A 247,633-nucleotide genomic window follows, 5' to 3' on the forward strand; every position below is an offset into this window, starting at 1 on the left:
CCAATTATGGGTGGGATCTTTTGATTAGGTGTTTCCGTGGAGATGTGTCTCTACCCATTCAAGGTGGGGTCATTTACTGGAGCCCTGTAAGTGGGAACCATTTTGGAAAAAGCTTCAGAGTCCACACAGCCAGAGACCTTTGGAGATGCAGAAAGAAAACACCCCTAGGGCACTCTTATGAAAGGAGAAGCTAGGTAAGAAAGTTAGCTGATGTCATCATGTGCCTTCCCGGCTGGCAGAGGTGTCCAGAAGCCAAAGATCTCAGCAGATGCTAACCATGTACTTTCCCAGCTGACAGAGGTATTCTGGATGGCATCAGCTTTTCTTGAGGGAAGGTAACCTCTTACTGGTGCCTTAATTTGGACATTTTCACAGCCTTAGAAGTATAAACTTGCAATCTGAATAAATTCCTTTTTTAAAAGCCCTTCATGCATTCTGGTATATTGCATTCCAGCAGCTTTAACAAACTAAATCAATAAGCAAAAATGTTAGCCATTACAATAATGATATTATTATGCTATTATTTCTATTATTATTATGACTCTTAACCTCTTAACTAGTCAGTCTCGTTGAGTCTAGCCTCACCCACCCCCATCACACAAATCCTCCCAAAACACCATTTCCATGTTAATATTCTTAGAGTTTTTCTTCAGACTTAGCATTACCCAGTTCTAAAATTTTTAATGAGTCAGATTTATTCATCGAATACACTAAAAAAATCTTCAAAACCAGAATTTTTTCCCATAGTCATATCACTGCATAACCATGAACAATCTTTCCTAAGCTTCCATTTCTTCATCTGAAAAATGAATATAGTTACAGTATTAAAATTTTTAATGAGTCAGATTTATTCATCGAATACACTAAAAAAATCTTCAAAACCAGAATTTTTTCCCATAGTCATATCACCTTCTGACCACAGATGGAAAACGGTCTAGAATTTTAACGTCTGATGTGATTAGATTGGGCCCACCCAGATATTCTCCCTGCCTCAAGGTCCCCAACCTTAATCACACCATCAGAGTCCCTTTTGCTGTGTAAGGTCATATATCCGCAGGTGATTTATAAAGACATGGATATCTTTGGGGGGCCATTTTCTGCCTACCACACTGTCCATTCATGGATAGTCCTGGCAATCTAATATACAATTAGTGAAACTGTAATTGCAAAATAGTTTGAAGGAGTAGTTTTGCAGAACATATCAAAATTATATGTTTATACTTTCTTTGACCAGATAATCCCACGTATATGAAATCTATGCCACAGAAATACACATTTATTCACTCAACAAATACATATTGAAAGCCTATTGCATGCTAGGATTTTTTCAAGGTGCTGGGGGTAAAGAGAAAACTCTTGAACTCAAACCTCAAGTGGAATAAAAAATTTAATATGTCAAATGATGATAGATGCTTTTGTCATTTAATCAGACAAAAATATTCAGTTTTGCTATTCAATCTATCTTCAAAATAAGTCAGAATCCAATTACTCCATGTGCCCAAATATTCAGCTGCCAAGTTTTTTACTATAAATTATTTTGCTTTAATGGCAAGATTGCCAAGTGAATGGATTCCTAAATTGTATTGACTTCCACAGTTTCGGCCTAAGATCCAGTTCAAACACAGATGCACAGAACTAAACTACACAATTTAAATAATTAAAGTAGTTGGATGAAGATCAAAATTCCTGAAGGGATTCCCTATTAATTTCACTTTACTTCAAGCACAAGTCAAGGCAAACAGACATTGAATGTACATATCTACGGGATGGTAAATGCAGTTTTCTGCAACTTTCATTGCTAGACCCTCAGAGTCAATTTGTTTGCCTCTTCCTACTGTGAATAAAGCAGCAGCCAGGGGACCAGGAAGGACCACATTTGAAAGAAGTCCTCTCTTTTTGTCACACACCTTCCAGCATTTTCCATCCACCTAGAAACATTCATGCCCCTTCCTGAGGCTCTTCTTCCTCATGGGTAACTGGGACACTGATGATGGCCAGGACCTTCCCTCCAGCTTTACAGAATGAGGCATCTCAGATGAATTCCATTGAAATGCTTGTAACTTAAATTCATTAGCTTCCTTCTCTGTTTTCGCAGCTCTTATTCCAGCTTTGCCCCACATGTCAACATCCAGGACTTCCACCTAATCCTGGATCCTTCCTTCCAGCACCTGTGTGTGTCCCCAGTATTAACCTTCTCATGTCACTCATGCACCTGAGTTCCGTAGAGGCCTTCAATATCACCTCTCATGAGGTGTTCCATCTTGTGGAAAGCAGGTTTATTTCCTTGTGCTCTATGGAAAGAAAAATAGGAAAAGAAAAAACAGAAAGGCCATTTGTGTGCCAGTCTTGCGAAGGTCTGAGGGCAATGGATGACATTACATACCACCAACATGCAGAGCTCATTATTATCCACCTACTTTGCCTGAAGTATCCTGTAATGTTGCTCAGCTCTCACTGTATACGTCCCTCTTTGCTGACCACCAATACTTCAGAAATATCATCTCTTATCTTCCCTCCATATATCACAAATGCCCTGAAAAACATAGGTCAATAGGTTTGAATCTAATTTTCTCCTCTCTTACCTAGTCTCCAAGGGCAAGGGAGGAGCATAAAGATTTATTTCTCCATTGATATGGATTATGCCACACCTCCTACAAAGCAGAAGCAGCCAGAGTTAACTTTAATTTTAAAGAACTATTATTTTGTCTGAAACATTATTTTTCCTTTAGTACTGAATTCATTTCTCCTCATGATAAGTTAAAACTATTTCTTTAGAGCTCTCTCTTCCCAGAAGAGAATGAGCTCTTCAAAGTCAGAAACAAAGTCTTATTGTTTGGTTTTTACTGTTTACTATGGAGAACAGTTTAATGTGTCCTTGGCACTCATCATTCAGCTTCACGGGTTTTCAACTTAAACAGCAATCTGACCTTCTATAACACTTTTGTGCCCCTCCTCCCCACCAATATACAATTTTCAAGACAATCCCATATGTCATATAATATTATCTGTAACAATTTTAGTATGGATCTCTAAGAGAGAAAGTCTCATTTTTTAAAAACTTAACTATAATAGCATAACTATTATAAACAAAAACTATTAAAAACAATTCCTTCATTTGATCATGGTTTATTTTTATAATCTATTAAAAATAAAACCCAAAATCATTAAAATTTTTGATTTGCCACTCTCTTACACAGCACCTGGGAGATGGGAGTGCCCAGTCACACTTTTTGAAGCCCAGAACTTTTAGGAATTTTCATTTTGAGGGGGAAATATTCAATTTCTCTTTATCCTCTTGACAAATTTCCTGAACTGTTCAAAACTCAGTTCAGTATTTATCTCTGAAGACTTCTTGAACTTCTAGCTTCTCTCAACTGCAGTTAGTTACCACCTCTTGAGGGGTCCCACAGCACATCGTTTGTACTTCTAGATCTAAATATTATGCATTATGATTTTTATTTTAGTTCTTGATATTCCAAATTTAAGCATTCCTTTAAACCTGGCCCTAAGAAAGAGTCTATAAACATATGAGGAAGGGAGGGAGGATCAGTGACAGCTGAGGCACCATTATGTTCCCTGTAGTAGGACGTGTGAAGGGAACACATTGACGCCCAACACACACCCCATTCCACTGGCATGCAAGCTTACATGGACATGGTGTCTGTCTGTTTTACTCATTATTCATCTCTAGCACCTAGGATAATGCCTGGCACATAGGAAGAGTTTAATAAATATTATTTATGAATTAATGAGAAAAGATCTTGGCCACACATAAAAGACTGATGAGTTGAATGTACATTCATTAGTTAACATATTTACTATATTATCATTTTTTCTGATCCCCTGATTTCACAAATTTTTTGATAAACCAAGAGTTGGGGATTGAATCATGTCCCTCACAAGATTCATGTTCAGGTCCCAGGCCCTGGCCCTGGGTGTAGGAACCCAAGTAAAGAGGACCTTTGAAGAATTATTAGTTCAAGTGTGCCGAAACAGAATGAGGATGGGTCTAAAACAATACGGAGTAAGTTCTTGAAATCACAGGGAGAAGCAAGAAGCTAGAGGTTAAAGGAACCCAAAAGATAAAAGAGAAGACACCATCATGTGAATTGCCATGTAATAGAAAAGCCAAGGAACTTAAAGATTGCCATCCAGCCAGAAGATACCAACCCTGGGAAGAAGCAAAGCCTTCTTATTTCTGAAACCAGTAAATCCTGTTAAGCCAACCCATTGTATGCTATTTGCTTTAAGGGCTTGGAAACTAAAACACCAAGCATTTATATAAATGGCTGTCATTTGGGTTCAAACTGAGATTTACTGCGTGCAGAAGTATAAACTGTTTGGCACTCAATAACCAGTAACCTGCTAAGGACCTTATTTCACCGTAAGAGCCAAGGAAGTAATCAACACCCTTAGCTGGCAGATCCAAAGGCACAATGTATTCCTCAGTGTGTTGATCTTTGTGCAGACAGTGACTCAACAAAGAGAATCATTGCTCCTTTCCTCGGGGTAACTATGTCCATTACTTGGCTCTGGTCAGGGAAAGAGGCAGCAAATGGGAGTTGAATAGATCTGTATAATTCAACTTATTGAGATGGAAATTACATTTTCCTTCTCATCCTTGGCTCAGGAGCTCAGTTTGATTTGTTCTGAACTAGCAGTATTATATAGACACTTGTTTGGCTGTAGTAGGTTTTTAGAAATGGAATTAGAAGTCCCTAATGCATTTTGGTATCCCTATCCTGGTTCCCAGATGCAAATCACCTAAGGTGTATTTTACAATGGCTAATATCCATAACAGACAAGATAAAATTGCCAAGTTTCTACCATATCTGGGTATCTAGCCTCCAGCTGTCAATTTCTTGGCACTTACCAGTCTAAAGCAGAGACTAAGTAGTGAGGGAGTAGAACCTAATAATAAAGGATGTGAAGTTTCTGTTAAAACCACCACATCATCCTTACACTCTTCCCATATCTCCCACCTCTCTTAAGTGCTTCAAGTTTTGATGTGGCTTAGATTATTCCCAATAAAACAACCTGATTAATAATTTTATGCCAAGATTTTACTGACAACCTACTTTTATTCTACCCATGCATGCTTTTTGCTTTAACCAAACTACTACCAATTTATCCTCCAAGTCTCAGCTGAGGAATCATTTCTTTGAACCTCCATGACTAAATAAGATGCCTCTTCTCCCTTGAATTAAAATGGTCTCATTAGAGAGACGAAAAGAAAAGCTACAGACTGGGGAAAATATTTTCAAATTACATATCTCATAATGAACTAGTACCCATTATAGTTAGAGAACTCCCAAAATTGAGCAAATAATTCAATTCAAAAATAAGCAAAAGATTTGAGCCAACACTTCACCAATGATGGCAAAAAGCACATTGAAAGATGTTCAATATTATTAGTCTATAATATTTTTATTAGTAAATTAGTCATTAATTTGCATAACACCACGATGTTATACCACCACATATCTATTAGCTTGTCCAAAATTAAAAAGACTGACCATACCAAATATTGGCTAGAATACAGAGTGACTAAAGCTCTCATGCCCTGTTAATGAAAAATTAAAGTTATACAATCACTTTGGAAAGCAGACAGCTTCTTTAAAATTGTCCTCTAAACATACATCTAACATATGACCCAGTCATTCCATACCTAGGCATGTAATCTCAAGATAAATGAAGGTAAATGTCCATACAGAGACATATACATGAATGGATATGGCAGCTTTGCTTGAAATAGCCCCAAACTGGAAACAACTTAAATGTCTATCAACAAATGAATTGACAAATAAGGTGGGGTATATTTATTTAATCAAATACACCTTGGCAATAAAAAGGAATAACATTTGACACACACAATAAGTGAATCTCAAAATAATTATTCTAAGTGAAATAAGCCAGACAAAAAAGAACATATTATTTTATGTCCATTTATAAAAGTGTATAAAAACACAAAGTAAACTCGTGACAGAAAGCAGATCAGTAGTTTTTGGGGGTAAGGGAAGGAAAGAGAGGAAAGAGGGTGACATCATAAAGGGCACACAACTTTTGAGGTTGATTGATATATTCAGTATGTTGATTGTGGTGATGCATGTCAAAACATATCAGATTGTACCCTTTGTATATGTAGCTTAATGTAAATCAATTATACTTCAAACGAGATATTTAAAAATATATATCCCTTTAGAGCTAGGGACCAAGTGTTAATTATCTTCGTATTCCTCAGTGTTAGATGCTGCTTTGGGTACCTAATAAGCAAACAGTATCACAAGTAGTAGCATTTGATAAATAAGATTAAAACAGGATAATGTCTGACTCCTGTGGAGAAAACTCATAGAGTTTTGGTCATGACAAATTGACTTTGAGCAAGTGAATGCATTCTGTCTCAGATTATCTGCTTGTATAAAAATTTAAATTCCCTACTCCACAGGAATGCTTTCAGTTTTTAATACATACTTGTAAAGTAATTGAGATCATAAATGTCACTCTAATTCTTTGAGTGAAATCTCAGGGTGCTGTTATTTTTTACTATTAGTTTGAGGTTTTCATTGTCTCTTGGCCCATTCCTCATTCAGAGTAAATGGGGGAAAAGCAATAGGCGGTTAGTTTTGAAAATAAGAAAGAATAGCAAAAAAAAATGTCTATTTTATGTTCAATTAAAATATAATAACAAGTAAAATCATAAAATATATAAATCCTACTAAAATATTTGGCAATAGGTACAAAACTAATTATGTTCTTTTAATCACAAGAGAAAGTGTCAAATATTACACATCCATTGAACCCGGCCTGAAAAAAATTCATATTAGAAATCCAAATCATCCATATGATGAAATTAATTCTTTGCCACTGCCATCTTAGAAAAATTACCTTATTTATACCTGATCTATAAATCTATCTTTATTGTTATTGTTGGGTCTGAATATAGAATAATATTGATGCCATAAGTCGGATAGAAATCATTGCTTAGATATTTCTTACCTAATAAAAAATGGGCCAGACAGAAAGTTGATAAAGAAGGAAATAGGAATGCCTCTGAAATATATGAAAAGATGTTCACTGAGTGCAAATTAAAACTACAATAAGATACTAGTTTTCATCTCATCAGATTGGCAAAGATCAAAAAATTGATAACTCGCGAGAGGTTATCCTGGAGGTTATTCTTACGCATTAAGTAGATATCACCTTGTTGTTCAAGATGTAGTGGAGAGGCTGGAGGGAATTGCCTGAAAATGTAGCGCTGTGTTCCAGTAGCCATGTTTCTTGACGATGATTGAACAATGATATAGCTTTCACAATGAGACTCTGTGAATGTGAAAACCTTATGTCTGATGCTCCTTTTAGCTACTATATCAACAGAAGAGTAGAACATATGGAATAAAAATAAATAATAGGGGGAACAAATGTTAAAATAAATTCGGTTTGAAATGCTAGTGGTAAATGAAAGCGAGGGGTAAGGTGTATGGTATGTATAGTCTTTTTTTTCTCTATTATCATTTTATTTCTTTTTCTGTTGTCTTTTTATTTCTTTTTCTAAATCGATGCAAATGTACTAAGAAATGATGAATATGCAACTATGTGATGATATTAAGAATTACTGATTGTATATGTAGAATGGAATGCTATCTTAATGTTTTGTCTGTTAATTTTTTTAATTAATAAAAAAAAGTTAAAAAAATTGATAACTCACTGTGTTGACAAAATTGGAGAAAGGGCCACTTTCATTCCTTCCTGGTAGAAGTGCAAATTGACACACAGCATCTATGATGGACAACTGGGCAATATTTTTCAAAATTAAAAAGTACATATCTTACAACCTGGTCATTCTGCTTCTTAAAATTTATGCTTCAGATATTCCCATACTTATACAAAATAGTGTTTCTAGGAAGATGCTAGTTGCAACATTAGATCAGAAACAACTTAAATGTCCTACAGTTGGATACCAGGTAAACAAATTATGGTACACCATAAAAATAAATTCCATGCAGCTGTTGAAAGAATGTAACAGATTTATATGTAACAATAATATGAAACAACCTCAACTCTACATTGAGTGGAAAAAAACAAGGTGTAGAGGAGCATGCTATATTAATAAGTTGGTTTATGGGTTCTGTTGGTATAACATAACCCCCAAATAACAATGTCTTAAATAAGAAACTTATTCGAGAATAAACTTGGAATATGTCATTGGTAACAGAGTCCAGCAGGAGTTAGAAACAGGGTAAGATAATGGGTAATTGGAGCTGAAGGGATACAGACTGTGCAACAGGGCTAGATACAAAAACTCAAAAATGGACAGCACAATAATACCTAACTGTAAAGTAATCATGTTAAAACACTGAATGAAGCTGCATCTGAGCTATAGGTTTTTTTTTTTTTTGGTCTGGCTGTTTGTTTGTTTGTCTTTTTTTTTTTGTACTATTATTATTATTTTTATTTTTTTCTCTATATTAACATTCTATATCTTTTTCTGTTGTTTTGCTAGTTCTTCTTCTAAATCGATGCAAATGTACTAAGAAATGATGATCATGCATCTATGTGATGATGTTAAGAATTACTGATTGCATATGTACAATGGAATGATTTCTAAATGTTGGGTTAATTTCTTTTTTTTTCTTTAATTAATAAAAAAAAAATAATGTTCTAGTTTGTTAGCTGTCAGAATGCAATATACCAGAAATGGAATGGCTTTTCAAATGGGGAATTTAATAAGTTGCTCGTTTACAGTTCTAAGGCTGAGAAAATGTCCCAATTAAAACAAGTCTATAGAAATGTCTAATCAAAGGCATCCAGGGAAAGATACCTTGGTTCAAGAAGGCCGATGAAGTTCAGGGTTTCTCTCTCAAGTGAGAAGGCACATGGCGAACACAGTCAGGGCTTCTCTCTCGGCTGGAAGGGCACATGGCGAATACGGTGTCATCTGCTAGCTTTGTCTCCTGGCTTCCTGTTTCATGAAGCTCCCCGGGAGGCATTTTCCTTCTTCATCTCCAAAGGTCACTGGCTGGTGGACTCTCTGCTTCGTGGTGCTGCAGCATTCTCTGCTCTCTCTGAGTCTCTCTGAATCTCTCATTCTCCTTTTATAGGACTTCAGAAACTAATCAAGACCCACTCAAATGGGTGGAGACATGTCATCCCCTAATCCAGTTTAACAACCATTCTTAACTAAATCACATCAACCAGGGAGATGATCTCATTACAGTTTCAAATATACAGTATTGAATAAGGATTATTCTACCTTTTAGAAATGGGATTTATATTAAAACATGAATTTTCTTAGGGGGCATACTTCCTTTCAAACCAGCACAAATAAGAAACTAATTTTTTTTACATAGCAATCCAAAAATAAGTATCCAGAGAGAGTATGGTAGAGTCATAATGTTGAAGACCTTGGTTCCTTCTCTCTTCTTGCTCTGCCATCTTTGCAGTATAAGCCAAATCAACTCATTCCATTCCAGTCAAAGGGAAGGGGGATATTTACCTAGTAGCGGGATTGCTGGGTCATATGGTGATTCTATTTTTAGCTTCCTGAGGACGTGCCAAACTGTCCACAGTGGCTGTACCATGATACAATCTCACCAGCAATGAATGAGTGTTCCTATTCTTCCACATCTTCTTCAATACTTGTAATTTTTTGTGTCTTTAATCATAGCCATGCCAGTGTGCAGGAAATGATATCTCATTCATTTATTTGCATTACCCTAGTAGCTAATGATGTTGAACATCATTCCATATGTTTTTTAGTCATTTGTATATCCTCTTTGGAGAAATGTTTATTCAAGTTTTTGGCCATCTTTTAATTGGCTTGTTTGTCTTTTTAGTGTTGAGCTGTAGGATTTCTTTATATATTCTTGATAGTAAACCCTTATTAGATATGTGCTTTCTAAAATTTTTCTCCCATTGAGTAGGCTGTCTCTTTTGTGACAAAGTTCTTTGATGCACAAAATGTTTTAATTTTGAAATGGTCCAATTTATCTGTTTTTTCTTTTGCTGCTTGTGCTTTGGATGTGAAGTCTAAGAAATCATTGCCTAACACAAGATCCTGAAGATGCTCCCGTACATTTTTTTTCTAGCAGTGTTATAGTCCTGGTTCTTATATTAAAGTGTTTGATCCATTTTGAGTTAATTTTTGCATATGGTTTTCAGACAGAGGTCCTCTTTCATTCTTTGCATATGGATATCTTAGTCCTCGCCGCAGTATTTGTTATAGAGACTGTTCTTTCTCAATTGAGTGAACTTGGCAGCCTTGTCAAAAATCAATTGCCATAAGTATGAGGGTATATTTCTGAATGCTCTATTCTTTCATTGGTCAATGTATCTATGCTTGTGCCAGTACTACAATGTTTTGAGCACTGTAGCTTTGTACTATACTTTGAAATCAATCAGGAAGTATGAGTCCTTCCACTTCATTATTCTTTTTGAGATGTCTTTAGCTATTCAGGTCCCCTACCCTTCCAAATGTTTGCTAATTGGCTTTTCCATTTCTGCAAAGTTGGCTTTTTGGATTTTGATTGGGATTGCATGGAATCTGTAAATCATTTTGTATAGAATTGACATCTTAACAATATTTAGTCTTCTAAACTATAAATGCGTAACATCCTTCCATTTGTTTAGGCCTTTGATTTCTTTTAGCAATGCTTTATAGTTTTCAGTAAGTCCTTTAAAGCCTTGGTTAAAATTATCCCTAGACATTTGATTCTTTTAATTGCTATTATAAATGGAATTTTTTTTCTTGGTTTCCTCCTCAGAAATGAAAGCAGGAACTCAGATACTTGCACACCAATGTTCATAGCAGCATTACTGTCAATTGCACAATTGCCAAAAGATGGAAGCAACCCAAGTGTCCACCAACCAATGAATAGATAAAATGTGGTGTATATATTAGATGGAATATATTCACCTGTAAAAAGGAATAAAGTTCTGATGCATGCAATGTCATGGATGAACCTGGAGAACATTATCCTGAGTAAAATAAACCAGGCACTAAAGGACAAATATTGTGTGATCTCGTTAACATGAACTAGTTATAATAAGCAAATTCATAGAGGCAGAATCTACAATACAGATTGCCAGGGATATACTGGAGTAGATACTGGGGAGCTGATGCTTAATTTGTCCAGAATTGCTATTGAGGTTGATTGTAAAGGTTTACAAATCGATGGTGTTGATGGTAGCACAGTATTGTGGGTGTTCTTAGCACTGAACTACGTAGGTGAATGTGGTTGAAAGGGGAAGTTTTGGGTCATGTATATAACTATAATGAAAGTTAGAAGATAAAATATAGGACTGTATTGTATGGTTGAACTTTGTTGTGGACTATGGATTGAGGTTCATAGTACAAATATAAGAATGTTCTTTCGGGCGGGCCGCGGTGGCTCAGCGGGCAAGAGTGCTTGCCTGCCGTGCCGGAGGACCCCGGTTCGATTCCCGGCCCCAGCCCATGTAAAAAACAAACAAACAAACAAAATATAATAAAACAAGAAAATGTTTAAAAATGTTTCCCTTTCTTCCTCCCTTCCATCCTTCCTTCCTTCTCTGTCTTTCCTTCCTTTCCTCCCTCTCTCTTTAAAAAAAAAAAAAAAAAAAAAGAATGTTCTTTCATGAATTATACCAAATGTACAACACTAGTAAAGGATGTTAATAATAGGGTGGTATATCAGAAGAGAATACACAAAGTAAACTATAGACTATAGTGAATAGTACTATTTCAATATTCTTTCATCAATTGTAACAAAAGTACCACACTAATGCAATGTGTCAAACAATAATGGTGTATATGGGAACATTTTACTTTTACATGACTTTTCTGTAAACCTATAACTTCTCCAATTAAAAAAAAAACATTAATGAAAGGAACCAGAAACAAAGTATCACATATTATATGAGTCCCTTTGTATGGAATGTAAATAAAAATAAATCTATAGAGACAGAATTTGATTAGTGGTTATAGGGCTGGGGAAGGACAAAGGGATTAGGAGGTACCTGCTAAGTGAAATGGGTTTTTTTCTTTTTGGAGAAATAGAAATGTTCTGAAAATGACTGTGCTTATGAATGCACTCCCCTATAATTATATCAAAAGCCATTGATTGTACACCTGGGATGGATTGTATATATGTGAAAAAACGCTTTTTTAAAAAAAGGAAAGGTAAAGGAAGAGGACAGCATCTGCACACATCACTTTTATTTATAATTATTGACCAGAACTTAGTCCCATGACCACATCAAACTACAATAGACTTTGGAAGTATACTCTGTGTTATAGGCAGATAATAAATATATTATCTTCCCTGCAGACTGCCAAATAGTTTGTAAAATAAGTTTAGGGTTTAAGGGAATCTCTGTCATAAAACTATCTGGATACAAGTCAAGGAACAGATGTTTCAGTGTCTAAAGTTCAAAGATAACATGCTAAAATTTCAAAATGTCCAAGTTGCAACAAAAGTTTACAAAACATAGAAGAATCAGGAAACAATGGCCATGCAATGAGCAGTATAAAACAATAAAACTATCAACAAGGAGGACCAGACCTGGGAAATACAAGACAAAGACTTTTTAAAAATGATTCTAAATATGGTTTCTTTAAAAAAAGATGATTGGATAGATATAATTATTGCAAATCTATAAAAGCATTAAAATCAGTATGCCTGGGTATCTGGGATGGGATGGGGCTAGTATGGTGGAATTCTCTGTACGGGTTTTGTACTATTTTTGCAACTGTTCTGTAATTTTGAAATTGTTTCAAAATTAAAAGTTGGGTTCAAGAATACAGGGTAAAGGATTATACCATCCATATTTTAAAACTTCAACTTTGGTGTGAGACCAAAGGGAGAGATGTTTGCTTGGTGCAAAATTTATGTTTTGGGTAGTACATTTCCTACTATAATTTGTATGTTCAGTTTAGTTGAATATCCTAAGTACATGGTTCTTGAATAGAGTATAAGATTTTATTGGTTTGTCCAGGTTAGTGTGATGCCTTGATATATCCCAAAGTAATTTGGGCAGTGAATAAAGATGTATTTGCAAAGTCCCCTTGTGGGACAGGGGAAAAAGAAGGAAATATTCAACTTCCCCATTTGGATAATTTCTGATATACTTGCAAGCAGTGGGGACAACCAAATCAATGGGCCAAGCCCTAGATCATGGAATTTACCCCTAAGAAACTTATTCTTGCAAGGACAGGCTAAGCCTACTTAAAATTAAGCCTAAGTCACACCTAGAGAACCTCTTTTATTGCTCAGATGTGGTCTCTCTCTGTGAGCCAACTTGGCAGGTGAACTCACTGCCCCTGCTCCCCATGTGGGACTTGAATCCCAGGGGTATAAATCTCACGGCCAACGTAGAACAGAACTCCTGGGATGAGTTGGGACCCAGCATCAAGGGATCAAGAAAGTCTTCTTGACCAAAAGGGGAAAGAGAGAAATGATACAAAATAAAGCGTCAATCGCTGAGAGATTTCACACAGTTAATGGGTTATCCTGGAGGTTATTCTTATGCATTATATAGATGTCCCTTTTTAGTTTATGGTATATTGGAGTGGCTGAGGGGGAAGTACCTGAGACTGTTGAGCTGTGTTCCAGTAGCCTTGATTCTTGAAAATGATTGTATAAAGACATAACTTTTATTGTTAAAACCTTGTGCCTGATGCTCCTTTTATCCAGGGTATGGACAGATGAGTAAAAAAAATATGGATAAAATTAAATAAATAATAGGGGGATGGGGGTAAAATAAATTGAGTAGATGGAAATACTAGTAGTCAATGAAAGAGAGGAATAAGGGGTATAGTATGTATGAGTTTTTTCTTTTTATGTCTTTTTCTGGAGTGATGCAAATATTCTAAAAAATGTTCATGGTGATGAATACACAACTATGTGATGATATGTTGAGCCACTGATTATACACCATGTATGAAATGTATGTGTGTGAAGATTTGTCAATACAAATATTTTTAAGTTGTAGCTCATACAGGAAAAAAACGTATAAGCTTAACAAACATCAATGGATTCTTACCGGTTTCAGAAAAATACCTAATTCTTGCCAAGAATCTGGTGATACCCATTATGTATTGTATAAGATAGCATATCTAAATATAAGCCAATAAAAAATAAAAAATTGAAAGCTCCCTAGAAGGCCTTGCCGGATACTAGTATCTTTCACATTGAGTTCTTAACACATAAATTCCTACTCTGAGGTAATATTTTCCATATTCCGTAGGATGTCAGGATCACCTTCTCAGGATTCAGTCTAAAATTTACATGTCCCTTCTCACCCCACATAGACCCTGGACTCAAGCTATGCCAAGCAAGTTCCAAATCCACCTATATACCACGCTTTTTCTCATCCCCTTCCTTAGCATGTCTCCTCTACCTTGAATTCCCTTCCTCACTTTGTCCACTGAGAAATCTCATCCTTTGAGACTTACCTGCAATGCTCTCTCCCTCGGACATCTTGACTTCCATTTGAAGATACAGTTAAGTCTTTCCTCAACTTTACTTCTGAGTCCCTCAATAAGTACTTCTGCTTGGGCCTTCCTACATCACTTGGTCACTCACACTTTGTGAAACAGTGTATCCACAGGTAATTATAGATGGAGGTGTGGGAGGGAATCAGAACAAGTTTTCCATAGACAGAGTGATAGAGGCCTTTCTACTCATAAGCTACATGACCGTGAGTAAGCTATCCAAGCTCTCAGAGACCAAGTTTCCCTATCAATAGAATTGCCAAGTGTCCAGTTTTGAACTGCTGAGTATAGTACTTCAAATTTATGTCCACAGAGAATAAGTACCAGCTATATGAATGTCCTTTTTTATCAATATATTATGTGATATTAGAGTAATTTTACAAATACAAGAGAGCCCTCTAATATAACACTTGATCTATAATATAGATTGAAATTAAAATTTCCACAGCTTCTTTTTTCCATTTGATTAATACATTTGCACCATGTCCATTATTATTTTTTCCTAAATAATCTAGCAAACTTATCTGAAAAACAAGAGATAATACCTACCCAAAGCTGCACAAAATTGCCGTATTCATCTTTGTGCCTCCTGTGCCTAGCACAGACACAGGATATTACTGGTTTGTTAAATTAATATAGAGAAAAAGCAATTTAGCAATAACACTGATAAGGGATTTTTTTTTGTTTTTTACTTTTTATTGTAGTAAAACATACAACTCAAAATTTCCCATTTTAAGCATTTTCAAGTGTACACCACTGGATATAATCTGTGGCGTTAATTATATTCACAATATTGTGCTACCATCAGTATCCATTACCCCAACTTTTTCATTATATCAAACAGAAACTCTGCACCTGTGTTATACACCTATGGGGTGGGGTGGGGAACCAAACAAAAGGATTATCCTTAATCATTTCCCGTGGGTGTGAACCCATTGTAAATAGGACCTTCTGAAGATGTTATTTTTAATTAAGCTGTGCACAACTGAGTCAGGATGGGTCTTACTCCTATTATTGGAAGCCGTGTGGAGAAGGCCGTGGAGAGAAAGCGATGTGGAAGAGCAAGGAGCTGGAAGTCAGTGGAAGAGAAAGAAGGCGTTGTCACGTGCTTTACCATGTGACAGAAAAGCCCAGTACCAGCCCCATAACACCTCCACCTTCTGAGAGAAAGCATTTACTTGCTGATGCCTCAGTTTTGGAATACTCCTAACCTCAACACCAAGAACCAATAAATTCCTATTGTTAAACCCAACTGTTTGTATGGTATTTGTTCTAGCAGCCAGGAAATTAATATAACATCCATTAAATAATAACTCTCTCTTCAACCCCCACCCCCACCAGAGAGTTGATCATAGATCAGCTATCCATGACTATGGAATTTACCTTTTCTAGTTATTTCATATAGACCAGATCATACAATATTTGTCTTCTTGTGTCCAGCTCATTTCACTCAAGATAACGTCTTCAAGGTACAACCATGTTGCAGCATGCATGAGAACCTCATTCCTTTTTACAGCTGAATAATATTATAATAATAATAATATTGTTATTTGACACATTTTGTGTCTCCATTCATCTATTGATGGATATTTGGGTAACTTGCACCTTTTGGCTATTGTGAATAATTTTGCCATGAACATGGATTCACAAATATGGTATCTGTGATTCTACAGAGGAAGAAAAAAAGGTCTATTCAGACTAGCAGTCAAAGCAGAAAGTATATCTTACCAATTCAAATTTAAAATACTTCCCTCTTCTCAACTAACACAGCATGTGGGACAGAGACCTGCAGCCTCAGGTAGTCATTTTTACATATTAATGCAAATATTAATGTAAATAAAAAAGTAACTAGTGATGCGCCAAACATGTTAGAAGAAAGCACATGCTTCTGTGAAAGACTAGTGATAAGGGCTTGCTAGTTAAAGACTGCACTTTGGATAAGTGCATAGGCAAAAGGCAGCTTTGTACAATGGTATAAGGGAGGAAGCTGACAGATCTCATTTGTGGAGTAAGACACATATGGGACATACAAAATGGAGTAAACATAGGACCAGAATGGAAATGATTCCTTTCACTACAAGACACAGTGGATGCAATCAGATTCTCAGCTAAGGGAATTGGGAATTACTTCTAAAACCACTGTGAATCCTTTAACGTTTGCTATATACATATATATACTACATAACGTAAACACTTCTTGGTACAGAGTCTAGATTTAATTATTCTCAACAAACCTTTTTTAGTACCTTTACTAAGATCCAAGTTAGGGATATCAAAGTAGCAGAAGTCACCTGGCTACAGTGGTTGCAAATCAAGGAAGAGCCTGTCTTGCAGAATTCTCTTGTAAGTTTTGAAGCCTGTTTCAATCTTTATAGGTAACATGTACATTAAATAGGTTTTTTCCAAAATATATTCTTTGGAAAGTTAGACCTGGCAGATGCTTCTTGGTTTGGAGGGGAGGGAAAAAGTTTCAAGGGAGAAGATGAGATGTGAGTTTCTTGGTTCAAAAAAATAGTTACTGTAGATCTCTCTCTTAGAAATTGATAATGGACACCTGCATATTGAAGATGGAGAATTGCTGCAGTAAAGAAACATCTTTAACTTTAAAAGATTTCTCAAACTTACTTGATCAAGAAAAGCTTTTTTACATACTATTAAATAATTCACCCAAAGATCCAATATTTCACAAAACAATCTTTGGAAAAGAGTTTATTACTTTGTGATAATTAGAGATAAGTAAGATGTCTGAAATGTAATCAGCATCTGTTGACATCCAATGTGGCATTAGAAGGTGTGATTTTAAGTCAAAAATTTTTTGAAAAGGGAATGTTGTTCAAGCACCAATTGGAACTTTTTTGAAATAAAGAATAGTGTGAGAGTTAAGAATCATGGGTAGGAAACTGTTGGAGAAATTAATTCTATTTCACAAATATATATTTACAAGTTGACCTTATGTTTTATTTTGCACTTGTTATCTCATCATAAGTGCTAATAGTGTCCTCCTTCAGTCTCAAAAATGTCTTGTTTAGATTATAAATTACATGGAATGCCCTGTTGTTCTAGTTTGCTAGCTGCCGGAATGCAACACACCAGAGGTAGATCGGCTTTTAATAAAAGGGGATTCATTTAGGTAAAAGTATGTAGTTCTTCAGAGGAAAGGCAACTAACTTTCAATTAAGGTTCTTTCTTACACAGGAAGTCACAGGGCGATCTCTGCTGGCCTTCTTTCCAGGCCTCTGGGTTCCAACACTTTCCCCGGGGTGATTCTTTTCTGCATCACCAAAAGTCTGGGCTGAGCTGCGAGTGCTGAGATAAGGTATGCTGAACTTCTTGGGCTGTTCTACATTGAGCTCTCTCATTTAAGCATCCAGCCAATTAAATCAAACATCATTCATCACAGCAGGCAGGCCTGCTGCAGACATAATCAGCAACAGAGGACGTTCACATGCCATTGGCTCAGGGCCACAGCAATAGAACTAGGCACCTTCACCTGGCCAAGTTGATGCCTGAACCTAACCACCACATGTCCACCCCTTGTCAACTATACACATCACCTTAAACAATATTAAAGTGGTAAAAATTCTCATCTGTCTGTGGACCTATGAATATCAAAACAAGTTATCTGGTGCCAATATGCAACAGAGGGACAGTCACAGGACACATATTTTCATTTCCACAGGGAGAAATTGGCAAGAACACAGATGTCACAAGACCTAAACAGTTCTGAAATCCTGCAGGGCAAATGCCATTGGATTTCAAAGTCTGAAAGTCATTTATCCTTCAGCTTTAGAAAGTGGCAGTCCTACCCTTTCCAAGGGCCTATGTAGTGGCCCACCTCTTTCCAAATCAACCTCAAGGAACATTGAGGAGGCCACTTTTTTCTCAGCTCCAACCTCTCCAAACATTGGGGCCACACCTGGGCTCTCTGCCAATTCTGGGGCACATGCTCAACCCTTCCATGTGGTGACAGCCAGGCTCTCCCCAGTCCCCAAGGAGCATGCTATACCTTCTCCAAGGCCTGAGGTGCACAACTCTTCCATTGCAACAAGGTGGGAGACTCATCCTCTGCCCTCAGGGAAAACTCACCCTCTCCATGTATATGGGTGGGTCCACTCTCCTGGTCTGAGGCTTCCTGGCTTCAGACCTGAGCATCCATGGTTCTCACTCTGCAAACTCCAATTTGTCACTTTTGTGTCCCCTTTTGTCCAGATTGGCAGTAGTTCCATATACACCAACAGTCTTTTCAAGCACTCCAGGACTTCTCCATCATTCTTATCTCAGTTCCTCCAAAATCTTCCCCTTATCCATCCAAAAAACAGTTCCAATATATCTGCTATTTGCAAACCACAGCAGCACCCCACTTCTCCAGTACCAAATCTGTTCTAGTTTGCTAGCTGCCAGAAATCACCACACTAGAGATGGATTGGCTTTTAAGAAAAGGGGATTCATTTAGCTAAAAAGGTATAGCTCCTCAGAGGAAAGGCAACTAACTTTTAACTGAGGTTCTTTCTTACACAGGAAGGCACAGGGCGATCTCTGCTGGCCTTCTTTCTAGGCCTCTGGGTTCCAACAACTTTCCCCGGGATGATTCCTTTCTGCATCTCCAAAGGCCTGGGCTGAGCTGTGAGTGCTGAGATGAGGCATGCTGAACTATTTGGGCTGTGCTATGTTGAGCTCTCTCATTTAAGCATCCAGCCAATTAAATCAAACATCATTCATTGCAGCAGGCATGCCTCCTAGCCAATTGCAGATATAATCAGCAACAGATGAGGTTCACATGCCACTGGCTCAGGTCTAGGCACCTTCATCTGGCCAAGTTGACACCTGAACCTAACTACCACACCTGTATTTTGAGTACCTACCATATGTCAGGTGTACTAAGCATTCACAGAAATTTGAAATAGAAATAAGGCAGGTACCTCGCCATCAGAAAGTGGCATTCATGGACAAGAATAACATGTCTGAAACAATCTGAAGTCAACAGAATGTGTTCTCCTTTAAGGTCAATGTCTGGTAAAACAAATAAATTGCAGAAGAAATCAAGACGGAAAGGGGGCAGAATGGACTAGAGGTTTTGGGGAAGGCAGATGAGCTAACTTTCAATCTGGCACCTAAAGCCCAACCTTGAACCACGCTGTGGTCCTCGAATGGAAAAAATGGTGCCTACAGACACGACTGACTCCATGCCTTGTCTGCCTTTCTACAGATTCTCCCTCCTGCAGCAATGGAAACCAAGATTACATCCTTCAAAGGAGTCTTCATTTTTTTTTCTTTTTTTTTTTTTGGGTAGGAAGGAGTTGAGGGGGAAGAGAAAGGAGTCTTCATTTTTTAACCAATATGTTTTTATTAGAAGATCAGATATTCCTTCCACAAAGAAATATACCCCAAATATATATCAGAAGTTTTCTCCAACACTTTAACACAACAAATGTACCAAATTTGGAAATTCATTTATTTTCTCTAACAGCCTTTTAGCTTACTGAGAAGGGCATATTCCCCAGAAGGTTCCAGGTACCCCAAACACCAATCTTCAGGGTTGCTTTTCTTCCAGAACCCTTTGTATTTCTAGGGAGGCTTTGGTTCTTGTTCTCTGCTTCATTTTCCAGCTGTCATCTGCTGAATGTCTGCTTCATAAATTCAATTTGCTCCCAGTACTCACAAGGGATTAAATCATGCTGATATTCTAACAATAGTCATTTTATGGGTCTGACTTCTAAAGCTGCAGAAGAGTAGTTATCTGTTCATAAAAGCAGACTTTATTTAGCTGTGAAATCTGATGACCAGAGAAGGAGACTCATGTTGCACATGACACAGAACTCCACAGTATGTTTCACAGGGAAAGACGAGCTCCAAGACAGCCATCCCCTTGGTCAGCACAGATGTGATGAAGAAAAGCACCTTTCCTGTGGGTTATCATAATCCTCTGCATTGACTTTCCACAACTTCAAAACACTTCTCTGTCAAGAGTAATGATCTATGATTTGAGTAGCACACACAGTCTTTTCACAGATTGCAGGGTGCCCTTCAGACTTCCAGCTGGCTGGACATGGACACAGCAAAACACTTCATTTCTATTATCAATAGCAAGTTCCAGCTTCATCTTCAGAGGGAGGGAGGGAGGGGAACACTTTCAGTTAAAGGCTTTTTTAAGAGCTATGTCCTTGGTGTTGGCATACATTGATCTAAGAACCCAACTAAGCATAACTGAAAATTAAAATACAACAGTATGAGAGGGAGGGGTAAGGAGTATGAGATATATCAGCTCTTTTTTCTTCTTTCTGTTTTTTTCTGGAGTGATACAAATGTTCTAAAAATGATCACGGTGAAGAATACACAACTGTGTGATGATATTGTGAACCACTGATTGTATAATATGGTTGGGCAGTATGTGTGTGGCTATTTCTCAATGAAAAAAATGTTTCAAAATACGACAGCAATTCTCAGTTACTAAAAGAGGACTCTAGTGTATTTGCCAACTCTTACAGGATCAGGTCAATCATAATATTTCATAAGATAGAATAAACTAAACTAATAAAATGGACAAAATGGTGGCTTGTTCAATGTTAACTCAGTCCCACAGCAGGAAGATTGTGTGAAAAATCTCTTGGTTCTTCATATGATCTATTTCTGGCTGTGAAATGATCAAAACAATTCACAAAATTTTATTCAAAGTGATGGGATACTTTTTCAATATTAAATATTTTAAGAGAAAAAGTGATAAAAAAGAAGGAATTTCTAAGATCCCTTTGAGATCTAATGTATCTTTTATATAAGAATTTTGAAATTTAATCATTTTAGTGGGTCCTATTAAAAATATGAAAAGTGAGCAGTGGCTCTTAACCACCATGAATCAACTTTTCTAGGATTTCTAGCTTTTATTTTTTGATTATCAATTGTATTTTTTACTTCTAAATTCTAGGAATAATTGCTAAATTTCTACCACCATCTCTTTTAAGTAGAACTGCTCTGAAGCCAACCAGAATCCTGGTCGTTTCAATAAAAGATTATACACAGAACATTTTTCCAATGGATTGTTTTAATTATTCTAATTTTAAATAAGTATTACCTTTACAAATACTTTTCAGATCTATGCAATGCTAAATGGCTCATAAAAAATAAATCTCAGTTCCAAGTTCTCCTTGCCTACCACCTTTCTTGTTCTATTTATAGTTTTAACCATTTCTTTAATATTTGCTTTCAAATATTTAAATAATATATATCGATTTTTCTCAAGTCATCCATTTTTAAAGTTATTTACTAACTTTCCACTGTGATAACTAATTTAACTCACCCTCATCCACTTTTCCCATTCCTCCTAATATAATTGTAACATCTCTCTAGGTCTCTGTCTTGTTTAAATCTAAATGCAGAATTTTCATTATTTTAGTTATGTAAATGTACATCGCTGCTGAGTATTATAATTGTTTTTACTTGGACAGATTTGTGTTTCCAGGGATTGATGATAGCCTTACTTTCCATTGCTTCATTTCTAACCCATTCCAACAGCTGTACAAAATTCCTTGCCATACACAAGTGAAATTAGAAGGAAAGATAGATAAAGACTGACATGGTATTATCTAGGAATGTCTACAGTATATAATGATAGTGACTAAATGTACAAATTTAAAAGTGTTTTTGCATGAGGAAGAACAAAGGAATATCAATAGTGCAGGGTATTGAAAATAAATGGTAATTCATATTTTAAAACATTAACTTATGTGTGAGACTAGAGCAAAAAATGTTTATTTGGTACAAAATTTATATTTTGACTAGTGCATTTCCTAGTATAACATATATGGACAGTTTAATTGAACACCATAAGTCCATGGAACCTTGAGTAGGGCATGAGATTTTGTAGGTTTGTCCAGAGTGATGCCCTAATAAATCCCAGAGAGATTTGAACGGTGAATAAAAAAGTATTTGCAAAGTCCCCTTGGGGGAGTGGCGAGAAAGGGGGACAATTCAACTTCCCCATGTGGAGAATTCCTGATATTCTCACAAGCAGTGGGGACAACCAAAGCAATAGGCTGAGCCCTCAATCTTGGGGTTTGTTCATATGAAACTTATCCCCACAAAGGATAGGCTAAGCCTACTTAAAATTAGGCCTAAAAGTCACCCCCAGAGAACCTCTTTTGTTGCTTGGATGTGGCCTCCCTCAACCCATATGACAAGCAAACTCACTGCCCTCCCCCTTTCTACATGGAACATGACTCCCAAGGGTGTAAACCTTCCTGGCAATGTGGGACAGAAATCCTAGAATGAGCTGGAACTCAGCATCAAGGGATTAAGAAAACTTCTTGACCAAAAGGGGGAAGAGAAAAACAAGACAAATGAAGTGTCAATGGCTGAGAGAGGTTATCCTGGAGGTTATTCTTATCCATTATACAGATATCACCTTTATTAGTCAAGGTATATTGGAGAGGCTGGAAGGAAGTGCCTGAAAATGTAGAGCTGTGTTCCAGTAGCCATGTGTGTTGGTTTGAAAGGATGTATGTTCCCTAGAAAAGCCATGTTTTAATCTAAATCCCATTATATAAAGGCAGAATAATCCCTATTCAATACTGTATGTTTGAAACTGTAATCAGATCGTCTACCTGGAGATGTGATTTAACCAAGAGTGATTGTTAAGCTGGATTAGGTGATGACATGTCTCCACCCATTTGGGTGGATCTTGATAAATTTCTGGAGTCCTATAAATGAGTAAACATTTTGGAGAATGAAGGAGATTCAGAGAGAGCAGAGAAGAATGACATAGCCAAGAGAAGCAGAGAGTCCACTAGCCAGTGACCTTTGGAGATGAAGGAGGAAAATGCCTCCCAGGGAGCTGGGAAGCCAGGAGAAAAAGCTAGCAGATGACACCTTGCCTGCCATGTGCCTTTCCAGATGAGAGAGAAACCCTGACCCTGTTCACCATGTGCCTTTCTACTTGAGGGAGAAACCCTGAACTTCATCAGCCTTCTTGAATCAAGGTATCTTTCCGTGGATGCCTGTGATTGTACATTTCTATAGACTTATTTAATTGGGATATTTTCTCAGCCTTAGAACTGTACACTAGCAACTTATCAAATTCCCCTTTTTAAAAGCCATTCGTTTCTGGCATATTGCATTCTGGCAGCTAGCAAACTAGAACACCATGTTTCTTGAAGATGATTGTATAATGATACAGCTTTCGCAATGTGACCGTATGATTATGAAAACCTTGTGTCTGATGCTCCTTTTATCAACCTTATGGACAGATGAGTAAAAAATATGGATTAAAATAAATAATAGGGGGAACAACTGTTAAAATAAATTTAGTAGATTGAAATGCTAGTGATCGACAAAAGGAAGGGGTAAGGGGTATAGCATGTATGAATTTTTTTCTTTTTTCTTTTTATTTCTTTTTCTGAATCAATGCAAATGTTCTAAGAAATGATCATGATGATGAATATACAACTATGTGATGATACTGTGAGTTAATTGATTATATACCAAGAACGGAATATTCATATGGTAAGAATGTTCATGTTTGTATTTTGTTATGTTTAAAAAAATTTTAAATAAATAAAAAGAAATACTAGTGATCAATGAAAGGGAGTGGTAAGGGGTATAGGAAAAAAATAGGGGGAATAAAAGTTAAAATATATTGGGTAGATGGAAATACTAGTGGTCAATGAGAGGGAGGGGTAAGGGGTATCGGACGTATGATTTTTTCTTTTTTCTTTTTATTTCTTTTTCTGTAGTGATCCAAATGTTCTAAGAAATGATCATGGTGATGAATATACTATTATGTGATGATATTGTGAGCCAATGATTGTACACCCTGTATGGAATGTTTGTATGTTAACAATGGTCGTGTTTTGTTTGTTGATTAAAAATAATAATAATAAAAAAATTCCTTGCCACACAATTTTCAATGTGATCAAATCTGTCAGAAAACTTCTAAATTCTGTCATAAAAATTTTATGTCCAAAACTTCATAGCCTTTCTGCTTTCCCAACCTTCTGCTCCAATATGAAGATATCATGCTGAAATTCCCTTTGCTGGAATGTTTAGAATTTCTGTTACTTCTCTCATTTTGGATCTTCTGTTTCCTAAATTTAAAACATTTTCTTTTCTGAGTTTACTCCCTTATTTTCTAGCATTCCTCTAGGTATCGTTCCGAGAAAGTGTGTGCAGGAGATAAAGATCTGAGAGCTTACGTGTCTAGCAATGGCTTTCTTCCACTATAATACTGATTAATGATCTGTTATGTAAAAGATTTTGCCTTCTAGCTGCCAAAGTTTCTGTGGAGAAGTCTAATGCTATTCTATTTTCTGATGCTATTCTTTCTAATAACCTTTTTTCCTCTCTGGGAAAGTTTGGTGTGTTTTTCACCCTGGTATTGAGATGTCATGACAATTAGCCTTAGAAAGAAATTGCTGGTATCTTTTTGTGCTGATAATTTAGTGGGATTTTTCAATCTGGAATCATAAGTATTTCAATTCCGGGAAATTTTCTAATATTATTCCATTGACCATTTCTTCCCTTCTGTTTACTCTATCCTCTTTTGCTGGAACTTCTGTTAGTGGAGTGTTGAAGCTCCAGAATTAATTCTCTTATTTTCTTATCTTTTCCCCTCTAGTATATCCATCTCTTTGTCTTTTTATTTTTGTGGGAAATTTCTTAACTTTACCTGCTGATTTTTCTTTTGAATTTGTTTTAATTCAACTATAATGATTTTTATTTCTTAAAATTCTTTCATATTCTAATTGCTCCCTTTTTATAGCATCCTGCTCTTGACTAATGGATGCCATGCTTTTCTTAACTCTTTAAGGATAATAGCTTCAGTTTATTTGAAGTTTTTTTCTGCTCCCCCATCATCTCTGTTTCCTCAAATGACTTCCCTTTTCCTGTTAATTTGTTTTGGTCTCACATACCAAAGGCTTTGCTCGTATATCTTGTGTTCCTTAAGCTGTGGATTCCAGGGGTAGCAACCTTTGGCCCTAAGGTCAAATCCACCATGACTGTTTTTATAAATACCTGGCAGGTTTCCTTTCTCCAGGCTCTGATAGGAAGAGGAATAGTAACCTCACTATCCAGCATGGGGAAGGAGGGCAGGGTAATCTAAGTGTTCCTTTTCCATTTTGTTAAAAAAAACTCCCAATTTTAGGTCCCTTTATATACCATCTTACCTCCACATTTTGGGTTCTTTGATATCTCCAATTCCTGAGACTTTCCAGGACTCTACTGAGCAATCAATTTGCTTGGCCTAAAAGAAATTACTACCCTCTCTGGAGGTGAGAAATTCACCAGGTGCACAAGCACAGCTTCCTGGCCCTTAATCTGAGAAAACGTCATCTAGACATCCAAGAACTCTGTTATATGTTAGAATTACCGTCTTGAGGAACCCAACTCAGGATTATCACATTCTGTTGTAGGGATGCAAAGATTTACTAGGAGCATAATTGCTGTTTACTGCAGACAAAACCCAGTAAAGATGAGTAAAAATAGGGAGATAAATATTGGAAGATGACCAGAATGAAATCATCTGGTAGGAAAGTTGCCAAACATAATCTAGAGAGCAATTACCTAATGAGCTTTGAGAGCTAGGGGGAATGTTTTCTGCCACTGAGGAAAGGCTGTCACTACCAAGGTGCAAGTAGCCCAGAGGAATGCTCAGAGAAATGATTTTTTTAATTAAGCAGAAACCTCTTGAGCTTTCAGACTGAATTAGACTGGTGTTAGAAAGGTGATGCTAATGGAAGTACTTGAAAATAGGGAAAATACTTAATACAGCTCTGCAAAGACTCATTTACACTAAACAAATCCCATGTTCTGCTCTGAAAATGACCCCAAAGCTCAGAAATGTTGGCTTCACAGCATAGAAAGCATTTTATCCAAAAAGAGAGGTAAGGAAGAAAGAGAGAAAGATAACAAAAGATGCCCCTCAGGAAATAAAGCAATTATAGTCAGCATTCATAGACCTTTTTTTTTGGGGGGGGGGGATTGTCTAAGAGATTTCAGGGATGTAATAGAAGAATAAGTCAAGGACCTTTCTCACATAAAGACTACAGCTTAATGTATGTGATAAGACATCAGTAAAACGGGATAAAAGAGGAGAGTATTTATTTCCAATTATAAAAGAACAGAAATGGTTCATGGAAGAGACATTTGAGCTGGCTTGTAAAGGATGAATAAGATTTTGATAGCTAGTAACAGGAGCAAAAGTGAGAAGTTATGATCCAGAGAAGAGCAGTGGTGTTCAGAGATCAAGAGATATATACCCAGGCCACTTTAAATTTCAAGGTTTCCAAAATATTAAAAAGTAAATAAATGTGGCATATTTTAAATATTCCATCCTACGTGCCTCTTTTTTCAGTTGGAAATTATATTAAAAGACTTTTTGAATGAAATTCCCTGGACAGATGGCCTTTTTGACTTTTTATCACCCCCTCACCCAAATAGATCCCAGGATCCAGCAAAAGCACAAAGATGGGAAAATTCATAAGGCATGTTTATAATGAATAAATATGATCTTGATTACAGAAGTAAACAAGAAAGTTTAGGTTGCTTCCTCCTTCTATATCTTTAAGAAATGTTTAAGGAAGTTCTTTTATTAAAAAGAGACAGATATGTGCATGTGTTTCTGGCTTCAAAATGTTTATCTGACTCTCACTGCCAGTTGCAGTAGTAACTTATCGTAGTAAACTGTCTCATTAATTTTATTCCACATTAATTTTGATTTTTCAGCAAAATACAATATTATTGAAGCATAATGTGATTTTCCTTGGCATGACAAGAGACTTTGTCATAAATACAAGACGATCTTGTCACTGAGAAGCTGATAAGCCAGAGAAGAGATTGTGGTCTGAGGGAAAAAGTTCATTTTCAACAACAGAAACATTCTATAACATTCAGCATAAATGCCAAAACTCACTTCCTCCTAAAATCAATATTTTGTGTTTTATAAATCCTTCTTGTTTTATGCACCGCACTTTACACAAAATCCCCCCCCCATTTTTCCCTGTTAATGTGGCCTCAGAATTAATCATCGCGTTTTGCATAATGTTGGTTAACAATTTAGGTAGGTAAATTAGCAAATCTTATTTATTTCTCTAGACCCCAGAAATGAATGAGCTGAAAAACATCAGATAAGATGTTTTTTCACAGATAAGAGCTGTGAAAATATACTGAATGAATTTGAATGAATATTGAAATAATTTGCATAAGAACAAATGAAAAATTGACAGCCATAAAATCTAAAGATAATCAGGACATCATTTGAAAGGAGAGGAGATGACATTATAAACAGTCTATATTTTGAGTTTCCTTAAATATTTATTTAAATAATGAAGAATGGATTTACTATTTTTTAAAGATGTATAGAGGATCTAAACTTAGTGGTCATTTTGTCATATTTAGTTTTCTCTACCAATGAAGTGAATGTAGGAAGAATGGTACTAGAATTGTTTTAGAAGATTCCTAAGACAAACAAGTATTTTTTATTTAAATAAAATTTAAATTACGCATAAAACCATATATTAGCTTCTTTTCAATATATGAAAAGAAGTGCCTACGAATCTGGACACTCTAGGAAAGAAAGATTTATTAATCATCCCTATTCGATGAATCCTAAGCTCTACTATGGTCAGAGACAGCACCTGATAGGTTCAAGTGGAAGATACAAATAGCATAGATGACTATCTGTACACACAACTCCCATCATTATTGTGAGACATTAATTGTAAAGGTGTCCCCCCAATCATTTACCTCTTCCGGTACTCATTTCCCTTTACAATGTGCTTTTGCAACTCCTCCCCTAAAGAGGTGGAGTCCCCAAGCTGGCCTTGTAACTTGTTCTGGCAAATAGAATGCAGTAAATGTGATGTGACAATTCTGGGCATAAGTCCCAAAGGGCACTTAAAACCCAGCCACTGCCATGTAACAAGCCCAGGTGAGCCTGTTGGATAATAAGAGGCACTGGGAAAAGCACAACAAATGCTGGGTTGAGAAAAAACAGAAATATCCACCAGATATTGATAAAATCTGCATTTCCAAGGGATTTTTTTTTAAGCAACAATAATTGTAGTAATGATTGTCACTATTTAGGGTGTGCTTAGTATATATCAGACACTATGCTTTTGTCTGCTAAGCTGCCAAAACGCAATATACCAGAAATGGTTATTTATTCAACATGGGAAATTATTAGTTTACAAGCTTACAGTTCTACGGCCATGAAAATGTCCAAATCAAGGCATCATCAATGCTTTCTTCCCAAAGACCGACTGACAAAGATCTTTGTCGCATGGCAAGGCATGTGGCCACATCTGCTGGTCTTTCCCCTTTCTTCTGAGACTCATAGCTTTCAGCACCTGGCTTCACTGGCTTTCTGTCTGTTTCTATGTCTTTCTCTCTCAGCTTCTGTGTCTTTCCCTCTGTGTCTTTCTCTGAATTTCATACTTTTATAAACAACTCCAGTAAGAGGATTAAGACCCACCCTGAATGAGGTGGGTCACATCTTAAGTCCTACTCACCAAAATATCCTACTTACAATAAGTCCATACCCACAAAACTGGATTAGTCTTAAGAACATACTTTTCTGGGTCTGAAAAGCCTCCAAACCATCTCACTATGTTAAGCACTTTACAAGTATAATTTCAGTTATTGTCCAAAATAATCCAAGGAAGTAAGTGCCTTTATTATCTCAATTGTAGAGCAGTGGAAACAAAGAGGCAATTAAGTAATTTGCCCAAGTCACAGGACAAGTAAAACCAAGATTCGAATTCAGGCAGTATGGCTCCAGATTCCATGCTTGTAGCCCTATTCTGTATTTGTAGCCTCATATAGTATGAGGCATATGTCTCAGTATTAAAAATATGCAGTTTTGCAACTTAAAATAAAGTTCATAATAATTATATTAAAACTGTGTTTAGCTCATTTCTCCCCTTCCATATTTCCCACCACACATTTCCCAGCAGATCAGTGAGTGGGATAATGAAAGGATTTATGGATATAAGGGTTTTAATATTCCCACTCCAGATGTACTTGTTTCCCCCATGAATTTGGGAAACCTGTCCTCTGGTATCCAGGTTAGAGAATCAGTCTGATTATTTGAGACTGGTTAACTCCCACCCAAATTGGGGTGATGATTTAAACATCACTACTCTTTCAGACTAACACATAGATCCAGTTCAATACAGAGAGTGTGTCCTGGTTGTTGCATGTCTGATGGTAAGGAGGAATCTACCAAAGTCAGAATAGATCTTAAGAGTTAGCCAATATTGAATATGACCTGGTGGTAGGAAGGAAGCAGTGTTGCAGAGCATCACTACAACTTTGATAAGAGATAACCAATCTGGTTTTGCAACTTGGAGACCAGAGACCAGACTAAAAGTAAATCTTTCCAGAAGAATGCAAAGACCTAGCATATATCTCTCCCTCATAAGTTAGAACCCCCATCCTGACCCTCTCCCTGCTAACTATGTCTAGACTCCTAGAATACTCCTAGAAAAAGGAGGATGTGTGGGTAGAAGCATCAAGGGCTGTTCCAGATCATAACTACTCCCTCCTGCTCCGGTAGGAACTTTTTACCTATAGGTTGGGCTAATTTAAAAGATGTTCTTAAACATGGGAAAACATGGCGTTGCCTCTCCAAATATCCACTGTTTGTTCAAAATTAATTCCCATAAAATAAGAAAACTTTAAAATGTGAAGGTATGATAGTCAGAATAGTGGTAATGGTCTCACAAAGACATCCACATCCCCAGAACCCATGAATATGTTTCCTTCATGGTAAAAGAGACCTCGCAACTGTGGTTAAGGTCAAGAACCTTGAGAAAGGAGATCATCCTGGATCATCCAAGTGGGCTCAATCTAACCACATGTCCTTAAAAGTGACTGGGTCAGAGAAATGATATGGAAGAAGAAGGAAGAGAGATTCAAAGTGTGAGAAGGACTCTACCCACTGTTTCCACTTTGAGATGAGGAAAAGGAGCCTTGAGCCAAAGAATGTGGTGGCATCTAGAAGCTGGAAACAGCCTGTAGCTGGCAGCCAGCAAGCAAATGGGGATCCCAGTCCCACAACTGCAAGGAGCTAAATTCTCCCACCAACCAGAAGGCGCAAGGAAATGGATTTTCATCCAGAATCCTTCAGAAAGGAACATAGGCATACTGACGTGTTGATTTTAGTCCAGAGAGACCCATATCAGACAGGAAATTCAAGAGCTAGGGTATCAAATATAGTTTCTTTCAGTCCGAAGGAGCAGGGGTGGGGAGAGGGTTTGCCTCCGAGTTGGTCTCCGAAGGTGCTCAGAGTTTCCATGGCCATGATGAGAGGTGCCAGGGGATGGTGACTTCCGGGGTACCCAGGAGACATCTCTGTGGGGAATAAAAGTACCTCCCCAGGTGTAACTCATTTGTAATTCCAGGTTCTGAGGGGACTAACGTGGGGTACGTGGGGAGATGGTACCAGGCGACCTGGCAACCCAACAGCATGGGGTCTTCTGTGCACGTGGAGCATTAGCAGTCTGCAGGCTACACAGAGCAGTTAGGAATGACGGAAACATAGCAAACCCTAACGCAGTTGAAAGGACACCAAAGCCAGCCTGTCATTGCCGTGGGTTAGAGGAGTAAGGTACAAGCACAAACACTAATAGGGGGCAGGTGGGGGTAGGGAGCACTGGATAAAATCCCCCTGTTGACCCTGATACCTTCTACCCTCCCTGAAAGCAGATTTGGTCCCTGAGAATGCCACTGCCACAGCCAATATCTTGTTCTTCAGTCTTTCCTGGAAAGCCTCGATTGCTTTTCCTCAGCTGCTTTCAACAAACGCCAAAAAGTTGCATTTAAAGTGCTGACTGTGAGCATTTTGCTAGACCAGTTTCCCTCTTCTTGTTCTCAATGTGGTGATTTCTGGAAGATTTTTGTGCCCTGATCTGCAGAAGTACCTAATTTCTGGTATCCAAAACCTTGGCCAGATCTTATAGAAGAATGTCTGCCTTTCTTTCACAGAGGAGTGGTTTTCGTCCCTTTCCATGTCGGTTTTGCTTGTGAATTGTTCCTTCTTACTCTCATGAGCCTTAAGTCCAGGCCTTGGCTTTTCTTCAGTGATGCGAGCATTGCCTTCAAGGCTGCAGTTCTTCCTCTGTGGGAGGTCCTCAGAGGTCTGAGGACATTTTTAGTCTATTCAGATATATCCAGGCACTGGGGTTGTTAATGAGTTCATCTTTCTTACTTTGTTCCTGTTGATGGGAAGAAGAGATGCTTGAGAAGCTAGAGTTCTTCAGTTCGAATTCTTTAATAACATCTGAAGAGCTATTTTTAAAGTACCAGCTTCACATGAATGACTATTTCTGACACCTTTCCAGGAAAAAGTCAGTTACTCAAGTACACTAAAAAGGGAAGCAGGAGTTGCTTAGGCCACCCTTTGTAAAGCTTTATAGAACCTCCAGATCATATCTACAAACAACCTCTGCAAGAGACTGGAGAAGTCAAGCCAAGAGATTAAGTAGTTTAGCAGCAAAATCATGACTGGCCAGGTCTGTGATAGCTTCCAGCAAAGATACCTAGCTGGTGAGAATCATGGTCCTTTCTTCTTCAAGCAAGAGTTTCTCCCAGTCAGGCCTCAGGCTGCAATGTTGGTTCCCACACTTGAGTTCCACCACGCCCTCTGTTAACAAGGTGGTAGCTTTTGGGATGGGTCCCCAAGAGGCTCATACCAAGTGCTAGAAGTCTCTTAGTCTTTGGTAAACTTAGTCCCGCAGCAGCTATGTCAGTCGCCTTCCTCTGACCCCGCTGCTTTCATGCCTGTGGGAGACACTTGTCCTGCTGCATTTCTCCCCTGGTGGGTGGAAGGGCTATATGTGGCTCTGCCAGTCAAAGACTGTTCTTCCCCTTTGCAACTGCCCTGCCAACTCTGGAGCCAAGAAACGCTCCTTGCTTCCAGCTTTCAAATCTCTCTCAAAGTTTTCCTCTCAAAGTTGTTTGGAATTCAGAGCAATGTTGTTCTCCATTTACGAACAGTGTCATAAATGGTGGTTAGCTTTTTAAGCTTAAATGCACTAATTTGTGTAACTTATAATGTCAATGTCATATTCTAATGGTGGAAATGAAATACCATTTGCAACCATGCTTCTATGAGGAAATAATTTGTGAATTTCTCATTGGATTGTCAAGAAGAAACTCGGTGTTACAGGATCGCCTTATGTCTTTCCCCTACACAGCTGCTGGCAGCCACTGGGAGGGAAGCTCTCCCTGTTCCTTGCCACTGGCAGGGAGATGGGATAACAGAGGCTGGAGCAGTCTTTGGGGAATGAGGAAAACAGGATCCATAGTGAGAGCCCCTGACACTGCTTGTCAGGATTTTCCACCTCCTCTTTCGTCCCATCTTGTCCCCCTTTTTTCCCTCCATGATAGCGTGGGAGTAGGTTCAGACTACCTGAGTGGGAGAAGCAGAATTACTGCATAAGAGCGCGAGGCTGTGGTCATTTGCATGAGAAAGACATTCCAAACATTGGGGACTGTCTGTGTCTGGAAGATTCAAAACTTAACATTCTGTCCTCAGCCTGCAAGCTGCACTGAGAAATAACTGGCCTATGTATTTTTACAAAGCCTGAAACCTTTTTTAGTGTATTTGGCGCCAACAGTTTTCTTGAGCTGTAACAAAATGAAAAAAACCTGTACTCACATCTCAGTGTAATTTTGGTAGAAACATTTTGTTATTTTCACAAGGTGGAGTTGGGTATAACAGTTGAATTCAGTTTAGCAATCAAGTACTCAAAAAAAAAAAAAAAAGATAGGAGTCTAATCCCAGCTCTGCCCCTTATTTTTTGCAAGTTGTGTAATGTTGAGCAGTTGCATAACCATTCTGAACCTTCCTTTCCTGCTCTGCAGAAGAGGGATTATACTTGTCCCTTCTAATATAATGGATAAGTGTGCGAAAACCTAAGTGAGTCAATGAAAGAAACAAAAACCAGAACATCAAGCCTGCATTTTTTTCTAATCAAAGGGACTGAGATATGAAGTATTATAAAAATAATCATGAAGATTAGTTTAGAAGTCAGCAATCTCTATTGCTCAGTGCTATGCTGTATGTGTTCTGCTAGAGACACACAACTCAAAAGACGAGGAATGTTTATAACACCTGAAATTCCTCCCTGGAACAAATGCAAATGGACTCAAATGTGTTTGTTAGAAAAAAAATAACAATCCTTTCTCCAACTATTCCTCAATTTATCACAAAAGCAATTACATTTTTATAGTACTTTTTTTCTAAGTAAGTTTACAGTTGTATTATTAAGCAAATGGAATTATCATTTCTTTAGTTGTGGAGATGAAAAAATCATTTTCTAATGTCTCTGGATAATTTCTAAGAGACATTTCCTTATATTGAAGAATACCTTCATAACTCCTTGACAGCTTTTGGTTTAATCATGTTTACCATGTTTAGTTTAGTTTTGTTTTCTTTTCTTTTCATATCTGCAACCTAAAGATTTGTTTTTGAAGCATTTCTGTTCCATTTGTGTTTTTCTAAAGTGCATCACAAACTTTATGTCCTTTTTCCCAAAACTTTTCTCAGATCCAGCTGAACAGCTCAGTGATACGATTATTTCAGCTTTCAAAAATACAGAGTATTGAGATTTCCATCTTTGTGTGAAATAAATTTGTAGTTCCACTGTTCCCTGGCTTTTCTGTGGAATTCAGGCCATTTAAGGGTTGTTAAAAAGGCAGTCCTGTGAGTGACACATCAACATGGCAACGTAAGACACCCCCCTAAAAGCCTCCCCAGAGGCAGCAGCAACTATTGCAAGCAGTCTCTGGCACCCACCCACTCCATGGCCTTTCCCTGTCCCAGCATTGCCAGCAGTAATAACATTAATAGCAGTAGCAACTTAAGATGGGATCAACTAAGTAAAACAAACCTCTATATCCGAGGACTGCCTCCCAACACCACAGACCAGCACATGGTGAAGCTGTGTCAGCCATATGGAAAAATAGTCGCCACAAAAGCAGTTTTGGATGAAAGAGCAAATGGAAAGTTTATGGTTTTCTCAGGTTTGATAGTCTTGCAGGCTCTGCAGGCTCCCAAAGCTGTCTGCTAGTGGAATTCAAGTTCAAAAGGCAATATGCTTTTTAAAGCTTGAAATATGCTCAAATCTTTTGGACAAATCATTTCTATAAGGACACTGCATGATTCCAGTGGTACGAGTTGTGGTGTTGGCTTTGCTAGGATGGAAGCAACAGAAAAGTGCTATTGGTCATTTTAACAGGAAATTCATTAAGACACTACCAGAACTCTCTCTATAAGCCAACTTAGCAGGTGAACTCATTGCCTTCCCCTACTCTGTGGGACATGACTCCCAGGGGTATAAATTTCCCTGGAAACATGGGACAGACCTGCTGGAATGACCTGGGACCCAGCATCATGGGATTGAGAGTCTTCTTGCAAAGAAAGGGGAAGAGAGAAATGAGACAAAGTTTCTGTGACAGAGATTTCAGAGCCAAGAGGTTATCTTGGAGGTTATTCTGATGCATTATATAGATAATCCTTTTTTAGTTTATGGGTATTGGAGTGGCTGGAGGGAAGTACCTGAAACTGTTGAGCTGTGTTCCAGTAGCCTTGATTCTTGAAGACAATTGTATAATGATATAGCTTTTACAATGTGACTGTGTGGTTGTGAAAACCTTGTGTCTGATGCTCCTTTTATCCAAGGTATGGACAGATGAATAAAAAAATAAGGATACAAAATAAATGAATAATAAGGAGGATGAAAGGTAAAAATGTGGGTAGATTGAAATACTGGTGGTCAATGAGAGGGAGGGGTAAAAGGTATGGGAGGTATGAGTTTTCTCTTTTTTTTATTTCTTCTTCTGGAGTGATGCAAATGTTCTAAAAATGATCATGGTGAGGAATACACAACTATGTGATAATATCATGAGCCATTGATTGTACACCATGTATGGACTGTATGTATGAAGATTTCTTAATAAAAATATTTAAAAAAAAATTAAAGACACTGCCAAGAGTTTTTGTACCTACAGAGCCTTTATTGTGTAAGTTTGTGAATGGAGGGCAGAAAAAAGAGACAGAATTCAAATGAAAACATCTTTAGTGAAAGGTTATGGCATAGAGAAGGAAAGGCTGCAATGACACTTATGACCCAACTACAGCTGCTATATAGAATGGATTTCATCCTTTACCATATAGCATTGCCACAAACCAAATGATCACTCAGAATTCTATTATATTCTTTTTTGCATCTCCTCTATGTGCTTACCAGGTGCAAAGTTCTTCTTGGATGCAACCTCAATTCATATACCTAACAGCACCTTGATGCTGTGTAAACTCCCTCAAAAGAGCATACCATGTCACTTCAGCCCGCACCTATGATTAGCCCTCTGGCCCCATAGATGATTTCCCTAATGGATCATACGTGCCTGCAGCATCCACTATTCAAGGAGCCCACTTGCCACAATATACACATATGTAGACAACAGCGGTTCCTGTTGAGAAGGCACGTGATCAGCACAGGTGGCTGTAGAGACAGCTAATGATTATTCTACATGTACCTTCAACCCAGTAAGTAACTGTGAAATGTACAGAAGGGTGTTCTTACATGAAGGAGGGTGTGAAGACTGAATAGTCATGGATTTTTTTATGATCAGTTGTGCTGTAGGAAACTATTGAGTTTTGCATAGGTTTTTGAAAACGCTATTTATAATGAAATCAACTAAAACTATTTTTGCTTTAAGTTCTATAAAGCACATAGAATCCTTAAGTTCAACTAGTAGCTGTTCCCGTAAGCAGATTTATTATAATAAAAAATATTAAACAAAAAATTTTATTAAATGTTTTGATGTAAAAAAGAAAGAAAACTTCGATTTTCTGAATGTACACAAAGACCATGAAGACTTATCAAACACATGAGCAGATTTGTGTGATTTTGTTCATTTTGTGTTTTAATTTTGTTTTTATAAGCTATATAAACTGGGCTTACTGAGGTTTAACTAGCCCAGTTTCACCCTATGAGTTTTGGTGTTCCGTGTTTACCATATGAGTTTTGGCTGTCAGGGTCTCTTTTCCTAGTTTCCGTTTTTCTTTCAATGTAGTATAAAGAATCTTATCTTTTTCTATAGATTCCAATTTTCCTTACATTTTCCAGTGTTGTAGCTTTTTCAGTAAAATTTAGTTCAAACTAATGATATAGGACACTTTGATGAAATGAACTGGTCCATGATGCCTTGTAAAACAACAGCATAGGGCTTTTAGAAGGTAATCAATAAAAGTTGCTGAATTTTTGCTTTGTAAAATGAGTAGTAAGTGTTTTTAATGATTTGTCACAGAATGTATAAGGTAGTGAAATGCAAAAAGGGAAAAATGTTGTTTTGTGTAAAACATATGTTATGACTGGCAAACTTTTAATAAATTGTAAGGCTGTATGTCCACAGCTTACATTAGAAATTGGACAAGAGTGGAGAAAGGGAGTCACTGAATATTTTGTCCTTCCTTTACAGTATTGATTGTGCTTTAGAGTGAGAATTATGCCTGCGATCTGGCAAATCAGAAACAACAAAAACAAAAAAAAAACCACGTTGCTATTGCAACTAATTGACCAAAGCTAAAACTAAGGATTTCTCTTCAAACATAAGCTGAGGTGAATAGAAGCAAAATGATTGGCTACTAGCACTTTCTCACTATCTCTCTCTCTATTTCTCTTAGGTAAAGTTGAAAAATAAAAAATGACTCATCACTTTCAAAGTTAACTTCACTGAAGGCCAAAGAGCCAGAAACCAGTAGCTCCAGCTTGTCTTAGCAACACATCTTCTGTGCTCTTTATTTCAGCCGAACCAGTTTGCAATTAGGAATATGTGCCTTTTTTGTACCTTTGCATTTAGGTTTCATAATTTTAATTGATGGATGGGCACATGCAAAAAACAAAAAAGGCATGAAGATATGGATCCAAGTAGTGCCACACTTTACACTAAAGGTGTTAGTGTAAAGAAAAACCAATTTTGAAACTATGCAATTCCTGATTTGTAAATACACAGTTATTTTTATCTTAGTACATATAATATAATCCAATGTTATTAAGGGTTTTATTAAGGCCATTGCATATGTTTTAAAAGCAATGGTAAATTAAATTGTCTTTCAAAACTGTACTTGTCTGGTCAACTGTGTATGGTCAGTTATCCACCTTATGAGTCTACTTTTTTTTGTGCTGGGACAGTTTATTGAACTCCTTGTTTCCAAATCGTCCTAGCTCAGGAGGTACAGCTAAGCAGTGATTTCTCTCAAATATTTTTTAGTTCTTAAATTTTATGTTTGTATTTTATTACAGATATTAGTGATAGTTCATAGTTTCAAAAGTCCTCCCTGTGCTGAGAAGTGTGGATTCTAGTGAAAAACAGTCATAAGAGAAATGTGTTTTTGTTTTTGTTTCCTCTTTTAAAGTTGTAGTGTTATTGGTTCCATGTTTCCCGGAATATCACTGTTTTGTGAAAGTGCAGACTGAACACAGCACCCTCCCTGTATCTACTACATTTATAAACCTGGGCCACTTACTATTTGACATTTTTGCATTAGTTAAGACAGAAATTTGACAGCTCAGTTAGAGAGGAGGGAAAATTTCCTGCTTAGAAATGATTAAACTAAGTTGCATATTTGTCTTGGTAAGCTTTGGGAAATGTAACTTCATGCATCAAAAAAAAAAAAAATTCAGTTAAACATCACATAGTAGAAAGCCATTAAATTATAAAAAATTAATTGGTGAAAAAATCTTTTGTACAGATTGAAAAAAAGATTTTCATGGAGTATCTATATGATCAAGAGAGTTAATTTTTGTTTTTTTTATTTTACTAGTGCCATACTTGCTAATGGTAACTTATTTGTCCAGTTCAAGATAATTCTGTGGTTGTTTCCTAGGACTTATTGTTAAACACCAAAAGACATTTTCCACCTGCACATGGGTTCAGATTATCAGTTTTTTTGTTTTATTTATTTTGAAAACCTTTGAATAAAAAGCATCTGACATTTTCTTTTTTAAGCCTCTGTCATGGTTAGGGACAGGTGTCAACTTGGCCAAGTTGTGGTACCTGTTCATCTGATTGGGCAAGCGCTGGCCTGTCTGTTGCAATGAGGACATTTCATAGGATTAGGTCATGATCACGTCAGCTACATCCACAGCTGATTCCATTTGTAATCAGCCAAAGGGGAGTGTCTTCTGCAATTAGTGATGCTAAATCCAATCATGGGAAGCCTTTTAAGGAGGACTCAGAAGAGACAGGTTGCATTCCTGCTTTGGCTGGTGAGCCTCTCCTGTGGAGTTCATCCAGGCCATCCATTGGAGTCATCAGCTTCGCAGCCTGCCCTGTGGATTTTGGACTCTGCATTCCTACGGTCACGTGAGACACTTTCATAAATTTTGTATTTGCATGTGTTCCCTGTTGATTCTGTTTCTCTAGAGAACCCTAACTAATACATCTTGGTACCGGGAGTGGTTCTTAAGGAACAGAATCTTAAAAATGGGTTTTTATGAATGGTTTTCTACTCTGACTGGGCTCAGAGACACTAAGGACTCTGATTCCCGTAATCAGAATGACACTCCCAATCCATGGACTGAGTTGGCAAAGGAGATAGTCAAAATATCATCATTCGATTCTCCTAATGCTTCGCTTGTACGAAGCCAGACTCTGGGGGATAATGTTTTTGACACCTTTACAGAGTTTTGTAGGAATAAGAGTTATAGAGATGTTGGTTGGTTGTTGTTAGATACACTGTCTACATTAAAGGGTGAAAGGGATGGGCTTAAGGCTTCAAACAAGAAGCTTAAGTGCCGTCTGAAAGATGTAGAGGTTTCTATGAGTATCCTGAAGGAAAATTTTATTTCCTGTAGCCGTAGACTTGAGATCTCTGAAAATCAGACTCAGAATCTTATTGTTAGAGTAGCAACTTTACAACGTAAACTGAAATCTCAGTCTTGCATGGTGTCTGCCGTTAAAGTGAGGGCATTGATTGGAAAGGAGTGGGACCCTGAAAAATGGGATGGTGACATATGGATTGATAATGATGTTGGAGGTGAGGTTGAAACCCTAGACCATGCTGAGCCTTCTTTAGATAACCCTGTAATAGTCTGCCCTGAGGACATAGCCGCCCCACCTCCAGCTTGCCTTGAGGAATTGGCCACCCAACCTCCTCCTGAAGGGATTAGCCCTAGAGTTATTAATCCTGTTTCACCAGATGAAACTGCAAATGAAAGCCCTGAAGCAAATGGCTTGGAAGATATTTCTAATTCTTTTCATGACCCACCCCCACCACCCCTCATTTCTTCTAGACCTATAACTAGACTAAAGTCCCAACAGGCCCCTAAAGGTGAGGTACAAAGTATCACACATGAGGAGGTACGTTATACTCCAAAAGAACTGTGTGAGTTTTCCAATTTATATAGACAGAAATCAGGAGAATGTGTGTGGCAATGGATTTTAAGAGTGTGGGATAATGGTGGGAGGAATATAAGGCTGGATCAGGCTGAATTTATTGATATGGGCCCACTAAGCAGAGATTCTGCATTCAATGTTATAGCTCGAGCAGTTAGAAAAGGTGTTAACAGCTTGTTTGGGTGGTTGGTTGAAACATGGATCAAAAGGTGGCCAACATTACCTGAGGTTGAAATGCCAGAACTGCCCTGGTATAATGTAGATGAGGGGATCCAGAGGCTTAGAGAGATTGGGATGTTAGAGTGGATTTATCATGCAAAGCCTGCCCTTACACCCCAGGAATGTCCAGAGGATGCACCTTTTACCAGAACAGTGAGAAATAAATTTGTGAGACTAGCACCATCATCCCGCAAGAGCTCTGTGGTTGCACTTCTCTGTAGGTCAGATATTACTGTAGGAACTGCTGTCACTGAGCTGGAATCCTTAAACACAATGGGGATGACAGGATCCCAAGTTGGCAGAAGCCAGGTGGCAGCACTTAATCACCAAAGACAGGGTAGACGTGGGTATTATAATAGACAACAAACTCAAAGGAGGCATCAAAATTATATGACACGCAGAGATTTGTGGCATTGGCTAGTAAATCATGGGGTGCCTAGAAATACAATAGAAGGGCAGCCTACTAAATTCTTGTTGGAGCTGTATAAACAAAAGAGTTCTAGGTCAAGGGAACAGAAATCTAACCTGAATTACAAAAACACAGAGTCACGGCCCCTTAACCAATTTCCAGACTTGAAACAGTTTACAGACCCTGAGCCCCTTGAATGAAGGGGAGGCCAGGTCCCTATGGGGAAGAAACCTGTTACACTGCCACAAATTTATACTGTTAACCTTCCTCTAAGTCTTCCCCAAGGAGACCGACGGCCTTTTACCAGGGTAACTGTGCATTGGGGAAAAGGAAATGATCAGATATTTCGGGGATTATTAGACACTGGTTCAGAAGTGACATTAATTCCAGGGGACCCAAAACGTCACTCTGGACCACCAGTCAGAGTGGGGGCTTATGGAGGCCAGGTGATCATTGGTTTTTTTTTTTTTTTTTTTTTTTTTTTTTTTTAGGAAGGAAGGGAAGGAAAGACAGAGAGAAGGAAGGAAGGATGGAAGGAAGGAAGGGAGGAAGAAAGGGAAACATCTTTAAACATTTTCTTGTTTTTTATTGTATTTTGTTTGTTTTGTTTGTTTTTTACATGGGCTGGGGCCGGGAATCGAACCGAGGTCCTCCGGCATGGCAGGCAAGCACTTTGCCCGCTGAGCCACCGCGGCCCGCCCATCAATGGAGTTTTAGCTCAGGTCCGTCTCACAGTGGGTCCAGTGGGCCCCCGGACCCATCCTGTAGTTATTTCCCCAGTTCCGGAATGTATAATTGGCATAGACATACTGAGCAACTGGCAGAATCCCCACGTTCGTTCTCTAACTCGTGCAGTGAGGGCTATTATGGTGGGAAAGGCCAAGTGGAAGCCACTAGAACTGCCCCTACCAAGCAAAATAGTAAATCAAAAGCAATACCGTATTCCTGGAGGGATTGCAGAGATTACGGCCACTCTTAAGGACTTGAAAGATGCAGGGGTGGTGATTCCCACCACATCCCCATTCAACTCTCCTATTTGGCCTGTGCAGAAAACAGATGGGTCTTGGAGAATGACAGTGGATTATCGTAAACTCAACCAGGTGGTAACTCCAATTGCAGCTGCTGTTCCAGATGTAGTATCATTGCTTGAGCAAATCAGTACATCCCCTGGTACCTGGTATGCAGCTATTGATCTGGCAAATGCTTTTTTCTCAATAGCTATTAGTAAGGACCACCAGAAACAGTTTGCTTTCAGCTGGCAAGGTCAGCAATATACTTTCACTGTCCTACCTCAGGGGTATATCAACTCTCCAGCCCTATGTCATAATCTTGTTCGCAGAGACCTTGATCGTTTCTGCCTCCCACAAGACATCACACTGGTCCATTATATTGATGATATCATGTTGATTGGACCTAGTGAGCAAGAAGTAGCAACTACTCTAGATTTACTGGTAAGGCATTTGCGTGTCAGAGGATGGGAGATAAATCCAACAAAAATACAGGGGCCTTCCACCTCAGTAAAATTTCTAGGTGTCCAGTGGTGTGGGGCATGTCGAGATATCCCTTCTAAGGTGAAGGATAAATTGCTGCATCTGGCCCCTCCCATAACCAAAAAAGAGGCACAACGCCTAGTGGGTCTTTTTGGATTTTGGCGACAACATATTCCTCATTTGGGTGTGCTACTCCGGCCCATTTATCGAGTGACCAGAAAAGCTGCTAATTTTGAGTGGGGACCTGAACAAGAGGAGGCTCTGCGACAGGTCCAGGCTGCTGTGCAAGCTGCTCTGCCACTTGGGCCATATGATCCAGCAGATCCAATGGTGCTGGAAGTGTCAGTGGCAAATAGAGATGCTGTCTGGAGCCTTTGGCAGGCCCCTATAGGAGAATCACAACGCAGACCCTTAGGATTTTGGAGCAAAGCCTTACCATCTGCTGCAGATAACTACTCTCCTTTTGAGAAACAGCTTTTGGCCTGCTACTGGGCCTTAGTAGAGACTGAACGCTTAACCATGGGCCACCAAGTTACCATGAGACCTGAGTTGCCTATCATGAGTTGGGTGTTGTCTGACCCACCAAGCCATAAAGTTGGGCATGCACAGCAGCACTCTATTGTAAAGTGGAAATGGTATATACGAGATAGAGCCAGAGCAGGTCCTGAAGGCACAAGTAAGTTACATGAAGAAGTGGCACAAATGCCCATGGTTTCCACTCCTGCTGCCACATTACCTTCTCTTTCCCAGACCAGAGCTATGGCCTCTTGGGGAGTTCCTTACAGTGAATTGACTGAGGAAGAGAAAACTCGGGCCTGGTTTACAGATGGTTCAGTACGATATGCAGGTACCACCCGAAAGTGGACAGCTGCAGCATTACAACCCCTTTCTGGGGTGTCCTTGAAGGACAGTGGTGAGGGGAAATCCTCCCAGTGGGCAGAACTTCGAGCAGTGCACCTGGTTGTTCATTTTGCTTGGAAGGAAAACTGGCCAGAGGTGCGTTTGTATACTGACTCATGGGCTGTTGCTAATGGTTTGGCTGGATGGTCAGGGACTTGGAAAGACCATAATTGGAAAATTGGTGACAAAGAGGTCTGGGGAAGAAGTATGTGGATAGACCTTTCTGAGTGGGCTAAAACCCTGAAGATATTTGTGTCCCATGTGAATGCACACCACAGGGTGACTTCAGCAGAGGAAGATTTTAATAATCAAGTGGCTAAGATGACCCGTTCTATGGATACCAGTCAGCCTCTTTCCCCAGCAACTCCTGTTATTGCCCAATGGGCTCATGAACAAAGTGGTCATGGTGGTAGGGATGGAGGTTATGCATGGGCTCAGCAACATGGACTTCCACTCACCAAGGCTGACCTGGCTACAGCCACTGCTGAGTGCCCAATCTGCCAGCAGCAGAGACCCACACTCAGCCCCCGATATGGCACCATTCCCCGAGGTGACCAGCCAGCTACACGGTGGCAGGTTGATTACATTGGACCACTCCCTTCATGGAAGGGGCAGCGATTTGTTCTAACTGGAATAGACACATACTCTGGATATGGGTTTGCTTTCCCTGCACGCAATGCTTCTGCCAAAACTACTATCCGTGGGCTTACAGAATGCCTTATCCATCGTCATGGTATTCCACATAGCATTGCTTCGGATCAAGGAACACACTTCACAGCAAATGAAGTGCGGGAATGGGCACATGCTCATGGAATTCTCTGGTCTTACCATGTTCCCCATCATCCAGAAGCAGCTGGATTGATAGAACGGTGGAATGGCCTTTTGAAAACTCAATTACAGTGCCAACTAGGTGGCAAAAACTTGAAAGGCTGGGGTAATGTTCTCCAGGAAGCTGTGTATGCTCTGAATCAGCATCCACTGTATGGTGCTGTTTCTCCCATAGCCAGGATCCATGGGTCCAGGAACCAAGGGGTGGAAATGGGTGTGGTGCCACTCACTATTACTCCTAGTGATCCACTAGGAAAATTTTTGCTTCCTGTCCCTGCTACCCTGAGTTCTGCTGGTCTACAGGTTTTAGTTCCAAAACAGGGTGTGCTTTCTCCAGGAGAAACAACAGTGATACCACTGAACTGGAAGTTAAGATTGCCACCTGGCCACTTTGGGCTACTTATGCCTCTGGATCAACACACCAAGAAGGGGATTACATTATTGTCTGGGGTAATTGACACTGACTATCAGAAGGAAGTAGGACTGCAACTACATAATGGAGGTAAAGAAGAGTTTTCTTGGAATATAGGAGATCCCCTGGGGCGTCTATTAGTACTACCATGCCCTGTGATTAAAATCAATGGAAAACTGCAACAACACAATCCAGGCAGGACCATTAATGGCTCTGAGACTTCAGGAATGAAGGTTTGGGTCACCCCACCAGGCAAAGAACCACGGCCAGCTGAAGTGCTTGCTGAGGGGAAAGGGAACATGGAATGGGTAGTGGAAGAAGGTAGTGATAAATATGAACTTCGACCACGTGATCAGTTACAGAAACGAGGACTGTAATGCTGTTTTGTTTGTGTTATACTATTTAAGTTGTAAGATATCAAGTTTAAGAATGAATGTTGCCCAAGGATTTGCACGCTATTCTGGAGAGATTTAATGTGTTTCCAGTTATATGCAGGACAGTTGAGTATTGTCAGGAAAAAAAAAATGTGCGCTTATTTGTTTTCATTTGGAAATTAAGTATGGTCTAAGGTGATATATATATATATATATATATATATATATATATATGTGTGTGTGTGTGTGTGCCAAGTTGACAAGGGGTGGACTGTCATGGTTAGGGACAGGTGTCAACTTGGCCAAGTTGTGGTACCTGTTCATCTGATTGGGCAAGCGCTGGCCTGTCTGTTGCAATGAGGACATTTCATAGGATTAGGTCATGATCACGTCAGCTACATCCACAGCTGATTCCATTTGTAATCAGCCAAAGGGGAGTGTCTTCTGCAATTAGTGATGCTAAATCCAATCATGGGAAGCCTTTTAAGGAGGACTCAGAAGAGACAGGTTGCATTCCTGCTTTGGCTGGTGAGCCTCTCCTGTGGAGTTCATCCAGGCCATCCATTGGAGTCATCAGCTTCGCAGCCTGCCCTGTGGATTTTGGACTCTGCATTCCTACGGTCATGTGAGACACTTTCATAAATTTTGTATTTGCAAGTGTTCCCTGTTGATTCTGTTTCTCTAGAGAACCCTAACTAATACAGCCTCCCCAGAGATTTAGCAAATAAAAAGACAAATCCCACTCGCTTAGGGCTTGGAAAGATAACAGAGACTGGAAAAGGACTCCACAAATGCTGAAACAGAAAAGTATCCGGTAGGAAAATTTTCTCCTGCACCACCAGTCCATTTCCATTCTCCTCCACCTTACTCAGTCCCGCATAGCTTGGGAGTCATACAGAGGCAGCACAGCCCCTGTCCCTCCCACCATAGACAGAGATTGTAGAGCAACTCAGGAGTAAGTTAGAACTCCATGCATATCCAGGCACAGGGACCTAAATTCACAGACACCCAGGGCAGAACACAAGCCACTGAGGAGTGCTACATAGGACCAAGACCCAGGGAGGGGTGGGGGTGGGGCGGGGGAAATGGCAGTAGAAATGCGTGCAGGAACACTTGTGCACTCACTCATCCAGTTTCCATCAGCTGTACCACCTAAAGGAAAATGGACTTTTCTGAAGTGCCCCAACTTTCTGGATTGATCCCATCTGGCTCCCAGGAACGGGATATCCTAACAGGGAAGAAACTGGAGATAAAAAAAGCCGTACAGGAAAAAAAAGGAGGGAGGGGTTAAACTGAACTGCTGTAAGATAGGCTAGGGCCCAAAACTGAAAAGTGTAAGGAAAATGACACACTAAGTGAGGGAGAGAGAATTTAAACAAATCATAGGAGCTGGAAAGAAGTCTGCATGAAAAAAATATATATATATACAACATAACAAGATTCCAGAGAAGGAAGACAGGAAAAGAAGCTTTCTCCTGGAGGTAAAACAACTTCATAAAAAAAAAAAAAATGCAACTTAAAAATTGTACCACATATCCAGGGCAAGAATTAGATGAAAAAGTTTTGAGGAAATCTGAACTGTTAAATATAGGCTACTCTGAAGGTCCAGAATATGTTAGATCAAGCTTCAAAGAGCCTTAACACAAAGCCCATCAACAATAAAACCTCAGACAAGAGGGAGAAATGGACTTTCAGAGTAAACTCATCAAGATAATCAGATGTCTAGACATCAGCAAAAAAAATAAAAGCCATACTAAGAAACAGGAAGATATGGCTCAGTCAAGGAAAAAATTAAAACTTCACAGGAGACTCAGAAGTTGGTACAACAAATCAAAGATGTTCAAACAAATCTCCTAAATCCTAAAATGATCCTAAATCAAAGCATGAAGATATAAAGAACACAATGTAGGAGCATAAAGAATTTGAAAATACAAAGAGAAACATAACGGAAGTTATGGGTATGAAAGTCACAATAATAGAGATTAAAAATACAACTAGAGGCATACAATAGCAGATTTGAACAGGCAGAAGAAAGAAAACGCAAACTAGAAGACAGTACAATCTAAATCATACTGTCAGAAGAACAGAGGAAAGAAGAGAAAAAATATGAGCAATGTCTCAGGAATTCAAGTAACAGCACAAAGCACACAAACATAGACATCATGGGTGTTCCAGAAGAAAAGAAGGGAAAAGGGGTAGAAAAAAATATTTGAGGATATTACGGCCAAAAAATTTCCCAACTCTTATGAAAGACATAAATATACATGTCCAAGAAGTCCAATGTACTCCAAACAAAATAAATCCTAAAAAAAAAATCAGTATGTCAAATGCCAAAGACAGAGGATTCTGAAAGCAGCAAGAAAAAAGTGAGTCATCACATACAATGTATTCTCAATAAGACTAAATGCCAATCTCCCATCAGAAACTAAAGAAGTGAAAAAGCAATGGTATTTTATATTTAAGGTATTGAAAAAGAAAAGCTGCCAACCCCAAATTCTTTATTCAGCAAAACCGTTCTTCAAAAATGACAGACAGTTTAAAATATTCACAGGTAAACAGAAACAGAGAATTCATCAACAAAAGACCTTCCATACAAGAATTACTAAAGGGAGTTCTCTGCAGATTGAAGGGAAAAGACAGGAGAGAGTGACTTGGAGCACTGTGAAGAAATGAAGATCATCAGTAAGGTTAACTAAAAGGGTAAAGGCAAAACCAATAGTACTGTATCCTCAATATACAACTCTACTTTTTAATTCATATAACAATCAGAATACAATTGAACAATAAAAAGACATATTTCCTGATAACAGATGTGCAAAATATAAAGTGGTAAAGTGGGACAAAAATAACATAAAGAGGGGAAATGGAGGGATATGGGAGCAAACAACATGTATGTCATTGAAGCTAAGTTCAAATTACTAGGCAATAGATGTAGGTTGTGTAATATAAACAGCAGGGTAACCACAAAGAAAGTATTTAAAATATATACAGAAACATCAGTCAGATACATCACAAAATATCAACTATATAGAAAAGGAGGTTGCAATAAAAAAAAAAGAGGGACAAAAAAAGATACATAAAAACCAAAGGAAAAAAATGGCTGAAGGAAGTACTGTCTTTACAGTAACAACCTGAATGTTAATGGACTAAACTCCTCAATCAAAAGACACATATTGGTAGAATGGATAAAAAAAGCATGATCCAGCTAAATATTGTTTAAAAGAGACTCACCTTAAACCCAAGACACAAATAGATTGACAGTAAAAGGAGAGAAAAAGATATTCCATGCAAATAGTAAACAAAAAAGAGCTGGGGTAGCTACGCTAATATCATAGAAAATAGACTTTAACCCAAAAGCTGTTATGAGAGACAAAGAAGAGCAATAAAAGGGGCAGTCTGCCAAGAAAAAATAACAATTATAAACATTTATGCACCTAACCACAGTGTCCCAAAATACATGAGGCAAAGCTGGCAAAACTGAGGGGAGAAATAGACACCTCCACAAAAATAGTTTCAGACTTGAATATACCAACCACTCTCATCAATAGATAGAACATCTAGATGGAAGATCAATAAGGTAACAGATAATTTGAATAATGTGATAAATAAACTAGACCTAAAAGACATATATAGAACACTGCACCCCAATATAGCATATACATTATTCTCAAGCACATATTGCTCGTTCTCCAGCATAGACCACATGTTGGGTCACAAAAAAAAATCTCAATAAATTTAGAAAGATTAAAATCATTCAAAATCATCTTCTCCAATCACAGTGGAATGAAGCTGGAAATCAATAACAGATAAAAACTGGAAAATCCACAAATATAAGGAAGTTAAATAACTCTCTTAAACAATCAGTGGGTCAAAGAAGAACTTGAGAGGTAAATCAGTATATACCTCAAGATGAATAAACAAGAGAACAGAACGTATCAAAACTTTGGGATGCAGAGAAGGCAGTGCTGAGAGGGAAATTTATGGCCCTGTATGCTACATTAAAACAGAAAGCTAAAATCAATGATCTAACTATATACCTGGAGGACCTAGAAAAAGAACTCTAAACTAACACCAGTGCTAACAGAAGGAAAGAAATAACAAAGATTAGAACAGAAATAAATGAAATTGAGAATAATAAAATAGAGAGGATTAACAAACCCAAAAGTTGGTTCTTTGAAAAGAGCAATAAAATTAATAAACCCTAACTAGATTGAAAAAGAACAATAAAAGTTACAAATGAGTAAAATCAGAAATGAGAAGAAGTACATTACTACAGACCCCACAGAAATAAGAAAGATCATAAGAAGATACCACGGATTGTATGCCAACAAATTAGACAACATAGATGAAATGACAAATTCCTAGAAACACATAAACAACCTACCCTGCCTCTACAAGAAATAGAAGATTTCAACAGATCAATTACAAGCAAAGGTTTTCAGTCATAAAAAACCTTCCAACAAAGAAAAGCCTAGGACCCAATGGTTTCACGGGTGAATTCTACCAATCATTTCAAGAAGAATTTATACCAATCCTGATCAAACTCTTACAAAAAATTGAAGAGGAGGGAACACTACTTAACTCATCACGTGAGGCCAACCTCACCCTAATACCAAAGCCAGATAAAGATACCACAAGAAAAGAAAATTACAGATCAATTTCTCTTATGAATATAGATGCAAACATCCTCAGCAAAATACTAGCAGACTGAATCCAACAGTATATTAAAATAATTATACACCATGAACATGTGAGATTTATCTCTGGTATGAATAAGAAAATCAATTAATGTAGTACACCTCAATAACAAAACAAACAGGGAAAAAACACATGATCATCTCAATTGACTCAGAAAAGGCATTTGACAAAACACAACATCCTTTCTTGATAAGACACTTAGGAAAATAGGAATAGAAGGAAACTTCCTCAACATGGTGAAGAACACATATGAAAACACACAGCTAACATCATACTCAATGGTGGAAGACTGTAAGCTTTCCCTCAAATATCTGGAACAAGACAGGCTGCCCACTATCACCACTACTATTCAACACTGTACTGTGAGTCCTAGCCAGAGCAGGGAAGCAAGAAAAATAGATAAAAGGCATACAAATTGGAAAGGAAGAAGTAAAACTTTGACTATTTGCAGATGACATGGTCCTATGTTATAAGAATCCTGAAAAATTCACAATAATGCTACTAGAATTAATAAATGCATTCAGAAAAATGGCAGAATACAAGATAAACACTCAAAAACCATTAGTGTTCCAATACACTAGTAATGACCAATTTAAGGAGGAAATAAAGAAATTCCACTTTCAATAGCAACGGAAAGAATCAAATATCTAGGAATAATATTAACCAAGGGTTTAAAGGACTTGTATACATGCAGTTGATTTTTTTTTTTTGGACCACCGTGGCTCCCTGAGGGTCAGCAACCAGCGCCAATGCCCGCCAAGCCACGACAGACCCATGCAGTTGATTTTTGACAAGGTGGCTAAGTCCACTCAATTGGGAAAGAACAGTCTCTTTAACAAATAGTGCTGGGAGGATTAGATATCCACATGCAAAAGAGTGAAAGAGGCTCTCTATCTTACACCATTTACAAAAATTAACTCAAAATGGATCAAACACCCTAATATAAGGACCAGGACTATTACACTCCTAGAAGAAAATACAGGTAAGCATCTTCAGGGTCTTGTGTTAGGTGATGGTTTCTTAGACTTTAAATCCAAAGCACAAGCAACAGAAGAAAAAAATAGATAAATGGGACCACCTCAAAATTAAAAACTTTTGTGCATCAAAGCACTTTGTCACAAAAGTGAAGAGACAACCTACTCAGTGGGAGAAAATATTTGGAAACCACATATCTGATAAGGGTTTAATATCAAGAATATACAAAGAAATCCATGGAACTATTAAACTTTACCACCGGGGAAACCCTTGATACGGTGTCAGGCATTAGGGACATCCAAATCAATAGGCTAAGTCCTTAATCTTGAGGGATGTTCTTGTAAAACTTATGTATGTAGTGGAGAAGCTTAGCCTACCTATAGGTATGCCTAAGAGTTACTTCTGGAGGACCTCTTTTATTGCTCAGCTGTGGCCTCTCTCTCTCTCTAAGCCCAATTCTGCAAGTGAAATCATCGCCCTCCCCCCTATATGGGACATGACATCCAGAGATGAAAGTCTCCCTGGCAGCACGGGAGATTACTCCCAGGGCTGAGTCTGGCCCTGGCACCATGGGATCAACAACGTCACCCTGACTAGAAGGGGGAAAAGAAGTGGAGAAAATAAGGTATCAGTGGCTGAGAGAGTTCAAATAGAGTCAAGACTCTAAAATGCAAGCTTCAATTAGACATTGCTACCTATCATAACCTGCTAAACCCCAACCAAAACCAATCCTGCCAATACTAAAGAATACCTAGGGCATTATATAAGATTCTACAAAGGTTCCATGCAGTAGGGTAACTCTCCAAAACCTAAAATCTCCAGATGGGTCCCTGGACCAGATGTCTTGAAATGCTGAGGGCCAGCCTCTCCAGAACATCAACTAGTTCTATCCCCCATCCCATGTTATTAACAGCCCCTTCCAATATGAAAAAGTTAGAATGTGCATAGCCCAAATACCCCTAAAGAGTGGGAGAAAGATCAAAGGTGATGGTGGAGCTATATAGAGAAGGTAGGGTTTAACAAATGAGTATGATTGCTGAATCTTTATATTGATATTTCTTTTAGTCTCCAATACCTTAGAGTAGCTAGAAGTAAAAATCTAAGATGGTAGAATTGTAGTAACCCTTACAAAACTCTGAAATTCATTCTACAACTTTTGCAATGTGCTTTGAAATTTATTGCTTTTAGTGTATATGTTATTTTTTACAAAAAAAAGGAATATATTTCTTCTAGCCTCCATGTTCTAGAGCAGCTAGAAGGAAAAATCTGAAATGGTGAAAAGGTAACCCATAACAAACTCTGAAATCTGTTCTGTATCTACTTATGGAAGTGTACTTTAAAAATCATTGCTTTTTTCTTTTTTGTGTATATATGTTATATTTAAAAATTTTAAAAATGTTTAAAATAAAATATAAATGGGGCATCAACCCCACCCCAACATAATTTTTTTAATTACCAATAATAAAGTTTTCAACAAAGCTAAAAACAAACCCTCCCAAAATATTATAAATCATATATCCAACGAGGGCTTTGTATCTAGAATATATAGAGAACATTTACAACTCAATAATAAAAAGATCAACAATCCAATTTTAAAATGGGCAGAAGCTCTGAATAGATATTTGTGATGGTTAAGTTCATGTGTCAACTTTTCTAGGTTATGGTGTCCAGTTGTTTGTTCGAGCAACCGCTGGCCTGATTGTTACTGGTAGAATATTTCATGGTTTTAAATCTTCAGCTAATCACATCTACAATCAACAAGAGAGATTGCCTTTGGCAATGAGAGAAATCTCATCCAATCAGCTGATCATTTGAAAGTCTTAAAGAGAACTGATGATTTCAGCAGTCAGAAAGAATTGCTATCTCTACTTCAGCCAGCCAGCTTCTCCTGGGGAAGTCATTGAAACCTTCACTGGAGTTCCCAAATTGCGGCCTGCCCTATAAAATTTGGACCTACCCATTCCCACATCATGTGTGCCAATTCCCATAATAAATCTCATAATATTTACATAAAAAGAATACATAAAGAAATCCTACACCTCAACAATAAAAAGACAAGCAACCTAATTTAAAAATGGGCAAAAAACTTGTATGAACATTTGTCTAAGAGGATATACAAACGGCTAAAAATCACATGAAAAGATGCTCAACATCTAGCTATTAGGGAAATGCAAACAAACAACAATGAGATATCATTTCAGCTTACTAGAATGGCTATGATTTAGGAAAAAAAAAACAGAAAATTACAAATGTTGGAGAGGATGTAGAAAACTAGGAATATTCATTCATTGCTGGTAGGAATGTAAAATGGTGCAGCCACTGTGGAAGACAGTTTGGCAATTCTTAGGGAAGTTAAGTACAGAATTATAATATGACCCAGCAATCCTGCTACTATATACCCAAAAGAATTGAAAGAAGGGACAGATATTTGCACACTGATGTGCATAGTGGCAATATTCACTATTGCCGAAAGATGGAAGCCACCCAAATGTCCATCAACTGATGAACAGATGAACAAAATGTAGTATCTACATATGATGGAATATGATTCAACTGTAAAAAAGGAATGAAGTCCTGATGATGCAACAACATGGATGAATCTTGAACATATCATGTTGAGTGAAGTATGCCAGACACCAAAAGACAAATATTATATGATTTCCCTAATATTAATTAATTGTTATAAGCAAACCCATAGAGTTAGAATCTAGAATATAGGTTGCTAGGAGATAGGCTGAGGGTAGAGAATGGGGAGCTGATGCCCAATTTGCACAGAATTTCTATTTAGGTTGATTGTAAAGGTTTGGAAATGGATGGTGGTGATGGTAGCACACTACTGTGAATGTAATTAACAGTGATTTATTACATATGTGAGTGTGATTGAAAGGGGAAGTTTTGTGTCCTGTCTATTACTAGAAAGAATGTTAGAAGATAAAACATGGGACTGTATTAACCCTGTTGTGGAAGATGGACTAGGGTCAATAGTATAAGAATGTTCTTTCATAAATTATAAGAAATGTATGGCACTAGTACAAGGTGTTAATAATAGGGCAGTATATGGGGAAAATACACCTAATGTAAGCTATGGACTACAGTTAATACCTATTTTAATATTCTTTCATCAATTGTAACAAAGGTATCATTCTAGGGGGGAGGGGGTATATTGGAATGCTATATTTTTTTACATGGCTTTTCTATAAACCTACAACTTTACTAATTAAAAATAATATATTTTTATTAAAAAAAGATGCCAATTTTTTCTAAATATTCAAGCTTTCATTGCTGCTTTATTTACCCCTAACAACTGAGAGCCAATGGTCTTTGGTATACAATTCCAAAATAATTGACCATTTTATCTACCTTACCTATAATAGAATTCACTAAGAAATAATGAAAAGAAAATGTATCACAAGGACATTGAGTAGAAAACTACGTAGGCTGATCCAAGTCTCATGGCTTTTGTCATTATAATTGAGAGAAGCTGGAAGTCAGTTATGAATAAACCCTCAGATACAAATACATGAGCAAAATGAGTCACACGGAAAAGAAGTAAGCTTGCTATATTTTATCATCCTCACAATAAGGTCTTCTCTTAAATGTCATCTATCTGAATAAAATAACAATGCTATATTACTATTTGATAGTATCAAGTGGCTTTGGTGTGCAATATTAATTTCAATATTAAAAATCTAATTATATGACTTATGGCTTATTGATAGCAACTTGCTGACCACACACTTAAATATAAAAAATTCTATTTCTAAACGCATCCTTTTTTTTGCTTGAAACATATTTACTGTTTCAGATAAAAATATTAAAAATAGTATTTCTCTATATGAAATATGGTCTTTAACATGAAATGAATAGAATTTATAGCTAATCCTAAAAAACTAAGTTTTGAGCATTACAGCCATTCAACTGAAGTTATAAAAATTACCATAAGAGGATAAAAGCCCTAGGAGCAGTTACTGGGATTTAAAAGGGCTCAGGAGTAACACATTAATGTCACATAATATAGGAATACCACAATGGGATACATTTGATAATCAATTTATTTTTATTTATTTATTTTTTGATAATCAATTTATTTTTAAAAATATAAGAAGTATAGCTTTAAATCAGTAGAATTTCACAGTAGAGTTTCTTAAGGTATTTGATTTTTGGCTCATGGTAATAACATGTAAATACTGCTTCCAATGCATTTACAGCAATATGCAAAAATTACACTTGACTTAAGAACATTCATTTAATAATTTAAATTCTTCAGGAAATGTAAAAAAATTTATTCGCATCATACTGTAAACATGATCAGAATAAATCTTAAGCTGTGAAAAAGAGAACACAGTCCCAAAAAGCAGCACAGATCTCACGTCCGTCAGAGGCAGATGTGTAGCAAAATCAGAAAAAATAACTGAATTGACCTGTCGATTACAATACGAGAGACAGAAAACTGTTTTTAACAGTAATGATCCCTGGAAGGTTACAGATGTGAAAGGTAATGAAGTGCCTTAAAATTTTCACTTGAAAATTCTGCAAAATTTCATTAATGGTTCATTCAATTATTCGGAAGATTTGACCTTTTCAGGAAGCAAATTCTGATAGCAGTCCTGGGATGCTAGTTGTCACTTGTACTCGGAGGGTGCTGTATCAACCGTGCACAAGAAAATTATGTTATCAAACCTGCAGACAAAAACCTCACCTCCTCCCAGAAGCCCTCTCTCTATATTACCATCCTCATAAATCTCTACCTCAACCACCCGAGTTCTGTGCTCACTGATAAACCCTGTCTATTATGGGAAGGAAAAAACCTTTGGTTTTCATAGTGAGGCCACTCGTTATGACTGCAGTTACCCCCACCTCCAAGACTAAAAAAAAAAAACAAACCAAAATAATAAAAACTTACCGCTGCCTTCAAAGCTTGATCTAGGTCTTCCACGAGGTCTTTTGCATCCTCTAAGCCCACAGAGAGTCGAATCAGTGTGTCACTAATTCCAAGGGCGTCTCTGTCATCCTTAGGCACTGATGCATGCGTCATGATTGCCCTGGAAGAAAGGATAAGCATACGGTTGATTACAATACTGTGTTAGCGGAGGTATACTTATAGTTCATAAACTGTAATTAGCTTCATCTTTTTCTACTCCAGAAAACAAATTCTTTGTTCCCCCATAAGTTTTCATGGGCAGAAAATGAGGAATGATGCAAATTATTCCTTCTAATCATAAGTGAATACCAGGTTCTTTTATCCACAGGTAAATTATATTCAATCCAGACATTGAAGGTGCCAGTCAAGTACCCCCATGCAAGCGAGAAAAGCCCCACCTCCAGGGTGTGGATTATAAGATCTGCCTGAATGAGGCCTTGGCCAGAAGTCATATGCCGCTATGACTAACTAACATGCTACACAGTTACCTGAAATTCTGTCTTACATGAGGCTTCTCAGATCAGGAACCTGCTAGAATCAATTCCCTCTGGATCAACAGATCAATCCAGAACCGAGTCTCCTGAGGCAGATCAGCGAAAGATCACCCAGGATTGTTCGCTGTGGCTACCAAGTATCAGGAATCCCAGTGTATGACCCACGATATAGAGTACACTGAAAGATTTCCCAAACTTTCTAGCAACTCATCATCATCAACATGTGTAGACACCACATGTGTCAGGCACTATGGTAAGAATCTGGGAAAGAATGAGACGCTCTCTTTATCCTAGATGACGAAGCAGGAGCTAAAGACGATGACTCACAAAGACAGCAAATGTCAAACAAGTATGGATGATAAGGGCTGCTAAAGCTTGGAGGAGGGAGAAATCTCTGTAGGCTGAGGTCCCATGGAGGAGAGCCTGGTAGTCTTAGTGAATCCTCATGCAGACACTGTCACCAGCATCATCCTTTCCCTCCACACCACCAACAGAAACTGTGCCTAAAGGGCTTTCTCCCATCTCACTTCGGACCATGGAAAGAAAATCTCCAGTTTTTGGTCAATGTAAACGGATACCTTCTTCTATCACTCTAATGAAGTTTGTTTTTTTTGTATGCTGTATGGTGGGGGTCACATTTCATTCTTTTTCCATGTGTGTATCCCATGATTGCAGCACCAGTTGTTGAATCTAATGGAATTTTTACACAACCTTTTCCTTACAGTGTTCTGCCCTGATCAAACTATAATTCCTTCATAGAAAGAACCAAGGTTTCAGAGTATGAATCCCAACCCCTCCACATACTAGCTATGAGACCTTGTAAATTAGCTGTTCTCGCTGAGTCTACGTCTTTATCTGACATAATTATAGTTGTTATATATGGTATGCTTACCATGAAGCAGAAACTCTACTAGGTGATTTTTGTGCATGAATTCATGTTTTTTAAATGGCTAAAAATTGAGTAACAACACCTATCTCAAAAGTTTGACACAAGCATTATTCAAAGAAATCTATATAAAGCATTTACGAGTACCTGGAATGTAGTAGATGCCTAATAAAAAATAATAATTTCATAATAATGGTTAACATTTATTGGGTACTTATTATGACTTAAGGCATTAGATCATTGATTTTTGTTTTCCTCGTGTTTTCACAACAAGCCTAAGACTTCAGCACAGTATTATCTACATTTTACCAATGAGGAAAGTGAGGTTAAGAAAAGAGAAGCAACTTTTTATAAGGTCCCAGAGTTAATACATGTTGTTTAGCTGGGAAACGAACTCAGTACACAGGCTCCACTTCCTCTCTTCCTTATTGCAATGCTACACTGGTTACAGCAGAGTTGGAAAACATAGACAAAGTCTGACCTAAATCCATTCGTCCACTGGCATTGGGATCATAGTCTTAGCTAGAATGTGTGAGGGCTGAGCAACTTTAAGCCAAATCCCTAATTAAATCGATAGGTGTCTTTTTAAGAAGAGAAGCTTAAAGTAATATGCATTTTATTGCTATGAAAAAGAAACAGTTTCGTATGCTGAGTGTGCCCTCTTGTGCATCCAGATTTCCTAGCAGGCATCTTCTGAAAAGTTGACAAAAGCTGTATGTGTTATTTGAATAACTTTGAATCTTTTTTTTTAATCTTTGTGAAATAGCCTGATTCATCCTGAACTGTAAAATACTGTAAAAGAGCAGAAAATGTGCCTAAATTTTGGTAACCCCTAATATTCCTCAGCACAATGCTTCTAAATTATACTTATTCCATAAACGTTTGGGAAAATTAAACACAAAAATAAACCATGTACATTTAGTACTGCTGAAAATTATTAGGTAATGGTGTTGATTTACTGCTGCAATAATTATAAAGAAGTTCAGGATAATATACAATAAAGGCAAAATATAGCTCAGGAATTCTTGGCAGGTAGTTAACAAATACTAATCATTATTTTTATTATTAATTCCATTTTATGGATGAAAAAACCTTGAGACTCAAATGTTAAACAAGTGGTAGAAGCAGGTCTTAAATCCAGATCTGGGGTTTTTTTATTTTTTTAATTTTTATTTTTAACCTCCTCTCACTGCTTTTGACATAAAGCTTCAAGAATGAAATTGCTAACATATTCCTGTGTGACATTTCAGTAAATTAGCCAAGCTTTCTGGATCTCTGTGTCCTTGTCTATAAAATAATGTATTGGACTGCATGGCATTAGGCCTCTTTCTGTCCTAATATCCTCTGATGCTTTGACAAGATTAGATAAATTGATTAGGTCAGATAGTGAGGGGCCTAGAATGCTAAGTTAGATTTTAGAATTATCTGGTAGAGAGCATGGAGTCATTAAAGATTTATCCCACAGAAAACAGAAAATAAGTGTATCTGAGTGTCTAGTAAGACCCTCCTCTGACACTCAAAGGCATGGAAGTGTTTTATCAGAAACTCATTCTCTATTTCTCAGGGAGCCTTGAAATCAACTTTTTTAGTACAAAGTCTCCAATCTCCCTTCCAGGGTAGAAGTGGAGTAGAACATGTGGCCATGGGACAGAAGTCAGAGATCCTAGAATACGATTACCGCTGGGCTCTCCTTCAGATGGAACAGGAATGGTAGTAAACTTATAAGAACACGGCTCACTGGTCCACCATTAGATTTTGTCAGGGTCTCCATTCTGATTGGGCTAGAGGCCATTCTGGTTAGTTCCATGCTGTTCATATATCTTGAATTAGCCTTGATTTCATCATGTTCCTTCTCTAAACAATCATTAACACTGACATCAAAGTTAAAATACCGAGAAAAACAGAAATATACTTACGGAAGCTCAGCAAGACTTTCATATCCTCCCAAGCTCTCAGCCAGAGTAAATATCTAAGGCAAGAAAAACAATTTAGATCTTCCAGTAAAATAAAAATACTTAAATCTAAAAATAAATGTTTTTAATAAAATTCCTGGAATAGGAAATAGAGAATAGCAGTAATTATGAATAAACTGAAAATTAGGCAATAAACTCAGAGAAACAATGAGATTAACATTCATAACAAAAATTTCACCAATTAGACATATTATGTACAAACTTTTAAAACATTAAAACTTGATCAGTGCAAATTTCCTATACCTTCCTACTTTGGCCCTATTCTTAAGAATACTTAACATGAGCTCTAAAAGTCCAGTATATTAAGTTTGAGATCCAGCTCCAATTTATTTATTCTTTAAATAAAAAATCTGTCTACAAAGCTATAGATATTTTTTTGTTAATATGCATCACTTATAAAAGTAATACATCCATTTAACTCCTTAGGGGAGTAGGAATAGAAAAGTTTTTCTATTTAGTGTTGTAGTGTTACAGTGTTAAAGAATTTTACAAATGTTTAAAAAATTACAAAATTTATATTTCTCACAACTGCTTTAAATTAGATGTATAGTACTATCTTTCTGATTTTAGAAGTGGACAAATTTGAGACATTCAGAAGGCTTCAACTGACCTGGTAGCATTCTATTCACTAGACCTGTAGTATCTAAACTCAGACTATGGCAAGGAGCCCAAACCCATGTATGGAGTCACCCAGACTCCTGAGAGCCTCCTGCCTTTGTGCAAATGAGAAAAAGTCCTCTCTTCCCCCCCACCCCAGGCAAATACAGACTGGGAGGCACAGGGTTTTGAAATCCACTCCTAGGCTACATTTGTACAATACAACTAGCTGCAAAATACTTTGAGGTTGCACAAGCCTCATTTGAAACAAGGATTTACTTCTAAATAAATTTGAAAATTAATGCATTCTATGCTGTCTCTCTCTAACTGACTGCAGCCTGTGGAGAGTCCAGCAAATGAACCTATTCAGATATCTTCTTCTGCGCCATTGATGTGCCTTGTCATTCTCTAACTGAATGCATTTCAGGATAAAGAAAGAAGTTTATAGGTGCAACCTGCATGCACACAAAAATGAATCTGGGTAGCGTTAGAAGTGAGAGATAATGAACGGCTCTTAGAAATCATACCACTATAATTTTAAAACAAATTTTGAAAGTTTACCTTTAGGTTCTTGAGGAAAGTCTCAGCATGCTGAAGAGTGCCCTTAATATAAAAGGTGATCATCCCTGGACAACCTGTGCACTGACGTTTCGCCAACTCATGCTGTGGATGAGAGGGCAGTCCTATAATCAGAAGGTATAATAAAAGTGTTATTTTGGAGTCAAACATAATTTCAGAAAAAAAACCTCACTGTCTGCTTATGAAAACTGCAAACACTGCTATCTCTCTGGCTTTGTTTTGACCAATCTTTTCAATCCCTCTCCATATCTTTCGCCACATAGACTTTCTTTACACTGATGGCACTGTTTCTTCTCAGGACTCTTGCACATGCTGTACCTTTAAGCTAGAACACTCATTTGTATTTTGGCCTTGGTTTATGTACATTCTTTGAGGCCAGGGAATAGTCTAATTCTCCTGTAAAACCAAGTCTAAATGGCTGGATAACTCAAAATTCCGAACAGCTATCTACTTAGATACTCAAATTATCATAGTTTAAAAACTGGCAGAATAAACTCAAAATTTAACATGCAAGCTTGCTAATTCTTTGCACATAAGCATGTCTAGATGCTGGGGAAGGTAAAGGAAATGAGAGATCTTCAGGAGAATTTTAGTGGGTAAGTATTAATTTTCAACTTGGGACAAACCTCTATCAGATAAAAGGTAGAGCTAGTGCAAAAGAGCAGACTGACAAGATTTAAGCAGATCACCTAGAAAGTACATGTTGCAATCTTGGACTAGGTATACAAAAGTCTTCAAGCTAAAGGCCATCATGAGAGGAATACCTACTGCGTAAGAAATTTCCTAATATCTGAGTATCCCACTAGATACTCTGGCAATATAAGGCCAGAGATCATGTCTATCTTGTTATCACCAGACCCACCACAGTACCCAACACACAGCAATGTCCAACCATAAATGAATGACATAAAGTTATATGAAAGCACCCAATCTACAAATAAATGTTCCATAAACAGGATGCTTAGAACAATCCTTAAAATACCGGCGCAAGTGATGAATATACAACTATGTGATGATACTGTGAACCGTTGATTGTATACCATGTATGGACTGTATGTGTGTGAACATTTCTCAATACAAATATTTAAAAAAAAAACAACCTGGTGCAAGGGATATCTATTTACAAATAAGATGAACATACCAGGATAAATAACCTTTGCTACCCAGGGATTAGATTCTAGAAACTTAGCAACTGCCATTCCATTTTCAAAATGCTTATCCATTCGGACCTGTAGAGTTTTCAAACCTCGATTGCAGAGGTAACAGTCAAGAGGAGATGGAACTGCTCCAATAGCTACAAAATGAACATAGCCATGGTTAATTTTGCCAGGGAGAGGGACCCACAAAAATCTCTGATCCCTCTTTTTCATTGCAACTTTAAGATGGTAGCTATAAAGCCCAATGTTTGAATTTTAAGGGGGAAAATTGATCTATCAAATCAGAAGAATGAGAATAAAGAGTAAAACACAATTAGAGAAATGTGATTTAAAATGGGAGGGGGAATGGATATACTGAAAGTTAAATACAAACACAATAATGTGAACTTTTCAAATACAACCATCAATAGTCATTTCAGAGTGACTACTATTATTTTAATGAAATAACAGACTGTGCGTGTTTCCCTGCATTTCTTTGAAAAAGTATTCTATCATAAAGAGAAAACAGCAGCTCAGCTCCTATTATTGCTAAATGTTCTACCCACATTCTATTTAGCCTTTGTCTGAAGTAGCCTATGATTTCTTAGGCCTTGAGGCACACATAACCTCATTCCTACATTTTTTATAAAGGAAAAGACATATATTAAGCAGTAAGGTCTGGTTTCCGTCATCAGAGTTCCTTTTCATTACTTTAAAATCTATTTCCTAGAAGAGCATTCCATTCCTAATTATGTTTGCATCTTATCTGCCAAATTGCAATGGTTAAATCAAATTTCCACCTCAAATAAACCTTATCCATATTTGAGATAAACTAAACAATAAAAACTGGGAATGGTGCTTCGACGTCGATTAAAAAATGTTATGCACTTACTTTAAGTATTATTTAAAATCAGACATAAAAGGTAAAGCATATGAATGCCGTCATTTCAAATGCTTAAAAAAAAACCCTACAAATTCTTTTGGGTTTTATCATATTCTGAATAATATTAACATGGATTTGAAAATAGCAAAATGCTTTGTATCATGTCAAAAGCCCTCTATAAAAATGTGCTGCAACTGTAATATTTTTATAACCCAAATTTTATCTATTTCCTCTAAAAATCTCTAAAAGTCTGAATATTTCTCTCTAGTTTTCATTTCTTCAGAAATATGAGGATAATCTAACTTTACAACATTAAGCAGAAATGAAAAATCAAATGCTAGTTACTCTGTAACTATAAGGGGTAATACAGAGTTTTCAATACTTACAATTTTGTAAAAAGCGAAGCTTGTTATGGAGGTCCTCAGAATTAACAGACACTAAACCCATTACAACATCACTGTGACCTGAAAGAAAACAAAAACCTCTGAGTTAAAAATAATTTTCTTTGTATTTCATTTTATAATTTCAAAAATGTGACTTACATTTGAAAAAAACTCTCAGGGAAAAGGCCCGAAAAAAATACGGTTAAATAAACTTAATTCTGTTTGACACTAGCAAAAGCTATACAGAGAAGAATAAAATAAAAATAAGATAAAAATTTGGGCGGGCCGCGGTGGCTCAGCGGGCAAAGTGCTTGCCTGCTATGCCGGAGGACCTCGGTTCGATTCCCGGCCCCAGCCCATGTAACAAAAACGGAGAAACAGAATACAATAAAACCAGAAAATGTTTAAAGATGTTTCCCTTTCTTCCTTCCTTCCTTCCTTCTATCCTTCCTTCCTTCTCTCTGTCTTTCCTTTAAAAAAAAAAAAAAAAAAAAAAAAAAAAAAAATTAAATGTTTCTGGTGGTGATGGTAGCACATTCTGAACGTAATTAACAGCAGTGAATTATAATATATGAACATAGTTGAGAGGTTGCATATGTATTACTAGAATAAAATTCAAAGAAAAGCAACATAGGACTGTAACTACTGTGAACCCTACTGTAAATGATGGACTACAGTTAATTGCACAATTATAAAAATATTTTTTCATGAATTGTAACAAATGTACCACACTAAGGCATAAAGCATAATATATGGGAACTCTGAATTTTATGTATAATTTTTTTGTGAACTAACAACTTCTCTAAAAAAAAAGGAAATTAAAAACAAGGAAGGAAAGGTTTCTTTTTAAGCTGTCCTCAGGATAAAACATAACCTTTTCTATAAAATTCAATCCTCTTCCAATAAATCATGAGAACAATTCCTCCATTATAAATTAAATCCCCTATTTTGCTTTCCAAAAAGTCACAGAAAAAAATCTGAATAATAGTAAAAGGGATCAAAATGTCAAACCCTATGCTATATTCATCTAGCCATGGAAAAGAGCAAAGTATAGACTGCGCAAATATTACCATTCATATATTTTGTTGCTGAATACATGCAAATATCAGCTCCCAGAGACAAAGGCCGCTGAAAGATATAAAATATTATACTTAAAACAGGAAACCATTTGAAAATATGCTTTGTTGCTCACCTATTTGCTATTGCAAATTCCATCCCCATTGCAATCTATATTAACTTTTCAAAAATACATACACTGTAAAATTTTCCGGGATCCCTGATATTATCTTCTACTAACCTCTCCCCCACCGAATAAAAATATGGAGTATTGGGCCCAGTATTCAGTCAGAAGGCATGAGTTTTATGGCAAGAGCAGGTATATCAGTTCAACAAGTCTGCTGAACCTGTTCTTTAGAGCAGTTGATGACTGATCCCTAAATTTATCACTTATGGCAGAGGTGTTGGCATTTTATGACCTATTAAGCACATAAAATAGTTGACATAAATTTTCGCAGGTCTATGTCAACTAATTATAAAATTGAAGTGCTTGGTAGATTTATTATCATTAAAACCGAGAAATATATGTTGTCATTATTCACTCTCAATTTGCCATGAACTTGACTCTTATTACTTTTATCATATAAATTTTGCCAAGTGGAAAGTCCCTTAAAGAAATTCATTTGGATTGTTCACCCCCCTCAATTTTCCTGCCTATTAACCCTTTGGTTTAGTCTTAAACTTTGCATACACTGATAGTTACGCTTATAATCCAATTATTCACTAAACAACATATCATTGACATCTTTCCATCTATCTTTTGTTAAAATAAAATTGGGTTGTAAGGACCCAAGACCCAGGCCCTGGTCACTCCCCATTTTGAGAGCAAGTCATGCAGCTGCCTTCATAACTGAGACAGACCTTAAACATCAAAGAATGTAAGACTCCCCTTCCCTAATCATTGCTGGTAACCAACTTTCATGGGACCCTGCTGGACCTTGTGAAAATCCATTTTAACCACATCTTGCAAGAGTCTGCTGAACCTTATAAGCATCCCCACTGTCTCTTGGCACAACTTTCTCTCTCCTGGTTTTGGGTAGAGTACAATTGGGAAGAATTCTTCTCCTTTACATAAGTCCTAGTTAAAGCTTATGTCTAATCTTCTGTCTCATGGCCTTGGGGTTGTGCTGGGCTGGAACATTTGGTGAGCCAGCCAGGAGATCAAAGAACCACTAGCTACAGAGAGCATTAGTCTGGGGAAAGGAGACTCCATAGGGGTAATCCTGGGGTGGCCTGCTTCCTCACTGTGGGGAGGGGTCGCCCACTTGCTTCACTGCCCTGCATTCAGTTGGTCATTATTGTGTGTGGTATGGCCAGCTACAGAAGACTGTCTTGAGGAAGACAAAGAAATCTGCAGGTCCGCGGGGGCAATCATGGAGTGGTTTGCTCCCTTGACATGGGGAGGGATCACCCACTTCTTTTACTGTGCTGCAGTCAATTGGCCACTGTTGTATGTCTCAGAAAGACAGAGGAATTAATAGATTTGAAGACTGTATTGAATGAGAGGCTACACCATGTAGATAAGAGTTTAGAAATATTGGCTTGCCAGTATGCTAGAGTAGGAGGGCATAGACTGCCTAAGGGGCACAAGAGGCATATCCTGACTTCCTCTGATTCTTTATCTGATGAGGAAAAGGAATAAAAAGAAATTCAGAATGCAAAGGTGGAATGATGCCACCTTTGTATGCTGTGCTTCCAAAGTTGCCTCTTTACTGCAAGGAATTAGCGTTCAATTTTTCAGCATTCACTAGTCAACCTGTTTTCACCCTCACCTGGGAAGAACAAGGGGTTTTCATCATGCTCCTATGAAACTATTTGCATGGTCTGACCATCTCCTACCAGGCTCACAGCAAGGAATTTGGCTTAGTGGAAAAGTGTAACTCTATTAACTGCTAACTCTTTTCCAGAACTAAAAGAAGCCTTGGGCCCATTGCTATTTCATCTTTAACAGCTAGGATGGGTAACTGCAATGCCTTGGCTGCCCTGTCAAATTCTTGGGCATTGTATAGTTGGGAAAGACAAAACTTATTCCTTTTGTAGTAAATGATAAGGTATGATGTTTTCCTCTATTGCCAAAACTAATGGTGCTGTTGGGATTGTTGGGGTATTAGAAAACTTTCATTCTTCATTCAGCCCAAATGTTAAAACCTGGGTATGTTTGATTAAGGAAAAACTATCCTCAGGAATAGGATATTTCCCAGGAGACCACTTTCTGCTTTTTTGGGGTGGTGGTGGTGGTGGTGGTGGTGAATGGTTTGGCAATTGAACTTAGGTCTCCAGCATGGAACATGCACATTCTACCACTGAACCACCCAGGCACCCAGCAGCTTTGCTTTTGTACCAATATTGGCTTTGGGCGAGGTTTGTGGGAAACAGGCAAAGCAAGTTCCCATCAGCTTTTGGCCTGACCTAAGATATAGCCTTTTAGAAAAACAACTGGGTGCTGACTTACTGCAAGTTGAAAGACTAACTCAGAAATACCCTGTGAAATTAAGAACAGCCATCTGCATATTGGGGTAGACACGTGACAGTGCCATCAAGCTTCACTTTGGCAGTGCGCAAGGAAGCATATTAATGAAGTGGAAAGCTTATCTGCTTCAGTGCAGCAGATACAACAACAACCCCTTAAGTGCTGAAATGCATGATATTCTGAGACCAGTTTGCTACATCACTTGCCCCTCCTTGCTGATCCTCCTGAGGTGGCTGTCTCTGTGCCCACCACTGACAGATGTGGCAGCTAGTTGAGCCAGGATTCAGACCCAGAGTGCCTGCTTCCAGAGGTTTATGCTGGGATGTCCATTTTGCCTTTTGTGAGACTTACAGAAGGTCCAGAAGATAAAAGTCAGGGCAGAAAGAGAACCCATTTAGTTTCCATGAAGTTAAGGCAGTGAGAGGACTTTTTCAAAAGATCTTGTTTTGTGGAACCAATACATGGTAAACAATTGACCACAAAGGGATGGTGTGATTCTCATTAATTCAATTGACTGAATTCCAGTGGAAATGAAATGGATTCCCATTCTCAGCAAAAGGAAATCATTTTCCTTATGGTCTTCAGAAAGGTAGAAAAACTGGACCTATTATCATACCTGTTACAGGAAAAAGAGGGCCAGGCCTGATGAGTAACCTGGGCAGGTCCTGGGTAAAAATTTCATGTATTCTCTTTGGAAATATATGACTTACAGTGATTCAGTGAAAGAGATCCTGTGCTGTAATAGCTGGTAAAGTAGCATATGGGTTAAGGAATTGAGATAAAGAACCCAAGACTAAAAATCACCTGGGACAAATAAATGATAAAGATTTTCAGCTAGAAGCATACTGCTTAATTGATCTAAGAAACAGTCAAAGATATACTGTGAGCCAAAGGTAGATGGCTCAGGAAGCTATGTGATTGCAGTGTAGCCAAGAATTGCGTTTCCAGAAAGGAAAATGAAAAAGCCTTCTGAGTAATACAGAGGAAGATGAAGAACAGGTTTACCCAAACTACCCAGAGAGTCTTCCAGTTTCATGAAGTAGCAGCCTGAGCCAAATTTGAGGACCCAGAACAAAAGGGAGAAAATGCAAACAACTGAGCTTGTAAATAATTGCTAACTGAAAAGCTGAAGAAGATGAACTGGAGTGTCAGAAAGTCTGGACAATAAAGATGAACTACAAGAGTATAATAAGAATGAATTCAAGGGAAAGGTAGAAAGAAAAGAGCAGGGAAAAGGTAACCGAAACCAAGGAAAAGAAAAGTTTGGTCATTAGGATGAGAGAATATGTGGGAAAAGGGCAGATGACAGGTTAATTATATTGGAATCCTAAGACAGCCTACCAAAAGGTGAAAAACAGAAAGGAGGGAGAACCTAGAAAAAAAGTAGGACAGAAAAGGGATGGAATGGAGATTGTAAGAGGAGGGTGTAGTACATGTAGAGGGGTAGTTAGGAAAAGCCATAGTTTAAAGGGAGCACTGTAAATACTTAGAGTTACAATGTAAAACACACAAGTAAAAGTTTCTACTACAAATTACATAAAGATGCAGGGAGCTGGGTATAGACTATGGGGTGCTAAGGGAAGAAAAACCAGAAAAAAGGAAGAGAGATGGAGAAATAACATCTGTGACATATACCGAGATGTCATTGAGTATAACTTTTATTTTCCTTTTACTGGGGAAAGGTTAGTCAAGTAAAAAATACACATAAGCGTAAGTGTGTGTGTATGACTATAAGACATGACTGACTTTTAACCCACACATAAACATTTGAGCCTCTATTACATGTAATGGACTGGCAGATAAAATAGCATGAGGAGGCCATGACTTTTACATCCTAAGAAAAACCCAAAAGCTTTAATTAAGCCACATTTAAAAAACACAAAGTCGTATATACGATCTTAAGATATGGTTGGAAAGATATCAAGCAATGGGGACAGGCAATAGTGGCACAGTGGCAGAGTTCTCGCCTGACATGCCAGAGACCTGGGTTTGATTCCCAGTCCCTGCCCATGCCCCTCCCCCCCCCCAAAAAAGATATCAAGGAATGGTAAAAAAGTTCCAACTTTAACTTTTTGCTCTTTGCCTAATCACAATAATCATGATTAGGTTTCATGAGATATATGATAGTTTTGATGTAAACAAACTCTTCCTTTCCTAATTTCAGGTATCTGTGTGGTCTAGTAAACATGCCAAAAACAAACAAACAAACAAAACCTTTTTTCCCTTACCTGGAAATATGCTGACATAAAAGTGTTATCCACAACCAAAATAATGTCTCCATGTTTACGTACAGTATGTGCACAGGCTTCAATGTCAATCATCTTCAAAACAGGGTTTGTGGGCGTTTCAATCCAAACAAGCTGAAAGAATTCAGCAAATAACAATAGTTTGTAAAAATATGCTTCACAAATATATACTGTAACAATCTAGTAGGCTACATTACAGTATTGGAAGAGCACAGATTACTAAATTCAACTAAGGTTCAAAATTACTAAGGTTCAAACTGAATCCTAGTCTCCCACTCCACACAAATTTCTACGAGACCATATCTAAGCAATTTATTCTTTCTATCCAGAAATCCTTCATTGTAAAATAGGCTGATAATATTGTTGTAAGGATCAAATGAGATAATGTATATGTTAAGTAGAAAAGTGCTAAATTAAAAAGAACTATCCCTACTTTGTCAAAAATATCCTGAATATGAATTTAAATAATGTCAAAGGTACTAGAAACTATAAAATATGTACCTAGGACTCGAGGAAGGGCAGTGGTTTTTGAGTGGCAGAAAGAAGTGACACACAACCGAAAAACTAGGTACTGCTCACTTAAGAAGACAATATCATTTATCTGCATATCCCCAAAATCTAAGACCGATGATGTTTTTTTCTATTATCTAAGTGGACAAGACATGCAGTTTAATATTCTGTTCCTATTCTAGAGTTTTACTGTAGATAGGAAAAGTATTTAAAATAATGTTGATTCTACCGGAATCTTGAATTACTTAGAGATTCTATAAGAGTTATTTTTGGGTGAAAACTTATTATTCCCACAGATTATAAACAAACACATAAAAACAAAGAAGGCTTCATGCAGATTTTCAAAAGTTCTACTTCAAATGACAGGCCAGATATCCTGGGGGACGGGGGAGAATGGGTTAATTCAAGACAGTAAAGAACAACTACATAAAGTTCTATTGACAAGACTTGATGTACTCAAAATTTGCTTTCCTCCCTTGGAAAGACTCAGACCAGCATTCTAATATGTGCCTTTTCTCCCAAGCAAGATAAACAAGTTCCTTGGAAAACAAACCTTAATTACTCAAAGCCTTTGTGCACGAAAACAATTCTCATTCTTAGCACCCACTGCAGCATAATCTTGAGTATAATTCAAAACTTTTAATCATTCGCAAAAAAGTTGGAAAAGGCTGACTAATAAAAGACACTGGCACCTCTTTTACTCATTCAGAATTTAAATGAGGTCCCAAGAAAGAATAGCACATATGCCCTTCACAAAGGCACAAAATACCTTTTGGTGTCATACAGACTTCCCAAGACAGAGGCTAAAGATTGTTTGTGTCCATTCTCTACTTCTGACTCTTATTTTGCTGAAAAATTCCTTAGAAGTTTTTGAAGCCATTATTCTTGGGGTCTGGGAGCTTGGAAGGCTTTCTTTTCTGTAATCTCACCTCTGTAATGCCTTCTGGTTAATAATACCATCTAAGTAAGGCAGTTAAGAGTTACATGTTCTTGCCAACAATTTTTCTTAACAATTGCCAATGTATCAGGTTCTGTACTAAGCATTTTTTTTTACTAAGCATTTTATGTGTATTACCTCATTTAATTCTCACATCCATCCCTCTATAAAGCAGGTACAATTATCTCCCATTTTGTGGATGAAGAAATGAATTTTTGGTTAAATTCTTTACCAAATTATTTACCAGAATTCTATGACAGCAGCAACATTAAGATTTGAATTCCACAAGGACTCAAGTTCTTAACCATCATGCTATAATACGCAGGAGGCGTCATGTTTATTTAAATATTAATGATTTTCAGCAGCTTCTAATAAAACGCACCAGATTTAAATGATATCCTTTCAGTAAACAGGAATGATGAAAACAAAACATCACAGGGAAAATAGACAAACCTAAAAATTAACTAAGTACCTTAGTTTCTGGTGTAATTGCTGCCTCTAGCAATTTGATTTTGGAACAGTCAACAAATGAAACCTTCAATCCAAATTTGCTTGCCACCTGCCTGAAGTACCTATTGGTACCTGAGGCAGAAGAGAATCAAACAAAAGAGAGAAAAATATTCTATTATTAAATGTTTCTTCCTTACAGTTATTGACATTTTAAAAATATAAGGAACTGTCATTCACCAATAAAAATACAAGTAAAGGCAATTCTAGTTTGGTTAAGTAGTTTGGCTATTTTATATAGTAAGGATTACAAAGCTTGAATCTTAAACTAAAAGTTCAAAAGTCACTTGCTATTCATACCAGGTGACATGGAACTGGAAGTGTTTCTCAAAACATGCAATCTCTACTAAAAGATTAAGTGACATATTCCCCAAAACATTAATATATTTGTTAACAATTTCTTCCTAGTACCCAAATCTAAAATAAAGACACCAATATGTATGAAATGTCCGAGATAAATTTTCAATCTGACTATAGTTAGGTAATTTAAAAGAATTGCTTAGTATTTTCTCCGTATTTTTGTTACATGGTTTCTGAAAGTTTTATAGATAAGATTAGATAACATAAATCAAACTACTAGATTTTTATAGTGAAAGAACATAAACCATTCAGCTTAGAATAACTTGTTTTATCAACTGTTGTGGATTTGATTTTTACATAAACATTTTTAAAAGAACACTGCCATCACTGACAGTCAATTTAAAAAAACAAAAGGAAAATATGATAAAAGATATCCTGGAGAGAGAAGGGACAGGAGGGCGACTGAGGCGGCGAATCGGGAGTGCAACTGACCTGGGAGAGCCTTCTGCACCACATGGGGCAGCCCTGATTGCAGAGGCCGAGGAACTGAGAGGCAGAAAGCTGGAGCCTGGCGCAGAGGCACCAAGCTGCGGAGCCCACAGGAGTGCATGGATGGGAGCATGGGACTAGGAAGGAAACCAGGCCGTATTCCTTGAGCACCCTACCCTTAACAACTAATCAAAGATATCCATACAACTCTACTTAATAAAATAAGTGGAATGGCAAATGACATAAAGGAGATCAAGAAGACTGTAGAACAGCATAAAGAGGAATTTGAAAGAATAAATAGAAAAATAGCAGATATCACAGAGATTACAGATTCTGTTGGCAAAATAAAAAACATACTAGAGGCACACCACACCAGATTTGATGGGACAGAAGAAAGATTAAGTGACATAAAGGACAGAATAACTGACTACAAAAGACTCAAAACAACAAATGGCAAAGATAGAAAAAATTGAATTGGAACTCAGGGAAATGGTAGACAAAACAAAGGGCTCAAACATAAGAATCATTGGTGTCCCAGAAGAAGAGAGAAGTAAAGGGCTGGGAAGAGTAGTTGAGGGTATAATGGGGGAAAATTTCCCAACCCTCATAAAGGACATAAATATACAAGTCAAAGCCTAAGGAACTCCAAACAGAATAAACTCAAACAGGCCTTCCCCAAGGCACATACATCTGTCAAATATTGAAGAGAAGCAGAAAATCCTGAAAGCAGCAAGAAGAAAAGCAATCTACTAAACAAGGGAAACTAAATAAGACTGAGTTCAGATTACTCAACTAGCATCCTGGAGGCGAGAAGGTAGTGGTATGATATATTCAAGATCCTGAAAGAGAAAGACTTCCAGCCAAGAATTCTGTGCCCAGCCAAACTGTCCTTCAAAAACTGGGGTAGATTAAAGTTTTCACAGACAAAGAAGTCCTGAAAGAATCTGTCAACAAGAGACCGGCCCTACAAGATATACTAAAAGGAGTTTTGCCAGCTGAAAAAAAAAAAAAGACAGGATAGGGAGGTCTGGAGGAGGGCACAGAATTGAAAAGTACCGCTAAGGGTAATTTAAACAATACAAAGAGAATTAGGAAAAAGAATATATAGATCTGACAAATAAAATAAAAAAAAGATAAGATGATGGAATCAAGAAACACTTTTTCAGTAATAATTTTGAATGTTAACAGACTAAACTTACCAATTAAAAGATACAGATTGGCAGAATGGATTAAGAAACAAAGTCCAGCTATATGCTGCTTACAAGAGACTCATCTTAGACACAAAGATACAAAGAGATGGAAAGTGAAAGGATGGAAAAAGATTTTCCATGCAAGTTGTAACTAAAAGAAAGCAGGAATAGCTATACTAATATGGGACGAAATAGACTTTAAATGTAAAGACATCATAAGAGACAAAGAAGGACATTATATATTAATTAAAGGGCCAATTCACCAAGAAGATATAGCAATCATAAATGTTTATGCTCCCAATCAAGGAACTCCAAAGTACATGAAACAGACATTGGCAAAACTGAAGGGAGCAATAGATATTTCAACAATAATAGTAGGAGACTTCAATACACCACTCTCCTCTATAGATAGAACAACCAGACAAAAGATCCACAAGTAAATAGAGAAGTTAAATAACTTGATAAATGAATTAGACCTAATAGACATATATAGGTCTTTGCATCCCAAAGCACAAGTATATACATTCTTATCTAGTGCTCATGGAACATTCTCCTAGATAGATCATATGCTGGGGCACAAAACAGGCCTTTATAAATTAAAAAACATTCAAATTATTCCAAGTATTTTCTCTGATCACAAGGGGATGAAACTGGATCTCACTAACTACCGAAGAAGGAGAACATTCACAAATATATGGAGATTAAATAACACACTCTTAAACAACCAGTGGGTCAAAGAACGAATTGCTCAAGAAATCAGGCGCTATCTGGAGATGAAGGAAAATGAGAATACAACTTATCAGAACTTATGGGATGTGGCAAAGGCTGTGCTGAGAGGGAAATTTATTGCCCTAAATGCCTATATTAAAAACAAGAAAGAGCAAAAATCGAGGATTTAACAGCATACCTGGAGGAACGTGAAAAAGAACAGCAAACAAACCCCAGGCTAACAGAGAAAGAGAAACAATAACAAAGATTAAAGCAGAGATAAACAAATGGAGAACAAAAGAACAACAGAAAGAATGAATAAAACTAAAAGTTGGTTCTTTGAGAAAATCAATAAAATTGATGCGCCATTAGCAAGACTGACAAAGAAAAAAAGAGAGATGCAAATAAACAAAATCAGAAATGAGAAGGTGTGCATTACCACAGACCCTGAAGAAATGAAATAAATCATGACAGGATACTATGAACAACTATGCACCAACAAACTAGACAACTTAGATGAAATAGACAAATTCCTGGTGACACACAAACAAGCTACACTGACTCAGGAAGAAATAGAAGCTTTCAACAAATCAGTCACAAGTAAAGAGTTTCAATCAGTCATCAAAAACCTTCCTACAAAGAAAAACCCAGGGACAGATGGCTTTGCAAGGGAATTTGTCTAATCAAAGGTAACTACCTCAATACGATAAAGGAAATATATGAAAAACTGATAGCCAGCATTATTTTCCACAAAAAAGAAGGGAAAAAAAGTCGATTGTGATGATAAAAAAATATTTAAGCTCTCTAGCTCCTATTGTATGGAGCAGCTGGAAGGAAAAATGTGAGAGGATCGTATGGTAGTCCATGACAAACTCTAGGATCTGTCCTGTAACTACTTGTTGAAGAGTGCTTTGAAAACCATGGCTTTTTCATTTCTTTGCTTGTACATATGTTATACTATACATTAAAAAAAGGTAAAAAAAAAAAAAAGATATCCTGAAATTTTGATGTCATGTAGACTGACCTTAGGTAATATGAGATTGAAAATAATGCAAAGAACTATTAAAAATCAACAGCAATTTTCAGGATTTTTTTTTATCTATTTTTGTCATGAGGTGGTTTTTGTTTTTGTTTTTGTTTTGTATGCTGTAAGGCAGGGTCACACTTCATTATTTTTCCCTTTATTGCAGCACAATTTGTTGAGTTTTTGTGTTTTTTGGGAAATGCAGGGGCCGGGAATTGAACCCAGTCTCCAGCATGGCAGGTGAGAATTCTACCACTGAACTACCCTTTCACTCCCACCTTCTATCATGGGGTTTTAGAATGCATTATTGTAAGTAACTAAAGGTTAAAAACACCCATAATTTTGATTCAGTCAACTATTATAAAGACCTAAGACAAAATACAAAGCACCAAGCAAATTTCTGAGTGGGATAAAATGGCTCCTTCCTCCAAAGAACATACCGACTTAATCTTTTGTTCAGATAGGAGACAGATAAAATGACAATATTCTAAAAGTGGCATTATAAAATGATAATATTCTACAAGACACATTTACTTATTTGGGAGAAATTGGAATATATATGAACATTTATGAAAATTTTTGTTTTGAATGCAAAAAATCAATCTTGCTTAAGGGCAAGCCTGTCTTCTTTACTTCTTCACTCACCACTTTAGGTAACTGATATTTAAACTCTTTAGAATGGGAGTTCTTAAATTTAGATCCATGGATGGCTTTCAAGGTGTTAAACTGTGAGACCTCTGAAATTAAGTGCTAAATGTCAAGTGTAGAGTCTTAAGTACATTTTGGTTGAGGAAAGGACCCATAACTTTCAACAGATGTTCCCTGAAACCAAAAGAAAAAAAAAATAGAAGAGGGTAGGGTTAAGCTCTGTGAGGAGTGAGCGAGTTATAGTTCATCTTCATTGCAGGTAAAAACACTACCACACTGTCTCCCTAAAACTATCCTCTCTAGAACAGAATGTGTATTAAAGTTTTTATGAAGTCTTACCACCACATTCTAGCAGCTTAAATAAAATTATTAAGGAGTTTTTCTTATAAGTAGTTCTAAAGCATAGTCCCTAACTATTCCTGCATTGCCAAGTTTGAGCCAACAACTTCAAAAGATCATAAGCAATCAATGATACTGGTGACATTGTTAATATAATTCAGGACTCATTTATTATCTTTTAAAATACCAGCTGACACAAAATGAACGAGAGGGGTCACCTACCTCCATATACATCATCCATACAAATAATTTGGTCTCCTGCCTTTAAGAGATGAGTAATAGTCATAGTAGCTGCTAAACCAGAAGAAAAAGCCAAACCTAAAATAGAAAATAAGTTAGAGTAAGCCATCAGGTCAGACCCATTCAGTAAAAAATATCTACAGTACTTACTTGCACTACTTTATCTCCTTGTCTCTGCTGATAAAGACAGTTATCCCTGCTCAGTTACCAGACATGATCTCACTAATATCATTACAAATGCTCCCATTGTATTTCAAAAATGAAATATTATTAAAGTAAAAAATATATAGTGTGGTTAGACACTTTTGTATGACATCAATTCTGCCTTGGTTATAACATTTCTGAAATATTTCATGTTAACATTTATAAAAATCTGAGATAAAAGATATAACATCAATTCAATTACAGTAAAAAAATAAAATTCTAAAGAAATTTTGAACTTAGGGAATGGGCCAAGATATAATTCATTCACTAATTATATGGATATGCAATTCAGCAAATATTTTAACAAAATTCAAAGTCAGACCTGACATATGGCTGATAAATTTATTTACTGTTGATGGATACACAAGACTCTCATTTTCTATTCTTTTCCCTGTCCTTATTCAGCAGTATATATAAAAAAGATGACTTAAAAGCAATCTACTCCCTTCCTTATAAAAAAAAATAATATTCAAGGAGATAATCTCTGATCTTTGAGAATACATTTTCAAGGGCACCTGCCTATTACAAATGTTTCTTGGTACTACTCTCAGGTACAGATTATCAGTACGAATGAACAAGAGTGTAAGAAAGTTGATATTCTCAGAGAGTGTAATTAAACATAGTCATTTTGATCTATTTATACAGACAGCTTCTACTAACTGCTAAATGCTGCCAATTGGCCTCTACTGATATTTAATTTTACCTGATAATTACACATATGCATATTATACCAGCTGTGGAAGCTTGAGCAAATAATTCATCATCTTAGCAAAATAATTTCTTTAATTAACTAGTCTCTATTTCCTCCCAACTCTATAGTCTGTGCCTTTGTGGTTTTCTTTACATATTTAAGAATGGATTCTAGACTTTAAAACTCTGTAATATAAATTACTTACTGTACTTAGCCCCATCTAGTGCTGCCACTGCTTTTTCCAAGCAATTCCTGGTGGGATTTCCAGAACGGCTATATACAAAACCCTAAAGAAAAGAAGTTATAGTTCATCCTAGGAGATGTCATTTTAATATTAGAGTCTTATACTAGGGTTCATATTATCATAATGATTTTCTATTATTTACACATGCTATATCTTGCGACGAGTCAGAGGCATGGCGAAGTGGGAACTGTAGTGGTGTGGAGAGGCTCTGGAATCAGCCAAACGGACTTCCAATTCTGTACCTGCTACTCACCCCAAATAAATGCCAACAGGCAAGTTACTTCATAACCAACGTCCAACATCTGAAAAGTGGGACTAACCACTACTTCACAAAACTGTTGCAAGGATAAAATAACATGTAAGTATTCTGCATTGTGTCAGGCACTTGGTAAACATTAGATAAATGGCAGTTTTTATTATTACTATTCACTATTTGTATTTTTATTACATTAGAATCACCTTTACCCATGAATCTGGGGATTTAAGAAAAAAAGGTATCACAGGAATCAACAGAGTAAACCTAATTACAACCTATTTTTCATTTCTAAGAAATGAATAATGCAAGGTTTTGTTTAGGTTAAAATAGGAAGCTTTGAATTGTGATCCCACAAATGTCAAAGTTCAGAACATAGCTCTATAAAAGTGACTCAAAATATATGGAGCAATTCTTGGCAGGGCAGCTCCATATAAAACATTGATGTGGAGGATTCCAACATTGAGTAAAAGTGCCGTAATTTTCTCGCTCTGCCTCTATAACACATAACAAAAGAGAACAGCTCTCTACACATTTGCTTCTGATTCAGGAGCTCCCAAGGATTAATATTTTTTTTTTTAAAAAAAAGTTTTCCTGCTTGATTTGTTTCCTTGTTTTTGGCAAACTGAGCAGACAGATTATATAGGGTTCCAGGATATCCTCATCACTCCATGCCATCACCTCCTTGCCATGACCTGCAGCTGTACCCACCAGACAGGAAAAAAACTGTTTGGAATCATGTGGCTACTGACACAGAGAGGCACCCCATGTTTCCATAAATATTCACTGCAAATATTTAACTTTGTTTACAGGAGTGGGGGTGGGGGTGGGGGTGAGGATAGGCATATCTGAAGGCCAGGTGGCAAATCTCTGGCTCATTCAATGGCTTTCCAAATGGGATTGGAGAATTAGATGCTTCCTATTCAGTCTTCAAATTCCCTTAACTGATAAAGGATTAAGGACAGTCTTAAAGATTTCATTAACCCTGTGAAACCATTTAATTATTAATGCCATACCTGAATGATTAACTTTTGTACTTACTTTCAAAGTTGGACTACCACCTAGTCCCTCAATCTCACACCAGAAACAAGCTTCATGCTTGGCAGGAGAGGTTGTGTGTCATACTTTGATTCCAAAATATGGTATCTAGGAGTATCCTAAACCACCTTTGAAATACCTTAGAACTGTACTTTACAAAACAAAGGGCTAAGTCAGAATTTTTCAGGATTTATTTAACTAATTAAAGAGGTTTTGAAGTATAACCAAGGTTTGGGACCTACAACGTTTATTTCAGAAATTTCTTTTAAATCTCAGAAACCTTTAAAATCTCCATGATCCACCAAGTCATCAAAGGGAAAAAAAAGCTATGTAATTAACAGAGGGGTTCTCTCATAGGCTTTATACAAGTCATTTGTGTGAATAGGGGCCAGTTTCCTTTTCTATAAAAAGTGTATCATACTGGTATTGCCTGTAGCCAGATTGTAAGGATAAAATGGAAATAGTGTAAATGTGAACACTGTGAAATATTGTACCATCACTGAACACTATGTACCATGCAGCTTTACATACATCTCAATTTATGTGGTACATACTATTATTATCCCCATTTGCACAGGATCAACCTGAACCTTGGATAAGTTAAATAATTTGCTCGAGGTCACCAAGATCTGAAGAGGTGGGATGAGAATTCAAATATACATCCTATGATTACATGACCTGTTCTCTTAATCATTAAACCACAGGGCTTAAATGATGCAATGGCTTAAATTATTGCTGGCATTATTGAAGTATAGCACAGTGTAGATTAGTAGTGAAAAATGGCGATTCCATAGCAGGGTCTGAATTCCATCTCCTCCACTTAAAAGTCATGTGGACTTAGTTACTTAACGTCTCGAAACCTCAGCTTTCTCATCAGAAAAAATGAGAGTTTAGTTCTGACTTGGGTTATTATTAGGATCATATGTGATGATAAATGCAATAAGCATTATATAATATATATCTGGCACATGGCAAGCACACAATCACAATCACCATTACTAACTGAATCCAGCTACTGGGAGTGATCTCGATTCCAACTGTTATCAGACCCCTAAGATTTTTTTTTAATCCCGATCCTTACTATAACTCTATCCTTTCTGCAAAGAAGGTATGACTCGCAGTTTTGAATTCCAAATTTGTCAAAATAACATGAAATTCAGTTCAAATCAATTAGACAAATTGGATAAACTGTTCCTTCCAGTCTGCTTACAGAAAAAAATACGATCCAATGCAACATTTTACTGCAAAGGGGATTTACAGGCGGAGAAAAACGCCCTTTCGGATGCCTTCTTAATTTATAAGCCATTTTATAAATCACTCGCGTGTCTTCCTAATTTATTAAGCCATCACTCTTTCCCTGCCCCGCCCTGCACCGCCCGGACCCAACTTACCGAGTGCTTATCGGGAGCCCCCTGTTTGAACGTGGTAGACAGAGAGATGGGAGGCACCACAGCCTGGGAGGTCCACTGCTCGGGCTCCTGACCCACGTGGATAGCCTGCGTGGCGAAATGTTGGAAGCTAGGCAGGAAACCAGATAAGGACGTGTCTTTTTTCTGCATTGTCGAGCTGAGAAGGAAGGAGAGAGGGAAATAAACGAAGAAGATAAAACTTGGAAAGCGAGGCGTCAGGGATGGAACGACTAAGGGGAGTGAAAGGCACGGCGGCAGCTCGCACACTTTGTGCACAAAGGGGCTCCCAGTGCAAGGCGACAGAGTTTATTAACCAACGTGGAATGCAGCGATCACCGAGGGGCGGAGCCACCGCGGGCCAATGAGCGGAGGCCCCGACGCGGCCCCCGCTCCTCATTGGCTGGCAATGGAGGCGTTGCCCGTAGCGTCGCAGCTACCGCCCTTCCCTGTGCAGATTAAGGAGTAAAACTGGAATCTGTGGATCCACGTGGTGTTGGTTTCTGCGGGTTCAATTCCTGAGTCCCGGGCCCGGGAAGCGGTCATGTTGACTCCTGTGAGCCACTTGGATGTCTGGGTGACGTTTGGCGGACGTTCGCCGTCGACGTGGAGAAGGATGTTGAAATTGAGTAAACTGTAAACAGAAAACACCACCTCCTCCTACTGCAGCCTTGCCCTGACCGCCCCCGACCCTTTATCCCGTAGGCGGTGCTGACCGACACCAAGGACAGTGCCTTAAGATAAAGTGGAGAATCCTCAAGAGAAAGTCGCACCTTTGATACTCATTAACCGCAGGCAATCTGCCTTGTAAGGTGCACTGGACTCTTTTACGACCCAGAGCTTGCGATAATAGTTTTCTTAAGTAATAGTGAAGCTACGGTATGAGGGCTCTTAGGAGAATTTAGCTTCTAAAAGCTGTTGAAATTCAAGCTTTTTTTTTTCAAGCAGCATTATTTTTCTTCCAAGAACCGGTAGACATTCTCCCTGATGAGAAAGAGAGTGTGGCTTTGAAAGACCTGTTGGAGCCTCAATCTTTACACAAAGTAGTATATTGTTGTATAGTTGACGGAAATATCCTTTAGGAAAACCGTAGCAACGCTGTCACAATTTACTTCACCTGCACCTAGAGCCCTACCCTTACTAGGATTACTCCTTAAAAACGAACAACAAAAATCTCCTTGTTCCCTAAACAATGCAGGTTTGACCTACTTACTATTACGGCTGTTTTCTACTTCTATGCCTTTTATTCCTGCAAAGGAAGCTTTTTAAACCAATTAAGAAAGACAAGAATATAGAATAAACAGATGTTAATTTGCAGTTTGAAAGCAAAATGTGAAAAGAAGCCATAAGTCATCCATTAAGCACTAGAGGTGAATAGTGCCTAAGAGGCTGCTAGCTTCTAAAAGGAGCCTATCAAAATTTTTATGCCTGGAAAAAAATTATGGAGTCCAAAACACTAATAGAAATTAATATATACTTAGTATTTTTCTTCAAAAATGTAACATTGTCAACTGCAACTCATCTGAATACTTGCAATTTTTTATGTGATGGAGTACACGGAGGCCAAAAGGGTCTATCTACATCAACCCTAATTAGTTTTCCTCCTAATATTTGCTGACAAACCTGGAGTTACATAAATATGGATATTTTATTTAGTGTTTTAGTAATAAAGGATTGTTGAAAAGGTGACAACAATAAATATGCTTTAAACTAGGTCTTTTTTTACTCTCATAAATTGAGGACGCTTTATTGGATGGCAGCTTAGTAATATCTATCAAGATTTAAAATGCCTATTCTGTGACTCAGCAATTTCACTTGTAGGAATTTATTCTCAGATATATTCCTGTATGTATGCAAAGATGACCAAGGATGTTCTTTTTTAACAGAAGAAGAATGGAAAACCATTTAGTTACCCATCCATAATAGAATGGTCAATCAATTATGGTGTAGGCATATGATGGCTGCGCTGTGGGCAAGAAGCAGAAGGAAATTTGTTTATACTGGTGTACCGTGATTTAAATTTCTAAGACTGCAAAACTAGATGCAAAGCAATGCATACTTGATGCTTCCACATTTTCAAAGAATATATACTATTTTGTGTTAATTTTAGATAGATATTTATGGCTTAATATATCTAAAATCATTCTAGTAGAATCCACAATAAGCTGTTTGCATAATAATCATGGGTCTGCTGCAGAAAGGTGTCTTTCTTTGCATTTTATTCAGTTTTATGTTATTCAAGCTTTTTACCATGGGCATATATTACTTTTTCTCCAATAATAACAATAATAATATCAAAAAATCTAATTTAAAAATTGAGCAAGTTATTCTTTAAAAAGTTTTAAATGGATACATGATGACAATTTTAAAATACAATAAACACTAGTTTGAGTATATAGTAATCTTTCATATTAGTTAGCTTCTGAATATCAAAACAGCATTATTAAAAAACACTGAAGAACTTGGAAAGCGATTGAACATAGGTAGACATTTTAGAGGAAAAGGGAGACTTCTCAGTATGTCTTTACTATGCTATTTAATCCACTTACAAAATGCATAGTACATTTTTACTTTTATAATAAATACATTTTAAGCACTTTATTTCTTATGTATTTGCATAAATATTTCTCAACTATTCTTGCTAAAGTCAGGCTATGGATGGAGATAATGTGACTGACACTGGAGAGAAAATTTCTAGCACAATGGCTTTATTTTACTGATGAGATGCAAAGAAGATATGTGATATGCTCATGCTAACATATCCAGTGAGTTCCTCAGCTGAGAAAAGAACCCTGAGTTGCTGGCATTTGGCATGTAGACACAGCCAGGAAATCCTTAGGATGCATTCCACAATGATTTAAAATAAGCCATCTATAGCAGAAAAACTTTATAAAATACTGGCTCAGGCACAGAGCTTCCAGTTAAGCAGCTGGGTGTTGGAGTCCAAATGTTTGGGCTTGAAACCCAACTCTAGCACCTGAAATCTCTGTGACATTGAGGGTCAACTTACATAACCCCTATAAATCTATAAAATGAGAGAAATAATGCTACTTACTTGGCAATTGTCAGAAATAGGTCCTTAGAAGTTCACAGCAGGTCAGTGAAAAAGTATGGGGTAAGTAGAGTCAATAGGAAACACTTAGCTTCAGTATGTTTGTGGAATTATACCACAAGTAGGCCACATGGTCCAATGAAGAAAGTGGGCAACATTGTTTTGCACAACTCATCAACTGGCCCAGAGATAAGAATGAAAGTGCAATAGGTGGTTTGAATTATCCGGACATTCGGAAGTCTCATTCACCTGGAAGCACAGCAACTAACAAGCTTTTAATTTGTCTTGCTGACAACTATATGTCATAGAGAAAACATTTCAGGGTGAACAGTTCTCTGCTGTCTTACACGACTGTCTGGCTCAACAGGGGGCAATTGACTTCCCTGGCAGCTAGTGGGATACACCCTGACATTTCCAAATGTGGAAAGACCAATCCCAGTTGAGAAATATGACTCGAGGAGCTAAGGAGACTGCTCTCCATTTAATCTTACAAACAAGGAGAGAATGAATTGGTAGCATAACTATATAGAGAACTCTGAGAGTAAAAAATTTTATATATCTTAAACATTATTATCTCATGGTATTTGGAAAGAGGAAAGACAGACATGAAAGTTATTCTTACTAGACTAAACCTTCCCAAACTGTGTCCCAAGGAATGTGTGTACAAAACAAAGGACCCTGTGGATAAAAATGTTGGGGCAATACAACATATTTAATCAGTCATCTTTAGATTTATAATGATATTATCATGATAATATCATGATTATCATGATAAAGACTAAGAGGATTCTTAGATTAAGAAATCAAGTATGAGATGTTTTCAAAAGGCAAGTATTTTTTTTCTATGTACACCTATTAGCATGCTCTCTTCCTGGGTTATGTTGAATTATATACCCAAGAAAAACATGGTTTTTTATTTGAATTCGTTTGTTGTGGATGTGAACTCATTGTATTAGGAACTTTTGAAGATGTTTTTAGTTAAGTTGGGCCCAACTGACTCAGAATAAGTCTTAATACTATTAATGGAGGACCTAGAAAGGAGAAAACTGTGGGGAGGAGCAGGCAGCTGGTTGTCAACAGAACCCAGGAGAGAAACAAGAAGACATTGCCATATGTTGGGAAGGCCAAGTATGATGACTTGAAGGCTTCATGGACCCCAGAAGATCATGTTTTCAAACTAACCCATTCCTGGGTGTAGATCTATTGTGGGTGGGACATCTTGATTGTGTTATTTCAGTCGAGACCTACCTCACATGGGTCTTAATCTTCTTACTGAAGTCCTTTATAAGAATCTGAGAGAGAATGACTTACACAGATACTCAGAGACACAGAAGCAAAGAGAAACACAGAAAAGCTCAGAAAGAAAAGCCAGAGAAGCTGAGAGATAAGCCAGAGAATTTGACAGAGAAAAAGATACAGAACCTAACAGAGATAGAAGACAGAGAAAGGACACAGAAACTGAAAGAGAAAACCAGGGAAGCAAGAAGCTAAAAATTACAGAGCCCAAAAGAGAAGGGAGAGACCAGCAGACTCCACCATGTGCATCACCATGTGACAGAGGAGTCCAAGTATCGCCTGTTTAATGCCTTGATTTGGACATTTTCCTGGACTCAGAACATTAAGCTCATATATTAATAAATTCCCATTGCAAAAGCCAATCCATTTCTGGTATATTGATTTTGGCAATTTTAGCAAACTAAAGCACTAAGGAACCCAAGGATTGCCAGCAAGGTAGAACACTACTGACCCATGGTGGAAGCACACCTTCTAGCCTCTGAAACTGTGAGCCAATAAATTCTTGATGTTAAGCAACCCATTGTATGGTATTTGCCGTAGCAACTAGGAAAACTAAGATTCTTCCTATGGTCCATCTTCGATTTCTTCTGTAACAATTTTCTTTTAACAGCAATTTAAGAAGAACTTCTCTGGACAGATTTTTAAACATTTAAGAGAAAATATAAAATAATTCTAGTGTAAGAGAAAATAGGTCAAGAAATTTGAAAAGAGTAATTCTAATTCTTCCACTATTATTTTTCTAATGGAAATGAAATGAGCAAGGCTTTAAGATTCTCTCTTCTGATCCCTTAACACTAATCAGAAATTCCTTTTGACATCCACAGTTGGTCAGTTTCTCCTCTGAATCACAACTATAGCTATTCAAAGCTTTCAACGCTCCTCCGAATCCCTGTCCCAGGACCCACTTCCTCAATCTCTTCTTGGCATCTTCGTAGAAAAATGAGCGTGAACTCAATTTTCCCTTCTGCTCTTTCTTCCCCACAAATTTCTCTACCCCATTATTGCCTTTTCTCTCATCAAAAGTCACACAGTTTAATAACAACAACAATAACAACTATCATTTATTGAGTGCCCACTTTTTCTAAACGTTTTGAATAATCTCTAATCCTTACAATAACTGTGGAGTTTAGAAATTATCTAAATTTTAGAAATAAGTAAACTGAAGTTCAAAGAGTTTATGTAATTTGCCCCAGTCACCCAACTAGTGAATGGAGAATTTAAATTCAGGATCTCAGCTTTTCCCTTTCCCTTCCCCTACTTTTTTTTTCCCCTGGCTCTCTTTTCCAGCTCCTTCCCCTCAGGATACATCCATGCTCATGCTTCCCCTTAAAACAAAAAAAGCAACAAATGAAAAAAAATCCTCTCAAGATTTCATCCCTCTCCAGCAAATGTCCTCATATTTTCATCTCTTCATAATCAATGCACTTTTTAATCTATCCCCTCCTTTTCATCCCAGTGGTATCATCCTCAATCAGGTGCTCTTGTCTGTTGCATTTTTCGGGTCTGTTTCCTTTCCAGCTCATCTTGTACATTGCAGCTAGAATAACTTCTTTGAAGTACAGTTTTGATCATATCAGCGACCTCCAGCCCCTCATCTCAAAAAAGTACTTCTCTTTGTATTTTGTTCCTACAGCTGTAGATATGTGTGGCATAGCAAGAACACCAACATTTGGCTGTATTCATTCTTCATTCAACAATTAGTGTCAATTATGCACAAGCCTAATATTTTTGGCTTGGCTCAAGCCCTTTATTATTTGTCACCTGGACTATCCATACTCTCTCCATGGTGCTCCCAGGAAGAACTTCAAAAACCGAAAAGCAAAACTGATCTATCTTAAAACCCTCCAACGATTTCCCTAAAACACAGTTTAAATTCCTTCACCTGGCATCTAAAATCTTTTGTGATCCTGCCGTTCCCTAACCCCCTCCAGCAAACTAAGCTACATTCAGCTCCTTGAGTCAATTTCAGTTTCATGATTGTGGATGTTTACATACAGAATTTCCTTAGAATTCCCTTCCTCCTTTCACACCAGATGAGCTAATCCTACTGGTTCTCTACATTTTGTATCATTGAAAGTTTTACCCCTTCTGGCTAAATTTCTCTGATGCTTCTATCGCCAATGTTAGTTTCCATTTCCACAGATGTGGGTTCCGTTATGTGATTGTTTATTTCAGGTGTCAACTTGACTAGGCTATGGTGTCCAGTTGTCTGGTTAAGCAAATACTGGCCTGATACTGTAATCAATTGATTGTATCTATGGTTGGCTGTATCTACAATCAACAAAGGAGATTGCCCTCAGCAATGTAGGAAGTCTTAAAAGTCAGATTTAAGGATTTCGGAATCAGAAAGAAGAATCTTCTAACTCAATTTCAGTCAGCCATTTTCCCCCGGGGAATTTGGATTCAACTTCAGCATCACCTTTATCAGATTCTGTAACTTGCAGCCTGCCCTATGGGGTTTTGGACATGCCAGACTTCAGAATCTCCTTTATAGGAGTTTCCAGCTTGCGGCCTGCCCTATAGAATTCAATCTTGCCAGCCACTGTGATTGCATGAGCCAATTCCTTATAATAAATCTCATTTATATGCTGTCAAATCTGTTTCTTTGGAGGACCCTGACTAATACCATTACAATCTGTATCGTGTTTAATTGTAGTTGTTTGTTAAATGTTTTTCACTAAGTTAGGTGTTTCTGGAAAGAAGAAAATAACATCTTAGTGCCACCAGCACTTACCTCTGTATCTGGGACATAACAAATGCTCAATACATATTTATTAAATGATTGAAGAAATGAATAATTGCTAGGCACCCTAGTCTAAAAAGCAGCCTAAAAAATAAACAGCAGAAGCACATCAGTATCACCATGTAATTTACTGTGTTATGTCTTAAATGAAGCTACCTCTTTTATTAAGGAACTTTTTTCCTAAATATTTAATGAACCAGGGTAATATAAGAAATCTGTATATATATAGATAGATAGATAGATTATATATGGAAAACTCTTGATGCTCATTGCAATGATTTTCTGAAATGTGAGTCTGACCACAGAAAGAAATGAATATGAAAATGTTGACATATTTTTAAGAAGCATGGAAAAATGGAAGAGGACAAAAAAGGAGCTAGAATATTAAACTCTTCTTACAACTGCAATTCATAAGAAGAGAAAAAACTTTGAGCACAATATCTGCTGCTGCTTCTAAGTCTTACATTTTGAGGTATCACAGGTCATTGGATAATTTACCCAATTGTACTTGAGCACTGTTGAGTTTCTAGTAAAATAGTTTTTATCACAAGCAGACTTGAAGTCATGTGCCCCATTTAAAACTGTATACTTATTTATTAAAAATTCCATTAGTGTTTACACAAATTCGTTATGTTTAAATACAACCTATGAGATATATCTTTCATAAGCAGAAATTCCAAGCTCATTCCCATGACCCTTGATAAATGTTCGCTTATTAATAGAACCTTAAGCAAAAGTTTTATGAGTCACAACCATTAGGCTGTCTAATATCACCATCAGTGATTTATTCAACAATATTTATTGGATGCAGACTATGTGTTAAGCTCTATGCTAAGCACTGGAATTACTACGATAAACAAGACAAACATAGCCCTTGACCTGGAGGAGCTGCCAAAGAGTTGGAGAGTTAGAACAAACAAACAACTATAACACATGGTAAAAAAGAAAGAGGTGTATTCTTATTCATTATTTTATTATTCTACTGATACTATATTTGACTCCTTCATTTAAATTCTCCATTGCACCTGCACAAGCACCTCCACTGCCTTCCACTAGCTGAAAATCCACTGAATTTTCTCTTCCTCCCTTATAGTCTATTCTCAACACAGCCTGACTGATGATTTTAATATGTAATTCAGATCATGTTACTCCTCCTTAAAACCTTTGATGGTTTCAAATCTTATCCAGAGTAAGAGCCAAAGTTCTGAAATTATCCTATAAGATCCTCCCTGATATCATCGCCTACTATTCTGCTGTCCATTCATAGTGGCATCCTTGCTGTTTCTTGAAGAAACCAGGCATGCTTCTGTATTTGGGCCTTTACGACAGCAGGTCTATTCTCCCTCCACTTGGAATATTCTTTCCCAAAATACCCGGCTGCTTGCCCCTTACCTCCTTCAGGGCTTCCTCAAATGTCGCCACCTCTTCAATAAAATTATCTTAACACACTATCTAAAATCTCAACCCATTTTTTCCTGAAACCTTGATCTTCCTTATTGTACCTTAGTTGTTCCATGGTACTTGTTGCTTTCTTATTTCTTAGACTTAGTAGATATTATCTGTCTCTTCAGTAGAATTCAGTCCATGGCGACAATACTTTTTCTTTTTTGTTTACTCAAAATATTAAGCACTACTGTCTAATACATAGTATATGTGCAATAAATAGTTGTTGACTAAGTAAATAAAGAAGAATCTTTGGCTACAGTTTGAACTAAAGGTAGGGTATTGTTTTTCTATTTATTGACTCAGCCAAATTTATTGAGAACAAGCTATAATTTAGACACTCTAACTGGAAGATGAATAAAACTAGGTCTTTGTCCTGGAAAAAATTCAAAAATAAGTGGCATAGACACAAAAACACATAATTTCTTTTTGTTAGGTTAAGTTTAATAGTAAAGGAAGGAATGCACAAAATATCATAAGAGTACAGATGTCACAGTAGCTGTTTGGGAGAAATGTTTATAGATGGAGAGAGTTTTCTAGCTTGTAATAATTTTGCTTATTATGTGCCTAGTTATAGAGGGTGTTTTAGTTTGCTAATGCTGCCAGAATGCAGTATACCAGAAACAGGCTGGTTTTTATAAAGGGAGTTTATTAAGTTGTAAGTTTACAGTTCTAAGGCCATAAAAATGTCCAAACTAAAGCATCCAGAAAGAGATACTGTTTTGGTTTGCTAAAGCTGTGAGAATGCAACACATCAGAGATAGATTGGCTTTTAATAAGGGGATTTATTTAGTTAAAAAATTATAGTTCTTCAGAGGAAAGGCAGCTAGCTTTCATCTGAGGCTCTCTGTTACATGGAAGGCACATAGAGATGGCTGCTGGCCTTCTCTCCTGGCTTCTGGGTTCCAATAGCCTTCCGTAGTAATGGTGTGATTACTTTCCACATCTCAAAACCTCTGGGCTGAGCTGTGAGTGCTGAGGTATGCTGTGCTGCTGACCTCTCTTCTGACCTTTCTCTTTTAAGTCTCCAGCTAATTAAATTAAACCTCACTCATTGTGAAAGACACTCCCCTTAGATTAATTTCACATACTGATGATTTAAATCTACAGCAAGAGAACAATGGGGCATCATCACCTGGCCAAGTTGACACCTGAATTGAACTACCACAGACATCTTGACTCAAGAAAGGCCAATCTTATCTGGAATACCTCTGTTAGCTGGGAAGGCTGACAACTGCTAGTCCTTGGGCTTCTGGTTTCAAACAGTTTTTCTGGGGGTGTTTTCCTTCTGCATCTCCAAATGTCTGTCTGTGTCAGCTCTGAGCATTTTCCAAACTGGTTCCCTCTTAAAGGACTCCATTAAGTTGATTAAGACCCACCTTGAATGGGTGGAGACACGTCTCCAAGGAAACCACCTAATCAAAAGGTCTCACCCACGATTGGGTGAATCACATTTCCATGGAAAAAACTTAATTTAAAAGATCCCTCCCAAATAATGTCTACTCGTACAAGATTGAACTAGGAAAAAGGACATGGCTTTTCTGTAGTACATAATGGTTTCAAGCCATCAAATTCCACTTCTGGACTCCAAAAAAGTCATGTTTTTTCCAAATACAAAATACATTCATTCCAGCACAATATCAAAAAAGCCTTAAATCATTTCAGTAATAATACAATGCAAAGTCTAATCCAGTACAAAATCTTATCAAGTCAGTTACAAATAGTCTATCCCAAGACAAAAATTCTCCTCTGGCTGTTGACCTGTGAAACTCAGAACAAGCTATCTGCTGCAAATATATAAAGGATGGACAGTTATAGATAAAGATTCCCATTGCAGTAGAAAAAAATTAGAAAGAAAATGAGAGTCACCAGACCCAAACAATCCCAAACATCTTCCAGGCAAACTCCATTAGATTTCAAAGTCATTTTTTCTTGAGGCTTTAGAAAGCTGGAGTCTCACCCTCTCTAAGGGCTTATGATAGCATCCCTGTTCTCTTGAAACACTAGGATGAGGATTGCAACATTGGGGGCATTGGGTAGACCACCTTTTTCTTGGCTCCACCCTCTCCAGGCATCAGGGAAGCACCAGCTCCAGGGCACATGCTCAACCCTCTCAGGAAAATGAGGTGTAGCAAGGCTCTCCTCAATCCCCAAGGAATGTGGTCCACCCTTTCCCAGATCTGAGGTGGCAACACTTTCCCACCTGCCCTCCACCTCCAAGGCAAACTCACACTTTTCACATGGAGGGTGAGTCTACTCTCTTGGCCCGAGAATTCTTGACTTCAGATCTTAGCTTCCATGGTTCTGCCTCTGAAGTCATTTTTCCTCCAATTTTCTGTCCTCTTTAGTGCAGCTGGCTGTGGTTCTGTTTTCTGTGCAGTATACATGGATCACACTGATCAGACAGTAGGACCTTCCATAAATCATTTCTGGATAACTCCATTTCCAATTGTGGGTTTTTCTGAAACAGCTGCCTGGATCCACGTTTGGTTAAATTTTCATGTAGGGCCCTATTCTCTGGGGTCTTACCTTCTGGAAGCCCGGGATTTTCTAGCTCATCAATTTCTGGTTTCTTTGTACCCAAGAGTTCAGTTTTCACCTCATCTCTCTCCTGTCACATTCCACTGTAAGCTGCAAAGAGAAGCCAGGCCACATGTTCCACATTTAATTTGGAAATATCTTCAGTTAAGTATCCCAGCTTGTGGCTTTTAAATTCTGCTTTCTATCCATCACCAGTAGTTAATTTGCCAAATTTTCTGCCACCTTAAAACAAGGATCACCTTCCTTCCAGTTTGCATTATACATGCACCATTTCTGTCTAAGGTATTATAAAAAGTGTCTTTAGAGCCCATATCTCTGCCAAAAGTCTCTTCAGATAAATCTAGGCTTTCTGTATGAAATGCCTCACAATTCTTCCAGGATGCTCCCCTTATCCATTTTAAAAAACATTCCAACATGTTTGGCATTTGCAAACTAAAGCAGCACCCCACTTCCCTGGTACCAAAATCCATTTTAGTTTGCTAATGCTGCCAGAATGCAATATACCAGAAATGGGTTGGCTTTTATAAAGGGAATTTATTAAACAAATTTATAATCCTAAGACCATAAAAACGTCCAAACTAAGAAATCCAGAGAAAGATATCTTGACTCAAGAAAGCTAATGGCATCTATTCCCACAAGATAAGACTAGGAAAAGGAACATGGCTTTTCTGGGGCACCTAACAGTTTCAAACCAGCACAGAGGGTAATAGGAGTCTCCTTCTAGGCAGGTTGGATAGAATGGTTGTTGAGCTACTGAGTTCTGACAGCAACATACCTGGATTCAATTCTAACTCTACCCCCTTACTAGTTCTTTGATGTTGGGAAAATTACTGAGCATCTTCAATTATAAAATGGAATGCTAACACTAGCCATCTTTACATTATAGGCATTCTGTGCAAAAACTCTTATACATCAATTTGACATAAGGGATCTATTGAAGTCATAGATTTGCTTTACCTTTATGCCCAAAAGAAAAAGATAAATTCCAGAGCTTTTTTGTCAAAAAAAGAAAACACCCAGGATTTATTCCTTTATTAATCAGAGGTGCTTTTTTGAATATTATTACAAAAGACAACCAATTCACAAGTGAAACAATTCATTCAACAAGCAAAATGCTTTAGAGAATAAATGATATTTTACATTATAAATAATAATCTTTGAAAGAACTTATTTTTCTGTTAATACCAGAAGGAAATTTTTAAAGTAACAGAAAAGTGAATAGGATGGCTATAGGTATTAAAATTTCAATCATGTCCCTATATCACACAGGTGAGGAAGACTGATTTTCTTTAGAATATTCTCAACTTGATACCTTATTGGAACAGGAAACTTAAACTAGTGTCACTTCTGAGAATTCTGTCTTCCCTTTGCAGCATCAAAAAGAACAGCTCTCTCTTCTTTATCCCTATAGATTCCTTCACTTATGCTTGTTAATAAGGATATTGTCTTAGTTTGCCAGATATCACACAATTGGTTGACTTACACAACAATAATTTTTGGATCACAGTTGCAGAGAGTAGAAGAAGTCCAAAATCAAGATATTAGCAAGGCTTGCTTTCTCCCAGAGTCCGTAGCACTACCATACTTGGGGCTCCTTGGCTTGTATCTCTGTCTGCTGTCACATGGCAATATCCTCTGCTTTCTGGATTTGGTGACTTCCTGGTTCTCTTTATAAGGCAGGTAGTAATATGGATTAAAACACTCACCTCCCACTCCACCACACTATTCTGTTGGCCACACCTTAACTAAAAAGAAGATTTTTCAAAAGGTCCTAGTTACAATAAGTTTACATCCTCAGGGGCAAGGATTAAGGTTAAGAACATGTGCTTGTTGGAGTGCATAATTCAATCTACCACAGATATCTTGTAATCTTAAAGGCCAAGTACAGGTATTTCCTTTGTTAACACTGAGTAGAAAGTGTAGACTCAGGGAAAACAAACCTTTTGAAAATATTAAAATGTATAAATTTTTTACACTTGGAATATACAGCATGTGATACTTGGCTTCTACATCTGTTCGTAGTATTAATGAATTTATACAAGTAAAGTTTGTAGAACAGCTGCATTTTCAATAAATGGTACATATTAGAACCACGCATCATTTGTTTGCCCCAAAATGCATTCTTAAGGAAGTAGAATGATGCTAACAAGCCCATTCAAAGTGCTGCCAAAAAGTCTCATTTTGGGGTTACCCTGATTTTAATAAACAGGTCAACTCAAAAATGTTTATTGAGCACTTATTGTGATAGTTATTCCTAAAAACACACAATATTGGTTAAGAACAAAAACAAACTTGTAGAGTTAATAAGATAATTTAACAAAGTGTCTGAATTGAAGAAATGATATAAAAATCAGTACTTTTTCACTTAAATAAGCATCTACAAAGGAAAGGGAGAAGTGTTCCATTCACAATATGAACAAAGACTGTAAGATATAAAATGTGTAAGACTACATATAATGAGAAAAGCACAGGAAGAACAAATAAATATTACTTTAAAAATGCCATGTTCTTGGATGTGATATCACATAACATTCCAATCTCTCTGAGCCTTTGAGTCCCCTCATTGACAGGATACCCAGGCAGTTTGGCACTTCAGCTTCAGGTTATAGGGCACCTTTTTGACCTTGCTTTAGCTAACTCCCCAACAAGCTATTAGAGCCCTTTCTAACCTCTCAAACTACAACGTTGAAGGCAGAATCTCTGCTTAGTGGGCCTGTATTAGTAAGGGTTCTCTAGAGAAACAGAACACACAGGAGAGACTTGTAAATATGAGATTTATAAAGGTGTCTCAGGCAACCATGGGAATGGAGAATTCCCAAATCCGTAAGGCAGGCTGAGAAGCTGGTGGCTCTGATGAAGGGTTTGGACGAACTTCACAGGAGAGGTTCACTGGCTGAAGAAGCAATAAAAGAGTTTCTCTTTTTCCTTAAAAGCCTTCAACTGATTGAATTATCTTGTGGGAGACACAACTTAGTTGATCTTAGATGTGATTAGCCCCAGATGCAATGAACTGACATGATTTAATACACCTGCCTTCTGGTTTATTAACCAGCTGTGCAATATCCTTGCAGCAAGGGTCAGACCAGTGCTTGCCTGACCAGACAACTGGGCATAATCACTTGGCCAAGTCGACATGAGAACCTAACCATCACAGGGCCCGTATGATAAATTCAGCCTGATCCAACTTTACCTTCTTCACATCGCTATCCCACATCCTTAATATCCATTCCCACACATATTCCCCTGATTTCTATCTACATAAATTGAAAAAATCATGCACTTCTTTGGGAGTGTGCTAGGTATTACTCTGTGTGGTTTTCATGAATTTTTCATTTAGTCCTTAGGACAAACCTTTGAAGGGAGTATTAGTAATAACATTCTCTTTTTGTGAATAAGAAATCTAGGCACAGAGAGTTGGGAGAAATTGAGAGTGCTTACCAAGTTAGTAAGGGGCAAAGCAAGGATTCACACTCCATCAGCTAACTTCAGTGTGACCATTATTATCCATGACACTCTTCAGTCTCTCAAGAGTGTGAAAAAGGGCACTCCACATATCACTGATGGAAATATGATGACAGCCTTTTGGGAAAACCCAAATCTGGATTCAATTAAAACTAAAAGTATGCAGTGCCTTTGAACTTATAATCTCCTACCTGGTATTCTAGCCCATATAAATATAGCAACCACTGCATAAAGAAATATGTATAAGAATATCTATAAAGCATTGCCAGTAGTAGCAAAACAACAACAATAATAATTGAATGCTCATCAAATGTGAAATAGTCAATTAGATATAGTATATCGGGATAATGGAATGCTATGTTTACAATAAAAAGAATGAATCAGAACTGTAACAATTGACATAAAATTTCTTTGATATATTGTTGGATGAGAAGAACAAGATGGATATGTCTATGTATAATATAATCCCCATACCTATAAATATTAACAAATGGAACCTTTATATATGCGCGTGTAGATGGTAGATAGAATTTTAACACCCTAGAGAAAAATAAAGAACCAAAGAAAATGACATAAAGTCATTTAGAAATAATTGTTAGGAGCTTAAATTTAGAGTCAAACTTTATGTGTTTGAACACCAGATGTAATATTTACTGGCTATCTTACCTTACTTTAAGCAAGTTACATAACCTCATTTTACCTCAGTTCCTTTATCTGTAAAATGAAGGTGGTACTAGTATAGACTTCATTGGGTAAAAAGTCAATAGTTCCCAACACATAGTGAATCCTTGTTTTGGTTTGCTAAAGCTGCCAGAATGCAATATACCAGAACTTGGTTGGCTTTTACACTGGAATTTATTGGTTTACAAATTTATAGTTGTAAGGCCATGAAAATGTACCAATTAAGGCATCAACAGGATAACACCTTCTCTGAAGAAAGACCAATGGCATCTGGGGTTCCTCCATCGCAAGAGAAGGCATGTGGTTGACATCTGCTGATCCTTCCCTCCCAGATTTCGCTGCTTTCAGGTTCTGGCTCTTTCCATATCTGTGGTTCCTTGCTTGCTTCTCTGGGCCTTTCACTCTTTCAGCATCTTATATTCTTATGAAAGACTCCAGTAAAGGATTAAGACCCACCTTGAATTGGGTGGGTCACATCTCAATTGATACAACTTAATCAAAAGGTCCCACCCACAATAGATCTGCATTCACAGGAATGGATTAAAAGGACGTAGCCTTTTCTGGAGTACCTAACAGCTTCAAGTCAGCACAGTTTTCAATGGAGGGTAGCAATTTATTATCATTATTGTTATTTTTCAAGATTGTGGATGTGGGCAGCAGGAGACAGCTGATATATTTTAAGAAAGGAAACTTTTGAAAGAGCTGACATCTAAAAGTATGATACAATCACATTTATATAAGATTGTATGCATATCCATATTTTAAAATATTTTGATGCTTTTTTTAAAAAAACCTTATCATTCTAAAATCTGTAGGTTGAGAATTTTCTCTTTCAAATTAAAAAAAACTAAAGTTACCTAAACTTTAAATTTTATATAAAATTCCAGATGTTCATCAATATCTAATCTAAAGAAAAAGTCACAGTAGAGATGGGCTGCAGTTAGATGGTGTGGGTGGCTTGGAGCCACATATGCCAGTAAATCACACTTTTAATTGGCAAATTTTATGGCATGTGTATTATATCTTAATAAAGTTATTACTCAAAAAAAGAAAAATGGAGCAATGCCAAGAGGATACAATTCTGATTTCCCAGTGGTCAATAATCTGACTTGACCATACAATGATTTCATTGTTGATCTAAGGCAGCACTGTTTTTGAAAATATTCTCTTGATTACTATGAGATAATGACCAAGCTAAATTTATCTATTGCCCTAAGAAACAAATGCATATACACCTGAATAATATTTAGGTACTGTTTGAGGGAAAGAAATAATTTACCATTATTCAGTGTCCATCACATGCCAGGCATTTTACATATGTTTTTCATTCAATTTTTCTATAATATTATAAGTTAGGTATCCCCTTTTTAAGGCTAAGAAAGGAAGGAAGAGCTCACAAAGTTCAGGTTTTTACCTAGGGTCACAAGGCAAATAGTAGAGTCTCGAATCAAATCCAACTTGTCTCAGGGTTTGGTGTTCCCCCTAGGATATCATTAAGGAAGCATGCAGTTTGCTTAGCTGTCAAGTCTGGTTCTCTTTAGCACTGCTATTGGTCTTTTTAATGAATATTTTCTCTCTCTTACTGTATTTTAAGCATATTATTGGTAGAAACCATTTTTCTTGGTAACTTTTGTATCTCTTTTTCTCTCAATTAGCCTTGACCACATAAATTTTCACCACCTATGATGATGAAAATGCTAAGCTTGAGATGATATTGATAGGTTTGGATGATGATTAATTAGGAATGTTTTGATTGATACTATAACCTTATTTATGATATAAATTGATATAGATAGGTCCATAGATATGTAGATATATCACTGAGAATCCTCACAATCTGCAAAATTGTGCAATAAAAACAACAAAATGTGATTGGGGCAGACCACTCAAAGGTATACAAGTATATGGTTAAAAAACTGTGGAAAACAATAATTGGCACCTCAGGAGAAACTTTGTAGAGCTCAGGCAGGCAGCTAGTATTTCTAGAGGCTTCTTCAAGGAATATTGAAAATGCAAAAAGCAATTAAGTAAAATTGAAGGTATTCAGATGTGAAGGCAAAGCAGATGGAAGAAAAGCTTTGAGCAAGAGGGACTGCTGTTAAGTTAGCATAGGAGAAAAATGAAACCTGCCATGAACTGAGAGCTGAACAAGGCTGGGGGTGCGCCTGTCTGGGAAGGAGCTGTGGAACCAGGTGTTCTTTTTCACATTTCTTAAAATAGAGATGAAAGGAGTCCTGCCTGTGCAGCAGCAAAGCTGAGGGTGTGTCTTGTTGTAGATTATAATTCTACTATGGCTATCCAGCTCCCCTCACCTAAGAAAAATTGTTCTGAACTAATCTAATTTTCAAATTATTCCGAAATCATTCCCTATATACAAATTGCTAGTTGGGATTAGCCAATTGGTGTAATGTAAACGCATACGTAGTAGAACAGACTATATCTTGCTGGCATGGGGACCTCAATACATGTTAATGGAGGTTTGGAATAACTTAAGGCTGACCAAAGATAGAGAGCTTAGAGTAAAGAAGCACTTAGCTTCTGGTTTCTGTATGAGGGCAGGCTCCAAAAACAAGAGGAGAGCACAGATTTGACCTAAAGTGAAAGTCCATCACAGAGAACAAGTAGGTGGAGCAAGTGGTTCAAGGAGACAAATTCTGGAGACATTCCCAGAGGCCATAGTAGGCTGGCCGATAGAGTTCATTGGCAGGCAGTGAGTAATTAAAAGGAATTTTATTCTCTATTAAACCTTTCAGGGGCATTTAGCACAACATTCACAATCCAACTCCAGTAAGCAAATTTGGTCAATAATCAAATGGGAGTAATACTTTTATTTCTACAAATAACAGAAAATATTCCCAAGTTAAGAATAGGTTGCATAACTGTTTTTTAGAGTCCTTGGGGTGTGTGCTAGGGATTGCAATGGTCCAATCTGTTTGCCTCTGTTTGTTTGAGTGTCCATTATTTTTATTTTCTTTAAATCCCTGTATCCTGTATCCTTATTTAGGATAAGGATCAAGCCAGCAGTTTTTGCCCAGATGGAAAATTGCTGTCAAAGTTCAGCTCAAGTCACTATCTAAAGTTCTGGAATGCATTTCCTTTTGTAAACAGAGATTGGGGGTTGCTGATTCCCAAGAAAGTTATCCAAGATTGGAAAAGACCCTCTGATGAGACAACCTTTGAAGCATATGCCAGCAGCTTTAAAAATCATATCTACCCTCTCATTTGGCCACTAATACTGGAATTGGGATGGCGGTTTGATATCCACTGAGTCAATTCTGGACGCAGTTAAATAAGTTATTACATTAGCTTACCAAATACTATTTTCAGACTCTGTAGGGTTGCAATAATCTTATCTTATTCCTGCTCCCTTCCCTCATTGCCTCAAGAAACTTCCTATCAGCTGAAGTAACAGGATTTGGGTTGTTGACAGCTTGATTCTTGGCCAGGATATGGAATCTGGTTGTATACTGTAATTGTCTAAAGGAACTCATACCCAAGCCATAGTTATGAAGCTGGAGCCTTTTTTTTTATAATGAAGCTTCATGGGTAACCTTAATGAAACTTGCAAATTCACATCTTTCACATAGATTTTAGCTTTATGCAAAGTGAGGTATTTCCCAGAAAGTAGAGCCGTTAACACTTACTGAGTGCTTATTATGTGCCAGACACTAAGTACTTCACATGGATTTTATTCATTTAATTCTCAAAGTAATTGCATGAGATGAAAACTTCCAAAACTTCTGTTTTATAAATAGGGAAACTGAGAAATAGAAAGGTCAAATACTTGAGCAAGTAGTAGGGCTCCAAAGCTCCTGTTCATAAGCAGTAACCATCCTGCTCTTTCAGATGATGCTATCATGATATTCTGGATCTGGTCTGATGCTAACATTGGAAACTTTATAAAGCATATCAGAATCTTATTTATAATTCATTGAGTAGGTCATCTAATGGTCATCCAAAGGTGTTTATGCATCAGAAAACAAAGAATCAGCTTTGTTCATTTAACTCTTTTATTTATGATAATTGGTTATTTTTCTCATTTTGGAACACATAAGTGAGTCCCCTTTCAATTTTTAATTTGTTATTGAATATAGGACCCCCTGTGCTAATCAGTTATTGGATCCACTTTCTGTTTTGTTACAAAAGTAACCAATGGGACTGCTCAGTCTTTCAATTCTAACATGGTATCTACTTTTCCTGGAAACATTACAGTTCCCTATGTATAATTATATCCTGCTTATAAAGAGAAAAATTACATCTATTTTTATAAATTGTCACATACTTAATAGAATGAACAAAATCACCTCTATTTCAATGTCTTCTATTTATACTGAAATCAATAAAAATTGAACATGTATTATATTCACTCTTTAATATTAAAATGACCTTTCTGTTTTCAATTTATAAATGAATTCATGGACTTCATATACTCAACTTATTCCAATTAACAACAGTAATAATAAAATGATAATGATATATTTTTGATGCTCAAATTGTTACAACTTGTTCAGTGGGAACGCCTTTAAAATGGTTTCTTTGTCTTTTAAACTCTAACATTCTTGAAATTAACCTTTCTAATAATAACAGATAACAATTTTAACTTTTTTTAACCTGAGATTTAGAATCAAGAAATCATTACAGATTTTATTTTTCCTTCCCTAGAATACCATTAGAATAAAAAAAAATCTCTGTGCACTTGCTGCTAGGAGTGTACATGAATTTTGGTTGTGGGCAGAAGTGCTGCTGGACCTCTTTTGGTATAGAAATAGAAAACAATATTTCTTTGTAATATTTGCACTCACATTGATTTTTACAATTCAACATTTTATGGTGTTGTATATTGCTCTTATAATGTGAAGTTTCAGCAGCCACTAAGACTGTCTACTATGCCCTAACACTCTGAGGTCTCAGATGCTTCAATTCCCTCATTTGTAGAATTGGTGTAAACGATTGTTTGGATGATTGGATAACACATGTAAAGTGATTAACCAAAGGTTTGGTATGTAGTAAACACATACCAGCCATTGGCTATAGCTATAGATACACACTTCCCTGGTAACTGCCCTTCCCCCAATGGGCAGATTGTGCTTAAGCAGCCCTGTTAGTGCAGTACAGGCTAACCCTTTGACTAAAGTTGTTTGATCTGCGGTACGTAGGAGAAATATCTAACCTAAATATAAGGTGCAAGAGAAATTTTCCTGAAGGGATTAATTATTAAATTGAGACTTAATACTGAGAGCAAGGTGGGAGTCTGTGTGTATGTGGGTGCAGGGCCCGGGTAGGAGGGTGAGGTGTTAGAGTGGGAATAGTATAGGCAAAGGGTTGTAGGTGTCTGTGGAAAATTGGTCAGCATGGTTAGACTTCTGTGTGCAAATGGGAAGTGATGAAGTTAGAGAGATAAGCAGGGTCAGGGAAACCATGCTGGTGTTTGTAATACTATTAGGTCCTTTGTACTTTATTGAGAGGGCTATTAAATATTTAAAAAATATAAAATATTTCAGACGTACAAAAAGCATAGCAATGTAACAAACATCCATTTACACACCACCCGCATAAGAAATAAAATATAAATAAATGTACTTTAAAACAAGAAAGGAGAATCCAAAAAAGCAAAAATTTAAAATGCATACATAATACAAACACACATACTATTGAATTTTGTTTATAACCCATTTTTCTCCTTCTTGTTCCTTAGTAACCATCATCCTGAATTTCATATGATTATTCCTATGCATTTGGCTTTATACCTTACATCTGTAACTCTGAATAATATAAATAAATGGTTGAGGGTTGAGGGCTGCCAGGTAAAATGCAAGATACCACTTAAACTTGAATTTCAGATAAACAAGCAATTTTTTAGCATATGTATATCCTGAATATTACATGGATAGTTGCAATATTTGTACTGTTGTCCCGTGCAGTATTTGAGGCATACTTATACTAAGGAATTATTTGTTTATCAGAAATTCAAATTTAGCTGGCTGTCCTGTAAATGGCAACTCAACAGATGACTGGATGTGAGATTTTGAGTATGCAACCATGGATGGGAAATGGGAGCCAGAGACAGGAACATTTTGGAGGCAATTTCAATAAACTAGAGAATAAGGATCTAGGAGATCCTAGGGATGAAGATAACAACCTGATAGAATGACCTGCGGAAAATCTAGAGAAATAATTCAGATTGAGAGCTCTGAGTTTGGTGACTGATGGAATGTTGTGTTATATCTTAACCTTTTCTGTCGTTGAAGAACTCTTTCTTACCCCTCTTCTAATTCGTTTGTTCCAAATCTTTGCTGGAGATACGAAAATAATTTCATTTACAAATGTTGCACTTTATCTTTTCCTTTTCATCTCATGTTAACTTGTCATCTCTTAATGCTCCTGACATCTTTTCTTCCTCTCCCCACAAATCAATCTATGTGTTTTATCTGTCTCAGAGGAATTGCTTCCTTTCTGCAACTTTCACAGCTATTGGCTCTGGTTTCCTTGGCAACATCTGCTTCTCAGATTTTCCCTGATTACTTAAGAGAAGGTTTACTAAATAGCTGATAAGAAATAGTGGAGGGAAAAGAAAGTGTCCAGGATTGCCTTTCAGAAAGGAAGTGGGCAGATTTAGAGGGAACAGAATAATACTAGGACATAGGGATAGGAATATAAAATGTGTGAAGATATTGATCTACATAGTTTCTTTTCATTTGTCAGTGGGCTGTTGTGAATGTTGTCAGAGGATGTTGAAGAGAAAATGGCCCTCACCTAGGCAGCTGTATTATTTACTCAACCAAATGTCCCTAGGCAGGGCCTTATCAATATGGTGTATAGGAAATCATATTCTGGATTATTATGAACACATGAAATACAAACCCTCAGGGAAGAGAAATATATATAGGCTGCAATTAAAATATCTATAAAATATAACCAGTGAGATTTTGGTATTTTGCATAGTATTTCTGTTCTATATTTCATGCTGTGATGCTATTGCATTTATTAAATGAAGAAACAAAGGTCTGTAAGTCAATTACAGATATGTAACTTTCTGCTAAAATTCAGAAATACTCATTCTTAGAACCAGTTTAATCTACTAGTGAAAGTTAGGTGCTAGTAAACAAGTAACTCAACAAAAGCTTCCTTAAAATTGGAAAGACCATCCACTTATTTCTTTCTACTATTCAAGGCATACTGATCATTATGTGGATTCTTAACGACACCAGGAGGAAAGTTAAGAAGTGCTGTTCTGTAGTTTTATAGTGGAATTGTTGTTGGATTAAATTCAGTCAGTAACATTTAAATAAAAAAGAAATTATTTGCCTATGAGGTTATTTATTCTGCACATATTGATATAACCGATGATCACTAAATATTTCATCACATTTAATGCAGGGACCTTGGATAATAGCTAAATTTTCTTTCAACTAAAATCCCTCTTAATCTCTGGGCATAGTATTTTTGCTGACCCAACTTGTATTTGTCTCCTCAGGCATCTTGCTGGCCTCATTCCTTTATGAAATGGCATTGCAGTTTGGAGGGATTTGCCCCATCCACGGCTCAAAGAAGAGTCTTGATTGGACAAAATTGATGAGGGTAATTCCCTCTCCACAGGGATTTGTTCAGATAACCTAGGCCTGAGCCTTCTTTAAGGTGATTGGACTGAGCTGATTTTTCCAGGAGGAACTTGGACTTGTGTGGACTCGGGGCCTCCTCCAGGCATAAGCGCAGCACGTGGGGCTTTCCCTGCTGGTGACCACCTTTGTCCTTGAGGGAGACCCACCCAGTGAGAAAGACAGCACCGGAAGCTCAGGTAGACCCATGGAGGAACTGAGATGGGGGCCACCGGTCCATTCGCCACGGATATCTGCACCTTTCTGTTGTGTAAGTCAATACATTCACTTAAGCCAATTTCAGTTGAATTTACTGTTACTCGTAAATTAAAAAAATTCCAAAATCATATAAGCACTCTTGGGCCTCACATAGGAAACCAAGAGCACAGTGGTCAGCTTCAGTCTGAGATTGAATTATTTAGGAAGTTTATTTAGCCTCTCACCCTGGACCTTTACGGTTGTCTTAAATTTGAAGTTGTAAAGGTACTTTGGGGCTTTATGTTTTAATTGATTGATCAATTGAACAACTGTTTATTATTAATATGACTATAAGACACTATGCCTGGTACTGGGGAATATAGCAGTGATAAATATAGGTCCTGTCTTAGGAAAGTTCAAGGGACTATTTGAGAAGTCAGAAAAGAATACCAAGGATATAATCAAAAATTATAATGGGAAATCAGAAAGAGGGCCAAGGAGGGACACACCTTATTCAGCTTGGTTGAGTCTTGGCTTGGAGAGATGAGGAGGGATAGAAGGCATCATTAAAGACTCTTAAGAAGGCCTTGCTGACATTTGTGTGTGTGTGCCATGAACGTCTTTGGCAGTGGGGTGAGCTAGAGACCCCTTTTCAGATGCTTCAGTGTTTTTAAGAGGCTAAAATAAAATATTTTGGGTTCAAAGGAAACTTAGTACATTGAAATATTTATCAAATATTTTAAGTAAAAAAATTGCGACTAGTAATATGTGTGATTTTTTATGAAATAAAAAACAAAAATCTATTGGTGGGCATAATTATTAACATATTTTTGAGGTAGTGATGATTTGGGAGGTGTCTGCAGCAACTATAATGTGATATGAAAAGATATATGGTTTCTTTTAGTTGCCAAGGCACATATATTGTTAATACTATTGTCATTTGCAACCTACATTCAGAATAGAAGAAAATGCTAAATTCCATTTAGAGGTTTAGTTCAGTGTAATTTCCTGAACCGTGAATTCTCTGTTAAATGAAGTCCCTTTGTGCTAAAAACAGATAAAATTTGAACTTGTCCTTGACAAAAGGAGTTATCTAGATGGATGAAATGAAGTGAATGCTGGACATACGGGACAGTATGTTCAAAGACATGGAAACAGGAGGATAAGGAACTGTGAACAGATTGTTTTGGTTAGAATGAAGAATAAATTTGGCAGTGCGGTAGGAGGTGAAGCTGAAAAGATCGGCTAAATTTCCTATCTTTGGACTATGGCTCAATTGCACCTTATGGGGGATTAAATGTGATTCTGTCTGTCTGAAATCCTTTGTAAACCTACCATTGCCTAGCATATATAGTCCAGATTTCCTATAGTTGCTCTCTGTGAGTTAGCCCCTGCCTTCCTTTCTACTCTCACTTGTCACTGTTTTTCCTGTCACATGTTGTACTCCAATGATTCCCAAATATTATGCTATATTTATACATACCATTCTTTATACCTCTCCTTATTAATTGAGTGATCTTCTCCTGTGTCTCAGTTTCATCATCTGTAAAATAGGGACAGTAAGTACCTCACAGAATTGTTGTCAGGATTCAGTCAAATAGTTCCTGAAGACTACTTGGAATCTAACACATAGTAAGCTTTCAATAAATGATAGGTATTATTATTATTATTTTATTATTATGTCTTTTCCCCTTGCCCAACTGGCCAACTCCTATACATTCTTTAAAGCCCAGTTCACATGTCACTTCCTCCAGAAGGATTTCCTGGTCACCTGACTTCCATTTCCTCAGGATAGAATAACTTCTTCTACACTATATCCAGAAATAATTTAATTTCAACTGTTATTTTTTCAAAATACATTGTGATCTTATGTTTTTATCTCATTTTTCCCTAATACACTGTGAGGCCTTAAAAGTAAGGGCTAGGTAATTATTCTTGATGTCTATAGTTTTTAATTATACTGGGGAGCCATTGAGGAATTTCTATTCTGTTCACAGGTGGCAGCCACTAATAAGGTACTTTTAATTTCTGGGCCTAGTGATAAAATACTTTGCAGATAAAATGGTAAACTATTTGGCGTTATAGTAATAGGTTGATGGCCACTGTTCCCATCCATTTCCTTTAAATATAGATGTTTTCAAGGTTTTAGTCTTTTTTATTTTTTCATTTCTTGGAACATTTGCATCTATTCAGAAAAAGAAAACAGAAAAAAATTCACACATACCATACCCCTTACCCCTCCCTTTCATTGATCACTAGCATTTCAATCTAAATTTATTTTAACATTTATTCCCACTATTATTTATTTTTATTCCATATGTTTTACCCGTTTGTTGATAAGGTACATAAAGGGAGCATCAGACACAAGGTTTTCACAATCACATAGTCATATTGTAAAAGCTCTATCATTATACAATCATCTTCAAGAAACATGGCTACTGGAACACAGCTCTACTTTCAGGCAGTTCCCTCCCAAGGTTTTATTCTTGACTAGATCTTTTAACTTTTTCACTCCCCAGACTTTTCCTTGGGGTGTTCATCTCCTTTGGGGGCATCAATCATATATCATATAATAATTACTCTCAAATCTAGCTTCAGTCCAGCTCTCAGTCTCCTAAGTTTCCTTCCCAAATATCCAAAATCTGCACTATCAATCTGTGTATAAGCAACAGGAATCACAAACCCAATATGGTAAAATTGAGGTCATTTTTATTTATTGTGATAACATATACATATTTTGTTATATATTATGCATATATATAGACACACAAAATTTCCTATCTTAACCATTTTTAAGGGTACACTTAAGTGGTATTAATTACATTCACAATGTTATGTTACCATTGCCACCAACCATTTCCAAGACTTTTTTCATCACTCCAAATAAAAACTTTGTATCTCTCGGGCAATACCTCCTCATCCTGTTCTTCCTGGGTCCCTGGCAGCCTCTAAGAATCTTTCCATCTCTATGGATTTTCTTATTCTAGATATTTCATAGAAATATAAATATTTGTCCCTTTGCATCTGACTTATTTCAATCAACATGCTTTCAAGTTTCATCCATGTTGTAGCATGTATCACAACATCATCCCTTTTCATGGCTGAATAATTTTCCATTGCAAGGCTGGACCACGTCATTCATTTATCATTGGGCATTTGGGTTGTTTCCACCGTTAAAATATTGTGAATGATGCTGCTTTGAACATTGGAGTACAGGTATCTGAGTTTCTGTTTTCAGTTCTTTTAGTTATGTACCTAGAAATTGAATTGCCAGGTCATGCAGTAATGCTATGCTTAACTTTTTGAGGAATTGCCAAACTGTTTTCCACAGCAGCTGTACCATTTTACAACCCCACCAATGTATGAGAGTTCTAATTTCCCCACTCCTTTGCCAAAACTTGTTTCCTTTTTTTTCAAAAAAAATAATAGCCCACTTAGTATATTTGCAGTGGTATCTCATGGTTTTAATTTGCATTTCTCTGATGATTAATGATGTTTGGTATATTTTCATATGCTCATTGGCTGTAATGGTTAAGTTCATGTGTCAGCTTGACTAAGTTATGATGACCAGTTGTTTGGTCAAACAAGCACTGATCTGATTGTTACTGTGAGGGTATTTTGTAAACAGATTAGCAGCCGTAGTCAGTTGGTTGCACATATGACTGGTTTCATCTATAATCAACAAGGGGCTGCTGAAGGCAGTCTCCTTATCCCACCTATCTTGGAGGTCTTCAAGCAGAATTGAGGTTCCAGCAGTCAGAAGGAATTTTTATCTCTACTGCAGCCAGCCAGCTTCTCTTGCAAAAGTCAACATTATCTTCATGGAGTTTCCAGCGTGCAGCCTGTGGAATTTGAACTTGCCAATCCTCACAGTGGTGTGAGCCATTTCCTATAAGTCTCTTACTGTTTACATATATTTGGTGTGTATTTGTGTGTGTATATACATATATATCCTGTCAATTCTGTTTCTCTGGAGAACCCCAACCAATATTTTAGGCATTCGTATTCTTTCTTTGAGGAATGTCTTAGTTCTTTGGTCATTTAAAAAAAAATTTTTTTTTTTTTTGCCTTTTTGTTGTTGAGTTTTAGGAGTCCTTTGGATTTTCTGGATATTAAACCCTTATTGGATAAAGAATTTGCAAATAATTTTCTCCTGTTCTGTAGATTGCCTTTTCACTTTCTTGAAAATGCCCTTTGATATACAAAACTTTGAATGTTGACAAAGTCAAATTTAACTGTTTTTTCTTTTCTTGCTCATGCTTTTAGTATCATATCTAAAAACTCATTAATTCTAAAACTAATTCTGTTTGACTTATAGAGGTTCCACCAAACTGTTTTCCACAGCAGCTGTACCATTTTACAATCCCACCGACAATGTAAATCCAAGGTCGTGAAGGTTTTCTCCTGTGTTTTCTTCTCAGAGTTTTATGGTTTTAGCTGTTATATTTAGGTTCTTGATGCATTTTGGGTTAGGTTTTTTTGCATGTGAGGTAGGGGTCCAGTTTCATTCTTTTGCATGTGGACATCCAATTTTCCCAGGACCATTTTCTGAAGAGATGGACATTGCTTTTACCTCCTAAACTTTTTGTAGCCCCATTCCTATTCACTTGATTCATGCTCTTGTGTCATCATAACTAGCGCACACTTCTTTAAAAATTTAAATTATGATTTTTTTGATTAGTGTGTTAGTTAGATTCAGTTGTCAACTTGGCCAGGTGAGCATACCTAGTCTTGTTGTTGCTGCGGACATAAGCCAAAGGTACGTGAACCTCATCTGTTGCCAATTACATCTGCAGTCCTCTAGGAGGCGTGTCTGCTGCAATGAGTGACGTTTGACTTAACTGGCTGGTGCTTAAATGAGAGAGCACAATGTAGCACTGCTAAGCAGCTCGGCATTCCTCATCTCAGCACTTGCAGCTCAGCCCAGACCTTTGGAGATGCAGAAAGAAGTCACCCCGGGGAAAGTTGTTGGAACCCAGGGGCCTGGAGAGAAGACCAGCAGAGACCATCCTGTGCCTTCCATGTAAGAAAGAACCTCAGTGGAAAGTTAGCTGCCTTTCCTCTGAAGAACTAACAAAATAAATCCCCTTTTATTAAAAGCCAATCGTCTCTGGTGTGTTGCATTCCGGCAGCTAGCAAACTAGAACAATTAGTAAAAAGGAATACTTTGTTTTTAGTAAATATGAATTCAAGCAATACAGAGAATGTGTGATTTAGCAACCCCACCTCCAAATCTTTGTGAAAAATAGTCTACCAGACTTGAATGCATATATTAACAAATTATTATTATTATTTGGATTATGCAGTAATCTTTCAGTTTCCCTGCCTCCAGTGTAACTTTGTAACCAATTCTTGATATAGATCCACAGTGTCTTTTCTAAAAGGCAAGTCTCATCTTGTTATTCCTCTGCTTAAAATCCCTAGAAGACTATTCATTTCTTATTGGATAACATTTAAACTTTTAAGATGACATGCAAAGTTCTGCATGGTCTGGCCCCTTCTTATCTTTCCAGTCTGTGGTTAGACAGACCTGACCATGCCATATCCTAGCTTAGAGACGTTGAACCATCAAGTGAATATAAAAAGAATATCCTTCACAAGGAGATAGCAGCATATTAAGTGTCAAGCCTTCTGCCTGGTTTAGAATTAACAAAAATATTAACTATTGTGAAAGAACAAATGATATTGCATGTGTGTTTAGTCTCTCCTGCTTTCTGAGGAAGATTGAGGAGAACCCTTGAAGTGCTGATTGGGAGATGTTTGGACACAAATGGAAGGAAAATATAGAACAAATATAGATTGATTTGAATAGATTAAGAAGGGAGCATGAAGAGAGGCCAGTTTCCACAGAGGAATTGTTTTTCCGGCTGCTGGTGGTGGTGGTGGTATAAAGTTTGTTGAAGAGAGAAGATACTTGAGATAAGCAGCTGTCAGAGTAAATGAGACTTTGGCAAGATGAACGACTGAAGATATTTACGACCTTTTGCTGAACACCTCTTTCCCTTCTCAATTTTTAATTACTTCGTTCAGGTTTTATGGATGTCAGATATATATTTCTTTAGAATTTGACACAGAACTGAAGTTGACCATGAAGTGGTCCAGTGATATGTTCCAGTCACATTATTATTATTTACTATTCCTTAGCATCCGTCCTTATCCAGACCTTAACTCTGACTTCTGTGCGAAATTCAGTCACTCAACAAAAGTTTGAGTATCCTCCAGTCCTTCTCATCCCCAGGCTGTTCAGTTCATCATTTTTCCAAGTCAGTCCCTAAACTCTTTTAAGACTTTTTTTTTGTGTGTGTGTGCTGTAGGGTGGGGGTCACATTTAATTCTTTTCCCATGTAAGTATCTCTTTATTACAGCACCATTTGTTGAATTTTTGTTTATTTGGTTTTCCTTTTGTTTGTTTGGGAAGTGCATGGGCCGGGAATCGAACCGAGTCTCTCGCATGGCAGGCGAAAATTTCTACCAGTGAACTACCCTCGCGCTCCCTTCTTTTATGATTTTTTTCTGACACTCTAACCTTAAAATGTACTCCTCCTTTGTGTGTGTGTGTGTGTGTGTGTGTGTGTGTGTGTGCAAACCAGTTCCTATATTCCCTTCATTCTCGCACAGATACTGTACCTAATTGTTTGACTGTTTTTCCTTCTCTACTGCTCTCTTTGGAGTCGGGGGTGGCATTTTGTGAATTTACTGGCACGAGGTGGATGCTTAGTAAATGCTTCCTGAATGAGTCTCCTGTGCATCTCAGTGACATCACATCCCGCGTACAGTGGCGTCATTCTGCACTGGCAGGAGGCCTAGAGGTCGGAGGGTTTAAGTCATTGTTTATACCGAGCACGGAACACAGAATTAAGTTTCAGGCAGCCGGGAGCGTTCAGTCTCCTCCCTCACACGGTTTTCTGGGTCAGAGACTCCGGCTGGGGGCGGAAACTCGCGGTCTGGGAGGAGCCAGAACTCGGTTTCTATCTGGGAATAGATGGGGCGAGGGAGAGGGCGAGCGCCAGCGCACTTATCGCGGTGTTTCCTCCCTCTTCACTTCGGCGGTGGGGGCGGGGAGGAGGGTGAAGCTCTCGCGAGAGCAGCCAGTAGAAGATGGCCGTGGCCTGTTTTCCTGTGTGAGGTAGTGGTCGCCGCGCGTGTCGTGGACACTTGAAGCTCTAGCACCCTCCAGCGAGCGTGCGTCCCTTCCTGCCTGGGCCGAGAGCCTGTTCTTCTTTCTCCGGGAGATGCGTTTGTCCCGGGCTTGGGGACGCTCTGGGAGTTCATGCTGCGCTGGAGGCTCCTGGCCGCCGCTCTAATCGCCCTGTGCCGCCGCAGCGCCAGCTCCGTCGCCGGCGGTGAGCCTCCCGGGTTCCCCCCTTCCCCCTGGTGGCGGCGATGACCGGGGAGAAGATCCGCTCATTGCGGAGGGACCACAAGCCCAGCAAGGAAGAGGGGGACCTGCTGGAGCCCGGGGATGAAGAAGCGGCGGCTGCCCTCGGTGGCACCTTTACTGGAGGCAGGACTGGCATAGGCGGCAGCGGCAAGGGAGGCAAAGCCTGTCATAAGATCTTCAGTAACCATCACCACCGGCTGCAGCTGAAGGCAGCTCCGGCCTCCTCCAATGCTCCCGGCGCCCCGGCCCTGCCGCTGCACAATTCCTCGGTGAATACCACCTCCCAGACCCCTGCGGCTCCGGCGGGTACCAACCCCATTGCTGTCGTCGCCGACGGAGGCAGTTGCCCCGCGTACTACCCGGTGCACGAGTGCGTCTTCAAGGGGGATGTGAGAAGACTGTCCTCTCTCATCCGCACGCACAATATCGGACAGAAAGATAATCACGGTGAGGAGTGCTCGCCCCTCTCTACCTCTTCTTTCTCGAGCCTCAGGCCTCTGGAGTCGTAGGCTCCCCTCCAACACACCCTTCTTTCCTCCCTCTTTGGCCATAATCCGGACCACATGCCCGTAAATCGTGACAGATTCAGTAGTAGCATGCCAGTGGTCAGGGCTTGGCTCCTGTGGGTGCAGAGGAATGTTTTCCTCTTGTCCACTTCAAAGTTTCCTGGGAGAAGCTGTTTTGTTTATCTTTGAGACAGGCCTTCACAGTGTGCTGATTCTGGACTTAAGAAATTTTAGGTTGCCTCTCATCCAACCTGGTCTTACTTTGTTGATGGGGCTCTTTTTCTTTCTTTTCTTCTCCCCCCTTCCCACTCTGGGATCTTTAGTTCTGAACTTTTAATGTGCTGTCCCCTTTCAGCTCTTAGGCCCAGATTCCAGCTTGATAGCACGCTGCTGATTGTCATTTCTACCTGCCGTCAGGTTGTCTGTTCCTTTTTGTGCGTTTGCAGGAAACTTAGTTTGATACAAAGTGCCTATACTTTGCTTTTAAGATGGACTATACAATGCTTTGACTTCTGAAAGCCACGGAATAGAAGCTTGTTGGCATGTGATATCTAGGACAACTATAGTGGCTTCTGAGTTGCTCTGTTTTTGTTGAAGTCGAGTTTTGAGTTTTTTGCTTGTTTTATTTGAATAATTGCCAGAAGTAATGTCTCATTTTGATAACTGATAAAAGATAGTACTATGAAAAAAAATAAAAAAAGATAGTGCTATTACTTTTCATAGTAGCTTCATCATAGCATATATTACAAAGTAGAGTATCATTTGTTACTTAAGGACTTTGTTTTTACTTTTTGCCTTATCTTAACTCATCAGCTGGGTTTTTTTTTCTCAGTTTGAGTGATAGAGTTGACGTTTAAGCAACAGTAAACTTATTAATTAAAAACTAATTTAAGCATTGAATTCATTTTCAACTGAGTAATTGGCATATATTTTCAATAGCCCTGCTATTTAACTCAACGTTACAGTTACTGTATACTTGCAGTTAGAGCACGCTGAATTTCTGCTTAAAATGTTATAGGACGTTAATGGAATACTTGCCTGTGGAATAATCTCCCTTAATTCCCGTGGTGTCTATGGTTTTTGTTATCTACAATTAGAACAAAATTGAGATTTAAGAAATGAAAACAGTTTCTGTTGGTTCTTTAATTCTCTAACAACTGCCTTTGTTTTCTGAATTTACAATGTTATGTAATTTCAACACCTTTCATTTATGATAAATCCTGGCAAAAGTTCCTCAGAGCATCACCCGCTTTTTCATTCCTATATATCATTTGTTTTTTAATTTTACTATTTTCATAATAAGCATATTATTTCCTGATGGTATTTATATTCTCTTTGGAAAACGGTTGGTAGAGGGAGATGGGCTATAGCCTTAAGTTTATTAAATAGTCAGTTATTAGGAAACATTTTAGATTCTGTATGCTTGGTAATTATATGCTTTTTATCATTTATGGCCATTGCCTTTAAAAAAGGTTTACATTATCTCAAACTATCCCTAAAATATTGCTTTTGAGAGTAAACTCCCTTGAAAAGAAGTGATGGGTGACTGTGACTGACAAAGTACTATAATAAAGTATGTTAGAATTGATTTTCTTGGTTGATCACAGAAGATAATTGAATTGCAGAGTTTATAGGGCTTTCCATTTAGGAGTACATTTGTTAAAGTAGAAATTGTTCAGTGTAATTAAAATCCTAAATACCCTTAAACTCTTGTCCTTTGCCCACTGAAATTCACTTTTTAAATTACCTTGATGTGTCAAATGTTTACATTGTATTTAGCTGTCCTTGTATTGTTGACATTTTTAATGAATGTAACCAGTGGTTCTGGTACCTGTGGAAAATGTAATCAGATTTTTTTCTCAGTATACATTTTGCTGCAGTGAAGTCTCCTGTGATGAGTACTTTTCATTTATTATGCTACTTTGTTAGTCCCTTTTTTCTCCACAGTGTCATAATTTCTCTGTTACATTATTTTTACTCTTGATACTTTACTTGCTACATTTTTTATGATTATTATATTTTAACTTCCAAATTAAAAAGATAAGTGGTTTTTAAGTCATCCAAACAAAAAAGGCTATTATATTTGGATTGTTATGGCATGATAGGTGCATAGCAGAATCATGCACTCATTCAGGTGCATAGCCAAACTATGCTATCATGCCACATTATATCACATAGTTTTATATTTACTGTAGAGATTCCTTCCACAGCATGATTATGATGATGGTCATCATCAACATTACGCATAGCATTTGAGTGTGACAGTTAAGTGTTTATATATGTTATTACATTTAATTCTCACAATAACCCCACAAAGCAGATCATTTATCATTCTCATTTTAAAGGTGAGAAAAGTGAAGCCCCAAGACACAAGAAAACTTTGCTAAAGCTACATACCTAATTTAGTTGGTATAAGTGGTAAAGCTTGGAATCTATCTACTCTAATGACTAGGATTCCAAAACCTATGATAATCCTTTTGTAAATATTTCTATTGATAGGGACCTACTGTATTGCAAGGGTATCAATTCTAATAATGTATATGTGATGGTTTATAGCAAAGTTCTTTTATATATATTCTTTCATTTAGTCCTTACTGAGGGACTTGTGGAGAGATTCTATCACAAGTTCTCAAGATTTTTGGAGAGGCCAAATCTCTCACTCTTGTTCTGTTTCTTTTTTATGTTACGGCATGCATAAATGGGCTCCCTTGTCTAGATGGTAGCCCTTTAGATAGTTGACAAGTGCTGTCGTGTTCCTGTGTCTTCAGGTAAAACATTCCTAACTTCTGAATACATTTCTCCATGACATGATTTATAAAATGCTTAGAATGGTCCTTGAAGCATAGTAAATATTATATGTGTGTTAAATAAGGAAATAAAATTTTTGTTCATCTTCTTTCAGTAAATCTCTAGTTTTTCAACTCTCACCTTTGAGATGGTGCCCAGAACTAATTAGTTCTGGAGCTGTAGTAGCCTTATAAGCAGACTCAAAGGAGTCTATCTTCATTGCTCTCAAATAGCACACGTTTAGTAATGCAGTTTTAGTGTTGATTTTTCAATGTTCTTTTCTCATGTGACTGACTCTCTTCTGTTCCATCCCTTTTTGTGTTAATTTTTTTAACCTCAAAATAGGACTTTACGTCTATTAAATTTTATTTTGTTGGTTTTTGATTCTTTATTCATTCTACCTAGCTTGAGAGTTTATTGAATCCTAATCTAGTTAGTTCACTGTCTACTAGCTCATTATTTTCAGTGATCTCTGATTTTAAAAGCTTTTTTTTTCTGAGTTGTGTTTTTACATATTATTGACTTAAATTGAATAGGAGCAAGGCAAGAGCTTATTCTTTTGTGATAGATTAGGAATTTTTTCTCAGCCATCAGTTATTTTGAGAAATGTGGTATCCTGGATCCAAATATGTCTCTTGAAATGTAATTTAATTATGGTAGAAGCCTGATATAATTTCATGTATTATGTATTTAATGTATTCAAATATGTCAGATGATTGTGATTTATTATTTAGTAATAGCTTTTTTGGGATGGGGAAAAGAAACAAATGTATGTAATTTTATTATTAAACTTTATATCTTTAATTCATCTTTAATTATATAGGTCTTTTGTATTCAGTATAACAAAGTTTAATCCCTTTTTCATAATCAGAGTATAAAGATTTTTCTGAATCACTTTTGCCATTGGTAGTTATGCAAAGCATTACAGTGACATGCTATTTTTAATAATTGATATAATAATTTTTATTTTTTTAAAACTTTTAGGATTAAGTATGATTAGGAGCCTATAGAAGACTTTCTTGTTTTTTAATACACTTCCTATTTGTTAAAATTGTAATTTTGTTTTTTTCCCCCATTAATTAATTAAATATCCTTAGAAGTTAAACGGCTTCTCTTGGATGTTAGTCAGAAGCTTTTAGGTGCCAAAATGATGATAGTCCATTTTGATATATGAAGTGCTCAAACCATCCTTTCCTACATGTAAACAGTTGCAGACTCTGAGGGATTTGGCAGTTTCTGTTGCCTTTAATTACATTACCTGGCAGGTAACAAGCCATCTTCTGCATATACAGTTTTGATTCCCCCAAAATCAGGGTGCCTATGTTCTGCGGCAAATACCAAGGTTAGAGCAGCCCAGTCAGGATTACTCCGCAGTGTCACGGGACTATCTCCAGCAACATCTGGCAGTGGGGCTGTAGATTTGCCTGTTGTCTGTTGTTGAGTGAAACTCCTGTCATTAGTACAGGGATTAAAGGCCCACTTCCACCTCAAACTGTAGGTCTCCTCCTCGGGAGAAGTAGTTTAACCGCAAAAACAGTTCGAGCACTTGGAGATAATAGATAATGACTGTCGGGGTAATCAAGGTAATGATGTCAACTACAGCCCCATGGAAAGCTAATAAAGGTGAAAGAGTAGCCCAACTTTTAATCATTCCCTATGTTAATATGGGCGGCTGTGACAGCGTCCCGGGCCAAGGAGGGTTCAGTAGCATTGGCATGGCTGGAGTTTTTCTCACTGAACGAATATTGCATGAAAGACCTACTCGTAAGGTAAACTATTAACAGCGAAGAATTTAATGGTCTTATAGATACAGAGATGGATGTTACAGTAAGTTCCACCCATTGGCCCAAAGGATGGCCGTTACAACAGCCTGGAAATTCATACCTGGATTAGGCAGTCCTCAAAATTTGTTACAAAGTTTGCAGATATTTCAGTGCTCAGGTCCAAATGGGCAAAAGGCGTCTTTACAGCCATATGTTTCTGACTTACCTAATAATTTGTGGGGAAGAGATTTGTTAGAGCAATGGGAAGCTGAGATTCATATCCCTGATTCCTCTTATAGTAGACAAAGTCAGCACCTGATCAGGCTACAAGGCCATGTACTTGGGATTAGGAAAATATAGTCAAGGCGACCCTCATCTGGTTGTGATAAATATGAAAAAAAGAAGCAGATTAGGGAATACACCTTTTCTGTAGAGGCTACTCGTTGTAGCCTCCTTTAGCCTATACCTTTGACATGGCTTACGAACAAACCATTCTGGGTAGATCAGTGGCCTATCCTAAAAAAAAAATTGGAGGCTTTAAATGAGTTAGTTCAGGAACAGTTGAACAAAGGGCATATTGAAGAATCCTTTAGACCTTGGAACGCTCCTGTTTTTGTTATTAAAAAGAAATCAGGAAACTGGAGACTATTAATTGATTTAAGGGCCATTAATGCAGTCTTACAAACCATAGGGTTGCTGTTACCAGGCTTACCGTCACCTACTATGATTCCTGAAAACTCATCTTTATTAGTTATAGATTTGAAAGATTTTTTCACTATTCCCCTAGCCATGCAAGATTATGAGAATTTGCTTTTTCTATTCCTAGTTTTAACAACTGATCCCCTATGAAAAGATATCAATGGAAACTTTTGCCACAGGGCTTGTTGAACAGCCCCACTATATGTGAGTATTTTGTGGCAAGAGCATTACACCCCTAAGAAAACAGTAACCTGAATTATATATTATTCATTACATGGATGACATTCTCTTTGCCACCTCAAATTCTGAAATGTTATTTTCTATTTTTGAAAGTGTTCAAAATACCTTGATATAAGCAGGCTTAAAAATAGCTCCTGAGAAAATTCGATCTGCAATGCCTATAAAATATCTAGGAATGGTTGTTGATAGACTCACTATAAAACCTCAAAAGGTTCAGTTGAGTGAGATTCTCTTAAAACTTTGAAAGACTTTCAGGAATTATTGGGTGATATTAACTGGCTTCATCCCAGTCTAGTAATTGCTACATATGAATTGTCAAATTTGTTTCCACTTCTGAGGGGATCCAAATTTAAATAGCCCTAGAGAATTAACCCCAGAGGCTGCTGCAGTAGCTATAATAGAAAAGAAAATCCATGAAGCTCAACTGCATCAAGTTAATCTTTTGCTTCCTCTACAGTTATTAGTGTTTCATTCTGTTCATTCACTGATAGGCTTGTTAGTACAAGATACTAAATTAGTAGAATGGTTATTTCTCCCTAATCCTGATGTTAAATCTCTCTCTGCTTATTCAGAAATGATAGCGCTTATCATTCAAAAAGGCTGGACTAGGCCCTTAATGGTCTAGACCTTTCACAGATTACTATTCCATTAACAAAAAAGGAGGCAGATTTTTGTTTTCCCAATTGTTTTAGCTGGCATATTGCATTTGCTAATTTCATTGGACAATTGGATAATCATTATCCTCAAAATTCCTTATTCCAGTTTTTTAAGAATAAACTTGGATATGTCCCTCCATGACTATGTTGACTCCTATACTTGAGGCATCCACCATTTTTACTGACGGATCCAGTAATGGCTGGGCGGCCTATGCTGGTGTCAAACAAAGAGTAATCCAAACCTCCTTTCATTCTTCCCAAAAGGCAGAGTTGAAGGCTTTGATTGCAGCCCTTCTTGATATTCCTGAACCATTAATATTCTTTCTGATTCAGCCTGTGTGGTCCAGGTGGTACAGGATATAGAAAAGCTACTATTAAACCACAGCCACATGCTCCAAAATGTACGACAGCATGCTGCCCCTTTTTTCATTACTCACATTTGAGCACGTACCTCCTTGCCTGGACCTCTGATTGAAGGAAACAAAAAGGCTGATCTGTTAACTAAGATTATTGCTCCTGTATTTCAGGATGCTTCATGTTTTCATGCTTTAACACATGTTAATTCTAAGGGACTAAAGGCTCGCTGTTCTCTTTCTTGGAGCCAGGCTAAATAAATAGTCCGGTTATGCCCTTTATTTCTACAGAGTAACGCTACTTTTGGTCCCCCTATGGGTATGCAGTCTGATGACATATGGCAAATGGACGTCACTCATATTCCTTCTTTCGGGAAATTAGCTTATGCTCATGTTTGCATAGGTACATGGTCAGGATTTATGTTTGCCTCTGCACAACCCGGACAAACAGTGCAGCATGTTATTCGGCACCTATATGGAGTCTTTGCTGCTATGGGATTGCCCAAACAAATTAAGACAGATAATGAACCAGCTTCTAGCAGCAGGAAGTTGGCATCTTTCTATACAGACTGGAATATACAACATGTAACTGATACTCCATATAATCTGCAGGGCCAGGCGATAGTTGAACGGGCAAATCATACTTTAAAAACAATGTTATTAAAACAGAAAGGGGGCATACATCTTACTCCTCAAACACGCCTAGCCCTATTTACTTTAATTTTTTGTAATATTTCAGAAGACTCCAGTACTACAGCAGCAAATAAACATTTTGCATATTCTAAAGATCAGTTGAATGCTAGTCAAAAGCCACCAGTATGGTGGTTTGATGTCTCTACCCATTCTTAGAATCTGGGTAAGTTAATTACATGGGGACGTGGTTATGCTTGTCTCTCTCCTAATGACAATGAGCAGCCCATTTGGATTACCAACTGAAGAATTAAACCCTTTCATGATCAAAAGGAAGGTGAAAGATGAGCTGTCTCCCTAGCCCAAGAAGTTCTTTAATGATCCAGAGCCTCCAGTAATAGGAATAGAGGGGCTGACTTTGAAGACCACGAAGGTTGGCGTAACCCCTCACACTAAGACAGCTTCATTGTCCACATGGGGTCAGATGAAAAAGCTCACTCATGAGGCTGAGAAAAATTTAAGATATAAACAGATTACTTTCACCGGACCTAACCTTTTTCTCTCAATTGCGGCGGTTTTCTTACAGTTGCGATGAGTACGCCAGTAATGAATGCTTTGAGTTATGCATATTGGGCATACATTCCTAATCCACCTTTATTACAACCTGTGATTTAGAATAATCCTTCTGTACTTGTATATATTAGCGATTCTGCTTATCTACCAGGCCCTACAGATTCTCGCTTGCCTGAATTTTTACATGAAAAGGTAAATCTTATACTTTTACTGTTGTGGCTTTTCAGGGTTTCCCTTTATGCTTTTCTTTGTAAGTGAATCACTCTCATCCTTGTCTCCAACTGCGACATCAGGCGTGGCATTCTTATGTTCCAAAACGTGGAAATAGATCTAGGTAGGGCACAATTACATCTCCTGTCTGTAATGAACTTTAATTATATTGAATATTTCCATCAGATTATATTCTCTTAACATTTGCCACCCTATCAGTATTCTAATACCTGGTCCCCTGAAGCAGAACATATTCATTGGACTAATTGTCATGCAATGAGAAGTTCAGTACTACATAATGGTTCCTATGGAGTTGTAATGGATTGGTCCCCTAAGTGGTATGCAGTCCAAAATTGTAAGGCTAATCATCGTTGTGATAGGAATCAAAAGTTGAAATGGCACATAAAGACTCATAATTTCACCTCGGTACTCAACACTAGTGTTACTCATTGCATTCTGTGATGTGGGATGGGTATGGTTGCCCCTGCTGCTTTTGCTAATGCAGGACTATGGCAAACTTCTCTATGGAAGCTCGCTATGAGTTTAGCTCCAATCTTTATTTGGAATGGAAATATACCATGATGTAAATTATTCTTTCAGCATTTCTTCTAATTAGCCTATATATATTCAAGCCTGTGTCGTAAATCCATATGTTGTTATGGTTGGAACCATCAGTTTTAATTATCCCACTTGTGAACTGATGTGTGAGGATTGTAAACTATATATTTGCCTTAGCTCCTCTAAAACAACTAACCAAACTTTTCTTCTTTCAAGAAGATGCCTAGGAATCTGGCTACAGTAAATCAAATCAGACCTTGGGAATCACCTCCTGACAGTGCATGCCCTTCTTGACGCCATACAGTCCTTACTTAAACGTACCAAAAGATTCATAGCCACACTTATTATGGTGATTTTAGGAACTATTGCCTTGACTACCACTGCAGCATTAGCAGGAGTAGTGTTAGCACAGGAAATTCAAACCACTGACTGTACAGAAGTGTAATGAAAATGCAGGTAAGATTTGGGGGTGACAGGTAAAAATTGATAAAGAAATTAACACTCGTATAGCTGATTTAGAGCAAACTTTAATACTGTTAGGGGATGAAGTTCAATCTATAAAATTACAGTACATCTGCTTTGTGAGTGGAATGTTACCTCTTTCTGTGTTTCCCCTTATCCTTATAATCTAACTGAAACAAATTGGGAAAAGGTAAAGCGGCATATCCAAGGGCATAAAGATAATTTAACTTTAGATATTGAGGAACTTGGTGCCAAGGTGCTTAACATTAAAAAGAATTCTTTACACTTATTGGGTGGAACTGAAGTAATGAGTAATATAGCTGATAGTTTAAAATCTCTTAACCCTGTTCAGTGGATCAAAACTTAGGCGGCTCTGTTACTGGATTATGTTTATTAATCATTATATGCTTTTTCTGTTTATATGTAGTCTTCTGATGTGAACAACAAGTCTTGCAACAAATCCTTCAGTGCAAAGTAGCCCGGGCAATGTTTGCTGTTCTACAAAAGAAAAAAGAGGGAAATGAAAAGAAACACATTTAGCTCAACAGAATATTTCCATGATGTACATAGGATGTATGGGTCTCTGGACCCCGAGCCTAGCCAGGCTGGAAAGCCAATTGGGCAAGCACATTCTTTGTTCTAAGGACATATTTGTGGTTGTCTGTTTGGTTTCAGAAGTAATGTTCCCTTGTCAGACCAGTAGACTTTTGCTTAACTGATTAGCAAACTCCTCTAATATATAATTAAGCCATCTCTAAAAGTAGTATCCTTGAGAATCTTAATAAAAGCTTTGAGGAACTTTGGCCCAGGGTTCAGACTTCCACCCCGCATGGTGGCAGCTAAATGCCATGTTGAGTCCCCAGTTCCCTAAGTCTCTCTTAACTTTGTGACTGTGTCTTTCTTTAAGCTTTTGTTCACGGCCTGTATCAGGACTTTCTTTTCCCAGCTGCCTTTCGGCAGCACTAAAGCTGCATACTTAATTTAGTTAGTATAAGTGGTAAAGCTTGGAATCTAACTACTCTAATGGCTAGGATTCCAAAGTCCATGATAATCCTTTTGTAAATACTTTCATTGATAGGGACCTACTATATTGCGGTGGTATCAGTTCTAATAATGTGTATGTGGTGGTTTATAGCAAAGTTCTTTTATGTATACTTTCTCATTTAGTGTTTACTAAAGGACTTGTGGAGAGATTCTGCCACAAGCTCTCAAGATTTTTGGAGAGCACAAATCTCACATTCTTGTTCATTCTGTTTCTTTTTTATGTTACAGCACGACTAAATGGGCTCCCTTGTCTAGATGGTAGCCCTTTAAATAGTTCACAAGTGCTGTCGTGTTCCTGTATCTTCAGGTAAAACATTCCTAACTTCTGAATACATTTCTCCCATGACATGATTTATAAAGTGCTTAGAATCGTCCTTGAAACATAGTAAATATTATATGTGTGTTAAATAAGGAAATAAAATTTTTGTTCATCTTCTTTCAGTAAATCTCTAGTTTTTCAACTCTCACCTTTGAGATGGTGCCCAGAACTAATTAGTTCTGGAGCTGTAGTAGCCTTATAAGCAAAGCTCAGGAGTCTATCTTCATTGCTCTCAAATAGCACACGTTTAGTAATGCAGTTTTAGTGTTGATTTTTCAATGTTCTTTTCTCATGTGACTGACTCTCTTCTGTTCCATCCCTTTTTGTGTTAATTTTTTTAACCTCAAAATAGGACTTTACGTCTATTAAATTTTATTTTGTTGGCTTTTGATTCTTCATTCATTCTACCTAGCTTGAGAGCTTATTGAATCCTAATCTAGTTAGTTCACTGTCTACTAGCTCTTTATTTTCAGTGATCTCTGATTTTAAAAGCTTTTTTTTTCTGAGTTGTGTTTTTGCATATTATTGACTTAAATTGAATAGGAGCAAGGCAAGAGCTTTTTCTTTTGTGGTAGATTAGGAATTTTTTCTCAGCCATCAATTATTTTGAGAAATGTGGTATCCTGGATCCAAACATGTCTCTTGAAATGTAATTTAATTATGGTAGAAGCCTGATATAATTTCATATATTATGTATTTAATATATTCAAATATGTCAGATGATTGTGATTTATTATTTAGTAATAGCTTTTTTGGGATGGGGAAAAGAAACATGTATACAATTTTATTATTAAACTTTTTATATCTTTAATTATATAGATCGTTTTTATTCAGTATAGCAAAGTATGAATCTAATCCCTTTTTCATAATCAGAGTATAAAAATTTTTCTGAATCACTTTTACCATTGGTAGTTATGCAAAGCATTACAGTGACATGCCATTTTTAATAATTGATATAATAATTTTTATTTCTTTAGTACCTTTAGGATTAAGTATGATTAGAAGCCTATAGAAGACTTTCTTGGTTTTTAATGCGCATCCTATTTGTTAAAATTGTAATTTTGTTTTTTTTCCCATTAATTAATAGATATTCTTAGAAGTTGAACGGTTTCTCTTGGATGTTAGTCAGAAGCTTTTAGGTGCCAAAATGATGATAGTCCATTTTGATATATGAAGTGCTCAAACCATCCTTTCCTTCACGTAAACAATTTTGGACTCTGAGAGATTTGGCAGTTTCTGTTGCCTTTAATTACATTACTTGGCAGGTAACAAGCCATCTTTTGCATGTACGGTTTTGATTTTTAGTGAATTGTAGTATAATCTTGAAGCTAAATCACACAATGGTTAGATAATTCAAATTAAAGTTAAACTTCAATTGAGAGTATTTCTGCTAATGTAGATAATGTAGTGAAATTACAGTGAAGTGGTTAACACTGCAGAACAATGCCTAGTAGTTGAAAGATTTCGGTCAGTGATTTTAAGATCTAATTTCAGAAAGATCAAAAATGTGTGTCTGATAACTGAGGAAATAGTGTAATCTGCTTAATGACTATGTGGTATGTTTTATTTTGGCTTGTTCAGTATGTGTCTTTTAACTTCCTTTTTGCATTTTCTCTGCTTAATAACTATTTTGTCATTAACATCTTCCTAATGGTTCATGCAAGAGAGTAATGTATAATAGGTCCATTTGAAAAGAGGCCACTGGAAAGCTAAACTTTGCATGGCAAAGCAAATCTTGAGTTAAGCCTCCAGTGAAAAATTTCCACCAGGAGAGGGCTAAAATGATAGCAAGTCTTTGAAAAAACATTAGCAGTTTTATATCTGTTCTCCTCTTTTTATAGTCTTTAGAACTTTGGTTTTCAAAGGCAGACCTCAGTTTCCCTTAGGAAAAAAGTGGCTTTTAGAGGCAGAAAATAATCGATTCAAGTGTTTATTTTACATATATGTGACCTTCCTTCTTTCTCCTATATCTTCCTCCATGTTCATCTCCAACAGAATAGGAGTGTCATTGGGTTAAGTGGTAAGTGTCTCTGTTTCCTAGTGGAATCACCATTTGTGCTATAGAACTTGGCCCACTACTTACACTATTGTTATATGGACATATCTGCGTACCTTCCTCATAAGAGAAAAGGGGGTCATCTTCCAACCTTTCCCGCACTGAGCTACAATAGGAGTAGGAATTCAGACCTTCCAACAATGGTAGAAAAGGCAGTAGAAAAGAGTAATTATTGGGTATGGTAGGTCTGGGACAGCCTCAGTGTGGAAGGAGAATTCAGGAGGAATCATGGGAGAACTGAATTCTAGGCAGTAGGACTGCTCAAAATGAATGCCATTCTTAATTCATAGGTGCTCTATATTAATACAAACTGCTTTGAGTCCTAGAAAATGAGTGTAGTTCCTAGAAAACTAGAATGGGAACTGGGCAGACAATATGTTCCTGTTTATACACAGTAATTTCCCTAGGGGAGAGATGAGATCAGTTTTAGGACAAGACTGAAGTATCTTTTCTTCTGTTTGAAGTTTATGTATGGTCCTAGTTATCAGGATATGTGAAGTTTAAATGTGGTTCAGTTGAATTTCATTTCGTTCCTGAGCCTGTGACTCTTGTTGCAATAGTAAAGATTATCTATAAAACTATAATGACATCTCTATATTTGGAATTGGTTTGAGTTTGATATCATGTTTCTGTACTAACTGTTTTTTGTTACTCTTGTTGCAATACTAAAGATTTTCTATAAAACTATAATGCTATTTCAATATTTGGAATTGATTTGAGTATGATACCATGTTTTTTTACTAACTGGTCTTTGTGGCATTTATGCTATTTACGTAACCTCTGAAATAAGTAGATATAATGATATATACTCTTCCTTTACAAACCCTTCTTGGGACATTGTAGTGTCAAATGGGAGAATGGAGTTGGAAATATTTTATTCTTAACTGTCAAACAACAGTAATACTGATTAATATCAATATCTTGTTCTCACCTTGCTGTGAAGGTACCTTTCAGCAGAAGCCACTCTTGTTTTTGAGGTTTAGATAGATCTTCAGTTGAATTTTTCTCTGATGCTTGAATTCAAACTGCTTGTCATTCTACAAAAGGGGTAGGTTTATCTAATTCTTCCATACGTCACCTTTAGTTCACTACTGGTGAAGCTCAGTCCTCTGCATTTGGATTCTTGGCTGTAGATAATTACAGGACATGTTAATGCATGCATTCTCTTACTTAGTGCTGTAATGAATTCCATAAAGCCATCTGTGATGTGTCGCATATCCTTTTATATACATATATCTTTTGGTTCGCTTTCATAGAGAATCATGTGGAGACCTGCATTGTCCTGGGGTAAAAGGCTTTTTGGAGAGTAAGAATAGATTTTGACACTACTCTTCTGGTTCTTTGTATTTTTTTTTCGTTACCTATTTCGTTCATTCATTAATTCTTTTCACAAATATTTACTGAGCTCCTAAAATGTGATAGAAGCCATGTTAGGTATGAGGGGTTACAGCAGTGAACAAAATAGATAATGTCCCTGCTTTCATGGAGTTTATATTCTAACATATAAACAAATAAGGCAGACATAAACAAATAAGCAAATATATGGCATGACTGATAATGATAGGTATTCTAAAGTAAAATACAGCAGGGTGAGGAGAATAGAGAGTGCTGGGAGTACAGGGTTAGGGGAGGTACTTATTTCACTGAGGAGCAGAAAGCTAAAGAGAATAAGGGAGCAGATATTTATCTGATGGAACAGAGTTTTAGGGCGAGAATAGCATATGCAGAGGTACTGAGGTGAGAGCCAGCTTGACATTCAAGGAATAGGAAGAAGGCCAATGTCGCTTGGACTGAGTGAGCAAGGAGGTTAATACTTAGTTGGGGATATGAGATTTGAGAGGTGGCTAGAAACATAAGCATGTAGAACTTTGTACACCATTGTTAAGAATTCTGACTTTTACTTTGAGCAAAATAGGAAGTGTGGGAGGAATTTGAAGAAAGGAATGAAGTGATCTGATTTTTAAAGATTTCCTCTGGCTGCTTTATGAAACAGAAACTTGGAAGGGCGCAAGGGTCAGTTTAACATGTTATGGTAATAAGTGGGGGTAGCTATAGAAGTGACCAGATCTAGTCAGACTGGTTATGTTTAGAAGGTAGAACTAGTGGAAGGTGTTGATGGATTAGATATGAGATGTATGTGTGTGTATTTTAGCTCATAGCTTTTTTGAGAGAAAGTGTGTGCATCTTCCCTTTTTGCTGCTTACTTGGCAGGGACTTGAAGTTATTTGTTGAACCTGAGCTCTGTTGGTTCTAATACTTATTCCTGCTTCGCTCTCTAATTGGGGATGTGCGAGATCAGAACTATATTTATAATACCAGTCATTGCTTGCCTTTTTCACTGTGTTGACATTTTCACTGATGGTTCAAAAGCAGTAGTAGGTAAAGTTGTTGGCACCTTTGCATGAATCAAGTCGCCAAATTCTGCTAGTAGTCATTGTATTATTTACTGCCATGTGCTTGCAGTAAAAAAGAAAAAAAAAAAAGCCAGTTTCACTTAAGAATGTCCATGATGGGCGGGCCACGGTGGCTCAGCAGGTAAGAGTGCTTGCCTGCCATGCCCAAGGACCCGGGTTCAATTTCCGGTGCCTGCCCATGTAAAAAAAATAAATAAATAAAAAAAATAAAAGAAGAATGTCCATGATGAAGCTACAAAAATAACTGATTTAACTAAATCTTAATTTTGAGTACAGGTCTTTTTAGTATTCTTTTGTGACATAATGGGATTACATATTTCCTGAGTGGAAAATAAGGGAAAACATTTGGGCAGTAGTTTGAGTTGTAAGCTATTTGAAGAGCTGTGTTTTTTCATGGAACATCATGAAAGAATGACTGACAGACTATATTTATTTCATTTTGGATATTTGGCAGGCATTTTCCTGAAAATGAATGAAATGAGCCTGTGACTTCAAGGAAAACAACAGACAACGGTTGTTGCCAGTGAAGAAAATCAAGCTTTCAAATGAAAATTAGAATTTTGGAAAACTATTGCCACTGTAATTCCACTGTTCTGGTGAAATTGGAGGTGGTATTACAAAATGCAGTTTTTGATGTTGTATAACAAAATGTTTTGACGTTTGGAAGATCTGTGTAACTCAGCCAACTGGTATTTTTCAGATGACCGATGCATGATTGTTGCAAAATCATGCATCAATCTAAGATCCATTTGGAGTGTGTGAGACACCAACTGAAAAAGTTTATTGATACGGTTTTAGATTTCACATTGCAGCTAACCTTTAAGAAATCACCCTTGTTGAGTTTTGGTTTAGTATTAAAGAAGAATATCCCCAACAATCTGAAATAGCTGTTAAAATACTCTTTTTTTCCCCCAACTACATATATATGTGAAGCTGGATTCTCTCCCTGTACTTCAAATGCAAACAACAGTTTACACTCTGTTGAATATAGAAGCAAATATAAAAATCTGGTTGTCTTCTAATAATTCAGATGTTAAAGAAATTTGTAGTGAAGTAAAACAGTACCACTCTTCTCACTTATTTTTTGTTTTGGAAAACGCAGGTAACTTTTTCATTAAAATTTTTATACTAAGGTGTACTGGGTTTATTGTCACTTTAAAATTATATAGAATCGATAGAGATACCTGTATAAATGGCTTATGGAATCCTCAATTTTTAAGACTATGAAGGCGTTATAGGATGTGCCAGTTTGAAAGGATTTATGTACCCCAGAAAAGCCACATTTTAATCCTTATCAATCTTATGGGAGCAACTGTTTCTTCTAATCCCTATTCAGTACTATAGGCTGGAAGCTTGATTAGGTTATCTCCATGGAGATGTGAGTCACCCAATTGTGACTATTAAGTTTTGAATAGAGAGAGATGTGACTCCTCCCATTCTAGGTGGGTCTTGATTAGTTTACTGGAATCCTTTAAAAGAGGAAGCATTTTGGAGAATGCTTGAGAATGACGAGATTCTGAGAGAGCAGAGCCACGACAGAATGCTTGACAGAATGACAAGAGCAGCAGAGACACGAGAACTAGAGTCTACCAGCCAGCAACCTTTGGAGATAAAGGAAAACGTCCCTGGGGGAGCTTCCTGAAGCAAGAGCCTGAAGAGGAAGCTAGAAGATGTTGTCGTGTTCGCCACGTGTCTTTCCAGTTGAGAGAGAAACTCTGACCTTCATCTGCCTTTCTTGAGTAAAGGTGACCTCTTGTTGGTGCCATAATTTTGACATTTTTATAGACTTGTTTTAATTTTGGGACATTCTCTCAGCTTTAGAACTGTAAACTAGCAACGTATTAAATTTCCCTTTTTAAAAGCTGTTCTGTTTCTGGTATATTGTATTCCGGCAGCTAGCAAATGAGAACATAGGACCAAAAAGCTTGAAAATTATTGGCTTATTCAAGAGTCATTACTCCTCTAATTTCCCTTAATTTCTAAATATGTAATTTTTAGAAATTGCTTAATCTTTATAAGTTTTATTTTTCTATCTGTGAAATAGAAATAATATTTGTTTTATGGGGTTGAACAAATTAAATGAAATATAAGGGATATAAAGTATATAGCATAGTGACTGGCACATATCATAGATACCTAGTAAATGCCAGTCATGGAGTTGATTATAGTGGTCATAATATTACTGAAAAGTTTTTCACCACTGATCTGAGAACAGAATTTGATTTTGTTTCCCAAGTTAGACTAAGGCATCCAATTTAAGACTTAAAATCTACTTTGAGAAAAGTTGATAAAGGAGGTTATATTAATTTTTTGGTATTTTTGTGTAATAAACTAGATAAAACAGCAGGTTGAAGATATAGAAATCTGAGGGGATAGTAGGTGGTGAGTAGTAAGACATTTGAGCACCTGGTTTTATATACTTGGCCTATAAAGTAAAGTTAGCTATATGATGTATGGTGCTGCTGCTGCTGCTGCTGAATTTGCCATTTAAAATATGGACTTACTGGGCAGTGTGACGGTGGTTCAATGGCAGGATTTTCACCTGCCATGCTGGGGACCTGGATTTGATTCTTGGTGCTTGCCCATGCAAAAAAAAGAAAAAAAAAAATTGGACCTTCCACAGCATAATATATTTGGCGTCTTTGATTGTGGTATATATTTCTGATTATATTCTTATCTGTAAAATGAGAGAGGAATTTGATTGTTGAACTGATTTCTAGTTCTTAAATCTTCTGATAGCATGATTAGTAATTTGGATTTATAATGGAAAGTTTAATTTGTAACTTAGTAGGAACTCTTGCTTTTATTCTTTACTTTTTATGTTCCTTCAAAAAGAAACTCCATAGTTTTCAGCTATCACCTGAAACTCTTCATCATCCTCAGTCTTAGGCAGCCACTAATCTACTTTCTGTCTTTTTGAAGTTGTCTGTTCTGGAAATTTCATAGAAATGATAAAAAATGTGGTCTTGTTTGTCTGGCTTCTTTGACTTAGCATAATGTTTTCAAGGTTCATCCAGGTTGTATTAGTGAATAATATTCCTTTGCATGGATATACTACATTTTGTTTATCTACTCATTTGTTGATGTACTTTGGGTTGTTTGTCCCATGTGACTATTGTGAATAATGCTGCTATGAGCATTGGTGTATCTGTTTCAGTCCCTGCTTTCAATTCATTGAGGGTATATACCTAAGAGTGAAACTGCTAGGTTATATGGTAATTCTGTATTTAACTTTTTGAGGAATGGCTAAACTGTTTTCTATAGTGGCTTCACCATTTTACATTCCCACTAGTAGTGCTACAAGAGTTCCATGTTCTTTGCATACTTGCCAATGCTTTTAATAGTGTGTTTTTTTGATTGTAGTTGTTTTAGTGAGTGGGAAGTGGTATCTTGTGGTTTTGACTACATTTCCCTAGTAGCTAATGACCGAGCATCTTTTCATGTGGACATTTGTTTGTCTTCTTTGGAGAAATGTGTATGCAAGTCATTTGTCTGTTTTTAAATTGGGTTATATGTTTTTATTTTAGGACTTGACACCTGTTTTAGTTTGCTAAAGCTTTGTTCAAGGATGGCTGGAGGGTCCATGACACCTCTCTTCCCTATGAAGGTGCATGGCCATGTCTGCTAACTTTCTCTATGGGCTTCTTCATGTGGCTTCCCTGGGACCGTTTTCTGTCTTCATCTCTAGAGGCTCTTGTTGAGTAGGCTGTGTTGGCTCTGAAAGTTTTTCCAAAATGGTTCTCTCTTTTTTTTTTTTTTTCAGTTCTCATCTTATTTATTTTTTGTTTTTTTGATTTTTTAATTGTTTTTATTGTATAGTATAACATACACAAAGCAAAGAAATAAAAAAGCAGTAGTTTTCAAAGCACTCTTCAACAAGTAGTTACAGGACAGATCCCAGAGTTTGTCATGGGCTACCATACGATCCTCTCATATTTTTCCTTCTAGCTGCTCCAGAATATAGGAGGCTAGATTTTTTTTATCATCATAGTCAACTTTTTTCCTTCTTTTTTTGTGAAAAATAACATATATACAAAAAAGCTTTAAATTTCAAAGCACAGTGTCACAATTAGTTGTAGGACATATTTCAGACTTTGACGTGGGTTACAGTTCCACAATTTTAAGTTTTTATTTTTAGCTTTTCTAAAATACTGGAGACTAAAAGAGATATCAGTGTAATGATTCAGCATTCATATTCATTTGTTAAATTCTGTCTTCTCTGTATAACTCCACCATCATGTTTGATCTTTCCATCCCTCTCTTTAGGGGTGTTTGGGCTATGGCCATTCTAACTTCTTCATATTGGAAGGGTCTGTCACTAATATGAGGTAGGGAGATGGAATTGTCTGATGTTCTGGAGAAACTGGGGTAGTTTCAGGACTTATCTGGACCAGGGACCCATCTGGAGATTGTAGGTTTCTGGAAGGTTACTCTAGTGCATGGAATCCTTGTGGAATCTTATATATTGCTCTAGGTGTTCTTTAGGATTGACTTAGGAGTTGGCAGGTAATGACAGGTAGCAAGGTCTAACTGAAGCTTGCATGAGAGCAACTTCCCAAGTAGCCTCTAGACTCTATTTGACTCTATTTGCCACTGATACTTTATTAGTTACACTTCTTTTCCCCCTTTTGGTCAGGATGGAATTGTTGATCCCATGGCTTCAGGTCTGGATTCATGCCTGGGGGTCGTCTCCCATGTTGCCAGAGAGACTTTCACCCCTGGGTGTCATGTCCCATATAGAGGGGAAGGCAATGTTTTCACTTGCAGAGTTGGACTTAAAAGAGATTCAGGCCACATCTGAGCAACAGCAGAGGTCCTCCAGAAGTAACTCTCAGGCATGCCAATAGGTAGTCTAAACTTCTCTTCTACCTATATATGCTTCACAAGAGTAAGCCTCATGATGGAGAGCCAAAACGGTTATCTCTTAAAGGGCTCTAGTAAGCAGCTCCACTTTGACTGGGTGGAGATGCACGGAAACCATTTAATCAAAAGGTCCTACCCCACAATATTGAATGAGGATTAAAGAACATAATTTTTCTGGGGTATACAACAGTTTCAAACTGGCACACTACCCTTGTTGAAAATCACTTGGCTATAGATATATGGGCTTATTTCTGGACTCTCAGTTCTATTTCACTGGTCTGTGTATTCATTTGTATGCCAGTACACAGTGTCATGATTCCTACAGCTTTTTGTAGTAAGTTTTGAAATTGAAAAGTATGAGTCCTCTAACCTTGTTTGCTTTTCAAAAATTATTTTGGATATTCTGGAATCCTTGCATTTTCTTTTCTTATGATTTTTAGAATCAGTTTGTCAGTTTTTCCAAAAAGCCAGCTGGGATTTTGATGGAGATTGCCTTGAATTTGTAGATCTATTCGGGAATTCTTAGCTCAACAATATGTAACTGTGTTAGTTTGCTGAAGCTCTTGAAATGTAATATACCAGAAATGGAACAGCTTTTATAAAGGGCATTTAATAAGTTACAGGTTTACAGTTCTAAGACTGTGAAAATGTCCAAATTGAGGCACCAACAAAAGGCTACCTTCACTCAAGAAAGCCTGACGCCATCTGTAACACCTCTGTCAGCTGGGAAGGCACGTAGCTGGCATCTACTAGTCCTTTTGCCTGGTTCTCTTGCTTCCAGCTTCTGATGCCAGTGGTTTCTTCTCTAAGCATCTGTGGGCCTTCATTTTGTTCCTCTAGGACACAACTCTGGGTTCTGGCCTGCTTAATATTTAATGGGAAGTTACATGGTGACATCCACTGGGCTTTGGCTGTGTCTAGGCATCTTCTCTCTCTGTTGGCAATGCCAGTCATCTCCAAAAATCCATGTCTCAGCTTTTAAACAACTTCTTCTCCAAGTGTCTGCATCTGAGGTTTCTCCAAAATGTTTCTTTTTTTTAAAGGACTCTAGTGAACTAATCAAAACTCACCTCGAGGGTGGGCCATGGTGGTTCAGCAGGCAGAGTTCTCACCTACCATGCCAGAGACCCAGGTTCGATTCCCGGTGGCTGCCCATGAAAAAACAAAACCAAAAAAACTCACCTTGAATGGGTGGAGTCACATCTCCATCTAATCAAAAGATCACACCCACAGTTGGGTATGTCACATGTCCATCAAAGTAATCCAGTCAAACTTTAAACCCTAAACAATGGGCCTAGTCCCACAGATGCATCAGGTTTAAAACATGTTTTCTCTGGGGTATGTAATAGTTTCAAACTGGCACAGTAATCTTCTGAGACATGAATTTGGGGTTTCTTGTATTTAAGTAATTTATTTCTACGATGTTTTGTTATTTTCATAGAACAAGTTTTGTACATCCATTCCTCCTTGGTTTCCATGCAACAACCCCTCCCCTTCTCAGCTATTTTATCCTTTATTTGGTCTAGACTATTAAAATAGTCTCACAGAAAAATCTATAAATATAAACTTTTTCCTTTAGCTTCAGTGTTAGGGGGGTCTACTGCTAGGATTTTAATGAACTGGGAGGAAATCGAGGGGTTGTTTTCTTCAGCTTTCCCTGAAACACATTACAAACTCTTTCTACCTTTGGAACTACATTTAATTTTAGATAAAGTAAGTATTCTTGAGTATGGCTTTGAGTATTGGCTCTATCCATTTATTCTGTTTTATTCACTAGCAACATTAATTATTCATAAATAGAAATCTCTAAAGGTATACTTCGTTTTTTTAATCTCACAATATTACTTTATTTTTGTATAAATAATAACTAATGTCTCTGCTCCTGGTCATTTTCCCATAATAGATCTGGAAAAATGTTTATTCTAGGATGGATCAGCAAAAAAAAAAGACCATTTTGAGATTTGTGAAAAATATACATTATAAGGCTTGAGGCATGATATTCTGAAAATACCATGAAGAATACTACAGGGAACTGAAGAGAAGTTTAGAAAAGAATTGCTTTGTTTGATCAGTGACATTCAAAAGCAGTTTGCTTCTCTATATTGTTACTGGATGATGTGAAATGAAGTACATCACATTACATCACATGTGAAGGCCAATGCAAGAAAAGCTTATGGAAATTAAAAAATATAGTCACTCCATTAAAATCTAAATTAATGCAGTAAAAAGTCTTGACACTCTAGAAAGTAGAATGATACAGAAAATTAATTAGAAAACAAAGAGTGTAGAGGAAAAGGATGGAAATAAAAAGGGTGAAGGGCAAATTATAAACATGAAGTATTCTCTGGACCTACCCAAGGCCCACCTTTGGAATTTCTGGACCCCTTCCCCTCCCACCTGGAGGAGAGAGCAAAATCCAAAAGCACCATTCAGGCTACATTTTTCAACCCGAGGTCCTGATACCTGGCTAACAAACTTCCTAATCCTTTCAACAGGTCTGTTGCTTGTTCCCATGGATAATCTTCAAATTCTCTAAAGCTAATGCAGGGCTCTCATCTCTCTGTTCCAGGGATCTCATCTATCTCATTTGTCATCTGTCCATGTGACAAACTATCCTATCAGTCTTGTCACAGTAACTTTAGAGTTTTTAATATTCGTCTTTATTAATTTTATTCTGAATATATCCATGTGATATTCTAGATCAGAGACATTAGTTATTATTTATACAAAAATAATGAAGTAATATTGTGAGATTAAAAAAATGAAGTATACCTTTAGAGAGTTCTATTTATGAATAATAAATGTTGCTAGTGAATAAAACAGAATAAATGGATAGAGCCAATACTCAAAGCCATACTCAAGAATACTTCCTTTATCTAAAATTAGATGTGTTTCCAAAGGTATAAAGAGTTTGTAATGTGTTTCAGGGAAAGTTAAAGAAAAGAGATCCTGTATATCTGATATTTTAAAATTTAATGACAAATCCTACACATACACAGGTAGAAAACACAGGTTACTGTTGAACAAATATCAATTTTATCTCAGGTTTCTCCAATGTTTGAACACTGTTTTACTTGGTACAGTGTAGACTGGGAATAAGAGAAGATGGGGAAAGATGTTGAGTATAAGAGAAGATGGGAAAAATTAGGAGTAGTTTAGACCCTGTGGAAGATGGAATTCATGATCTAGGAGAGAAGTAAAAAAAAATCTGTAATGAAGGATAGAAAGGGAAAGGAATAAAAAAAAAACACAGTACAGAGGATAAAAGAAGTTCTACATTAACTGTGCTCATGAGGGAAGAGGTGGAATGGGGATAAAGAAATACTTGTAGAGATACTTCCTGAGAATTTTCCAGAATTGATGAAAACCACCAATTCAGAGATTTAAGAAGTCCAACCCAAGCAAAATAAAAATTGGAATCTAATTGGAATGAATTGGCTGACAATTAAAGTTAAAAAGAAGATCTTGTAAGTACCTAGAAAAAAAAAGTTACATTACTGTCAAAGGAGCAGCAGGCAAGCATATAGTTAACTTATTAGCAGAAACAAAGGAAATCATGAAACTGTAGAGTGCTGAAGAAAATAACTGCCAGTCATGGGTGATATATCCAGTACAAATATTTTTCAAGATTAAAGTTGAAATAGATGTTTACAAACACAATCTGAGAGAATTCTTCACTCAGCAGACCTTCAACTCATGGAAATACTGAATGTTATTCAGTCAAAGAAAATGTAGGGTAGGGATGTAAGAGGGAAGGAAGAACAACAAAAATATAAACAACAGTGAATGAACATTGACTTTCTGAGGCAAACACAAAAAAAACTTATGGATGGGATGACAGTAGAAATCTGGATGGGTGGGATATAGTTAGTGTTTGCTGGTCATTGCATTGCTCTAGATGAGGGACACAGTACCAGATAACATTACACTTAGGATATATGTTGAAACCTTTACAGCAGTGCTCACTAATACTTATATTTTTATAAATGTAATGCAAGCCACTTATATAAATTTTCTAGTAGCCACATTAAAAAGTGACAGGTGAAATTAAATTTACTAATTCATTTTGTCTAACCTAATATAGCTGAAGCATAATTTCAACATGAACCGATGTAAAACATTATAAGATATTTTACATTTTTTTTTCATACTAAGTCTTTGAAATCCCAGTTATGGCACATCTCAGTTTGGGCTAGCCATGTTTCAAATGCTTAAAAACCATATGTAGCTGTTGTATCAGACAGTGCAGCTCTGGAATAAGCACCAAAATAATAAAAGATATATAGCTGGGCGGGCCACGGTGGCTCAGCAGGTAAGAATGCTTGCCTGCCATGCCCGAGGACCTGGGTTCAATTCCCGGTGCCTGCCCATGTAAAAAAAAAAAAAAAGATATATAGCTTCTATCCAATAGATGAACTGACAAAATGGAATAATGGAAACCAGAAGTGTGCAAGAAAGATGAGTAAAAGGTAGGACAAATATAAAGAAGCAGGATGGTAGATTTAAACCCCAGTATATCAGGAAGATATTAAATGGAACTGGATTAAATGCTCTGGTTAAAAGAAAATATTGTCGTATTATATGAAAAACATCTAATTACATGTAGTTAGAGATCATCTAAAACAAAGATCAGAAAAGTTGGAAGGATTGAAAAATATATATCATCTAAATGCCAATTCAAAAAAGTTGGTATAGTTGTATTATTTTATGTTTTAAAGCAGAAAACTTCCAAGATAAAGAGGGATACCTCATAATGAAAATTGATTCAATTTACCAAGAAAATGTAAAAATTCCAAATTTGATTATTTAATAACCTGAAAATATTTCTAGCAAAAATTGCTAGAATTATATATAACCCACAATTAAAGTGGGAGATTTTAACATACCTCTCTCTGTAACAGAACAAACTGACAAAAATATCTGTGAGGATATAAAAGATATGAACAACTTAAACTTGATGACTCCAGGATACATGTTCTTTTTAAGCATATACAAAGCATCTTCAAAAATTGACCAGATTTGATTATAAAGCAAATCTTAGCATGTTTCACAGGACTAAAATTATACTGAGTGTTCTCTTATCATACTGAAATTACAGTAGAAATGATTAATTAAAAAAAAGTAGGAAAAGATTGTATAATCAGTCATCTAACAATGTTTTTCAAGAAATTAGAAACAGAACAATTTAATTTGCCTAATTACCAAGTTTAAGTTCATTTTACAGATGAAGTACAAGAAAGGAAATAATGAAAGAACAGAAATTGTTGAATTAGAAAGCGAATATAAAATAGAGAGCAACAAAGCCAAAACTTTGTTCTTTGAAGAGATCAATAAAATTAATAAATCTAAGATTGATCAAGAGAAAAAGACAGTAGGCACAGGTAACCAAAATCAAGAATGAGAAATGGGATATCTGTACATATTCTAGTATTAATAAATTGTAAAGGGGTATTATAAACAAAATGTATGCCAATAAATTTGAAAATTTAGATGAAATGGCCAGAATTTTAGAAAAATACAAAATGAACACGAGAAAGAATTTGAAAATATAAATACTCTAGTAATTGTTAAATACAATGAATCCATAATAAAAAATATTCTTTTAAAGGAAACCCCAGAACCAGAAGAATACTAGTGTATTCTTCTAAACATTAACTTTCCAGTTACATTACCTACCTGTGAAAACACTGTAGTTTGCAACCTTTATCTAAGTTAATACAGGCAATTTAACCTGTTTTCTCAGGTTTCTGCAGTTATTAATATTCTTAAGGTTGTTTACGATACATTTTAATATCTTGACTTTTAAGGTAAGAACTTTATCTCATTACTTTATTTATTCACAGCTGACTTTGAATATTAGATGCTGTAGGAGAAGCATTTGGTATACATTGATAAAATAAGTATCCAGTAATCCTAAAGTTAACATCTAATGAAAGAAATATGTTTTCACGTAAAATTACTACTACACTTTAATGTGAAAAAGTGCTAAAATCAATAGCTAGATATAGAGGGCTTTGTGAGTAGAGCAGAGGGGAAATCTGATGGCCTAGGACAGGCTAGGGAACGTTCACAGAGGAGGTGATATTTGAGCTGAACCAAAAGGGTGAGTATTAATATGCCAGGTAGGGTGGGGAATGGACATTTAGGCTGGATTAACAGTATGTGTAAAATCATGAGATCATGGCTTATTGGGGAATTTATTATATGTAATTCAGTACGAGAGAGGCAGAAACCGAGAGAGAAAAGGAAAGTCAAGGGCTTATAATCAGGAACCTTTTATACCATGTTAAAGATAAAACATTTTATCTTGAAAGCTATGGAGCATTTCTAATCTTTTGAGTAGAAGTATAATGTGATCAAGTTTTTGTTTTAAATTACTGCTCAGATAGCTTTAGAGAAAAAATTGAAATGGGGCAAGATTGAAGGAAGGGAGACTGTTAGAAGGCTGTTGTGATTCTCAGGTAAGATACGATGAGACTTCAAATTAGAATAGAGGCAGTGAAATTAAGAATGATAGCTCAAAGAAAGGATTTGATTTTGGCATATTTTGTGTTGAGCTTTTGTTTCTGACACTAATTTGTCAACAAGTTTGTTTACTTTTTATGACTACTTTTTGGTCTTGATAAATTATAATGGAAGAACTCATCAAATGTGAATCCAATTTAACTCAAAGTTGTGAAGTTTAGTTCAGCATTTTGAACAAGGGGAAGGGGACTTTACTGTAGACTAAATCTACAGTAAATTTACAGTAAATTGGGTGTTGATATTTATTCGTGTTTTTTTTTAACTTATATTATGCTGAAGGCTTTGAAGGCACTGAACATTTTATTCGATCAAATATGTTATTAGTGGATAATTATGAATCAGCAAATTTTGTTAGTTTAAAATTATTCTTGCACATTTTTAACTGTAGGAACTAAATATAATATTGGTTAATTGTATAAAAATTTTTGCCTTACTGATAGTTCCTTATGTAGAAAATTCAGTTGAGTGTCTCTTATTGTGCTGGTTTGTTAGGTACCCCAGAAAGCCATGTTCTTTCAATCTTAATCCAATTTCGTGGGGCAGCCATGTTCTTTTAATCCTGATCCAATACTGTATGATCAGAGCTCTTGATTAGGTTGTTCCCAAGGAGATGTGACACAATCAGTTGGTGTAACCTTTGGATTAGATGGAGATGTCACTCTGCCCATTCAATGTGGCTCTTAATTAGTTTACTGGAGTCCTTTTAAGAGAGCAACATTTTGGAGAATGCTCAGATGCAGACATTTGGAAATGAGACAGAAAACCCCGGGTGCTAAGCAGGGACTCACAATAAATAGCCAGAACCAGAAGAGAAGAAGTTTCTGGCCCCGAGAGTTGCTAAGTTAAGAGATGAAACCCAAAGTTTTGCCCTGGAGCCACTAAGGGAGGGCCCACAGACATTTAGAGAGGAAGACACTGAATCAGAAGCTAGAAGCACTGGAACAAGGAACAGCAGATAGCAGCCATGTGCCTCCCAAGTGACAGCTATCAGCCTTTCTTTGGAGTCAAGGATTATTCTCTAGATGTCTTAGTTTGGACATTTTTAAGGCCCTAGAACTGTAAACTTGAAACCTAATAAATCCCATTTATAAAAGCCAATTGAGGGCGGGCCGCGGTGGCTCAGCGGGCAAAGTGCTTGCCTGCTATGCCGGAGGACCTCGGTTCGATTCCCGGCCCCAGCCCATGTAACAAAAACGGAGAAACAGAATACAATAAAACAAGAAAATGTTTGAAAATGTTTCCCTTTCCTCCTTGCTTCCTTCCTTCTATCCTTCCTTCCTTCTCTCTGTCTTTCCTTTAAAAAAAAAAAAAAAAAAAAAAAAAAAAAAAAAAAAAAAAAGCCAATTGATTTTGGTAAATTGCATTCTGGCAGCATTAGCAAACTGGAATACTTACCCTATAGTTTTTTTTTTTAAGAAAAATGAGCTGACATAGAGTTTCGTGTTATTTTTTAGGGTTGTTCTTTAGTGTCTTTATGTGTTAGGTAAATGGTTTTAATGTAGGAGATAAGTTTTACTAACTTTGTATATGGAAATAACTAATGAAAAATAATTTCCTTCATTACATATTCCATATTAAACTAGCAATCTACAATACCCTTTTAAAGCAAAAGTACTATTTTTATTTTCCTTGGTACTTTTATTCTTATCCATGTAAATTTTGTTGTCATTTTGCCATAGAAATTTGAGAGATCGTTAGCTCACTAAAGGGTCTGATATTTTGAGATGATTGAAGATTGTCTTATTTTGGAAGATAATTTATACTAATAATTTGCTAAATATTGAGGCTTCTTAAATAGTGTTGTGGGCAGAACTTTTTTGGGGACTTTTTTTCAGTGTATGTTTATTAACAATGTGTATTTATTAACTCAACTAAGAAGAGTTTTGTTATATGACAACAAGGGAGTGTATGTCCCAAGACCATAGAATCAGGAGGTAATCATTTTCCTAGTACTAATGGAAATTTGTATTTAATATTCTGATATCTGAGAAACATATCCCCAAACCTGTCTTGTTTTTTTTTTTCCTAATAGGTAAGTCCATGAGATTTACTGTAATCCATTTTTTTCATTAGATAAAAGATGTTTTATTATCAGGTGAGCAACAAGAATTAACTCATTTGAACATTTATCACACATTTCCTTTGTGAAATAATAAAAAAAAAGTATTTGCATGTCACCAGTAATAACTAAATCATCGATTAGAGATAGAGCTATCCTTTGGCAAAATTGTGCTGGGATGGGTTGGCTTTCAGTGCCCTTTATTTCTTGTTCTTTTTTCCTACTATTTCTCCTTTTTCAGATTCTCTCCCTTCCTTTCATTTTTTTAAGTTAAACATTATATAATTATTTTGTTTTTTTGAGATATTTTCACATATCATATAACCATCCAAAGTGTGCAATCTGTGGTTCATATAGTTGTGCATTTATCACCACAATTTTGAACATTTTCAATACTCAAAAAAAAAAGTAAGAATAAAAATAAAAAAGAACATCCAGAACATCCCACAGCCCTTATCCCCCTTATTATTTATTTTTGTCCTTATTTTCTCACTCATCTGTCCATACACTAGATAAAGGGTGTGTCCGTCACAAGGTTTTTCATAATCATAAGGTCACACTGCAAAAGCTATATAGTTATACAGTTATCGTCAAGAATCAAGGCTACTGGATTGTGGTTCAACAATTTCAGGTATTTCCTTCTAGCTATTCAAATACACTAAAAATGAAAAAATGATATCTATATAATGCATAAGAATAACCACCAGAATGATCCTTTGACTCTATTTGAAATCTCTCACCACTGAAACTTTATTTTGTTCATTACTCTTCCCCCTTTCAGTGAAGACATCTCTCTGAATCCCACAGTGCCAGGGCCAGGCTCGTCCCTGGAATCATGTCCCATGTTGCCAGGGAGATATATACTGCTAGGAGTTAAGTCCCACATAGTAGTGGGGAGGATAGTGAGTTTACTTGCAGAGTTGGCTTAGAGAGAGACCACATCTGAGCAACAAAAGAGGCTCTTGGGGTGGGGGATGTGACTCTTAGGCATAACTTTAAGTAAGCTTAGCTTCTCCTTTTCAGGAATAAGTTTTATAAGGGCAAACCCAAGATTGAGGGCTTAGCCTATGAAATGGTTAGTTACCAGTGCTTGCAAGAATATTAGGAATTCCCCAGGTGGGGAAGTTTACTATTTCTACTTTTTCCCTAGTCCCTCAAGGGGACATTGCAAACACTTTATTTTCTGCCCAGATTACTCTGGGATGTATCGTGATACCACACTAGTCTGTACAAACCAACAAGATTTCAGTCCCTATTCAAAGTTCCATATAATTACGGTGTTTGAATAAACTGACCATACTAGTTAGTGTGCTACAGGAAATATAAATTTTGCACCAAATAAACATCTCTTTCCTTGTTCCCACTCAGAAGTTGAAATTTTAGAACACAGTCAACACTATCCTTTACCCTTTAGTCTGATTTACCTTAGTTCTAACCAGATCCACTTCATTCATATCTCTAATTGAAGTCAGATCTTTCTATTTCAGCTTTTTTTAATGTTGCAGTTTGGGGTAATGCTGACTGTCATAACTACAGTGCTCTAGCTCTGAGTCTCAGCATCTCAGAATTTAGAAGTAACCATTACACCATTACAATTCAGAAATAGATGTGACTGCTGTGAGAACTTAAACAATCTTGGAACCTTTACAATAAAACAAGCCTTCCTCTGATAACCTATGCTCTCAAATTCAATTCTCAGCGTTTGCATTTTATAGTTAGTCCATATTAGTGTGGCATTATTATACTTGTCTTTTCATTTCTGGCTTATTTCACTCAATATACTGTCCTCAAGGTTCATTCAGCTAGTTGCATGCCTCACAACTTCATTCTTTCTAGCAGCTGCTTAGTATTCCATTGTATGTGTATACCACAGTTCACCTTTCTATTCATCAGTCAGTGATAACCCTTAGGCTATCTCCATCCATTGCAAATAGTCAGTACTGCCTCCATAAAGCCCATTGTGCAAACTTCCATATCCCTGCTTTCAGTTCTTCCAAGTATATATCTAATAACAGGGTTGCAGGATCTACTGTTTCATGGCAACCCTATACTTAGCACCTATGGAATCACCACACTGCCTTCTGGAGGGGCTGCACCAGTCACTTCCCTACTAAGAGTGAATAGGTACATCTCTCTCGCCATGTTTTCTCCAGCATTGTATCTTTCTATTTATTTTTTAAACAATTTTATTCACATACTATGTAGTCCATCCTAAGTAAACAGTTAATGATTCCTGATATAATCACAAAGTTAGGCATTTACCATGATGATCTATATCAGGACATTTCCATTTCCTCCACAAAGAAAGAAGGGGGAAAAAAGTGAAGAATAAAAAATAAAATAAAAAAAGAAGGAACACCACTACCACTACCAAGAATCCCATATCCCTCCCTTATATCACCCTCTTATTGATATTTTACTTTGGTATATTACCTTTATACATTTAATGGAAGCATATTAGGCAGCGTTACTGTTAACTACGGACCCAGGTTTACATTGGTTGTATTTTTTCCATATACTGTCCCATTTTTAAAACTTTGCAATGTTGATATTCATTTGATCTCCCTCTTATAAAAACATTCTTATATTTGTACATTTAAGTCATCATCTGTTCTAGTTTTCTAGCTATCGGAATGCAATATACCAGAAACAGAATGGCTTTTAAAAAGGGGAACTTGATAAGTTGCTAGTTTACAGTTCTAAGGCTGAGAATATGCCCAATTAAAACAAGTCTTATAGAAATGTCCAATTTAAGGCATCCAGGGAAAGATACCAAGAAGACCAATGACGTTCAACGTTTCTCTCTCAGCTGGCAGGGCAAATGGTGGACATAGCAGCATCTACTGGCTTTCGTATGGCTTGACAAAAGGGACTCTCTCCAAAATGTTTCCTCCTTTAAAGGATTCCAGTTAGCAACTCCACCTTCAATGGGTGGAGACACATCTCCATGGAAATCATCTAATTAGAAGTTACCACCCACGATGGGGGGAGTCACCTCCACGGGAACAATCAAAATGCTCCCACCCGGCAATACTGAATGAGTATAAAAGGACATAGCTTTTCTGGGGTCCACCACAGATTCGAACCAGCACACCATCATTGTCCACTCTAGGTTTCACTAAATTACATAATCCCAGTCTTTATGTTCTGTTTTGTGTCATATGTACCCCTAGCCTTTCTCTTTCAACCATGCTTACACTTAGCTTTGTTAAGTGTACTTACAGTATTGAGCTACCATTAGATAAGCTTCGTGCTATCCATTTCTGGATTTTTATAATCAATCCTGTTGAACATTCTGTACTCCTTTTGTATCAGATGCCTAATTTCTACTCTCATATCTCTTATTTTTTTTATTTTTTTATTTTTTTATTAACGGAAAGAAAGAAAAAAAAAAGAAAGAAATTAACACAACATTTAGAAATCATACCGTTCTACATATGCACTCAGTAATTCTTAACATCATCACATAGATGCATGATCATCATTTCTTAGTACATTTGCATCGGTTTAGAGGAACTAGCAACACAACAGAAAAAGATATAAAATGTTAATATAGAGAAAAGAAATAAAAGTAGTAATAATAGTAAAAAAAAAAACCCTATAGCTCAGATGCAGCTTCATTCAGTGTTTTAACATCATTACTTTACAATTAGGTATTATTGTGCTGTCCATTTTTGAGTTTTTGTATCTAGTCCTGTTGCACAGTCTGTATCCCTTCAGCTCCAATTATCCATTATCTTACCCTGTTTCTAACTCCTGCTGGACTCTGTTACCAATGACATATTCAAGTTTATTCTCGAATGTCCGTTCACATCAGTGGGACCATACAGTATTTGTCCTTTAGTTTTTGGCTGGACTCACTCAGCGTAATATTCTCTAGGTCCATCCATGTTATTACATGCTTCATAAGTTTATCTTGTCTTAAAGCTGCATAATATTCCATCATATGTATATACCACAGTTTGTTTAGCCATTCTTCTGTTGATGGACATTTTGGCTGTTTCCATCTGTTTGCAATTGTAAATAACGCTGCTATAAACATTGGTGTGCAAATGTCCGTTTGTGTCTTTGCCCTTAAGTCCTTTGAGTAGATACCTAGCAATGGTATTGCTGGGTCATATGGCAATTCTATATTCAGCTTTTTGAGGAATCGCCAAACTGCCTTCCACAGTGGTTGCACCCTTTGACATTCCCACCAACAGTGGATAAGTGTGCCTCTTTCTCCGCATCCTCTCCAGCACTTGTCATTTTCTGTTTTGTTGATAATGGCCATTCTGGTGGGTGTGAGATGATATCTCATTGTGGTTTTGATTTGCATTTCTCTAATGGCCAGGGACATTGAGCATCTCTTCATGTGCCTCTTGGCCATCCATATTTCCTCTTCTGGTAGGTGTCTGTTCAAGTCTTTTTCCCATTTTGTAATTGGGCTGGCTGTCTTTTTGTTGTTGAGTTGAACAATCTCTTTATATATTCTGGATACTAGACCTTTATCTGATATGTCATTTCCAAATATTATCTCCCATTGTGTAGGCTGTCTTTCTACTTTCTTGATGAAGTTCTTTGATGCACAAAAGTGTTTAATTTTGAGGAGTTCCCATTTATTTATTTCCTTTTCAGTGCTCTTGCTTTAGGTTTAAGGTCCATAAAACCACCTCCAGTTGTAAGATTCATAAGATATCTCCCTACATTTTCCTCTAACTGTTTTATGGTCTTAGACCTAATGTTTAGATCTTTGATCCATTTTGAGTTAACTTTTGTATAAGGTGTGAGATGCAGGTCTTCTTTCATTCTTTTACATATGGATATCCAGTTCTCTAGGCACCATTTATTGAAGAGACTGTTCTGTCCCAGGTGAATTGGCTTGACTGCCTTATCAAAGATCAAATGTCCATAGATGAGAGGGTCTATATCTGAACACTCTATTCGATTCCATTGGTCGATATATCTATCTTTATGCCAATACCATGCTGTTTTGACCACTGTGGCTTCATAATATGCCTTAAAGTCTGGCATCGCGAGACCTCCAGCTTCGTTTTTTTTCCTCAAGATGTTTTTAGCAATTCGGGGCACCCTGCCCTTCCAGATAAATTTGCTTATTGGTTTTTCTAATTCTGAAAAATAAGTTGTTGGGATTTTGATTGGTATTGCATTGAATCTGTAGATCAGTTTAGGTAGGATTGACATCTTAATTATATTTAGTCTTCCAATCCATGAACATGGTATGCCCTTCCATCTATTTAGGTCTTCTGTGATTTCTTTTAGCAGTTTTTTGTAGTTTTCTTTATATAGGTTTGTTGTCTCTTTGGTTAAATTTATTCCTAGGTATTTTATTCTTTTAGTTGCGTCTCATATCTCTTGATAACCTGTGTTCTCAACTTTAATTCTCAAAATTTGCTTATTAATGTTAGTTCATATTAGTGAGACTATACAGTATTTGTTCTTTTGTTTCTGGTTAATTTCATTCAACATAATATCTTCAAGTTTCATCCACATTGTGGCATGCATCATGACTTTAACTCTGTACCCTTACTGACAGTCTTCATTTCTACACTCTTCTCCAATCCTCTCTCCTATTTTCTCCTATCTGCCTGTAGTGTTCCCTTTAGTATTTCTTGTAGAACAGGTGTCTTTTTCATAAACTCACTCAGTGTCTGTTTGTCTGAAAATATTTTAAACTCTCCCTACTTTTTGAAGGACACTTTTGCCAGATATAGAATTCTTGGTTGGCAATTTTTCTCTTTCAGTATCTTAAATATATCATACCATTGCCTTCTTGCCTCCATGATTTCTGCTGAGAAATCCACATGTAGTCTTATCATGCTTCCCTTATATGTGATGGATTGCTTTTCTCTTGCTGCTTTCAGAATTCTCTTTTTGTCTTTAACATTTGACAGTGTGGCTAGTAAGTGTCTTGGAGTAGATCTATTCATATCTGTTCTGTTTGGGGTATACTGTGCTTCTTGGATGTGTTGTTTTATGTCTTTCATAAGAAGGTGGGAAATTTTCAATGATCATTTCTGCCGTTACTCTTTCTGTCCCTTTTTCCTTTTCTTCTCCTTCTGGGACATCCACAACATGTATATTTGTGAGCTTCATGTTGTCCTTCATTTCTCTGAGACCTTGCTCATATTTTTTCATTCTTTATCTGTTCTTTTGTGTGTAGGATTTCAGATTTCCTGCCCTCTAGTTCATTAATCCTTTTTTCTGCCTCTTCATATCTGCTGTTGCAGGTCTCCATTGTGTTTTTCATCTCTTCTGTTGTGCCTTTCATTCCCATAAATTCAGCCATTTGTTTCTTCAAGCCTTTGAGATCTTCTCTATGGTTACCCAATGTATTCTTTATATCCTTCATCTCTTTTGTCATATCTTCCCTCAATTCATTGGATTATTATTTTTTTTTATTTTGCTTATTTGTTTGAATATCTTAATTAGTTGTCTCAACTCCTGTATCTCCTTTGAAGTGTTAGTTTGTTCCTTTGGGCAATATCTTTCTTTTTCCTAGTATTACTTGCAATTTTGGTGGTGTCTAGGCGTCTGAGTTCCATGATGAGTTTATTCTGTAGATTGTGTTTATTCTTTTACCTAGGGTTTTCTTCTTGGTTGGCTTTGTTTTCTGTCTGTTCTTTGACGTTTAGCTCAATTTATTCTCGACCTGTAGCATAGCTTTTATTTTTAACTCATCAGAATTTTTCAGCTCGTTTTTTTCTGTTTCTTCCTCTGCCCATGTGGAACCTTTTTTTTGAGGAGGGTCTACCCTGGTATGATTGATGTGAGCCAGATTTTCCAAACCAGACAGGCCCAGGCCTCAGTGGAAGGGTGTAATCAGTATCAGGCTTCCCTGAGGATGAGACCCAGCAGGTTGTCAGGCTTTCCTTATGATACTTGTAGAAGCTCTGTTTTTCCTGTCCTGCCCGGCAGGTGGTACTTGTCTGGGTAAAAGTGATGTATTACCTTTAATTCTCAACGGACCATGTCCTTGCCAGGGGCATGGTTGAGATAGAGACTGAGATAGATAGCAAATTTAAACTATCTTTGTTTTCCTGACTCTGGGGTCTGAATTCTTTGAATGAGTGCTTCCACTTGAGCTGGACCTGCCTCTCCCCGCCCCCACCCCATTCCTTGTGGAAGATATGTCCTTTAGGGAATTAGCTCCTTCACTTGACTAGTTACTTTCTTTCTCAGACTTATTATTATTTTTTACAAGTTTATAATTTTATTATATTCTGAATAGAGATGAAATTTAAAGAACAGAAAAAATGACTATACAAAGGATTTATAGAACATTAAATTATATACTGGATACATTCTTTACTATCAGAAAAGATGTTCACTAATAAGTGAGGCAGAGAAGGACACATTACAAGGTCTTTGACATTACAGCAACACATGGAAACCCTGTTAATGCAGCATGACTCTTTTTTTTTATTTTGGAGATATATACCAATCAAGAGTGGTTGTTAAACTGGATTATGCAGCATGACTTTTAACATGGTTAGAGTTCAACACTGGAGAAATATACAACAATACATTGAATGAGTAGGCTAAAAGGACCCTGGATATAATATTTGTGGCATATAGTTACTGTGAACTTACTGGCATTTGTTGTTAAGGACAGTTCGTCTATTCCCAAGTGGACTCGGAGGCAAGCTGCCTGGGAACACACCTTCTCGGGTCCAGAACCAAGCTGGGAAGCTGTGGCTTGCTTCTGCTTTCTACATACAATGTATGGGTTTTAACTACCTGGAGTCACCTTGTTTTCTTTTAATGTACATGCTAATGCACTAGGAAAAGTATTTGGTATATCAGCTCATCAGAAACCATGCAAACTGGCTTCCTTTGGCTTCTCAGAGGGAGTGCACTTCTTGGAGTAAATTCCCTGGTGCTCTTGACTACTGTGAGCAGGAATCACAGCTGGTCAGTCAGTTGAGAAAGCAAATTTGTGTTAGTTTCTCTAACACTCGGTACAAGGACTATTGTGGGAAACTCTGATGTCTGTATAATTTACTGGTATGGATTTGCTTTTCGATATCACACTCCTGTCTTGCTTGCATTTCTAAACAGTATCTCTTATCCTTCATTAGAAGGAAAAGGGATCTGGCCTGTGGTCTTTGGGACAAACTTGGGTTTCAACCATCAATATGAGGTGATTGCTTGATGAGTGCACAGATCTTTCCTCCCCTTTGACCAGCACCTGCTATGGGTGTTGGACTGAAATGCTAGATGCCTCTGCAGAAGATATCAGGGCCCCTTGGAAATGCTGGCACATGCCAACAAGTATCAGGGAAGAACATCTGTGAAGACTAGGGCAAACATTTTGTGCCAGCCTCAACAGTTTGGAGGTTTTACTTATATAGTTCTGTACTGTGATATTGGCCCTTCCACCCATTCTAGGTTAGAGTATAATGTGTGCCCAGTCACAGATATTGCTCACACAGTTGTTCCAGATAGCTCTAAAGGGTTAACTAAATTCCACACCTCCTTATACCTCCATCTTGCCCCAACTGCAATCCAGTTTTGTTTATAGTACTTATAGAAGGAATTTTTTTTTTCTTGTTCACTGGTTTATTTTTTTCAAATGAAGACTAGGCTATTTACAAATAAGCAGATTTCCAAAATGGTAATCCTATCATTGTTTGGAATCTAAATGACAAAAATTCATTAAAGCACATTTGATCTGTGAGTTAAAAACAAACTTTCTGATGTAGTGACAGATTACTTTTGTCCCCTCCAAATATGAGCACCAAAATTGTCAAAAAACACTTAATATTTAGTAAAATGGTAAGGAATGTAAAAATTAAGGAGCATTTTCAAAAGGAAATCTTTGGCTATTAAATAAATTAAAGGTACTTCAGATACAAAGGGGAAAACAAAGCAGTAATTAAACAAGGGATAACACAGAGAGGAAGAATGAAGTGAACAAAACTATGTAGAAGTTTTTCCCAGTCTTTTCATCTGGGTATTTTTTTTTTTCTCTTTAAGCTTTCATACATTTGATTTATTACAGTAATTCTTCTTTGTCACTCTAAATATTAAAATTTTACCCTTTAAAGAGAAGGTTCAGTGTATTATTTGTTAAAGCTGCCAGAATGCAGTATACTAGAAATGGAATGGCTTTAGAAAGGGGATTTATTAAGTTACAGGTTTACAGTTCTAATGTCATAAAAAATGTCCAAACGAAGGCATCCAGAGAAAGATACCTTGACTCAAGAAAAGACAATATCTGTCACATGGGAAGACATGTGCCTGGCATCTGCTTGTCCTTATTCCTGGTTCTGTTGCTTCCAGCTTCTGATTCCAGTGGTTTCTTCTCTAAGCATCTGTGGGCCTTCACTTGGCTCCTCTGGGACACAGTTGTGGGTTCTGTCTTGCTTAGCATCTCACGGAAAGGCACGTGGGCAACGTCTGCTGGGCTCTGTATCTCCAAATGTCTGTCTGCATCTGAGGTTTCTCCAAAATGTCTCCCCTTCTAAAGGACTCCAGTGAACAAATCAGGACCCACCTTAAATGGGCAGAGTCACATCTCCACCTAATCAAAAGGTAACACCCACAGTTAGGTACGTCACATCTCCATGGAAACAATCAAATAAAAAATTTCTTCCCTAAACAGTATTAAATCAGGATTAAAGGACATGGCTTTTCTGGGGTACACAACACTTTCAAACCATCATAGTCAGAAAGACAGATAATGTCAAATCCTTTTTGAAATTTACTGTCTGGTCCATTTAGGCCAAATCAGTGACAGTTCATCTGTACAAATAGAAGAACTGTATGCATTCTGCTTCCCTTGCTCTCCTCACTTTAATACCTATAGCACCATAGGAAGCACAATTTCAGGGAAACAGTCAATTTTGGAAAGCTCTTCTAAGATGTAGATACAAGTATGACCATATATCCTTTCTTTATATTTAAAACACAAAGTGGCTTTTTGAAAAAATAAAAAATTGTTGTTAAAAAAAAAGACAAAAGGTAGAATCTTTACAATGTTAACAGTCACAATGGAACACTGGCCAGAGTGTTTTCTGCCATGGGACTGTAGCAAAAGAGTTGGAATAGGAAATGTAAAAAATGAAGTTTTTTTAATCAGGTACTTTTCAAGTCATGATCAAGCAGGTTGCTACATATGTTCATCAAGAAGATTGTTCAAAGGCAAATTCTGATCACAATTTTGTCCAAAAAGCTCAATCTTAAAGGAATCCTCTGTAAGAAAATCATGTGTAGTATATATTGTCATATACTTCAAAAACTGATACATACGAAGTAGTTTTAAAAAATAAATTAGATAATTAAAAGCTTGTTTTCCAGCAGAGCTAGGCATTAGGTTGCCCTCACTGAGCTTTATTATTGCTGCTTTGACTGTAACTTGGATCATTTTTTTTTCCAGCCACATTTCAGCCAATTGCTGTGTGACCCATATGTGCCTGCTTTGGATTCCAAGCACATTTTGTCCTGTTTGGGGTCATAAGTGGGTCACAGAAGATAGGGTGGTGAACGTGGACTTCTGCTTCTTGGCTTCTGAACACCTGCCTACCAACTTTGTTGAAAAGGTCCATATCCTGGAGCCCCCAGCCTTGGATGAAAACATAGAAGCTGCCTACTTGGACAAGATCTCCCTTATAAAAATAAGTGATGCCAAACTCAGTTTCTCCAGATCCAGTTTTTTGAGTAAAAGCAAAATGGTTGTCACTGGGAAATTTCCCACTATAAACAATCTTTGGATCATACTGGCTAAAGATGACTGGAAAATGTATTTTCTGGTCCAGAACCATATTTGCTCAACATCACTGAGAGAATTCTCTAGTTAACATGAGAAGAAGAGGAAGGATTCATTAGCAAACTGGGAAGATCCTACATCAAGGGTTAGAGCTCTGGAAAATTCTCCAGACACAGGCAAAATCTGCCATATCAGCTTTAGGATACTTACTGTGATAATCTCTCATTAGTTCAATTTGCTTAGCCTTGTCAGAAGTGGAGACAATTGAAAAGCAGAACAAGTTTGACATTCTGATTTGGAATAAAACATGTCTTTTCAAAGTTTTCCATGAATCTCACAAACATCAAAATGTCCAGACAAAGGAATCAATATGTTTATCTTTTTATAATTGGGTTTTTTGCACTTTTTTTTTTTAATCCAGGGAGTTTCTTCAGGGAATAGAGAGGATAACCATTGAGATTCTTGTTTAATTTTGTTGGCCAGCTCCTTGCCATCTAGTTCCTTGTGTACCACAAATTGGATCTTGCTGAAGGTCTGCTGTAGATATGTATGTCTCCTCTTAGACGCACATGCCTCCTCACATGCCTTTGTACTTTTTATAGAGGAATGGTAGATCTAGGATGTATTCAGCCCTGTACATGGGGTTAACGTGATGATAGCTGTACTCTTATTTCCTTAAAATCAGTGATATACTCTGGCCTTGGCGTTGATCATTTCCATGACCCGCATGACAGTATCATCTAAGGCTTCTCTTTGGGCAGAGGTCATCCCTCTTCAAGAGGGTTGATCATCAGCAGTTGAATACAAATGATTTCCAGTAATAAATTCCTATTCCAAATTCTCTTCTTGCGGGGCTGAAACCTCATAAAAGAAGGAGGAATTCCTAGCTGCAGAGCTTTTTTTGTGAATTTGGGTGTTAATGTTTCTTGCTGGAGCTGTATTGTATAATGATGAAGATCAGCTACTTTTGTGACTAAGCACATAGCTGTGAAGTTGATACTGGTAGGGTGGATTTTTGTCCTGTGTAATGTGATGGCTTGGTGCATTTTACTGTTATGGAGATCTTTAATGTAACCCCTTTCATAATTTTCATAAAAATGCTGCTGCATCCCATAACACCAGGCACAATGTACCCCTGCAAATTTCTGGATGCATCCTCCCACCTCTGGGTGGTGTGCATGTCTTTGAGACGTTTTCCAATGCTTGGTACCACCCTTCGAAGCACCTCCTGGCTCATACCCCTCCTCCCCCACGAAGAAGTTCTTACTGGGCTCAAAGGTCAGTTTCCCCATTTCTTCTATGGGTCTCAGACCTGTCTGCCCAAGAAAGAGAGTCTTGCTGCTATTCAAACTCCTCAGGAAAATTTTCAGACGATCTCCTTTGATGTAAATGTGGTCATCTGCTCTTATACATTATTCATACTTGTCCAGGTAGTGGTCATGCATGTACTTGAGCATCATAAAAAACTTCTTCTAGGGCGGGTAGGAGTCGTCCACACCCCGGAGCAGCACTCTAGGGATTGATATCCAGGTGTCTGAGCCCTCACTGGAGAATTCAACCCTGCCAGTAATTGTCTTGGATTATGTCCTGTAGGCGGCCAGGGGGCTGCAGATATTTCTGGGCGGTCCGGACTCCCAGGAAGAGACCGTTCTTGTCTCCTGGGCTGCCATCTGGGGCCTGGACCGGTGGCCAGAGCTGCGTGGCTCGCTGGCTTCAGCTGGGAGGAGCCAGGCAGGACGAGTCACAGGCCAGCAAGATGCCCTGCAGGGAGCCTAGCAAGAGCCAGAGCAGCATGCTGAGGTCTGCGTTCCTTAGCCTGCCACACCCGCTCACAGAGGCCAGCCCACTCTAGCGCCGCGAGGCCTGCAGGCCGGGTGCTGGCGCTTTGCTTCTCGCGTCCACCTGCTGTGTGTGGCTGTGCCTGGGGCGCGCCTGCGGAGGCGGCATTTCCTCTTTCCACGTGGAATCGCGGGACCAGCGCGGTGACGACTGTGGCAGCCGCCACAGTCGTCCCTTGCCGCCCTGCAGGCGTTCCCTAGCTGTCTCGGCTAAGCTCTCGCTGCACCCACCCTCTTTCTATAATCGTGCTGGCATCACTGGTGCAGTTGCACATCCTCCGGATTAATTTGCCATAGCAACAGTTAGAGAAGGAATTTAAATGTAGTAAATTTGTCTCCTGGGTTTTGCTTAAAATAGTATCTTCTTGACCTTGTCAATTGCCATTCAGTTATGAATTGAGAAAAGAAGTGTGTATATGTGTGTATGTGTTTGTGTATTATATTAATCTTTGCAGGTTTCGTCAGGCTAAGAAATGGGGGAATAATGTTATGCAGGTTTCTTGGAAAAAGTAGTCAGGTCTTGTTTCATCCTGCATCTAATCTCTAGTTAAGTGTTTAGCTTTTTTATTGGCCAGCATTAATAACTTCTTTGAAAGTTATTAATATCTGAAAATAATTTTATTCAGTAACTTTTTATTTTCGTATGTTTCTATAAATTTGCTTTCTTTTATAAACAGGAGGTTTTAAGGTTGTAAGTATGGATTGGGGTATCATTTTGAAATGAGATTAGTCATTCTGTAATATCAACTATAGAATTTAGTCCAAATCCCTTAATACAGCCTACTGGCTCTCTTAAATTTTTTTTATTATAGCAATTGTAGGTTTACAGAAAAATCATTCAGAAAGTACAGAGTTCCCATATACCTACTTACTTTCCCCTTTCTTCAGTTTTCTGTATTATTAACATTTTATGTTATTGTGGTACCTGTATTAGAATCAATGAACTAATATTATTACAATTATGTTATTAACTGTAGTCTGCAGTTTACATTAGGGTTCCTGTTTGAGTTGTACAGTTGTGTGGTTTAAAAAAATTTTTTATTGTAACATAAAATGACAATTTCCTTTGTTATCTCCTTTCCAGTTTACAATTCAGTGGTGTTAATCGTATTAACAATGTTGTGCTACTATCACCATCATCCATTTTAACTTTTACATCACCCCAAACAGAAAATCTGTACCAATAACTCCCCATTTCCCACCTTCACCCCTACCTCTGCCCTCAGTATTCTAATTTCTGTTTATGAATTTTCATATTCTAATTGTTCCATGTAAGTGAGATCATACAGTATTTGTATTTATAGGGTCTGGCTTATTTCATTCAACGTAATGTCTTCAATATTCATCCATGTTGTAGCAGGTATCAGTACTTCATCCCTTTTTATGGTGGAATACTCTATTATATGTGTATACCACATTTTGTTTATCTCCTTATCTGTTGATGCACACTTTGGTTGCTTCTATCTTTTGGCAGTTGTGAATAATGCTGTTGTGAACATTGGTGTGCAGATATTTGTTCAGGTTTCTGCTTTCAGTTCTTTTGGGTATACCCATAGTCATGGAATTGCCAAGTCACATGGTAATTCCTCTCACTAATCATAATAGGCTTTTTTGTTTCCCAAATAGAAACGGTTCTTGCATTTGAATGCAATTTTGAACATGTTTATTTCCTCTGGAACGATAGGCAGTGTTGCTTTGCTTACAAATTCATAACTCATTCTTCAAGACTCATTTTAATGTGGTCTGTCCTTCAGTATTTAACTCCCTTTGCACAGGCAAAGTTCTTTCTTTCCTGTGCTTCATTATCATGCTGTACCCCCTTCTATTGTAATATGTAATAGCAACTTGAAGCTTGAGTTTGGATCTTACTGATTTCCTTCCCAAGACTGAGAACATAGTAGGTGTTTCAGTTTTGTAAAGCTGCCAGGATGCACTATACCAGAAATGGGTTGGCTTTTACAATAGGGATTAATTAATTTACAATTTACAGTTCTTAGGCTGTGAATATGTTCAACTCAAGGCTGCTGGCATTTGGGAGGCTCTGTCATATGGGAGGGCACATGGCTGGTACCTGTTGGTCCTTCTCTCCTGAATTTCATTATTTTCAGTTTCTGGTTCCAGTGGTTTATCTTCTCTGACCTACTCTGTATCCTTCTTACCTTCTCTAGGGCTTTTCTCTGTGTCTCTTGGCTTCTGTATATATGTGCTTTATCCTCCTATAAAGGACTCCAGTAAGCAGATTAAGGTGCACCTTGAATGCTGTGGGTCACATCTCAGTTGAAATCTAATCAAAAGGTCCCACCTACAATAGGTCTGCACCCACAGGGATGGATTAAAAGAAAATAACCTTTTCAGGGGTGCATAACAGCTTCAAACCAACACAGTAGTATTTACGTTAATCATTTATGAAAAAGAATGCTGTTGTAGAGAAATTAGCAGGAAAAGGAATCTGTGATCTCTTTGGAAAAGAAATCCCAAATGGAAAATGGGTACTCTTTTGGTGGTGGGGAGAGTGGGGTCCTTGTGGTTAGAAGAACCATGGCATCCTCTGACTTTGAATTTGCCATAAAGTAGTATCATTTTGCAGTCACATTATTTTTGCTTAAAATATGCCGGTGAGATTTCAGAAACATTATAAAATAAATTTCTTACAGTTTTACACTAATTCAATTTTTTTTTTCATATCTTAGGAAACACTCCTTTACATCTTGCTGTGATGTTAGGAAATAAAGGTTAGTAAATATTTTCATTTTAATCTCGCTCATGTATAGTAAATTTAAAATTTTACAATGAATTTTGTCTTTTTGAGTCTCTTAAAATTAAACTGATTGTTTTGCTGTTTGAGCTGAAAAGTAAATGTTTTCTCATTTTCCATAGCACTTTTTTCGGAGAGTTAGAGGAAATCTGATACTAATCTTCATATCTTTTGAAACTATGCTTTTTTCTTATATATATATTTTTAATCTACGAAGTATAATTTCAGGAACTTTTACTGTTATTAAAATTATTAAATATTATGCTTATGATAATAGAAGACTTTTGTTAAGATTCTTTATTTTGAAATATTTTGTATATCTAAATTTGTAAGCCTCCCTTTATATATAGCAGATAATTGCAAAACTTAATATTTGTTTATTCTTGATTTTTTTAAAAACTTAAGTTTTAAATTAAATAAGTTTTTTTTAAAAAAATTATCATAGGCAAGTGACTTAAAAACTTTTTAAAGTTAATTCTTAGATACAGTAAAATATCAATTATCTGGATTCCCAATGTTTTTGGAAAGGGAAGCTTCCAGATGGCTGAATGGTAACCCTCTGAATGGTAGATTTTTAAATTTTAAATGTGTTTGATAAAAATCCCTTTAAAAATATACTTCTGTATTTTTAAACAAGCTAATATACTTATCTGAATGGTTTTCTTCCTGATGATCTACAAGTGTCTTTATGAGCATCTCATTGTTATATGCTATAATGTAGCTATCAGGTAAACATCTGATCTAAATGTATGTCGATGCCAGGGGTATCGACAGAACTTGTTTTGCTACTTTGGTTTTAAGTTCATATGTTTAAGTGAAGCATCTAATCTGCAGGATAATATAATTGTGATGGCAATTCTATATAATTTGTTTGGTGACTCAGACTTTTATTTATTCTCAGTGTTCTAATTATGCTATAATTTTCCTTCTTGCAAGGAACAGACTCACTAAAGTAACGTTTAAGTAAAGGTCTTCAATTGAGAAACTACTCAGGAAATGGGGACTAGCCAGGCCTCAGAAAAGGCAGGAACCAGACAATAGGGGTCAGACGTTCTTTTTCCCCGCTTGCCCCATCTATCACCTTATTTATTTGTCTATCTATATCTGTCTGTCTATCTATCTATCTGTCTGTCTATCTATCTATCTATCTATCTTGTATAGTGTGTCTGCTGTTGTCAACATATCCCCTTTCTTGACTGACTTTCTCTGTTTACTGAAATTGAATGTGACCCACAATAACTCTTCTAGGATCCTAAGTCTTCATGACTTTCTGATTTCAGTGTTCTTCACCAAGTGGTTCAGTTTCTTAGGTTCCCACATTCTTGAGAAAAGTCTGATTGGTCCACTTCGTTGTTTCAAGTCAAGCCATTATGTCATGGGTAAAAGGTAAGCTCATGAATTATCTGACCTTGAAATATATACTTCTGTGAAATCACCTTGGCCTAGACTGACTTGGAGTGGAGGTTGGGAGGGTAGGAGTAGAAATCAGGAATATAGAGGAAGTGTGTTCTTTTTAGCAGGAATATGGGCAGGGCAAACTGTGATAGTTATCTGTAATATAACTTTCTTGGTGAAAATATATCAGATGTAGTTAGCTAAATTTGCTAATTTTTTTAAAAAGGACTTGGATTTAAAACCTTAGAGAATAAAATGTATTGCTTGTTTACAGTATGCCAGATGCTTTCCCTAGTGCTTTGTGTATATTTACTCATTTAACTCTTATAACAACTGTATGAGGAAGGTACTGTTATTTATCCCCGTTTTACAGATGAAAAAAGTTTGCCTTGAGAAGTTAAGCAATTTGCTCGGATTAAAGTAGCTGAACTCTGACTTGGAGCATTTGGTGCCAGAACCTGGGATTCCTAATTCTTATGTTACTGCCTCACTCTCTTTTCACTAAGAACCATTCAAAAAGGTTATGGTCTGTGTCAAAGTTGGTCAACATGCAATATTCTCTGCGATGTTCATGGCAGACATAATTCTTGCAATTACTATATTAGAATCCTTCCTAATTCAGCTCTTCAGTAGTCAGTGTGTATTACCAGGATTTGAACATGAAATGAAACATCTACCATCCCAGTTCTCGGTGTCCTAATTATTTGATAGTTGTATTGGTAGAAATTTTCTATGTCTTCATAAGGCTTTCAAAAAATACTCATCAGGAAGAGAGATATCCTACAACTTTCACACTTTATTTCTCTTCTCTTACTTTTTTCACCTAACAGAGTAACTGTAGTTTGTTTTTGATTTTAGTTTTTTTTCTTTTTTAGTTTTTGAGTAACCTTACTTTGTTACCACAGAAAACTCATTTTTTTCCCTCGATTTCTGGGTCTGTTTACTAAGGTTAATCCTGTTGCTTCAGAGTTTTTAAACTATAGATGTAGGCTAGAAATAGAGATAAACATTATACTTAAGGAAAGTTTCAGGAATCTTTAGGAGATGAAATGAGTAGCTAATCATTAATTCTCATTCTTTTAGTTAGAAACATCAGAGAAAGGTTCTTTGGACCAGTTACTGTGATTTTTAATTCATTCTCAGTCTCTTTTGGATCTGCAATTAAATTTTTTTTTCCCTGAAATAATTCTAAAATTAGTGTAGTTTCTCATTCTCATAAAGGTCTCTCTGAATCTTTTTCTCAACTACTCTGTTTATCCTTTCTACTCTCTTCTATATTTTATCACTTTTATAGCTATTGCTTATTTATATGTAATTATTTTTCCTCAGTAATTTCAGTTTGTCTGAACTCCTTATGTCTTGACTTCTTCCTGGCAAATTTATGTATTTTTTTTTTTAAGCTTCGGTGCCTGCTTGTTAATTACCTTATTTTCTTATTCTTCATTGTTAAAAGTCATTGAGAAGACATTTGATTGAGTTCGTTCTTTTTTTTTTTTTTTTTAAATGCATGAGGATATGTTTTGGTCATTGTCCTACTTACCACCATCTGATTTTTGGTTAGTTGTTCATCTCTACTTCAGTTATATTGTGACTGGTTAGTAAAGGGTCTGTGGCATATCATAAAACATAGTTTTATGCAATTATTTTACACAATTGTGACCAAACTTTATATATTGTTATATATCCTGCTTTGTAATATTTTTATATTAAACATTTTCTTTAATGATTTTTTTATTATTAATGTTTTTTGAAACAACTGAAATGATATAGTATAAAGATATATAAAATCATCTTCCAGTTTCTTTAATATAATTAATATTAACAGCCAGATGTGTGTCTTTTCATGATTTACTTCTTATAACACAAGGGTTTAGTTTGATTTTACTAAAGTCACTTCTTGCCACATATGATACTTGGTTGTATTTTCTTTTCACTCAAAACTCTATCACAAATTGTCTTACAAGTCTGTGGATATCTATTAATATTTGCTTTCCCTTAGTTTCTTTATATATGTGCACATACACATGTTTATGCCATGATAGGTTTTTTGGAGGGAAGATCCATTTTTTAAACTCTTTTTTTCCCTGTTCTTTTTAGATTGACTCGCCTTCATTTCTCCTTGCTATCTCTCCTTCCCCAGTAAACATGTTAAACACTTAGTGGATAGTCTTCCATACAATTCTCCATACTTATTATCATATACAAGTAAGTATTTGTGTAGATATAAATATACCCACTCATGTTCAGTTTTTAGTCACCATGATCATTTTTAGAACATTTGCATCACTCCGGAAAAAGAAATAAAAAGAAAAAAGAAAAAATTCATACATACCATATCCTTTACTCCTCCCTCTCATTGACCACTAGTATTTCTACCTACCCAATTTATTTTATCCTTTATCCCCTCTCTTATTTATTTATTGATTTCTATCCATATTGTTTTACTCATCTGTCTATACCCTGGATAAAAGGAGCATTACACACAAGGTTTTCACAATCACACAGTCACATTGTCAAAGTTATGTCTTTATACCTTGTCTTTAAGAATCAAGGCTACTGGAATGCAGCTCAAGAGTTTCAGGTACTACCCTCCAGCCACTTCAATAAACCATAAATTAAAAAGGAACTTCTATATAATGCATCACAATAACCTCCCGGATAACCTTTCGACTCTGTTTGAAATCTCTCAGCCACTGAAACTTTATTTTGTCTCTGTTCTCTCTTCCCCCTTTTGGTCAAGAAGGCTTTTTCAATCCCTTGATGCCAGGTCCTGGCTCATCCTGCGATTTCTGCTCCATGTTACCAGGGAGATTTACACTTCTGGGAGTCATGTCCCACATGGGAAGGCAGTGAGTTTACCTGCTGAGTTGGTTTACAGAGAGAGGCCACATCTCAGCAACAAAAAAGATTTTCTGGGGGTGACTCTTAGGCCTAATTTTAAATAGGCTCAGCCTATCCTTTGCAGGAATAAATTTCTGCAAAATTGAACAATAGGCCCCAATTTGATAACCCAAGTAATCAACTTCAGTTCACTGAGTTCTTATATTATAGTTTAGTCCATATGATTGAGGCATAATATTTGTTTTTGTTTTTGACATTTTGTTCAGCTCACAGTCCTTAAGGTTCATACACCTAGTTGCATGCCTCACGACTTCATTCCTTCTTGTGGTTGCTCAGTAGTCCCCTGTATAGTGGGAACAACATAGTTCCCACTTCCGTTCCTCAGTAGTTGTACCCTTAGGCTACCTCCATCCATTATGAATCACAAACACTGCTACAATAAACACCACTGTGCAAATGTTCATTCCTGTCTCCACACTCAGTTCTTCCAGATATATACTAAGCAACAGTTTGCAGGATCATATGGCAACCCTACCCCTAGCCTCCTGTGAAACCATCGGTACATCTCTTTCTCTGCATTTTCTCTAGCATTTGTTTCTCTCTGCTCATTTTTAAACAGTTTTATTTACACATCATACAATCTAACCTAAGTTTGCCATCTATTTTCAACACCCTGCAATATTGACATTCATTTGTTCTCCCTCATGCACAAACTTTTTTTTTTTTAATTTGTACATTTAATCACCATTATTGTCCACTCCAGACATTCCTAAATTATATCATCTCAGTCTTTATCCTCTGTCTTTCCTTCTGGTTTCATATGTGCTCCCAGCTCCCTTCTCCCTCAATCATACTCATGTTCAACTTCATTCAGTTTACTTCTATTATTGTGCTACAATCAGACAATATGGTGCTATCCATTTCTGAATTTTTCAATCAGTCCTGATGCACAATCTGCATTCCTTCAACACCAGTTGCTCAATCTCTACCCTGTTTCTATCTCCTGATAAATTGTGTTCTTAACTTCAATTCTCCAAGTTCAGTAATTAATGTTAGTTCATATTAGTGGGACCATACAGTATTTGTCCTTCTGTTTCTGGCTAATTTCACTCAGCATAATGCCCCCAAGGTTCATCCACATTGTTACATCTTCATGACTTTATTCCATCTTAGAGCTGGGTAATATTCCATCATATGTATAAACAACAGCTTGTTTAGCCACTCATCCATTGATGAACATTGGACTGTTTCCATCTCTTGGCAATTGTAAATAATACTGCTATAAACATTGGTATGTGAATGCCCATTTGTGTCCTTGCCCTCAGGTCCTCTGAATATATACCTAATAATGGGATCACTGGATCATTTGGGAGTTCTATGCTTAGCTTCCTGAGGAACTGCCAAACTGCCTTCCAGAGTGGTTGTACCATTTTACATTCCCACCAATGGTGAATAAGAGTGCCTCTTTCTCCACATCCTTTCCAACTCTTGTTATTCTGTTTTTTTGATAATGGCCATTCTAGTGGGTGTCAGATAATATTTCATTGTGGTTTTGATTTGCATTTCCCTAATAGCCAGTGAAGTTGAGCATCTTTTCATGTGCCTTTTATCCATTTGTATTTCTTCTTCTGAGAAGTGTCTGTTCATGTCTTTTGCCCACTTTTTAATTGGGTTATTTGTCTTTTTGTTGTTGAATCTCTTTATATATTCTGGACACTAAACCCTTATCTGGTATGTGGTTTCCAAATATTGTCTCATTGTGTAGGCTGCCTTTTTTTTTTTTTTTTTTACTTTCTTGACAGAGTTCTTTGGGGCACGAAAGTGTTTTATTTTGAGGAGTTCCCATTTACCTATCTCTTTTTTCAATGCTCGTGCTTTGAGTGTAAAATCTAGGAAGCCATCTCCTATTACAAGATTTATAATATATACTATATATACTGCCTTACATTTTCTTCTGAAAGTTTTAAGGTCCTGGCTCTAATGTTTAGGTCTTTGATCCATTTTGAGTTAATTTTTGTATAGGGTGTGAGACATGGATCCTCTTTCATTAGTAGAATGGATATTTTTTGAATCTGATGATATGATATAACTTAGTTTAGAGAAATAGGAATTAAAAAGTTAATTCCACCTAGTATAATATTTCATTGCCCTATTTATATTAATTTCGTTTCTTGAATTTTTACATGATTTTTATATTTAGAGATTAAAAAAATTGAATGATGTTTGATATTACTACTGCTTTACATTGCAGAATGTGCTCATTTACTTTTGGCTCACAATGCTCCAGTAAAGGTGAAAAATGCTCAGGGATGGAGCCCTCTGGCAGAAGCCATCAGCTATGGAGACAGACAGATGAGTAAGCAATATAAATTACTGTTGTTGATACATATTCTAAAAATATGAAGTGATACAGTTGAAATATTTTTTATTTAGTGTAACTTTCTGTGTTATGAGCCTTTGATGTTATTTATAAAGTTATATGTGACATATACACAAGGTAGGAACATAAACATTGGGTAGTGTATACCAAGAGTTGAGGAAGCGTGTTTAAAATATGTTTATTATTTTTCTCTTTTTAAAGCAGTCTTCCCTGCTATTATCCTTAGATTTTGTTTTTTTAATCCAAAATGAAAGTTTTTTCTTCTTAAGTTGAGACTGACTCTCCTTTCTGGCAGGTGCTTAATTATTTGGAACATTAAATGGAACTGAAACTGGTCTCAGTGTGTTATAGCAAATAACTGCTTTAGCTGTGGTTCTAGACTGTACAAGTCTGTCTCTATTTTGTTAAATGAATACTTCCAAAAAATGTCACACACTTTTTCACAATATACAGAATATTCACTTACTCCACTTTCCCTTCCCCCCTAATTTTTTTTTTTCCAGTTTCACATATAGGTCTTATTTTTGTCAAGCACATCTCAATAGTTGAAAAATTTATAAAATTTAGATCTGGACCTGAATGGCAACATTATCTATCTGGTAATATTATTTTATCTTTTTACAGTTTGAGGGTGAAAATAATCAATTAAATCTAGCCTTATTGAAGGAACAAGGAAAATCTTGGCAGTTTTAGTAAAGAAATGTATGATGTTGAACGTACCCTGAATGTTACAGGAAGTTCTTTTTGTATTATTTTGCTGCTAGGTTTTGGGCTTTTATAGGCTCTTTATTGTGTTTATCTTTATTTGCTGTCCACGCATTACATTTTTTGTGGACTTTCTGAATACTTCTGTCAACTTTTAATGGTGAAGTTACATATAGGTCTAGAATTTAATATGAGATAAAATTGTTATATTTTAAAAACTATTGAGTATATATATAATTTTATATTCAGTGACAATTAGGGAGTAGAGAGGAAATAAGATTGGCTTCTAGATTTCTGACCTATAGCGAGGTTTTGTGATTTTCAAGGATTCTTTTATTCATGGACTAATTTCTGAGTCCTTACTATATTGTATATGTATATAGTAATGTGTGGAGAATAAAGATACAATCTCTGTTTGTCAGGAATTCATAATCTATAGGGAAGGCCAAGAAACAAAGTTTTCATGGAAAATCAGGTACAGAATATTTAGCAGTATATTTTAATGTAAAAGATTGAATTCCATGATGTTTGAGGTGTGTTCTTAAAGTGACTTTTCTGTATAAAATGATATCTTGGATAACCATTCTGAATAATATCCCATTGTCAATGGTTTTATAGTTTTATATCCAAAATTATTCAGTGCTTATATTTTCATTACTTTCTATCACATGAAAATAAATATTTAACCACTAATTTAAAAGGTAGTTTAACAATCCTCATGATACATATTTAGATATATTAGTGTAATTGTATTTATAACAGTGTTAAACAGGTGTTCAAAGTATGCCTATACTTTGAAATTATTTTAAATGATTATGATTTAAGTTTTTGAATATTTCACTTGTGCTACTTTAAAATTTTAAGGGCACAGAGAATTTAGTATTTTGAAAAATTAGAGAATCTAATATTACATATTGTTAATGAAAACTTTGTGATTTTTTTTCTTTTTTTATCTTATATTCAGTAATTTTACTGATGTCCTTATGCTGCAAAACAGTAAAATGACACTAAACTACCCGCAGGGCCTTTTAGAATTATTATACTTTAAAACTAATAAAAAAATGTCAAGATTATATTGCTTTTCTGTCTTACAGAAAAAGCTGGAGGTAGCTGGAGGACAGTGATCAGCCCATGCCAATATCAGGGAGAGCTAAAAACCCTTTTCCTAACTATGGTCCGCAGGTTTTCTCTAATTGAAATAGATCTGGTTTCTAATCCACATTGGGACCTTGCTGTCTATTGTGTCCCCAGGATTTGCTCATAGCTTGTACAGATTTATGTTAATTCTAGTTTTGGGAATGCTGTCAGCCCTTGTCTTATTTTCTGTCAAAGGTTTGGTTTTGAAGGAAAGAGTCAGCAGTCCATTTTGGTTTATGGTCTTGTCGGGAACTGACAAACTTTTCTTCACCTCCTGGAGGAAATTGATTTTGCCTTGTCATAAATTTTCAAAGTGGTCCACTCTTTTGCTTTGCAGTAGTCAGCAACCTTAAAAGATACTTATTCAATGTCTTTTCCCTGTTCTGTATCCTGATGTGACAAGCTTTGTGAGAACTGGAGTAATGTGTATGTTGTATTATTCACCTTTTATCTCAGACTTCTTAAACAATGCCTAGCACAATATTTATTCAATGAATGAAGTAATAAATGAATAAAACTACAAAGTAAATTTGAGACTATTTATCAAGAATCAAAATTTTTCTTAATTTGTATTTTATTAACACAATTCTTCTGAGTTGAAAAATTCTAATACTTTTTTCTTATGAGAGTAATGACATTTATGTTAGAAAATTAGAACATTATGGAGAATAAAGAAAAAGTAGTCTCATCACTCAAGGATAACCAGTGTTAATATTTTGTTATATTGATCATATTACCCTCCTATTAAAAACCTGGTAATATTTCCTATTTTTAGGATGACCACCAAAATCTCTAATTTGATTTATAAAGTCCAATATGATATTGTCACTTTTACCTCTCCATCTTCATCTTGTTCTTTGCACCTGGCTTTCTATACATCAGCTGTGTTGCCTTTCAGTTCTCTTACTCAGTATGTTTATACATCTTCCTGTTTCTGCACCAGCTCCTTATAAATCTTCACATCTTAGCTCAAATACGAGGTAGTGTACCCTGGCCCTATATTATGTCAGAACTCTCTTTGTCACTTCTTCTTTAGTTCAGATATTATCCTATTTGTGGGAGAGAGATTTTATATGGGAGAAGAAGAGAAATGTGATTTTTTCACTTGAGTCTTTGTAGAATTCTATCTAACAATATCTAAATTCTTTACCTCTGACTTTGTTATCAGTGTTAGAAAATTCCTACAGTATAGAAGTACAAATGCTAATCCTCTAGAAGTATATTAGTAATTTTTTATGATTGGGCTCTGAATATTTGTTTCTGCTTCCATCAGAAAGTTCGAGGTGATGTTATTTTATTTTATTTTTGCATGGCAGGCACTAAAATGTTATTTTTTTTAATGTGAAGTCTCAGAACAAGAACTCTCTTTGATTATATTATTGTATGCTACATGTATTTTGTCCCTAGCTTTTTAATTATGTTTGCCTAATTTTAGGTTGATAAAAAAATTTAGCTTATGCTTTTCATTAAAACCGTATCTAACTAGCAATTTAATTATTTCCATTCTTTACATTTAGGAGAGGTTCCATTTCAATTTGAAGACATGGTATCTTGAATAAAGATTTAATAAGGTATTTGAGTTTATAGTGGAGAAGGATCATCATAAGATTTCTACTACATTTGGGTAATATAGCTTTGATATTAAAGTTTAATTATAATAAACATGAAGGTTAGTCAGATTTTATTCAAATTTGAAAATATAAAGGGCCTTAAGGATTATCTAGTATTGTATATCAGACTCTCAGATTTCATAGACCAGAAAAACTTTTATTTGAGGATTGCTGTAGGGTATGCAACTTTTTCGTTTTGAAATATAAAAACTTTTCAAAAGAAAACTCCTTTTTCTGTGGTCATCATTTCAGTTCTTAAAAAGTCATTTTGAAACTAAAAAATAATGGGAAGAATAGTCCTTAAATTGAAAAAGAAAGTCTATATTAGTTTCCTTCTCCTCTCCGGCCCACACTTTTTTGCATATTGGGAAATTTGAACAAACAGGGACTGAAATGTAGACTACTATTGGGAACTGTAGTTCTGAGTTACAGAGGTAGTTGATGGTATATTGGAGACTAAGTACCTTGTTTCTAGATTTTTAGTTTTCAGCTTCTACTATTCCAAGAGGATTTCAGTAATTTAAATATTGCTTTTTGATATTTGGCTTATTTGTAAAATTGGGGTCATAATTATACCTGTGGTTAAAGATAAACTAGATTGTATTATTTTTCATGTTCTCCCTGGGTTTTTCCTAATTTGGGTTAAGTGGATAAAATAAATCTGGAACAAAGCTTTCACAAACTTCTTCTTTCCTTTTTTTTTTTAACCTTCCACTTTTGTATCCACATGGGGCTTGAAGTATGAAGAATGCATACTGTAAAATAGTAAAACGATAAAAAAATTACCTCAGGAGATATACATGTAAGACTGTGTGTGGGTGTATATAGGTGGAAAATGTTCCATGATCAGAAGGAAATTTTTCTATGCTTTATCTTTTGCTAAGCTTGTTTTCATTGAAGTCTAATATTTTTCCTTGTTTTCATGAATGTTAGGGATTAATTGATCTTAACTATTGAGAAAATACTACAGAGAGTTTCAGGTTTTCTTAGATTTAGGAGTTCTTTTCAGTGATACAAATAGGATTCATTTTTGTAAATTTTATGCTCTGTTGGTGGTATGTGAGCATACAATTTCCTTTGAACAAAAAGAACAGATATGCCTGGTAATAATTACAGGATAATTATGTGCTTTTAGAAAAGTGGTATCCAATAGGATTTTTGAGATCTTCTGTCTCTTATACTTCCTTTGAGATTGTTAGAACAGAACATTGCATCGCTTGTTTGAGATTGGTAAATCTTTGCATGAGTAGATAAACTTTTGCTGATAATTTAAAACTAGGAAAAACTGATGTGAATGTGTTATAAGTTGATGTTGCAGTGTCTCTTCACAGTATTCCTTGGTGATCTTATCAGTTTTACTAAATAACTATAATTATTCACCATATTATATACATATATATCAGATAAGCCAATGGTATTTTCATAGCATGATGAAAATGACTTTAAATTAATATATATTTTTTTCATTTTAACTTTAGTTACAGCACTTTTAAGGAAGCTTAAACAGCAGTCCAGGGAAAGTGTTGAAGAAAAACGACCTCGATTATTAAAAGCCCTGAAAGAGGTAGGCTATACTTTAGTGATTTTGTATCAATTAAGTGATAGTAAGTCTAGTTTTAAGTATGCTTTTATACGGTTTAAATTCTCACTGATTATTAAGGGTCAAGAAATGGTAAATATCCTTCTTGAATTGAGCTAGAATTGAAATAAAATGCTGTGATTATAATGTATTCTTAGTAGGATGTACCATTTTGAGCTAGGGAGAGTTAAAGAATTATTACTTTCAATGAATTATATAAAAATGCTAAGAAAAAAGGGTATAAGTCATAATTAATTGCAATAATTTTTCTTTGTCCTCTGGACTCGAAGATTTTTTTAATAGCTCAAGCAGCTGCTTCCAGCAGGAACACTTTTGTATTTTCTTTATACAATAAAACCTTTTTGTCTGTCCTACCTCATAGTGGTAAGAGGTGGGTGTGCTGTCACAGAAAGGGAGAGAAGTTTGCTTTCTGTTGTTATTCTCTTACTCTCTGATGCTTGAAAGAATTGTCAGGGAAAGATAGTGTTATTATGGTGGCTATGGTGATAGTTTGTCTTCTTTTAGATGTGCTATTTTTTGTAATACCTGAAGGGATATAGGAAGAGCCAGAAAAATGTTTTATTCAGGTTACAATATCTTCTAGTAACTTTCAATTTTTTTCAGTGTTTGAAATAGTAAGGATTATCTTGCATATGTTGCCATATTTTTAATGCTTTACTTACATTCAGAATGTGTGAAATTTTTTAAAAAATATTTTATCATTAGAGTTTGCCTTATCAGTTAGTTTTTGGTGTTTAACTTTTAATTTGGGAAATAAAAATTTTCTTCATACGTCTCATAGGATGATGTATTAGTTCAGATTTGGTAAACTTGTGTTATCACTTCCCAGTAAGAGAAGATTCTTTAGCAATGGGGCGTTTTTTTTAGACCATTATGAGGCTATACAAGTAATCATTTTTGAAATTATTTTTTATAACTTTTCTAAAGTTATGATTATTTTGCAAATAATAAAGTTACTTATTGTTATTTTGGTTTTGCTGATTAAGGGAATATTTATTGATGCATATTTAAATACCTATTCAGTATCAGATATTTTCTTATATGATAAAATATTTCTTTAAAATCCTTATCAGTGCATAATTTCTTTTGTAGTTAAGTTATCATAGTATGTGCTAATATAATATTTTATTTTAAGTAAAGCCATATTATTTATTTATTTTCTTTCTAAAATGCTTGTCATTGAGATGAATTTTATTTGAATTTCCTATTCCTGCCTTTAAGAACTTTAATAACAGTAGTTAGATATTTTTAAAAGCAAAATATGAAACAGATATAAGAGCTGTAAACTCAAATGCATTTAGTAATCATTCATATTTCATTTCTCAGCTAGGTGACTTTTATCTAGAACTTCACTGGGATTTTCAAAGCTGGGGTAAGAGTGTGCTACATTTGACTCTAAAATGTCTACACATGGAGAAAATCAAGTACAAAAACCTATTAAATAGAAATGCTAGCACAACAAATTTGAAACCTGCCCTAGGGAAAATTAAATATTTTCATAATGTTGAATGTAATGGTTGTAGAACCCTGTAGTAATGCTTTACTATATCAACTTGATGAGAGACTGTTACTTTACTAACCTGTGTACTTTTTCATGGTTTGTAGTTTAATTATCTTTCTTATCTCATAATATATTAGATCCTATTATATTTTACAGATAATCAATGGGAATGTAAAAGGGGATTCTATAATAATTGTTACTATATTTTTGATATATTATTTAATCATTGTATGTATTCATAAATAATGTATGATAAAAAAATTTCAGTTATATCTTGATCTTACCAGTAGAAAAGAAGCAGGTTTTTTTGGCAAAATATGTACACCTGACTAAATATTTTTAAAGATTATTTTTAAAATGTAATCCATAAAGTTTTGGATATAACAAGCTTACAGGGTTTTAAGAGCATCTGAATCGATTCTTACGATATCAGGGTGTTTGAATGTTCAGTGATATTTATCCCCAAGATAATATAAATCGGATGTTGACAACTCTGTGAAGTATATTCCATTTTATATAATTTATGGAAGTTATATATGGGTGTGTATATAAATAATTATACGTTATATATGCTGGTTGGTTACAAATAGATGTTTCTAGTTCCTACCAAATAAGTAAAAATATTAACTACTATTAGAGAATATTAGAAATTTCACAAATTTTGGCCCAAGATAGATCAGTAAATGCAACCTAATTTGAAACAAATTTTACATTCTGACATTTGTTGACCTTTAATGAAGTTATGATATTTTTAGGCTGTAAGAGTATGTATTTGTGTTTACAAATTCAGTTTCAACTAATCACTTAAAAAATAGAAGTTATATACTATTCCATATAGCAGTAAAGTGCGTGCCACATTGCCAGATTTAAACTTTACTTGGCAAGTTAGTTATACTTGTCATTTCTTCTTATTCTTCCTCTGGGTCTTCCAGTTTCTTCTGAAAATAATTGCATCCATAATTCTGAAGTTCATTAGCATGTGTTTCTCTCTATATCAAAAGTAATTTTCTATGCCTGGAAAGTTTCTGGTTTCCCAACTGGTAATCTAATTTTCTATAAATTGTGTAGTTGACAGATTGTCTTCTTTATGTGGCGCTTTTAAATATAAATCCAGTTTCTCCCTAACTTAAGTAGATTGGGAAGTTAGCAATGGTTTTAAATGCTAACAGATTTTATGAAGTATTAACATACTTATGAAGCCTTTATTACCCTTTTTAGTAATCCTTGACTAACACAGTTTATAAATTATTCTCAGATTTTATGATGATTTTAATCTGTTTTTTATGGAAGAAATAGTTAAAAGTTTTTGAACATTATGCAAAATTGCCAAGTGCTTTTATTTCCCTTTTACCATATAACCACTACTAAATGTTTCTTGTGAATACTTTCATACCCTTTTTAATGTTTAAAATGTGTGTATGTACACACAAATGTACATGTACATCTATACACACACACGTATACAAACTCTCAGCATTAGCTTTGTGTTTCTTTTTTTTAAACATTTTTTATTGTGAAATATACATGCAAAGAAAAGAAAGAAAAAGCAGTAATTTTCAAAGTATATGTTAATAAGTAGTTACAGAACAGATTTCAGAGTTTGCTGTGGGTACCATTCCACTATTTCAGATTTTTCTTTCTAGCTGCTCCAAAACACTGGAGGCTAGAAGAAATATCAGTGTAGTGATTCAGCAGTCATACTCATTTGTTGAACCTATTGTCTCTGCTTATAACTCCTTGAATCCTTCTCCCCGTTTTTAAGGATCTTTAGGCAATGTCTGCTCTGTACTTTTCATGTTGAGGAGGGGTGTCTACACTCCAGGATAGGGGGATGTATGATCTTGGAGAGGCTGGTCCCTCTGGGCTTCAGGATTTATCTGATCTAGGAACCCTCTGGAAATTGTGGGTTCAAGGAAAGCAAACTTAGTGCGTGAAACTTTACTATAGAGTCTCAGTTTGAGTCCTAGGTGTTGGTCAGAGTTAAGAGGTGTGTTGTTTGAGATTTAGCAAATCATAGCAATTAGCACTATATACTGCAGTTTACTAAGCATATCCTCCAGAATAGCCTCTTGATTTATTTGATCTCTCTTAGCCTCTGATGCCTTATTTTATTATTTTTCTTTAGCTTTGTTTTAATTTTTATTTATTTATTTAATTAAAACATTTTTTTAAGCACAACAGCCTAAAAACATGAACATTCTTACCATATGATCATTCCATTCTTGGTATATAATCAAACACTCACAGTACCATCACCATGATCATTTCTTAGAACATTTGCATTAATTCAGAAAAAGAAATTAAAAGAAAAAAGAAAAAAACTCATATATACCATACCCCTTGCCCCTCCCTCTCATTGACTGCTAATATTTCCATGTACCTGAATATATTTTAGACTTGTTTACCCTATTTTTCTATACGCCTTACCACTCCCTTTCATTGATCACTAACATTAAATCTACAAAATTTATTTTAACATTTGTTCCCCTTATTTATTTATTTTAATCCATATGTTTTACTCATCTGTCCATACTGTAGATAAAGAGAGCATCAGATACAAGATTTTCACAATCACATAGTCACATTGTGAAAGCTACATCATTATCTAATCATCTTCAAAAAAACATGGCTACTGGAACACAGATCTACATTTTCAGGCACTTCCCACCAGCTTCTCCAATATACCTTCACTAAAAAGGTGATATCTATATAGTACGTAAGAATAATTTCCAGGATAACCTCTCGACTCTGTTTGAAATCTCTCAGCCATTGACACTTTATTTTATCTCACTTCTTTCTTGATTTCAAGGGTTTTCTCAATTCCTTGATGCTGAGTCCCAGGTCATTCTAGGATTTCTGTCCCACGTTACCAGGAAGATTTATACCCCTGGGAGTCATATCCTATGAAGAGAGGGGGATGGCAATGAATTTGCTTGTCATGTTGGCTGAGAGAGAGAAGCCACAGCTGAGTAACAAAGGATGTTCTCTGGGAATGACTCTTTGGCCTCATTTTAAGTAGGTTTAGCTTATCCTTTGTGAGATAAATATCACATGAACAAACCCCAAGATTTAGGGCTCGGCCTGTATCTTGGTTGTCCCCGCTGCTTGTGAGAATATCAGGAATTCTCCACATGGGGAAATTTAATTTTCCCCCTTTCTTACCATTCCCCCAAGGGAACTTTGCAAATACTTTTTTATTCACAGTGAATAAAAAATTCTGGGATTTATTGGGGCATCACTGTGAACAACCTACAAAATCTCATGCCCTATTCAAGGTTCCATGTGCTTATGGTGTTCAGTTAAACTGTCCACATAAGTTATATTAGGAAATGCACTAGTCAAAATATAAATTTTGTACCAAGTAAACATTTTTTGCTTTAGTCTCACTCATAAATTAAAGTTTTAAAATATGAATTACCATCTATATTTTAACACCCTGCCATATTGACATTCCTTTGTTCTTCATGCAAAAACATTTTTTAGTTTGTTTAGTCACTGTCATTGTACACTCTAGGCATTCCTAGATTATACCATTTCAGTCTTTATCGTCTATCTTTCATTCTGATTTCATTTGTGCCCCTAGCCCTCCTCCTTCTATCGTTCTCACATTCAGCTTCATTTAGTGTACTAACATTGTAATATTACATTAGGTAATATTGTGCTATCCATTTCTACATTTTTACAATCAATTTTGTTGCACAATCTGTATCCCTTCAGCTCCAATTACCCAATATCTACCCTATTTCTATCTCCTGATGGTCTCAGTTACTAATGAAATACTCCAAGTTCATTCACTAATGTTAGTTCATATCAGTGAGACCATACAGTATTTGTCATTTTGTTTCTGGCTAATCTCACTTAATATAATGTTGTCAAGGTCCATTCATGTTGTTACATACTTCATAGCATTATTCTGTCTTGCAGCTGTATAATATTCCATTGTATCTATATACCACATCTTGTTTAGCTACTCATCTGTTGATGGACATTTTGGTTGTTTCAATCTCTTGGCAGTTGTAAATAATGCTTCTATAAACATTGGTGTGCAAATGTCCATTTGTGTCCTTGCCCTCATGTCCTCTGAGTAGATACCTAGACGTAGTATTGCCAGATCATATGGCAGTTCTATACTTAGCTTCCTGAGGAACCACCAAACTGCCTTCCACAGCAGTTTACCATTTAACATTCCCACCAACAGTGGATAAGTGTGCCTCTTTCTCCACATACTCTTCAGCACTCGTTGTTTTCTGTTTTATTGATAATGGCCATTCTGGTGGATGTGAGATGATATCTCATTGTGATTTTGATTTGCATTTCCCTAATAATCAGGGAAGTTGAGCATCTTTTTATGTGCCTTTTGGCCATTTGTATTTCCTCTTCAGAGAAGTGTCTGTTCATGTCTTTTGCCCATTTTGTAATTGGGTTATTTGTCTTTTTGTTGTTGAGTTGAACAATCTCTTTATATATTCTGGATACTAGACCCTTATCTAATATATCGTTTCCAAATATTGTCTCCCATTGTGTAGGCTATCTTTTTACTTTCTTGACAAAATTCTTTGATCAAAGTTTTAATTTTGAGGTGTTCCCATTTCTTTCTTTCTTTCTTCAGTGCTTGTGCTTTGGGTGTAATCTAGGAAACCACCTCCTATTATAAGATTTAAAAGGTATTTCCCTACCTTTTCTTCTGAAAGTTTCATGGTCTTAGCTCTAATGTTTAGGTCTTTGATCCATGTTGAGTTAATTTTGTATAGGGTGTGAGATATGGATCCTCTTTCTTTCTTTTGCCTGTGAATATCCAGTTCTCTAGGTACCATTTATTGAAGAGACTGTTCTTTCTCAGGTGGGTTTACTTGACTGCCTTATCAAAGATCAATTGTCCATAGATGAGAGGGTTTATATCTGAACACTCTGTTTGATTCCATTGGTCAGTGTATCTATCTTTATGCCAGTACCATGCTTTTTGACCCCTGTAGCTTTGTAATATGCCTTAAAGTCAGGTAGTGTGAGACCTCTGACTTCATTTTTCTTTCTCATGATGTTTTTAGCTATTTGGGGCACCCTGCCCTTCCATATAAATTTAGTTATTGGCTTTTCTATTTCTGAAAAGTCAGTTTTTGCGATTTTAATTGGTATTGCGTTGAACCTATAAATCAGTTTAGGTAGAATTGACATCTTAACTATATTTAGTCTTCCAATCCATGAACATGGTATGCCCTTCCATTTATTTACGTCTTCTTGTGATCTGTTTTTAGCTTTGTTTTTGATGGTGGTACTATTATATCATTATGTAATTCTCCATTTTTACTTAATATATCCTGGGCATAATACAATATTATTCCATGTGAAAGTACCTCAGTCACTTAATAGATCATACTATTTTATGACATGGATGACTAAGGTATTTGTAGTATGCTTAGTTCCTAAATGTAGTGTTCTAATCCCTAAATGTAAGCAGTTCTTTTCCATATTTTCATTACTCTGACTTTATCAGACTAGTTTGACACCATCAAAATTGTGCATGGTTTTGTTGCCCTGATAGTACTACCTTGCCTTATGCCTTATACATCATTTAGAAGTTTGATGTCTTAGAATTTGGGAAGAAAAAGAGGTTTCTGGCAGCCTCATATAATAAAGACTTTCAAGTTGTAATTGTCTGAAGTCTGAATGCTACTTTTTGTATCCTGTTTTTTTTCCATATGTAGATAGATTCTAATCCTACTTGGTGATCCTGAACTAAACCTCCTAAATGAAGTTGAATCTTGAATATATTTGTTCTTTTAACAGTTTCTCTTATGAATCATTAGTGGTTTGAATTCTGAAATAGTCACCCTATCTTGCAGGGCAAGATGTTTTAAAATATTTTAAAGGTAACATTTTGGTTATGAAAAGGTAGAAATTGTGTATATATCAAAAAGCATATTATAAACAGCACATAATAAAATTCGTGAGGCAGCCACTGAGGAACTTGCTGAAAGTATTCCTACTTTGAAAACTTGATTTGACACAAAAAAGTCAGCACATTGTCAATTTCATTGTTGATAAGGAATTTTACTGATTTAAAGTAAAAACTGTTAACACTTGATGGGTTGATGTCATATGTGATTCTAAAAACTGAACCCATTGGCTTATATTTAACCTTGACACTTGGGTTTAAAAAACATTGTATCCTCTCTATTATTAGATTTGATTTTTTTCCTAGAATTCAGGCATGTCTCTCCCCTTTGCCAAAACCCCAAATATTAAAAAAGAAAGAAAAAGGCAAACCAGAAATCAGGAAAAGCTAAGAAATCTTGAGATCCAGGATAACTTTAGGGTAGACGTATGAGAGCATACTTTATTCTTTTTTATGCTGTTATGTTCAGCCTTTGGCTGAAAATAGACTCAGAGTTAGTTCAGAGCAAGTCTAAAAGCAACTAAGCTAGATTTTTAGGTATAGCAAAGCTTTGAATTGGAATTGGAAGTACTTACTCTAAACTACTTAATATAGCAGATCACATATCTTTCCTGAGCTTCAGTTTCTTCACTTTTAAAGTGGAGGGTAATAATAACTGCCACATTTATTTTAAAATTTTGGTTTGGTGTGAATGAAATTATTTCACTTTTTATACTGTACCGTGTTACATAATTTATAATATTATAATCACTACCTCAATTTAGCATTGTCTGTATGGTACATTTCAAATTAAGAAACAATGATTCTTTATCTTGTTACCTACAGAATATCCAGCCTATATGTGGAATTGTTATTTGCATATAATAGATGTAAAACATTAAACTTATTAAGCTTACAAATTCTTCTTAAAATCAGGGAGTAAGTGAGAGCAAAACCAAAATTAAAATTTAAAATACTCTTCATTTCTTGGTTCAGTGAATTATGTTGCCTCTGGAGTAGTATGTTAAACTCAGATTATGCTGAGATGAGATAAATAGGGATTAGTTGATCAATTTATGTGGATGGGTGAGGAAACCATCATTAAAGAATTGGAAAAATATAAATTGCCTTATTTTTGAAATGTATTGAAATCTACCAGAAATCTATTTTCACTCAACAAGGATTTTGCTTCTTTACTTTTTTCCTTAGCTTTTGCTTCTCACCTCTATCTTCTTCTCTTGTGTTTCCCTCTTTCTCCTTCTCTGATGTTTGATAAATAGGCATTGATACATGAGTCTAAATTTTGTTTTTGTAGGTTACCATAACTGCTTCAAAAGACATAGTAAATTAAATTATTGTATTGTCTACTGCTCATTATCTTTGGTTCATGCTACACCAACTACTTAAGGATAGGAAAATTGACTCTCAAGTAATGAGCATTTATATAGATTTTTACCACTGATACTTTTCCCAACTTCTTTTGTTTCATATAAGGAAAAATTTTATCAGTAAATGATTTCTTATATTCTTTAACTAGGGCAACTCTTATTTGCTGTCCCTTCTGGGCAATAAATGTTTCTTATTTTTATATTATAAAGTGTAGTTCTAGAAAACTATCTTCAAGGACAGGAATTATTTTGGATTAAATGACCTAGAAGTTTCTAAAATGGACATTGATGCATCAGGTATACCTTCATTGTTAATTGGAAAATACTGATGCTGTTGAGAAAGTTAATTAAAAAACTAGCATTTAATTGTCTCAGAAGTCTTTGTTTCTATCTAATTTTGGTTAATTTATTATCACCCATTTTTAAAACACTAAGTTTTGTAAGATAAACATGCATCTTAAACATACACGCATCCTCATCCACACGTACATACATATACATATATAGATGATGTGATCTTGATGTCAACAATTTTGAGCTTCACAGTTTTTCATATTTATGTGCATAGTAGCTTATTATAACCTAGTATGTAGATTTGTTCATCTACAGAATAACTCTTATTACCCAAAAATGAAGCAAATAATAATAAAATACTATTATAACATAACTTGTGATTTGGATATGAGTTATCCCAAGGACATGGGAATGTGGAAATCTCTAGATAAATAGTATGTTATTTGTTTCTCAGATATTGAAAGAAACACATAGCGCTTATATAATTGAGGTCGCACGTTTGAGAGTCAAACTCAAATCTGACTGTCTAGCCAAGGACTGTCTCTTTCTATTATACATACTATTTTTCTGCTGTTTAATCAAATTATATTTAAAAGATCATATAGGATCCAGATCCAACTGGTTACCCACTCTGGAGAGTTTAGTTACCAGACGGTATTGTTTTCTCATCTACAATAATATCCTGCAATAAATATCCAAGAGTGGCATTATATCGTCTCTACCTATATGCTTGGGTAGGCCGGGGTGGAGAGGGGGCAGGGGAGAATGAGCAAATACAGTTAAATCATAGATATTTAAAGTTTCTCAAAATTGCTTTGTAAATTGAAAATATACTATTTTAAAGGAAATGGTTGCAATTTTGGTGAATTAGTGAAATATTTACATTACTCTTCTTATAATTTGTGTTTTTAATGTGTCAGAATTTTTGGTAGTTATTTGTTTTACCTTTTCTTTTTAAAAATACAGTGCCTTTACTTTCCCGAATTCTGCCTTCTGATGCATGTAAAATATACAAACAAGGTATCAATATCAGGTAAGGTAATTTGATTTTTTCCCTGAGTAATAGAAAATTGAGATTAGAGGAATCTTTTCTTTTGAATAATAGCTTACATTTGAATGTAGTGTTTGATAATGTTAAAAAGCCATGATATATTCCCATTGTATTATCTCATTTGGGACATAATATACATAAGGAACCAAAGGCATAAAGTTTTGACTAAAGCAAAGATATGACTCTTATCCTGCTAGAAGGCAAACAAAGTGAAAATAATGATAAAATACTGAGAAGATTTAAGATGGTCACATCCCTAATCCTGGATTTATTAAGCAATGAGGGTCATTTATATAAAATAAAATTTTTTATATCAGTGTTTCTCTCCAGAATGTTAGCTTGGATGGGTAAGGCTCTATTTGGAGATAATTTGGAAGATTATTTCATATAAAGTCTTCATTTTATAGATGAGAAAGCTTAGAGAGGTGAGGTCATTTTTACAGAAGCATAGTGCACCTCATTGGCTGAGCCAGGACTTCTGATTTCCAGTCATTTGTTCTTTCCATTACGTCAAAGGAAGAAATTTTTAAAAAATCAACTATTTTTGAGATGATTTATTATTCAATATATTGAATTATAGTAAAGAAATAACCTTTAGTTGGAAGCAAGTGCTATGATAATTGTCTTTAAGCAATAGAATTTGATTAAGATTGAAGTTTCTGCTTTTTTAAAAACCTCTTCAGGTATTTCTAATTGTGAAAATTCTTATGGACATATAATATATAATCATTATAGAAAATATGGAAAATACAGAAAAATGTGGAAAACTTAAGTAGGAAAGGATTTGATTATGATGTAGATTTAATTCAGCAGCCTATTGATAGGAATGTATCAAGGTTTCATCAGTAAAAAACTTCTAATGTAAGTTCTTGTCAAATGCAGTGGATAATTTTGAAGAATTAGAGAACAGTATTATTTTTCATGTATTACTTTAAAAATGTTTATTAGTTTTAGTTCTGTTTGGTTTAGGAGCTTTCTTTTTTAAAAATTACACATGACTTTAAAATTATATGAAAAAAGTAAATGATATGATGTACAATACATACAAATTATAGATAAAATAGTTAAAGCAGTGATATTAGAATAAGTGTCTGGGAGAAAATAATAGCATAAGAGAAAGTAGGTTAAGAGGAAGCTACTATAATTTAGAAAGACAGTCCTGGGCTTCCTCACTGCTGAGAATGAAGCAGAAAAAATGATAGGTTCTAAAGCTCTCATTAGTAACATTAAAATAAGAAGATAATTTTTAGGACACATGGCAAAGGTTTTTTACATAGATAACAATAATCTTTTTTTTTTTTTTTTCCCCTGGTAAGTATTTCTCTTCACTCTGACCTTATGTTATCATGATTAATCTTTGCAAAAGCCCTGGAAGGCAAACCCTACTATCATACCTGTTTTACAGATTCTTACAAGTATTTACTGAGCTCTTGTTTGGTGAGAACAAGAACCTGCTATGCCTTGTTCACAACTCCAGGAATTGGGCTTGACAACAAGAGTACAATAATCTATTTAAATTAAAAAAATATTTTAAAAACTTTCCATCTTAAATATCATGAGACAATTTTTTTTAACATCACCTTAAATTAAGCCGAATTTTAAAATATGTCCAAAGGGAAATCTTTAATGTTTATTTTTATCTCATGACAGCCATGTAATCATTTAAAATACCTTCATTAATGTCAAGGAGAAATGAATACATTAGTAGAAATAGGAAAGTATGAGCAACATTGTTGAGAATATTAACTTGAACATTTCTACTATTATTATTATTAATAATTAGGAAATGTGTAATCTGATTTAAATTCCATTTCAAATTTTGTCTCATTTCAGGCTTCTTCTTTCTCAAGGAAAGGCTGTATTTTATTTTTCAGTGTTATTTGGCAGTTTTCTAGCCTTTATATCAGAAAGAATATTTTTCCTTAGAATGCTTTCATTTGTAGAAAGAACTTTTTGTTCTTCATGCTAATTAAATAGCAAAAACAAACCTTACCCCTGTTGTTGTGGTAATATTAAAATCATTAATAATATCAACTTCACTCTTAAAAGCTACTGGTTTTGATATTAATTCATCTGAAAACAGGCCAATAGGCTTAAAGGCAAAGGACTAGTTAGTACATTAAAATACCATTATGATAAATTATATCACTTCTGAGGCATGTGTGATACAGTTTAGTAGGCCATTTAATAAGAGAGGGACATTGTAGAAGCTGTATTACCTAATCTCCCGGTTGTAAATTATAGAAAGTCAGATGAAATAAAATTGACTATATTAGTTCACATAACTGGGAAGTTTCCATAAATGATTTTAGGTGTGGCTAGATCTTGGAGCCCAGATGTCACCTTATTAATTTGTCTTTGTCTCTTTTCTCTGTATATTTCCTCCCTCACTATTCCTGGCAATCCACTACCACTCTCACTTAGGATGGGTAGGAAGAGAATGGAAATGGAAGGCTGTTCTGGCCCATTTTTTCTTTTATATGGAACATAATTCTATTGTAGCTAAAGCTTGGAGCCCTATTAGGCCACTTATATATAAAATGATCTGTTCCTTTTGGGTATTTTCTGAGCCCACGTCTTACAGAGGTAGACATTGTATCTCTTTTAATGACATTATTTCCTCTTACGCCGAATGTGTAAGCAATGACAGGACGCATTAAGTTATAAAGGCAACAGGTCTCTAGGAGGGGACCAGGAACTAGAATTCATCTGTAAACAGGTAGGGTCCATCTGTACAGGAGTTGGTGAACTGCTTTTCTTAGGATTTCTTTTTTTTTTTTTTAACATGGGCAGGCACCGGGAATCGAACCCGGGTCCTCTGGCATGGCAGGCAAGCGTCCTTGCCTGCTGAGCCACCGTGGCCCGCCCCTTAGGATTTCTTAATTTCGTTCTGAGGGATGTGTATATTTTACATGGCTCAGAAAACAGCCCCTTATATATAGGGTAACCATATTTCCCTGTTCTCTCAGGTTTATCCCTGTTGTTCTGGTAAAGTTATTAATAATATCAACTTCACTCCTAAAAGCTTACTGGTTTTGATGTTAATTTGTATGTAACCACAGTTACTCATTTGATGCATCACATAAAATAATGTTTCATTTCTCAGCATTTCTGGTTTAGGAAAATCAAGAATACTTCCTCACTTTGGCTTATCTGTGATGAAAACTGAAAAACTTACAAAGTAATGAATTCTTAGAGTTATATTAGAAACTCAGTAGCTGGGGATGGACCTCACAAAGCCTTAAAGAAGCTTCCTAGGCATATCAGCATCTCTGATAGCTGGGTCAACCAGCTTCTTATCTTCTTGGATTAAGAACTGTATGTTTTGAGCAACCAGTCAGTTAAGGTGATCCTGTTTTGATGCTCTCCCACAAAGCTTTGTGCAGGATTGCAGCACTTGAGGTTACTTGTGAGTTTTCCCATTCCAATATTCTCCCAGGTTTCACCAAGTAATGATTTATGGAAGATAATCTGAGACCATCTCTTTAGGCTAGGCCATGCCAGGTCTGGGTCACCAAAGAGCACAAAAACATACAAGTGTACAAATTTATGAATATTTGGCATAGGAGTGATCTCATGAAGTTTTCAGGTTGTGGAGAGGTTGCCAGGGAAAGAGAATGCTAATCTGAATCTGAGAAATCAAACTGAAAGGCCAAAAACATGGAGTAGTTTAAATGGTTTCTTAAGTTGAAGGAAGAAGGAGGCTTTAGTACTGGATGGTTAGGCATAAGGCATGTATGAGGATCAAAAGTGCAGTTGTAGATCCAAGAATTTGCCCCATCCATTGTAGTTCCCCTTGGCACTGAGCTGACAGCATGGTGTTAAAGGGATTAAAAAAAATGTTAGATCTGCTTTCCTTTTCTGTCTTTCCCTGTTAAAGTAACTTTTTCTCTTGGTGGGCTAATGAAGTATATATTCTGAAATGTGAAATTATAGGTAAAAAGATAAAGTATTCTTTTAGTAATTAAAAAAATTTTAAATTTAGATTTTATTAGTAAATTTGGCTTTGAAATATGTTATTAGAATTTTAGTTTGAATTAGAAGGAACAAAGCTTGTTTAATTATTAATGGAGTTTCATTGAAATTTTGTCAGAGGTTCTTTATCTATCCATTTTTCACAGGCTTGACACAACTCTCATAGATTTTACTGACATGAAGTGCCAACGAGGGGATTTAAGCTTCATTTTCAATGGCGAGGCAGCACCCTCTGAATCTTTTGTAGTATTAGACAATGAACAAAAAGTTTATCAGCGAATACACCATGAGGTGAGCACATTGTCTTATTATTCTTCTGAGTAGTTAAAAAAAAATGACCTTGTATGCAGCCAAGTCTCAGTGTGATTGTGTAAAATGCACAAGATGCTATTGAATGATTTATTTCCAAGACTTTTACTTTCTTACCACAAGTTCTTTTTTTCTTTTTAAATTTCTGACATCTAGTTTCCATCTTGACCAATCTCTTGAGTCTGTTTGGTCAGATTTCACTGATGATCCCCTAGATCAATTCCAGTGAACTCCAGCTTCTCTTAATTCACCATATCTTGTTGCTTATTCCTTAGTACCTCTTAGATTAGACCTTCTACTGCCATATGTATTGAGATCTTAGTAACCTTGCATGTGTATTGTTGGAATAAATAATCTCCTAACTGACCTTAACAATGACTATTTAGATTGGAAGAGAAGGAGAAAAAACAGATGACTTTACTCATCTGTTTCTCTCCTTGTGGGAGAAACAGATGAGTAAAGTCAGGGAAGTAGGAATGAGAATGGTCTGTTTAGGAAACAGAAAGGAGATCTGTCTGACTGCAGAGAAGGATTCTCTTGTTGATCAAAGAGAAGGAGGTTTATAAAAGTCTTTGAACGTCAGTTAAGGTACTTAGATTTGTTGCAGTTGGCAAGCGAGAGTCATAGAGTCTTAAATTGGAAATTGATTTAGTCAGGAAGTAATTTAGGTGAATTAATTTTATATATTTCTTTCCCTTTCCTTTACTTCCTCCCTCCCTTCTTCCCTCTGTTTTTCCCCCTAAACATTTATCAAGGACCTAATAAATGCTAGGAACTGTTAAGGGCTATGAATATAATATTAATAGTGCATATCAGTTACTACCATATAGTAAGCATTAATTGCTAACAAACTGGGATGTAATCTGTTTTACAGCTCTTCTCATTTAACAGTCCTCAACCTATTAAAGTAGGTAATATTATCTCCATTTTACACATAAGAAATTGAGGCTTACAGATGTTAAATAATGTCTCCATGATCACAAATTAGTATGCAAGATGAATTGGAAAAGGGAGCGATTCAAGGCCAGAAAATTATTTGATAAGTTTTTAGTTATTCAGTTGAGAGATGTTGAGGACCTTTACTAAGATAATGTAATGAATAATGAAACAAGGAAAATTGACACACATGTTCAAGAATGAAAAATAGGACCTTTTAGTAGTTTGGATGTAGTGAATTAAGAGGGGGTGATTTATGGGTGAATTTAGTAATTCTGTGGAATATAGATGATGCCATCAATAGAATTGGGAAATTTAGAAAAGGAAAACACTCTGGGGTTTTAGGTAATGCTGATTTTGAGTCCATTGCTAAAATCATTCACTTGTTTTAACCCAATCTTTATTAGACATCTCTGCAGTACCTGTTATTATTGATAACTCAGTTATTGAAATTTTCATAGCCTTTTGATTTGACATTTTTTGACATTGTCCACTTGCTGTTCTGTTCCTGGTATGCCTCTCTTTTTTTAGAGCAGTTGTATGTTTATTAAAAAATCATGTTAAAAGTACAGAGTTCCCATTTAAGACCGACCTCCCTCCCACACACTTTTCCCTCTTATTAACATTTTGCATTACTGTGGTACCGTTGTTACATGACAGTTGATGAAAGAATATTATTATAATTATACCATTAACTATAGTCCATAGTTTACATTAGGGTTGATGCTTTATATGTTACTGTTCTATGATTTTTTTTAAAAATTTTATTCTGGTAACATACATATAACCTAAAATTTCCCATTTTATCCACTTTTAAATATACAATTCAGTGGTATTAAATAGATTCACAATATTGTGTCATCATTACCACCATCCATTACCAAAACTTTTATATCACCTCAAACAGAAACTGTATACGAATTGAACTTTGACTCTATTCAGTACCTCTACCTGGCCCCTAGAACCTATATTCTATTTTCTGACTGTAAATTTGAATATTCTAATTATTTCATATAAATGAGATCATATGGTATCTGTTCTTTTTTGCTTGGCTTATATTACTCAGATGTCTTCAAGGTTCATCCATATTTGTAGCATGCATCAGGACTACATTCTTCGTATAAGACCAAATAACATTCCATTGTATTTATTCCACATTTTGCTTATCCCTTCATCTGTGGATGAACAGTTGGGTTCTTTCTGTCTTTTGGCAAGTGTGAATAATGCCACTATGAATATCAGTCTGTAAATATCTATTTGAATCTCTGCTTTAAATTTTTTTGGGTATATAAATCTATCAGTTGGATTGTCAGGTCATATAATAATTCTGTACTTTATTTTCTGAGGACCTGCCATACTGTTTTCCACAGCAGCTGCACTGTTTTACATTCCCACCAACAATGAATGAATGTTCCTATTTCTCTGCAACCTCCCCAACACTTGTTATTTCTGTTTTTTTTTTTTTCAATAGTGGCCATTCTTGTAGGTGTGATGTGGTATCTCATTATGGTTTTGGTTTACATTTCCCTGATTGCTAAAGCTATTGAGCATCTTTTGATGTGCCCATTAGCTATTTGATATCCTCTTTGGAGAAATATATGTTCAAGTCTTTTGCCCATCTTTAAATTGAGTTTTTGTCTTTTTGTTGTTGAGTTGTAGAATCTCTTTATGTATTTAGGATATTAAACCCCTATTAAGGATATGATTTCCAAATATTTTCTCACATTTCATAATCCTTTGATGAAGTTCTATCGATCTGTTTTTTTCTTTTTGTCGCTTATGCTTTTGATGTAAAGACTAAGAAACCATTGCCTAAATCAAGATCCTGAAGATGCTTTGCTATATTTTCTTCAAGGAATTCATAGTTTTGATTCTTATACTTAGGTATTTGATCCAATTTGGGTTAATATTTAATAGGATGTGAGATAGAGGTTCACTTTCATTCTTTTGCTTATGGCTATCTAGTTCTTCCAGCACCATTTTTTGAAAAAAACCTATTCTCTATCTACTGAGTAAACTTGGCACAATTGTAAAAGATCAGTTGGTCAGAGGTGTCTGCGCTTATTTCTGAACTCTCAGTTTTCTTTTGTTGGTCTTTGTTGTTTGTTCTTGTGCCAGAACCATGCTATTTGATTACTGTAACTTTGAAGTAAGTTTTTAAACTGTGAAATGTGAGTTATCAAACTCCATTCTTCTTGTTCAAGATGGTTCTGAATAAGAATCATTCAAGATAGTTTTGGCCTCTGACTTTTCCATATGAATTTGATGACTGGCTTTTCCATTTCTGCAAAGAAGGCTGTGGGAACCTTGATTGGGATTGTGCTGAATCTGTGAATCTCTTTGGGTGGAATTAAAATCTTAACAATATTTAGTCTTCCAGTCCAGGAACATGGAATGTCCTTCAATTTATTTAAGTCTTTTCTAATTTCTTTCAGGAATGTTTTGTGATTTTCCACGCATAAATTCTTTACATATTTTGTCAAATTTATTCCTAGATATTAGATTTTTAAATTGCTATTGTAAAAGGAATTTTAAAAATTTCTTCTTCAAATTGTTCAGTACTAGTATGTACCAGGATCACAAGATTTTGTGTTGATCTTGTACTCCACCATTTTACTGAATTTTTTAGATATAGTAGCTTTTTCATGATTTTCTATATATAGAATCATATTATCTGCAAATTGGGATAGTTTTACTTCTTCCTTTCCAGCTTGGATGCCCTTTATTTCATTTTCTTGCCTAATGCTCTGGCTAAAACTTCCAGCATAGTGTTGAATAGCAGTGGCGACAGTGGCATCCTCGTCTTGTTCCTCATCTCAGGGGGAAAGCTTTCAGTCTTTCATCATTGAGTATGATCTTAATTGTAGATTTTCCATACATTTCCTTTATCATTCTAAAGAAGTTTCCTTCTGTTCCTAGTTTTTTGAGTATTTTATCAAGAAGGGATGTTGAATTTTGTCAACTGCCTTTTCTCATTTAAATGAGGTGATCATGTCAAGTTTCCCCTTCATTCTGTTAATGTGCTGTATTATATTAATTGATTTTCTTATGTTGAATCCCCTTTGCATTCCTGGGATAAATTCCAAATCATTGTGGTGTATAATTCTTTTAATGTACTATTGGATTCAATTTGATAGTATTTTGTTGAGAATTTTTGCCTATTTTTATAAGAGATATTGATCTGTAATTTTCTTTTTGTGATGCTTTCCTAATAGAATCAGTTAGAAACTATTCCTTCCGCTTCTGGAAGAGTTTGAGCAGTGTTAGTGTTAATTCTTCTTGGAATGTTTGGTAAACTTCATCATGAAGCCACTTGATCCTTGACTTTTCTTTGTTGGGAGGTTTTTAATTTTGATTCAGTCTCTTTAGTAGTAATTGGTTTGTTGTTGTCTTCTATTTCTTCTTGAGTCAGTGTAGGCAGTTTGTGTGTTTCTTAGAATTTGTCCATTTTGTCTAGGTTTTCTAATTTTTTGCATACAGTTGTTCATAGTATCCTTTGTACTTAGTTTTATTCTGTGGATTTGGTAGCAATGTCCCTTTCTTTTCTTTTTTTTTTTTTTTTTTAAAGGAAAGACAGAGAGAAGGAAGGAAGGATAGAAGGAAGGAAGGAAGGAAGAAAGGGAAACATCTTTAAACATTTTCTTGTTTTATTGTATTCTGTTTCTCCGTTTTTGTTACATGGGCTGGGGCCGGGAATCGAACCGAGGTCCTCCGGCATAGCAGGCAAGCACTTTGCCCGCTGAGCCACCGCGGCCCGCCCCCCTTTCTTTTCTGATTATAGTTACTGTGTCTTCTTTTTTGCCCTTGTCTGTCTAACTAAAGGTTTGTTGGTTTTATTGATCTTTTAAAACAGCCAATTTTTGGTTTTGCTAATTCTCACTGTTGTTCTCCAATTCTCTATTTTATTTTTCTCCATGTAATCCTTTGCTATTTCTTTCCTTTGGGTCACAGTGGGTTTGGATTTCTTCTCTTTTTCTGGTTTTTAGAGGTGTGAAGATAGGTCCTGGATTTGACATCTTTTTTAATGCAAGCATTAGAGCTGTAATTTTCCCTCTTAGCATTACCATTGCTGCATGTCATAAGTTTTGCTATGTTGCTTTCACTTTCACTCATTTCAAGATATTTCCTAATTTTCCTTGTGATTTCCTCTTTGAAATCTTAGGGATTTCTAGCTTTATTCCATGTGGACAGAGACAATAGACTGCATGATTTCAGTACTTTTAAACTTATTGGGACTTGTTTTGTGATCTATCATGCAGTCTGGCTTGCAGAATGATCTTTGTGTGCTTGAAAGGAGTATGCATTTTGCTTTTGTTGGGTGCAGTATTTTATATGTGTCTGTTTGATCTAGTTGCTTTATGGTGGATTTAAGTCCTCTGTTTCCTTATTGATCTTATGTTTACATGTTCTATTATTGAACATGGTCTATTAAAATCTCCTTCTCAATCTAAAACCATCTATTTCTCTCTTCATTCTGTCAATATCTGCTTCATGTATTTTGGGGATCTGCTGTTAGATGCATATATATTTGTAATTGTTGTATCATGTTGAATTGATACCTTTATGGGTACAGTGTGTCCTTTTCCCTCATAATAATCTTTGGCTTAAAGACTATATTATCTGATATTAATGTAGCTACTCCAGCTCTCTTTTATATGCTATTTGTGTGAAATACTGTTTTTTCCACCCTTTCACTTTGTCTTCTTTTGTCTTTGAATTTACAGAGTCTCTTGTAAGCAGCATGTTAGATCATACTTTTTTAATCCATTCAACCATCTGTGCCTTTTGATTGAAGAATTTAATCCACTTACATTTAAAGTAACTACTGATAATGTAGGACTTTCTTCTGTCATTTTATGGTTTGGGGTTTGTAAGTTTTATTTCTTTTTTATCCTTCAATTCTTCCATTACTGTCTACTTTCATATTTATTTGATATTTTGTAGTGAACCATTTTGAGTCCCTTCTCCTTTCCTTCTTTGTGTATTTTTCATATACTGTGTGGTTACTGTGGGTTTTAAATTTCACATTCTGAATCTATAACAATCATATTTGATTTAATACCAGCTTAAGTTAATGGTATACACAGACTCTATTCCTGTACTCTTCATCTCCAACATTTTTGTTGTACTTTTTACAAGTTATAGTTTTGTACGTTGTATACCTCATACCAAGATTTATTTAACTTTTTATGCATTTGCATTTTAAATCTTATAAAAAATAAAAAGTGAAGTTAACATACAAAAAATCCAATACTGTAGTACTGGTGTTTATAATTACCCATGTTCTTACCTTTGTTGGTAATCTTTATTTCTTTATTCCGATTTGATCCATTGTCTTGTATACTTTTCTTTAGGTATGAAGAGCTGCCTTTAGTATTGCTTGTTGTAAGACAGGTCTAGAGGTGTCAGATTTCCTCAGCTTTTGTTTATCTTAATCTTGCCCTCATTTTTGGATGATAGTCTTGCTGAAGATAAAATTCTTGGTTGGCCATTTTATGAGTATTTTGTCCTCCTGCATTTTTGTCCTCATGGTTTTTGATGAGAAGTCAACATCTAATGGGGCTCCCTTGTATATGAGATCTTGCTCTTGTCTTGCAGCTTTCAGAGCACTCTCCTTGTCCTTAGCATTCAACAGTTTGATTACAATGTGTCTAGACATGGTTCCTTTCAGTTTTATCCCTTTGGGGTTTGTTGTTCTTGAATGCGTACATTCATGCCTTTCATTACATTTGGGAAGTTTTCTGCCATTATTTCTTTGAATATTCCTTCTGCCTTTTTCTGTCTTTCTTCTCCTGGGACTCCTAAATGTGTATTTTGGTATGCCTTCTGGTGTACTGTGAGTTTCTTAGGCTCTGTTCACTTCTGAAAAATTTTTTTCTTTCTGCTTCTCAGCCTGAATCATTTCGGTTGTCTTGTCTTGGAGATCACTGATTCTTTCTTCTGCCTGCTTCAGTCTACTATTAAAATCCTCTAGGGAATTTTTCAGTTCAGTTGTTGTGATTTTCAGTTCTAGTATTTCTGTTTAGTTCCTATTGAAAATCTCAAGAGAGATTCTTAAATAGTTCATTCATTGTTTTCCTCATAAGCAGTAGTTCTTTCTCTGTGTTTTTCTTGATTTCCTTGAGCATATTGAGATCATTTTATGATATGTTCAAAGTCTGGTCATCTTTATCAATGGTTTCTGAACTTCTATAATGGTTCTTTGAATGGGCCATCATTTCCTGTTTCTTTGCCTTTCTAGTAGTATTTTATAGTATGCTGTACATTTTAATAATTTAATGTGTTTGGATTTAGTCCCAGAGCTGTCTCTTCTTTAAATTTGTATCCAGCTACTAATATGAAAGAGATTTCCTTGAGTGCCAGGACTGGTTTTATGTTCTGTTTTCTTGATTTGACACTTGCCCAGTTATTACAACCTTTGACTCTTTTCTGGAGTTTATGGAAGATGGCGTTCCCAGTTTTTCTTGTTCAAAAAGATTCTGTGGGAGTACTGAACCCTGGAATATCTTTTGCCACCATTTTAGTCATACAGAGTCTGCAAGGCTATTTGTCAAATATAGAAATCATGGAATCCTTTCCTTTCTATAGGGAATATAAAGAAGATTCCTTTCAACCTTCTTTCCTTTCCTGCCCTTTCTTCCTCTCCCTTCCTCTCTCTTCTCTTCTTCCTTCCTTTTTTTTTCCATTTAAAACTTATTGGGAAAGAAAGGTTCAAATGCTAATGGTGTATGTTTATGTTAAAAAGAATTAAAGTAAGATTCATCTACATAGTTGTCATCCATATTTTCCATGTATATTTTTTAAAAACCCCAAAATCTTCATATGAGTATTTTGTCTCAGATCTGTTAACTTGATTCTTAAAGTAATCTTTTAAAATTGTTCCACAGACTATATTTTTGTAATGTGTGATTTAGCATTGTTTCCATTACATATCTGTAGCAATGTAAGAGTATAGTATTTCATGTCCTAGTTTTTATAGAGTCATAAGTAGCTTTGAAAATAAATATTATAATTCTAATTTATTTGGAAAGATATTACCTACAAAATTCAAATTCAGTAATTGTTCATTTCAAATTATTTAGAATCATTTTTATTTTTATGAACTCCATAATAACTTAATTGTTATTTTTACCTGGAATACTAACCTTTGAAACACCTAGATTCATATATTTAACTTTTTTGCCCCTACCCCATCCCAGGAATCAGAGATGGAAACAGAAGAAGAGGTTGACATTTTAATGAGCAGCGATATTTACTCTGCAGCCTTATCAACCAAATCAATTTCTTTCACACGTGCCCAAACAGGATGGCTTTTTCGGGAAGATAAAACAGTATGTCCAATCTAGATCTTTAAACATTATTTGGTGTTTAATGTCATGAAAATAATGTGATGAAAATGCAGAAGAATTATTTAACTGAATTGTCTTCTGTACTTTATTCTGTCTTCCTTGAATGATAATGATAATTCAGATAAGGAATTATAATGGTTGGTTACAAAATTGGGATGTATTTTTGGAGAATCGAGGAGAGAATGTTTAGCTCATTGAATTCTGTGTTGGGAAGGAGACTTGTCAGCTGTCATGTTATTATACAGGGAACAGTGCCTTCACATAGTTCTATTACAGTTCTAATGTTTTATTTCATAACAAGACCTAAAAGAAGGATGCACTTGAATTCTTTTCCCTGAGTCTTTTTCTCCCTACTTTTAAAGTTCTAAGTCATTTATTTGCTTAGTAGCTACTATTCACTATTTTCATGCGTAAGAATCAACTAAGTTTATATTTCTGTAATGCTGTCATTAAATTAAACCTCAGTGGAGGATTCCCTGTTAGTGAATCATAAAACCTTTCCATAATTCTCATTTTATCTGTCAGCAGGAGGTTATATAAGACCATTCAAAATATATTCACAAGTTTTGAATTAAATGTCTTCAAAGAAGCATGTTTATACAATTTCAAAGTTAAGAATAAAGTAATCACATAATGTATAGCCAGGATATACTGCTTTTAAAAATTGGCCAGGATATACTGCTTTTAAAAATTATATTTCTTTTTTATTACACACAATAGAAATGAACATATTCCCTTTGGGAAAAACAAAAGCAACCTTATACATACAGTTAAAAAGTACCTTTTGACCATTGTTTACTATTTCAGTGCCCCTCTTAGGTTATCACTTTACATATCCTCCAGGCTTTTTTATGCACTACATATATAAAGAAGTATCCATAGTAACATATAGCCTTGGGTTGTTGATTATTGTTTTTCTCTAAATAGTGTCATATTGTATGTAATGATTTGCAACTGCCTTTTTGTGCTGTTTACTATGTCTTAGAAGCCTTTTCTTATCAATATTTATAGTGCTTCTTCATTTATTTTTGCTACCATGTAGTAATCCATGGTTTGGATATACTATAATTTATCCAGGCTCCGATATATGGACATTTAGATTGTGTCCACTTTTTTTGCCATTATAGATAATGTTGTGTTTATCATCCTTTTACATGTGTTTGTGCTATACTGTCTAACTATGATACGTAGCAAGCAAAGGAATGGTTATTTCATGGAGAAAACACACATATTTTTAATGGATATGATAGTTTACTCTTTATAAGTGCTTTAAAAAAAAGTTTCAGAAACTTTATCACCTGAGTATGTCTCAGCCACAGAAAAATTCTGAGTATGAGATATAGGCTCATTAACTTTCCTTTCTAAGCCTATTTGGCAACAAATGGAATTATAGGATTTCCAGTTTTGAGATCCTACATTGCAATCCATTTGTTAGCTTTGAAGTCTTACTTGTTTGTACTCTGTTCTTCTGGACAGCATTAGATGGATCACTTCGAGAGAAGATAAAAATTGAAACTGCTTTTCATCTAGTGCTGCTGGTAAGCAGCTCAAAGTTCTTGAACAGCATCTAGGTGATCTTCTTTAGTCTTTGCAGGTAAGGAGGGAGTCAGTAATGTTTATGGTTCCCATTTTGTAGGTAGAAACAGGTACAGAATGCTTTGCTTTCAGTGGCTGTAAGGAAGCCACTGAAAACAAGGTAGATACGAAAACAAGATAGATACGAAAATAAGTCTAAACACATGCTCTTGGAATGCCAGAAAGCAGCAACAGGATAATGGCCCTACATTGCAGGCAGTTAGAGAGGGGAAATTTGTTTTCAATGAAGTCATTGATCTTTTTTCCCTTGCAGTAAGATGTTTGAAACTCTGACTACTTGGGGTAATGAAAAAGGTGAAGGTTAGTGTTCAAAGATGAGGAGGAAGGACTTCATTGAAAGGAAATAACATACCACTTGGGTTTTCTTCCCTCCTCCCCCCAACTATAATTAAAAAATTTTTTTTTTGCGTGGGCAGGCACCAGGAATCGTACCTGGGTGTCTGGCATGGCAGGCGAGAACTCTGTCTGCTGAGCCACAGTGGCCCGCCTTAAACAGTTAATTTTATTGCTGAGCAAAACTATTCTGTAATTCTCTCATTCTTGTTGAAAGTAGCAAGCAAATGTAACTTGGAGTTAGTCCTGTTAGAGAATAGAATGTTAGAACAGGTGATTAATTCTAGTTCTACTAGAGATTCCTATGAGAGTTTGGCCATTTATTGTTATTTTTTAATTCCACATATTTTTCTGTCTATAAAATGGGAACAGTAATTATCCCTGACCCCTCCTTGTTACTCATGTCTGCTTCATATAGTTTTCAGGTAGCTTTGCGTTACTTGGGAATAGATTCTAAAGGAATATAATATGGTTTTTTGTTTATATCTTAATTCATTTGCAGATTAATTACTATACATCTTTGTTCATTTTAAATTTTCTTTTAAAAATTTGAAATGTGTACTTTTATACTTTTTCCTTAATTTCAAGTATCAAAGAGATCTACCTTTTCACCTAAATCTTATATGTTATGGAGAAACAAGTATATTACCTTGAAACTTTTTTTTTTTATGTAAGGCAAACTTAACTTTTGTGTTATTTTTAAAAAATATTTTATTTGGTTTTAGGAAAGAGTAGGAAACTTTTTGGCAGACTTTTATCTGGTGAATGGACTTGTTTTAGAATCAAGGAAAAGACGAGAACATCTCAGTGAAGAGGATATTCTTCGAAATAAGGCCATCATGGAGAGTTTGAGTAAAGGTGGAAACATAATGGAACAGAATTTTGAGGTATAATTTATTATTTTTTTCTTCATCTAATTTATAATGCTGTGAGGATAAAGGGAATAGTCTTAATTCCTGGCATTCAATGCATTTTATATAATTCACTCACAGATTTCATTTACTATGTATTACCTTTTATTTTCTGTGAATGGTCATTTTCTTGTCATTATTAAAGAGAAAAAAAAAAAAGAAAATATGACCTTTGATGATTTTTCATGAATCTGTTCTTGGCCTTTGAGTCTTCGTTCATTTAATAGATTAAATCATTTTATATGCATGAAACCAGTGTTAATTTTTAATCCATGTCCCTGTACATCCTGTTTCAACATCTGAAACCTGCTTCTTTGAAGGCCCAGCTAAAGATCTACCTTTTTTTTGAAGTCATCTCTAACATATTTTTCCATACTTTTTTTTAACCAGTATGTGTTTATTGAGAGAGTGCTCCATGCAAAGAATTGTGTGAGAGTAGGGAAAGGGAAGGGGAAATTAGAAAATATTAAAATACATGAGATCATGGAAACTGCTTTTCAAATCTTACTCCCTAATAGGATCAGTGGGTAGGATGGGTTCTTAAATTCATGTTGACAATTTTAGAAGAATTTACAAGAATAGTACAAAGAATTTCCAAATATTCTTATCAAGATGCCCTAAATTTTTGGGGGTACGAGAGTAATTCATTGGTAGAATACTCGCCTGCCATGTGGGAAACCTGGGTTCAATTCCTAGCCCATGTACTTCCCCAAAACAGAAACAAGCAAGCAAACAAACAAACAAAAACAAAAATTCAACAGATGGGGCTGCAGTAAGGGGATAGTCACATGGAGAAAGAATGAAATATGACTCTCACTATACAGCATACAAAGAAAAAAAAAGATTCCCTAAATTCTAACATTTTGTTACATTTGTATAAGCAATGGTTTTCAAACTGCAGGTTAGGGACCCCTTAGTAGATTATGAAATCAATTTAGTGGACTGTGTCCCCTCTTTTTTTTCCTTAAAAATTAGAATAGAAATAATGGAGATAGAAAGAAATTGGAGCACATCACACAGCTACTTCATGAAACAGTAGTTTCGTAAGTTGTATATATGTCAGTGTAAACATGCTAACGTGTGACTGCTAGATTGCAGTGTAAAATGTGAGTTATAATCATAAAAGATTATTAAGGCTACTACACTACAGTTAAGGAGGCTTGATTTCCTTGAATGTTTAGTGTCTCTCTAATATATAATCTGTATATATATTATATAATCTAATATATAATCTGTATATGCAGATTATATGTTGTAAGAATAAACAAACTTTCAGGATAATATGCTAGATTCCAACTAATTCATGGTAGTACTGTGTAACCCAGGAAAAGTATTAATGTTTAGAAAGTTCTTTGGTATTGGCTTTTTTTCTTACTCATCATAATTTCTTGCAGATTCATGTACTTTGTTGTATGTATCAGTGGTTTGTTCCTTTATTGCTGAGTGGTATACTGTATTATGGATGTACTACAGTTTGTTGAACTATTCATTTGAAGAATATCTGTTTTGTTTCCAGTTTTGGGCTATTATGAATAAAGCAGCTATAAACATTTATGTACAAAGTTTTACATGACCAAGTCTTCATTTCTCTGGGATAAATGCCCAAGAGTACAACTACTGTATTGTATACTGGTTGCATGTATACTGTTTTTTAAGAAACTACCAAATTCTTTTCCATTCTCCACTCCCAACAGTCTGTGAAAGTCCACGTATCGAATGCATCAACTATAGGTTAGTTCAATGAATACAGTATGTAGAGTGTTTAAGAAGCCCCATTAAATGTTTAAATTAAAATACTGATATCCCAGTTTAGTGTGATCCTGTTGTCTTCCTGTTAGAATTTATCTGTGCTCCTCATTTTTCTTCTGTCCTTGAGATGGTACATTACCCAACTTCATTTTCCAGAAGCCTCTTGATATTTATTGATCTCGAGGACAGTAAGAGATAATAGGACATGATGTGCTCAGGAAATAGAAATGGAGATGAACTTGAGAGGGTGAATAGGAATGTTGAGCTTGATCTGACAGTCAGCATCTCTCCCATTGTTGACCAGACATAAAGCCCATCTCTGAATTTTTTTGTGATTTAAGTTTTATTGGAATTCATTTATAAAACCATTTTGTTGTGGTGGTGGTTATTACTATCTTTGTTTAATTTGGCAGCAAACCATTTGGGATGAATACATGGAAAGAATGGTATTATATGGACCATTTGCCAGTTGTCTTTACTGTCTGACTTGTGCATATTTAAATTTATGATGTACAATTTCATTTTTTAAGGACAGAAATTGTACTCTGATGCACTTGAATTGTTGGTCTTTAAATAGGGTTTTAGGCAGCCATAGTTTTGCAGGTTGAAATTATAACAGGGTTTAATTCCAGATAGCAATGTACTAGAACAAAGCAATTTGAATTAAATTAGATAATGAACTTTTAACTTTTGATCAGAATTTAAAGGAAATACTTTCTGTGTAAATCATAGCACCTTGAATGTTACAGTACTTTGTAAATATTTTGAATCAACTTGTCAATTTCTACAAAAGAAAAAAATGGGATTTTGATTAGCGTTGAATCTAGAGGTCAATTTCTATATAAAAGCCTGTTTGGTTTTTTAAAAAATTAAACTTTATAGTTTACATGCTGCTGTAAGAAATAATACAAAGAAATCCCATGAACATCTCCATCAGTTTTTCTCAATGGTGACAACTTACAAAACTGTAGTACAATATCACAACCAGGATATTGGCATTTATAGTCAAGATATAGAACATTTCCATCACCACAGGATCCTGCATATTCTCCTTTTATATATGAGCACACCCACTCTTTCCATTTCTTTCCTGTACCCTGTCCATGATCTTGACAATCATTAATAACTTCTTCCATTTCTTTAATTTTGTCATTTCAAGAAAGTTATGTAACCTTTGGTATTGGCTTTTTTCCTATTCATCATAATTCCCTGCAGATTCATATACTTTGTTGTATGTATCAGTGTTTTTTTCTTTATTGCTAAGTGGTATACTATGTTATGGATGTACTACAGTTTGTTGAACTATTCATTTGAAGAATACCTGTTTTGTTTCCAATTTTGGGCTATTAAGAATAAAGCAACCATGAATATTTATGTACAGAGTTTTACATGACCAAATCTTCATTTCTCTGGGATAAATGTCCAAGAGTACAGCTACTGTATTATACACTAGTTGCATGTTTGGATTTTTAAGAAACTACCAAATTCTTTTCCATTTTCCGCTCCCAACAATTTGTGTATGCATGATCTGAAATCTCAGCCTCCTGCTAGCATTCGGTATACCACTACTTTTTATTTTACCCATTTTGATAGTGTGAAGTGCTGTCTTTTTTTTTTAATTGCATTTTCCAAATGAATGACGATGTTGACCATCTTTTCATGTACTTATTTGGCATCTGTATATTCTGTCTGATGAAATGTCTTCTCATATCTTTGCCCATTTTTTACTGGGAATTTTTGTATTTTTACTACTGTGTTTTCAGAGTTCTTTGTGGCATCTAAATACTATTTCTTTGTTGATACTTGGTTTGCAAATATCTTTTCCCACCCTATGGCTTATCTTTTCATCTATTTATCTTATTTCATTTTATGTCTCATGCTTTTGGTGTCAAGTCTAAGATTTCTTTGCCTAGCCCCAGGTCCTCAAGATTTTCTCCAGTGTTTTTTTCTAATAGCTTTTTTATTTTTACATTCTCCATTTAAGTCATGAACTAGTTTTTTATTGTGGTAACATTTATACAACATAAAATTTTCCATTTTATCCACTTTCAAACACACAGTTTACTGATATTACTTACATTCACAATTTTATGCTATCATCACCATTCAGTACCACAACTTTTTTATCACCCTAAACAATACTCTGTACCCATTAAGCATGAACTTTCCTTTTATCTCTCCTCTCCCCCTTTACTCTTGTAAGCTCTGCTTTCTAACTCTATAAATTTGCATACTCTAATTATTTCATATAGGTGAAATCATACAATATCTATCCTTTTATGTCTGGCTTATTTCACTTAACATGTGTCTTCAGGTTCATTCCATGTTATAGCATGTATCAATCAGCACTTCATTCCAATTTGTTTGCATATACCTCATTTTGTGTATCCATTAATATGTTGATGGACATTAGGCTTGCTTCCATCTTATGGCAGTTTTGAATAATGCTGCTATGAACATCACTGTACATTTATCTGTACAAGTCCCACCTTTCAATTCTTTTGCGTATGTACCTAACAGTGGGATTACTGGGTTAACGGTAACTGTATGCTTAACTTTTTGAGAAACTTCCAGACTTTTTGAGAAGACAAACTGTAGTTGTCTTCTACAGTGGCTGCACAATTTTACATTTCTACCAACAGTATATTTGGGTTCCTATTTCTCTGTGATGTCTCTAACATTAATACTTTGCTTTTGTTTTTTTTAATAATAGCCATTCTCATGAGGTTAAATGGTATCTCATTATGGTTTTGATTTAACTTCCCTAATGGCTAATGATGTTTAGCATCTTTTCATTTGCTTATATTTTATATGCTTATAGTTTTAGCTTATATACTTATAGTTTTAGCTCTAGTTAAGACACTGGTCTGTTTTGAGTTAATTTTTTATATATGGTGTGAGGTAGGGATCCACTTTCATTCTTTTGCATGTGACTATTCAGTTTCTCTGCACCATTTGTTAAAGACACTGTGTTTTTTTCCCATTGAGGGGTGCATTGAGGTCTCCTATTATTAATCTTCTATTATTAATCATTTCTTTCTCCCTTCAAATGTGTCAGTATTTGCTTCCTCTATTTTGGGGCTCTGTGTTAGGTGCATATATGTGTGTTAGGTGCATATATGTATGTAATTTTTAGCTGGCAGTTTTTCTCTTTCATTACTTTAAATATGTCACCCCATTGCATTATTGCTTCCATGGTTTCTGATCAGAAATTGGCATTTAATCTTATTGGTGGTCCCTTTTTCATGACTCATTGCTACTCTTACAGCTTTCAGGTTTCTCCTTTTTCTTTGGCCTTTGATAGCTTGATTCTGATGGGTCTAGATGTGTATCACTTTGCGTTTATCCTGTTTGGGATTCACTGAGCTATGTGTATATGTATGTTTATGTCTTTCATTAAATTTGGGGAGGTTTTTGCCATTATTTCTTCAAATATTCCTTCTGCCCCTTTCTTATCTTTCTGAGATTCCCATAACACAAATATTTGCATGCTTGATAGTGTTCTACAGATCTCTTAGGCTCTGTTCACTTTTCTTCATTCTTTTTTCTTTCTACTCAGACTGAATAATTTTAGTTGTCTTATTGTTTACTGACTATTTCTTGTGCCAGCTCCAGTCTGCTGTCGAACCCTTCTAAGGAATTCTTTTTTCAGTATTGTCTTCTGCCATAGTATTCTGTTTGGTTCCTTTGTATGACTTCTAGTTCTTTTTTGAGATTCTCATTTTAGGCATACATCATTTTCCTGATATTGTTTAGTTCTTTGTCTTTCCCTTTATGCCTTCTAGCAGATTTAAGACCATTTTTTTTGTTTTTGTCTGATATGTTTAAATTTTTGTGTCCAATGTATTATTTTGCTCCTTTGAATGGTCCCTTATTTCCTGTATCTTTGTATGTCTTATAATCTTTAAATGCACACTGGACAGTTTCATATTTTAATATGCTAGGTTTAGAATTTAGTCACGGAAATGTCTGTTCCTTGGTTGTATCCAGCTAGTGGTATGACAAGAGATTTCTTTGAATGCCAAGAGCTGAAAAGCATAAACCACACAACAACACACCTTTCACAGTACTTGCATATTGACCCTATGTTGACTGGTGCATTTCTTCAGAGCTTAGTCATCCTAAGAATGAACCTGAAGAACAGTCCAAGGTGAAAATGTAGGTTCCTTTCTGGTCAGTCCTCTTTCCTTCTATCACTGTCTCTCTATCTTTCCCTCCTATTTTTCCTCCCTCCCGCTCAGCAGTTGTAGGTTTTCAGAAAAATCATGCAGAGAGCTCCCATATACATGTCTTTCCCTTTCACAGTTTTACATTAGAGTACACTCTCTGTGTTGCATAGTTCTGAACTTATTTTTTTATATTTATTCTGGTAACATATATACAATAAAAAATTTCCCATATTAACCACTTTCAAATGTTTACAGTGGTGATAATTACATTCACAAAATTGCATTATGATCATCAGTATCAGTTACTAAAGGTCTCCATTACCACAAACAAAACTCTACTAGTTAAGCATTTAACTCCCGATTCCTCATTCCCACCCCTGCCTCTGATAGCCTGTATTCTAATTTCTGACTATGAATTTGCATATTTTAAATATTTTCATACCAGTAAGATCATACAATATTTATCCTTTTGCATCAGGCTTATTTTTCTCAACATGATCTTCAAGGTTCTTCATTTTTATAGATTGTGTCAGAACTTCATTCTTTTTTATGACTGAATTGTATGTGTATATACCATATTTTATCTACTCATCTGTTAATGGACACTTGGGTTGCTTCCATCTTTTGGCATTGTGAATAATGCCGCTCTGAACATCTTCATGCAAAAATCTGTTTGAATCCCTGCTTTCAGTTCTTTTGGGTATATACCTAGAAGTGGGATTGCCAAGTCATAAGGTATGTGTATGTTTTACTTTGTGAGGAACTGCCAAATTGTTTTGCACAGTCGCTGCAACATTTATATTTCCAGCAACAGAACACATGAATTCCTTTTTCTTTGTATCTTCATCCTATTGTTATTTTCCATATTTTTAATAGTATCCATTCTGCAGAGTGTGATATGGTATCTTGTGGTTTGGGTTTGTATTTCCACAATGGCTATTTGCTCTTGAGCATTTTTTCATGTGCTTACTGATCATTTGTGTCTTCTTAGTCCTTGCCCATTTTTTAATTGGGTTGCTTGTCATTTTGTTTTTGAATTGTAGGTGTTCCTTAAATATTCAGGATATTAAACTCCTATCAGATTTAGATTTCTATGTTGTCTTTAACTTTCATGTTTTTAGCTGCACAGAAATTTTGAAATTTTGATGAAGTCAAATATATGTAGTTTTCTTTTGTTTCTTGTACTTTTAGTATAAAGTTAGAATCCATTCCCTAATACAAGATCCTAAAAGTGTTTCCCTATGTTTTCTTCTAGGAATTTTATAGATTTATCCATTTTCAGCTAATATTTGTGTATGGTGTGAGGTTGGAGTACACTTTCATTCTTTTGGATCTGGATCTTCAGTTTTTCCAACACTATGTGTTGAAGAGACTATTCTTTCCCATTGTGTGGACTTGACTCCCTTGTTAAAAATATATTATCCATAAATGTGTGTTTATTTCTGTGTTTCCAGTTCTTTTCCATTGGTCTATATGTCTGTCCTTGGGCATTTTTAATTACTGGTAGCTTTTGTTTTACTTACTGGTAGCTTTGTAATAAATTTAAAAATCAAGAAGTGTGACTTTTTGAACTTTGTTCTTTTTCAGTTTGGTTTTGCTTTTTGGTGCCCTTCACCTTCCATATGTATTTGATGAATGACCTTTTTCATTTCTGCCAAGAATAAAAATATTGTTGAAATTTTGTTAGGGATTACATTAAATATGAATATAGCTCTCAGTAGAATTGATATCTTATCAAAATTTTGTCTTCTAGTTCATGTACATTTATTTAGGTCTTAATTTCTTTCACCAATGTTTTATAGATTTCCATGTAACTCCTTCATATTGTTGATTAAATTTTGGTTCTTTTAGTTTCTATTGTAAATGGATATTTTTTCCTTGATTTCTTCTGATTTTTCATTGCTCGTTTACAGAAATTCCTGATTTTTGCATGTTGATCTTGTTCTCTACCGTTTTGCTGAATTCCTTTATTAGCTCTGGTAGCTTTGTTGTGGTTTCTCAGAGTTTTCTGTATATATAGAATCATATCATCTGCAAATAGGGATAGTTTTACTTCTTCCTTTATAGCTTGATGCCTTTTATTTCATTTTCTTGCCTCTTGCTCTGGCTAGAACTTCCATTATAATATTGAGTAGCAGTGGTGATAGTGGTATCCTTGTCTTTTTCCTGATCTTAGGGGAAAAGTTTTCAGTCTTTCACCATTGAGTATGATTTCAACTGTGGGTTTTTCATTTACACCTCTTATCGTATTGAAAAAGTTTCCTATTCCTGTTTTTCTGAGTGTTTTTATCAAGAAGAGGTTATTGATTTTTTCAGATATCTTTTCTCAGTTAAATGAGGTGATCATGTTGTTTGTTGTCTCTCCTTCTATTGATATGATGTAATTACATTAATTGATTTTAAATTGAACCACCCTTGCATTTCTGAGATAAATCCCAATTGATAATGGAGTATATTTGTTTTAATGTATTGCTGGATTAGTGTGATAGTATTTTGTTGTAAATTTTTTGCATTTGTAATCAAAAGGGATATTGGTCTGTAATTTTTTTTTCTTGTGATATATTTATCTGGCTCTGGTATTACTGTGATGCTGGCCAAGCAGAATGAGTTAGGAAGTATTCCCTCCTCTTTAATTTTTTTGAGGTATGTGAGCAGGATTGGTATTAATTCTCCTTGAAAATTCTGATAAAATTCCCCCATGAAGCATCTGGTCCTGGACCCTTCTTTTTTTGGAAGGGTTTGTTTACTGATTCAATCTCTTTACTTGTTATTGGTCTGCTGGATCTTTCTTTTTTCTTGAGTCAGTGTAAGTAGTTTGTGTGTTTCTAGGAATTTGTCCACTTTATCTAGGTTATCTAATTTGTTGGCATACAATTGTTCACAGTATCCTTTTATAATCCTTTTTATTTCTTTGGGGCTGGCAGTAATATGTCCCCTTTCATTTCTTATTTTACTTATTAAAATTCTCTCTCTTTTTCCTGTGTTAGTCTAGCTAAAGATTTGTCAATACTATTCATCTTTTCAAAGAATCAGTTTTTAGTTTAATTGATCTTTTTGTTTCCTTATTTATTTTACCTCCATTCTGATTTTTATATTCTTCTTGCTGTTCACTTTAGGTTTAATTTGCTCTTCTTTTTCTCATTCATTCCAGAGGGAAAAAATTCATAAATTTCCCTCTCAGCATTGCCATTTATTTATTTACTTACTTATTTTCTTTTTAAATTTTGCATCCCATAATTTTGATATGTTGTGCTTTCATTTTCATTTGCTACAACATATTTCTTTTTTTTTTCTTTGTGACCCAGCATATGGTCTATCTTTGAGAATGATCCATGAGCACTTGAGAAAAAGGTGTATCCTACTGTTGTGGGATGTAATGTCCTATAAATGTCTGTTAAGTCTAGCTCATTTATAGTAATATTCCGATTCTCTATTTCTTTATTGATCCTCCGTCTAGATGTTCTGTCCATTGATGAGAGTGGTGAATTGAAGTCTCCAACTATTATGGTATATGTGTCTATTTCCCTTTTCAGTGTTTGCGGTGTAGTCCTCACGTATTTTGGGGCATTCTGGTTCGGTGCATAAATATTTATGATTGTTATGTCTTCTTGTTTAATTGTTCCTTTTATTAGTAGATAGTGTCCTTCTTTGTCTCTTTTAACTGTTTTACATTTGAAGTCTAATTTGTTGGATATTAGTATAGCTACTCCTGCTCTTTTCTGGTTGTTATTTGCATGAAATATCTTTTCCCAACCTTTCACTTTCAACCTATGTTTATCTTTGGGTCTAAGATGTGTTTCCTGTAGACAGCATATAGAAGGATCCTGTTTTTTAATCCATTCTGCCAGTCTATGTCTTTTGATTGGGGAATTCAGTCCATTAACATTTAGAGTTATTACTGTTTGGATAATATTTTCCTCTACCATTTTGCCTTTTGTATTATATATATCATATCTGACTTTCCTTCTTTCTACACTCTTCTCCATACCTCTTTCTTCTGTCTTTTCGTATCTGACTCTATTGCTCCCTTTAGTATTTCTTGCAGAGCTGGTCTCTTGGTCACAAATTCTCTCAGTGACTTTTTGTCTGAGAATGTTTTAATTTCTCCCTCATTTTTGAAGGACAATTTTGCTGGATATAGGAGTCTTGGTTGGCAGTTTTTCTCTTTTAGTAATTTAAATATATCATCCCACTGTCTTCTAGCCTCCATGGTTTCTGCTGAGAAATCTACACATAGTCTTATTGGGTTTCCCTTGTATGTGATGGATTGTTTTGCTCTTGCTGCTTTCAAGATCCTCTCTTTCTCTTTGACCTCTGACATTCTAACCAGTAAGTGTCTTGGAAAATGCCTATTTGGGTCTATTCTCTTTGGGGTGCACTGCACTTCTTGGATCTGTAATTTTAGGTCTTTCATAAGAGTTGGGAAATTTTCAGTGATAATTTCTTCCATTAGTTTTTCTCCTCCTTTTCCCTTCTCTTCTCCTTCTGGGACACCCACAACACGTATATTTGTGTGCTTCATATTGTCATTCAGTTCCCTGATCCCCTGTTCAAATTTTTCCATTCTTTTCCCTATAGTTTCTGTTTCTTTTTGGAATTCAGATGTTCCATCCTCCAATTCACTAATTCTAGCTTCTGTCTCTTTAAATCTATCATTGTAGGTATCCATTGTTTTTTCCAGCTTTTCTACTTTGTCCTTCACTCCCATAAGTTCTGTGATTTGTTTTTTCAGTTTTTCTATTTCTTCATTTTGTTCAGCCCATGTCTTCTTCATGTCCTCCCTCAATTTATCAATTTGGTTTTTGAAGAGATTTTCCATTTCTGTTCGTATATTCAGCATTAGTTGTCTCAGCTCCTGTATCTCATTTGAACTATTGGTTTGTTCCTTTGACTGGGCCATATTTTCAATTTTCTGAGCATGATCCGTTATCTTCTGCTGGCGTCTGGGCATTTAATCAGATTTCCCTGGGTGTAAGACCCCGCAAGTTGAAAGATTTTTCTGTGAAATCTCTGGGCTCTGTTTTTCTTTTCCTGCCCAGTAGGTGGCGCTCGTGGCGCTCATCTGTCTGCGGGTCCCACCAGTAAAAGATGCTGTGGGTCCTTTAACTTTGGAAAACTCTCGCTGTAGGGGGGGGGTCGCCAGCTGAAGCGGCTTGGAGGGGTGCCAATCCGAATCTCCCAGCCGGCCCGGGGATCCGCGCGCGGGGAGGGTCGCCGGCCTCCGCGGCTTGGGGGAATGCCTGTCCAAATTTCCCAGCCGGCCCGGGGCGCCAAGCATGGCGGGGGGGCGCCAGCCCCCACGGCTTGGGGAAGTGTCTATCCACCGTTTCCAGCCGGACTGGGAAGCTACGTGTTTGGAAGGGATCCCGGTCGCCGTTCTCCGCGGCTTGGGGATCTCAGATCCAATTCTCCCAGTTCATCCAGGGGGCCGCGCGTGGGGGGGGGGGCGCCAGCCACCGTGGCTTGAGGGGACCGCCTGTCCAATTCTCCCAGCCGGCCTGGGAAGGAGGGAGGGAGGGACTCTGGCCGCCTGCCACCCTGGCCCGGGGAAGCCTGCGCCCCTCGGCGATCTCACCGGAGCGGGTTTTCCCAGCCAGTCAGCTGTTCCAGAATGGGGTACGCTGTCTTCTTGGTCTCTGTCGTTGCTCTGGGAGCTGTTCTGAATCGTTTCTACTTCTCTAGTAGCTGTTCTGGAGGACGAACTAAGACCCGCGCATCTTACTAAGCCCTACAACATATTTCTTAATTTCTTTATGGTGTTTTCTTTGACCTATTGGGTTTTGAGACTATATTGTTTAATTTTCATAAATTGGCAACTTTTCCAGTTCTCCCTCTTAATAATTTTTAGCTTCATTCCATTGTGGTCAGAAAACATACAGTTTATGATTTCAATATTTTTAAAGTTATTGAGACCTGTTTTCTGATGTAAACATGATCTATTCTAGAGAATGATCCATGTGCTGTAGGTAAGAATATGTATTCTTTTGTTGTTATTATAGTGTTCTATATGTTAGGTCTAGTTGCTTTATAGTATTGTTCAAGTCATCTGTTTCCTTATTGATCTTCTGTCTTGTTTTTTGAAAGTCATGCATTGAAGTCTCCTACTGTTAATATAGAACTTGTTTTTCTTCCTTAAAATCTGTATTTCCTTCATATATATCGGGGCTGTGCTGTTAGGTACATATATATTTACAATTGTTATCCCTTCTTATTGAGACCTTTTACCAGCACATAGCATGCTTCTTTGTCCCTTGTTATAGTGTTTGACTTTAAAGTCTGTTTTATCTGATATAGTATAGCTACTCCCCATTGTCTTTGTGATTACTATTTACATGAACTATTTTTTCCAAACCTTTTACTTTTAACTTACCTTTGTCTTTGAATTAATGTAATTCTCTTGTAACAGCATTTAGTTGGGTCAGGCGTATTCTGCCAATATTTGCCTTTTGACTCAGAGTTTAATCCGTTTACATTTTAAGTAACTACTGATAATGCGAGACTTTCTTCTGCCATTTTTCTATGTTATGTAAGTCTTTTATCTTTTCTGTTGTTAAATTCTTACATTACTGTCTTCTCTCATATTCATTTGCTTTTTCTAGTGAACCATTTTCAGTCCCTTTTCTTTTTCCTTCAATGTATACTTAGTATATATTTTCTTTGTTGCTACCATGGACTTAAATTTAACATTCTAAATTTATACCAGTCACATTTGATTTGATACCAACCCCATACACAGACTATTTTCCTCTTCTCCTACTTCCCCCACCTTTTTTTTGTTATTCTAATTAAAAATTATATGTTTTAACCTTGTTTGCCCAAACTCATAGATTTATCATTCCTTTTTATGCATTTACGTTTTACTATCTGTTTAAAGTAAAAAGTGGAGCTACCTATCAAAAATATTTTAGTACTGGCATTTGTAATTATCCATGTAGTTACCTTTACCGGAGACTTTATTTCTTTCTGCTTCTTTGGTATACTGTCTTTTGTCCTTTCTTTCCAATATGAAGAATTCCCTTTAGCATTGCTTGTAGAGCAGGTTTACTGGTGACATACTCCTTCAGCTTCTGTTTATCTGGGAATGTCTTAATCTGTCCCTCATTTTGAAAGACAGTCTTATTGAATATAAAATTCTTGGTTGGCATTTGTTTTCTTTTAGCAGTTTAAATATTTAAATTCTAATGCCTTATTGCCTCCATGGATTCTGATTAGAAATCAGCACTCAAACTTATTGGGTCTCCTCTTATATGACATGTTGCTTTTCTTTTACAGTTTTCAGAAATTTCTTGTTGCCTTTTGGTATTTGTCAGTTTGATTATAGTGTTTGTGTTTGTTTTTATCTTTAAGTTTATCATGTTACGGGTTCGTTGGGATTCTTAAATTTGTCTGGTCATGTCTTTTACCAAATTTGGGAAGCTTTTTTGCTACTTTTTTCTTTGAATATTCTTTCTGTCCTTCTCTCCCTCTATTTTCTTTTTGGGACTCCCATAATGTATATACTGGTATGATAATAATGTCCTGTAGGTTTCTTAGGCTCTGTTCACTTTTCATCATTCTCTTTTCTTTGTGCTCCTTGGCCTGAATAATTTCAGTTTTCTTATCTTCTCATCCATTGATTCTTTCTTCTATCAGTTCCAATTTGCTGGTTGGGCCCATCTAGGCAAATTTTAATTTCAGTTATTGAGTCTTCAGGTCAAGTATTTCTCTTTGGTTCCTTTTTATATCTTCTATTTCATTATTGAAATCCTAATTTTGTTCATATATCATTCTCCTTGTATCCTTTAGATATTTTTCCATGTTTTCCTTTAGGTTTGAACTTATTTAACAACTCTTTTTTTTTTTAAGTTTTTGTTGATTGTTTCTTACATTTTATTTTTTTTCCTTTGTATGTGTCATAATTTCCTGTTTCATTTTTTGCCTTGTAATCTTTGGTTGTTCATTGTACATATTAATATTTTAATGTGCTGACTCTGGAATTTAGTCCTTGAGATATCATTATGTTTGTATCTAGGTAGTAGTATGACAAAGATTTTCTTGAGTGCCAGGCAGTAAAAGAAGCAACCAGTTAATGCACCTCTATCCTGGGTGATGTATTGTATGCCTCAGTACTCCTTTGCGCAAGCTACTGTGATTTAATTGTGTGTGTGTGTGTGTGTGTGTGTTTGTGTGTGATTATTTATACTCATTTTGCTGTCCTTAAGCTACTTTTGCTTGAAGGGTGAGTTCTGGGGTGGTGAGCCAAGAAAAGTGATTGATTCAGACAAAATGCTTCCAATAATGTACCAAGGTATTATTCTGCTACCTGAACCAGGCCAAGGATCTACACTGAAAGTGTAGGCTGTCTCCATATTGAGTTGGAGAGGGTGTTGGGGAAGGGTAGCAAAGGCACCACAAGATTTTTTTTTTTGGTAACAGTATTTTAGTTTTCTTTTTCTTGATTTGTCATTCACCTGATACTGCAACTTTTAACTTTTCCAGAGGTCTGGAAAGATTTTTCAGCTAGTTATTGCTTATTTAAAAATTTGGTTGGTAGACTGAATCCTGGAACAACCCACTCCACCATCTTGGTGTAGGTGTTCTGTGATCTCTTTGAGTTCATTTTTTATTTTGTGTGAAGTTTTGTCAGTGTACATATTTTTCTCTTTGATGTCTGGTTGCTCTATCACCATTTTTGAAAGACTTCTTCTTGCATTGAATTGCCTGCCAGGATTTTTATTGTATGGTGTTGAATCTTCCACTTAATATGGGGAGAATAGATACTTTCTCCATTTATTTGGGTCATCTATAACTTCTTTTTCTTTTTTTTTATTCTTATTTTTCTATTTAATTTTGGTATTTTCTATTGCTTTTTCTTCATATTTACTGACCTTTCCTTCTGCAGTAAATCTGCGGTAAATCCCATGTAGTGTATTCTTACTTTTGAGCATTGTATTTTTCATCGTTAGAAGTTCAATTTGGTTCTTTCTTTATTTCCCTTATCATGTTCATGTTTTCCTCCACTATGCTGAACTTAGGGAATCTATTTACAACAACTATTTTAATTTCCTTATCACTAATCTTTGTTTCATGTGTTTTTTTCTGGATTCTGATTGTTTAAAAAATAGGAGGGTGTTGTAGCTTGCTAGCTGCCAGAATGCAGTATACCAGAAATGGAATGGCTTTTAAAAAGGGGAATTTAATGAGTTGCTAGATTATAATTCTATGGCCATGAAAATGTCCCAGTTAAAGCAAGCCTACAAAAATGACCACTCTAAGGCGTCAAGGGAGATATACCTTGGTTCAAGAAAGCCAGTGAAGTTCAGGGTTTCTTTCTCAACTGGAAAGGCACATGGGGAACATGGTGACATCTGTAAACTTTCTCTCCAGCCTTCTTAATTCATTTCACCCCTCTGGGGTGTTTTTTTTCATCTCTGTGCTGAAAGAAATGGAGATAAAGTATTTGGCTTTAATCTTTTGGCTGAAAAAGATGAAAAACTTTTGGCTGCTAGGGCTCTCATGGTTCTCAGGGGCTCTCATGGCCTTCTCATTGCTCTCTCTCCCTCTTTTAAAGGATTCCAGTAAAGTAATCAAGACCCATGTGGAAGGGCTGGAGTCACATCTCCCCTAATCCAAGGTTAATACCCACAATTGGGTGAGCCACATCTTCATGGAGATAATCTAATAAAATATTCCAATTTATGTTATTGAATAGGGATTAAAATATTGGGTCAGGATTAAAACATGGCTTTTCTAGGATACATAAATCCTCTCAAACTGGCACAGAGGGTAAATAATTTCCCCTTTTATTCCATTGTGGCTGGAACTATAAATATTTGAAAAATGAATGTAGTGTCCATCTTACCTCTTATTTATCTTTCTTTGCCTGTTTATTTTTGAGATAGTGACATTAAATGTTTTCTAAGTTATTGCAAGTAGTTAGAATGTGAGCTTAGGTTCTACATTCCTTATATATGCAGTTAAATAAACATTTCTTAATTGTTGTTGGTAAAAGAGAGATGTAAAACCTTGGGAATTTTTCTTTATACTAGTGTTAATTTTCTAAAAGCATTATATTAATTTCTTTAACCTGGTATGAATAATTTATTAAGAACTACTAATAGCAGTGGCAATGCTGTTATTTGACTACTTTGTGATCCTTTAAAGACTGTATTTTTTATTTGTTTCAGAATAAATAAAATAGATGTCTCATTATATCTTGTTTGAACTTTTGATAGGGAAAAATTGAAGAGTTTACATTTCAGAATCTTTTTGCAGTCGTGTATAAATATTTAGAAGACATTTAAAGAAAATAGTGATCTATTAGATATTCATCTTAAATATAATTTGGTGTGGTTGAATCATTTAAGGTGTAGGATATAAGACCATCAAAATAGAATTGATGTCTAATTTAAAAAGAAACATGTAGATCCATATTGCATTTTTCATTTCCTAGACATTTTTAATTTCCTAGGAAATTGACATAATGGAATGCAGAATGGAATTCGTATCAGCTTATATATCGTCAACAGTGGGTATAAAAGGACCAAAGAAATACTTGTTGTATGCATTTTATAGATATTTTATAACTTTAGTCCTTTAAAGTCTATATACTAAGATTTTAATGGGGTTTATATGTATTTGCACCCAACAACATATGTATTATATACATATACATATGAAGTTTAACATGTGAACTTAAAAATAAAGTGTGAAAAAGAATAAAGGGAAGGGTCTAATAAATTCAAGAAACATTCCCATTTTTAAGGTTGAGCTGCATTTAAAATCTTAACAGAATATTAATAAAATAGTATAAACCAGTATTGAAAATTAATGGCTGCTAGGCCTCAGGTAGTAATATATAAAGACTAATCAAGGTGGAAATAGACATATGCTATATCAGTGTTTTGTCAGGATGAAATATAGGTTTATTACTTATTTATGTACTTAATTAGTGACCATTTTATGCAAAGCAGATTGTATTGGAGGGTAATAAAAGATAATCTAGTGACCTAATATGAATGGACTGTCATAACTGAAACTCAGCTTCTGCAGGTTAAAAACTGAATCCATATTCATCTCAACTAGTTTTTATTGGCTTAAGACATTGGATGTTAAGACATTGGCTGTTAGCGTAGGCTTTATGCTATGTACTTTCCCTATATTATCTCATTTAATATTGCAGTGCTGCAGGTAGGTGAGTTATTGCCCCATTTTATAGAAAAGAATTAAGTTTTAAATAAATTAATTGTTTTAGACGATTGTTGGTTTTAGTTACAAAATTAGAAATAGATGGATTCTGAAGATAGTCTGCTGACATCTGGACACCTCTGTCACATGAAAGGGCATACGGCTGCTGTCTGGTGGTCCTTTTCTTCTGTATTTCGTTGCTTTCAGCTTCTGGCTTCAGTGGCTTCCATGCTCAGCTCTCTCTCTGCTTCTCTGTGCTCTCTGGGCATTTCTCTGTGTCTTTTTCCCTCATATAAAGGACTCCAGAAAAGGAATTAAGATCTACCTTGCATCACTCAATTGTAATAACCTAATGAAAGGGTCCCACCTACAATAGTTCTGCGCACACAATATGGATTAAAAGAACATGGCCTTTTCTGGGGTACATAACAGTTTCAAACCACCACAGATGCTATTGGCATTTGTTGTAAAAATCAGTATTGTAGAGTTTCTTCAATGATGTATATAAACACTTAGTAATAGAAAATATATTCTTGTCTTTTCAGCATTGGAAGTTTTAAGAATGTAGAAAATACATACGCCTGTTCTTAATGTTTTCAATGACATGAAAATATTACATTTTAATCAGAGTTCATCAAAATAAATGTTTAGTCCTTTTCAGAATGAATCTGTAGTCTTAATTGTAAATGAATAGCTTTTGGGTTTCTTCTTTTTTCCCAGCCAAATATTTGTTTTAGTTATCATAAGAACTAGCTTATAGGTAGTGTTTAGGTAGAATTGTTTGCCATTTGACTAGTTTCACATTCTTTCTTCTCCCCCTCTTTCTCCTCCTTTCAAGATATGGTTCTAATATTTAGTATATATTTTGACAAGGTCTTTAGATTGGAAATTTTAAGTGCTCAGAAATTGTCTCAAGTCATTATAATACTTACTCTTACATTTTTGATACTTTTACTCCTGTTCTAACCAATTATTAGAGGAGGAAACAATGCCTGGTTTATGCTATAGACATAGTATCATTGATAAATACATTTATTGTACTGTAATTTGCTAAAGCTACTCAAGTGCAAGATACCAGAAATGGGCTGGCTTTTAACAATGGGAATTTATTAATTTGCAAGCTTACAGTTCTGAGGCCATGAAAATGTACAATTCAGGGCATACCTTCTTTCTGAAGAGAGTCTACTGGCAATCTGGGACTCCTCTGTCACATAGCAAGGCACATGGTGATGTCTGCTGGTCTCCCTTCTCTTCTGGGTTTTGTTGCTTTCAGCTTCTGGCTTCAGTGGCTTCTCTGTTTCTGTGGCTTTCTCTTCCAGCTTCAGTATCTTTTTCTCTCTGTACTCTATGTCTTCCTGTCTGTCATTCACCCTCTTGTAAAAACCTCCATTAAAAGGATTAAGACCCACCTGGGGTATGCCTCAACTGGAATAACTTAAAGTCCCACCTACAAAAGGTCTATACTGCCAGGAATGGGATTGGCCTAAGAATGTGATTATCTGGTGTACATGTAGCTTCAAACCATCACATGCTCTGTGAGGAATTATATGTTGTTTTTCTTTGTATATAAAACCTAAATAGGAATCATAGATATAAAATATATAAATACCTTAAACTTTCAGAACCTTTGACCTCCGAAGTACTAGACTACCTAGTATTTCTAGACTCCAGGAAACCCAGAAATAAACAAAGAAAGCAGTTCCCATAAGATTAAAGTAAAGCACCTGTCATAATTAGTACTTCTAGTTTTGAAGGAGAGGCATGATGGCATTTCAGTAACAGGCTATTTACGTGGGGAAGTAACTTTAGAAAGCTATCTTGTGTCTTATGGTTCTTGTCTTCCCTTTTCTGGAGTTGGCCATGGCAGTAGTATAGAGGGGACACAGGAGGATTCAGCTAGATGTGTCAGTACGTAATAAAGGATTAGTTAGAATAAATATAAACTAGAAAATACATTATTAGAATATAATGGTTTTCATTATGGTGAGGTGTAAAGTGCTCAATAAAAGGTTAAATTATATTTACTAGTCTTTTTATGAAGATGAGGAATATCTGATGTACAGTGTAGAAAAAATTCCATTGGAAACAGTAAAAATTTAGAGAAGTAAGTTTATTGCCTGAAAAAATGTGCTCATGTCTGGCAATGAGTTTTTCTATGGAAACATAAAATATATATAACCAGTTATACCCAAATATATATACAAGTATTCAATACAGTGCAACCAAGATTAGATAAATTTTAAGCAGTGAAACTGCTTGAAGAAATTGAAAGAGAAATTGATCATGGCCTGCTTAGTAGATGGAGACTTGGTTCGGGGTGGGATTAACTTTTGCTTTGGTTCTAGATTGGAGCAGCAGTTTTGAATTTTTACAACTTTGTCCTACAATTCAAGGTTTAATTAGTATGTATCTCTCTGCCTTCAGGAGTATCACCAACATATTGTTTTACCTCATGTTTTGCTAAAGCATTAATGAGGGTCAGTAGCTTTTGAGCCTGATTGCCATTCTACTGTTAAGCCATTGCCACATGAATTAGGACTTATTATGTATATATTATCTCACTTCATGTATTAAATTTAACATTGATTATAAGTTTGTTTATGAGAGGTTAAAAAATGACTGAATTAAAGAAGATAGAAGTTTATTTTTCTCTCATATAAAAATCTGCATTTATGTGGTTACTCTGTTTTGAGGGTTCATCTCAGGTCCAGCCTTTTTTGTCTTATTTCTCTGCCATTTCTTAGCATGTGACTCTTACCAATATGGTATAGGAACTTCCTGGAAGATGGCCGATTAGAGTAGCTAGAGATTAGCCCTGCTCAATAGAAAAGTTAGAGAAGGGACGGGAGGGTGACTGAGGTGGTAATTTGGGAGTGTGGCTGACCTGGGAGAGCTGTCTGCACCACATGCGGCAGCCCTGGGCAAAAGATAGAGGAACTGAGGGGCAGAAAACTGGAGCCTGGTGCTGAGTCATGGAGGCGGGGAGCCGCAGAGCCTGCAGTAGTGCACAGAAGGGAGCACAGGCTAGGAAGTAAGCCAGGCCATGTTCCTTGGGTACCCTACCTTCACTAGTGCAGCCCCATGACCAGCGACTTACCCCACACACCACGCACCTGAACCCCATCACCAGCTCCCATTCCTTGTGCTCCAGGTGCCCCTACCAGGCACCAGTGCATGTACCTGCCCCCCACCCCCACCCCAAGTGCAGCCTACCCCACCTCTTCTGTACCCATCCGAGCACTAACCCCCCCCCCCCCCCGTTCCCTGCAGGCTATTGCCAGCACATAAAGGTTGCAGGCACTAACCTACATACCTAGGCTACACCCCCCACCCCCTGCCAATAGTTTCACACAGCCTCATTCGCCCTCCCTGAGCTCAACATATCCATTTACGGCACTCACAGGCCCACGCATGCTCACAGGCCTCCAGTCACATCATTCAGCTCTGGGAACTGCACTTTACAGCAGTCCTAGAACCGCACATGCATACAGCCCTCAGCCTCACTTTCCAGCTCTGAGAAAGTGCCGACCTGTGCAGCCAGGCCACATCTGCCCCCAATTCATGAAGGCTTAATGCCAACTTTCTGCCACAGCTCTACACATGCGCACAAAGGACCCTGTGCCCTAGATGAGTGCATGCCAGGTTTACGCCCCCCAGACCAGTGCACCTGGACAGCTACATCCTCCCTGCTGCTGGGTGCCCACATTTACAAGCATCAGCGTTACATCCCAATCTGAACCCATACCTGCCCTGAAACAAATCACTGTATTGAGTGCTCCACCCTGTGCCCTGCCCTCTGTTGTACAACCATCCCGCAAACATAAGGTCTTAGATTACTGAAAGAAACAACTCTCAAAGCAAATCAATCAAGATATTTACATGTGAAGAAGACAACAGAAGATCACTAAGCATATCACAATGGAGACAGATATAGCCCTGCCTACTGACCAAATTAAAACACTAGAGGGGACACTGACATTGCAACAACTAATCAAAGATGTTCATACAACTCTACTTAATAAAATAAACAGGATAGCAGATGACATAAAGGAGATCAAGAAGACAGTAGAAGAGCACAAAGAGGAATTTGAAAGAATAAATAGAAAAATAACAGAAATCATGGAGATTAAAGACTCTGTTGACCAAATAAAAAAACATACTAGAGGCATACAACACCAGATTTGAAGAGACAGAAGAAAGAATAAGTGATATAGAGGACAGGATAATTGATTTCAAAGACTCAAAACAGCGAATGGCAAAAAAGATGAAAAAAAATTGAATGGAAACTCGGGGAAATGATAGACAAAACAGAGTGCTCAAATATAAGAATCATTGGCATCCCAGAAGGAGAAGAGAGGAGTAAAGGGCTAGGAAGAGTAGTTGAGGATATAATGGGGGAAAACTTCCAAATCCTCATAAAGGACATAAATGTATGAGTCAAAGAAGCCAAAGAACTCTACACAGAATAAATCCAAAATAGGCCTACCCCAAGGCACATACTAATCAGTCTGTGAAATGTTGAAGAGAAGCAGAAAATCCTGAAAGTGGCAATAGAAAAACAATCTACTACATACAAGGGAAATCAAATGAGACTGAATTCAGACTATCAACTAGCACCCTGGAGGCAAGAAGGCAGTGGTATGATATATTCCAGATCTGGAAAGAGAAAAACTTCCAGCCAAGAATTCTGTACCCAGCTAAACTGTCCTTCAAAACTGAGGGAGAGATTAAAGTTTTCACAGACAAAGAAGTCCTGAAAGAATTTGATAACAAGAGACTGCCCCACAAGAATTACTAAACGGAGTTCTGTCAACTGAAGAAAAAAAGACAGGAGAACAGGAGAGGGAGCTCTGGAGGAGGGCACAGAATTGAAGAGTACAATTAAGGATAATTTAAATAAAACAAAGAAAATGAGGGGAAAGAATATATAGATCTGAGAAATAAAATAAAAAAGATAAGATGGTGGACTCAAGAAATGCCTTTTCAGTAATAACTTTGAATGTTACCAGACTAAATTTACCAATTTAAAGACACAGATTGGCAGAATGGATTAAGAAACATAATCCAGCTATATGCTGCTTACAAGAGACTCATCTTAGACACAAGGATACAAATAGATGGAAAGTGAAAGGATGGAAAAAGATTTTCCATGCAAGTTGTAACTAAAAGAAAGCAGGAGTAGCTACGCTAACATTGGACAAAATAGACTTTAAATATAAAGACATCACAAGAGACAAAGAAGGACACTCTATACTAATTAAAGGGTCAGTTCACCAAGAAGATATAACAATCATAAATGTTTATGCTCCCAATCAAGGAGCTCCAAAGTACATGAAACAGACATTGGCAAAACTGAAGGGAGTGATAAATGTTTCAACAATAATAGCAGGCCACTTCACTACATCACTTTCCTCTATAGATAGAACAACCAGGCAGAAAATAAACAAAGAAATAGAGAAGTTAAATTACTTGATAAATGAATTAGACCTAACAGACATATGTAGGTCATTGCACCCCAAAGCACAAGGTTATATATTCTTCTCTAGTGCTCATGGAACATTTTCTAGGTTAAATCATATGCTGAGGCACAAAACAGGTCTTTATAAATTGAAAAATATTGAAATTATTCAAAGCACTTTCTTTGATCATGATGGGATGAAGCTGGATCTCAATGACCACCAAAGAAAAGAACATTCACAAATATATGGAGATTAAATAACACACTCTTAAACAACCAGTGGGTGAAAGAAGAAATTACTAGAGAAATCAGTAGCTATCTGGAGATGAAGGAAATTGAGAACACAACTTATCAGCATGGCAAAGGCTGTGCTGAGAGGGAAATTTCTTGCCTTAAATGCCTATATTAAAAGATAAGAAAGAGCAAAAATCAAGGATATAATAGCAAACCTGGAAGAACTTGAAAAAGAATAGCAAACTAACCCCAAAGCAAATAGGAGAAGAGAAATAACAAAGATTAAAGCAGAGATAAATGAAAGGGAGAACAAAAGAACAATAGAAAGGATCAATAAAACCAAAAGTTGATTCTTTGAGAAAATCAATAAAATTGATGGGCCACTAGTAAAACTGTCAAAGAAAAAAAGAGAGAGGATGCAAATAAACAAAATGAGAAATGAGAAGGGGTGCATTACCACAGACCCTGAAGAAATAAAACAAATCATAAGAGGATACTATGAACAACTATACGCCAACAAACTAGGCCACTTAGATGAAATGGACAAATTTCTGGAGACACACAAACAAGCCACACTGACTCAGGAAGAAATAGAAGCTCTCAACACACCAATCACAAGTAAAGAGATTCAATCAGTCATCAAAAATCTTCCAAAAAGAAAAGTCCAGGGCCATATGACTTCACAGGGGAATTTTATCAAACATTCTAGAAAGAACTAACACCAATCCTGCTCGAACTGTTCCAAAAAATTGAGGAAAAAGGAACTCTACCTAGCTCATTTGATGAAGCTAATATCATTTAAATACCAAAGCCTGATAAAGATGCTATGAGAAAAGAAAAGTACAGGCCAATCTCCCTAATGAACATAAATACAGAAATTCTCAAAAAAATATTAACAAATCAAATACAGCAGCACATTAAGAGAATTATACACCATGACCAAGAGGGGTTTATATCAGGAATGCAAGGATGGTTCAACACAAGAAAATCAATTAATGTAATACAGCACTTTAACAAATCAAAACGGAAAAATCACATGGTCATCTTGATTGATGCTGAAAAAGCTTTTGACAAAGTTCAGCATCCTTTTTTGATAAAAACACTCCAAAAGATAGGAATAAAAAAACACTCAATATGATAGAGGGAATATATGAAAAACTGATAGCCAGCATTGTACTCAATGGAGAGAGACTGAAAGCCTTCCCCCTAAGATCAGATACAAGAGAAGGATGCCCACTGTCACCACTATTATTCAACATTGTGCTAGAAGTTCTAGCTAGAGAAATCAGGCAGGACAAAGAAATAAAAGGCATCCAAATTGGAAAGGAAGAAATAACACTCTCATTATTGCAGATGATATACTGTACTTGGAAGATCCTGAGAAATCTGCAGCAAAGTTACCTGAGCTAATAAACAAACTCAGTAAGGTGGCGGAATATGAAATTAATGTGCGAAAATCGTAACATTTCTATACATAAGCAATGACCTAGCTAAGGAGTCAGTTAAGGACAAAATTCTATTCAAAATAGCAACTGAAATAATCAGCTACTTAGGAAAGAACTTAACTAGTTACGTAAAGGACTTGTACACAGAAAACTACGTAACATTGCTAAAAAACATCAAAGGAGACCTAAATAGGTGAAAAGACATTCCTTGCTCATGGATGGGAAAGCTAAATATAGTTAAGATGTCATATCTCCCCAAATTGATCTGCAGATTCAACACAGTACCAATCGATATTCCAACAACCTACTTCTGAAGATTTGGAAAGGTAACTACCAAATTCATCTGGAAGGGAAAGAGGCCCTGAATAGCTAAAGACATCCTAAAAAAGAAGAACAAAGTGGGAGGATTAACACTCCCTGACTTTAAAACTTATTATAAAGCTACACTGGTTAAAACAGCATGATATTGGCACAAAGACAGAAGCATTGGCCTACTGAATCGAATCAAGAGGGCAAAAATAGACCACCAAATCTATGGTCAACTGATTTTTGACAAGGCCTCTTAATCGTCTGAACTGGGACAAAATAGTCCTTTTAATAATTGGGTGTGGAAGAACTGGATATCAATAGCCATGCAAATGAAAGAGGACCTATATTTTACACCATACACAAAAATTAACTCAAAGTGGATCAAATACCTAAATATAAGAACTAGCATCATACAGCTTCTAGAAGAAAATGTACGGAAACATCTTCAAGACCTAGTAATAAGAGGTAGCTTCCTAAACTTTACACCCAAAGCACAAGCAACAAAAGAAAAAAATACATAAATGGGAACTCCTCAAAATCAAATGCTTCTGTACCTCAAGAGACTTTGTCAAAAAGGTGAAGAGGCAGCCAACTCAATGGGAGAAAATATTTGGAAATCACAAATCAGACAAAGGTTTGATTTCCTGTATACACAAAGAAATCATACAACTCAACACCAAAAGAACAAACATTCCAAATATAAAATGGGCTAAAGATAGAAATAGGCATTTTTTGTGAAGAGCAAATACATATGGCCCAAAAGCACATGAAGAAATGTTCATTTTCACTGGCTATAAGGGAAATGCAGATCAAGACTACAATGAGATACCATCTAACACCTATAAGAATGGCTGCTATTAAACAAACAGGAAACTAAAAATGTTGGAGAGGATGTGGAGAAACTGGGACACTTATGCATTGCTGGTTGGAATATATAATGGTGCAGCCACTATGGAAGACTGTTTGGCAGTTCCTTACAAAACTAAATATCGAGTTGCCCTATGACCCAGCAATAACACTACTTGGTATATACCAAGAAGAGCTGAAAGCAGTGACAGAAATAGGCACTTGCACACTGATGTTCATAGCAGCATTATTCACAATCACCAAAAGATGGAAACAAACCAAATGTCCATCAACAGCAAGTGGATCAACAAAATGTGGTATATACATACAATGGAATATTATGCAGCAGTAAGAGAAAATGATGTCCTGAAGCACGTGGCAAGATGGATGAGCCTTGAGGACATAATGCTGAGTGGTTAGCCAGACACAAAAGGATAGATACTGTATGATTCCACTTTTATGACCAGCATAAAGGTGGGTGTAGGATGCACTGACAGAGAGTTAGATTGGCAAACGATGGTGTATACTTATGAATGAAGGTTGTGCTGCTGCAAAAAGGAACAAAGTCGTGAGGCATGCAATGATGTTAATGAACATGTGGGACATTTGGTGAGACAAAATAAGCCAGAAACAAATGAACAAGAATGGTATGGTTACCTTTAGAAAATGCTTATAAGAAAATAGGGGCCTAGATTGTAAGCTTTTACAATCTAGCAGACACATTAAATCCAGAAGGGTGATTATTATTTCTGGATTATGAGAAGCTGTTATATATATATAATTTGATACTTAGAGATAAAAACGAAGCTGAAACAGTTTGGGGTTAAAGTAATTCAGAACATAGGAGTAAGGAAGACAGTATCTTTATTTTAGAACCACACATATTCTTTGAGACCAATGAAAGTTAGGTTTATTTGATCTAGAACTGAAATTTTCTGTAGTGCATAAGTCTAATTCAAGATATGTGTATAGCTTATTTGAACAACTGAAACACAGGAAGCACAGAATAAGAAAGAGGCCCTTCAATCCTGTGTAGATTATTGTAATGACTGGAAATATCCTAGAGTATATTAAGCAAATAATCAAAAAGTATTTGCAAAGTCCCCTGAAGGAGGGCAGATAGACAATGGAACTATTAAACCTTACCATCAGAGAACCCCCTGAGTTATTTGTCAAACTTTAATGATACCCAAATCAATAGGCCGTGCCCTTGATCTTGGGGCTTATTCCTGTGAAGTTCATCTAGGTAGCAGAGAAGCTTAGAGTACCTGTAGGCATGCCTCAAAGTTACTTCTGGAGGACCTCTGTTTTTGCTCAGATATGGCCTCATTCTCTCTAAATAGAACTCTGCAAGGGAGATTTTTGCCCTCCCCCCATGTGGGACTTGACATCCAGGGGTGAAAGTCTCCCTGGCGATGTGGGAGAGGACTCCCAGGGTTGAGTCCAGTCCTGGCACTGTGGGATCAACAATTACATCCTTACCAAAAGGGGGAAAAGAAATGTAATTAATAAAGTATCAGTGGCAGAGAGAGTTCAAGTAGAGTCAAGAGGCTACTCTGGAGGTTGCTCTTGGACAAGCTTCAGGTAGACCTTGCTACCTATCATAACCTGCCAATCCCCAACCAGACCATTCCAGCCAGTCCTAAAAGAACACCTGGGGCAATATATAAGATTCCACAAGGGTTCTATGCACTAGAGTAACTTTCCAGAAACCTACAACCTCCAGATGGGTCCCTGATCAGATGAGTCCTGAAACCTAGCCCAGCCTCTCCAGAACATCAGATAGTTCCATCTCCCTACCCCATATTAGTGACAGAGCCTTCTAATATGAAAAGTTTAGAATTGCTATAGCCCAAACAACCCCAAAGAGAAGTATGGAAAGATCAAAGGTGGTGGTGGAATTATACATGGAAGATAGGACTTAACAAATGAATATGAATGCTGAATCATTAAATTGATATCTCTTCTAGTCTCCAATATTTTAGTGCAGCTAAAAGTAAAAACCTAAAATTGCGAAATTGCCACCCATGTCAAAGTCTGACATATGTTCTATAACTAATTGTTATGCTGTGCTTTGAAACTTATAGCTTTTTTTAATTATGTTATTGTTCACAACAAAAGAAGGGAAAAAAAAGTCGATTGTGATGGTAAAAAAGTATTTAAGCTCTCTAGTCTCTTATATTCTGGAGCAGCTAGAAGGAAAAATAGGAGAGGGTTGTATAGTAGCCAATGCAAACACTGGAATCTATCCTGTAATCACTTTTTGAAGAGTGCTTTGAAAGGTACTGCTTTTTTATTTCTTTGCCTTGTATATATGTTATACTATACAATAGAAAAAGTTAAAAAAAAAAAAGAACGGGGGAAAGATCAAAGGTAATGGTATGTTATACAGAGAAGTTCGAGTTTGACAAATGAGTATAAGGGCTGAATCACTATACTGATATTTCTTTTAGTTTCCAGTAACTTAGAGTAGCTAGAAGTAAAGACCTAACATTGTAGAATTGTAACCCATAACAAACTGTGAAATCTGTTCTACAACTAATTGTTTTGATGTACTTTGAAATTTATTGCTTTTTTGTATTTATGTTATTTTCACACACACAAAAAAAACGAGAGAAGGAGGAGTATCACAGAGAAGATATGCTTTAACAAATGAGTATGACTGCTGAAAAATTATATTTTGATATTTCTGTTGGTCTCAAGTCTCTTGGAGGCACTAGAAGAAAACCAAAAAATTATGGAACTGTAATTCATACCAAACTTTAAAATCTGTTCTATAACTACTTTTAAAATATACTTTTCAGTTTATTGCTGTTTTGTATATATGTTAAATTTCAAATAAAAAACATTAAAAAATTATGGTATAAAATAGTTTATCACCTGTTTTATATTCCACTCCAGTAGGAATAGTAATTCCTAGTAGTAATAGGAAGGAGAGGGCTTGCCTTTGAGAACCCAACCAGAAATTTCATGTATCACTCTGCTCATATCCTATTGGTTATAATTTAGTCACATGGTGCCAACTAGTTGCGTGTTATAGCTAGAAAAGAAGTCTTTATTCTGGGAAGGCATTTGACCTGCCAAAAATTTGGGAGGAAGTTTCTTTTACAAAGAAGAATGTGAGAACAGATTCTGGGGAGACAACTATCATTATCTGATACCCCATCAATTTGATACATACTTGATGCTTCAGTGTTAAAACTCTCATCCAAATATATACCTTCAACTCTGACCTTTTCCCTAAGCAACAGATTTATGTGTTTTTGCCTACCTCCACTTGTGTAGACATGAGGGTCTAAAATTTAGTGTATTAAAATATGATCTAACAACTTCTCTCTTATTTTCTTCCTATATTCTCTGTCTTGGATAGCAGCCCTGTCATCTACTCAGTTACTCAAGCAGCAACCTGAAATTTGTAGTCTTTTTAGATTTCCTCTTGTTCCTATATCTGACCAATTATTAATTCCTAAAAGAGCTCCTGAATTTATTTATCTTCCTCCATTTCCAAACAACATGTTTTATTTTTTATTAGGATTACTGAGATAGATGTGCTAAAAACACATGCTCTTTGTTGCTAGAGTGATCTTCCAGAAATATATGCTCAATAACTAAAATATGTAGAGCACTTACTATGCATCAGGTACTGTTTTAAGCACTTTACATTTAACAGTCTATTTTTACTATCACAGTAATCCTGTGAGGTAGGTTCTTTTAGTTTATCCATTATAAACACAGTTGACTAAACTGAGGCAAAAGAGAATAAAAAACAAAAGAATAAAAGTAATTAGTTCAATATCAGCTAGAATTGGCCAGCTAGAATTTGACCAGTCTGATTCTATAGTTTGTCTTGTAACCACAATGTTATACCGTGTAAAATACTTGAATGTCTGTTGCTTCTCTGAGTAAAATACAGTCTACTTAGTACATAAAACCCTTCCAGATTACCTCTTCACTGCTCTGTCTTGCCACTTATTCTCACCTTTTGCTGCTTTCCCTTAGTGTCTGCTACCTGTATTAACTGGCTACACTCCGCTTACAGTTTCCCTGAACATGATGCTTTTTCTTACCATTGTGCTTTCTCCCATTTCCTTCAGCTGGTTAATTTGCTAACTTACTTCTGTATTCGTCAGCGTAAGAGGAACTAATTCTGACTTATCTTTTTGGCTCCCCTAGTTTGGATTAGAAATATCTTTTTCATGCATTTATGTCATCCTCTACATTCCCCCATTTTAGCCTCTGTAACCCTGGATTATAATAACCTATCTTTTGTGTGTCTCCTTCAAGCTTCTCAAGGGTAAAAAAATGCTGTCTTTGTATTGCCTAATGCTCAAAAACTGTTGGTTTTCTCTCTTCCCATGTCTTCTGCTGTTTCAAAGATCATCAGTGAATCAACAAAACCTATAGCCATCCCCTCCCCCCACCCAAGAATCTGGTTTTATTAAATCCACAGAAGTAAAAACCATATTGTGAGGGGCTGGGGTACAGGGCTACCAGGAAGTAGGAGCCAAGCCACCAGGATGGGGAAACAGGACAGAGAACAAAGCCAGGCCAAGCTGGCCATGGGGTCCCAGGCCTCAGAGGCCATCACTGGAGCCACCAGGCAGCTCTGGGTCTCCCCCATAGCCATTTTTAAGGCTTCTTTCTCTTAAAGTCTATGTAGACTGATACTGAAAAGTCTTTTCTTTTAGTTTCCTTGATACTTGATGCTGATTTCTCTTTTTTCATCATTGATTACCTTTTGGCTCCTTTCTCTCTTCTTTCTTTCCTAATGTATATAATTTACCAGCCCTCTGCTTTCTTTCTTTCTTTTTTTTTTTCCTCTGCTTTCTTAATATTTTTGCTCTAGTCAGAAAATTCCTTAATCTTCTGATTTCTTTCCTTTTCTTTCTGTTCTGCCATGTAGGAACTTCCCAGTGTATAAGTTACTATTTACTGAACTCTTTATTGTATGTCAGGCATTAAGCTCTTTTTACATATGCTTTCCTTTAATTCTTGCAGGTAACAATATTCTAATTATGCAAGTGTATTAAGTTGACACAGCAGAGAGACTATAATTTGCCCAAACTCACTTTAGCACCAGACAGTGGAGCTGGGATTCTAACTCAATTTCATGTCTTCAAAATCCTTGCTTTTAACAACTCTAATATACTGTTTAGTAGCATCTTGTACTCAATATATCCAAAACTGTAGTCTGAATGAGACCCTGGTGTACTCTCTATTTAACCAGTCTTTTTTACTTTTTGCCCTTTTGCTCCATAATGTCCTGTTACTTTTTTCTTGCAATTTTCAATGTCCATTGCCATTCCTAGTTAAGTTCCTTATTTCCAGTTCTTCCTGTAGTGAGCCAAATTCATATTTAACAAAGACAATGTACAAGTTTTAAAATTCATTTAAGACCTTTACCTTCTATTGTTGATTTCCCTTTTGAGATTTTCCCTAGTTCAATTAAGCCAATTTACTTGTGTGTTTCATTTTTTGTATATGAAATTCTCCTTTCCTAAATTTTTATTTTGATTTCACTTAAATTTGAGCTCTAATCCCAAGGTCTTTATTTATTGTGCATAGAATATTGCTCAATTTTCTACTCAGTTTTCTGTACTCTCAGTTGACCTTTAATCATATACTGTTTGTATTTCTGGTTACCTGTACATTCTGTATGTGTTTTTTCTTCCCAACTGAATTGTAAGCTCCTTGAAATTGGAGGTAGTTCTTATATTTTTGTATAGCACCCATGTTCAGTATCTAGTAGTATAATAAAATTCAGTAGATAGCTGAAACATTAAATGAATGATTTTATTACTTTGATCCTTATTGTAATTTGATTTTTAGAAAAAAGAATTACTAATATTACTGACAGAGCTTAAATTACCAAGGGGACTACACTGCAAGGAATCTCTTAAAGTATTTTATAGAAGAGATTAATTATATTGGTAGTTTGAATAGTTCATTGCATGTTTTAATTTTGTTTTTAAAGATATGACATTTACCTTCCCCCACTTTTTTTGTGCAGCCGATTCGAAGACAGTCCCTTAGTCCACCTCCTCAGAACACTATTACATGGGAAGAATATATATCTGCTGAAAACGGAAAGTAGGTTTGCTTTTGTGATTATGTATACTTTGTGTCTTAGGAAAAAAATTTATAAACGCTTATCAATCTTTTGGTGTAATTATTTTTTGAGAGAATTACTGTTATATTTTTATTTGAAATAATTATTTTTAATGACCTTTTAAAAATATGAATTAAGCTTGATGAATAAGAGGTAAATTCCAATTTATGGCACTTTTAAAACAAGGTTGTAGAGCCTTCTTTTTACATCTCTCCTGCCAGTTTACACATATCCCAAAACCTGTTGGACATTATTCTAAAGAAATATAATGTGGGGAATTGTTCAATGCAGTTACTTATATGAAATACCCTATTATATGATGAACTTTTGTATTCTATGATTATCCTGAGTTTTTATCATAATATAAGGTTTTTCAATATTTGTCTCCTCTTTGCCTTTCGAGCTAATTTCCTTTCATATTTCAGCCAATCCCAGATTATTTCTCACCATTCCTACTTTACAGGATTTTTTCTTAATGTTATATTACCAATACTTAGTAGAGTACTTCACACATAGTTCATGTTCAGTAAATATTTAATGAATAAAAGAATAATGAATGAATAAAGGATTCATTTTGAATGAATGAATGTGTAAATAAAAACTGTATTTTAGCCAACCATGTCAAGGTAAGTACAGATCTTTGTAGAAAATATTATTTTCTTTTGGTGGAGGATAAAATATTACCTAGCTCCCTTGCTTAGAAGTTGTCATGATTATTATTACTTGCTGGCTCATTATTACATTTTGGAGAAGTTAAAAAAATATCTTCATCCTAATGGTAAAGAATATATTTGGAATTTACCTCTGGTTCTTTAGTCTTCACATTACTTGTTTTGACTTGTAAAGGAGATTGAATTAAAGATATGCAATGCTATTTTAAATAATTTGTTTTCTATTAATTTGCTGTTTCTAAAAATAGTGATATTGAAGGTATATTTATTGTAAAATTAGTTGAGCTCTGATAATTTTTTCTGAACTTTTGCTCTTTACTATTTGATTATTTTTGCTACCTTTTCTCATTTCTTTTCATGTCTAACTCCCATTTTGCATAATTTTAATTTATTTTTATACACAGAGTAAGAAAACTTGAAATATTAACGAATGGTATTGGAAGATGATAGATTCTTCTTTAGAAAGAAGATAGATGTTGACAAATCTCCTAGCATTTCTTTTTTTCCCGCCCATTTTAGAGCTCCTCATCTGGGTAGAGAACTGGTGTGCAAAGAGAGTAAGAAAACATTTAAAGCCACAATAGCCATGAGCCAGGAATTTCCCTTAGGAATTGAGTTGTAAGTTTTTTTTTGTTTTTTTGTTTTCTAACTAATTATACATATTAATGAAAGAAGTTGCTAAACCCTAAAGAGTATAGTTATATTTGCATCTCAGTAGTACATCTGAGGCTTTTGAAATGTGAAGGCAAATAGCCATAGCTTTTTGTTCCTTTGATATATGCTGTCTTCTCCTGGAAATTTTCTGATTTACAAAAGTGTTAATATTTTATAATTTTCAGTAGCTAAATTTTGAATAATTTTTTACACTAAAAAAGTAATACATAAGCACAGGTTGGTTCTAAAAACAAAACTAACAGTATGAAAGTTTAGAGGACAAAAAGTGACAAGTTTACTTTCACTGCATTAATAGTTAATAACCGGTGTATTTTTATTTAGTCTGTTATCTATGCTTTTGCATTTTTTATAAAAAAAAAGAAATAGTCTATGTTCTGTAAGTTCTTACATTTTCTCTTTGAAAATGAGTGTTTCTAGGAGTTCTTATAGTAATTACATTTTGTCTATCTTTTTCTTTATTCCTTGTTATTTTATAGTGTGTATGTACTATCATTTGTTTTTTCATTTCCCTACTGATAAACTTTTGGTTGTTTATAGTTTGTCACATTATAAATAATAATGCAGTGAATATTTTAAATACATCCTTTCAAACTTCTACACACCAGATACTTCTTAAAAAAATTCATCTGGGAGAGATATTTGGAATGGAAAATGGGTTGCTAGAACTGAGTCTGACAGAACTGTACCTTCAGCTTCCTTTCTAAAACAGGGACTGATTTGAAGCTCTAGGGTATTTTCCCTACCTACATTCTTACCCTTAGAACCTGACCTAATACATTAAAAAAAAAATGTTAGAGAGCAGGTTAGGATCCATATTTTTCTACAAAGTCCATACAAGTAGCATTAACTGAGCTGTTTCTCTCACCCCCTCCTCATTGTCTTCCCCCATTAGATGCAAACTGTAGTTCATCTGTAGATAGGTCTCAGAAAATGTGGGGAGTCAGCCATACAGAAAATGTGCCATAATTCGTCATAGTTAGGACTTTACTGACTAAAAGATGCACTGATTTTATATTCTAATGAAGAAGAAAAATGTGGAAATTTGTAAGATGCCAGCAATTTTGGGAGTTAGGCTTGTATCAGAGATGTTAATATTTGAAAAAAAAAATGGGTATCTGAGACTTGATAAAATATAGCAGTTATAACTACTCAACCTGAAAGTTGTTAAAAGTAAAGGAAAAACGTAGTATGAAAAGCTAAATAAATAACTCATTCTAGAATAAAACATAAGTTAAAGAACAGAAGAAAATGCGCTATAAATGCTAAAGAAAAACATTAAAAACAAATATGTGAAATCAGTAAACCAGAGCACTCTAAGATGAGATGATAAAACAACAGAATGAAATGTAAAAGGAAATTGTAAAGCTAAGGAAGTAAAGAAAACTGAAACTTTGTATTATTACAAAGCAAATACATAAAAAACAACAGTGAACAGTATAACTGTGACTGAAAATTAAATTTGACAGTATGTGCATGCAGAGGAAGATATTAATAGAGAAGTAATAAAAATGGTCACATAAGGATCTTTGGTGTTCCTGAAATGGAAAACCTCCAAAATGTAACCAAAATAGTATTCAAATATGATGGGGAAAAATTTATCTGAAGCAGAGGACAATATGTAGGACTTTAAGCTCTAAGAAAAATCAATACAAAATGATTAGTAACAAGAATTATCCTGATTAAATTATTGAGCCTCAATTATTAATACAGAAATCTAAAGGCATACATGTAGAAAAGGCATATTATTTATTAGAGGGTTAAAAGTCATCTTGGCATTAACATTTTAATCATATCTTGGCATTTCTGAGGCAGAGTGTGATCTGATAGTGCATCTAACTAAGATGTCATTCAAAAGAATTTGAGAAATATAGTAGCCATGGACCTTTCTTTTTTTTCTTTTTACATTTTTTTAAAACAGTACATCTTTTTATATTAGAGAAGTTATGGCTTAACAGAACAACCATGCATAAAGTATAGTATTTACATACACCATCCTATTAATGGACCTTTTTGAAAGCAAAATATTGCTACTTGAAAATGAAATCCATCCAACCAAAAAATGAAAGAAGTTGTAGTATAATGACTAATGTGATACTGAATCCTAAGAAATATTCTGAAATTATGACTTTAGTTTGGAGAGAGAGATGGTATAACCGGAAATTTTATACGGCCAAATTCCCCTTTAAGTATTAACACAAAGAATACTCATTTCTTAAATCTAAACAAAATCAGGGAATACTGAGCACATGAGCCCTTCATGTAAAAAATTGACAATGAAATTCAGCCAACATATCATGACTCTAATAAAAGAGGTGAGGAATTTGTAGACTGCAGTAAGGGGAAAGGAGTAAGCATTGAATCCATTTAAATATAGAGACAACTAAAAAAAAAAACTAAGAATTATGGTTTGCCCTATTAAATTTAAAAGTTATAAACATTGACAGTAAAAAGAATACTAAAACAAAAAAATTAGAGGAAGAAGAAGGAAGTGTGATTCCCTCATCCTCAATAACTGGAAGTCAGTAATACTTCAAAGTCAGTAATACTTTGAAGCATGTAGTTTAAAAACAACATAAGGACCCAAAGAAATCAGTTTGAACAATGAAAACATTTTTTCTTCTATTTTTCAGATTACTGAATGTTTTAGAGGTAATCGCTCCCTTCAAGCACTTTAACAAGCTTAGAGAATTTGTTCAAATGAAGCTTCCTCCAGGTTTTCCTGTAAAACTAGGTAAGAGAAAAATGTTGATATATTTTTAGTGTATATTAGGAATATGGAGTTGTTTATAAACATATAATAAGAAATATACCTGAAAAAAAAAAACAGATTTCCTAATTGCTTACATTCTTGTTAAGTTATTCTTTAATTATATGCATTAATGCTCATGTATTGTTAAATATAAATTACTTGATGAAAGTTCTAATTCTAGTTGATTTAAATTAAATATAAGGAATATGAAGCTATTTTTTACAAGAGGGTATGGGTGAACTAATAGTACATTCTATTTATGTTTATAAAGTGAAATACTACACTCTGAGCTTAGGCTTAGATTTGATATATTACTTCAGGAGAACCTTCAAACACCATCCATCTACCCACTGTTTAATCAGTGCTACTATGTGCCAGATGGTTTTTTTGGAACTGGAGGCTGAGCAAAAGTCTCTGCCTGGCTTCTGGGTGTTTACACTCTAGTTGGAGAGACAAATTACAAAAATTTGGAAATTGTTAATACAGTTACATGTTTTCAAAATCAGTAGGAGCTTTAAATGCTGATTATGATTGAGCTCTCTGATTTGTTTCTTCTCTCATTTTGCTCAAAGGCTGAATTTGAATCTCTTTTATCAAATCCCCATTGTTTCCCCACTAATTACTCCTCTACTCTAAGTAGATGATTTTTGCTTTCTTTGTTATACAAAGAGAGACTCTCAATGAAAACTCCCTCATTTACTTTCAACTCCTTATAGAGACTTTCATGCTGTAAGCCCCATCTTTTCCTTCATCTTCCTGTCTCAGTAGAAGTGGTGCCCTTCTTCTTAGCTTGAATAATGTCTCCATTTGTATTATGGATCCATTTTCCTAGCTCCTTAGAATCTGTGCTCTAATAGTCACTCCATCTATCTGCCTTACATTCCATGCCCTTTCTCAACTGCCTTGACTGTTTGCCTTGTTCAGGTCTTTCCCGTTTTATAATTCAACCAACCAACCAACTAAATAAAATTATCTCTTTAACTCTACCCTATCCAAGCACTTGCCTTTAATTTTTGCTTTTGAAGCCAGTCTACTTGAAAGATGACTTTTATCCCTCCATTTTTACTTTCTATTTTTAATTATATTTGCATGGGGGAAGGTCAAGGGATATAAAGGGAAGCAAGGTTCTGTATTTAGACTGTTAAAGTGATGACACCAGGGGACTGTGATTACTTTGGGTATATATAATTTATATTTAGAGCAACCACTGTGAAAGCTCTATAAAGAGATACACTTAAAACCACTATGGATACATCAAAATGGGATTAAAAAAAAATCCCAGTAAGTCATATGGTAGCAGGAAACAGAAAACAGATAAGTGAAAAACAGAAATACAAAACAAAAAATAAAATGGCAAACTTAAACCCTAACATATAATTACATCAAATGTAAATGTTCTAAATAGATCAATGAAAGGACATAGATTGACAGAATGGATTAAAAACATGACTGAACCGTATGCTATCTCCAAGAAACTCACTTCAAATATAACAAAGTAGGTAAGTTGGAAAGCAAAAGGATAGAAAAAGATATATCATGCAAGCATTAATCAAAGGAAAACAAGACTGATTATTTTGATGTCAGATAAAGTATACTTTAGAGCAAGAAAATTACCAGAGACAAAAAGGTATGATATGATAAAATGGATCAATCCACCCAAAAGAAATAACAATCCTAAATGTGAATGCACCATCTATAGGACTGGAAGATAAGCGAGGCAAAAACTGAGAATGGAAGAACAGACAAACCCATAATTATAGTTGGAGACTTCAATACCTTCTCAATAATTAACAGAACTAGAGAGAAAATCAGCTAAGATATAGAACAACCCAGCACTACCATAAACCATGGGATCTAATTGTTATTTATAGAACAGTCCTACCTGACAAAGGCACATTCTTTCCAAGTGCCTATGGGACATGTACTAAGATATGCCATATCTTGGGCCATAGAACAAACTTCATGAAATATAAAAAGAATTGAGATCATATAGAACAGGTTCTCCAGCCATAGTGGACTCAAAACTACAAATTAATTACAGAAAGATAATGGGAAAGTCTCCAAACAGTTGGAAGCTAAACCGCCCTCTTCTGAATAACCAGTTGATTAAAGAAGAATTCTCAAGGGAAAAAAAATCATTGAACTGGACTTCCCGGAATATGGCAGACCAGAGTGGAGTGAGTTCACTCCTGTTCCATGAAACAAGATAGGAGATGGGGAGAAAATGCCCTGGACTGCAGGTCCGGGAGTATGCGTGGCCTAGGAGGGTCTGAGAGGAGGATCAGGAGAGAATGAGTAGGTCAGGTGACCGGGATCCCCACCGGCTGGGCAGCAGTGCACCCAGGAGGTGCAAGAGGAGGGAACTGACCCTCCTCCACTCCAGCCCGCACAGCTGCTGGCTGGGGAAACCTCCCCATGTGGTTGTAGTGGACAGCACCCACAGGGAGCCTGGAGGCTGGTGATTGTCCACCAGGGAGCATGCCTTGGGGTGGGGGGAGTTACCACCCAGTTGGGTGCAGGAAAAGCCAGCCCACATTCACCACTGGTCTGGCAGGCCCACCAGTGCTGCCAATCAGCTGATCCCCAACGTGCTGGTCGGTTCCCCAGTCCCCCAGCAGAGACCTGCCAACCAGCTTCCCCTGGCGGAGCAGCCCCTCTGCTGAAGCTGCCCCCCTGCTGAGTACCCTGACCTCCAGTCCCTCTGGCCAGGAGAGCTGGGGCTGAGGGAGGAGACTCAAGTACGCCCTCTGGTGGCCAAATGTGGTAAGTGCAAGTCGGCTGTACCAGACAGGGAGGGGAGAACTTGAGGGGGGAGGAGCCTTATGGTTGGCATCTGGGGAGAAGGGTAAGTGCATGCAAGCTAACTCCCCATCTGCCTCAGTATTTATTTTTTATTTTATTTTTATTATTTTTTTCTTAATATTTTTTTATTTTCTCCCCATTAAAACATATTCTTTCTCTACATTTTTATTAGTAATATATTTGTCCTTTTTGTTATTTTTTAAAATTTTTATAGATATTTTTACTCATTTTCTATTTTTTATTTTACATATTATTTCATATCAGTTATTATTATTTTTTCTTCCTCTGATGGGCACCAACCTGACTTCATTCCCAGTATATACTGGGTGTCTTCTTTTGATTCTGGTGCCTACTACTGTTGAGGTGTATTTTGTTGTGGTTCTTGTTTTTGTGGTTCATATTTTTATTATATTATTATTTTACTTTTTTATTATCTTTTTACTTCTTTTGTTTCTTGCTTTTTTTTTTTTTTCTGCATAGGCTAGGAGTCGAGCCTGGGTCTCCTGCGTGGTGGTCAGCCATTCTGAATACCTGTGCACCCTGGTCTAGCTTATAAATAGAGACTTAAGTTGAATTGTATCCTTTACATGAGATCCGGAACTTTATCTGGCAGAGAATAACCGACAAAGTGCAAAAGGAAGCATTCAGCAAAAACTAAGTAAATACAAAACTATAGAAAAGTGAAGGAAGTCAACTTGCAAAATAATCGTATCATGATAATCAAATGCCCTGAAACACAACAGAAAACCACAAAGCACACGAAGATCCAAGCAGAAATGGCCCAGAGGGGATACAGAATATGAAATAACTACTCAAGGTTATTTATAAAGAAATAAAGGATATTAGGAAGACACTAGAAGAGCATAAAGAAGAATTCAGAAGGTTAAATAGAAAAATAGATCTCACAGAAATGAAAGATATAGTAGACCAACTACAAAATATATGGGAGACACATGATAGCAGATTTGAAGAAGCAGAAGGAAGAATCAGTGAGCTAGATGATAGAACAACAGACCTAGAGCACACAGAAGAACAAATAGCAAGAAAGATGGATAGAATGCAACTGGATCTTAGGGAAATGATGGACAACAAGACATGCACAGATATTAGAGTTATTGGTGTCCCAGAAGAAGAGAAGAGAAAAGGGTTGGGAAAGTTAGTTGAAGGTATGACTGGAGAAAACTTCCTAACCCTTATAAAAGACATGAATATGCAAATCAAAGAGGCCCAGCGAACACCAAATAGAATAAATCCGAACAGGCTCACTCGAAGACAGATACTATTCTGACTTTCAGGTGTTGAAGAGAAACAGAAAGTGCTGAAAGCAGCATGAGAAGAGCAATCTACTAACTACAAGGGAAAGCACATAAGACTGATTTCATACTACTCAACAGACACCATGGAAGCAAGAGGCAGTGGTATGATATTTTTAAGATCTTCAATGAGAAACGCTTTCAACCAAGAATTCTTTATTCAGCCAAGTTATTCTTCAGAATTGAGGGATTAAAATCTTCAAAGACAAGGATTGAGAGAACTAGTCAACAAGAGACCAGCCCTACAAGAAATACTAATGGAAGCCCTGTCAGCTGATAAAAAAAGACAGGAGAGGGAGGTCTGGAGGAGGGCACAGAATTGAAGAATATGAATAAAGGTAATTTAAAGGAAAAGAGAGAGAGAAGGAAAATAATATACAGATCTGACAAATAAAAACTAAAGGACAAGATGGTAGAATCAAGAACTGCTTTTACAGTAATACTTTGTTAATGGACTAAATTCATGAATTAAAAGATACAAACTGACAGAATGGATCAAAAAACATAATCCATCTATATGCTGTTTCCATGAGATGCATCTTAAACTCAAGAACACAGTTAGATTGAAAGTGAAAGGATGGAAATAATCTTCTATGCAGGCTGTAACCAAAAGAAAGCAGGACTAGCTATACTAATAGCAGACAAAATAGACTTTAAATGTAAAGATGTCATAAGAGACAAGGAGGGACACTACATATTAATAAAAGGGACAATTCACCAGGAAGAAGTAAGAATCATTAATGTATATGCTCCCAATCAAGGAGCTCCAAAGTACACGAGGTACATATTGGAAAAACTGAATGGAGCTATAGATGTATCAACAGTAATAGTGGGAGACTTCAGCACACCACTCTTCACTATAGACAGAGCAACCACACAGAGTATCAACAAGGAAACAGACAACCTAAACAATAAAATAAATGAATTAGATCTAATAGACATACATAGATCATTATATCCCAAAACACCAGCATATACATTCTTCTCTAGCACACATGGAACTATCTGCAGGATAGATGATATACTGGGACATAAACTTTATAAATTTAATAAGATTGAAATTATCCCAAACACTTTCTCTGATCACAGTGGAATAAAGTTGGAAATTAATAATCACCAAAGAACCAGAGCTTCCACAAATATATGGAGATTAAACAACATACTCTTATATAAATCGTGGGTCAAGGAAGAAATTGCTAGAGAAGTCAGTAAATATCTGGAGATGAATGATAATGAGAATACAACATATTAAAACTTATGGGGTGCAGCAAAGGCAGTGCTGAGAGGGAAATTTATTGCCCTAAATGCCTATATTAAAAAACAAGAACAAGGGCAGGCCATGGTGGCTCAGGAGGCAGAGTTCTTGCCTCCCATGCTGGAGACCCAGGTTCGATTCCCAGTGCCTGCTCATGCAAAACAAAAAACAAAAAACCATTATAGAAAACAAGAATGAGCAAAACTTGAGGATTTCACTGCTCACCTGAAGAATTTAGAGAAAGAGCAGCACACTAACCTCAAAGCAAATAAAAGAAGAGAAATAATAAAGCAGAAATAAACATGCTGGAGAACAGTAAAGCAATAGAAAAAAACCAACAAAACTAAAAGCTGGTCTTGGAGAAAATTAATAAAATTGATTGTCCCCTAGCTAGACTAACAAAGAAGAAAAGAGAGAAGATACAAACAAAATCAGAAATGAGAAGGGGGTTGTTACCACAGATCATAAAGAAATAAAAAAAAATCATAAGATATAATATTATGAACAACTGTATACCAACAAACGACAACTTAGATGAAATGGACAAATTCCTAGAAACACACATGTATTAGTTAGGTTCTCTAGAGAAACAGAATCAACAGGAAATATCTGTAAATATAAAATTTATGAAAGTGTCTCATGTAACCCTGGAAACGTAGAGTCCAAAATCCGTAGGGCAGGCTGTGAAGCTGACGACTCCGATGGAGACTCTGGACAAACTCCACAGGAGAGGCTCACTGGCCAAAGCAGGAAAAGAGACCATCTCTTTTGAATCCTCCTTAAAAGCCTTCCATTGATTAGATTAAATGTCACTCATTGAAGAAGACACTCCCGTTGGCTGATTACAGATGGAATCAGCAGTGGATACAGCTGACATGATTATGATTTGATTCTATGAAATGTCTTCATAGCAACAGACAGGCCAGCACTTGCCCAACCAGACAAACGGGTACCACCACCTGGCCTAGTTGATACATGAACTTGACCATGAGAACACAAATTATCCATACTGACTTGCGAAGAAATAGAAGATCTCAACAAATCAATTACAAGTAAAGAGATCCAGTCAGTCATCAAAAATCTTCCCACAAAAAGAAACCCAGGACTTGATGGCTTCACAGGTGAATTTTATCAAACATTTGAAAACGGACTTTTATCAAACATTTCAAAAAGAACTAACACAAATCCTGCTCAAACTCTTCCAAAAAATTGAAGAAAAAGGAATGCTACCTCACTCATTTTATTAAGCTAACATCACTCTAATACCAAAATTGGATAAAGATGATAAAAGAAAACTACAGACCAATCTCCCTAATGAACATAGATGTGAAAATTCTTTACAAAATACTAGCAAATTGTATCCAATGCCACATTAAAAGAATTATACATCATGATCAAGTGGGATTCATACCAGGAATGCAAGGGTGTTCAACATAAGAAAATCAATGTAATATGCACATTGACGTATCAAAATGGAAAAATCACATGATTGTATCGATTGATGCTGAAAAAGCATTCGATAAAATCCAGCATCCTTTCCTGATAAAAACATTTCAAAAGTTAGGCATCAAAAGAAAGTTTCTCAGTATCATAAAGGGCATGTATGAAAAACGCATAGCCAGCATCAGACTTAATGGTGAGAAATTGAAAGCATTTCCCTTGAGATCAGGGATGAGACAAGGATGCCCATTGTTGCTACCATTATTCAACATTGTATTAGAAGTACTAGCTGGAACAATTTGACAGGAGAAAGAAATAAAAGGCATCCAAATAGGAAAGGAAGAAGTAAAGCTTTCACTGTTTGCAGGTGACATGATCTTATACTTAGAAACCCTGAGAAATCTACAGCAAAACTACCTGAGCTAATAAACAAATTCAGCAAAGTGGCAGGATATAAGATTAATGTACAAAAATCAGTAAATGCTTCTATACACAAGCAATGAGCTAGCTGAGGAGACAACGAAGGAAAAAATTCCATTAAGAGCAGCGACCAGAAGAATTAGGTATCTAGGAATAAGCCTAACCAAGGATGTCAAGGACTTATATTCAGAAGATTACAAACAATTGCTAAAAGAAAAAAAAATGACCTGAACAGATGGAAAGATATTCCATACTCATGGATAGGATGGTTGGATATCATCAAGATGTCAATTCTACCCAAAATGATCTACATATTCAATGCAATACCAATAGAAATCCCACAACATATCTTGAAGACTCAGAAAAACTGGGTATGGAAGGTGGGTGTATGGGTAAGTCAGTGGTTAGAATGTCCACCTTCCGTGTGGGAGACCTCGGTTTGATTCCTGGACCATGCATCCCCCCCCAAAAAAAAAATTATATGGAAGGGAAAGAGATCTCGAATGGCCAAAGATATCCTAAAAAAGAAGAGTGAACTGGAAGGTCTATTACTTCCTGACTTTAAAGCTTACTGTAAAGCCACAGTGGTGTAAACAGCATGGTACTGACACAGAGACAGAAGGAAGGACCAGTGGAATAGAATCCAGAGTGTAGATTCTGGATAAAATTTATGGACATTTGATCTTTGGTAAGGTCCCCAAATCCACTGAATTGGGACAGAGTAGTCTTTTCACTAAATGGGCATGGGAGAACTGGATTTCAATAGCCAAAAGAATGAAAGAGGATCCCTACCTTATACCCTATATAAAAATTAATTCAGAATGGATCAAAAACCTAAATGTTTAAAAGTCAGTACCATAAAACTTCTTTGAAAAAATGTAGGGAAACATCTTCAAGATCCAGTATTAGGAGGTAGCTTCTTAAACTTTACACCTAAAGCACAAGCTGTGAAAGATAAAATAGACAAATGAGAACTTCTTAAGATCAAGAGTTCTGTGCCCCAAAGGACTTTGTTAAGAAGGTGAAGAGGCAGCCAACTCAATGGAAGAAAATATTTGGAAACCACATATCGGATAAAGACTTCATATCCTGTGCACATAAAGAAATTATATAGCTCACCAACCAAAGAACAACTCAATTGTAAAATGGGCAGAGGAAATGAACAGGCATTTTTCTGAAGAGCAAATACATATGGTTAAAAAGCACATGAAGAGCTGCTCATCTTCATTGGCTATAAGGGAAATGCAAATTAAAATGACAATGAGATATCACCTCATACCTGTAAGAATGACTGTTATTAAACAAACAGTAAACTATAAATATTGGAAAGGATGTGAAGAAACTGGAACACTTATTCACTGTTGGTGGGAATGTACAATGGTTCAGCCGCTATGGAAGTCAGTTTGACGATTCCTCAGAAAACTAAATATTGAGTTGCCCTATGATGCAGCAATATCAATACTCAGTATATACCCAGAAGAGTTGAGGGCAGTGACACAAACAGAGATTGGCACGCCAATATTCATAGCTGCTCTATTCACAATTGAGAAGAGATGGAAACAATCCAGGTGCCCATCAATAGCCGAGTGGATAAATAAAATGTGGTGTATATATATATATATATATATATATATATATATATATATACACAATGGAATATTATGCAGCAACTAGACAAAGTGATGTCCTGAAACATATGACAACATGTATGAACCTTGAGAATGTAATGCTGAGTGAAATAAATCAGACACAAAAGGACAGCTACTGTAGATTCCGTTATTATGACTCTGATAAAGCTGCCAGTGTTTTGGAGCAAAAAGAAGGAAAAATATGAGATGAGGGCATGGTAGCCCATGACAAACTTGGGAACTGTCCTGTAGTTGCTTGTTGAAGTGTGCTTTGAAAATTATTGCTTTTTTTTTCTTTAATTCATATATATATACGAATTATATATATGTTATATATATTATATGTTATATATATGTTATATTTTTCAGCAACAACAAAAAGTTTTAAAAAATTGTAGGCAGTTATAGTAATATTAGGTAAAATAAATTCCTGAACTCAAGAATTTGAAAATATTTAGTAACATAGCTCACTACTATAGCAGAGTTGATATTTGTAATACCTTTTTTTTGTTGTTGGCATGGGCAGGCTCTGGGAATCGAACCTGGGTCTCTGACATTGCAGGCAAGAATTCTGCCACTGAGCCACCATTGCACTGCTCTGTAAATACCTTTTTACTTGATATTTTGAGGATGCACACAGTTTTGATAGTTAATCAAGTGTTATTTAAGATAAAGTTTAATATTTAGAATTCAGGAAACTCTGATATTTGTATCTATAGATTTTTTTCCTTCCTTGCTTTAATTTTAAACTGGTTTATGAAACATTGTACAAACAGGTTTTACAATGATTACTTAGGTTTTTTTTAATATGCTTATGGATTAGCTAACTAAGATATCCATTTCTGGTGGTTCTAAGTGATTTGTTTGTGTTCTTAAATAAAAAAAATTAAAAAAAATATATATAATTCCTTCTAGCCTCCAATGTTTTGGAACAGCTAAAAGGAAAAATCTGAGATGATGGTATAGCCCATGACAAACTCTGGGATCTGCCCTGTAACAAATTGTTGAAGAGTGCTTTGAAAACTATTACTTGTTTCTTTTTTTGCTTTGTATATATGTTACATTATACAATAAAAAAAGTTAAAAAGATGCATTAAACTGGATGAAAATGAGAATACAACACACCAAAAATTTTGGAATATTGCTAAACAGGTCTGAATAGGAATTTATAGCACTAAAAGCATACATTAAAAAAAAGAGGAAAAATCTCAAATCGGTATTTTAAGACCTCATGTCAAGAACCTAGAAATGGAAGAGCAAAGGAAACTCAAAACAAGGAGAGGAAGAAAATATTAAACTATAAGGATAGAAATCAATGAAATTGAAACCAGAAAAAATATGTAGAAAATAATGAAACGAAAAGCTGCCTTTTTGAAAAGATCAGTAAAATCGACAAAATTCTAGCAATTAAAAAAAAAGAGAAAAATGCAAATTACCTGAAACAGGCATGAAAGAAGAGGGTAACACCACAGGCTTTGAAGACAATCAAAAAGGTAATAACGGAGCACTTTGAACATCTCTACACATATAAATTTGACAACTTAGATGAAATGGGCCATTTCCTTGAAAAACACAAACTAGTATAGTTCACTCAATATGAAACAGATATTTTGAATAGCTGTATATCTATTAAGGCCCAGATAATTTCACTGGAGAGTTTTACCAAATGTTTAAAGAAAAATTAAATCTACACAATCTCTTCCAGAAGCTAGTATTACCCTGGTTCCAGACAGCACCAAAAACAAAAACTATAGACTAACATTCCTTGTATATATAGACACAAAAGTTCTTACCAAAACATTAGCCAATAGTATTTAACAATATATAAAAACAGTTAATACATCTTGACAAGGGGGATGTTCAAATTTGGTTCAATTTGAAAATCATTCTAATGCAATACACCATATTAACAGGCTACAGATGAAAAATTGTATGATTATATCAGTTAATGCAGAAAAAGAATTTGACAGAATTCAACATCCATTCATGATAAAAAGTCTCAGATAATTAGAAATGGAGAGGCACTTCCTCAAATTGATAGGGAACATCTATGGGAAATCCATAGCTAACATTATATTTAATGGTGAAAACTGAATGCTTTATCCCTAAGCTTGGGAAGGCAAGGACATGTGCTCTCAGTACTCTTCTTCAACATACAGCTGAAAGTTCTAGTCAGTGCGATAAGGCAAGAAATGGAAATTAAAGTCATACATTTTGGAAAGTAAGAAATTGAACTTAATTTGTAGATGACATGATTACATACTTAGAAAATCCCAAATATTCTACCAAAACAAAACAAAACAAAACAAAACAAAAAACTCCTAGAAGTTATAAGTGAGTTCAGCAAGGTCACAGGATACATGTTAAACATATAAAAGTCAGTTATATTTCTGTATAATAGAATTGAACATGTGGACACAAAAATTGAATATTAATTTATAATTAATTGCTCACACCAAAAAAGAAATACTTAGGTATAAAGGTAACAAAATACATACAGGACTTGTATGCTGAAAACTACAAAAAACTGATGAAGAATTCAAAGAGCTGCATACATATATTTGAACACTCAACATAGTAAAGATATCATTTCTCCCCAAATTGATAATGGGTTTAACACAATTCCTATCAAAATCAAGCAAGAGGGTTTTTTTGTAGATACAGATAACATTATTCTAAAATGTGTTTGGAAAGGCAAAGGTTTTAGAAACAAAAAGTTTACAACAATTTTGAAAAAAAAGTAAGTAGGAGGAATCAGTCTACTCAATTTTAAGACTTTTTATATAGCTACAGTAATAAAAACTGTGTGGGATTGGCAGAGAGAAAGACATAAAGATCAGGGAAACAAATAAGAGAAACCAGAAATTGATCCACACAAATATGCCAAACTGATTTTTTTTATTAGAGAAGTTGTAGGTTTACAGAGGTATCATGCATAAAGTACAAAGTTCCCATTTTTGCCCTATTAGCAACACTGCATTAATATGATACATTTGTTACAGTTGATAAAACAACATTTTAATAGTTGTGCTATTGACTCTATAGTTAATAGAGTCTATGGTTTACTTTAGGGTTCACTGAGTGTCTTGCACAGTCCTGTAAATTAAAAAAAAATGTTTGTGCTAGTTATATACATACCTAAAATTCTTCCACTTTAATTAACCGTAGTCAAATAAATAATCCATTGCTGATAATTATGTTCACAGTGTTGTGCTACCATCATCACCATCCATTACCAAAATTTTTCCATCATCCCAAATAGAAACTGTACAATTTAAGTATTAACACCCCACTCCTAACTCCCATCCCAGCCCCTGGTAACCTGTATTCTGACTCTGAATTGACTTGTTCAAATCATTTCAAATGAATGAGATCATACAATATTTGTCCTTTTGTGCCTGACTTACTTCACTCAACATTATGTCTTCAAGCTTCATTCATGCTGTTGCATGTATCAGAACTTCATTCCTTTTTGTGGCTGAATAATATTCAATTGTATGCCTAATGCCACATTTTGTTTATCCATTTTAGGTTGGTTAGGCACTTTGGTTGCTTCCATCTTTTGGCAATTGTGAGTAATGCTGCTATAAACATCAATGTGTAAATATCTGTTTGAGTCCCTTCTTTCACAGTTCTTTTGGGTATATACCTAAAAGAGAGATAGCTGGGTCATTTCTACACTTACCTTTCTGAGGAAATGCCAAACTATCTTCCAGAATGGCTGCACTATTTTATATTCCCACCAGTAATGAATGAGTGTTGCTGTTTCGCCACTATTTCTCCAACACTTGCAAATTTTTTTTTTTTTTTTAATAGTAGCAGTTCTAATGGGTATAAAATGGTATCTCGTGATTTTGATTTGCATTTCCCCTAATGGCTTAAGATGTTGCACATCATTGCATGTGCTTTTTGGTCACTTATGTATCTTCTTTGGATAAATGTCTATTCAAGCCTTTTGCCCATTTTTTAATTGGGTTTGATTTTTTGTTTTTGGGTTGAAAGATTTCTTTATATATTCTAGATACTAAACCCTCCTTGGATAAGTGATTTACAAGTATTTTTTCCCATTGTGTGGGTATTCTTTTCATTTTCATGATAAAGTCCTTTGATGCACAAAGATTTTTAATTTTGATTAAGTCTCTTCTGTCTTTGCTTGTGTTTGGGTATAAAGTCTAAGAAACACAAGATCTTGAAGGTATTTCCCTGAATTTTCTTCTAGGAATTTTAGTTTTGTTTCTTATATTTAGGTCTTTGATCCATTTTGAGTTGATTTATGATGTGAGGTCATGTCCTTTTGCTCTTTTCATGTGAACATCCAGTTTTCTCATCACCATTTGAAGAGACTATTCTTTCTCAATTGAGTGAACTTGACACCCTTGTCAAAAGTCATTGGACATAAACTGTGCAAACGAAATCATTGCCCTCCCCACTATGTAGGACATGACATCTAGGGGTGAAAGTTAACTCCTCTTAACTGTTGTCCCTCCCCCCATTATTTACCTCTGCTGTTGCTGTGGTAGTGCTGATGGTTTCCTTTTGAATATAGCTCATGGCATGCAATAGCAGTTTTCCCCCTGTACCCTGGACTTAAACACTCTTTATACAAGAATCCTATCTTTGAAGTAATATTTACGAGAACTCATTCATATTTCTAATTTAAGCCATTGGGACCCAACCCCTTTCAATCTTGTTATCTTCAATATGGTAATATTACTTATAGACCCACTAGAGAACCACCTTCACTCCTGTCTATTCCCTTACATTGGAGTTCAACCTCATTAGCTAATGGTTCACCATCTCTAGCGTCTATGTTTCTCTAAGTCCTCTGTCTTCTGTATTATAAGCCTCTGATTATACCTTTATGCCTGGTCATAAAAGCAGAATCATACAATTATCTATCCTTCTGTGTCTGGCTAACTTCACTCAGCATTATGTCCTCAAGGCTTATCCATCTTGTCATGTGCTTCAGGACATCATTTTGTCTTACTGCTGCATAATATTCCATCGTATGTATGTACCACATTTTGTTGATCCACTCATCTATTGATGGGCATTTGGTTTGTTTCCATCTTTTGGCGATTGTGAATAATGCTGCTATGAACATTGGTGTGTAAATGTTTGTCATTGCTTTCAGCTTTCTGGGTATATACCACTTAGTACTATTGCTGGGTCATAGGGCAACTCGATGTTTAGTTTCTAAGGATCCACCAAACAGTCTTCCACAGTGGCTGCACCATTATACATTCCCACCAGCAGTGCATAAGTGTCCCAGTTTCTCCTCATCCTCTCCAACATTTATAGTTTCCTCTTTGTTTAACAGCCGCTGCTCTTATAGGTGTGAGGTGGATAGGTGTTAGGTGGTATCAGCAGGTGGTATCAGCTTTTTTTTTAAAGTGCCTGACAGTAAACCTTTTAGACTTTGTGAGTCTCTGTCACACTACTGACCTCTTCTATTGGAGAATGTAAGCAGTAATAGACAATAGTTAACAAATGGGTGTTGCTGTGTTCTCATAAAACTACTTATAAGAACATTGTATGTTTGAATTTCATGCAATTTTCACATCATAGTTAAAAACAATTTTTTTTTCAACCATTAAAAAATTTAAGATCCATTCTTAGCTCAGGGACTTTACAGAAACAGGCTAGACAGCAGGCCATAGTCTGCCGTTCCCTGAACTATAACAGCATCTGCAAAGGGTAGGCACAAATGAATGAGAGATTTTTTTGTTCTTTAGAAGTAACTAAAAATTCTGTAATTCTTCTGTTGATCTCTGTGTTTGAATCTAATTAAGTATTTTTTTTTACATGAAAATAGTACTTTCTGCAATAAAATACTAGGCTTGTAATAGCCAACTAGACTTAATTTGCTGGGTTTTTTTCTAGCAGACAACTTAGCTTTAATAGAATAATTTAAAAATTTTAAGGGAACTTCTGAGTTTTTTTGTAGATGAAATCTTTGAGATCCAGAGAGGAAACATGTCTTTGTAGGAATCAGAACCCAGATTTTATGATTCATACTTTCTATTAACTCATATCAGGAGTAAAAGCAGAATGACTAATGTCGTTGCCCATTTTTAATGTCAGAGTTCACTCATAATTTCAGTCAGAATTCGATTTTATTTAGAGGAGTGTTAGGCTGTGGTAATATGGTATTACTCCAATTCTGATGAGACTGTTTGTATACCACATATTTAAGTGATGGAATTTTAGTGGTGTTAAACAAAAAAGGATTAATATATTTCATTGGGGCTAATTTAATTAAATAACAGCTCAAAGAATCAGAATATTTTAAGTATTACTATGAGTATACCATAATCTGAAATGATGACAAAATGCAGAAAGTATAAAAAAGTCACCCCTCTCCTTCCCGAAAGAAGAAAAGGCTGGTGGAATTCGGTGATATGCTCTTAAGATTGGGAAGAAATGGAGTCTTGCGTTTTTCCTGTACTACTTGATGCCTAAGTGTCTTTCCATCTTCATCAGCAACCAAACCCTTCCTCAAAACACACTCACTGTTATACATGTACTAGGATTTATCTGGTCTTTGAGCAATGCTTTTTTATTTTAATTTTTTTTTTTAACATTTTAAAGCATGTGTATATCTCTAATGACATTTTATATACTATAAGTAGATTTACATTCGATTTACAGTGTTTTCATTGGTTGCTCTTCCTGTAGATATACCTGTATTTCCCACGATCACAGCCACTGTGACTTTTCAGGAGTTTCGCTATGATGAATTTGATGGCTCCATCTTCACTATACCTGATGATTACAAGGAAGACCCGAGCCGCTTTCCTGATCTTTAACTAACCTGGAAAATGATGCCATTTTACCAAGGAAAACAAGAGAATATAAAGACTCGGAAGTGGATTCAAATAGAAGGGATAAAAAACACTTTCAGCATAGAAAAGGGAATTATACATTGAATTGATATATCAGTCGTATGATTTAATGAAGTGGGCATCTAATAAGACTTTCAGCAAGTTTTCTGATGTGCCATTTTCAGTCTTTTTAAAAATACACATAATATAAGTATAACAGTGTGACACCTTAATGACTCTAAGACCTTTTCATGTTTCATGTAAAACAGCTATGAGTGCTGTGATTTGTTTTTAAAAATTTTTACACTTCTTGTCGAAATATATATGCATATAAATATATCTATATCTATATCTATATATAAAACACTCCTGGACCATTAACATAAATTAAATGTCTTAAGAGATATGAAGCCCTTTTAAACTTGTCATCTTATATTCAAGGTGGCATTTATAAATATTCCTTCAAGCTTTGTTTTCATAAAATGTAAACTATGTAACATTATGTATAGCTCAGTAATTTGAATGTTTGTTCAATATAATGAATTAGAAAGAATGCAATTTTCTGTAGATGAATGAACCAAATGGTAACCATTAAACAACTGCATTTATACGTTGCAATACATTTCAGAAGGAGCGTTCACTCTGCAGGGGATAAGGTACCTCCTTTAGTACCTTAGTGCAATTCATTGTGGTGCTATTTGTTTTTACCTGAATTCTTTCTTTAATGGAAAATGTTTGTTACTAATCTTCTTTCATAGAACCTCTATTTATTTTTTTCTAAACTTGAGTTTAAAAGTCCTTGTTATACTCATGATAAGGTATGGTTAGCATGCTTAAAACTATTTATCTTCCAAATAGCAGCACTTTAAAAAAATTCTGAAATTTTAAATTTGCTTCCTAATAAGTAAGTGCACATCACCCTGATTATTTTGTTTGTGTACAGTGGAATATGAATGCATTGGTGTCAGTTTTCTAAAAACCCATGTATTTTGGACATCCCTACATATTTAAAACTTTCAAAATAAGGTAAAAACATTTTATATGCTAACAATATATTTGTTACAAGTTAAATTTCAGAAAGGTACAAGATTGACCATTCCTGTTTGCTTTTTTTAAGTCAGAGGAAAATATTTATTGATTTTAATTGTCTCCAAAGTGATAAAATCATGCATTACTCATTTTTGCACTTAATTTTTTTCATATTTATTCCAAGGTGGTTTTAAGGTCCAAGAATGAAAATAAATTAGGGAGAATAATGTATAACAATTATAAAGTATCATGTTGTATTAAAGAGCTTAGTTAAAATACTGTTTTAAAAATGTATCCTCATGAATGTATCAGGTTTTTTAGAGTGACCATTAGTTTAAACTTTTCCCAGAATATAATGAAATGAGTATAGAAACCTTTATTGAAGAGCTGATTTATTTAAAAATCCAAAGCATCAGTCATAAGAAAATTTTTATAATAAACATCTTTAAAGCCGCATCTTTCATGCTGATACTACACTGCCTATGTTGACATTTTATCAAATACATTTATAGTGAAGGAGAATAGTCATAGTTAAAAAATCAAAGATGTAATTATTACTTCATGTGTATTGTATTTTGAGGAAGAATTGTAAACCCAGACTGGCTTTATTGGATGAAAGTTGATCATTGTTATTTTGGGAATGATATTATCAGACTGAATTATCCTGGCAGTGATTATATGAGTTTGAAACAATTTCAGGATATACTACAGGCTTTTTATTTTTTTTTAATGAGGGCTGACACCTAAAAGGGAAAAGCCTGGTTAATTGCAGCTTGGAATTTATCAATTTCCTAAAATCTGTGAGTATTTTGCTGGGATACACTGGATGTAGGAACACTACTGATAACTTTTGCACTTGGATTTCTCTTAGCATTTACCTTTTTTTTTTTCTTAAACAATAGTAGAAACAGATTATCCATTCTAAAATGTCTTTTTTCTCATCACAAACGACAAGCAACTGTCAGTATCTCTTATAATGGTGAATATAGGGGTTAATGCAAATAAACTTCACAATATTAGATTTTTTTTTAAAAATGTGCTTTTTAATCCAATTAATGAATGAATGAAACTGGAGCCTGAATTTTGAATGAACAAATCAACAGACCATGTACTTTGGAACCCTTAACATGAAAATCAAGATTTTACAATGTAGGTATACAAAACTCTCCATGTATTCCATTTATGATTGAAGAATCTGTTTAAACTGGTGGGACCAAAAGATAGTTACCTTAAATGGCCATTTAGAAATGCTCAATGGTCCTGCCACCAGTGTGGTAGTAAAAGAAGTATGGTTTCCGTCTTTAAGAAATTATTCTTGAATTAGAGACAGTTGTCTCTGGCTGTAGACATTCATAGACTGAGAATTCCCAAACTTCATAAAAGTAAGGCATAAAGCAAATGCCCTCCCTATTTACATAAGATGGATGGAAACTGACCTTTCAAAGAAGCCACACTGATTGTTAACCAAAGCTGAAAAACTTTAGTTTCCCTGTCCTGCTCAGAACTGGTTCTTCACCTCTAATCTGTAAAAAATAGGTTTTCAAAATGCAATTCATGGACAATTTATTATTCACGGCTTGGGAAGGTGGTGAATAATGATTGTTTAGAGGTTCCTTTCATGAGAGGGAACTACTACTTCCATAGTGGACAAAGATCTTCTTTTGATGCAAGGAAAGGGTTGTAGTAAACAGTAAATATTGAATTGAGGGGTGGTTTATGTTACTTATTTGCATATAAATAAGGTGGGTGGTAGAGAAGAAGGGTTGCAGTAATATGTTATTTAGTTGGCATAATTTAGTATAGGTAAATTTGAAATCCTGCTTATGCAGTGTGAATTATTCACCTCAGGTTAGTACTTGTCCCAATATAAGTTTCTGCTTTAACTCTAGCAAAAGTTATCTTAACCATGTTTTCTAAAATTAACAAAATGCAGCATCACCAAAGTTTTTATAATGGAAACTGTGGAAACTTCCAAAGACAAAATAGAAAATGAAACTGCCTTAGAGAGAATTGGACTTGAGGTTTTAATCACTTGTAAAAAACCGCAAAACTAAACTTGATAAAAGTCTGATTTTTTGTATACTCTGTAGCAAAAATTACTTTTGCAAAGTACAGAAATCTGAGGCAGTAGTATCTTTAGTTGCCATCTAAAAATCTCCTAACGTCAAATACTACTTGCCACATTACTTGGTTCTCTTTTTGCGAGGATAGAAACTAATGATCAATTGGCAGAAATTGCTCAAGCTATGAGGTTTTTAGCCTGTAGCAGTTACATGTAAGTCACAATGCAGAAATGTAATCTACAGAGTGGTGCTTTGTATGAAGGGTGGGGATAATAACACTGCAGCACAATTTGTGGTACAAGAAATTATAGGGTAACACTGTACCTTAAAATGGATTGCCCATCCGTCCATACAGAGTTATGCAAGTACAGGCTACAAGATAATAAAAGACTGAGGTAGTGAACTCGGGAAGCTGCAAGCCAAGCTGCTATATCATCCCACCCAGAGGAGTCAACAGATAAGCCACAAAATGTCAAGCTTTAGTTAGGCTTGAGAATTCCACAATTATACAGGTACTGGTAAATAAGTGGTGAGGTGTGTGTTTGTGTGTGTGTGTGTGTGTGTTTACAATTGAGGTCCTACTTTAAGCTATTAAAGTCATTTTCATCTGAAAAAAATGCCATCAAAACCCAGACAGACAAATACCTTTCTTGAAAACCCTTAAAAGGGTTTGCAATATTGCTTCAGTATTTTTTGGTGCTGTGGCAAAAGTGAAATTATGATTCTCTGTACCAGAGGGCTATTATGGCTTAAAACGTGCTACTATTCTAAATAGTATGGACGAATGGGCAATCCATTTTAAGGTACAGTGTAACCCTATAATTTCTTGTACCACAAACTGTGCTGCAATGTTATTATCCCCACCCTTCGTACAAAGCACCACTCTGTAGATTACATTTCTGCATTGTGACTTACATGTAACTGCTACAGGCTAAAAACCTTCAGCTTGTGGGTGGGATGATATAGCAGCTGGGCCTGCAGCTTGCCTTGGAGCTTCCTTCAGCTCTGGGCCAGATGAGTGTATTTAACTCCTGGACAGAGTCGTGGCATCTGTAGTACAGTCAAGCTAAGGTCAGAAGCAACAAGACCTGACCTGAGTTTCAGTCTCTTTGTGGGCCCCAGCTCCTGCTTGGAGTTTCAGCTTTTTCTTGTTTTACCCACCAATAATCTCTCTTCCTTTCTGACTGCCTGTGGATAACAAGCTCCTGCATCAGTTGCAAAGATAATAAATCTTAGAGCTCTCAAAATTAAGGTCAAATTCCTGTAATGAATCAGTTGTCTCTGATTGAACCCTAATACTATTAATTTTGCTGAAAATGTAAGAAGAATGTTAATCCACATGCGTATCTTCCCAAACTTGATATTAAGTTAAACATACATTTTAACTTCTTCACAGAATGAATGAAAATGCGAAGTTTTGCATTTAGTATATTGTCTAAAGTAAGTTTCTGCAGGCTCATCCAATTTAGATTTAGATTAGGCAAATTACACTTAAAAATTACACTTTAGAGTAATATTAAACAGCTTTTGCAATATTCCATTCTTTGTGAACTTAGACCTCATGCATTTATCACATTTTAGCTTATCTTTAAAAAACAAAAATGCATTGGGGGTAGAATGCTCGCCTTCCATGCAGACCCAGGTTTGATTCCCGAACAATGCACGGATGAAAAACAAAAACAAAATAAAGGCATGATACCAATTTCAGTGATGTACCATGGGGAAATTAACATATGTGTAAGAAACAGTTCTGAAAAGGACCTGAATGTGTCACTTCCTCTATTATTTTTGTAAGGGCAATATTGGATCACTTTAAAACTTAGTTATCACATCTTTTCTCTGTGAATTGCCACACATTGCTAGTAAAACATGCTAATACAGTTAGTAGTATTCCCACTGGTGGAGAAATTTCATGGTTCATATCTAAATTATTTTGCTAAAGGCTGCATGAATTCTGTGTACACCTTAACATAGTAAAGTAAATGGGAAAAAAATAAGTGAGTAAAACAGAAATCTACACTTCCAAGTTTAATTTAGAAGCTATTCTTGTTAATAAGCCTTAGTAATAGATGCATTTGGGATGTTCTCAACCTACCAGCACTAATTCCATAACATTTAAAGTAAACCCAATTACATGTAATTGATTAGGGGGAGTTTTTAATAGCATAGGGATGAAATACATTGGCCAGATTAGAGACAGACTGAGGAACATAAAAATCTCAATTCCACTTTCAAATGTTTACTAATTTTCTAAGAGCATGGACCCTAGAAGTGTCATAGTGGTGTCCAACTAAGATTGTAGTATTGCTCTTAGAAAAGCTGGCTTTGTTGAATAATACTCTGCAGGTTATTTGATGCCCACACAGTTGCCATTCCAACAGAAGCCGTCCCCTCTCCTCACTCCATGCTTTACTTTCCATGTGTATCTTAAATATGCAAAGAATTACCAATAGGAAACTTATTATCCAAAACCCATCTTCACCAATATGTAAAGGGTACACGGTTTTCACAAATACATATGCAATTTTTTCTCTCTTCTTTTGCTTTGCTATTCCCAACTTAATTTTTAGTTTAAAAAGCTCCACAAATAGCTGCTACCATCTACTGGCCCAAGGAGCTACATTATTTCTGCCAACTATCAACTACCTTGCAAAGTAGGTTATCACTCCCATTTTACAGATATGTAAAGGTCTCCCCAGCTCTAAATAAAGCCCAAACTTAATGACTGGACACTTAAACTTTCAATTTAAAAAGCCTTCTTATATGCTAAACTTAACTCACTCTGAAGAATTTAAGCAAATAAATAGGACAAGTATTTTTCTAACAAAACCACTTTTATTTTAAAATCATTTTACTAAATACAGAAGAAAACTGTGGAGGGAGGCAGTTAGCTTGGTTTCAGCTGGTTATCTGTGTTAAAAGGCTTGTGTCTCAGTGCAACCCTACCTTTGTGCAGAAAGCGTTCATTGAAAATAAGATAACCCACGGCATGGATTACCTTCACTGCAGCATCTTAAATCAGTGGCACTATTTTAACACTAAGTTTCTCAATCCCTTCTGAAAAATTAGTATATTAGTAGACATAGATTGTAAGTGCAGGAATGGACTTTGAGTGATGTGAGGTTTAACCATGTGAAACTGCAAATATTTCATTCATTTATTAC

The 247,633-nt window shown here is 35.9% G+C and overlaps 2 protein-coding genes, 1 long non-coding RNA gene and 2 pseudogenes across 4 annotated transcripts; 2 read left to right on the top strand and 3 right to left on the bottom strand.

The window, feature by feature from the left end:
* Nucleotides 1-31,956: 31,956 nt before the first annotated feature.
* LOC143649130 (RNA-binding motif, single-stranded-interacting protein 1 pseudogene) lies at nucleotides 31,957-35,970 on the top strand (annotated as a pseudogene).
* An 18,231-nt stretch (nucleotides 35,971-54,201) lies between these two features.
* CTH (cystathionine gamma-lyase) lies at nucleotides 54,202-78,826 on the bottom strand. The gene is made up of 12 exons (XM_077120629.1): nucleotides 78,505-78,826; nucleotides 75,784-75,865; nucleotides 74,666-74,761; nucleotides 69,711-69,820; nucleotides 67,774-67,905; nucleotides 63,090-63,147; nucleotides 62,023-62,100; nucleotides 60,759-60,911; nucleotides 59,600-59,721; nucleotides 58,385-58,437; nucleotides 55,071-55,209; nucleotides 54,202-54,809 (listed from the first exon to the last, which is right to left on the bottom strand). The coding sequence occupies exons 1-12, from the start codon at nucleotides 78,670-78,672 to the stop codon at nucleotides 54,783-54,785; spliced, it is 1,218 nt and encodes a 405-aa protein (XP_076976744.1). The 5' UTR covers nucleotides 78,673-78,826; the 3' UTR covers nucleotides 54,202-54,782.
* Nucleotides 78,827-108,338: 29,512 nt separating this feature from the next.
* ANKRD13C (ankyrin repeat domain 13C) lies at nucleotides 108,339-243,425 on the top strand. 2 transcript variants are annotated; one of them, XM_077120631.1, is made up of 13 exons: nucleotides 108,339-109,358; nucleotides 152,868-152,909; nucleotides 159,420-159,524; nucleotides 164,479-164,564; nucleotides 165,927-165,972; nucleotides 174,622-174,688; nucleotides 178,828-178,972; nucleotides 187,126-187,257; nucleotides 189,930-190,091; nucleotides 221,502-221,581; nucleotides 222,791-222,889; nucleotides 225,577-225,677; nucleotides 241,232-243,425. In XM_077120631.1, exons 1-13 carry the CDS (start codon nucleotides 108,914-108,916, stop codon nucleotides 241,360-241,362), a joined length of 1,641 nt encoding a protein of 546 aa, XP_076976746.1. In that variant the 5' UTR covers nucleotides 108,339-108,913; the 3' UTR covers nucleotides 241,363-243,425. The 2 variants fall into 2 exon arrangements, with proteins under 2 accessions (XP_076976746.1, XP_076976747.1); XM_077120632.1 differs by lacking the exon at nucleotides 222,791-222,889.
* LOC143650165 (uncharacterized) lies at nucleotides 118,732-125,603 on the bottom strand. The gene is made up of 3 exons (XR_013159405.1): nucleotides 125,366-125,603; nucleotides 122,699-122,894; nucleotides 118,732-118,846 (listed from the first exon to the last, which is right to left on the bottom strand). It is a non-coding gene; the product is annotated as an uncharacterized LOC143650165 (long non-coding RNA).
* LOC143650952 (chondroitin sulfate synthase 1 pseudogene) lies at nucleotides 147,954-150,452 on the bottom strand (annotated as a pseudogene).
* Nucleotides 243,426-247,633: the final 4,208 nt, after the last annotated feature.

Source organism: Tamandua tetradactyla, chromosome 11 (assembly GCF_023851605.1).
Source record: "Tamandua tetradactyla isolate mTamTet1 chromosome 11, mTamTet1.pri, whole genome shotgun sequence".
NCBI classification, from domain to species: Eukaryota; Metazoa; Chordata; class Mammalia; order Pilosa; family Myrmecophagidae; genus Tamandua; species Tamandua tetradactyla.

Coding starts and splice junctions, on each gene's coding strand:
- CTH (XM_077120629.1), bottom strand. CDS start 78,672: ATGCAGAAAAAAGACACGTCCTTATCTGGTTTCCTGCCTAGCTTCCAA. Junction 63,148..67,773: donor TTATGTCAGCATATTTCCAG/GTAAGGGAAAAA, acceptor TATATCTTTCAG/CGGCCTTTGTCTCTGGGAGC. Junction 58,438..59,599: donor CTTTCCTCAAGAACCTAAAG/GTAAACTTTCAA, acceptor TTCTTGCCTTAG/ATATTTACTCTGGCTGAGAG.
- ANKRD13C (XM_077120631.1), top strand. CDS start 108,914: ATGACCGGGGAGAAGATCCGCTCATTGCGGAGGGACCACAAGCCCAGC. Junction 190,092..221,501: donor TAATGGAACAGAATTTTGAG/GTATAATTTATT, acceptor TTTTTTGTGCAG/CCGATTCGAAGACAGTCCCT. Junction 221,582..222,790: donor ATATCTGCTGAAAACGGAAA/GTAGGTTTGCTT, acceptor CGCCCATTTTAG/AGCTCCTCATCTGGGTAGAG.